At 44.9% G+C, this 288,358-nt stretch overlaps 2 protein-coding genes across 2 annotated transcripts; one reads left to right on the top strand and one right to left on the bottom strand.

Moving 5' to 3' along the window:
* Positions 1-66,759: 66,759 nt before the first annotated feature.
* On the top strand, positions 66,760-214,244 carry STAG1 (stromal antigen 1). Its single transcript, XM_044290071.1, has 34 exons — positions 66,760-67,110; positions 162,851-162,979; positions 163,065-163,194; positions 163,271-163,429; positions 165,846-165,942; positions 167,236-167,312; positions 169,247-169,451; positions 177,073-177,224; positions 177,333-177,406; positions 178,023-178,146; positions 178,478-178,576; positions 180,896-180,975; positions 181,467-181,574; positions 184,408-184,522; positions 187,584-187,701; positions 189,047-189,150; positions 190,163-190,255; positions 190,561-190,650; positions 190,828-191,031; positions 192,964-193,034; positions 195,895-195,982; positions 196,058-196,138; positions 196,253-196,345; positions 198,926-199,100; positions 199,604-199,743; positions 200,156-200,257; positions 200,389-200,537; positions 200,846-200,974; positions 201,358-201,566; positions 201,922-202,093; positions 202,338-202,448; positions 202,633-202,747; positions 203,378-203,458; positions 213,033-214,244. The coding sequence occupies exons 2-34, from the start codon at positions 162,951-162,953 to the stop codon at positions 213,054-213,056; spliced, it is 3,798 nt and encodes a 1,265-aa protein (XP_044146006.1). The 5' UTR covers positions 66,760-67,110; positions 162,851-162,950; the 3' UTR covers positions 213,057-214,244.
* Positions 214,245-236,635: 22,391 nt separating this feature from the next.
* Positions 236,636-282,628, bottom strand: PCCB (propionyl-CoA carboxylase subunit beta). The gene is made up of 15 exons (XM_044289902.1): positions 282,426-282,628; positions 281,729-281,848; positions 276,177-276,245; positions 275,987-276,043; positions 274,946-275,059; positions 274,451-274,561; positions 271,378-271,486; positions 270,614-270,734; positions 264,472-264,553; positions 264,052-264,175; positions 254,541-254,648; positions 244,718-244,818; positions 238,835-238,933; positions 238,569-238,668; positions 236,636-236,933 (listed from the first exon to the last, which is right to left on the bottom strand). Exons 1-15 carry the CDS (start codon positions 282,612-282,614, stop codon positions 236,812-236,814), a joined length of 1,626 nt encoding a protein of 541 aa, XP_044145837.1. The 5' UTR covers positions 282,615-282,628; the 3' UTR covers positions 236,636-236,811.
* Positions 282,629-288,358: the final 5,730 nt, after the last annotated feature.

The following is a 288,358-nucleotide window of genomic DNA, read 5'->3' as shown; positions in this document are numbered from 1 at the left end:
TATTTTGTTGTTAGTATTCTGACCTGAATTCTCTGCACAATGGGAAGCCATTGTAGGTAGAGTTGAGCGAACACCTGGATGTTCGGGTTCGAGAAGTTCGGCCGAACATCCCGGAAATGTTCGGGTTCGGGATCCGAACCCGATCCGAACTTCGTCCCGAACCCGAACCCCATTGAAGTCAATGGGGACCCGAACTTTTCGGCACTAAAACGGCTGTAAAACAGCCCAGGAAAGGGCTAGAGGGCTGCAAAAGGCAGCAACATGTAGGTAAATCCCCTGCAAACAAATGTGGATAGGGAAATTAATTAAAATAAAAATTAAATAAATAAAAATTAACCAAAATCAATTGGAGAGAGGTTCCATAGCAGAGAATCTGGCTTCCCGTCACCCACCACTGGAACAGTCCATTCTCAGATATTTAGGCCCCGGCACCCAGGCAGAGGAGAGAGGTCCCGTAACAGACAATCTGGCTTCATGTCAGCAGAGAATCAGTCTTCATGTCATAGCAGAGAATCAGGCTTCACGTCACCCACCACTGTAATAGTCCATTTTCATAAATTTAGGCCCAGCACCCAGGCAGAGGAGAGAGGTCCCGTAACAGACAATCTGGCTTCATGTCAGCAGAGAATCAGTCTTCATATCATAGCAGAGAATCTGGCTTCCCGTTACCCACCACTGGAACAGTCCATTCTCAGATATTTAGGCCCCGGCACCCAGGCAGAGGAGAGAGGTCCCGTAACAGACAATCTGGCTTCATGTCAGCAGAGAATCAGTCTTCATATCATAGCAGAGAATCAGGCTTCACGTCAGCCACCACTGCAACAGTCCATTGTCATAAATTCAGGCCCAGCACCCAGGCAGAGGAGAGAGGTCCCGTAACAGACAATCTGGCTTCATGTCAGCAGAGAATCAGTCTGCATGTCATAGCAGAGAATGAGGCTTCACGTCACCCACCACTGCAACAGTCCATTTTCATAAATTTAGGCCCAGCACCCAGGCAGAGGAGAGAGGTCCCGTAACAGAGGATCTGGCTTCATGTCACCAGAGAATCAGTCTGCATGTCATAGCAGAGAATCAGGCTTCACGTCACCCACCACTGCAACAGTCCATTTTCATAAATTTAGGCCCAGCACCCAGGCAGAGGAGAGAGGTCCCGTAACAGAGGATCTGGCTTCATGTCACCAGAGAATCAGTCTGCATGTCATAGCAGAGAATGAGGCTTCACGTCAGCCACCACTGCAACAATCCATTGGCATATATTTAGGCCTAGCACACAGGCAGAGGAGAGGTTCATTCAACTTTGGGTAGCCTTGCAATATAATGGTAAAATGAAAATAAAAATAGGATTGAATGAGGAAGTGCCCTGGAGTCCAATAATATATGGTTATGGGGAGGTAGTTAATGTCTAATCTGGACAAGGGACGGACAGGTCCTGTGGGATCCATGCCTGGTTCATTTTTATGAACGTCAGCTTGTCCACATTGGCTGTAGACAGGCGGCTGCGTTTGTCTGTAATGACGCCCCCTGCCGTGCTGAATACACGTTCAGACAAAACGCTGGCTGCCGGGCAGGCCAGCACCTCCAAGGCATAAAAGGCTAGCTCTGGCCACGTGGACAATTTAGAGACCCAGAAGTTGAATGGGGCCGAACCATCAGTCAGTACGTGGAGGGGTGTGCACACGTACTGTTCCACCATGTTAGTGAAATGTTGCCTCCTGCTAACACGTTGCGTATCAGGTGGTGGTGCAGTTAGCTGTGGCGTGTTGACAAAAGTTTTCCACATCTCTGCCATGCTAACCCTGCCCTCAGAGGAGCTGGCCGTGACACAGCTGCCTTGGCGACCTCTTGCTCCTCCTCTGCCTTGGCCTTGGGCTTCCACTTGTTCCCCTGTGACATTTGGGAATGCTCTCAGTAGCGCGTCTACCAACGTGCGCTTGTACTCGCGCATCTTCCTATCACGCTCCAGTGCAGGAAGTAAGGTGGGCACATTGTCTTTGTAGCGTGGATCCAGCAGGGTGGCAACCCAGTAGTCCGCACAGGTTAAAATGTGGGCAACTCTGCTGTCGTTGCGCAGGCACTGCAGCATGTAGTCGCTCATGTGTGCCAGGCTGCCCAGGGGTAAGGACAAGCTGTCCTCTGTGGGAGGCGTATCGTCATCGTCCTGCCTTTCCCCCCAGCCATGCACCAGTGATGGACCCGAGCTGCGTTGGGTGCCACCCCGCTGTGACCATGCTTCATCCTCATCCTCCTCCACCTCCTCCTCATCCTCGTCCTCCTCGTCCTCCAGTAGTGGGCCCTGGCTGGCCACATTTGTACCTGGCCTCTGCTGTTGCCAAAAACCTCCCTCTGAGTCACTTCGAAGAGACTGGCCTGAAAGTGCTAAAAATGACCCCTCTTCCTCCTCCTCCTCCTCCTCCTCCTGGGCCACCTCCTCTTCCATCATCGCCCTAAGTGTTTTCTCAAGGAGACATAGAAGTGGTATTGTAACGCTGATAACGGTGTCATCGCCACTGGCCATGTTGGTGGAGTACTCGAAACAGCGCAACAGGGCACACAGGTCTCGCATGGAGGCCCAGTCATTGGTGGTGAAGTGGTGCTGTTCTGTAGTGCGACTGACCCGTGCGTGCTGCAGCTGAAACTCCACTATGGCCTGCTGCTGCTCGCACAGTCTGTCCAGCATGTGCAAGGTGGAGTTCCACCTGGTGGGCACGTCGCATATGAGGCGGTGAGCGGGAAGGCCGAAGTTACGCTGTAGCGCAGACAGGCGAGCAGCGGCAGGATGTGAACGCCGGAAGCGCGAACAGACGGCCCGCACTTTATGCAGCAGCTCTGACATGTCGGGGTAGTTGTGAATGAACTTCTGCACCACCAAATTCAGCACATGCGCCAAGCAAGGGATGTGCGTCAAATTGGCTAGTCCCAGAGCTGCAACGAGATTTCGCCCATTATCACACACCACCAGGCCGGGCTTGAGGCTCACCGGCAGCAACCACTCGTCGGTCTGTTGTTCAATACCCCGCCACAACTCCTGTGCGGTGTGGGGCCTGTCCCCCAAACATATGAGTTTCAGAATGGCCTGCTGACGTTTACCCCGGGCTGTGCTGAAGTTGGTGGTGAAGGTGTGTGGCTGACTGGATGAGCAGGTGGAAGAAGAGGAGGAGGAAGCCGAGAAGGAGGAGGTGGCAACAGGAGGCAAAGAATGTTGCCCTGCGATCCTTGGCGGCGGCAGGACGTGCGCCAAACAGCTCTCCGCCTGGGGCCCAGCTGCCACTACATTTACCCAGTGTGCAGTTAGGGAGATATAGCGTCCCTGGCCGTGCTTACTGGTCCACGTATCTGTGGTTAGGTGGACCTTGCTACAGATGGCGTTGCGCAGTGCACACTTGATTTTATCGGATACTTGGTTGTGCAGGGAAGGCACGGCTCTCTTGGAGAAGTAGTGCCGGCTGGGAACAACATACTGTGGGACAGCAAGCGACATGAGCTGTTTGAAGCTGTCTGTGTCCACCAGCCTAAATGACAGCATTTCATAGGCCAGTAGTTTAGAAATGCTGGCATTCAGGGCCAGGGATCGAGGGTGGCTAGGTGGGAATTTACGCTTTCTATCAAATGTTTGTGAGATGGAGAGCTGAACGCTGGCGTGTGACATGGTTGAGACGCTTGGTGACGGAGGTGGTGGTGGTGGTGTTGGTGGTACATCCCCTGTTTGCTGGGCGGCAGGTGCCAACGTTCCTCCAGAGGCGGAGGAAGAGGCCGAGGCGGCAGCAGCAGAATAGGCCGAGGCGGCAGCAGCAGAAGAGGTAGCAGGGGGAGCCTGAGTGACTTCCTTGGTTTTAAGGTGTTTACTCCACTGCAGTTCATGCTTTGCATGCAGGTGCCTGGTCATGCAGGTTGTGCTCAGGTTCAGAACGTTAATGCCTCGCTTCAGGCTCTGATGGCACAGCGTGCAAACCACTCGGGTCTTGTCGTCAGCACATTGTTTGAAGAAGTGCCATGCCAGGGAACTCCTTGAAGCTGCCTTTGGGGTGCTCGGTCCCAGATGGCGGCGGTCAGTAGCAGGCGGAGTCTCTTGGCGGCGGGTGTTCTGCTTTTGCCCACTGCTCCCTCTTTTGCTACGCTGTTGGCTCGGTCTCACCACTGCCTCTTCCTCCGAACTGTGAAAGTCAGTGGCACGACCTTCATTCCATGTGGGGTCTAGGACCTCATCGTCCCCTGCATCGTCTTCCACCCAGTCTTGATCCCTGACCTCCTGTTCAGTCTGCACACTGCAGAAAGACGCAGCAGTTGGCACCTGTGTTTCGTCATCATCAGAGACATGCTGAGGTGGTATTCCCATGTCCTCATCATCAGGAAACATAAGTGGTTGTGCGTCAGTGCATTCTATGTCTTTCACCGCTGGGGAAGGGCTAGGTGGATGCCCTTGGGAAACCCTGCCAGCGGAGTCTTCAAACAGCATAAGAGACTGCTGCATAACTTGAGGCTGAGACAGTTTCCCTGGTATGCATGGGGGTGATGTGACAGACTGATGGGGTTGGTTTTCAGGCGCCATCTGTGCGCTTTCTGCAGAAGACTGGGTGGGAGATAATGTGAACGTGCTGGATCCACTGTCGGCCACCCAATTGACTAATGCCTGTACCTGCTCAGGCCTTACCATCCTTAGAACGGCATTGGGCCCCACCATATATCGCTGTAAATTCTGGCGGCTACTGGGACCTGAGGTAGTTGGTACACTAGGACGTGTGGATGTGGCAGAACGGCCACGTCCTCTCCCAGCACCAGAGGGTCCACTAACACCACCACGACCATGTCCACGTCCGCGTCCCTTACTAGATGTTTTTCTCATTGTTATGGTTCACCACAACAACAAATATATTATTTGGCCCAATGTATTGTATTCAAATTCAGCGGGATATAAATTTGAGGCCTAGTATTTAGGCGCTGGGTGACCGGTATGGATTTAGTGACAGAATTAGACTTGGAAATGCACAGAAGCGTGTGTGTGAAGTTATTCTGAATGACCCAATGTGCACCTTGAATATTATATACCCTTTTTGGGATAGATTTCAAATAGCTCTGATATAGCAGGAACCACTAAATTATGAAATTGCTAAATTGGGAATTGTACTTCAACCCAGAACAAAAAATGTGCTTTGACGGGCACTAAATAACTTTCCCAGCTACAACAGGACAGCGGTAACGAGAGATTTAGAGGGATTTAAATTTGAGGCCTAGTATTTAGGCGCTGGGTCACCGGTATGGATTTAGTGACAGAATTAGACTTGGAAATGCACAGAAGCGTGTGTGTGAAGTTATTCTGAATGACCCTATGTGCACCTTCAATATTATATACCCTTTTAGGGATAGATTTCAAATAGCTCTGATATAGCAGAAACCACTAAATTATGAAATTGCTAAATTGGGAATTGTACTTCAACCCAGAACAAAAAATGTGCTTTGACGGACACTAAATATCTTGCCCAGCAACAACAGTACAGCGGTGGGTAACGAGAGATTTAGAGGGATTTAAATTTGAGGCCTAGTATTTAGGCGCTGGGTGACCGGTATGGATTTAGTGACAGAATTAGACTTGGAAATGCACAGAAGCGTGTGTGTGAAGTTATTCTGAATGACCCAATGTGCACCTTGAATATTATATACCCTTTTTGGGATAGATTTCAAATAGCTCTGATATAGCAGGAACCACTAAATTATGAAATTGCTAAATTGGGAATTGTACTTCAACCCAGAACAAAAAATGTGCTTTGACGGACACTAAATATCTTGCCCAGCAACAACAGTACAGCGGTAACGAGAGATTTAGAGGGATTTAAATTTGAGGCCTAGTATTTAGGCGCTGGGTGACAGGTATGGGTTTAGTGACAGAATTAGACTTGGAAATGCACAGAAGCGTGTGTGTGAAGTTATTCTGAATGACCCAATGTGCACCTTCAATATTATATACCCTTTTAGGGATAGATTTCAAATAGCTCTGATATAGCAGAAACCACTAAATTATGAAATTGCTAAATTGGGAATTGTACTTCAACCCAGAACAAAAAATGTGCTTTGACGGACACTAAATATCTTGCCCAGCAACAACAGTACAGCGGTGGGTAACGAGAGATTTAGAGGGATTTAAATTTGAGGCCTAGTATTTAGGCGCTGGGTCACCGGTATGGATTTAGTGACAGAATTAGACTTGGAAATGCACAGAAGCGTGTGTGTGAAGTTATTCTGAATGACCCTATGTGCACCTTCAATATTATATACCCTTTTAGGGATAGATTTCAAATAGCTCTGATATAGCAGAAACCACTAAATTATGAAATTGCTAAATTGGGAATTGTACTTCAACCCAGAACAAAAAATGTGCTTTGACGGACACTAAATATCTTGCCCAGCAACAACAGTACAGCGGTGGGTAACGAGAGATTTAGAGGGATTTAAATTTGAGGCCTAGTATTTAGGCGCTGGGTCACCGGTATGGATTTAGTGACAGAATTAGACTTGGAAATGCACAGAAGCGTGTGTGTGAAGTTATTCCGAATGACCCTATGTGCACCTTCAATATTATATACCCTTTTAGGGATAGATTCCAAATAGCTCTGATATAGCAGGAACCACTAAATTATGAAATTGCTAAATTGGGAATTGTACTTCAACCCAGAACAAAAAATGTGCTTTGACGGACACTAAATATCTTGCCCAGCAACAACAGTACAGCGGTAACGAGAGATTTAGAGGGATTTAAATTTGAGGCCTAGTATTTAGGCGCTGGGTGACAGGTATGGGTTTAGTGACAGAATTAGACTTGGAAATACACAGTAGCGGGTGTGTGTGAAGTTATTCTGAATGACCCAATGTGCACCTTCAATATTATATACCCTTTTAGGGATAGATTCCAAATAGCTCTGATATAGCAGGAACCACTAAATTATGAAATTGCTAAATTGGGAATTGTACTTCAACCCAGAACAAAAAATGTGCTTTGACGGACACTAAATATCTTGCCCAGCAACAACAGTACAGCGGTAACGAGAGATTTAGAGGGATTTAAATTTGAGGCCTAGTATTTAGGCGCTGGGTGACAGGTATGGGTTTAGTGACAGAATTAGACTTGGAAATACACAGTAGCGGGTGTGTGTGAAGTTATTCTGAATGACCCAATGTGCACCTTCAATATTATATACCCTTTTTGGGATAGATTTCAAATAGCTCTGATATAGCAGGAACCACTAAATTATGAAATTGCTAAATTGGGAATTGTATTTCAACCCAGAACAAGAAATGTGCTTGAACGGACACTAAATAACTCGCCCAGCTACAGCACTAGGGACAGATTTAGCTGGATATAAATTTGAGGCCTAGTATTTAGGCGCTGGGTGACCGGTATGGATTTAGTGACAGAATTAGACTGGGATATGGCCAAAAAATAAACAGACTATTGCTGGTTAAATGCACTTGGTGTGACAGCTTCACCCTGATGTAGGCTTTAGCCAAAAAACAACCACACCATTGAGGGTTAAATGCACTTGGTGACAGGCGCAGCTTGCCCCTGATTTTGTATATGGCCAAAAAATGAACAGACTATTGCTGGTTAAATGCACTTGGTGTGACAGCTTCACCCTGATGTAGGCTTTAGCCAAAAAACAACCACACCATTGAGGGTTAAATGCACTTGGTGACAGGCGCAGCTTGCCCCTGATTTTGTATATGGCCAAAAAATGAACAGACTATTGCTGGTTAAATGCACTTGGTGTGACAGCTTCACCCTGATGTAGGCTTTAGCCAAAAAACAACCACACCATTGAGGGTTAAATGCACTTGGTCGCAGCTTGTGCTGGCGCACCACAAGACACAAAATGGCCGCCGATCACCCCAGAAAAATGAGACTGACAAACGGTCTGTGCAGCCTAAAAACAGTGAGCAATTGAGGATCAGCAGCTCAATGATCCACAGCTGCAGATCGATCAGTTAATCAAGTCCTTTGGAGGAGTTAATCTGCCTAATCTCGCCCTACTGTCGCAGCCGCAACCTCTCCCTACGCTAATCAGAGCAGAGTGACGGGCGGCGCTATGTGACTCCAGCTTAAATAGAGGCTGGGTCACATGGTGCTCTGGCCAATCACAGCCATGCCAATAGTAGGCATGGCTGTGATGGCCTCTTGGGGCAAGTAGTATGACGCTTGTTGATTGGCTGCTTTGCAGCCTTTCAAAAAGCGCCAAGAAAGCGTCACAAAAGCGCCAAGAAAGCGACGAACACCGAACCCGAACCCGGACTTTTACGAAAATGTCCGGGTTCGGGTCCGTGTCACGGACACCCCAAAATTCGGTACGAACCCGAACTATACAGTTCGAGTTCGCTCATCCCTAATTGTAGGGGTTGGCAGAGAGGAGAGGCAGAGGAAAAGATGAGGGGAAAGGTGGATTAACCGGGCAACAGAGTTGAGGATAGATTGGAGAGGTGCGAGAGTGCTAGGTGGGATGTCACACAGGAGGATTTTGCAGTAGTCCAGGCAGGAGATGACGAGAGCATGCACTAGCATTTTAATTGACTCGGGGGTGAGGAAGGAACAAATATAAGACATGTTCTTTGGCTGGAGGAGCTGGTATGGGCTTTGAAGTGTGGTTTGAAGGACAAGGCAGAATCATATGTTATCCCAAGGCAGTGGACTTTGAGACTGGAGAAATCATGGAGCTGTTAACTGTAATGGATAGGTGTGGCACAGCTGGGCTGAGTGTTATGGGGGAGAGATGATTAATTCTGTTTTCTCCATGTTCAGTTTCAACAAGGGGGAAGAGAAGAATAAAGATAGAGACGACATACAGTAGGGGACCAAGGACAGAGCCTTGAGGAACACCAAAAGGCAGAGTGCGTAATGAGTTACTGGTGATCCAGGAGAGGGCCAGTCTTCCTTGGTTTTCTTTCAATGTCAGTCTGCAATTCTCCAAGCTTATCTCAGTTGTTGTGTCTGGTGAGGGTGCCAGGGTTGTTGTTTGATTTGACAGAGTCTAGTGTGTGTGAGGGGGCGAGAGCTGAAGTAATAGTGTAGTAGAAAACAGCAGCTGTGTATGCATCATGGAGGGAAGATATATTGGACAGCGGTGTGAGAGAGTTAGAATGTGTGAATAGTGAGATGTTAGAAGTTACTTCAAGGGTGTGCTAGTTTATGGAGTGGAGGGGAAGTTGAAGAGAGAGTATTTGAAAATGCAAGAAGATTGAGGTCAGATAGGTGGAGAGTTTGAGAAATTTGGGAGCAGAGGTGGATGAAGACAAGTTCTAGTGTCTGTCCATCTCTGTGGGTGGTGCTGGGGGACCATTGTGTGAGTCCAAAGGAGGAAGTAAAAGATAGGCAGTAAATTTATAGGCAGTTGAATGACATGTGTCAGTAGGGATGTTGAAATCCCCCATGATGATGGTGGGGATGTTGGCTGAAAGGAAGTGTAGTTTACCTTGTCTCAGGCTTTAAAGAGGACCTGTCATCTCCTGACATGTCTGTTTTAGTTAATAATTTAATAACACATGAAATTACAATTCTGGAAAATGTATTCTTATCACTCTATGTTTTGCCATTCTTCTTCTATTCTTTCTCATTGTATGGATATAGGTACAGATAGGGGTTACCAGTTGGGGGGGGGGGGGGGTCCCAGCACAGTTTGTCATTGTCCAATCAATGCTGCCACTTGCAGACTCTGCAGGGACACACCCTCAATTAGTACCACCCACCTGTACTTTTACCCATAAACTTCTAGCAGGAATAACAGAAGAACTGCAGAACAAAGAGTCATAAGAAAAGATTCTCCAGAATTGTAATTGCATAGAGAATGCAAGTAGCTACTAAAATAAGACATGTCAGGAGAGGTGACAGCCTCTCTTCAACTACTATGTACACCTTCGGATGCAATTTTTTTAAATAACTGCATTTTACTCATTTTTGGCAAAAAAAAATATTTTTTCAATTGGCCTTTATTAAAAATATTGAGCCGTTCTGCCACAACGGATTAACAGTTTTTCTAGCTGTATGACTGGTACTTTTACTTTGTGCCATCATCTAATAAACCTTATCTCCAAACTACTGAGAGGTCATGAACATTTAATTAAGCCACATTCTTATCAGTAAAATAGGAACTGAGCTATAATGAGTGTTTATAATGTCAAAGAGCAGAGATAAAGAGCCCGTCAGCTCCCCAACTGTCGGAAAGGAATCCATATTTTTGATAAAAAATCTAATTAAAAAATATATAATTTTTAGCTCAAAATCAGTACAATGCAGTAATAAAAAAAATTGCCCCCAAAGACTTTGTAAACTGTTAACTTTTCTTTTCTTAAACCATGTTTTCTTCATAATAATCATTACAAACATTAGTTAATAGCAGTTTTCAGTTTTCTGAATGGCTGACTAATACATGCACCGTATGTATGATTGCAGAATGTTTCATTCACACTTCTGCAACATAGATCCATATTAATACATCATATTTTCATTGAAAAAATGGTGTCAATGCATCTAAATGTTGTTCACATTTCCGTTTCTTATGCAAATGCATTATTTTTTTTCAATACAATCATGTTCCAATGAATCTGCATTGGTGTAAATTTTAGCCTAGAAGTCAATGGGCTTAATAAAAAAACAAGGGGGTCATTTACTTTTATATTTACAGATATACGGCACTTTTTGGCATATATCTGTGGCAGGTTATTTGCACCGCAATCTGCGACTTTTCTCCGCTCACGCCAGGTGTAAAAAAAAAGGGGAGTGGAGTAGGCGGGGAAGGAGGCGGGTTGGTAGGCCTATCTCATTAATCATTTTCCACACCTGTTTAAGGTGTAGAAAATAGTCTGAATCTATGGCAGCAACTGAGCTGGAGTAGATTTAAACAGGCGCCTCTACATAAATTTGGGGTGTCCGCCGCCAGCAAAAGGGGTATTAACCCCTTAAGGACCGGGCTCATTTTCACCTTAAGGACCAGGCTATTTTTTGCAAATCTGACCAGTGTCACTTTAAGTGGTGATAACTTATCGCGCTGCCTTCCATGCCATCGGGTCCCCCCTACTGACCCATGGGGACCTGATGGCATCACTGCCCGCCGCCACTGCACTATAAAAAAACGCAAACCGCAGGTCTGAATTGACCTGCGGTTTGCGGCGATCGCCAACACAGGGGGGTCACAGGACCCCCCCGCGCATTTAGCCAAGGTGGCGGCTCAACGATTTGAGCAGGCGCCTTGTTCCGATCACCGCCCGTCGAGCGGCGGTGATCGGAAATGCACATGACGTACCGGTATGTCATGTCTCCTAAAGAGGTTAAGACTGGCGTCTAAAACGCCGGTCTTAATAAATGACCACCCAAGTGTTCAGTATTTGCATACTTTACATAAGTGTGTATTTTGTTCATTCTGTACTCCATTCATATGTCATTTAACAATTCATTTTAGTTTCCAGGCAGCATGAACTTGATAAGGGCTCCTTCACACACAAAACACCATAGAAACTGCTTGCATATATATTTTTTTCCATTCCTCAGTAAAAATGCCAGTTCAGATGTTAGCTGTATGTCTATTGGAAATACGAAATGCATATTGCTCGTGTTTTTTTCTGCTTCTGTTGTTTTTGTTCATTCAGTGGTGCTTTTGTCTGTGGAGCTTTCAAAAATGCAGCATACTGTAGATCTCTGTTTTTTCAGGCATTTTTTCTAAAGGAGAAAAATACCATAAAGAAAACGATAGTGAGCAAATGCTGGTCCAGATTTACTGCACCACAAATCTATCTAAAAAGTGGTGAAAATTGGTATATCTAGGGTTTGCCATGATATTTACCAACATGCCCAACAAGCAGGGGCGGATTGGGAACTTAAAGGCTATGGACAGCTTTGTGCACTAAAAATTAAAAATTAAAATTACAAAATCTGTTGCCCCGACCCCACACCCTGTTACACAGCACAGCTCTGCCCCGCCCCCACATCCTGCTACACAGCACAGCTCTGCTGACCCGCCCCCACATCCTGTTACACAGCACAGCTAGCAGCCACTTACATATAGGCTGCTGGAACTTGTAAGATTTAATTCCAATCCACAACATGTTGAGTCTTACAGTATGCTACAGCCTGTAATCAGCAGATCTATTTTTCACTTTCCATTCTGTAAAAAGTCCATTATTTGTAGACACAATAGATATTTCTGCTGGTAACGTTAGTGCAGCGATCTACAGTCAGAAGCATAGCGTTATAAGCCTGATATAGTTTCATCGCTCTCACTACATGCATTCTCTCCTGAATACAGTATTTGTGTGCAGTCCGCACAGTGAGCGCTCACTTGTCCCACACAGATTAGTACAGTGTGACGACACACAATGCTGTGTACAAATAGAAGTAAACAGGGGGGTAGATTTATCAAAACTGGTGCAAACTAGAACTGGCTTAGTTGCCCATAGCAACCAATCAGATTGCTTCTTTCATTTTCCAATAAAGCTGCAAAAAATTAAAGGTGGGATCTGATCAGTGGCATAGCGTGGGTTGCCAGCACCCGGGGCAAGCCATGTATTGCGCCCCCCTCCCAACCTGTGGACACGCCCCTTTTACAGATAATGTAGTAGTCCTATATAACACCACAGATAACATGGTGGTAACTCTCTAAGTACAGATGATGTAGTAGATGGGTATAAGGCCCCAGAATTCAGAAAACACACACAGTGTCACCTGAAGTCTGGGGCCAGGATGCGGCAGGGTGGGCCAAATTCTCAATCCACCCGCCAACCCTACCGTGAAACAAGTATGTGTTTGGACATTACATACATCACTACAAAATATACAGTATAATACAGCACCACATACCTCATTCATCCAGCGACATCTCCTTTGATGTAGACTTTCCTCAGCGTATTCATTCGGAGATAAGACCGCCATGACACCTTCTTTCAGCCGCGTCTCATCTCTGCAGAGTTTTATTATTATTAGTTGTTATTATTATATATAATGGCCCCCTCTGTATAATATATCATGGCCCCTCTGTAATATTAGGATACATAATGGGCCATTATATATCCTAATAATACAGAGGGGTCCATTATATATTATAATACTACAGGGGGGGGGGGGTCATTATATATAGTAATTATACAAAGGGTCCATTATATATCCTAATATTACAGAGGGGTCATTATATATAATAATTATACAAAGGGAGCATTATATATATAATAATAATACAGAGGAGGCCATTATATATCCTAATATTACAGAGGGGTCACTATATATAATATACAAGGGGGTGGGGCATTATATATTATAGTTATACAGAGGGGCCATAATACATAATAATAATAATACAAGGGGGCCATTATATATTATACAGAGGGGCCATTATATACATACATATATATATATATATATATATATATATACATATATATATATATATATATATATATATATATATATATAATCGAAGAAACAGGACTGCACTCCAGGTTGTGATGAAAAAATCAAAGTGGTTTTATTCACCCATATTATGGCATGTCTTGCGACGTTTCAGCTCTTGCGAGCCTTTCTCAAGCCTGAGAAAGGCTCGCAAGAGCTGAAACGTCGCAAGACATGCCATAATATGGGTGAATAAAACCACTTTGATTTTTTCATCACAACCTGGAGTGCAGTCCTGTTTCTTCGATTATACTATTGGGGACTGCCGTTATCCCCTTTGGATTTTGCACCCACTCTTCAGGCTGGTGCTCCCGCTGGACTTTCTTTCTCTCTCTCTCTATATATATATATATATATATATATATTATACATAGGGGCCATTATATATTATAATTATACAGAGAGGCTATTAATAATGGGCACTCTGTATAATTCTAATATATAATGGCCCCTCTGTATAATTATTATATATAATGCCCCCCCCTGTATAATTATTATATATAATGGCCCCTCTGTATAATATATAATGGACGCCTTGTATAATTATTATAGATTATGGCCCCACTGTATAACTATAAATTATAGTTATACAGTGGGGCCATAATATATAATAATTATACGGGGGGGCCATTATATATTAGAATTATACAGAGGGCCCATTATTAATAGCCTCTCTGTATAATTATAATATATAATGGCCCCTCTGTATAATATATGATGGCCCCCTTGTATAATTATTATATATTATGGCCCCACTGTATAACTATAATATATAATGGCCCCTCTGTATAATATAAAACGGTGCCTATTCTTTCTAAATATACTGGCCTCTTTTGTATCTCTTCTGCCCACCACGCGATGACGTGATGATGCGGCGCAGGAGGTCACAGTGATGCGTTCCTGACTGCCTGTGCCTGGATGCCCAAGCAAAGACTACAAGAGGTGATAAAGAGAGGTGAGTTTTTATTTTTACTGGGGGGTACTTACATAAAAAAAAATTTAAAAAAAATACTCACCTCTCTTCACCACCTCTTGTAGTCTTTGCTTGGGCGTCCCGGCACGGGCGGTCAGGAACACATCACTGTGACCTCCTGCGCCACGTCATCGCATCATCTCGCGAGACCCGGCGCAGGAGGTCACGGTGATATAATCGCGATCTCCTGGACTCCTGCGCCGCTCTACTGCTTCTTAAAGCTTCAGGCCAGGCGGAACAGAGGAGATGGGAGCCATAGGCTTCCATCACCCTCATTTTACTGCCTTCTGCCTGGCGCCCCCTACAATTTGGCGCCCGGGGCAACGGCCCCCCTGGCTCCCCCCACGCTACGCCCCTGGATCTGATGATTGTAATGGCCAACTAAGCCAGTTCTACTTTACACCAGTTTGATAAATGACATATATATATATATATATATATATATATACTGTATATGTAAAGAAAAAAAATTCCGCACTCTCAAACACTTTATTCACCCCTGTGGTCGCAATGTTTTCAGCTCATTCAGAGTCTTTTTTCAAGCTATGAGCTAAAGCGTTGTGACTAGTGTTGAGTGAACTTGTGTTTCAAGTTCGGCGTACAAGGTTCAGGTTATCTAAGAATTCTGTTATGGATTCCACTACCATCTATCATAAGGCCCCTTTCACACGAGCGAGTTTTCCGCGCGGGTGCAATGCGTGACGTGAACGCATAGCACCCGCACTGAATCCTGACCCATTCATTTCAATGGGTCTGTGTACATGAGCATTGTTTTTCACGCATCAGTTCTGCGTTGCGTGAAAATCGCAGCATGTTCTATCGCAGCATCCATGGTGATGGACCATGTGATTGGAGCATGTGATCTGACGTCACCTCAGGTCATTCAGCCCACAGCTAAAGAACAGACCGGCATCTACCCAAACAAGAGGAGAAGGTGAGTTAACTTTTTTATTATTTTTAACCCTTCCAGCACTATTATACTAAGCATTCTGTATTCAGAATGCTATTATTTTCCCGTATAACCATGTTATAAGGGAAAATAATACAATCTTCAGAACATCAATCCCAAGCCCGAACTTCTGTGAAGAAGTTCGGGTTTGGGTACCAAACATGCGCGATTTTCCCGCAACGCACCCGCCTCTTATCCGGGCAAAAAACATGACGCCAGTGTGAAAGAGGCCTTAGTGAATCATGGATATGCGCTGTCTGTGTTCCCCCAGATAGCACACGTATCCACATTTTTTTTAATTCCTATAATGTCCTGGATTAGTTGCTGGATCCATTGGCCTACACCTCCATATTTATATTTGGCCTGATATGCTGCCATTGTTATATATTCATATATATATATATATATATATATATATATATAGATATTAGGATTATTCCTGCAGTATATAAATCTTTTGCTAGAGGTAGTTGTACATTGTGTGTGTATGTGTGTGTGTGTATATATATACATATATATACAGTACAGACCAAAAGTTTGGACACACCTTCTCATTCAAAGAGTTTTCTTTATTTTCATGACTATGGAAATTGTAGATTCACACTGAAGGCATCAAAACTATGAATTAACACATGTGGAATTATATACATAACAAAAAGGTGTGAAACAACTGTAAATATGTCATATTCTAGGTTCTTCAAAGTAGCCACCTTTTGCTTTGATTACTGCTTTGCACACTCTTGGCATTCTCTTGATGAGCTTCAAGAGGTAGTCACCTGAAATGGTCTTCACTTCACAGGCGTGCCCTGTCAGGTTTAATAAGTGGGATTTCTTGCCTTATAAATGGGGTTGGGACCATCAGTTGCGTTGTGGAGAAGTCAGGTGAATACACAGCTGATAGTCCTACTGAATAGACTGTTAGAATTTGTATTATGGCAAGAAAAAAGCAGCTAAGTAAAGAAAAACGAGTGCCCATCATTACTTTAAGAAATGAAGGTCAGTCAGTCCGAAAAATTGGGAAAACTTTGAAAGTGTCTCCAAGTGCAGTCACAAAAACCATCAAGCGCTACAAAGAAACTGGCTCACATGCGGACCGCCCCAGGAAAGGAAGACCAAGAGTCACCTCTGCTGCGGAGGATAAGTTCATCCGAGTCACCAGCCTCAGAAATCGCAGGTTAACAGCAGCTCAGATTAGAGACCAGGTCAATGCCACACAGAGTTCTAGCAGCAGACACATCTCTAGAACAACTGTTAAGAGGAGACTGTGTGAATCAGGCCTTCATGGTAGAATATCTGCTAGGAAACCACGGACTGGCAACAAGCAGAAGAGACTTGTTTGGGCTAAAGAACACAAGGAATGGACATTAGACCAGTGGAAATCTGTGCTTTGGTCTGATGAGTCCAAATTTCAGATCTTTGGTTCCAACCACTGTGTCTTTGTGCGACGCAGAAAAGGTGAACAGATGGACTCTACATGCCTGGTTCCCACCGTGAAGCATGGAGGAGGAGGTGTGATGGTGTGGGGGTGCTTTGCTGGTGACACTGTTGGGGATTTATTCAAAATTGAAGGCATACTGAACCAGCATGGCTACCACAGCATCTTGCAGCGGCATGCTATTCCATCCGGTTTGCGTTTAGTTGGACCATCATTTATTTTTCAACAGGACAATGACCCCAAACACACCTCCAGGCTGTGTAAGGGGTATTTGACCATGAAGGAGAGTGATGGGGTGCTGCATCAGATGACCTGGCCTCCACAGTCACCGGACCTGAACCCAATCGAGATGGTTTGGGGTGGGCTGGACCGCAGAGTGAAGGCAAAAGGGCCAACAAGTGCTAAGCATCTCTGGGAACTCCTTCAAGACTGTTGGAAGACCATTTCAGGTGACTACCTCTTGAAGCTCATCAATAGAATGCCAAGAGTGTGCAAAGCAGCAATCAAAGCAAAAGGTGGCTACTTTGAAGAACCTAGAATATGACATATTTTCAGTTGTTTCACACTTTTTTGTTATGTATATAATTCCACATGTGTTAATTCATAGTTTTGATGCCTTCAGTGTGACTCTACAATTTTCATAGTCATGAGAATAAAGAAAACTCTTTGAATGAGAAGGTGTGTCCAAACTTTTGGTCTGTACTGTATATTACTCTTTTTATGAGGCAAGGTAACAAAAAATGGCTGATTTGCATGCGTGTGATAAAAAACTTACTGTGGTACCCAGACCCGAACTTCTTCACAGAAGTTCAGGTTTGGGTTGAAGGTTGTGTAGATTGTATTATTTTCCCTTATAACATGGTTATAAGGGAAAATAATAGCATTCTGAATACAGAATGCTAAGTAAAATAGGGCTGGAGGGGTTAAAAAATAAAAAATAAAATAATTTAACTTTTATCACGCGCGTGCAAAACACATTGCACCCGCGCGATAAAAACTGACTGCAATTGGGTACCTACTCGCGCGGGTTTGCCGCTACGCACCTGGATCTTATCCGGACACACTCGTGTGAAAGAGGCCTTAAAGTAGCCCTGGAAAAAAAAATGGAAGTGGCTTATGTTGTAGGTGGGTCCAAATTGATATAAGATAGGACAAAACAAGCAGGCAAGGCCAACAGAAGAAGGCAGGGCCAGCGTGTTGCTGGCCCTGCCTTCTTCTGTTGGCCTTGCCTGCTTGTTTCGTCCTATCTTATATCAATTTGGACCCACCTACAACATGAGCCACTTTGCAGAACAAAATACCGCTCCAACAGAACCAAATACCACAGGGCAACACAAAATACTGCCTCCCCAACCACAGTATTCAACTGTAGTACTGTCATGAGGATGATAATACAGTTGAGTTCAGGAGGATACCTGTGGCCATTGAGCATCAGATCATTATGTACCTCAAGAGGGCTTGAGTGGCCACCTGGGCGATGGCCCACCGGAATATTTTCCTGTAGGGTCTATGGCCAATCCGCACCTGCCAGCAAGGTTGCGGATCCGCAATACGGGCATCATTCCGTGTGCATTCCTCATCACGGATGCGGACCCATTCACTTCAATGGGTCCACAAATCCGGAGATGCGGAAAGGTGCAGAACGGAAGCACGGAATGGAACAGTACGGAAGTACTACGGAGTGCTTTTTGGGGTTACGTTCTGTGCCTCCGTAACGCAAAAAGATAGAACTTGCTCTATCTTTTTGCGGAACGGACGGATCGCTGATCCATTCAAGTAAATGGGTCTTCGATCCCCATGCGGCTGCCCCACGGATGTGTGAACAAGCCCTTACTGGAAAGATTATCTCAAAGCAAGCCAAGCAATATATGGTATAGAGCAAGACAAAAGTGTCTCTCCCTGCACCACATTTATTATCTAGCCTGAGCTCCTGTGATAAATCTGGTGCAGGTCTAGACTGTATGTCTAAGCTTATGCCATTTACATGATTAGTAAATCTGTCCCATTATTTGCAAAAAATGCCTGAAAAAAAAATTCTGAAAAAACACAACTTTGATTACATTGACCCCTTAATGATCTGGAAATTTCCCATTTTTTCATTTTAGTTTTTTGCTCACAGCCTTCCTAAAGCCATAACTTTTTTTATTTTTCCATTCACATAGCAATGTGAGGGCCTGCTTTTTGCAGGGCAAGTTATACTTTCTTATGACACCATTTACAGTTATATACACTGTTGAGGAAGAAAATTCGAAAGGGGTGGAATTATTGAAAAAAAAAAAACTTGCTGCACCCTTAGGATGTATTCAGATGGCATCTTTTGGAGTGGTTAAAACTGCCCATGGGGAAACGGGGCGCATGAGCGCAGCTTGTATGGCGGACGTGTCTTCCTGAGCTCCGCGCACCAAACTTACCCCACCATTAGCGCTGTTATTTCAGCTCCACAAGCTCACCGTCTCCATGCTGGGGACCCCGAAGATGACCGCACCAAAGGTAGAGCCAAACTAGCAGGAACATCCACTCCATCACAGACCTTGCCGAGCTCTTCCGACACTCCGGGCAGGCTAATATGGCGGATCCTGCTTCCTCACCAGCCAGCCCCGCTTCCTCTGCAGATGGTGGTCGCTCCCCCGTTCCGGATCCAGGTCAGGCTGGTCTATACAAAAATATCGCCTCCTTATTCCACACTGAACTTTCTCAAGCGGTGGAAGAGTTCTCTCGCCAAATCCAGGATCTGGGGACTCGTGTCTCTGACCTGGAAACGCGGGCAGACGACCTCTCAGATGCACTGGGGACTGACAGAGAGAATATTAACTCTCACGCAGCATAGATTGCTGCTCTTGAACTTAAACTTGAGGATCTTGAAAATAGGTCTAGACGGGGAAACTTACGAGTAAGGAGACTCCCCGAAACTTTTACAGACCTGCAATCAACTATGTCCGACCTTTTTAAGGCTCTGCTGCCTCATACGGAACTAAACCATCTAAGGATGGATAGAGTTCATAGGGCCCTGGGTAAACCGCGGGCCGCTGCCTTACCGAGGGATGTTGTCCTCAAATTCCATCACCCTGAGATAAGGGATCAAATTTTTGCAAACATTTACTGTTTTAAAAAAAGTATGGGAGCCCTGGCTGTCCTCCTCTTACTCCACTGACTTTACTCACTGCATTGCTTTATAGATTGGTACTCTCTCGTATAATGGGTTGGAATATGTATTCTGTGGGTTATGTGACCCCCATTGCTGTCCCACGCTTCCGATATACTGATTGCTATATACATCATGCTAGGAATACCCCCCAATATTATTACTACCATTATTTGTTTTGTTATTTATTCTTTAATCTGTAATGACTTATTATGTTAATCTCTCAATAAGCAAGCCTTTGAAACAAAAAAAAACTGCACATGGGGGGGGGGGTCATTTACTAGGACTAGCTTTTTATGCCAGTCCTAGATTTCCCCCTGCGCTACCGTAAGATTTGGCTAATTTATGACAAGGTGTGCACCTCATCATAAATTAGTTTCCAGGCAGAAATGTTAGTAAATTTTGCCTTGACCAGGGACTCAGCCCCGTCACGCTCTGCTTCGCCACACCCCTGCTCCACCCAACTGTCGAACAGTGCTTAAAATCGGCCATGCAACAATATTTAGTCGCAAGTCCCTTGACAAATGACCACCATGTAGTTTTGGTGCTGTTTTCGGTGTGTTCGTGTGACTCTGTTTTCGGTGTGTTCGTGTGACTCTGTTTTCGGTGTGTTCGTGTGACTCTGTTTTCGGTGTGTTTGTGTGACTGTTTTCGGTGTGTTCGTGTGACTCTGTTTTCGGTGTGTTCGTGTGACTCTGTTTTCGGTGTGTTTGTGTGACTCTGTTTTCGGTGTGTTCGTGTGACTGTTTTCGGTGTGTTCGTGTGACTCTGTTTTCGGTGTGTTCGTGTGACTCTGTTTTCGGTGTGTTCGTGTGACCCTGTTTTCGGTGTGTTTGTGTGACTCTGTTTTCGGTGTGGTGGTACGATATTGTTTTCGGTGTGGTGGTGTGACTCTGTTTTCGGTGTGGTGGTATGATATTGTTTTCGGTGTGGTGGTGTGATGCTGTTTTCAGTGTGACACTGTTTTCGGTGTGGTGGTGTGACGCTGCTTTCGGTGTGGTCTTTACAGGTGCAGACATGTTTTTATAATTTGGTTCTGATCACCCTAAGGCCTTATTCACACGTCCGTATCTTTGATGATGTTTGTGACAAGACAGTTGTTGTTTCATCCATGTAGATATCTGTGAAGGGTCTGTTGTTGGTCCATGTTTCTTTTTTTGCCCTCCCTGTGTCATCAGTTTTTTTTATGTACACTGCTAGGCTGAAACGTGGTAAGTGATGGATGCCACCTGTGGATACGTGTGCTATCTGGGGGAACACAGACAGCGCATATCCATGAGTCACTAACATCCAAATAAGGCCCCTTTCACACGAGCGTGACGGATTAGGTCCGGATGCGTTCAGGGTGCGTTCAGTGAAACTCGCACCATTTTGAAGCAAGTTCAGTACGTTTTGTCTGCAATTGCGTTCAGTTTTTTCCACGCGAGTGCAATGCGTTTTGATGTGTTTTTCCCATTGGTATTAAAAAACGGAAGGTTTACAAACAACATCTCCTAGTAACCAAACATTGAAAAATGCATTGCATTTGAACTTGCTTCCGGATGCAATGCGTTTTTCACTGAAGTCCCATTCACTTCTATGGGGCCAGGGTTTGCGTGAAAAACGCAGAATATTGAAAATGCTGCGTTTTTCACGCAACGCAGAACTGCTGCGTGAAACAAATTGCTCATGTACACAGACCCTTTGAAATGAATAAGTCAGGATTTAGTGCGGGTGCTATGCGTTCACGTCACGCACTGCACCCACGCGGAAAAGGGGTCTAAGCCCTGACTTTATCTATCTGTCTATGTACTTTATATATTAGTATGTAGTAATAGTGTATATTTTGCATATTATGTGAGATGTAGAACTCACGTGCATTAGTATTATGTGATATTTGGAAAAAAATATATTGTTGCAGGCAGCGTCTGTTTGATGTTAATGCACCTCAACAATGTAACCTACAAAGCCTTATTAAAGCAGAGGGCCGCAGCCGTCTGTCACCATTTGCGACAATTACCCTAATAAATGTTGATTTCACTAATGGAGAGGAAATGGATTTTGTGTGCTGTAATTTCATCCATGTACTCAATAATTCCCCGCTCTGTAAAACACGCATGCTCTCGGAACAACAATGTCCCTGCCCTGGTTTCACAGCCAAATGTAATTTTCTGCTTCACTTGGAGTGCTAGGACTACAATTCCCCCCATCTCGTGTCCAGATGGAAGGCGCAGCAAGTGTCAATGTCCAGCTGTAGTCAATGTCCTACATACAGTCAATGGGAAATGCACCGGATTGCCTTATGAGGAGTCGGGTTTACACGTTGCATGCAATTATCAAAAACATAGCAAAAACAGATAGCGGCCACAGCACTATTGTCTATGATTTTTATTTATTTTTTATGCATTTTCATATTCAGTATATTTGTCTTGGGTAATATTTGCAAAGTGGAAGCACAGACGATGAGGATCTGAAAGAACATGAAAGGAACCTGGAATATACAAATTTCAGAGGAAACCATTCAGCAGTAGAATTTAGTTTAATGAGTTACTAGGAAACATGAAGCCACCTAAGATAATTATAGCAGAGCCGAACGCGTGTTTGCTCTGAGCTCCGACAGTCACGTCAATGAATGCTGGCAGTAATAAAAAAACAAAAATAATTGCCTCTAGTAAGGGCTCATTCAGACAAGCGATGTAAAACCTGTCCATGCCCTGTCCATGGTCCACCTGTGATGAATCAGTTTTGTCTCTACTGTGTTTCAGTTTTTTGGGGGTCTTTATGGCATCAGTATGTCACCCATCAAGTAAAACAGAAGAATGCCCACCCAGTGTCTGCGAGCAACTGTCCAAAAAATGGGCGGTGGAATTCTTTAGGATACGGTCACATGCTCAGCTTTCTTGATGCAGTTTTAGACACCAAAACCAGGATTGAATAAAAAAAGAGAATTTGTATCTTTCCTTTATACTACTTTCTCTCTTTTTTATGATCCACTCCTGATTTTGGCTTCCAAAACTGCATGTCAGCGAACACAAGCGGGGTGCTATCTTTGGTAGGGAAGACTCACCCGTCCGGCGATGCACAGGTAAGCCCTTACCTGTGCCAGGAGCCGGTCTGAAATCAAATGCAGTCACCGGGAGCAGGCAGTTCTTGGAACTGCCTGCTCCCGGTGACTGCATTTGATTTCAGACCGGCACAGGTAAGGGCTTACCTGTGCATCGCCGGACGGGTAAGTCTACCCTACTAAAGATGGCAGCCCGCATGTGTTTGCTGGCGAACACTGCAAACTGACCATCACTGCGAATCAGCTCTTAAAAATGCCTGATCAGTCAGAAAAATGCATTGAAATGCCGGATCCATCTTTCCGTCAAAACGGATCCGGCATTTATTTTTTTCACCTTTTTTTGCGCAGACCGGAAGGACAGCGACGGAATTTCGGTATTTTGAATGCCGGATCTGGCACTAATACATTCCTATGGGAAAAAATACCAGATCCGGCATTCAGGCAAGTCTTCAGTTTTTTGGGCCAGAGAATAAACCGTAGCATGCTGCGGTTTTATCTTTTGCCTTATCAGTCAAAATGACTGAATGGAAGACATCCTGATGCATCCTGAATGGATTACTCTCCATTCAGAATGCATAGGGATATGCCTGATCAGTTCTTTTCCGGAATTGAGGCCTTTTGACGGAACTCTATGCCGGAAAAGAAAAACGCAAGTGTGAAAGTGCCCTTAGAAAGGGCTTAAAATGGCCTAAAGAAAATAAAAGAGATACCATCACCAATATCCCATCACTCCTGTTACAATGCTTAGGTACCAGCTAGTCTTCTGGGCAGGGGCGTAGCTATAGGGGGTGCAGAGGAAGCGGTCGCTACCTTCCCAAAGATCCTTGTGCCGCATAAGAAGACACCAGTATTATAGAAAGTGCATGTGCAGCGTACCCCACATGTGTGTAAATGGGACACTTCAAACATCTGAACATATATACAGTATATGTATTGAATTGCAATGTATTGTATTCTTTATTATCTGGCTGGCAAGTTCATTTACATCCATTCGCCCCTAGGTGGTGCTGGTGCCACATAGTGTAAATAGTTGGGGGAAGGGGGGGTCTAGCTGAGTTAGTTAGAGATTAGAATGCAGTCAGAGTAAGGAGAAGCAAGTTCATGGAGGAGAGAGACAGGCTAAAGTCATCATGTAGCTGTGTTCCTTTCCTCTGGGCCCTGATCAAGCCTGGAGAAGATAACTACAGAAACCAAGCACCAGACAGTGAGTCTATACACCAAGATGCAGAGAGACTAGTGAGGGGAACAGCTAATTATAGCGTATGGACCTCATCAGCACAAGTGACCAGGAGTAGCTTTCTGAGTAGCTGGACACAAATGGACAGTTGATGCACAGAATTGTCTTTATCACTAACTAAACCTTCCGGGTAATAGTGAAAACCAAAAACCTTTCTAGAAGAGTTTCCTGCCAAAGAATGAAGCAGATGCGTTTGCCTGCCGTGAGGAGAACGCCCTTAAAGGATAACTCCTAAAAAAATAGTTAATAGCAATTTTAGTGCCAGAGTGCTGTAAAGAGTGAATTTACGATTACCACCAGGATCCTTGCCTGTGAAGCATTAGCATTAGAAGAATCCCTCCATTGACAACTGCCACTACCCGATAATAGGATTATCTTATTATTACTTATGCTATGCAAAACGCTTTCATTGATGAACTGTACAAACTGTCCAGAGACTATTGATTTAGTAAATGTTTATCTGGTTTACAACAACCGACTCCTCATTCTTACTACTACTCTCAACATTTGCTACAGAAAAAACTGCTACAAGAGGACATAGTTTTAAATTAGAGGGGCAAAGGTTTAAAAGTAATATCAGAAAGTATTACTTTACTGAGAGAGTAGTGGATGCATGGAATAGCCTTCCTGCAGAAGTGGTAGCTGCAAATACAGTGAAGGAGTTTAAGCATGCATGAGATAGGCATAAGGCCATCCTTCATATAAGATGGGGCCAGGGGCTATTCAAAGTATTCAGTATATTGGGCAGACTAGATGGGCCAAATGGTTCCTATCTGCCGACACATTCTATGTTTCTATGCACCTAACGGTGCTGGCGTCACGAACACAGGGGCCCAGCCGCAAAAGCACCTTACACCAATTACCAAACAGGGCACCTCAACTTCCATCTGGCTGGTGTTCCCTGCAACCAAGAGTGCCCCGGAGGTGCTGTCTTCCCATCCACTGTACGCCAGCCTAGGGAGGCATCTGCTAACCGTGTGTACATGAACTACTGCACCCATCGGCCCACTGTGAGCCTCATGTGTTTTCCCCTGCGGTTTGGTAGCGTTCCGCAGCATGTTACCTGCATGTGTAAGTGTTGGTAAAGGATCAGCAAGGAATGAGAGAAGGTAAGTATCACTTTTCTATTTATCCCACTTTGAGCACTTTATAAAGAATTTTTACCTACTGGACAACCTTTTTAATACATCAAAATAAGTATGCTAATGCATGCATGGTGGAAGAAGATGGAGAAGATGGGAGTGGTGGCAGTGGTAGTGAAGGTGGTTGTAGTATTCACGATGGCTAATCCCTCTCCACCTATAGCTTCCCAGGATGCACATACAGTGGTTAGAGGGCACACCCTTTCTTCCCTTAGGGCACACCCTGGACTTTCAGTGGCTCCTGCCTGTTGGTGGCTGGGGTGGCCTTGATGTTAGATAAATGGGTGCAAGGCAGGAGGGCAGGGGCCAACGAATGATGGTGGAGTCAATGACCAGACCTGTTTGGTTGTAACTAATAAAGTTTTTTTCTTTTCTGGGCAGATGATGGGGGTTGCAGTAAATATACAGTAGCAGCAAAAGGCAGAGTTCTGAGGTATATCAGAGTAGGAATTTTCACAATAGTTGTGCATAGGCAGTAACAATGATGAGTAGCCCTCACTGATGCTCTCTCTAGGTAACCTTTGCAGTCTTTCCAAATAACCACAGATGTGCAATTCTGTTCTCATTAACGCTTTATGTAATACCCAGACTGTGGGGTGCAGAACTCAGATCCTGATGGTCCATCTCAGAAGTGTGGCAGGTGCAGGAAGCCATAAACCCCTTCAACAGCAGTAAAGTCTTTTGTCATAAACTAGCAATAACCGGTCTCTCTAAGCACAGCCTTAAAAAGTGGTTGTCAACCATCAAAAATGTTCTGTTTCTCTCAGGGGTAGTCTTTCAGTTCAGTTGTTTCTCTGGTAACTTTTCAGTCTCAGGAATGAATGTTCCTCAGGCGAGGCATAGTTATCAGGAGCTCTCTCTTTCGTTCATCCTCTTGGTCTGCTTAGCAGAGCACTCACTAGCCAGCCCACTATCCCGGCAAATGCACAAAAAAAAATAAATGCTATTTTAACTATTTGTTGCTTATACACAACTATTAAAGGGTTTATTTGAGATGAAAACAGATCTTGAAACATGACAGACCCGCGGTCCTACTGATACTCACCTAGTTCCTACAGCTGAATTCTGTCCGTGTGGTTCCTGGAATGGCACTTCTGCTGCCCACCACGCCGGCATCAACAGGGTGCCACATGACCACTGCAGCCAATCACAGGCCGCAGCGGTGACCTACTAACCCCTTACATCACCCAACTCCCCCCTCCTTCCCACACACACACACACTTGGCTAAAGGGAAGCTTACTTACTTGCTTCCCAGTGCTGGCTTCCCACTCCTTCTGCTCCCGGCCTGCGAGGCTCTGCTGGATTTCCTTGCTGAAAACATCAATTTTTGCTCCAACTGCATCTTACCTCTGGCCATGACCCGATTCCTTTGCGTCATGTGACCATTTGTAATAATGTAAGGGAATCAGTCACCTCTGTGGCCAGCATGAAACTGGATGACCTGATGAATTCAGCGGGGAAGCCCAGCGGATGTTTGCAGGTTGGGAGGAGGAGTGGGAAGCCAGTGCCAGGAAGCAGGTAAGTAAACTTCCCTTACAGGTCTGTCCAAGGGGTGGGGAGCAAAACCACCTCATTCTTGCACAACCCCTTTAGCAGCAATCCTCTGGGTCACTGCACTCAGAGTTTGGGATACCTCTGGATGTGCATGAGGTGTACCTCCACATTGACTTTGGGGCAGTTGTGGCACAGCATCTCTGTTAATAAGTGACAATGTACTGACCCTTGCCCTGAGCTTTTTTGGTATTAAGGGTGCCTCCTGACAATTTCCCTTACGTTTTCTGCCTTCTTATAGATCCAGTTTCCTTTTTTGAGCTCATCTACTATGTGAATATTTAAAGGGGTCTTCCAGGGAGAATTAGAAAAAATGGGGCAGAAACTTATAAACATCACTGGTTAATGGCGATGTTTACTGGTATTTCTGGCGTTTGAGCGAGAAAGTAAATTGAGCCCGAGATAAGTAATGCTTTTTCTTATCTTTAATAGTTTCTGGCCTGTTTTTTTTTTTTTTTTTTTTTTTCTCCTCAAAAATCCCCTTTCAGTTTATATTCACATCTGCGTCAGAGGATCCTTTAGGGGCTTCCATTACAGATCACATTAAAAAATATGCTGCACTATTTAGTCTGGTAAAATAATGAGTTTTTAAACAAAAACCCAACGGACTTCCTTATAGTCAAACAGGTCCATCGGGCGCCGTTCATTACCATCATTTGACGGCTCCAGCACTTCTGTTATTTTCTCTGCTGCTCCTATAACTTTGCAAAGCAACAGAAACTGAAGAGCCAGTGTGATCCCAGCTTCTATTAATTATTTATTCTACTTACTTACAGTATATAGCTCTGACATATTCCGCAGCCCTTATCATTATCATCACTTACTGTCCCCAATGGAGCTCACAATCTAGATCTCTCAAAGTAGATCACAAGATAAAAAAAAACAGGACAGTATTTTTCCAGCTATGCTTTCTGCCGATGCAATTTGTGAAGTATTCTTTACCACCTGACATCCTACAAGTGTGGACTTATCGGCTACACTAAATTCTGCATGATAAGTGTGGACTTATAATTCAGTCTCATCTTAGTCAGCAGGTTGGCTAAGGGCTCTTTCACACTTGCGTTGTCCGGATCCGTCATGTGTACTCCATTTGCCGGAATTACACGCCTGATCCGGAAAAACGCAAGTGAACTGAAAGCATTTGAAGACTGATCCGTCTTCAAAATGCGTTCAGTGTTACTATGGCAGCCAGGACGTTATTAAAGTCCTGGTTGCCATAGTAGTAGTGGGGAGCGGGGGAGCAGTATACTTACAGTCCGTGCGGCTCCCGGGGCGCTCCAGAATGATGTCAGAGCGCCCCATACGCAAGGATGACGTGTCCATGCGATCACGTCATCCATGAGTGTGGGGCGCCCTGACGTCACTCTGGAGCGCCCCGGGAGCCGCACGGACGGTAAGTATACTGCTCCCCCGCTCCCCACTACACTTTACCATGGCAAACAGGAATTTACCGTCCTGGCAGCCATGGTAACCATTCAGAAAAAGCTAAACGTCGGATCCGGCAATGCGCCGAAACAACGTTTAGCTGTCACGACCATGTTCATGGCCGTGACTCCTTGGGAGCCACATACAGTTGCCCGAAGTTTTCGGGTTGTTGTGTCAACCGCAGCTGGAGGCATAATGTGGTTAGCCTCAAGTGCAGTTGCCGCGGACAACAGCTATGTGTGCGGTCCCCTTGGAGTTGTGTGCGTGTTTGGATGCACTGTTGTATGTCTGGTGTGCACTCTGTGTTATGTGTGGTGTGCACTGACATCTTTCCTACACTGTGGTTGCCCGTGGCAACGTTTCGTTGTAGTTGTACATGTGGTGGCAGTGTCCCGGCCTTCGGGCTGACTCCCAGGACATGGTTGCCACCCATGTCGTTGCCTGCAACAGCCACAGTGTGTTCCGGAGTTGGACACTTCCTCTTTAAGTTGTGCCTGTTCCTCCAGGACACGGGGTCTCAATGGCCAAGCTGCTGGGAAAAGGGGAACACAAACAGACTTACGGAAATGGCAGGCGAACTAAGTAGTCCCACCTACCTGCCACAGCCTTGCTGACTGGATCCCTGTGCACACAGGGATCCAGAACCATAAGCTGCACAAAACCACAAAGGTAAGTCCCAACAGAACATCACATGGACATCACACACAACAAGACATAAACATAATGTGACAATATCTTTATGACCACAGGGGTGGCTCTCACTGGCAGGTAGAAAACACAGGAGGCTGCTCCAGCTAAGCATGGCTGAAGCAACCCTCAGACCTGTGCTAACAGTGAGGCTTTATAGGCCAAGAAGCCACACCCCACAGTCGGACACACCCAGTGACACACACACACACTGGGAAAGGAGTTAACCCTTCCAGCACCAGGGAAGGGAAAACACAACTTAAAGGGGAAGTGTCCAACTCCGGAACACACTGTGGCTGTTGCCGCAGGCAACGACATGGGTGGCAACCATGTCCTGGGAGTCAGCCCGAAGGCCGGGACACTGCCACCACATGTACAACTACAACCAAACGTTGCCACGGGCAACCACAGTGTAGGAAAGATGTCAGTGCACACCACACATAACACAGAGTGCACACCAGACATACAATAGTGCATCCAAACACGCACACAACTCCAAGGGGACCACACACATAGCTGTTGTCCGCGGCAACCGCACTTGAGGCTAACCACATTATGCCTCCAGCTGCGGTTGACACAACAACCCGAAAACCGCGGGCAACTGTATGCGGCTCCCAAGGAGTCACGGCCATGAACATGGTTGTGACATTAGCTTAAGGCCGGATCCGGATTAATGCCTTTCAATGGGCATTAATTCCGGATCCGGCCTTGCGGCAAGTCTTCAGGATTTTGGGCCGGAGCAAAAAGCGCAGCATGCTGTGGTATTTTCTCCGACCAAAAAACGTTCCGGTCCGGAACTGAAGACATCCTGATGCATCCTAAACGGATTTCTCTCCATTCAGAATGCATTGGGATAAAACTGATCAGGATTCTTCCGGCATAGAGCCCCGACGGCGGAACTCTATGCCGGAACAGAACAACGCAAGTGTGAAAGAGCCCTAATATTAGGCAGTGTATTCAAGCTTGCAGATTCAATTGTTTTCATTGCTGTGCCATTATAGATGGTTTCATTACTGTGCTATTACATTCATTTTAATTCCTGTATTTTATTATCCTATTGTTTTAAGTCAAGATTTTATTAAATTTTTGTGTATTCCCATTTAGTGAGTGCCCTTCTATATTCCAATTTTCATTTTCTACTCCTCTCTCTCACGAGACTTCGCGAAGCAATAACTTCGGTTCATCGAAGCCAATACATTCTAATACTGTACGGAGTATTGGAACGAAGTTTTATGCGAATCGACTTCGGATGTTTCATCCGAAGTCGATTTGCTCATCCCTACTTGTCAGGAATTATGGTCCTGAATATAGGTGAATCTCTGTGGGAATGGAGCTGATGAGGAGACATGAGAGGAGGGTGAGGTGAGGCTAATAAGCAGCAGCACTTGTTTATAGTCTCCATTACCATTAAAATGCAGTCTCCATTACCACAGCAACACATTACCACAACCTGTCCGTCCTCTCTGTACTTCATGTCTCCTCATGAACTAAATTCCCCAGAGATTCAGCTAAAGTTCTTATCATCTGTATTCAGCAGGGGCGTTGATAGGGTCTCAAAAGATCTGGGGCCCAAGCCCCAGTGAATATTACCCAGTTTTCTAAGTCACGACACCCCTCCCCCCAGACACTGCATTTTGCTGTACTTACTATACAGCAGCACATACCTGTCACATCCAGATGATGTCTCCTCTGATGTAGATCTTCTTTGTCATCATCTTCTACATTTGGTCTGTACAACTTCTTTCAGTCACGCCTCGTCTATGGGGAGAGTGTGACACACAGACATCTTAGCTTCCGCATATTTCTATTATCATCTCCCAACCTGGAGTCACCACAGTGTTATCCTGCTGCTCGCTGTGCCCCCTAATACCCCCAGATATTATCCTGAAAACAAATAAGTGCCACCCCATAGTAATAGTGGTCCTCATAGTCCCACCAGTAGTAAGTCCCTTCTAGAATGCCCTTGTGGCAGGCGCAGCACTATGAAGTGCCTTTTGCACTGTGGCATTAGAAGAATTCTGATATCTCTGACGTTTTGTCTAACCAGACTGTCTGTTACTCTGTAATTCCTCTAGCGCCGTTTTATGGAAACAGTAGGTTTAAAGAGCACACCAAATGCTTGAAATTACTTCTTTATTAATTTAAACTTTTCTTCATATATAACACTGCCGCCTCCGCAGCAGATAGTCCATGTTAAAAACACATGTTGCATAAAGATTCATAGAATGGCGGTATGCATAAGATGGTGGTTCAACTGTTCAATCTTGTCATTCAACATAAAATGGTGTATATATTTCTCTCTTCAGTATCTGTACTCTCACTTTAAGTTATTTAAGCACTTTATGATCTCTCTGAGAGGTATATCTGAGGTCTAACCAATAGTTCTACTTGCTGAATTTGGTTGCAATTTGTAGAATGCAGTTAGCAGTAACTATCTGCAGATTTGTTGAGTATGATCTGGTATGATTGTATGGAATTTGGATTGCAATATGGAATTTGAATTTTCATTGCTATTTGTTTGCATGGTATTTGAATTGTGAAATGTGTAGTTTGCAATTGGTGGAACTGTAAGTAAACATACATATAACTGGTTTAGTATACAATTCTAATCACTATATTAACAGTAGGAACATTATATAACTGTTTTAAATACCTATTTTGGCCTCGCTGCTTTCATAAAACACAGCTCTTAGTGGAGTGAATGTCTGTTCAGCTTCTCTCTCTGGTGAATAATGATTTCTAGCAGCTCCTGCTAGGGGAATTTCCCACAAAGGCTGTGTGTGAGGCTGCCTGTGATTGGTCTAGACTCTTGTTCAGCAACAACAGTTTAACTTTATGCTTTCTGTTGTTTCTGCTGTGTCATTTAACTTACCTCACATCTATATAATGAATCTGAAAGGAATATTATCTTTTCTGCTTCTGTGAACACAATATATAACAGTTATATGACATCCAAACATGAAGTCACTGTAAATAACTCTGCCCTTGTCTTTAACACACAAACATAGGAACTGTATTATGGTTATTGGCAGGTCTAGCTGTATAAACATATAAGCTGTATTAGCAACCTAGGACAGGTCTTAAGCTGGCCAGCTACAGCCCTCATTAGTAATACTGCCCCCATGTTAATATAATCCCCTCCCACAGCCGCCTTCAAAATACAGTCCCATGTAAATAACATCACCCTGCCCCAGCTCCCTCCAACATTCAGTCCCATATAAATAACATTACTCCCTCCCACAGCCGCAATCAACATTCAGTCCCATGTAAATAACATCGCTCTCTCCCACAGCCACCTTCAACATTACAGTCCCATGTAAATAACATAATCGCCACCTTCAACATACAGTCCCATGAAAATAACATCACTCCCTCCTACAGTCACTATCAACATACAGTCCCATGTACAGTGGTAATAAATCTATCTACAGACCCCTCAGTAGTAACAAGTAAGTTCCTCCTATAGAGCCCCAAGTAGTAATAAGAACGCCTAATGTCCCCTGGATTTGCAGTGCCCCCTGCAATTATTTTCTTTCCTCCACCATACAGTCCCATGTAAATAACATCACACCATCTTTCCTGCCCCTCCAAAATACAGTCCTATATAAATAACATCACTCCCCTCCCTTCAGCCCCTCCAACATACAGTTCCATGTAAATAACACTGTAACACTATTTCCCTCCCTCCACCATAGAGTCCCATGTACTGTAAATAACATCACACCATCTCCCCAGCCCCCTCCAACATACATTCTAATATAAATAACATTACTCCCTCCAACATACAGTCCCATCTAAATAACATAATCTCCTCCCACAGCTGCCTTCAACATACAGTCCTACGTAAATAACATCACCATGCCCCAGTCCCCTCCAACATTCAGTCCCATGCAAATAACATCACTCCCTCCCACAGCCGTAATCAACATACAGTCCCATGTAAATAATATAATCCCCTCCCACAGCCGCCTTCAGCATACAGTCCCATGTAAATAACATCACCATGCCCCAAGCCCCCTCCAACATTCAGTCCCATGTAAATAACATCACTCCCTCCCACAGCCGTCATCAACATACAGTCCCATATAAATAATATAATCCCCTCTCAAAGCCGCCTTCAACATACAGTCGCATGTAAATAACATCACCCTGCCCCAGCCCTCTCCAACATTCAGTCCCATGTAAATAACATTACTCCCTCCCACAGCCACCATCAACATACAGTCCCATGTAAATAAGCTAATAATCGCCTCCCACAGCCACCTTCAACATACAGTCCCATGAAAATAACATCACTCCCTCCCCCAGCCCCCTCCAACATACAGTCCCATGTAAATAACATGACCCCCTTCCCAGCCACCTCCAACACACAGTTCCATGTAAATACCATTCCTCCCTTCAGCCCTAACATACAGTCCCAGTTAAACCATAACTCCCAGCATTGGTCTGCCTCTCCCTTCACTTACCTCTCCTCGTGTAGCAGACATCCCTACAGGTTCTTCCCCCAGGTCTTCTCCTCTTCACTGCTGTCCTGTCCTGCAGTGGTCACATGATATCATCGCAGGTCCTCCTCAACCACTGCCTATTTTACTGGTCACATGACCTGTGATGTCATCACTGGTCCTTCAGCTCTTCCACTGCATTAGATTCAATTGTATTGCCATCCTGAGGATGGCAATACAGTTGTATCTAGCTGCCAGGTGGAACATTCAGGGCCTGGGACAAAACATCAGGGGCCCAGGCCCCTAATGCTTTAACCTAGCAACGCCCCTGGTATTCAGGATCATAATCCCTGACAAGTAGAGAGGAGGATAAGGCAGCTCTTTACCTCAGTGTTGTAAAGTAACTTGTCCTCATGTGTGATCAGGACAGGTTTTGTGTGAACTGATGGGATGCAGCCATTTTGTTTCCCCTGATGATTGCTCCCTAGACAAAACGAGCCATCATAAATAAAATGAAAGGTATATGGCAATATATTTATAATGAAGTAATATTTAAGTATTTTCATTTTCTTAATTCCCGGAGAACCCCTTTAAAAAGGCAATCTGCTGGTCACAGATTGCCTGTGAATGGCTCTATATACATCAGCAGCGTTTTGGATTGTGGATTGTTCTGACTTCTGACTTTAGCTACTCCTTTTGACCCTGATTCTTTGATTCTGATTTGGCTTTTCTGCATCTCCTGGTTTGACCCTGGCTTGGTTCTTGGATGTATCTGGAATTGACTGCTCGTGTATGACCATGGCTTGATATTGTTTAGTGATCTTATTTGGCTTCATTGTTCTCTCTTGGTTTTGATCCAATACATTGACTCTGAGTAATTTTGGGGTTTTTCTCAGTATTTGTGTGCTTTCCTGTGCCTTTGTTTATTACCTTTCCCCTCTGATTTTCCCTGGTAAGCCCCAGCACATAAATAAGCAGGGACCGTTGACCATTTTATGGTCCGCCACTTAGGGCATTTGTGCAAGTTGGCAGGGGCAGATGTGCGGGTGGAATTTAGGGTTCACATGTTCCCCTTGTGACATATGTATATCAGTCTGCTTAGCTCATTTTGTTCTGAAACGTGGTGCCTTCAGATTTGGCTGCATTTTCAATGTGACAGATTCCCTGTCACAAACTTACCTGTCAGGGCTCCAGCGGCGAGATCTCCAGCTTCGGTGAGATTGCTCAGCTGCTTGATTCCTGTGTGCTAGTGTTTTGACTAATGGAGTGCCGAGTCATAACTTATCAGGTTCTGATCCTGGGACTTGATCTTTTATTTGAATCCCTTTCTGGCCATACACCAGTACCAGTGATAGTCTGTGACTCACTAGCTGTGTTCCTGGTTCCTGTGCTTATTGGATTGCTCGTTTCTCTGATGCCGTCTTGTCTTCTGACCACTCTTTGTCTCTTGTTTGGTACTGCATAGCTTATTCTGACCCATTCATGTACGACCCTGCTGTTTTTGTGTTGTTTTGTCTCTTGATGTTTGTCTGTCTCCGCACGTAAGTAGTATACGGACTGTCAACCAGTTGCAGTCCTGCTACCCAGGGCTTGCACTGCAAGTAGGTAGGGAAAGCGGGCTGGGTTCTAGGTTAGGGCTCTCTGTCTGTGTCTGTCAGTACCTACAGGAGTTACCGTATTTTTCGCTTTATAAGACGCACCTAGGTTTTTGAGGAGGAAAATAAGAAAAAAAATACTTTGAACCAAAAGGTGTGCTTTTGTTGGGTCGTGAACGAATAGGGGATCTGTGGATGACGTACTGTTATGGGGCTTCTGTGGATCACATACTATTATGGGGCATCTGTGGATGACGTACTGTTATGGGGCATCTGTGGATGACGTACTGTTATGGGGCATCTGTGGATGACATACTGTTATGGGGCATCTGTGGATGACGTACTGTTATGGGGCATCTGTGGATGATGCACTGTTATGGGGCCATCCGTGGATGACACACTGTTATGGGGGAATCTGTGGATGACGCACTGTTATGGGGGCATCTGTGGTTTACGCACTGTTATGGGGGCATCTGTGTTTGACTCACTGTTATGGGGATGTGAGGATGACGCACTGTTATGGGGGATCTGTTAATAGAGATGAGCGATTTTTTTTTAAAAATTCGATTCGCCGGTTTGCCGACTTTTTGGGGAAAAATTTGGTTTGTTCCGAATAAATTTACGCCGCATCACATAAAAAAACGGCTATTTCCTGGTTGCTGAGAGCCTTTATGGGTGTGCAGAACACTGTGCCTTGTAGTAACACGCATAGGGAGTCTGCTTTGGTAGTAAAATAATACTGTGATTCCGTATGACATGCAGATGACAGGCGTTGCTCTTAGAATCACAGCATACTTCACTTATTTGGGCTGTGACGGGGCCAAAACTGACCAAATAACTCAAATATCAATTCAGCCTTACAGGTAGATGTTAGCGTCAAGAAGCGCACTCCTTTTACACCATTGCCAGCTGATTCCACATAGATGTGTACAGAACCTGTTCTATTAAACGCTTATACCAGTAGAGCCCCCCAATAATCCATCAGTATTGCTAAAGGCAAAAAAAACAACGAGTGGATCTAAAACAGAGATGACACGTGAATGGAATATTTGCATGTCTTCTGTGTTTTCTACCCACTCCTGCTTTTGGCTACCAAATAATAAGCCAATACTGATGGGACCATACAGGTCTTAAAGCTGCTACACAGACAGGAACTGCTGTGCGTCTTGTTTTTCCTTCCTTCTGACAGATCAGAAGTGTCAAATAAATGATGTCAGCAAAGCCAAAAGCTAAAATAGTGGACCAGTCATGAAGTGGGGAGGGTGGGAACAGCATGAGAAGTCCACAGAGTGGACCTATGACAAAGTGGTGAGGTGAAAGCAGCATGAGGAGACCACAGAGTGGCCCAATGACAGGGTCTGGAGGTGGCAGCAGCATGAGGAGGCCACAGAATGGCACAATGACATAGTCTGAAGGTGGCAGCAGCATAAGGAGACAACAGAGCGGCACAATGACAGGGTCTGGAGATGGCAGCAGCATGAGGAGACCACAGAGCGGCAAGGTGACATACTGTGGAGGTGGGTGGCAATACCAGTACCCGCTGAAGATGGAGGGTGAAAGAAGGAGCACTTGGCATCAGATGTGTGGCATCAGGCGGGTAACAGCATCAGAATAGTAGCTGAGGCAGGTAGCCAGAAGAAACCTTTTGTCAAATTGTTGGTGTGGCACCATGGATAATCTAGTCTGATGCATCAGGCATTGGTGTGTTGAAATCCTGGCTGATCCACGCCTGATTCATCTTAAGGCAGTGTCCCACTGTGTGCTATATGTGGGCACTTTAAACTCTTGCTAAATGTCATATCAAATGTACTGCTGCCAGTGTCATTTACCTTTATTCGCCCCTATATATATATAGCTAATATAGCTAAATTTGTATTTCCACCTAAATAATTAAAAAAAGATTTTAATGCATTTAAGTGCAGCACTTAATGCTGAATATAAGATTTTTTTCCACCAAAAAAGATTTTACCGCATATAACTGCAGTGCTGAACGCAATTTTTTTCCCCCACCGAAATAAGTCCCAAAAGATTTTTCCGCATATGACTGCTGCGCTGGCAGTCATATGCGGAAAAATCTTTTGGGACTTATTTTGGTGGGAAAAAAAAATTCACCACAACGTAATTTGTGGACTTTCCCACATATAACTGCAGCGCTGAATGCCGAATATATATATATATTTTTTCTACTGATATACGCCACTAAATGCTGGAACAGTGAACGCTGAGTATATTTTTATTTTTTCACGCATATACGCCACTAAAGGCTTTTCAACAGAGGGTTATAAGCTGTCAGTTTTAAAAAAAAACTGCGCCTGAGACGAAGTGATCGAGACGTAGCGGAAGAAGTAGGTCCGCGCTGGAAGAGCAAGACACGGTCCTCGTGCGTTTGTTTTGCTGCAGAGAAGTCCCCGTAGTGTCCAGTAAGCAATACTGCAGATAGTTAGCATTTTTGTGCAGGGTTATTGCATAGTGTATTCACCTGTATCGGTGCACCGCTCTTATAGACGTCGTCACGTAAGTGCGCAGTGTGTGAAATGTAAATACAAAATTTCACCACAACGTAATTTGGTCCATACCGCAAAAAGGACTTCCCCACATATAACTGCAGCGCTGAATGCTGAATATATCTTTATTTTTATACTGAAATACACCACTAAAGGCATTACCATATATAACTGCAACAGTGAACACTGAATATTTTTTAATTTTTCTACTGAGTCAATAAAGGTTTTTTTAAAATATAAGTGCAGCAGTGAATGGCGAATGTATATTTCTTTTTCTAATGATATACGTCAATAAAGGTTTTTTTAAAATATAAGTGCAGCAGTGAATGGCGAATGTATATTTCTTTTTCTAATGATATACGTCAATAAAGGTTTTTATACATGTAAGTGCACCAGCGAATGGCGAATGTATATTTTTTTCTACTGCATTACGCCAGTAAAGGCTTTACCAGATGTAACTGCAACAGTGAAGTGAGAAAATATTTTTCTTGTAGTACTGAAATAAGCCCCTATACGCTTTCACCAGAAATAACTGCAGATGGGACCTGAGAATATATTTTTGTTGTTGGACTGAAATTGGCCACTATACGCTTTGACCAGAAAAAATTAAAGAGTGAAGTGCGTATATATATTTCTTGCAGTACTGAAATACGACCCTATATGCTTTCACCAGAAATAACTGTAGCAGTGAACTAAGAATATATATTTCTTGTTGCACAGAAATTGGCCACTATATGCTTTGACCAAAAAAAATTAGAGTGAAGTGCGTATATATATATATTTCTTGCAGTATGGAAATATGCCCCTATACGCTTTCACCAGAAATAACTACAACAGTGCAGTGCGTATATATTTTTCTTTTTTTACTGAACTATGACCCTATATGCTTTCACTAGAAATAACTGCAGAAGTGACCTGAGAATATATATTTCTTCTTGGACTAAAATAGGCTACTATACGCTTTGACCAGAAAAAAAATAAAGAGTAAAGTGCGTATATATTTTTCTTGTTGTACGGAAATACGCCCCTATACGCTTTCACCTAAAAAAACTGCAACAGTGCAGTATGTATTGTGGGGATTCACTCTAGTAGACAGGATTAGCGGACGCAATACAGAGGCAACAACAAGTTCTTTGGATCAAACCGTTCAGTGTTTTATTTACACTTTAGGTAAGTGACAAAACAAGCAGTCATATTCAAACAAAAAGTCACCTTGCAGTGTTGGTGGTAATTCACACCATGCAGCAATTCTGCCTCAAAGAGTCTTTGCTGATAGCAGCACCAACCCGTTTTCACGCTAAACAGGTAGCAAGCCTTTATCCAGACACAAGGCTCCCATATCCCAATACAGAGACATGGCTTCTAAGCCCAGCTGCCTATTTAAGGACAGCCAGGTGCTGCCAAAACCCGGACCGGCATTAAAAATCCGGTCCGGTATTTTACCCCACCTGGCTGTAAATAAGCCCAGCAGCACATGCTGGGAGGAAAATACCTGTTTTCCCAGACGAAACCTCTCACTGTGTCACATCTTGATTTTTTTTTTAACTTTATTTTTTCACTTTATTTTTGTCCCACTCTGGGACTTCAACTTTTCGGGGGTCTGATCCCCTTTACAATGCATTACAATACTTCTGTATTGTAATGCATTGACTGTAAGTGTATTACTCAATGTAATTTACTTACAGCCTGCAATTGAATCTAATGCACTGGAAAAGCTGATGTCATCACAGGTCATGTGACCAGTATAACAGGCAGTAGTTGAGGACCTGGGATGATGTCACCATTATGTGACCAGTGCAGGAGAAGACGGCACTAAAGAGGAGAAGTCATGGGGAAAGAAGTTGTGGTGATGTCTACTACATGAGGAGAGGGAAGTGAAGGGAGAGGCAGAGAAATGCTGGGAGTTGTGGTTATTTAACTAGGACTGTATGTTAGGGCTGAAGGGAGGGATGTTATTTACATGGGACTGAATGTTGAGGGGGTGATGTTATTTACATGAGGCTGCATGTTGGAGGTGGCTGGGTAATGTTTTTTACATGGAACTGTGTGTTGATGGTGGCTGTGGGAGGGAGTGATGTTATTTATGTGGCACTGTATGTTAATGGTGGCTGTGGGAGGACGTTATGTTATTTACATAGAACTGTATGTTGATGGCGGCTGTGGGAGGGAGTGATGTTATTTACATGGAACTGTGTCTTGATGGTCGCTGTTGGAGAGGGTGATGTTATTTACATGGGAGTAAATGTTGAGGGGGCTGTGGGAGGGAATTATGTTATTACATGGGACTAAATGGTGGAGGGAGGAATATAACTACAGGGGGCATTATAAATACTCAGGGCACTTCAGGGTGAGTATTATAACAGTAGGGGGCAGTATAAATATTGGGGGAACTGCAGGGGCATTATAAATACTGGGGGCACTTCAGGGTGAGCATAACAGTAGGGGGCAGTATAAATACTGGGGCACTGTAGAGGCATTTCTCTCTAAATTCAGGGGACATTAGGCATTCTTATTAGTACTCGGGGCTCTATAGGAGTGACTTCCAGATCCGCCTTACCTCTACTAAGAGCACTATGGGGGAGGGGGGCTTATTACTACTGGGGGCTCTGTCAGGGCATTATTATACTGAAGGGCTCTTCTACTAATGGGGGCACTCTTGAGCATTATCACTGTTGGGGGCACTGTAGGGGGCAGTATTACTAATGAGGGCATTCTAGAAGGGAATTACTATTGGTGGGACTTTGAGGAGCACTATTACTATTGGAAGACTCTCCGTATGGCACTATTATTTCTTCAGGATAGTCTAGGTGGGTATTGGGGGGCACAGCGAGTAGCAGGATAACACTGTTGTGACTCCAGGTTGGGGGATGATGATAGAAAAATTAAGAAGCTAAGATGTCTGTGTGTCACGCTTTGCAGAGATGACGCGTGGCTGAAAAGAAGTTGTCTGGACCGAATGGAGAAGATGATGACAGAGAAGATCTACATCGGAGTAGATGTCACCTGGGAGGCCCTGGATGTGAGAGGCATGCAGCGGGTGCCGTCTCTCAGGGGGGTGCCAGAACAGAAGCAATGAGCGCTTCCATCTGTATTGCTTTTCCCTTTTTAAGATGCAGTGCATCTTATAAAGGGAATACTAGTGAGCGCTTCCATAATGGAAGCGCTCACTAGTCTGCAGGAGGAGGGGAAGAGAAGTGCTGTCCAGTACTTACCCCTCCTCCTGCTTGCTCTTCTAAAGGCCCGCGCTGTTGTGTCCTGGCTGCCTGCAGCGTCAGGACGTACAGAGCGCACTCTGACCTGATGCTGCAGGAGGTCAGGTGACTGCAGCGCTGGCCATGATAAGAGAAGACAGCCAGGACAGGGAGAGTGGCGATAGGAGAGGTAAGGTACTTTATTATTTTACAGTCTGATCTAAGGTATGATATGGAGGTCTAATGGGGGGTCTGGAGAGGTCTAATAGGAGGTCCGGAGGTCTGACTGGGGGGGTCTGGAGGTATGACTGGGGGGGTCTGGTGGTCTGACTAGGGGGGTCTGGTGGTCTGACTAGGGGTCTGGTGGTCTGACTAGGGGTCTGGAGGTTTATGGGGGAGTCTGAAGGTCTAGTGGGAGTCTGGAGGTCTGATATGGGGGTCTGGTTTGAGGTCTGATATATGGGTCTGGAGGTCTAATCGGGGTCTTATAGTGGGGTCTTATCTGAGATCTGATATTCGGTCAGGGTCTTACATGGAGGTCTAATTGGGGTCTGATCTGAGGTTTAAAACTGGGGTCTTATATAGGGTCTGACATAGAGGTCTAAAGGGGGTTTGGTCTGAGATGGGAGGATCTCATTTAGGGTTTTATATGGGGGTCTAGTCTGAAAGGAAGGGGGGATTTTTTTTATTACTAGCGCACAATATAAAGGGGTGTTTTTGTACTGACGCACTATCTGTGTGATACCAGTATTTTCAGGGGGACTGTTTCTGCAGGAAAGAATTGGGGAGCACAGTGGACACAGTACTGGGGGTGGCAGGATGGGGTGGTGAGAAGGTGGGAGGATGATGAAAAAGTAGGAAACAAATTTCTGTTTGTTAAACTCTGCAGAGATGAGGCGCGGTTGAAAGAAGTTACCATGGTGGTCTGGTCTAACAGGAGAAGAAGAGGGAAAAGAATATCTACATCAGAGGAGACATCACTGGATTTAAGAGGTACATATGTGGGGCTGTATTACCATGTATGTTCTGTAGCACTGTGTGCAATGATTTCCAAGTATGTCTTTAAAGGGGTTGTCCGCTTTTTTTTTTTTTTGTATAAGCGCTGCCTTCTCTGTTCTGTTTGTGCTGCTGTATAGCAAGTACAGTAAAATGCAGTGTGTGGGGGGAGGGTCAACTTAGAGAATTGGGCCATATTCATTAGGGCTTGGGCCTCTAATCTTTTGAGACCCTAGTAATGCCCCTCATCTCCGACATATCCTGATGCAGAATGAAGTAGCTGTGTAGATCTTTCACTTAATTTTATTACATTTTATTTACTACATCCCAGAGAAATGAATTAAAAACGTGTTCCTTCAGAATTCATAGTACATGATCTGCACTGCTGTGGAGGCTTCCTTTCCATAAATTTGCTCTGACCCATTGTCGCTTCTTTTCTCTCACAGGAACCCACTACAAAGCACCACTGTTCTAAACGTCTGAACCATGAAAAATCTATGCACAATCTGCATCTATCTATAAATGTATATTGACTGAGTGTTCATTTACTAGGTATAGGCACTAACCTTTGGTTTGCAGATTCTTTAACTGATCCTACAGTTGTTATCAAGCCAAAGGAGATTGTAAAAACTAACAATACAGAGTCATCTGCTTCCAGATCAAAAAGAGAAAAAGCAAGGTCTAGAAAGTACTTTGAAGCCCGTTGTCCAAAGAACGTGACCAGTGACGACAAAGCCATTTACAACAATATATATTAAACCATTGAAAAATACACTCAAACCCTTACAGCAAATTGAAAAGCCTTTGAAACATCTGCTTCCTCCACAACTTGGTCTAGAATCCAGACACCTTGGAAACAACATATGGGGATTCGGACCACAAGGAGGTATCCACATGAGATTAAAATCATCCTTTAGGCCTCTTTACATGGGCAAGAATTCTGCGCAGGTGCAATGCGTGAGGTGAAGGCATTGCACTCGCGCTGAATCTGGACCCATTCACTTCAATGGGGCTGTGTAGATGAGCGGTGATTTTCACGCATCACTTGTGCGTTGTGTGAAAATCGCAGCATGTTCTATATTCTGCCTTTTTCACAAACGCAGGCCCCAGTGCTATCAGCTCTCCCCCACCCCATAGCCATCAGCTCTACTCCCCCAGTGCCATCATCTCTCCCCATATTGTGCCATCATCTCTCCCCATATTGTGCCATCATCTCTCCCCATATTGTGCCATCATCTGTCCCCCCCTTGTGCCATCAGCTTTACTCCCCCAGTGCCATCAGCTCTCTCCCGCCATTGTGCCATCAGCTCTCTCCCCCATTGTGCCATCAGCTTTTCTCTCCCCCTTGTGTCATAGTATCTGCTGCCCTGCTCCTCCAGACACCTGGATCGCACAGCATCATTGGTTGCTATGACGCTGTGCACTCTGGGTGCCTGGCCTTAATAGCGCCCCCCACCCCCTCGGTTTTCACCAACTTTCCATTCCAGCAGGGGCGCCGCCGACACTCCATCGTTCCACGCTGCTCTGCGCCTGACGTCACACAGCGCGTCAGGTCACGGTGCGCGTACGTCAGGAGGTCAGTATATGGCAGGACCATGGACGTGCTGTGAAGTGTCCGGAGGACCCCTGCTAGAAAGGTGAGTATTCCAAGTGCAGTGGGAGACCACGGAGCGGGAGTAATAGCAAGCGCTTCACTCCCGCTCCGTGGTCACATGACACAAACACATTTTTTTTATAGAGGATTTTTTGGTGCTGAATTACTCGATTTAATTGAGTAATCGTTTCAGCCCTACTCCAAAGACATACTTGATAAGGAACTTAGATTGTGAGCCCCATTGGGGACAGTACACGATGACAATATCTCTAAAGTGCTGTGGAATATGTCAGTGATATATACAGTACAGACCAAAGCGTTTTCTTTATTTTCATGACTATGAAAATTGTAGATTCACACTGATGGCATCAAAACTATGAATTAACACATGTGGAATTATATACATAACAAAAAAGTGTGAAACAACTGAAAATATGTCATATTCTAGTTTCTTCAAAGTAGCCACCTTTTGCTTTGATTACTGCTTTGCACACTCTTGGCATTCTCTTGATGAGCTTAAAGAGGTAGTCACCTGAAATGGTCTTCCAACAGTCTTGAAGGAGTTCCCAGAGATGCTTAGCACTTGTTGGCCCTTTTGCCTTCACTCTGCGGTCCAGCTCACCCCAAACCATCTCGATTGGGTTCAGGTCCGGTGACTGTGGAGGCCAGGTCATCTGGCGCAGCACCCCATCACTCTCCTTCATGGTCAAATAGCCCTTACACAGCCTAGAGGTGTGTTTGGGGTCATTGTCCTGTTGAAAAATAAATGATGGTCCAACTAAACGCAAACCGGATGGAATAGCATGCTGCTGCAAGATGCTGTGGTAGCCATGCTGGTTCAGTATGCCTTCAATTTTGAATAAATCTTCTACACCAGCAATAGCAGATGAATTTGCGTCCTTTTATTCCTCTTTGTATAATTTACAAACAATAGATGCTGAGGATAAACAGAAGAAAACTGCAGCTTTCATCAATTCGGTGGTGGTCCCCAAACTTGGCCCTGAGGAGGTAAATAGTTTAATGACTCCCATCACGGAAGAAGAGGTGAGGGAATGTTTACTGAGTATCCCTACTGGTAAAAGCCCAGGGCCAGATGGTCTTCCCATAATATACTACAAAAAACTTCAGAAGATATTAATACCTCAACTCACTAAGCTTTGCAATTCGCTGTTGGGAGGTTCTCCTCTTACCTCACAGTCCCTGATGGCCCATATAGTAGTTCTTCATAAGGAGGGGAAAGATCCAAGTAGATGCGGGAGTTACAGACCCATCTCGCTTTTGAATGCGGATGTGAAGTTATGGGCTAAAATTCTTAGCCGAAGGATAGCCAAGTTTCTGCCTCGTCTGCTTGGAGAGGAACAGGTGGGATTTGTGGGGGGCAGAGAAGGTAGACATAATGTAAGTAGGATTTTTCATGCTGTCAATTACGCTAGAAAGGAAAAGATTCCCTTGGTGCTTGTAGGGACGGACGCGGAGAAGGCCTTTGATAGGGTAAGCTGGTCATTCATGAGAGATGCTCTCCTGCATTTTGGCTTCCCCTCCGCGTTCGTCGATGCAATTTTCACTCTGTATGGAAATCCTTCAGCAAAAGTCTTAGCTAATGGGTACTTCTCTGCTCCCTTCAGAATCAAAAACGGGACACGTCAGGGGTGCCCCCTGTCTCCTACTCTCTTTGTGCTCGCTCTGGAGATTTTTCTAAATAAAGTGAGAGCTTCAGACAAAATCAAGGGCTTACAGATAGGGAGATACACACACTTGGTAGCGGCTTTTGCCGACGACCTTTTACTATTGGTCACTAACCCAGAGGAAGCTCTGCCGGAAATTATGGTATTACTTGAAAGGTATGGAGAAATCTCCAATTTCAAAATAAACTATGAGAAATCTGAAATACTTAATGTTTCCATAGAAAAGAAAAAAGCAAAAGACCTAATCCCACTCTCGCCATTCCAATGGCCAGGACGAGCTATAAAATTCCTGGGAATCCAAGTGCCGTCCGATCCCCAGCAGTTCTATAGTTTGAACTATCCCCCCTTATTTGCGAAGATTAAGACCTATCTCAATTCTATTAAAATCCCATTTATGTCTTGGTTAGGAAGGAAAAACATATTGTCTACATATGCTTTACCACAGATATTATATGTACTAAGATGTCTGCCCATAAGAATTCCCGACAGGCTTTTTGCGGACTTTAGGAGACTCTTTACTAAATTTTTGTGGGCTAGCGGAAGGCCACGTCTCTCTTATCTTCTCCTTATCAAGAGGAGGAGGGAGGGAGGTCTCTCTTTCCCTGACTTAAAGACTTACCATCATGCAATACATCTAGAAAGATGGACCGAACTAGCGGACTTGTCCAATAACAAATTACATGTAGACATTGAGCGTAGTCTTATGGGCACAAATGCCACAGGGTACATGTGGGTTGCAAGCAAAAACAGAATGAAGCCCTTGGTCACATCTGAAATGACTAATACTATGCTCTCTTATTGTCAGAATACAACAGGACTCCTGATGCATCAGAATAAACTCTCCCCACTAGCCCCTCTTTCCGCCCTACCTTACTTTTTGAGAGGTAAAAGGAATGTAAGTCAACAGTGTTGGTATAATCTCACAGAGATGAGAATCTCAAACTTGCGAAAGTCAACTGATTTTGACTCCTTCATTCAGGAATTGTTGGAGAAAATCCCGAGATCCTACAGGAACTCGCTAGTTATAAGAGATCTAACCATCACTTGTAAAGGTTATATGAAAGAATACACTAATGAAGCTTTAGATCCCACTTGGTTAGAAAATCTTTCACTATCTTCCACTAGGCCCCCACCGAAAATACTGTCGTATTTGTACTCCCAGCTACTTCTCACATCAACTCCTGAGAAGCTTCTGTACTTAAAGGCATGGGAAAAGGAGCTTCAGATAAACGTGTCAGATGCGGATGTCAAATTTATTCTAGCTCATTCCCATGGTTTTTCCAGAAGTATTCGATTACAGGAGAATTCTTTTAAGATTCTCACAAGGTGGTATAGGACACCGAGCTTCCTACACAAAATTAACTTGATCCCAGAGGATAAATGTTGGAGATGCCTTGAGGGAAAAGGGACAATCTCACACATTTGGTGGTCGTGCCCCTCCCTGAATCTTTTCTGGGGGACAATAGGGAGAATGATCAACACTATATGTAAAACTTGCTTACCACTATCACCGGAATTAGTTTTATTGTGGAAACCCCAATTAGGTTTTACACCATCAGCTGATAATCTACCTACACATTTGATAGCCGCTGCGAAAATCATTATACCAAGGAAGTGGAAGGACAGGGACCCCCCGAGATTGGAAGAGTGGATAGAGGAAGTGCATCAAATTTGTCTTATGGAAGAACTAGTGGGATGGGATTTAGGAATAAGGGAAAAGTTCCTTAAGATATGGAAGCCCTGGCTAGATTTTCATGAAAAGAGAGTGAAGATTGGCAACGTCTTATAACATACACGTTACTGGATATTCATTCATGGGAAGTGACATCCAATGGCCCTAGGTAGACTTGAAAAAGGATTTAACTTTTGGTTAACCTAAGGGATGGTCGCCTGATACACAAGTCATAGGAATATGATTCATACAAAGTAGACGTCTAAACATTGGCCGAGAGTGCACAGTTCCTTGCCGGGGACGGTTAATTAATTGTTGTTTTTGAAACTAAATATATATATATATTTAAACTAAAATAATATGCTGAAGTACTGTTGGTATCCCTGTTTATTTTTCAGTGCTAACTTCAGGATCGTAAAACTGCTAGGATGTAAATGTAGTGGAAGATGTATAAAAATGTCACCTAGCATACTTGCTTGAGATAGTACTATGGATTAGAGAAGAGGTGTTATATAAAAAATATATTTTCCATGCCTGATCTCCTGCATGAAGCGAGGGGTACTGTCACTGTACTGTTATTATGATGCTCTTTATAAATAAAGAATTGTTAAAAAAAAAAAAAAAAGATTAAGGCAATTTTGAATAAATCCCCAACAATGTCACCAGCAAAGCACCCCCACACTATCACACCTCCTCCTCCATGCTTCACGGTGGGAACCAGGCATGTAGAGTCCATCCGTTCACCTTTTCTGCGTCGCACAAAGACACAGTGGTTGGAACCAAAGATCTGAAATTTGGACTCATCAGACCAAAGCACAGATTTCCACTGGTCTAATGTCCATTCCTTGTGTTCTTTAGCCCAAACAAGTCTCTTCTGCTTGTTGCCTGTCCTTAGCAGTGGTTTCCTAGCAGATATTGTACCATGAAGGCCTGATTCACACAGTCTCCTCTTAACAGTTGTTCTAGAGATGTGTCTGCTGCTAGAACTCTGTGTGGCATTGACCTGGTCTCTAATCTGAGCTGCTGTTAACCTGCGATTTCTGAGGCTGGTGACTCAGATGAACTTATCCTCCGCAGCAGAGGTGACTCTTGGTCTTCCTTTCCTGGGGCGGTCCGCATGTGAGCCAGTTTCTATGTAGCGCTTTATGGTTTTTGTGACTGCACTTGGGGACACTTTCAAAGTTTTCCCAATTTTTCGGACTGACTGACCTTCATTTCTTAAAGTAATGATGGGCACTCGTTTTTCTTTACTTAGCTGCTTTTTTCTTGCCATAATACAAATTCTAACAGTCTATTCAGTAGGACTATCAGCTGTGTATCCACCTTACTTCTCCACAACGCAACTGATGGTCCCAACCCCATTTATAAGGCAAGAAATCCCACTTATTAAACCTGACAGGGCACACCTGTGAAGTGAAAACCATTTCAGGTGACTACCTCTTGAAGCTCATCAAGAGAATGCCAAAAGTGTGCAAAGCAGTAATCAAAGCAAAAGGTGGCTACTTTGAAGAACCTAGAATATGACATATTTTTAGTTGTGTCACACTTTTTTGTTATGTATATAATTCCACATGTGTTAATTCATAGTTTTGATGCCTTCAGTGTGAATCTACAATTTTCATAGTCATGAAAATAAAGAAAACTCTTTGAATGAGAAGGTGTGTCCAAACTTTTGGTCTGTACTGTAAGTAAATAAAATAACTATTTCTGAGTCAAAAAAGCTAATTTCCATCCAGTTGATAAAAATACAAACCTGGAGGAAGCTGCAGAACATCAAAGAAGTGAAAAGTCCCAGCAAATATCTGAACCGTGCACATTAATCTTGAATGTCAGAAGACACTGATATCCAAGCATACATTGTCACAGTCAGGAAGAAATGTCAGCTTTCACAAAATAGCATGACCTGACAATGGAAAGACCAAAAAGAAGAAGAAGAAGATCTGTGACGGTGGACATCGATATAAACAGTCAGACTAGCTTAGGTTCATATTAAGACATCCATCTAGTTAACAAAATTAAAGAGAACTCTGATTTTAAAAAAAGTATAGAAAACAGTGAGCAACCAAACTGTTACCAGACAGCAGAGATAAAAAAGACTGGAAATGATACATTTCTTTTCAATGAAGCATCTGCTACACACTGTACCCAGGGGTGGATTGGCAATAGACCTTACAGGGAAATTTCCAGGTGGGCCGGTGCCCAGAGGGCACTCAAGCACTCCTTTTTGCCACAACTCCTTTTTGAATTCAACTGCTCTGGCCCAATTCTAATCTCTTAAGCCCCCTGCTCCATATCTTAATTAAAGAGAACTGAAAAGAGGACAGAAAATTGCATCTTTTGATGGCCACCACAAATGGACAGATGTTGGGGCAATATATTGTGCTGCACTGTGGTATATGGTTCTAGTGGGATGGTATTTTGCGTTAAGGTATTGCTGAGCCTGCCTATTTGTATTGACGTGCCTTCTGTCAATTTGGACCCTTCTACAACATGGGGCCACTTTTAGGATATTTTTTTTCCAGGGCCACTTTAAATTTCCAGTCTGCCCCAGACCATACCAGCAGATTTACACCAGTGCACAGCATATCAGTCCCCATTACCTAATACAGTAGAATGGTAGTCTCAACAGCATATAAATACCACAGAAAATAAGGCAGTGACCTTCTGTTCTGGCTCATAGAGAGGGGTCCTGAGCAGGGGGCCCCCATCTTTGACTATGATGTACCCTAATAGAGCAAATGAACAGAGGTTATCTTTATGAGAAAACCCTTTTTGGATAAGGATACTAGCCCTTGTAAAGGCCCCCATACACATTAAGCTGTTATCAGGGGAACCCACTCTTTTCGGTGGGACTAGAATATAATGTGTAGGGGGAGCCTCTGACTCTCCCCCAACCGATTATGTAGAGGGAGAAGGATCGGACGTGTTGAATTTCATTTTTTTTTGTTCTCCCAGAAAATAAGCCACTGCCACATGTGTCTGTCAGTGGCTTTCTGCTCTCTCCCTTTAAAAACAAATTCACACTTGGCCAAACAGGTATGTGTACAGGTGCGGACCAGCAGCTTAAAGTGGTCCTGGAAAAAAAATCTAAAAGTGGTTTCATGTTGTAGGTGGATACAAATTGACAGAAGGTGGGGCAACACAAGAAGGCAGGAACAACAGAAGAAAGGGGAGCCAGCAATACTGCAGTGCAGCACAAAATACTGCCCCAGCAGAACCAAATCCCACAGTGCAGTACAAAATAATTCCTGAGCAGAACCAGATTGTACAGTGCAACACAAAATACTGCCGTCTTCACCACAGTATTCAACTATATCACCTTCCTGATGATGATAATACAGTTGAGTTCAGGAGGGCCATTTTCCAGGTGCCTAAGTACCTGATGCTTCTAGCGCTAATTAAAGGGGTTGTCTGCTTTTTACTATTGATGACCTATCCTCAGGTCATCAATATCAGATCGGGTTCCTGGCACCCTCGATGATCAGCTGTTTGAAGATAAGGCAGCTCTCATATGAGCTCTGCCTTCTCTGCTCTGATTACCTGCTCGTCGCAGAAATTGCAGTGGTGAGCAGGTGTACTCACATCTATGGCATCCGCGTAGCGGACAACTACTGTAAAAATTAGAGCATCAGACCGTTATGTACCCGACTGGTGGCTGTAATGAGGGCTTGGACTGTCCCCTGGGCATCAGCCCACCGGGAAATATCACTGTAGGGTCTAGGGCCAGTCTGCCCCAGTATATGTATGAAGGGGTTGGAGAGATAGCTGTATGTGTAGGAGACTTGGGAGAGATAATGAAGGTGTATGGATACCTTTAGGTTGAAATAAATAGCTAGAGGACACCCATACTGTAACCCAGTGAGTAGTACTTGTTTTTCTATAGCTTTTGTTTGGCACTGAGTAGCCTGTCCATGTAGGAATCTGCTTGTGATCTGCCGTCATTGGAGATAGCTTTTGAGACTGTGTAGAGTATAGTTTGCACACAACCATATGTATTTTGCGGTCCGCAAAAGTGGATCCACAAAATACAGATAACATCCGTGTGACATCCATGTTGCATCCAATTTTCTTGTGGACCCATTAATTTCAATGGGTCGGTGGTCAGCATTTTGCGCAAAATGCGGACCACATACCCATGGAAGTATTTTGCAGATCTGCAATTTGTGGACCGCAAAAAACATACAGTCATGTGCATAGGGTCTAAGAAACATGTCCTCTCCTTACTGTGCTTGAGGTTGCCATTATAAAAGACTTTTGAATATTTAATGTAGACATTTTGAGGGCTTATGCACATGAATGTTGTTTGGTTCTGCATCCGTGCCACATTTTTGGCGTCACGGATCCAGACCCATTCACTTCAATGGGGCCGCAAAAGATGCTGTCCGCATCAGTTGCTCCATTCCATCAGTCCGCAAAAAAAATAGAACATGTCCTATACTTGTCAGTTTGGCTGACAAGAATAGGCATTTCTCATTTCTATTAGGGGTGGCCCGTTCTGCAAATTGCAGAACGTACACGGGCGGCATCCGTGTTTTGCGGATCTGCAATTTGGGGACCGCAAAACACTCCGGGGTCGTGTGCATGATTGTGAATGTAAGGTTTGCTAGGGCCCACAAATAGCTGGGTGTTATCTCCAGAACCATTAGTAGCAGGTTGTTCAGCCGTTAACTATAGATTAAGCCTGGTAATCTCTATGTAGCAAGAAATCAACTTTTAATAATGACTTAGGAAGTCAATGTTGACTGGTGGTATAGATTTTCAATACGGTATGTGTTTTGCCCGCAGTAAAACATGCTTCTAGCCATACAGTCCTTAGGGTGAGTAAAATGACTTTTTGGCTCAATGAACTCCATGATTCAGATCAGTCTATGCAAATCTTTCTCCTAAGCTCGACTTAATGAACCCGTTCCTCAGGATCCTAAGCAATACATTTTATCTGTTTTTTAGGAACACACTGTACATCACCACTGACGAGGGGGGGGGGGGGGGGGAGTAATTATCCACAATTAGTCTAGAGTTAGCTAATGTAAAGTTCTTAAAGGGAACCTGTCACCAGGATTTTGTGCATAGAGCTGAGGACATGGGTTGCTAGATGGCCGCTAGCACATCCACAATATCCAGTCCCCATAGCTCTGTGTGCTTTTATTGTGTCAAAAAAACAGATTTGATACATATGAAAATTAACACAAAAGAGTCATATCTTACTTGTGTGACCAGAGAAGAGTCATATTTTCAAGCTCTGACTCATCTCAGCTTAATTTGCATATGTATCAAATCGGTTTTTATACACAATAAAAGCACACAGACCTATGGGGACTGGGTATTGCGGATGTGCTAGCGGCCATCTAGCAACCCATATCCTCAGCTCTATACCCAAAATCCAGATGACAGGTTCCCTTTAAAGATAATGGTGAAATATAAAATACATAATAGAAAATCCTAATTCAATATGCTCACCTGCCTTATAGGAGCCTGTTAGCTGCAGTATACTGCCCATACAGAGGGTAGCATAGTATAGCAACAGACTAGCTGATTTCCGGAGTTTGTCATTACTGTCATGGCATTTAGCCCAAAGCGTGCACTAGCTCTGCAAGAGAGGCCGATGCCAGCACCACCCTCTTTCGCATCCAGATGACGACTGACAGGTTCCTTGTGAAACAGGACAGAAACCTGCTATGACATCACAGCTGTGATTATGTGAAGTAAGCTATTGTGACATCACAAGAAAGTTCCAGTCAGTTTAGTTACTTTTGTACTACAACAGTTTCCATCAGGTAAGCTATTGTGATGTGATGTGGAACCACTGTACCAACCAACTGGTTTAACATTGGGCTAATCGTGGCAGCCCTGTCTTGGCAGTCCCCTGGTTTTTACCATTTCACCGCTATACAGGGATCTAGACTTCACTGCAGGGAAGCCACCAGGCCACTACCTCTTGGAATAGTCCCAGTGTAGTTGGCAGCTGAAACACGGATGTCAGAGACACTAGGAAAGCACCAGAGAAACAGGCAATGCACACAGAAAGAACCAAGCAGAGGTCAAACAGGCAATTTAAATGCACACACAAAATTCTGACATGAAGCAGAACTAGGAGCACTGGAAGATAGACGAACTTCAGGAACCCAGGCAGACAGACAGTGGTGTAATTATGATCTAATTTTTGAGATTGCTGATTTATACTTAAATTCCTTTGTGGATCAATATACCAAAATGACTATCATTCTTTTTCATATGGTTTTGATTTATCTTATCCATCTTTTTTACTATTTATACCTGGCTATTTGTTTTTATATATATATATATATATATATATATATTACATATATGGGTGACTTCCCACAATCTGACCAATCATCCGAAACTAACTATCCATTTTCTGCCACTTATTACCATAAGTTGGAATCACATTACTCTGTTTCACTTTCCTTTTTTCTGTCTGCAAATCACGGATCTGCAAAACATGGATACCGGCTAAGTGCATGCCGCCATTTTTTTCATGTCCTGCAGAAATGTTCTATGCTTGTCCCCAAAATGGAGAAGAATACGCCATGTTCTATCTTTTTTGCAGGGCCGCTGAACGGACAAACGGATGTGGACAGCACACGGTTTGTTGTCTGCATCTTTTGTGGTCCTATTCAAATGAATACGTCCTCATCCAATCCGGAAAAAATGCGGATAAGAGGAGGACCGAAAATACAGTTGTGTGCATGATGTCTTATTTGGATCAGACACTGTTCTGATGTTTTATTATTATTGCTGTCCATCTCAGTTTCTGTATATATATGTACATTAAAATATCCTGGATCCTACAGAAAAATCACATCAGTGATTTATTTAATTATTTTATCTATTTTCCTTTACATTTCTATAGACTCAAAGCCAAAGAAGGTCTTTCCAGACTGAAACATTCTACCATATGTGATATAAGCTTCATCTGATATTGCATGACTACTCTATGGCCTCTTTCAGACATGGTTATAAGGGAAAATAATAGCATTCTGAATACAGAATGCATAGTAAAATAGCGCTGGAGGGGTTAAAAAAAATAAAAAATAATTTAACTCACCTTAATCCACTTGATAGCGCAGCCGGCATCTCCTTCTGTCTTCATCTTAGCTGTGTGGAGGAACAGGACCTGTGGTGACGTCACTCCGGTCATCACATGATCCATCACATGATCTTTTACCATGGTGATGGATCATGTGATGACCGGAGTGACGTCACCACAGGTCCTGTTCCTCCACACAGCTAAGATAAAGACAGAAGAGATTCCGGCTGCGCGATAAAGTGGATTAAGGTGAGTTAAATTTATTTATTTATTTTTTTAACCCCTCCAGCGCTATTTTACTATGCATTCTGTATTCAGAATGCTATTATTTTCCCTTATAACCATGTTATAAGGGAAAATAATTATGATCGGGTCTCCATCCCGATCGTCTCCTAGCAACCGTGCGTGAAAATCGCACCGCATCCACACTTGCTTGCGGATGCTTGCGATTTTCACGCAACCCCATTCATTTCTATGGGGCCTGCGTTACGTGAAAAACGCACAAAATAGAGCATGCTTTGATTTTCACGCAACGCATAAGTGATGCGTGAAAATCACCTCTCATGTGAACAGCGCCATAGAAATTAATGGGTTGGGATTCAGTGCGGGTGCAATGCGTTCAACTCATGCATCGCATCCGCGCGGAATACTCGCCTGTGTGAAAGGGGCCTATGTGAACCTTATTGATTTGGACTGCATTAATAAAATTGTAAGATATACCGCATCAAGTTCTGTGGTATTACTTTTCCTTGTGGTATTACCCTTTGTTGGCACCATACTGAAAAAGGGAGTGCAGGGGTCATTCTTCCCCCCAGGCGGACAGACTTCAGGAACCCAGGCATATGGACAGAAGCTGGCACACAGACAGACAAACAGAACCCGGGCAACAGAGCAGAAGTTGGCACGCACAGACAGGCTAAAGGTCTTTACAGACTCTAGCAAGCTAGAGGACCTGGCAGGCTCTATGGAGACAGAGCAAAGAGGAGGAACACAGAATATATAGCAGGGGGATTACTGACTAGTCGGCCAGGTGCACACACACAGAGCAGACTATGGGTCCATTCACACATCCGTAAAATGGGTCTGGATCCGTTCCGCAACGTAGTGGCCTGGGCAACCAGGTGCTATAAATTGAACCACTGAACTCTAGTCTAGAGCTTGCTCTTCCTGAGGCTTGCTCTACTAAGTGGGCTTCCTTTTAAGTGGAGTAAAAAAATAAAAAATAAAATAAAAAGGAGTTTAAGAAAAGGAGTTGGAAACTAAGGTTGGATATAATTTCCTTGTGTGTTGTTGGCCTCATTTTAGGTAGTCCTTCACAGGGCCGGCCTTAGGTGTTCAGGCGCTCTGTGCGAGCTAACCTTATGATCACATCACAGTTCCTGCCTGTCTGCTTTGGTAAAGCTGGGCATAGCTGGGCTATGCCAGGCTTTAGCGGAGTGGGCACAGGACAGTGGACACAGGGCACAATATGTATGCAAGCACAGCTGAGCGAGTGCAGGGCAAGCGCCTGCATACACATTACTCCTCCTGCCTGTCATACCCCCCCCCCCACACCGGGCATTTTGGGGGGCATTAGGGGTTGGATGATGCGGATTGTGCACATAGCCACCAATCATATCCCCCCCCCCCCTCCTAAAGGTAACTGATGTGCTGGGGGAGAGGAATATGATTGGTGGCTATGTGCACACTCAACATCAGCAGCAAGGAGTTAAAGTCCAACCCTTAATGGTCCCCAAAATCCCTGGGGGGGGGGGGGGGTTGATGTAGTAGCAAGAAAGCACACTGTCCCCCTGTCCTCTATGAGCCCCCCCTGAGTCCTCTATGAAACCCCCCCCTCACCCATTGCACACTTTTCCCACTCCAGCACCCCCCCCCAGTCACCATGGCATTGGCACATTTCTCCCTGTCCCCTCCAGATGGGCAGCATCAGCACATCTCTGTCCCGTCCCCCCATCCCCCATGGCACTGTTGGCACATTTCTCATTCTCCAAATAAATACATACTTGTTCTTGTAGATAGACGACTAGCTCTAGCCTCCTCTAGCTGTAGTGCTGCCGCCTGCCGCGTGGGCCTTGCTGTGTCTGCTGGGCGCGCTCCGTCTTCTTTCTGGGGGCGGAGCTCAGTGGCAACGTCAAAAGGAAAGACGTGCCTGTGCAGTGCGGCAGCTACTACGGTTTTACTTTTTTACTGTTGTAATCCCCATTTAGTATGTGTTGCACAATTGACAACGCAGTCCAGTGCACATCTTGCATGATGTATGCAGTCCTGGAACTGCCGTTCGAGGGTGTATATCTTTGTTCAAGATGTGAGCAAATTACCCGTTTGGGATCGCAAATTGAGTCTCTAAACGGGCAAGTTGCAACACTGAGAGGCATTGACAATTTGCAAAAGAGTTTGCTTCTCACCGAGCAAGCACTCTTTGGGGTAGATGAGGGGGAGGGTGACAGAGAGGAGGCTGAGGAAAGTGAGGTAGCTAGCTGGGTAACAGTTAGAAAGCGGGGTAGAGGGAAGAGTGCCAGGGAGGCTAGCCCTAATCTGACACACCCCAACAAGTTTGCACGTTTGGCAGATGAGGGGGATGTCAGTCCAGGGAGAGCACTGCTGCAGCCGGACACTTCCTCTGCCAGTCAGGGGAATGTCAGCTCCAGTGAGCAGGGAACCAGGAGAGCAGGGCAGGCCAGACAGATGCTGGTAGTGGGAGACTCCATTATTAGGGGAACAGATAGGGAAATCTGTCACAAAGACCGTGATCGCCGAACAGTGTGCTGTCTTCCTGGTGCTAGAGTTCGACACATCGCGGATCGGGTTGACAGATTACTGGGAGGGGCTGGAGAAGATCCAGCGGTCATGGTCAATATCAGAACCAATGACAAAGTTAGAGGTAGGTGGAGAGTCCTTAAAAATTATTTCAGGGATTTAGGTCAAAAGCTTAGGGCAAGGACCTCAAAGGTAGTATTTTCCGAAATACTGCCTGTACCACGGGCCACACAAGAAAGGCAACGGGAGATTAGGGAGATTAACAGGTGGCTCAAGAACTGGTGTAGGAAAGAGGGGTTTGGGTTCCTGGAGAACTGGGACGACGTTTTTATCGGCTACAGGCTCTATCGTAGGGACGGGCTGCACCTCAATGGGGAAGGGGCAGCTGTGCTGGGGAGAAAGATGGCTAGAAGGTTGGAGGAGTGTTTAAACTAGGGACTAGGGGGAGGGTAATTACGTTATAGGAGGGGAAGATAGTGCAGATAGAGACCGGGGGCAAGGTAGTGGGACTGAGGGAGGAATGGAAGGAGGGACTAGAACAGTTCAGAAGGAAAGGTGTAGGGTAAAAAATATACATAAACCTCTCAAATGTATGTATACTAATGCCAGAAGCCTGACTAATAAAACTGGGGAGCTGGAATTAGTGATGTGTGAGGAGGACTATGACATAGTGGGAATACCTGAGACATGGCTGGATGATAGCTATGACTAGGCAGTTTATGTACAGGGTTAGAGCCTGTTTAGAAAGGATCGCCAAAACCGGAGAGGGGGAGGGGTCTGCCTTTATGTAAAGTCTCGTCTAAAGCCCACACTGCGTGAAGATATAAGTGAGGGACATGAACATGTGGAGTCACTGTGGGTAGAGATACATGGCGCTAAAAACAACAATAAATTACTAATAGGAGTTTACTATAAACCATCTAATATACCAGAGTCCACAGAAAATCTACTTCTAAACGAGATAGACGAGGCGGCAAATCATAATGAGGTGGTTATTATGGGGGACTTCAACTACCCAGATATAGACTGGGAAACTGAAAGCTGTACATATTATAAAGGAAACAGGTTCTTGGCAATAACCAAAGACAATTACCTCTCCCAACTGGTTCAGGACCCGACTAGAGGGACGGCCATACTAGACTTAGTATTAACCAATAGGCCTGACAGAACAGACGTGCAGGTTAGGGGACACCTGGGAAATAGTAACCATAAAGTAATAACCTTCCAATTATCATTCAAAAGAGCGTTTCTACAGGGAGGAACAAAAATACCAAACTTCAAAAAAGCTAAATTTAGCCAACTAAGAGAGATCATAGCTGAACTAACTGGGACAAAGTCTTCAAAAATAAAAATACAGCCACAAAATGGAATATCTTTAAAAACATCCTAAAATCTCATTGTGAGAGGTACATACCGTATGGGAATAAAAGGTTAAGGAACAAAAAGATAAAAAGAACTGTAAAGAAAGCAATAAATGACAAAAAGAAAGCCTATAAATCACTAAAACAGGAGTGTAGCACGGAAGCACTGAAAAACTATAAGGAAAAAAATAGAACATGTAAAAAACAAATAAAAGAGGCCAAACTAGAGACCGAGAGATTAATTGCCAAAGAGAGTAAAACTAACCCTAAAATGTTCTTCAATTATATAATAGTTAAAAAGTATGAATCTGAAGGTGTCGGCCCTTTAAAGAGTAATGAGGGGGGAGTCGCAGAGAGCGACGAGGAGAAAGCAAAGCTGTTAAATATTTTTTTCTCCAATGTATTCACTGAGGAAAATAAACTGTCAGATGACATGCAGAATGTAAAAATAAATTCCCCATTACAAGTGTCCTGTCTGACCCAGGAAGAAGTATAACAGCAACTTAAAAAGATTAAAATAGACAAATCGCCAGGACCGGATGACATACACCCCCGTATCCTAAGGAAATTAAGTAATGTCATAGCCAGACCCTTATTTCTGATATTTGCAGATTCTATACTGACAGGTAATTTCCCACAGGATTGGCGCATGGCATATGTGGTGCCAATATTCAAAAAGAGTCCAAAAACAGAGCCTGGAAACTATAGGTCGGTAAGTTTAACATCTGTTGTGGGTAAACTGTTTGAGGGTTTTCTGAGAGATGCTATCTTAGAGCATCTCAACGGAAATAAGCAAATAACGCCATATCAGCATGGCTTTGTGAGGGATCGGTCATGCCAAACTAATTTATTCAGTTTCTATGAGGAGGTAAGTTCTAGACTTGACAGCGGCGAATCAATGGATGTTGTATATCTGGACTTCTCCAAAGCATTTGACACTGTACCACATAAAAGGTTAGTATATAAAATGAGAATGCTCGGACTGGGAGAAAACGTCTTTATGTGGGTAAGTGGCTCAAAGATAGAAAACAGAGGGTGGTTATTAACGGTACACACTTAGATTGGGTTACTGTCACTAGTGGGGTACCTCAGGGGTCAGTATTGGGCCCTATTCTCTTCAATATATTTATTAATGATCTTGTAGAAGGCTTGCATTGTAAAGTATAAATTTTCGCAGATGACACTAAACTGTGTAAAGTAATTTACACTAATGAGGACAGTATACTACTACAGAGGGATCTGGATAGATTGGAGGCTTGGGCAGATAAGTGGCAGATGGGGTTTAACACTGATAAATGTAAAGTTATGCACATGGGAAGGAATAATGCAAGTCACCCGTACATACTAAATGGTAAAACACTCGGTAACACTGATATGGAAAAGGATCTAGGAATTTTAATAAACAGCAAACTAAGCTGCAAAAACCATTCAGGCAGCTGCTGCCAAGGCCAACAAGATAATGGGTTGCATCAGAAGGGGCATAGATGCCTGTGATAAGAACATAGTCCTACCACTTTACAAATCGCTAGTCAGACCACACATGGAGTACTGTGTACAGTTCTGGGCTCCTGTAAACAAGGCAGACATAGCAGAGCTGGAGAAGGTCCAGAGGAGGGCAACTAAAGTAATAACTGGAACGGGGCAACTACAGTACCCTGAAAGATTATCAAAATTAGGGTTATTTACTTTAGAAAAAAGACGACTGAGGGGAGATCTAATTAATATGTATAAGGCTACTTTCACACTAGCGTTCGGCTGTCCGCTTGTGAGCTCCGTTTGAAGGGGCTCACAAGCGGACCCGAACGCTTCCGTCCAGCACTAATGCATTCTGAGTGGACGCGAATCCGCTCAGAATGCATCAGTCTGGCAGCGTTCAGCCTCCGCTCCGCTCAGCAGGCGGACACCTGAACGCTGCTTGCAGCGTTCGGGTGTCCGCCTGGCCGTGCGGAGGCAAGCGGATCCGTCCAGACTTACAATGTAAGTCAATGGGGACGGATCCGTTTGAAGATGACACAATATGGCTCAATCTTCAAACGGATCCGTCCCCCATTGACTTTCAATGTAAAAGTCTGGACGGATCCATTCAGGCTAATTTCACACTTAGACATTTTTTGACAATATAATGTAGACGGATCCGTTCTGAACGGAGCCACCGTCTGCTTTATATGAGCGGATCCGTTCAGAACGGATCCGCTCTGAACGCTAGTGTGAAAGTAGCCCTTATATATCAGGGGTCTGTACAGAGATCTATCCCATCATCTATTTATCCCCAGGACTGTGACTGTGACGAGGGGACGTCCTCTGCGTCTAGAGGAAAGAAGGTTTGTACACAAACATAGAAGATGATTCTTTACGGTAAGAGCAGTGAGACTATGGAACTCTCTGCCTGAGGAGGTGGTGATGGTGAGTACAATAAAGGAATTCAAGAGGGGCCTGGATGTATTTCTGGAGTGTAATAATATTACAGGCTATAGCTACTAGAGAGGGGTCGTTGATCCAGGGAGTTATTCTGATTGCCTGATTGGAGTCGGGAAGGAATTTTTTATTCCCCTAAAGTGGGGAAAATTGGCTTTTTTTGCCTTCCTCTGGATCAACTTGCAGGATAACAGGCCGAACTGGATGGACAAATGTATTTTTTCGGCCTTATATACTATGTTACTATCTCCTAGCAACCATCAGTGAAAAGTGCATTGTATCCAGATGTCTTCCGTTTTTCACAGAAGCCTTATTCACTTTTATGGAGCCAGAGGGGCGCGAAAAACACACAATATAGAACATGCTACAATTTTTCCAGAATGGACAAATGATGCGGGAAAAAGACGCATCGCATCTGGATGGAAAACGTGTAAAAGAGGCCTTACTCTTCTCCATAAACCCATGTACTCCATATCTGTACATAGAGATAGCTCAGAGTCTTGTCTACAAATGCTCACAGTTTAGGGAATAAGATCAATAAACTTGAGTCTATAATGGCATCTGAGAATATAGATTTAGTGGCTGTTACTGAGACGTGGTTCAAAGGGAGTAATAACTGGGATATAACAATACCAGGGTTCTCTCTGGATAGGAAAGACAGGGAAGGCAAGAAAGGGGAGGGGTGGCCCTGTTTGTGAAAGATAGCATAAACTCTAATTTAATACAAGTTAGCGAGACCAATTTAGAGTCAGTTTGGGTTACCTTGCAGCATGATAATCATAAGGTAACTCGTGTAGGTGTGATATATAGACCACCTGGCCAAGTCAAAGTATTAGATGATCTACTAGTTGAGTAAATAGCTAAAATGACATTGAAAGGGGAAGTTATCATTATGGGAGACTTTAACCTTCCTGATGTATACTGGAAAACCAAAATAGCTAGTTCTGCCAGGAGTACAGATATTCTAAATTCCCTACTGGGATTATCTCTAAAGCAAGTAGTTGAGGAGCCAACCCGGAAGGAAGCCATTTTAGATTTAGTATTCACAAATGGGAATTGGATATTACTGTAGGGGAAAGCTTGGAATCTAGTGATCACCAGTCAGTGCGGTTTACTATAAGTACAGTGACTGAGTCACACCACACAAAAACTAAAGTTTTAGATTTGAGAAAAACTGACTTTTCTAAAATTAGATTAGAGGTATACGAGTCCCTATCAGATTGTAACTACATAAAAGTGGCACTATTGAAGGCAACAGGTAATTGCATTAGGCTTGTCAGTAAAAGCAAAAAAAGGAAGAGACCACTATGGTACTCAGCAGAAGTGGCCAAAATCATTAAAGACAAAAAGATAGCATTTACGGTAGTAATTATAAAAAAAAAAAAGGAGGATGACAGGGAAATTTATAAGATTAGGTAGAGAGAGGCCAAGCAAGGTTTAAGAGCTTCTAAAGCACAGGCAGAAGAGAAATTAGCTCAGTCAGAAAAAAGAGGCAATAAGACATTCTTCAGATACATAAATGAAAAAAGGAAACTAAAACAAGGAATTACAAAATTAAAAACAAAAGAAGGAAGGTATATGGAAGAAGATAAAGAACTAGCTGACTGCCTCAATTAATACTTCTGTTCAGTTTTTATAAAGAAAAATAAAGGAAAAGGACCTCAGTTAGGAAGGAAGACTAACGAATCTTTTGATGCATGTGTCTTTACAGAGGAAGAGTTTCTAAGTCAGCTGTCTAAAATTAATACAAATAAGTCACAGGGGCCTGATGGGATACACCCAAAGCTATTAAAAGAGCTCAGCGGTGAACTAGCAAAACCATTAACAGATTTATTTAACCAATCACTGGTAACAGAAGTCGTCCCAAAAGATTGGAAATTAGCAAATGTTGTGCCTATTCACAAGAAAGGTAGTAGGGAGGAATCGGGCAACTATAGGCCAGTAAGCCTGACATCAATAGTGGGGAAATTAATGGAAACCATACTTAAGGAGAGGATTGTGGAACATCTAAAATCCCATGGATTGAAAGATGAAAAACAGCATGGGTTTACTTCAGGGAGATCATGTAGAACTAATCTTATTGATTTTTTTGATTGGGTGACTAAAATAATAGATTGCGGAGGTGCAGTAGACATTGCTTATCTAGACTTTAGTAAGGCTTTTGATACTGTCCCACATAGAAGGCTTATCAATAAATTGCAGTCTTTGTGCTTGGACTCCCATATTGTTGAATGGATTAGGCTGAGGGACAGACAACAGAGGGTTGTAGTCAATGGAGTATATTCAGACCATGCTCTTGTTACCAGTGGGGTACCTCAGGGATCTGTTCTGGGACCTATATTGTTTAATATCTTTATCAGCGAAATTGCAGAAGGCCTGGATGGTAAGGTGTGTCTTTTTGCTGATGACACAAAGATTTGTAAAAGGTTTGATGTTCCTGGAGGGATACACCAAATGGAAAAGGATTTAGGAAAACTAGAGGAATGGTCAAAAATCTGGCAACTAAAATGTAATGTTGATAAGTGCAAGATAATGCACCTGGGACGTAAAAACCCAAGAGCAGAATAAATCAGTGATACAGTCCTAACCTCAGTATCTGAGGAATGGGATTTAGGGATCATTATTTCAGAAGACTTAAAGGTAGGCAGACACTGTCATAGAGCAGCAGGAAATGCTAGCAGAATGCTTGGGTGTATAGGGAGAGGCATTACCAGTAGAAAGAGGGAGGTGCTCATGCCGCTCTACAGAGCACTAGTGAGACCTCATTTGGAGTATTGTGCTCAGTACTGGAGACCATATCTCCAGAAGGATATTGATACTTCTGTTGTGGTAAAAATATTAATAGTTGTAATCAGCTCGCATCATAGTTAGTGTAAGGAAAAGGCAAGTCCATCCTCCATCAGCTACAGCCAGAGAACCACACAAATGCTACCATCTTGATTCAGTTCTGAGCAACTTCCTCCCTCCTCCTTGCCCAGTATCCGTCTTTTATTGACTAAAACAAAAGGTGTAAAAGGGGCTGGCCCAAGACAAGGATACAGTGAGTGATGACATATCAAAGGATAGGGAGGGGCAGCCAATGTGGCTGTGCAGACACACCCCATACAAACACATGTATACAATATTCTACCATTACCACTGAGAGACATGATGACAATCTATAAAACACACACACATCCTAAGATAAAATGTCCGCATAATAAAATTTCCACAACACTTCGGAGAGAGTTCAGAGAAGAGCTACTAAACTGGTACATGGATTGCAGGATAAAACTTACCAGGAAAGATTAAAGGACCTTAACATATATAGCTTGGAAGAAAGACGAGACACAGGGGATATGATAGAAACTTTTAAATACATAAAGGGAATCAACAAGGTAAAAGAGGAGAGAATATTTAAAAGAAGAAAAACTGCTACAAGAGGACATAGTTTTAAATTAGAGGGGCAAAGGTTTAAAAGTAATAACAGGAAGTATTACTTTACTGAGAGAGTAGTGGATGCATGGGATAGCCTTCCTGCAGAAGTGGTAGCTGCAAATACAGTGAAGGAGTTTAAGCATGCATGGGATAGGCATAAGGCCATCCTTCATATAAGATAGGGCCAGGGGCTATCCATAGGATTCAGTATATTGGGCAGACTAGATGGGCCAAATGGTTCTTATCTGCCGACACAAGGAGAAGGTGATAGAGATACTGGCTGGCGATAGTCTCATACAGTTTTATGTGTACTACCTTATTTTATAGAAGACAGCTGGACCAGTGTACAGAACATGTTCTATTACCTTTTGTTTCACCCCTATTTCCTCATACAATGTCTGATTTTGTCTGTACATGTACCTCTGCGGAATATGTTGGCACTATATAAATGGGGTCATTTATCAAACTGGTGTAAAGTAGAACTGGCTTAGTTGTCTATAGCAACCAATTAGATTTCACCTTTCATTTTCCAAAGGAGCTGTCCAAAATGAAAGGTGGAATCTGATTGGTTGCTATGGGCAACTAAGCCAATTCTACTTTACACCAGTTTGATAAAGGACCCACTATATCTGGAGAGCGGGCAGGTCCTCATTAAAATTTATTCTTAGGAGGTTGTGAGCTGAGATTTTGGAGGGCAACTGAGGTGTTCAGTACAACGTATGCACATGAGGGGTTATACAAGACCATAAAATGCTCCCCCATATGCCCGGGCCCCTCAAAGCCGCAGCTGCTTCTCCACATGCGCAGTGTCGGGGGAATAGCAGCCAATGGCAAGTGGTGACGGGGACGACCCTCCCTAGCATCGCGGGTGACCCTAGGGAGGCTTGTCCCCATCTGCCATTGGCTGCTCCCCCCTGACACCAGATGTTTTCATCCGCGCATGGGGACAAGCTGCAGCGGCGGTGCGGGGACCAGGAGCGGCGCAGGGAGCCGGGTAACTAGATTCAGTGTGAGGGGCCTGGGCATATGGGGGAGCATTTTATGGTCTTGGATAACCCCTTTAAAGGTTCATACACACAGACGTGGGCCGCATTCTATGCACTGTAGACCAAAAATTGTGGGGCCCCAATGCACTGGGACGTCCGTGATCTGTCCACACCACAAAATTTTTTACAAGTTCTATTTTTTTCGGAATGGAGAGAGAGCCCACGGAAGCACTCTGTACTGATTCCATGCCTCCGTTCCGCACCGGATCTTCCGTAATGTGGTGCACAAACAGCCGTTGCCCGTATATTGCGGACCTGCTGTTTATGGGCCATAATACAAGCCCTAACACTGGGTTCACACCTGAGCGTTTTACAGCGCGTTCAAACGCGCTGTAAAACGCTCAACACATGAAAACCAATGCTTCCCTATGGCCCTGGTTCACACGTGAGCTTCTTTGGGGCGTTTTGTCGCGCGTTCCCGTACATAGACTTTCGGGAACGCGCGACAATGGGCGTTCGCTTGTCTCTGTATGCGCGATTGTAAACGCCGGTACAATCGCACATACAGAGCGCTCCTTTCAGAACGCTCAGGTGTGAACCCAGGGTAAGGGAGCTGTCTAGGATTAGAAAAACATGGCTTCTTTCTTTCAAAAACAGCACCACACCCGTTCACAGGTGGTGCATGGTACTGCAGCTTTTCTCCACAGAAATGAATAAAGCAAGCTGCAATACCCCTGACAACCCATGGACGGGTGTAGCACTATTTTGTGGAAGGAAGGAGACATGATTTTTTTTTTACTCTTCTTCATATCAACCAATCACATTGCAGGTTTAGTTTTTCCAGTGTGGTCTAGGACAGTGTTTCCCAACCAGTGTGCCTCCAGCTGTTGCAAAACTACAACTTCCAGCATGCCTGGACAGCCTTTGGCTGTGCAGGCATGCTGGGAATTGTAGTTTAGCAACAGCTGGAGGCGTACTGGTTGGGAAACACTGGTCTAGGAAATGAAAGCTGCACTGTGACTGGAGGTCATTGGTTTTGATAAATGAGGCCCATGGATTTCAGTTCATCCAGTAGACAGCAGTGCAAGGCTTTGGACAACACAAAGTGGGTAGAAAAGCCGTAGAAAAGTCACAAATGTTGTCGCAAGTGATGGTTTGGAACTTTTCCCTCACCCCCATCTCCTAATAGCAGGGCCCTCGTACCTCTTGTATTGTTGACCTGTTAGTTATGACTCTTGGTACATGAATCATCTGATTGTACAGCGCTGCGGAATATGTTGGCGCTATATAAATTAAGCTATTGTTTTTAATTACCCCAAAAATGTTCATTGAATCATTTAAAAAATGTTATCTGCCTTTCAACGTGCACTGAGGAGCCTTGTAGAAAAATCTACTTCAGAACAGAGATATCATACGTTTCGATTTTACAATGCAATTTTTTGACCTGATAGATTTACTTTTTGCTACAAATTCTAACAAAACAGTACAACCCAAGAAATATGAAAGTATCCTGGTGAAGATACAGGTTCAGGAAAGTCTGCATTTTAGCAAAATACGTCATGTTCTTTCTGCACCGTTTTGCTGAGACCTGTGTAATGCGGCTACTGCTTCAGTAGATGGCAGCACTGTGCAGCCTGCGTTCACTCTTTTCTATCGCCCTTGACGTTCCTGCTACCATGACAACCCAGTGACCTTTCGGCTGGGCAGGGTTAAAATTTACGCATGCGCGCTAAGTCTTTAGCGTCATAAACCACCTCGGCTTTGCCACGCATGCGCGCGGAGAACATGAGGTGGGGGAGTGAGCATGCGCGTTTCGGTGGCGTTAAGACGAATTTGTTTTTATTCTTATAAAAATCTCTGCGTGGGCTACTGTCGTTTCCAGAAGTGTCTCCGTTAGCTCGGCACCATGGCGATACGGACAGTTTTAGGGCTTTGCTTAGTTACCATGGTGATACTCCGACACCGCCCATTCAGGTCCTTGGTGATCGTACGGGTAACGCCTCCCCTTCTCCCGCCCGTTTCCATGGCGATCAAATCGACACCGCCCACTCGCAATCTCCCGGTCTGTCTCCGCCAGAGGGCGCTCGTTCCCCGGACAAGCGACGGCGCCATTCCGGTGAGCGAGATACCGCCAGATGGCGGCTTAGGATTGCTGCTCCCTGCCAGGCGCGGCCCGGGGGTTATTCCTATTATTATTATTATTTTATATTTACCTGACCCCCCCGCACCCCCCGCCTACAGCGGGCAATATAATATATCCATACGACTATCTATAGTAGCGCTCTCCGTCAGGCTGGGGCCTGGGCTGCTGGGGTATTAACCCCCTCCCGCCGGATCCTTTGTGCCCCTCACCCGAGGACTAGGTGTATCGGGAACCGTTCCCTGACCCCCCGGGCGGGAGGACCGGGTAGACAGGAGGAAGGAGAAGACCCGGAATGTCCATAGGAGGTGAGCCGGGTGTAGAATAAGATGGAGGCCGGAGCGCGGGAACTGGGGGAGGAGGCGACTGGGGCTTCCCGCCACCCGGTCATACCGGGACCCCCCTCCCCTTCTTACGGGCCTGTGCCCATGGCGGACGGGGGAGGTGCCTGCATGGTATTATGTGTGCTGGGGAAGACGTGACCAGCTCCTGCCATTAGATTGCTAGCTCTTGTGGCTCAGCTGTGAAGTCTGCAGCTGTCTTGGCAGTCACTAGTGTTACCCTGTGGTAGAGTGTCAGCTCTGTGGCTCAGTGACAAGTGTGGAGCTTCCCAAAGTCTAGTAAAGTCCTGCACATGTCATACTTTTTGTTGAAAATATAAAGTAGTCCAATATATTAGTTATGGGATGTCAGTGGTGCCAGTGAGCCCGCCATTGGGTTGGTACTGTTCTGCCAATGCGCCTACGGTGGTTGTGTGCCAGGGTAAAAGTGCCTATGGTTGTGTGCCAGGGTAAAAGTGCCTATGGTTGTGTGCCAGGGTAAAGGTGCCTATGGTGGTTGTGTGCCAGGGTAAAGGTGCCTATGGTGGTTGTGTGCCAGGGTAAAGGTGCCTATGGTGGTTGTGTGCCAGGGTAAAGGTGCCTATGGTGGTTGTGTGCCAGGGTAAAGGTGCCTATGGTGGTTGTGTGCCAGGGTAAAGGTGCCTATGGTGGTTGTGTGCCAGGGTAAAGGTGCCTATGGTGGTTGTGTGCCAGGGTAAAGGTGCCTATGGTGGTTGTGTGCCAGGGTAAAGGTGCCTATGGTGGTTGTGTGCCAGGGTAAAGGTGCCTATGGTGGTTGTGTGCCAGGGTAAACTATTGTTCCACAGTTGCCCTCTTGTTAGCTGCCAGTCACGTTAGCCTGGTAGACGTGTCCGGTACATGTTAATATTACGTGATAACGTGTCCTTCCCCGTGTACATCATCAGGTGCCTTGTATGAACCTGCTGTATGACTGGCCCCCTAGATCCGCCATATGTGATCGGGTGGTTTCCCAGATGATGCCAGTTCATCAGACGGGTGATGTGGTCAGTGGGGTGATCACCGTCATATAGTCAATAGTGATGTAGATCAGAGATGCCCTCCATCTGTTGCAAAACTACAACTCCCAGCATGCCTGGACAGCCTACAGCTATTAGGGCATTCTGTGGGAGTTGTAGTTTTGCAACAGCTGGAGGGCCGCAGGTTAAGCATGCCTGTCTTAGATCACTACTGACTATATAACTAGTTAGATGGGGATCACCCCACTGACCACATGACACATCTGATGACCTGACACCCCTTCAATCATTACTGACTGTGTGAATAGTTAGATTGTTGTCACCCTTACAGTCTTCGTCAATACTGACTATATGGCTATCAGATGGGGGTCACCCCTACTTAGCACATCAGATGAGTGATCCCCTCAGTCAGTATTGACTATATAGTTAGACGGTTGTCGTCCCCAGTGACCACATCACCCATCGGATGACTGGCCCCTGCCATCAGTACTCCAGCTCTCCTATGACTGATGTAGCAACTAGTTGTGGCCAACTGACCCCCCGATAGATATACGTGGATCAGTGGTTAGCTGACTGGTGCCTCACTGTTTATATTAGTAGCTAAGTGGTAAGAGGTCTGATGCCCCACTATTTATCGGCGGCTCAGTGGTAAGCTGACTGGTGCCTCACTATTTATATTGTTGACTCAGTGGTAAGAGGTCTGATGCCCCTCCATTGATACCCGTGGTTAGAACTGTTGACTTACAGCTTTTGGGTCCTGTCTTTGAATCCAGCCAAGGACAACATCTGCAAGAATTAATCTAATCTGTCCTGTGTCTGGGGGTTTCTCTGGATGCTCCCCATTACCTCCCTCACGGGACTGATGTGAGCCATGACCATCTCTGTACAGTGCTATGTAAATGCATAAAATAAGTCAATTTTTAGGTCCGTTGTCACTAGGGTTACATGCCCCGGTGATGGCTGTGCCCCTTCTGCCTTTGTCACCATTGTGAGCGCTGAGTGTATTAGACCTCCATCTAAAGTATGGTGGTCACTGACCCATCTGCCCCTCCAGCGATCATCACTAGACATGGGCTGGAACGGTCACATGACCTAAGAGCCACCGTGAACTGTATCTGCCACGTTGTGGGCACCTGCTGCTGTTGATCATTGCAATTATTGAGCAGCTTGTGTCAATGGGAAACCTCTATGGAGGTACATGGAGGACTTTGATGTTGCATAATGCCATATGGGTTGTGTGCCAGCTTTGCACACATGCAGAGCGTTGGGCATACCATGTATATGTACACTTTATGTTTGGATATTTGTTGGCTCCCAGAGGAGGAGTTATGGAAGAAAGGCGCTGTTTCCAATCCTGGAAAACCCCAAATAACTCGAAAGCTGCCAGAGGCAAACGCTAATGCAGAAATGGCCAACCTGAGGCTCTCCAGCTGTTGCAAATCTACAACTCCCAGCATGCCCAGGCTACCTACATCTATCAGCCTACAGCAGGGCATGGTGGGAGTTGTAGTTTTACAACGGCTGGGAAGCCTCAGGTTGGCCATGTCTGCTCTAATGCCATAGCTGTGATGTGTACCTTACAGAAGGTGTTGTCGGATCATACGTGTGGGCAGAGGAAGCTTCAGATTTGAGCCTCAGACTGCACTAATGCCCAAATAACAAACCACCAAGAACCCCTGTGAGATGTCTGGAAGCTTGAGTTACTGCCCAGTGTACCATCTGCAATGACCTGTTGGCATGTCTTAGTCAAAGGGCTGGAATATTTAAAGAGCCCGCGGGCAGGTGTAATGACTGGGCAGAATTACTAGAGGGGTTAAAAGTAAATATCTAGAAAAGTTGAAGCGGTGGTCAGTCTCGGCTGTGGTGGATCCTCTGTCGGTGGAGCTATCACTCATGCTTTCTCATGTCTGGGAAATGTCCAATACTGTGTAAAAGTTTTAGGCAGGTGTGCGTAAAACGCTGCAAAGTAAGAACGATTTCAAAAATGGTGTTAATAGTTTATTATTATTTTTTTATTAACAAAATGCAAAGTGTGTCAAAGAGAAATAGAAATCCAGTCAGTATTTGATGTGCTCACCCTGGGCAGGGAGGTTGCTCCAAACATCTTGAAGAACTAACCATAGATCTTCTTCTGTGGAGGTAGGCTTGCTCAAATCCTTCTGTCTCTTCATGTCATCCCAGACAGACTCGATGTTGAGATCAGGGCTCTGTGGAGTGCAGACACTTCTTAGGGCTCTTTCACACTTGCGTTGTTCTGTTCCGGCATAGAGTTCCGCCGTCGGGGCTCTATGCCGGAAGAATCCTGATCAGGATTATCCCCATGCATTCTGAATAGAGAGAAATCCGTTCAGGATGTCTTCAGTTCAGGACTGGAACGTTTTTTGGCCGGAGAAAATACCACAGCATGCTGCGTTTTTTGCTCCGGCCAAAAATCCTGAAGACTTGCCGCAAGGCCGGATCCGGAATTAATGCCCATTGAAAGGCATTAATCCGGATCCGGCCTTAAGCTAAACGTCGTTTCGGCGCATTGCCGGATCCGACGTTTAGCTTTTTCTGAATGGTTACCATGGCTGCCGGGACGCTAAAGTCCTGTTTGCCGTAGTAAAGTGTGCTGGGGAGCGGGGGACCAGTATACTTACCGTCCATGCGGCTCCCGGGGCGCTTCAGAGTGACGTCAGGGCGCCCCACGTGCATGGATGACGTGATCGCATGGATCACGTCATCCTTGCGCATAGGGCGCTCTGACATTATTCTGGAGCGCCCAGGGAGCCGCACGGACGGTAAGTATACTGCTCCCCACTACTACTATGGCAAACAGGACTTTAATAGCGTCCTGGCTGCCATAGTAACACTGAACGCATTTTGAAGACTGATCCGTCTTCAAATGCTTTCAGTTCACTTGCAGTGTTACGGATCCGGCGGGCACCTCCGGCAAATGGAGTACACGACGGATCCGGACAACGCAAGTGTGAAAGAGCCCTTAATGACTCTCTTGGGGTCGTTGTCCTGCTGCAGAATAAATTTAAACTATGAAAACATTTATTTTTTAAAGCTTTCTTACTTAGCAGCATTTTTCCATACCGGCCTTAAACTTTTGCACAGTACTGTACAATGGATTGCCTGATTGAGAGGTGATCGGCGCTTCTTTTTATTTTCATTTTCACAGGGCAGGTTCTACGTTCAATCCCCTCCTCATGTAAGGACATTGGTTTTGTCGGCTGCTCACCCCCTTTTTACATGGGGAGATCTGATGGTTAAAACTGTACGGTCACTTAAAAGATGCAATCTGTCACAAACCGCTCTTTTTCCCGGGGTTTGCTTCACACATTTATGCATGTCATTCGAGGCGTATTTTCAGCCCATATAATGGGCAATCCCACAGGACATGGTCTTTGCTTCTTGTGTTTTTTTTTTTGTACTTATTGAATGGGTCTGTATTCAATCCTCCTCAAAAAATTGCAGACCGGATGCAGGAAAAAAATGATCATTTGAATAGACCCTTACTCGTATGTGTCACAGCTCGACTGTGGCTTTGACTGACCTGAACTATTATGGCTCAGGCCAGTTAAACCCACGGTCATGGCACACGAGTGTACGTCTGGAAGACATTCGTTAGAACAGCACTTGCAGCCCTTTTTACATGGGCCGAGGATCAGGGTAATTATTGGCACTGTGCTTTCGTTCAAACACCTGTTCCTGATCATTGCCTGATGTAAATGTGCCGCTCATCACACAAGAAATGAGAATCCTCGTTTCTGGCAGCACATTGTCCTCTATAAACAGGGATGTGCTGCCGACAAGCAATAAATCTGTATGGGGGTGGAGATCACTTGTCCCCATACAGAGGAGATGATTACTGCATGTATATGCAGCTCTCACCTATGCTCAATTGACTGTGCATCGACAAATGTGAATAGTCCTTTAGGGCTCATGCACCTGGCCGTGCCCAACAGCGGGTCCACACAGCGGGCACTGGCTCTGTGCACCCTGCGTTACGGATGCATACCCATTCTCTTCAGTGAGTCCGCAATCTAGAAGGTCCGGTGCCCAACGGAGGCATAGAAGCACTACAGAGAGATTCTGTGGGGTTTCTCTCAGTGCCTCTGCACCGCAAAAAAGTAGTGCATGCGCTACTATTGTGCGCTGCGGACAAGTTGAATGGATCTGGATCAGTCTGCAGAATCCTCACTGATGTTGCCTGTGCATTGGGGACCGCAAATTGCTGTCCTCAATCCACGGAATGGCTGAGCAACAGCCGTGTGCATGGGGCCTTAGAATTGTATGTGTGGAACCATCTAATTGTTATAAATGGTCAACCTCCACTTGACAAATTATAGTCCTAGGTAGGAAAACAAAGACTTGCTAAAGGGGTTATCTGTAATAATTCGGAATCCTGCACAAAACCCCTGAGCGGTCTAAAATAAACTCCTACTTAAAGGGGTTCTCCCGTGAATAATGTAAAAAATAAAAATCGGACATCATATAGTACAAAGCTAACAAAGCTAGAACCAGCCCTGTACCGCACATGGATCCAGAGATCTCCCCGTTCATTGCTCTGCTAGATTTATATCAAGCTGGCAGCTCAGGGGGCGTGTACTTTCAGCGGCAACTCTCTCCCTATCACCGCGCAGGGGGCAGGTGAAAGATGGAACTGAGCATGTGCGGCCTTCTCAGTGAGCAGGACAAAGAAATAAGGAAATTGGTGGCGCTATACAGATATATTTTATTGAATAACTCAGTGGCTATACAAAATGTTTAATTACAGGCAATTACAAAAGTATTCAGATCCGACTGTTGGTTTGAACATTGTAGAATGTTTTTTGTAGGACAACCCCTTTAGCTCATTCTCTCTGTGCACTGCTGCCTGCCGGTATATGGCTGGCACCACTTCACCACGGTGCTTGTCACGATGCTTGTCAGTGACGGGCAGGTGTATAGCTCTTGATTGACTGCTACAGCCGTTCACTGCCCCAGTAATATACTGACATCTCACCACTGTTTGTAAGCAACCATCAGCAGGAGAGCAGGACCAATGGCGCTGGAGAGAGATGTTAGAACAGTGTGTGTGTGTTAGGGCTGCAGCTAACGATTATTTGAATAATCGATTAGTTGCCGATTAATTTCTACGATTAATCGATTAATCGGGAAAAACGACAATTACAAAACAGAGAGGTTTATATGATCTTACTTGAAAAATTATGTTCAAAGGCCATATTAAAACAAATTGTGGACGACACTATTATGGGGGATCTGTGGACGACACTATTATGGGGGATCTGTGGACGACACTATTATGGGGGATCTGTGGACGACACTATTATGGGGGATCTGTGGACGACACTATTATGGGGGATCTGTGGACGACACTATTATGGGGGATCTGTGGACGACACTATTATGGGGGATCTGTGGACGACACTATTATGGGGATCTGTGGACCGGCACATATTGGGGGATCTGTGGACGACACTATTATGGGGGATCTGTGGACGACACTATTATGGGGGATCTGTGGACGACACTATTATGGGGGATCTGTGGACGACACTATTATGGGGGATCTGTGGACGACACTATTATGGGGGATCTGTGGACGACACTATTATGGGGGATCTGTGGACGACACTATTATGGGGGATCTGTGGACGACACTATTATGGGGGATCTGTGGACGACACTATTATGGGGGATCTGTGGACGACACTATTATGGGGGATCTGTGGACGACACTATTATGGGGGATCTGTGGACGACACTATTATGGGGGATCTGTGGACGACACTATTATGGGGGATCTGTGGACGACACTATTATGGGGGATCTGTGGACGACACTATTATGGGGGATCTGTGGACGGCGCAGTTATGGAGAGGGGGATCTGTGGGTGGCGCAGTTATGGAGAGGGGGATCTGTGCACTGTTATGGGCATAACAGTGCACAGATCCCCCTTCCCATAGCAGTGCCATACACAGACCCCCCCCCCTCCTCCCCATAGCAGTGCTATACACAGACCCCCCTCCCCATAGCAGTGCCATAGACAGATCCTCCCCCCTCCCCATAACAGCCCCGGCCCCGATGCTTGCATCTTTATTTTACCTTTTTACAATGACTCTCCTATAACAGCCAGGCAGAGCGGACGGCGGCGTAACGTCACTCAATCACGTGACGCACCTGCTCCGCCCACTTCATGAATGAAGGAGGCGGAGCAGGCGTGTCACGCGAGTGAGTGACGTTACGCCGCCGTCCGCTCTGCCTGGCTGTTACAGGAGCGTCATTGTAAAAAGGTAAAATAAAGATGCAGCGCCCGCCCGCATAGCAACGAATCGGCGATTATTCGATAACTGGATTCGTCGACAACGAATCCAGTTATCGAATATAATCGATTACATCGATTAATCGTTGCAGCCCTAGTGTGTGTATATATGGGTGCTAGGTCCAGGGATGTAGCTGCTTACCCCAAATGAACAATGTCGAAAAAAGGACAGCACTCCAAGTAAAAAAGCAATGGTGTTTAATCACCCATGTGGATGGCAACGTTTCAGCTCAAACAATCGCTTGAAAAAGGCTCTTGTTTGAGCTGAAATGTTGCCATCCACATGGGTGATTAAACACCATTGCTTTTTTTACTTGGAGTGCTATCCTTTTTTCTATATATATATATATATATATATATATTATTATATTATTATTTTTTTTTTTTTGAGAAAAATAGGACTGCACTCCAAATAAAAGTGAAAAATAAGTGAAACTTTATTCACCCATGGTATGGCAACTTTGCGACGTTTCAGCTCACAAGAGCCTTCTTCCAGCATAGAAACAGTGACAATGACGACATATAAAGGCATGTCTAAAGTGATTAACCAATCGTATTGTGATTACAATCATGAGTAAATTAAAAACATATGATACATATAAACAAAGTGACATGTGCTTAAGAGATCCGCATCACAAGAACCTTATCGTTGCGTGTTAATCACATAAATGAATAATACAATGTGTACAATAAAGTGAGTAAGTATATCAGATGGAGATCGTAGAAATCGCACCTCTCGCAAGGATAAGGTTCTTGTGATCAGGGCTGTGGAGTCGGAGTCGGAGTCGGAGTCAATTTTGGGTACCTGGAGTCGGAGTCGGCAAAAAATGAACCGACTCCGACTCCTACTAAATTTAAATTGGAATAAAAAAATAAAAAAGCAAGTTTAAATGTCCGAATTCATAAACAGTTATAATTAATGACTTCTCTACTGTAAGAATAAAGGTCAATGCATGCAGTGCCTCACGTAACCGCAAAACAAACGCGTTCAGTGATGTGAAGAAGCATGCTTTTCATATGCTTCACTATATGGTACGCAATGCACAATTAGGAGTGGCAATACATATACTTTCCATTGTGTTGTGTTCTGATGTTACAGGGAACACAATGCCCATGGTTTACCTAGCCTCTCACTGATAAGGGATTAAGTAAATATGTGTTTTGCAGGACTAGAGACACTTGTATAAGTGAAGGGAATGGAGGGTCAATAGTTCAAGACTGAAGCTGTAAACCATGGATGTCAAACTCATGGCCCTCCAGATGTTGCAAAACTACAACTCCTATCATTCCCTGATAGCTGTAGTATGCCCAGGCATGATGGGAGTTGTAGTTTTGCAACAGCTGGAGGGCCACGAGTTTGACATCCCTGCTGTAAACCATTGGAAAAACTGCTGTCATTCAGCTAAGGCTATAAAACGTGTAAACTCAGAATGTTATCTTAAACTTTAAACATGACTATGGGATTCTTCTAGGGAAATCATGTTTTAAAATAAATGTCCCTTCTTGGATCCTCCCACTGCCCTGTCTTCAGCAGAAGATCAGCACACAGAGGAGAAGGCAGCAGCTTCTGCCCAACTACCTCTCTGTGCTAGAAGAGCTTAGAAGAACTTCTTTCTTTCCTTCAAGGAATGTATAAAATACATTTGCATATTAAATACAGAGGAGTCGGAGTCGGGGAGTCGGAGTCGGAAGTACAAAAAACTGAGGAGTCGGAGTCGGAGCATTTATCTACCGACTCCACAGCCCTGCTTGTGATGCGGATCTCTTAAGCACATGTCACTTTACGCACATGCACTTTGTATATATGTATCATATGTTTTTAATTTACTCATGATTGTAATCACAATACGATTTTTCGTGGTGCTCCCGCTGGATTTTCTTCTATATATATATATATATATATATATATATATATATATTAGGGGTGCACCGAAATGAAAATTCTGGTCCGAAACCGAAAATTCAGGATGCCCTTGACTGAAAACCGAAACTGCCTTTTTGCCCAAATACTTTTAAAATACTTTTTTTTTTATGATTTTATTAATAGTTCTTTTTCATGAATTTAATAAATCATATTATAGGGCCCCTTCCCCAGCCTCTGATCTGCCCAGTATTAATCATTGGTGGCAGTGGCCACAGGGTCCCCCTCCTCCCCCCAATCATTGGTGGCAGTTTGCAGTTCCGATCGGAGCCCCAGCAGTGTAATGCTGGGGCTCCGATCGGTTACCATGGCAGCCAGGAGTCACGCTGCTGAAGTCCTGGCTGCCATGGTATGTTAGTGAGCAGAGAGCAACGCATTATACTCACGTGCGCTGTGGCCGCCGGTCGCTCCTTCTTCTCATAGGTCTGTGCGGCGCATTGCTAATGCTGTAAGCATTAGCTATCCGCCGCACAGACAGAAGGAGCGGCGACCGGCGGCCACAGCGCACGTGAGTATAATGTGCTGCTCTCTGCTCACTAACATACCATGGCAGCCAGGACTTCAGCAGCGTGACTCCTGGCTGCCATGGTAACCGATCGGAGCCCCAGCATTACACTGCTGGGGCTCCGATCGGAACTGCAAACTGCCACCAATGATGGGGGCGGGGAGGAGGGGGACCCTGTGGGATATGGCCGGCACATTCATTGGTAGCGCAGTGGCCACAGTCCCTCCCCTCCTCCTCCTACTGTGTCCTCATTGGTGTTCAGCGGCAGCCGCGCACAGTGGGGAGGGAGGGACTCCCTCCTCCTCCCTCCGCTGTGCCGGCCGGCTCAGGAGAACATGGTGCGCGCGACCATATTTTCTGCCGATATGTACCAATATCAGTGCACCCCTAATAAAAAAAAAAAAATATATATATATTTTAATATATAAATATATATTATTTTACCATTTAGGGGGTGATTTATCGAACGGGCTGAGGTGACCAATCAGAATCTATCTTTTTATTTTCCAAAGGAGCTCTGAATAATGAAAGGTGAAATCTGATTGGTCGCTACGGGCAACTGAGCCAGTTCTACTGTACACCAGTTTGCTAAATCTCCCCTGTATCTCTTTACAAGTAGGAGATCTGGTAAATCAGCCCATTCATCCGTTATGAATTATCATTGTTTTCCAGCAGTTATTCTGTATGAGGTCGATCGTAGTTTTGTCCTCGTACAAATGCGGCAAATGAGCAGGCGATGATTGGGAATGAGCGTTGGAGGCATGGAGGGGTCAGACCTGTCATTCATCCTGTGACCCATATGACTACTATTAGGGAGAATTCACACGACGCTATGTATTTCGTAGTTTGCTAGTTTGCAAACCGTTGCTCCGCAGAATACTGATGCGGTCTGTGTGACCACCGCATTTTGCGGCAAAGTACAGGACATGTCCTCTTTTGTGGAACGGACATACATATGGGGGACAGTTCATGGGTGCTTTCTGACTGCCCTCCGCATCTGTATGTCCGTTGAAGCCAATGAGTCTGCAACAAAATGTGCATGCCACGTGGACCACATCAGTATTTTCCACGGTTTGCGGACCGCAAAATCCATACCGTCATGTGAATGCTCCCTTATGGCTTTACTCAGATTGTCTACCTGAACCTAGTTGCAGACTTTGTCCCCTTCCCTAGTGTGTACCGCGCAGGTACCGGAGGCGGTGCGCTCCTCACAGGTTTACACACTTGATAGTTCTGGTTTGACAGCATTTCTCCCACTGCCTCATGCCGGTTTACAGGTCGTGCCCTGTGGCCATGAATCCACGAGGGTGTGTTACAATGCCGCGTCACCTCCTTATGTCTGTGGAGCTGGCACAGACGCGTTACCTCTGGATCTGAGGGGGGTTTGTGTGTGCGTGCTGTAATTGGGGGAGGGGATGTAATACAGTCCTAGGTTGTTTAGGCTGGAGCATTCATCTGTGCAGAGTAGAAATCACCGTCTCCATACTGGCCTGCAGGGATAGCCAAACTGGACTGAAACGCCTCAGAAGCATTCAAGTGGGGCTGTCACTGTAGACACAGTGATGGGGGGGATGTTTTTGTGTGAGACTTTTAGGGAATTTCTTTCAGAAAAATCTTTCTGAAATTGCCCCTTAGCAGTGCACACGTTGCAGAATACATGAGGATTTGCATGCATACAAACCGCAGTGTATTATGGTACGGTATGGTACGCCATTGCAGTAATCTCATGTACACTTTGCAGGTTTTATTTCCAAATAAATAGCAATGACAGCCCCTGTTCCCTCTGTGTCCCTGTCACTGACCTTGTAACCTGCCACCCGGCAGTCAGGTGGGGAGAGGAGCACTGACCGTGTAGAGATGGCAGCAGCCCAGGGCACAGTGTGTGTATGTCGCTGTGTGTTCCCGATAAGTGCTATGTGAGTCAGCATACTCCCCCATACCCCCCATTGGGCCCCTATAGTGCGGTTTGGAGTGCTTTGAATGGGTCTTAAGGAAAAGTTGGACCAAAGTTTGCTGTGACTTTCTGTCCCCAGACCAATGTATTGTGCTGAAAAACAACCTCTAAATTGGTCCCTGGACTATTGTGTGTCTATTGTGCTGTCTGTTCTAAACTCTGGCACCGCGCACGTCATGAATAATGCCACCAGTGGTACACACCACCACTAAATCCTAAGAACAAAGAGGGGAATTTATCATGGGCTGGCAATTTACTCCGGTCCGTGGTATCTCCTCGCAGCAGGAGGATGCGCTAAATCTCCTTGTCGTAAATAAGACGCGTTCTCCTGCAGCCTGTGCGCCTGGACTGAAACCTACGGCAGCTGAGAATTCACTCTCCCACTTGCCCCGCGCCCCCTTTTCAGGACAATAGCAAGGGAAGTCTAAAAGCTCCGCCTGTAGACTCAGGTGCAGCGGCGTCTTAGGGTACTTTCACACTTGCGGCAGAGAGATCCGGCAATCAGTTCCGTCGCCGGAACTGCCTGCTGGATCAGGCAAAATGTATGCCAACTGATGGCATTAGTAAGACTGATCAGGATCCTTATCAGTCGAAAAAATACATTGAAATGCCGGATCCGTCTTTCCAGTGTAATCCGGCAAAACGGATCCAGCATTTATTTTTTTTAACCTTTTTTTTTTTTTTTTTTCAGTCTGCGCAGACCGGAAGGCCGGATCCGGCATTATTCTGAATGCCAGATCCGGCACTAATACATTCCTATGGAAAAAACGGCATTCAGGCAAGTCTTCAGCATGGTACGGTTTTATCTTTTGCCTGATCAGTCAAAACAACTGAACTGAAGAGATGCATCCTGAACGGATTGCTCTCCATTCAGAATGCATGGGGATATGCCTGATCAGTTCTTTTCCGGTATAGAGCCCCTGTGATGGAACTCTTGAAAGTAGCCTTACAACGTTGTCAACATGAGGATTGCGTGTTTGTTTTTATACCCCAGAAAACGCCTGGGCGGAAAGAAAAAATTCCTCCATAGTCTCTATGAAATATCACAAAATATTAAAATAAAAAATAAATAGCAGGCGCTTATATTTAGTAATGATTGTTTTTTTGGAGCTTATATGTATGCCATTTCTTAGAAGCTGTATTTCTTTTCGGGTTAGAACTGAACCTTTAATAATACCCAGGGTCATGGGGTCATAGGACTGTCATCCCAGCGATGGGCTTTCATAGTCTTCCTAATTGTAAAACTGTGAGGCCCGTGCACGGTATGTTTTGTAGTCGGTGTGCTGTGGCGGTATTACATTACAGTATGCTCTACTGAATCATTGTGAACCAGCCCTGACTTATGGTCAGTATACAAACAACATTCTTAAAAGGGTCATCCCATAATTAATGTAAAAAAATGAAAATCAGATCTCATATAGCACATGACAGTCTCTAAGAAAACTACTGCGCGTGCGTCCAGAGATCTCCCCATTCATTGGCTAGATTTATATCCAGTGTGCAGCTCAGGGGCCTGTCCTTTCTGCCACAGCTGTCTCCCTATATCTGCTTAGGAGGCAGTGGGCTTTTGTGTCCACCTCAGTGAGATGGACAGAGAAGAAGAGAAAAACAGCAGGCGGCACAATGCAGATACAATGGCTATACAGAATTTTTATGACATGTAATTAATATTAGTATTCACATCCAGGTGCTTGTTTAACAACTCCAGAATATTTTTTGATGGGAATATCCCTTAAGTTCGCATGTGGCCAGAGGTCGCTCTACTTTTTTTTGCAGGAAGATGGAAAATACTCCTCTTACCATTTTTGAGGAGTATTTTTTTATTTATTTTTTTAAGCCGATGAGGAGTACCAAAGTTAAAGGCCTCATGCACACGACCGTTGTTGTGTTCTGTTCCGCAAAATGGGGTTCCGTTGCTCCGTGATTTGTTTCCGTGTGTCTTCCTTGATTTTTGGAGGACCACCAGTCATAAAGGAAAGTAAAAAAAGTCTAAGGCAGATTTGCCATGCAAATGATAGGAAAAAAAACGGACATGCGGATGAAAATCTTGCGTGCCTCCGCGTTTTTTAGTGGTCCCATTGACTTGAATGGGTCCGCGAAAATAATAGGACAGGTTATATTTTTTTGTTGGACTGGAACAACGGAAGCGGGCCTAATTCAAATAGTTGATATGAAGGCCTACATAACATGAAGGGGCAGCTATTTGTGCAGGGAAACCATTACTAGTACTCTAGAACTGTCTCCCATGCATAAATAGCAAATTTTGACAATTTAAAATTTAGCCAACATCATATACTAAACATAAGACAACGGCCACCTCAACAGTGCCACATGACTGTGTACATTAGCCTGCATTATGACATCACTGGGTGTACTGTCCCTGTTCTGTGACATCACTGTATGCATTAAACCTTTGTCAGGGGCTGTTGAGATCTAATTTTTGCTGTGCATCAAGCAGATATGTTTGTAAGCAGAAAAAACGTATAGAAACTATGGGCCAAAGTAATCATAGACTATAACTGGGAGAACGTAGTTCAAAAGTGCTTACCTTTGACACGGTAATGTGCTGCCCCATGGTTACTTGATACGCCCTGACTTTACTGGCAGCACTGGTGGAGAGGTCATTGCTGTGGCTGGCGCTGTTCTGGGGGTAACGTGGCTGACAGGGTTATGACTTATGAACCGACTGGCTGCTTCCTCTAATTACAGAACAGGCAGTCTCCGGTTGCTATGTGTTACAGCTGTACTCCTCCCCCTGCCTGCACTATAGGAGCTGTACTACAGATAAGTGCGAGAAACTGAAACGTTTACACGTGACACAACACTCGCCATTCTGCTGGCCGTCACTTATGGGTAACCTGTGCGAGCTGCGGAGTTACTGAACAGTTACTAACAGGGAGCACACTGCTATAGCTCACATATATGTTCATAGGGATCAGGCTCATACAGCATGTCAGGCTGGACAAGGAAAAACAAGACCCTCACTACATTTCACTACACACAAGGCCACTTACCTGCCAGTGACCACCGCACGCCTCCTTCCTCACTTCAGAGCAGAGTGCCATATCCTCTGACAGCTGTAAGGAGCTTTGTGATTGGTTGTTTTAGGCAGCATCGCTGCTCACAGCGCTCACTGCACTGATTAGTGGCAGGGAAAGCCTAAGGTGTATCGGTACGCCTTAGACTTTTTCCAGGGAGTAAAATGGCTTGAACAGGAGTCGGACGCTTGTACAGGGGGTATTGCGACCTCTGGATGTGACTTTGCGCACTCTTTGGTGTGGAGTTGGCATTACTCCATGTTCCCTTCTCTACCTGATTACATTAGTCTAGCTCTTAGGCTGGGTTCACACCTGAGTGTTTTACAGCGCGTTCCTACGCGCTGTAAAACACTCAACAAGGAGAAACCAATGCTTCCCTATCGGCATGGTTCTCACCTGGGCGTTTTACAGCGCGTACGATCACGCTGTAAAACGCCCGACGCCCCAAGAAGTACATGAGCTTCTTTGGGGTGTCTTGTCGCGCCTTCCCATACATAGATTTTCGGGAACGCGCGACAATGGGCGTCCGCTCTTTTCTGTATGTGCGATTGCAAACGCCGGTACAATCGCGTATACAGAGCGCTCCATCGCGAACGCTCAGGTGTGAACCCAGCGTTACTCCAACCCCACATCAGGCTCTCCTCTTATTCTGCGACGTGGCCCCTAGCTGTCCTGCAGAGGAGCCTCAGCTCTTCACCTCTACGTTACTGAGTGTGCAGCATACAACTTATCTCCTGAGAGGCCGTCTAGGAAGGTGTCTAAGAGGAAGCCTCAGTCACGGTGTGGCTGTCATTTCTTACAGTGCTCTTGCAAAATGAAAGCTGCACAGTGATTGGTTGCTATGGGCAACAGGTTTTTCTTTTGGACAATTTGATAGATCTGCCCCCTTAGTGTGTGGTCTTGGCCTTGCTAAGATTGAGGGTGCGTTTTAATTCACTCCTGGTTTTAGCTTCCAAAACTGGATTAGGAAACCTGACCGTGTGGTCATTCCCTGTTTTTATATTCTCACATTTGCTGCTATTGGGGTGCTTAAAAGGGTTATGTCATGAATAATGTAAAAGGTGAAAATCGCACACAATCTAGTACCTGAGTACCCCTTTCTAACAAACGTTCCTCAATAATTGCTCTGATTTGCTAGATTTATTTCAAGCCGTCAGCTTAGGGGGCATGTCCTTTCTGCTGCAGCTGGTGGCAGCTGAAGGATGGATGGAACTGAGCATGTACTTCCATCTCAGTGAGCAGGACAGAGAAATTAGAAAAAGAGCAAACAGCAGGTGGCGCTATATGGAGATTTCATAGAGTAACTCAAAAAGTCATAATACATGTTTAATTAGGCTACTTTCACACTTGCGTTTGGAGCGGATCCGTCATGGATCTGCACAGACGCATCCGTTCAGATAATACAACTGTCTGCATCTGTTATCTTTAACATAGCCAAGACGGATCCGTCTTTAACACCTTTGAAAGTCAATGGAGGACGGATCCGTTTTCTTTTGTTCCAGATTGTGTCAGTGAAAACGGATGCGTCCCCATTGACTTACATTGTGTGTCAGGACGGATCCGTTTGCCTCTGCATCGTCAGACAAGCAGCGTTTTGGTGTCCGCCTCCAAAGCGGAATGGAGACGGATCGCAGGCAAACTGATGCATTCTGAGCGAATCCTTTTCCATTCAGAATGCATTGGGGCAAAGCTGATCTGTTTTGGACCGCTTGTGAGAGTTCATGACGGATCTCGCAAACTGAAAGCCAAAACGCCAGTGTGAAAGTAGCCTTATCCACTTCCAGACATCTCTGGTAGCCATTTATCTCCCCTGCGAAGCTTCTTTCCCCGGCCAGCTGGTTTTTCTAGCTCATATGCATTTATTTCATTACTTGATTGTTATATATTTTCATTGTAATACATGTCATGACATTAATGATATGTATACCAACCTTATTTACGTTTATGATATAGATTTACACTATCATTTTATTGTAAAACAAAATTTGTTCTTTGAACTTGGAAAATTTGAATAAAGAAAGAATTTCAACAGAATCTTAAAGGGGTTATCCAACCCCTATAATGCCCTCCAAAATGCCCTGGCCCCTCACACTGGTTATAGTTACCGTGCTCCCCGGCACCCGCGTTGCTTCTGATGCCCGAACTGCTGCTAGTCCCCATCACGAGGATCAAAAACTTCCATCAATGGGGAGGGCGGCCTATAGTGGCCTGCGACGGGGTTGAGCCTCCCTAGCGTTGCCCATGATGCTAGGGAGGCTCGTTCACGTTGCAGCATGCTATAGGCTTCACTTCCCCCGGGTGTCGGGGAGCAAGTTAAGTATAACCTGTTTGTGTGAGGGGCCTGGGCTTTTTGGGGGTATTATAGGGGGTTGGATAAGGGGTTTTGCCCTTAGTTCTTCCCAGCCCGGCTTATGTAACCACCTATGCACAAGAACAGTGTCGCACTTCTAGACCAGAGTAAGTAGTGAGACATCTGCCCATATTTTGGTTTCCCCGTGTGTTGTGCTCTTGATGACTATGCTTGAATCTTTCCTGTTTTCTGTGGGAATAGAAATTACAATCTCATCCATCAAATAGATCACATTGTGAAAGCCTTCTGTATGCATTAATATCACTAGAGAACATGAAATCTCCTCCTCTTCTCCCCATACATGTTCTCACAAAGGATCCTATAGGTCTCAGTGTTACCTTCTATGGCGGTCATTGGTAGAAAATAACTTTTTTTTTTTTTTTAATTAATTAGAAATCTAAACACAAGCTGAAAGGGAATGGAAAGTTCTTTATCGTTCAGTTGTGACTATTGCCTGTAATTGAAGAACATGGATTATAAGTGAGGGGTTGTCTCACTGCAGCAAAGAGCATTCATCATGTAGAGAAGGTTACTGCAAGGCACTTACTAATGGATTGTGATAGTCCGTGGGTCAATGTGTAATAATGTGTGGTGTCTCCCTTCATGTATAGTGGGGGATCCACAGCCCCGTAGTTCACTGCTCCCAGTAACAGGAGACCATCAGAATGGTAGCAAAGCAATGACCATGGGTATACTGCTTTAATACATATAGTTCTATATAGGGTTGACATGATATCAGCACTTTGATTCGATTTTGATACCATAAAAAAGTATTGCGATGCTCCATACCGTTAGATACCATGTGTGTAAAAAATAAAAACACGCCGTGGACATTCCACATTTCTACGGCACATCCGTCCCAAAATAGAACATTCCTTTCCTATTTTTTTTTGGGGGGAAATGCGTGTTTATTCCAGGTTTCGGCGTTCACCGCATAGGAGATATATTTTTAATATTGTAACAATTTTGACTTTTGGGCATGGCTGCACTATCACGCAACCAGCACCCGGCCTCAATGACGGTTCCTGCCGAACCGTGTCAATTAACCCCTTAGGTGCCCCCACCCTCCTGTCACCCCACAGAGAAAAAGCTGAACATACACTGCCGACTTTTAACAGAATCTGCAACAAAGGCTCCAAACGCAGATGTGAGCGAGTGCAGGCCCATGTTTTATGTATTTTAATTACCATAACTTTTGTACTCCTCCTTGGGTAAAAATGGAGTATTTTTTTACTCTTCTGGAAAAAATGTAGAGCGACCTCTGGGTGGCACAGCGTTAATAGCCCTTCCCCTGCTCCTCAGTGTTATATCCTCATTGGTGGCAGCCGCGTTACAGTGGGGAGGGGGGACTGCTCTGGAGAACATGGTGCGCGCCATGCTCTCTCACTGAGACTAGGCTGTGCAGTAGGAGAACATGGTGCGTGCCCTGCTCTCTCACTGAGACTAGGCTGTGCAGTAGGAGAACATGGTGCGTGCCCTGCTCTCTCACTGAGACTAGGCTGTGCAGTAGGAGAACATGTTGCGTGCCCTGCTCTCTCACTGAGACTAGGCTGTGCAGTAGGAGAACATGGCGCGTGCCCTGCTCTCTCACTGAGACTAGGCTGTGCAGTAGGAGAACATGGTGCGTGCCCTGCTCTCTCACTGAGACTAGGCGGTGCAGTAGGAGAACATGGTGCGTGCCATGCTCTCTCACTGAGACTAGGCGGTGCAGTAGGAGAACATGGTGCGTGCCCTGCTCTCTCACTGAGACTAGGCTGTGCAGTAGGAGAACATGGTGCGTGCCCTGCTCTCTCACTGAGACTAGGCTGTGCAGTAGCCTAGCTTAGCATCGCAAAATAGCAAATCCCAGTATCGTATCGATCCAGGTACAAAAGTGTCAACAGTTCAGTACCCGGAGAAACCCATGTTACGTAGTTGTTCAGGTTGGAAAAAGACAAAAGTCCAACCTGTAATCCTGCTATATTTAGGGGAAGGCAAAAAGAAATCCTTCCCCACTCCAAATGTGGCTCATTGTCCACCTTCCTTTCCTTGAAATAGTCATCTAAATTCTTTTTTGAAGCCATCTACTGTATTTTTTTTTTTTTGGGCAGATTGTTAACGAGCGCTCGTTAGCGATCATTTGGCAGTGTAAAACTGCCCATATGTTTGCTTGTTCATCAAGCAATCGGGATCATTTGCAATCCGAAGCTTTTGACATGTTAAAGTATCTTTTTGAGGCGGTAGATCATGATGTCTAATCGCGATCTGCCACCAGCAAACCTCTAGACCAGGGATCAGCAACCTCCGGCACTCCAGCTGTTGTGAAACTACAATTCCCAGCATGCTCCATTCATTTATATGGGAGTTCTAAGAAGAAATGAGCAAGTAGGCATGTTGGGAGTTGTAGTTTCACAACAGCTGGAGTGCCGGAGGTTGCCTACCCCTGCTCTAGACAGCATGGAGACGAGTGATGGCATAGCGATCCCTCCTCCCCATGCTGTGGAGCATGTAATAGCAGAGGTCTCCTCCACTGACGAGCAGGCGATTGCCAGGAGGGAATGCTCCCCCCCCCGACAGTAGTCTGCCACATCAGGCTGTGTAAGGGTACTTTCACACTAGCGTTTTTCTTTTCCGGCATAGAGTTCCGTCACAGGGGCTCTATACCAGAAAAGAACTGATCAGGCATATCCCCCCGTTTTCTGAATGGAGAGTAATCCGATCAGGATGTCTTCAGTTCAGTCATTTTGACTGATCAGGCAAAAGAGAAAACCGTAGAGAAAAAAAACTGAAGACTTGCCTGAATGCCGCATCCGTCCTTCCGTTCTGCGCATGTAAAAATGTGAAAAAAGATACAAGACGGATACGTCTCTCCGCATGACAAGCAGAGAGACGGATACGTTCTTGCAACGCATTTGTAAGATGGATCTGCTTGCCGGATCACACTGCCGTAAGTGTGAAAGTACCCTAATATAGCCTTTATTATTTTTTTTATACAAAGGGCTTTTTTTTTTTTCCCCTTCTCCCCAGGTGTAGGGAGTGGACCCTTGTTTTTGTTGAGATGGTTTTAACCTAAAATATTTTTTGTACGGTCCGTACGTATTTGTACAGGTTAATCTAGTATAAGTGACATTAACAATACTATAAGAAAATGTATCTTGTAAGGGAATGGAGCAAAAATTACGGTAAATTCAGTAAATTAATTTGTGAATCACATAAACTAATGACAGACTAGTAAGACTACTAATGGTACATCTGCACAGCAATTTTGGCCACGACAGGGGTAGCAGTAGCAGTGTTGGATATGTTGCAGGGAACATGTGTTGCTCTGCGACCCCATTCATTCCTATGGTGGCCCCACTAATAGGTCATCAATATTATTTCCTGGGTAACTTCTTTCTAACCTAGCTGAACCATACGCACATCTCTAGGCGGTCTCCCAGTCCCAGCAATTCCTGCTAATAACATTAGGTTTGTTCCAGTCTTCTCTACAGAGAGAGAATGGAGGAATCCAACCGTACCACAATATGTACTCTGCCGGTGATATACTGAATAGCCGATGGGTTTTCTTGTATGTCTAGGCAGAGCTTTAGGGTCCATTCACACGTCCGCATTATGGCTCCGCATTTGTTTTGCAATTTTGCGGAACTGGTGCGGACCCATTCATTTTCAACGGGGCTGCAAAATATGCAGGCAGCCACGGACACGAAAAGGCATTTCTATTATAGTGCCGACCATGTGTGGTCCACAATATGCGGAACACACATGTTTGTCCATATTTTGTGGATCCGCAATTTGCAAACCGCTTGTGGACATGTGAATGGACCCTTTATCTGAGTGGAGCAGGAGCTCTGCAGAGCACGTCGCTGCTCCTGACTCAAGTTCTGCAGTGCACCTGGGTGCAGGAAATATTTCACCAATGTGCTATGCCAGGATTTAGCTGAACAAACCGGGCACAGCGATATGTGCTCCTGCGGGTACTGAGCCACTGTGGCACCTTTTCCAGCAGGTCTATGGAATCCATACACTAGTATGCCGAATACATGTCAGCCGTGTAGGAGTGTGTTAGACTCCAAGTGCTTCTGTGCCACTGGCATTCTTGTTGGGCTACTTTTCACACTGGCGTTTTGGTTTCAGTTTCTGAGATCCGTTCAGGGCTCACAAGCGGTCCAGAACGGATCAGTTTTGCCCTAATGCATTCTGAATGGAAAAGGATCCGCTCAGAATGCATCAGTTTGCCTCCGTTCTGTCTACATTCCGCTTTGGAGGTGGACACCAAAACCCTGCCTGCAGCGTTTTGGTGTCCGTCTGATGAAACTGAGCCAAACGGATCCGTCCTGGCACACAATGTAAATCAATGGGGACGGATCCCTGTTATTTTGACATCTTCTCTATAGGAAAAAAAAATGCCAGTAAAAAAAAAAAAAAAAGACACTGCTTAAAAAAAGCATAAAAATTGCACTCATTATGGGGGGGGGGGGGGGAAATGGTTTCTATGGCAACAGGTGACCTGTGGAGATGTGTAGGGGTGTAATATACAGTAATCTGTGGAACATCCCAGCTTATACTGGCTGTTTGTTTTAGATTTGTAATATGCACCTGAAGTTCCATACACTTGTATACTGCTGACAGTTCGCAGTGTTCGCCCGCGAACACATGCGATCTGACAAGTCCGGCGAGGCACAGTTAAGTCCTTGCCAGTGCGCGAGCTGGTCTGATATGAAATGCGGTCTCAGAGCTGCCTGCTCCTGGAGACCGCTTTTTATTTCAGAACGGCTCGCGCACAGGCAAGGACTTACCTGTGCCTCGCCGGACTTGTCAGTTAAGATGGCAGATTGCATGTGTTCGCGGGCCATCACTGGTCAGGGGTATACGGACCCACTGGGGCCACAGTGGAGGCTGCAGCACACAGCTCTGCTGGCTAAAAGCACTGCAATGCTCTTCGCCGGAGAGCTCCTGTCCCCACTCACTCCTCTCCGCTAAAAGCCTCGTCAATGGCGCTTACAGCATCAGTGCTATGCAGAGATTTTGGGAAGCGGAGCGTTCACGGGCAGGAGTAGCGACGTGTGCTCCTTACTGTCCATCGCTCACTGCGGCCTCAGTGGAATCTGTACGGATTGCTAAGCAATATCGCCTGGAATATCACATGGGTTTTAATAACGTTTATGTGATTGTTTAGGTGTAAATTAATGGGTTTAGGGCAAAACAAGTGGTACTGCAGTCAGATGTGTGTCCCCGGTCATGTCCTCTAGAAGTACTCGGGCTGTAGTATTTATGTGCTGGTTACATCCTGCTTATGTGTATTCTTCTAGGAGTCCTGCTATTTGAAATGTCTTGCAATGTTACTGTTTGATTACCATAGAGATGAGCAAATTTCATGTTATGAAATTCGTTCACGCTTCGTTTGGTGGTAAAAGCAGACTTGCGTTATGGATTCTGTTACCACGGACAATAATGCAATTCTACGACGGAATGCATAACTGAGTCTTTAGAGCCATTCTGTTATTAATTCCATCATAATAGAAGTCTATGGCCTGGAGAGGACTCCCCCCTGCATAACGGAAACAGTACGGATCCGTTATGCAGCTCATAGACTTCTATTATTACGGAATTAATAACGGATTGCCTCTAAAGGCTCTCCATTATGCATTCCATCGTAGAATTGCGTTATGGTCTGTGGTAACAGAATCCATAACGCAATTCTGCTTTTACCACCAAACGAAGTGTGACCGAATTTCATAACATGAAATTTGCTCATCTCTAATTACCAGCTTCAAATCGCTGAAAGTGAAGCCTTGCTTTATTTGAACAGAAAGCCATTTAGGTATCGCCCTCCTGTCTGTCTTCCTACTATTGAGGTTTTCCAGATGATTCTTCCATGTCTGGAGCAGATGGTCAGGAGCCGGCTAGGGCCTGAATTACAGATACTAATTGTGTTAGAAATATGCAAAAATTCTCAGATCTTTCCAACCACAACCCTCTTGTGTGCAATCTAGTGACGGCAATAACTCTCTGCCGGAATTGGTTATAGGGAACCTAACCCTTTGCTGAAACCACGGAGCTGCAGCAGCCCTCCTCACACGGCTCTGCACCTTCAGGTATTGCAGCGCGCAGATTATGGATCCCAAATACTGTCTGTAGACTTGTACTGCGCCTGCCTGAAAAGCCGAGCACTGCTGATGACACCCGACGGTTCGGAGTGCTTTCAGAAGCGCTGCTGGACCTCCCTGGTTTCAGCAAAGGTTTCACTGTTGTAATCCTGAACAGCAAAGTTAAAAGGGATTATTTAAGATATTAATACTGATGATCTACCCTCAAGATAGGTCATCAGTATCTGATTGGTGGTGGCCACTCCTGTGGGTGCCGTGGCCTTCTCCATGCTTACCAGGTACAGCACGTTACATTGTATAGCAGCTGTGCTTGGTATCACACTCTGTCCCGTCTGAAACAGCTGATCGGTGGGGATCCTGGGTGTCAGACCCCCACCCATCAGATACTGATGACCTATTCAGAGGATAGGTCATCAGTATTAACATCTTGGAAAATCCCTTTTAACTTTGCTGTTCAGGATTACAACAGTGAAACCTTTGCTGAAACCAGGGAGATTACCCCCTGCTGTCAGTGATTTCAATTAGGACCGCCCGACTTAAGAAGCACCAAACTTCCATATGCCTTCTCAGTTCTAGCTTTAAAGGGAACCGGTCACCGGGATTTTGTGTATAGAGCTGAGGACATGGGTTGCTAGATGGCCGCTAGCACATCTAATACCCAGTCCCCATAGCTCTGTGTGCTTTTATTGTGTAAAAGAACAGATTTGATACATATGCAAATTAACCTGAGATGAGTCCTGTATGTGACTCATCTCAGGTTAATTTGCATATGTATCAAATCTGTTCTTTTACACAATAAAAGCACACAGAGCTATGGGGACTGGGTATTACAGATGTGCTAGCGGCCATCTAGCAACCCATGTCCTCAGCTCTATACACAAAATCCCGGTGACCGGTTCCCTTTAAAGCTAGAACTGAGAAGGCATATGGAAGTTTGGTGCTTCTTAAGTCGGGCGGTCCTAATTGAAATCACTGACAGCAGGGGGTAATCCCATCTCATTCATGCCTGAGATCAGAATACTAGTGGGGGCAGAGTTGCAGACGCAGCCATGTGTGCCGCACTACACTGTTTCCATAGATCTTATTCACTTTTATGCAAAGTGGCATAAGTTTAACCAGAAATCTGCCCCTGCCCCTAGCACTTCTGGTTCACAGACGTTCCTATGATGTGCCTCTTATGCCAAGTCCTGCGGGGTGATGATTGCGAGTCCCAACTAATACACTTTCACAGTACAGATTTATGTATCTCACGGGTATTCCCGTATTGTCGGCTATTAGACGTGTGTGGCACAAAGTGCAAATCCTCAGTGTATAGTAATGAAATCTGTTCTGTAGTTACCCACATAAATATCCACCACTGGTATCCAGACCTCCCTGCCATGGCCTGTAGTATGACTGGCAACTAATATGAGGCTCAGTAGTGAGGGGCTGCAATATGGCATGTACAAGGGGGCGAGGCCAGGGGAATACCAGGGCAGGAGAGGAACAGTAGTGTGCTACAACGTGAGCTGATGCCATGCCCACTCGTGCACCATGGGAGCGTCAGTCTGGCAAAAAGGTTCTCCATTTAGGATGCAGTATTAGTATTGTGCTCTTGGTCCATGTGCAGTGACCCAGCAGCCTTCTTTAAGGTGTTTTGTTCATCCACTGGAGATCCCAGTAACGTCTTAAAGGGAACCTGTCACCGGGATTTTGGGTATAGAGCTGAGGACATGGGTTGCTAGATGGCCGCTAGCACATCCGCAATACCCAGTCCCCATAGCTCTGTGTGCTTTTATTGTGTAAAAAAACCTTATTTGATACATATGCAAATTACCCTGAGATGAGTCCTGTACGTGGGATGAGTCAGGGACAGGACTCATCTCAGGTTAATTTGCATATGTATCAAATAGGTTTTTTTACACAATAAAAGCACACCGAGCTATGGGGACTGGGTATTGCGGATGTGCTAGCGGCCATCTAGCAACCCATGTCCTCAGCTCTATACCCAAAATCCCGGTGACAGGTTCCCTTTAAGATGCTCACCTGTGCGAGTCGTCACCATTTGTTTTACCTTTTGACTGCTTTTCCTGCTCTCTTTAGACCTTTTTCACATGGAAGTTGTCGCGGTCTGTTCAGTGAAAAACGGATGGTTTTGTTTGCAAGTAGAATCGGTTTCCTCTGCGATTGTGTTCAGTCTTTCAGTGTCTTCATCCAGTATTGCATCTATTTTATGTGTTTCGCACGCATCAAAAACTACAGAAAAAAACCTGAAACACTGAATGCTATCACAGAGAAAACTGATTAAACTTGCATGCAAAGCCATCAGACTTTCCTTCCCCTGACCGATTCTGTATCGCCTGTGTGCACTGTGTTGAGGTCGGGGCCCCCCCTCTGTCATTCATATAACCTATTAGGACATATTCTAAGATGGTACACCTTGAAAGGGGTTTCCTGGGATTAGAATATCTACGGCCTATCATCATGTTTTAAGCCGTCTACATCAGATTTGAGAGGGCCCGACTCTCGGCCCCACCGCCGGTCAGCTGTATGAAAGGCCCGCAATGCTCCTCCTGCAGGCCGGAACAAGAAGAAATTCTCTGTATGGAAAGTTCTCGTAGATATCCGTGTCATGCAATGCTGCATGTTTAGAGGTTTCTGAATACGTTTTCTGACCATGAATAGTGTATGGTCGTTGGGGGTCTGACCGCTGGGACGACGAGATTTGGGATTCCTGATTTTCCCTGTGTGAATGGAGCAGTGTTGTCCATCCGTGACCACTACCACACCATTCACACCTTTTGTGGGACTGCTGAGGACAACACACCGCTATGTCAGTCCCATAGAACTGATTGTGCACCCCCTCTCTGTTGATAGGTGGTGGTCCTAGTGGTTGGACCCCCAACTATCAAAGATTTATCCCCCGTAAAGTGGTGTTGTCCGTCGCCGACCCCTTTTTTTTCTGTAATAACAGAGTCCGAGGTATTTATTTAACCACTGTGGTACTTCTCATGTCTTTAGCATCTTTCTTATAATAGAAAAGCGAATAGTGTCTTGCCCGGCTTCTCGGGGAGGCCTGTCGTAGATGATGTACTTGAGTATAAATAGCACATTATGTAATTATTACCTCCCCAGTAACTCGCTCCTGCAAGCTCCTTCTGATTACTCCAAACATCTGCAGATTCTTAGGGGATTTGCCTGCACTTAGGTGTGGCGTGTGCCTGGGACCTGCCGCCTGTACACAGCTGCGCAGATCCCGCCACTATATTACAAGCTACTGATGGGCGTTATTAACCCATTGCTGCCGATGGTTTAATATGCCCTATTCATAATTATTAGCAGGTCATCTTACCTGCTTGCTGGCACTGCTGTCCCAAAAGGGCCCCTGATGGAGACGCATGTGACCAGTCTCGTTCATCAGCAATTCGGATTCGCCTAAACTGCTGACGGTCGGGGGTTGGGGATTATAGTTACTTAGGGCACTACAGGGTTGTTATGTATATTGACGACACTTATATTTTGGGGGGATGGGGGGGTCATTACATATACTGGGGGCCACTATATGGGGCCATTCTTTATATTAGAGTCTACTTTGGAGGGCATTCTTCATAGGTGCACTATGGGGGCCATTGGATACTAAGTATAGTAAGGTTGAAATAAAAAATTATAACATTCACCCATTTTAATGGATGTTAAAACAATGAGGCAAAACAGGTACACGACCAGAAAATGGATGCACTCTCTGCAAAATGGCCATAAAAAGCTGATTGTGTATCCTTTTTAATGGCCACTTTTTTCTCTGTGGTGAGAATGTACATTGCAGTAAATAGTGTGGTTTTGAGTATTTTTAATGCAGTTTTGGTGAGGATTGTATGCAGATTTTTGCATACAAATTTTCACTATGAGCAAGTTCCCTTAAAGGGAATGTCCTCAGAAAATGACCTGCTGTTTAAGGCCTCCTGCACACAAACGTGGCTGTCCCGCGGCCTGCAAATTGCGGGCCGCAATGCACGTACACCCACCGTGGGGCAGCGGATCGTGGACCCATTCCCTTTAATGGGTCCATGATCCGACCGTTCCACAAAAAGATAGGACATATTCTATTTTTTTGCGGGACGGAAGACTCCTTAGTGCTTCTGTAGGGTTCCGTTCCGCATCTCCGGATTTGCGGACCCATTGAAGTGAATGGGTCCACATCCGTGATGCAGAATGCCCACAGAACGGTGCCCGTGTATTGTGGATCTGCAAATGCGGTCCACAATACGGCCTCGGGACGCCTACAGTCGTGTGCAGGAGGCCTAAATCCCTTTTCATGTTTAATATGTTTTTAATTTTCCATGTCACTTTTTTGTATTTAAACTAATACCAAAAATTCTGCCGTTTTCACACTGCCACCATGTCTGCCTGTAATGATATCACCTCAGTGTACAGATAAGACCGGATCCACCCTTCACAATAGGTAATTGTCAGATCTGATCTATTCCTTCCTTGTACAATGACCTCTTCACAGGTCGTCTCCTGACCACTGTGTCTAGCTATTTTATTTTTTAATGCTGTGTATATGCTGTTAGGAACAGCTCAGGCATGATGGTAGCCCCGTAATCATGTTCAGGAAATAAAATATAAAAAAAATCTGCAATTAGAAAATAAAAACAGGTTTTAAAAAAAGATTTGCTACCATTTTCGCCACGTTTTTTGCCCTGAAAGTCTGTCATGAAATATGAAATTGTCTACATACATTGTGGCAGTTTTACTAATGAAGATGTCTTACATTTGTGGCCCACGTGTTCTACACCAAACGTAAGTGTTAGTAGCTCACTGTGAAAATGATGTGGGGCAACTTGCACAAAAAGTACGTCAAGACGCAGATTTCTCAGGGAGTGTCCACCTCTGTGATAAATATGGTAAGGTCACAAGAATAAAATCTGTCTCCGAAAAAATCAGTTATCTGCCTCAAAATCCGCCATTCAAAATTTTTATAGCTTTCCATTGACTTGGATTTAAAAAAAATAATACACCACCATGTGCACATTTCTTAGAAGTGGATTGTTATTGTATTGAAGTCAGCAGTTTTGGAAGCATTTTTAGCGGCATTTCCACCACCAAAAGCATTTTTGAATTCTAACCCAACCAAGGTCTAGATGAGGAAAATGCTGGCAAAACCTCTTCTATGGCCGCTGTCCGAGCGTATTTGCAATGTATATATGGTCCGGACTTAATGTGAATCCGCTGCTAATGTTAAAGGGAGTCTGTCACCTCCATATGGCCATATACAGTGCTTACATGGCTCTGTGGCACACCTATACAGGATTGTAACGGTACCTTTGTTCTTTTCTTTAGACTTGAACAAGCAGGAAAAACAAAGTTTAATTCCTATGCAAATGAGCACTCGCAAGTGCCCAGGGGCGGCGCAGTGTGTAGGTGCCCAGGGGCGGCGCAGTGTGTAGGTGCCCAGGCTGCTCTGCCTTCTTTTCACTTTACTCCTCCCCGGCCTCTGCCTTTGCCCGCCCTCCAAGTCTCTTGCCTCATCGATAGGTCTGGACTTGGAGGGTGGGCAAAGGCAGAGGCTGGGGAGGAGTAAAGTGAAAAGGTGGCAGAGCAGCCTGGGCACCTACACACTGAACGCCGCCCCTGGGAACTTGCGAGTGCTCATTTGCATATGTATAAAACTTAGTTTTTCCTGCTTGTGCAAGTCTAAAGAAAAGAACAAAGGTACCGTTACAATCCTGTATAGGTGTGCTACAGAGCCATGTAAGCGCTGTATATGGCCATATGGAGGTGACAGACTCCCTTTTAATGAATGGAGCTATTCACATGGGCGTATAATTTCCGTCCGTATTTGAAATCTGCAGCAGGAAACAAATCCGCAGTTTTGTGCAGATTTGTTTCCAAATACGCACGTTGCAGTCTGTGCAGTGCATACATAATGAAAGAATAAATACGAATGGCAATACTGATGGGTATATCATCAGGGTCCTGAGCCAGAATACTGATGGATTTCAATACGCTTGTCTAATAGCGGCCTAAGGCCCCATGCACACGGCCGTGTGCGGGCCGTGGAAACGCAGGCCTGGATCCCTCCTGAGAGCAGGAGCGCACGGCGTCACTGGTTGCTATGACGCCGTGCGCTCCCTGCTGCCGGCACAGTACAGTAATACACTGGTATAGATCATACCAGTGTGTTACTGTATTGCGGCGGCAGCAGGGAGCGCACGGCGTCATAGCAACCAGTGACGCCGTGCGCTCCTGCTCTCAGGAGGGATCCAGGCCGCGGTTCCACGGCCCGCACACGGCCGTGTGCATGGGGCCTAAAGGAAACACTTTTCTAAAATGCTTGTAAGGGTACTTTCACACTTGCGGCAGAGGTTTCTGGCAGGCAGTTATGTCACCAGAACTGCCTGCCGGATCTGGCAATTCGGACGCAAACGGATGGCATTTGGCAGACTGTTCTGGATGCGGATCCGTCTGACAAATGCATTGAAATACCGGATCCGTCTCTCTGGTGTCATCCGGAAAACAGATCTGGTGTTATTTTTTTAATATATATTTTTTTGCATTCTTAAAGGTCTGCGCATGCGCAGACCGGAATGACCGATCCGTTTTGCCGGAACACTTATTGCCGGATCCGACACTAACACACTTCAATGTAAATTAATGCCGATTCCGGCAAGTGATCAGTATTTTTGGGCAGAGAGAAAACTGCAGCATCCTGCTCGGAATGCTCTCCATTCAGAATGCATTAGGATAAAACTACGATATTGAGCCACTGTGACTGAGCTCGATGCTGGAAAAGAGACGCTAGTGTGAAAGTACCCTAAGGCCCCTTTCACACGGGCGAGTTTTCCGCGCGGGTGCAATGTGTGAGTTGAACACATTGCACCCACACTGACTCGGGACCCATTTATTTCTATGGGGCTGTTCACATGAGCAGTGATTTTCACGCATCACTTGTGCGTTGCGTGAAAAACGCACAAAATAGAGCTTGCTGCGATTTTCACGCAAAGCAGGCCCCATAGAAGTGAATGGGGCTGCGTGAAAATCACAAGAGTCCGCAAGCAAGTGCAGATGCGGAACAATTTTCATACACAGTTGCTAGGAGACGATCGGATGGGGACCCTATCTTTATTATTTTCTCTTATAACATATACAGAATGCAGAGTACAATAGCGCTGGAGGGGTTAAATAATATAATTTAATTCACCTTAATCCACTTGCTCGCGCAGCCGGCATCTCTTCTCTTCTGTGCTGTGTACAGGAAAAGGACCTATGGTGATGTCACTCCGGTCATCACATGGTCCATCACATGATCTTTTACCATGGTGATGGATCATGTGATGACCGGAGTGACATCACCACAGGTCCTTTTCCTGTACACAGCACAGAAGAGAAGCTGGGCTGCGCGAGCAAGCGTATTAAGGTCCCTTTCACACGAGCGTGATTTCCGCGCGGGTGCAATGCGTGACGTGAATGCGATGCGTTTTTCACTGATGGTTGCTAAGAGATGTTTGTAAACATTCAGTTTTTTATCACGCGCGTGAAAAACGCATCAAAACGCATTGCACCCGCGCGGAAAAAACTGAACAACTAAACGCAATCGCAGACAAAACTGACTGAACCTGCTTGCAAAATAGTGCGAGTTTCACTGAACGCACCCTGAACGCATCCGGACCTAATCCGTCACGCTCGTGTGAAACCAGCCTAAGGGGAGTTAAGTTATATATTTTTAACCCCTTCAGCGCTATTGTACTATGCATTCTGTATTCAGAATGCTATTATTTTCCCTTATAACCATGTTATAAGGGAAAATAATGCAATCTACAGAACACCGATCCCAAGCCTGAACTTCTGTGAAGAAGTTCGGGTTTGGGTGCCAAACATGCCGATTTTTCTCAACTGCGTGCAAAACGCATTAGTGTTTTGCACTCACGTGGAAAAATCACGCATGTTCCCGCAACGCAGCCGCACCTTTTCCCGCAACTCCCGTGTGAAAGAGGCCTAATACTCCCCTAAATCAAATTAGAAATCTGCCACCAAAGTGACTTGTTTTGTATCATCCTTTAGAACTCTGCCCCACCTAGGGGTTTAGACGTGGAACAGAAGCTCCAGCTGCTGTGATTTCTGGTTGTACAAAGTCACTCAAAATGTGGCTGGCCTTGACCCTTTTGACTAGAAGAATGGTGTAAAAAAATAAGGTTTTAGGTTATTGATAAGTTTCCAAGACTTCTAACAAAAGTTCCACCATTGTACTTTCATGTCCTGCTTCAAAAAGTTCAGAAGGGGATAAAATTAATGGCTTCCTGTAGAATGGGCCTGTACTTTCTTGGAGTGGTCTTGAAAAGCAGGTGGCAAAAAGCCTCGGCCACATGAACTGCGGCACCACATCCCGTTGGAGATTTCAGTGCAGATTCGGACAGATCTTTGGCACTAGATCCGCGCTGAAACCCATGCTCGGGGTGCTGCTGCATGATCAGATTTTTGTACCAGTTTCTGAAACCAAAATCGTGAGTGGATCAAAAACAGTTGCAATTTTTTAATTTTATTTTTTAACCCTCTCCTGGTTTTGCCTTAAAAAACTGCATCGAAAAACTAGAATATGTGGCAGCCCCATCAATGGAAATGTGACCACTTATCCGGTCACTGCTGCTGTAAGGCTACTTTCACATTTGCGTTCAGAGCGGATCCGTCTGCATTATAATGTTAAAAAATTTCTAAGTGTGAAAGTAGCCTCAGACGGATCCGTCCAGACTTTTAATGTAAAGTCAATGGGGGACGGATCCGTTTGAAGATTGAGCCATAGTGTGTCATCTTCAAACTGATCCGTCCCCATTGACTTACATTGTAAGTCTGGACGGATCCGCACGGCCAGGCGGACACCTGAACGCTGCCAGACTGATGCATTCTGATCCGCATCCACTCAGAATGCATTAGGGCAGTACGGATGCGTTCGGGTCCGCTTGTGAGCCCCTTCAAACGGAGCTCACAAGCGGACACCCGAACGCTAGTGTGAAAGTAGCCTAAGTGGTTATCAGAGTGGTCATGTCCTACTTGTCCAGCGGGACCATATAGATCAGGCATGGCCAACCTGCAGCTCTCCAGCTGTTGTAAAACTACAACTCCCACCATGCCCTGCTTTAGGCTAATAGCTGTAGGTAGTCTGGGCATGCTGGGAGTTGTAGTTTTCTAACAGCTGGAGGGCCTCAGGTTGGCCATCCCTGATATAGATCAATCAATAGATTAATTTATTTTTTAAAGCATTCTGAGCCTTTTTATTCTTTCTGTAGCCAGCCAACCTCGCGGCGGCATTATTCATTTCTAGTAATGGAGAGTGTCAGTGTTCTGCTTCTTTTATTTTTCTATAAATTGAGCTGCTTTCTCAAGGGCGTTAGACGTCGGCTCTTCTGTTCTGCAGTGTTTTATCTGCCATAGTTTATTGTATTTCTGTTTGAATTATTATTTATTTTTTTGCTTTTCAGTCTGGCAGGTATGGAACGCTTCCAGTTTTCTTACAGGAAAATTATTCTTGAGCTGTGATGTGCTTTGTGAAGAAAAATTTCCTCCGTTATCTCTTTATTCAGTAAATGGAGTGGAGCTGAATAATTTCTTCAGTCTTATGTTTGGCACGTTGTCGTGCTCACAGTACTCTGCCTTCTTACTGATTGATGCTCAAGTTAAACATTTATAATCAAACGGCAATGCATTTTTTGCTTTTAGTTTAATTATAATTAGCCTGCGTGGTAAGCGGTCCTGAGCACAGCTAGGCTATATACAGGCGGGCGCCTGTATAGATAATGTGCAGAGAGCGGCATCCAATCCACACAGGACCGGACCGGTCCCCTGCGTTTGCCTGGTTCCATTTGGTTCTGCTGACAATAAACACCTATTAAAGGACCGTATTTATCACTCAAAAATATTCAAAATTGGGTTCGTTAGGTACGAAAATCAACTAGCACTGCTGCAGAACAGCAGACTGGCAGGGTGTCCGACCTCTGCCGATCAGATACCATCTCCCACTCGCCTGAATGGGACCGCGCTGCACGTAGGCCATGTGACCAATGAACGTGACGTCACTAGCCTAGGAAGAGCTCATTGATTGGGTTACTAGGAGTTGTACCCCGACTGATATTGACGACATGTTGCGAGAATAGGCTATCACTATGCTACCTACAGAAAACCATTTTAATGGGGTATCCCAGTTATGTAAAGCTATCTTCTATCCAGGTGATAACTGTTAGATCGGTAGGGGTCCTACTGCTTCGACCCCCAATGATCAAGAGAAGTGGAATACCCCTTTAATATTTTGGGGAGCAAAATTGCTCCCCTGATACATGTAGATGAAAGGGTGTATGTGTATAGGGGCTGGCTTTTTTTTTTTTTTTTTTTTTTTTAATAAAAAAATATATAAGGATTGCAGTGTGGAAATGAAACTATGAATGATGAGACCGGCATATAGTTAAAGGGGTATTCCCATTTTAGACAATGGGGGCATATCGCTAGGACCCACACCTATATCGAGAACAGAGCAGGGAGCGCTGTGGCTGGAGGACCCCAGATTTCCCAGGGTCTGTCCACCACCAAGCGCTAATCCCCGCCTCTCCCATAGAAGTGAATGGGAGCATGCCGCGCCTGCGCGGCCCATGCTCCCATTCATTTCTATGGGGCAGACGGCAATTGCCGAGCCAGTGCTATTTTCGGCGGCCACATAGAAATGATTGGAGGGCGGCTGCGCATACGCAGTGCGCTCTCCTTCACTTTCGGGGCTTCGCTCTCGATATATCCCACTGCTGGGACCCGCACCTATAAGACAACGGGGGCATATCAGAGCGATATGCCCCCATTGTCTGAGATGAGAAAACCCCTTCAGGGCTCCAGATGGCGACCAAAATGGTCACCAATGCGACTTAGAATTTACAAATGGCGACAAGACTTTTTAGTCTTGTCGCCATTTGCGACTAGACCCGCAGCTCTGCCGTTGAATACAGTGGCAGGGCACAGGAGATGATAGTTCTCTGCCCCGCCGCCAATGTTCTTCTCAGCAGCGCAGTGGAGAAGTCTCTCCCTCCCCCTGTGCTGCTGCCGCCGCCAATAAGAAGTGAGAGGGGCGGAGGAGGGGAGGGGCTGTGGCCACTGCACCACCAATGAAGATTACTGACCTGTTAATACAAATACAGGAGGCGGGTGCCGGAATCAAATAGCCGGCACCCGACCTTTATGACAGGGAGCGGCACCTGAAGGGTTAACTGCAGTGGATTGCAGCTCCCTGTCATAGAAGTCGGGTGCTGGCTATTTCATTCCAGCACCCGCCTCCTGTATTTGTATTAACAGGTCAGTTATCTTCATTGTGTGGCGCACCGCTCCCCCTCCCCAGTATACTAAACATTGGTGGCACAGTGCGCCTCTCCAGTGTTTTATTTTTTTTTTGCGTGGTATTGAGTATCGCAATACTTTTTTATGGTGACGAAAGCGAATCAAAAGTTTGGTATAGAAACAACCCTACGCCGATCTGATCGATTCGGCGACTAAAAATTTGATTTAGCTCCTACATTTTTCAGTTCAGGAGCCATTGGCTATTAAAGGGAACCTGTCACCCAAAAATCGCCTATTAAGCTGTTTACAGTACCTTATAGTGCTGTATAGTCGTTTCCTGATGCACTTTTTGTTAGTTTTGCAGCATGTATGCTCAGTCAGAAATCGATGTTATATTCAGCTGCTGCCCCGTGCTTCAAGTCAGGCTTGAAGTCACGGGGGCAGCGGCCTCGGCGTCTTACATGGCCCTCTCCCCGCCCCCTGCCTCTGTGACTGACAGCCGAAATCCGATTCCGGGACCGCGCTCAACGGCCGCATGCGCAGTAAAGGGCGGCAGGAGCGCGGTCCCGGCTGCCGCGCGTACTACGCGCCGTCTTACTTTCGCCGCACTGCGCATGCGCCCGACATCCTGTATCAAACGCGCCCGCGCCCGGCATCTGGGCGCGGGCGCGTTTGATACAGGATGTCGGGCGCATGCGCAGTGCGGCGAAAGTAAGACGGCGCGTAGTACGCGCGGCAGCCGGGACCGCGCTCCTGCCGCCCTTTACTGCGCATGCGGCCGTTGAGCGCGGTCCCGGAATCGGATTTCGGCTGTCAGTCACAGAGGCAGGGGGCGGGGAGAGGGCCATGTAAGACGCCGAGGCCGCTGCCCCCGTGACTTCAAGCCTGACTTGAAGCACGGGGCAGCAGCTGAATATAACATTGATTTCTGACTGAGCATACATGCTGCAAAACTAACAAAAAGTGCATCGGGAAACGACTATACAGCACTATAAGGTACTGTAAACAGCTTAATAGGCGATTTTTGGGTGACAGGTTCCCTTTAAGTATTTTTTTATTTATTTTTTGTCTGGAGCACTGCCGTTTAAGCCTCATGCACATGACTGCATGTGTTTTCTGGTAGGCAAACCACAGATCTGCCAAATACGTATACTGACTGTGTATACGCCACATTTCCCTAATAGAACTGCCTGTCTGTAGAACAGACAGGATTTGGACATGTGCTGTAATTTGTGGAATGCTCATTTTTACGGACCCAAATGAATGGGTCCATGTACGGTCCACAAAAAATGCAGATTGGACACGGACCCAAACAACGATGGTGTGCATTAGGGCCTAAAGATGGTTGTAAGCAGTTTCTAGGGAACACATGGTATTGTTAAATCTCGATGCAAAAATCTGGATTTGTTTCGTTCATTAGACATATTTATTTAGCCTTAATTATTCGTCATCTGTCAGTGCTAGGATCAGATTAATGAGTGTACCATGCTAGATATCCACATCCTTTCAGCTTGCTTTTTGCTAGAATGAAGGCTGACACGTTTGTTTCTGATGCTTTGCTTATGAGACTGCGATTGAATATAGAAACGTGTATAATTTAAAGGGCACCTGTCAGCAGATGTGCACTTGGCAGCTGAAGACATCTGCGTCGGTCCCATGATCATATGTGCCCGCATTGCTGAGAAAAATGTTGTTTTAAAGCGAACCTTTCACCTGCATTTCACTTAATAAACTATCAAAAGTACCTTATCGATCATCCTCATTGTGTGATCATACAGTCTTGTCCCGCTTTTCTGCCATGTATATGCATGAAAAAAATCGCCTTATAAAGTACTCTTCTCCAGCTCCACAAGTCACGATAGAAGTCAAGGGGGTAGCCCTTCCCTCACTCCAGGCTGTAACTCCCCTGCCCTAACCCCGCCTCTATGCAGTCTAACTGACACCCGGCTCAGTCGCCGGGACTGTGCTTGTACAGGCGGTGCATGCGCCGTCGGCCTCAGTAGCAGCGTGATCCAGTCTATCTCGCGGACTCAAGTGCAATCCTGTAATTCAGTTACAGGATCGCGCTGCTACTGAGGCCGACGGCGCATGCGCCGCCTGTACAAGCACAGTCCCGGCGACTGAGCCGGGTGTCAGTTAGACTGCATAGAGGCGGGGTTAGGGCAGGGGAGTTACAGCCTGGAGTGAGGGAAGGGCTACCCCCTTGACTTCTATCGTGACTTGTGGAGCTGGAGAAGAGTACTTTATGAGGCGATTTTTTTCATGCATATACATGGCAGAAAAGCGGGACAAGACTGTATGATCACACAATGAGGATGATCGATAAGGTACTTTTGATAGTTTATTAAGTGAAATGCAGGTGAAAAGGTTCGCTTTAATATATGCGAATGAGCCTCTAGGAGCAATGGGGGCGTTACCGTTACACCTAGAGGCTCTGCTCTCTCTGACAGGGCCATGCAGTATAAATGTGATCATACCTGCCTGGCCCTGTCAAAGTGCAGAGAGAGCGGAGCCTCTAGGTGTAATGGTAACACCCCTGTTACTCCTAGAGGCTCATTTGCATATATTACAACATCACTTTTCTCAGCAATGCAGACACGTTTGAACATAGGACCAACACAGATGCCTTCAGCTGCCAAGAGCACATGTAACAGGTCAGCCGGTGTCATAGGCACAAATTAGGGATCGACCGATTATCGGATTTACCGATATTCATGATTTTCAAAGTTATCGGCATCTAACCTTGCCAATAATGCGTCTAGCGCAACTCTCTTATGAGAAAACTTGGCGCGCGCTGCCATGTTCAGTGGAGAGGGGGAATCCCTCCCTCCTATCACGCGGCCGCCGCAGAGCCCAATGAAATGTCCATATTCATGATAAAGGGATCAGTGTTTGGTCCATGTGTCTGTTTTTTGCCCTGCTGCACAGCTGAAAATAAATTTTCAGAGCATTTCCTCTGAATGGTCTGTCACACGGATGACCTCCATGTTGGGTCTGTTATTCATGGACTGAGTCTATAATGGGCGTGATGGGTCTGCAAACGCGAACAAAAATTGTGCATGCTTCTGTGCTAAAACCACGGACCCACAGACCATGAATGGGTACGTGTGCTGTTCATTGAGAACACGTGTCTGTGGATTAGGCCTTACAGTACGTCTTGCTTACAGTACCCGCTGTTGTATCCATGTGCGGCTCTGCTTAGGCTTCGTTCACATCTCCACTCAAAGATCCAGCAGGCTGTTCTTCAGGATCTGGTGTTAGTGGATCCTCTACTTCACTGCTGGATACCTCAGGACTGTGAGGTCCAGCCATGATCTGCCTGATTTCTGGCATAAATGTTGAGTTTTGGTCGGACAAAAGCCAGATGTGAACGCACCATATTATAGAGGTAAGGGGTGCTCCCATTCTCATGATCGTTGGGTGTCCCAGCGGTAGGACTCCCACTGATCTACTAGTTATTCCCTGTGGATAGGTGATAACTTGAAACAACTGAAATACCGCTTTAAATACCAAACATGACCAACAACTAGATTATCGTCTTTGCACAGCTGATTGACTATTTACTGTCTGGTATACAGTTGTGGCTGCTCGGGTTCTTTGTGAGGGCCCCGGCTGTCATGGCAATCTGCGCTCTGCCATTGCATTAGCGGGGGCCAGTAGGGACAAAGGGCGCATCTAGGGTGTTAAATGGCTGGGATTGGAGTCATCTCTGATCCCGGCCGGTACACTGAGAGCCCAGTTTAAGGGCTCATGCACGCGACTGTTGATCGGTCATTCCATTCATCGGGGGCCATGATTTGCGGTCCCCAATGCACCGGGCAAGATCCGTGCGGATTCCGCAGACTGATCCAGACCCATTCAACTGGAATGGGTCTGTGGTCCGTCCGCACTGCAAAAAAGTAGTGCATGTGCAGTGTGAAGGCATGGACAGAAGCCCCACGGAAGCACTCTGTAGTGCTTCCATGGGGTTCTTTGCCTCCGCACCGACCTTCCAGTGAATGGGTCCGCATCCGTGATGTGCGGTGCACATGGCTGGTGACCGTGTATTGTAGACCCGCTGTCTGCAGCCCGCAATACGGGCACGGCCGAGCAACGGTCAGGTGCATGAGGCCCAAGTCGGTGCCGCTCTTCTGTGGTGCACACTTTGCCAATTATTAGCCCTGTCATTATGGGCAGCAGAACATGGATTTCACAATTCTGTTGAAATCAAAATCAATTTTCAGAAATCTCGATTAAGCAATACATTTGACTAATCATGCAGCCCTAATCTAGGCCTAACTTTATAGTAAGCTAATTTGTATGTTTTTGGAGATAAGTTAAAACATGCAGCTCATTAGCCCCTGTGCTACGAGGCCAGGAAGAAGTTCCTGGAGAAGCGCTCCCCATTGTCTCTGCAGTAATGTGAGTTCATCTTGGCTTGTTTGTATCTGTCAGAATATGCACATTAGCTCTTTTTTGTGATTGCAGTGGAAACCTACCCGCTAAGACACTGAAGCGCCTATAATTCAGCGTTGGTCACCGGAGACTAAGGACGCACTTGTTAACTCCTAACAATGGATGGCGGCTCGGCTGCTACCAGGTTTATTACTGGGGACGCCTGCACGCCCCAGACCTCCACAGCTTCTTTTATTTTTTATCCATGAGTTTGTGGCTTTCAATTATGCATCACATACAGAAGATAACGATCCAGTTAACCCTGGTTGTGCTGATCTGTAAAAAAAGGGCAGAACGATTTGTGGTGGCCTCAGCGTTGCGCACAGATGTTTGCTATAAACATTGTATTGATCTCGTGTCCAGTTTACTTTACCTCTTTTAGTGCGGTTATTACATGCGGTCTTTGGGAATTTTGTGTGGAGAGTCCTATGGGGTTGTGTGTGTGGAGCAAAGACCAGTCTATTAGGCTAGGTTCACACTGCCTTATACATTCCTCTATGCAGCAGAAAGCTGCTATATATGCCGGAAACCCAGTGGGACACATTAGGATACCTGCACGCGGTGCGGATTACATGTGGTTAAATAAGGCAGATTTCATACACTTTGCTTTTTTTTTTTTTTTCTGTGCTTTATGAATTCTGAAACCCATAGCGTGTTGGTGGTTATGTTGGCATTATTTTGTGTAGATTTCACCCTTTTTGATGCAAGGGTTAGAACTGCGGAAAATCCAAAAACCAGAAGTAACATGTGGTTTGTGGCTCGAAAACACATGAAAAACTAGATGGGTGTTGTGTTTTAAAATCTGCACTTCTGTGTAGGGCCCTAATAGGGAATGGGATCCGTCAGGTCCAGAGACTCTGGTGGCCTAAAAGGGTCTGCTCTGTGTCACATTTGACCCTTACTTGGGACTCCAGTTTAGGATGGCACAACAAAGAGGTGAACTCTACGGTTAAAAGGGAACACCCCTATTCACTATCACACTAGCGTTATTTTTTTCCGGTATTGAAATCCAGTAAAGGGTCTCAAAACCAGAAAAATGCTTCCATTTTGTCCCGATGCATTCTGAATAGAAAGCAATCCGTTCAGTATGCATCAGGATGTCCTCTGTTCCTTGTACAGTTTTTTTTTTTTCCGGCCAAAATTCCAGAGCACTACCGCACTTGCCGGATTCGGCATTCATTTCCATTGAAATGTGTTAATGCAGGATCCGGTACCAAGTGTTCCAGATATTGCCGCATGGCCAGATCCGTGTTTTTTTCGGTCTGCACATGCGCAGTTCTTTCTAGCTTTGAAAATATTAAATACCAGATCTGTTGTTCTGGATGATACCGGAAAGACTGATCCAGTATTTCAGTGAATAAGTCTCTAACGGATCCGGGGAAAAAAAAAATAAAAAATCCTTTTGCATATGGATTTCTGGACTTATTTACCAGGTCCGGTATTTAATTTTTTTCCTTTTTTTTTTTTTTTTAAATCTGTGGGGGAGATTTGTTAAGACTGGTGTGAAGGAAAACTGGTCTAGTTGCCCATAGCAACCAATCAGATTCCACCTTTCATTTTCCTAAGGAGCTCTGCAAAATGAAAGGTGGAATCTGATTGGTTCCAAGGGCAGCTCTCCCATGTGGCGACCACTGTTTTATCCCTGGTCAGAACTTTCAAAGTCCAGCAGGTGCGCCACACGCTTCTTTATAAAGGGGTTTGTAAGTCCAGTCCTTTAACCCCTGACTTGCTGATATCGCAGGCCCGGGTTGGGATGAATGGTTGGTTGGTGTAAATTTCTCATGTGTGCCCTGGTTCCTTCCCAGCAGAAAGGCTGTAAGTAAGAGTTGTCAGATAACCAGTTTTCCTCTGACAGGAGTCATAACATTTTGTCAGTTGTGCGGAGGGAACGCTGTGATTTGTGCTGGGGTAATATACAATCCTGCAACTTTGTTTATTGTGCGAGAAATGCTTCTTCCCTGGGATTTCAGGTGTCTGTTTTTTCCTTGCATTTGGCACTGGTACAATGATTGCTATGGTTACTTAGTGTGGTTTTGAGTTATTAATAAAATATAAACTTGGAACATTTCACGTAATTGTGTCGAGGTAAGCTTGTCTTGTCTCTCCCACACCTGTGATCGGCGAGGGTGCTGCCACGTGGTCAGCCAAGACCAGTAGTGGAGGCAATACTTGATCCACTCCTGATTTTGGTTTAAAAAAACAGCATCAAAAAGCAGTCCAGGAGTCCAGGTAAAGTAGGAATGAGGAGGGGGCGGTTGCAGTGAGAACTGGAAGGCAATGTGCTCAGGCAGCCGAACGCAGACTGTTTTGAATAGGTCAGTGCAAGTGCGATCGCTCCTATGACGTCACTAATATACCGTGCTAATTAGGAAAGGGTGATATCGCCATATCACCGTTTCTTAATATCCTGCGGTATATTATCATCACCGGTATATTGCCCAACCCTAGGGAGATGTGCAGCCATATAACTCTGCCAGCATAGGGGCCCATCCTGAGCTGCGGGGACGCTCCTTAAAAAGTACAAATTCGTTAGGATGAACAAGTCATTATTTTTTTTTCTCATCCCTAATATACACTCGCTGTAGCAATCTGCGCGGTTCAGTCTCCGCGGTGCGATCACATATTACTTTGGTTTTCCCCCACACTCTTATTTGGTTGTGTAAATTGGGGCCACTGTAGATTTGTGGATACATAAGTGGTTTGTAGCCAGCCTTGGCTTAGATTAACATTGTAATTATCAATTTACAGTATAAAAGTAATGAAAGACGGCAGGTAATTGTGATGCTGCTTTATGGACGTGTTACACCAGTCCGTCACACTGCAAAAGCAGTATATGCAGCAGCGGCACCACATCTTCACCCCTGCCCGTGCCTAGAGGTACTTCTAATTCATCGCAATGCATCAGTTAGGGTCCGTTCACACATCCTCAAGTGTTTTGTGGGCCGCAAAACACGGAAAACGGCCATGTGCATTTCACCTTTTGCGGACAGCACATGGCCAGCCCTGTGATAGAAATGCCTATTCTTAATAATAAGGACATGTTCTATCTTTTTGTCGGGGCCATGGAATGGAACACGGTGTGCTGTCTGCATCTTTTGCGGCCTCACTGAAATGAATGTAGGAAGGGCTCCAGGACACCAGCCCAGCGGGAGCAAGTCTTGGCCATATGCCCTCACTTCCTATGGTGGGAAAACCTCTTTAACCCCTTAAAAACCACCCATTGCCTTTTTCTCTGTATTTTAGAGCTTCTGTGAACACAAATGAACAGTAGCAGCTCCGGTTCTTAAGGCTCCTTAACAAAGAACCATCGGCCAGATAATCGCTAACAAGCATTGATATGACCGCTCGTTAGTGATTATTAGGGATGAGCAAATCGATTTGCGTAGAACTTCATTCCAATACTGTATGGAGCAGGAGCTCCATACAGTATTAGAATGTATTGGCTCCGATGAGCTGAAGTGTTGCTTCACGTAATAACTTCATAAATTTGTTCTGAAAAAAAAAAAAAAAAAAAAAATCCCGAACTCTGGTTTGGTTCCAAGCTTCCACTTCTGTTTTATCGGAGCCCATACATTCTAATACTGTGCGAATTGACTTTGGATGTTACATTCAAAGTTGATTCGCTCATCCCTAGTCATAACCATGGAAACGAGCAGTGTATAATATGATAGACTGATGGATGTTGTGTGTATGCGCCTTGCATTAGGATTGCTTTGTCTTGTCACACGTGGACCATTATCGATACCCCAGTCTGGCCTTATGAAGGAGAATGCCCTGATTTGCACAATGAGGTTGGAATACGAGCCAGTGTCTAACATTATAATATACTGAAATGTGTAATAAGTTGTGCTCCTTCTCGGGCTTCTCTCTTCTCAGAGAAATCTGACGTCTGATTAGCTGTAAACCATATCCAGACCAAAATCAGTGAATGTGGCCGTACACGGATAAAATGGTGGTCCCGACTCTTTCGATGGCAGAGAGCACACCCAGTCCTTTAGTTATTAATGGAGATAAGCCACTGCAAGCAGAGGTGGCAGTAACGCCTGCGCAAGTGTTACAGACGCCTGTGCAGGTAATTTTACTATTTGAAAAAAGTCTATTGCATATTTCTATGCATGAGACTTGCATGCTGTGAAGCGCTGTATAAGTACAGCCTGTGAGGCCTTTTGAGTCTCTGCGGTCCATACCATTAATACCTGCGTGGACACTGGACGGGTCTTACAGGGTGCACTCGTACACCGGATTGCCGCGGGAGCCAGGCACTGATTGAAGCTGGGGTCCACTTGTAATGGCTGGCTCATTAGTGACTGTGGCAGTTTATCCTGTCACCATTGTCCCCCTGCGAATGCAGTCACAGGGTGCCCATGTGGTGCCATGGCTACATTTCTATTACGTCTAATAGACTTTCAGTGGTAGAGTGATGGGCTATATTGCATGGACATACCAGTGCTTTACAATGCTCCCTAGTGAGAGTAAAAAAGTTTACTGTAAGTTTAATTTAAAAAAAAAAAAAAAAAAAAAACCTTTTTTTCACTAAAAGTGGTTTTATTTTGTAAAAGTGGTAAAACATACACATATGTTATCACTCCCTGCAGGCTGCAACCCATATATGGAATTATTTTTTCCTATTCACCCCTGCCCCCAAAAATAAATGCTGCTAAGTCCCATGTACCCCAATAAATGTTACCAAACTGTTGCCGTGCTAAAAACAGGCCCCTATACGTCTACAACGGCACAAAAATGAGTGCTTTCTGGCTCTTGGAATATGTCTATTATTCAGAAAATGTAGTAAAAATATCACTTATTTGGTAATGACATAATCGTACTCACCCACAGAATAACAGTAAGGCCTTATTCATACGGGCGTCGCGGGTGAGGGCCGGTTAGGATGCGGGTGCATTCAGGCAAAATCGTTGCGTTCAGTTGTTTCCGCGCAAGTTCAATACGTTTTGCAGGCGCGTGATTAAAAAAAATGGAATGTTTTGTACCCGAACCCGGTCTTCCTCACTGAAGTTTGTGTTTGGCGTTCTGTAGATTTTATTATTTTCCATTATAACATGGTTATAATGGAAAATAGCATTCTTAATACTGAATGCAAGGTCAAATGTCAATTGAGGATAAAAAAAAATAATAAAACATTACTCGCCCCATCCACTTGATTGCGCAGCCTGGATCATCATCTTTGTTCTTCTTGAAGGACCTGCAAAAGCTCCTTCTAGCTTCATTAAGCAGGACCTGCGCTGACGTCGCCACATGATGAGTGCGGTGACGTGAGCAAAGGTCATTTTGCAGGTCCTTAAAAAGAACAGAGGATCCCGGCTGTGCGATCAAGTGGATGAGGGGATTTTTTTATTTTTTATTTATTTATTTTTTTTAACCCTCAATTGACATTTTACTAAGCATTCTGTATTAAAGAATGCTATTAATTTCCATTATAACCATGTTGTAATGGAAAATAATAAAGTAAATGGGGTCCCGGGTCGCTCATCCCTTGTCTCCTTAGCAACCATCCTAGAAAATCGCATCTGCACTTGCTTGCGGATGCTTGTGATTTTCACGCAGACTCATTCATTTCTATGGGGCCTGCGTTGTGTGAAAAACGCACAATATAGAACATGCTGCGATCTTCGCGCAATGCACAAGTGATGCGTGAAAATCACTGCTCATCTGCACAGCCCCATTGAAATGAATGGGTCAGGATTCTGAGCGGGTGCAATCCGTTCACCTCATGCATTGCACCCGTGCGGAAAACTCGCCCGTGTGAAAGGGGCCTAAAACGCTAGTTATGCCACACACTGAACGTAGTAAATTTAAAGTGCAAAAAGCAATGCCAGAACTGATTCTTTCTCCAAAAGTTATGAGTTTGTACCCCAAAATAGTGTCAACCAAAAAACACTAAATGTCCCCAAACGGCAATGTTATCCAAAAAATAAAGTACAGTAATGGCCAGAATTTTTTTTTATATAACCACCGAGCATCTTATTTCATATTCCTCCTTTGCTGAAATAACTCCTCAAAAATGCTAAGAGGAGTATTTTTACTCTTTGAATAAAAATGTAGAGCGGCCTCTGACTGCAAGAGGTGTCCAACATCTGCTAATTCCCCTCTCCCCACTGAAAACACATGCATACTCGGCCAAGCGGGGTGTGAATGGGGGTGGGTGCAGGGATAGTTGTCAATCAAACATAGCTGTATGGCTTGTAAGATCAACTAGTGAGGATAAACTGATGAGACTAGGACAGAAAACCGCAAATGTCACCATGTATCAGGACCAGTGAAGATGCTCCAGCAGACACCATGTCAGTATCCTGAGACCTCCAGAAAATCTCAAGAGAAGTGCTCTGCTCCTGTGGGGTCCTGGCATCGGGATGACTTCTAGTTTGGGGGTATCCTTCCCCTAGAAGTCTACTCTACAGGTTAACCACCCTGATAAGGGCAGCCCTATGTTAAGCCTATCCCTCGCAACAGAAAGCACTTCATAAAAGTAGTGATTATCTAGTCCCAGGCTCCAGGTTAGAATGTTTACTATTGGGCTCTACTCTGCCATGGGGCTACAATGTGCATATGCCACAATCTTCCCTGCCCCATGCATGGGTCCTTGAGAGGTGCTAGCCATGTGTTGGTCCCACAGTTGGTTATTTGTATTTGAATTAAAGTTTTTTTTCCCCCAGGAGTCAGATATTGACTCCCAGTTTCCTTGCAGCCTACCACGCACAGCACTGTCCATTAGATGGTGGCTGTGCTTGGTATTGCAGCTCAGCCCCATTCACGTAAAGGGTTTCTGTCATCAGAAAAATCGTTATGTATCTGGCTGACCTTGGCAATGTGCTAATGTCAGCAGAACATAACTATGGCTTATATCTGCCTGCCTGCCTCCGTTCGCGCTAAATAATGACTTTTATAATGTGCAAATGAGTCTCTAGGCGCTAGTGGGGCGTTGCTGCAGCACCTAGAGGCTCCGTCCTCTCACCGTTTGGCACGCCCTTGTAAAGGTGATTGACATCCTCAGTCTCCTCCGTGCCCCGCAAATCCTGCGCCGTCCATTTTGGTATTGGGCGCAGGTGCAGCGAGTGAAGGACGGCGGCAGGCAGGGAGATATAAGTCGTACAGTTATGTTCTGCTGACATTAGCACATCGCTACTGTCAGCCAGCTACGGACCTGCACATAAGCCATGTGACCGATGAACGGCACGTCGCATGTCTTAGGTCGTGGCTGCAGTGCTCACCAGAGCACCGAGACCTCGTCAAACAACCGATCAGCCAGAGTCGGATCTCCGCCAATCTGTTATTGATGAACTACCCTGAGCAGGGGATATTCCGTCAGTATTAAAATCTTGGACAACCCCTTTAAGTTGCAGTACATTCCTTGAAGTCTGCTCTTTGTCACCCCACGTTACACCCCATTTTCTGCCAGTGACCCTCAGGTTTCCGAGCAGCACTTGTTTGCTGACATCTGAACTGTAAGGCTACGAGGCTGTCTGTGAAATTCAGTGCTGAAGGGCTATGTCAGGAAATCGCTCTCCTTTGAAGATATTTGCTTGTTTTCCTTTCAGCCCGGCCTCCCCTTTCATGTCAGCCTTGTATTTCCATGTGACACTTGATATTTTTTGTTTGTTGTGTTACCCTTTAATTGCGAGTTTTCTGAGGACGGAGTAAATCCACCTTCGTGCAGCTTACACGGAGAGGGCACTTAAAATGCATAACATGTATCACAGAAAGCAGTGTTACTATAGCAACCATCCAGTAGGTCACAAGCATCCCTGCGTACATGATTGGTTCTTAAGGCTAACTAATCTGAAAAAAATGATCAAATATGAGCGTTGTGAGAGAGCAGCGCGGCACGGTGTGTGCAGGACCTTGTTTTTGTAGTTATTTTTTTTTTCTTCTGTCTGGCATCTGTGCCTTTGATACATGATTGCCTTGAAGTGCTGCCTTTTATAGGCTTTTAGAGCTGCTTTATAATACATGCAGATTGTAGCCGGGTATGGCTAGGCACTTGGGCTACAGAAGATTTGGGCACTGCTAATTGGATCTTATGTATAAAACTTGCAATAGATTAAAGGGGTCTTCTGGGTGTTAAATATTGATGACCTTTCCTCAGTATCAGATCGGCTGTTTGGGGAGGCCTCCTCCCAGCTTACCAAGCCCAGCGCTGTCCGTTATATAGCAGTTGTGCTTGATATTGCAACCCAGGCCCATGTCGTGGTGTCACCGGCCTAGGAAGCTTGGAGCATCAGGAGTGGCCCAACATAAGATGCTTAAAGGGTTTTTCCTGAGAGTTTTATTGATGAACTATCCTCAGGATAAGTCCTCAATATCAGATCGGTGGGGGTCCGACACCTGACATCAGCTGGTTGAAGAGAAGACTGCGTGCCGTGCAAGGGTAGCCTTCTCTTCACTGTTTACCTGCTCGCTGTCAACATCACAGTGGTTCCTATACACCAGGGCTGGCCAACCTGCGGCTCTCCAGCTGTTGCAAAACTACAACTCCCAGCATGCCCAGACAGCCTACAGCAGGGCATGGTGGGAATTGTAGTTTTACTACAGCTGGAGGGCCGCAGGTTGGCCAGCCTTGGTGTATAGGAAGGAGCCGTCCAATTGAAGTGAATGGGACGACCTGCTCACCGCTGCGATGTAGACAGCGAGCTGGTAAACGGTGAAGAGCGTGGCCTTCTCTAACTAGCTGATCAGCGGGGCTGCCGGGTGTCGGACAACCACCAATCTGATATTGAGGACTTATCCTGAGGATAGGTCATCAATAAAAATCTCTGAAAACCCCTTTAAGAATTACCGTATTGTAAGGGAATGTAAGTAGTTATTAAAATGACCGCATGTCAGTAGAGGACACAGGTTCACGTTGGTAAAGCGCACTCTGCTGCTGTCTGATACACAATGTCACTTGATTGTATGATGACATGTCCACTTAATATCTCACGCTGTCAATTATAGTTCCCTATGAAATCCCATTCACACAGTGTATGTTGATCCAGAATATACGGAGACCATTGGTGTCCAGAGGTAAAGCTTTTCTTTAAAGGGGTTGTCTAAGGCTACTTTCACACCAGCGTTTTAGTTTTCCACTATTAATATCCGTCATAGGGGCTCAATAGCGGAAAAAAACACTTCAGTTTTGTCCCCATTCATTGTCAATGGGGACAAAACTGAACGGAATGCTCCAAAATGCATTCCATTTTGTTTAGTTGCGTTCCGATACCGGAGAGCAAAACACAACATGTTGTAGTTTGCTTTCCATCCTGGAATGCGGAGCAAGACAGAGCCGGCATCACCCCCAATGCAAGTCAATGGGGACAGATCCGTTTTCTCTGCCACAATAGAAAACGGGTCCATCCTTTATTCACTTTCAATGGAGTTCATGACGGATCCGTCTTGGCTATGTTACAGATAATACAAACGGGTCCGTTCGGAGCGGATGCAGACTGTTGTATTATCAGTAACGGAAGCGTTTTTGCTGAACCCTGCCGGATCCAGCAATAACACTAGTGTGAAAGATAATAAAAAATCTTGAACAAGCAGTGCAATAGCCTGCTTGGTTACTGCAGCGATGGCGTGCCTTTGTGTCATGTAAATGGTCTAGCACCGTCCCTCTGCCTCTTCGTCAATATCCGGATGTGCATTTATTCCCCTTTCACCTTCATTTGTGTATTTGACTTCTGCTTAGTGGCAACGTTCTCCTTTTTCTTAGTATTGGCTTTTTTTTGCTTTCTCTTCTCGTTTTTTTTAGCTTTTCTGAGGGTAGAACAGAACACGCTCCCATATTGGTTGTCCGTTTTGAGTCTGTCCCAGAAGCTCATATTGTCCTTTTGGAAACGCGTTAAATCAATAATGAACTGACAATTTTACTGTACCTAGTAGAGATGCAATTCAAATGCTATAGTCAATATGGCTATATTTCCTGGTCTGTGGGCACCTAGAGGAAAATTGAAATTATCTCCGTAATTTAAAGGTATTATCCAGCCTCGCAGCATACTTAAAGGTGTTTTTCACTGTATCGCTGCGGCCTTCTGGCTGCTTCCTCTAGGTTAGTGACGTTATGTGACCGAGGCCGAGCCGCTATACAATGTACTGCTCTGTGGTTGGCAAGCACGGAGAAGGCTGCAATGCTCACTGGAACGCAGGTGTCTTCTCAGGGGTGTTGGACCTCCACTGATCAGATACTGATGACCTTTTCACCTGTATCAAAATCTCAGAAAACCCTTTTAATCGGCACCTTGAACATGTGCCCTAAGGGGAAAAATAAATCTTGCTCGCCTGTTTATTGCCAAGCAGTTCCAGTGCAGTGTCCCCCATGCTGGTCCTATTGGGTCAGACTGAAGGTGTTGAGGTTCTGTGAGCTCTGCTGTCAAACACAGGCCTCGGTGGCCGTGTGCTGAAACTGTATTATTTTTTATTTTTTTAAGCAGGGACAGCTACTGTGTTCATTGGTACCATTTTTGGGTAAATTACTTTTTAAATCACCTTTTTAAGAAAAAATTCCAACTACTACTAAATTTGGAATAAAAAAAGCAAGCAAGTTTAAATTCACAATTCACAAAAAGTTATTACTTCTCTACTGTAAGTATAAAGGCCAATGCATGCAGTGCGTCACGTTACCGCAAAACGAACACGTTCAGTCACCGTGACGAAGCATGCTTTTCATATGCTTTACTATATGGCATGCAACGCACAGTTAAAGAGGACCTTTCACCTGGAAAAACATTGTGAACCAAGTATCCTGACATATACAGCGGCGCCCAGGGATCTCACAGCACTTGGGGCCCTTTCACACTTGCGTTGTCCGGATCCGGCGTGTACTCCACTTGCCGGAGGTACACGCCGGATCCGGAAAAACGCAAGTGTACTGAAAGCATTTGAAGACTGATCCGTCTTCAAAATGCTTTCAGTGTTACTATGGCAGCCAGGACGCTATTAAAGTCCTGGTTGCCATAGTAGGAGCGGGGGAGCGGCATACTTACAGTCCGTGCGGCTCCCGGGGCGCTCCAGTGTGACGTCAGAGCGCCGCAGGCGCATGGATGACGTGTACATGCAATCACGTCATCCATGCGCCTGGGGCGCCCTGGCGTCACTCTGGAGCGCCCCCGGAGCCGCACGGACGGTAAGTATGCTGCTCCCCCACTCCCCGCTACACTTTACCATGGCTGCCTGGACTTTAGCGTCCCAGCAGCCATGGTAACCATTCAGAAAAAGCTAAACGTCGTATCCAGCAATGCGCCGAAACGATGTTTAGCTTAAGGCCGGATCCGGATCAATGCCTTTCAATGGGCATTAATTCCGGATCCGGCCTTGCGGCAAGTGTTCAGGATTTTTGGCCGGAGCAAAAGGTACAGCATGCTGCAGTATTTTCTCCGGCCAAAAAACGTTCCGTTCCGGAACGGAAGACATCCTGATGCATCCTGAACGGATTTCTCTCCATTCAGAATGCATGGGGATAATCCTGATCAGGATTCTTCCGGCATAGAGCCCCGACAACGGAACTCTATGCCAGATCCAGACAACGCAAGTGTGAAAGGGGCCTTACTATTATCCCTGGGCGCCGCTCAGTTCTCCCGTTATACCCTCCGGTATCTTCGCTCAGTAAGTTTTAGTAGGCGGAGTCTGCCCTTGTTCTGCTAGGCATCTCCTCCTCCTAGGCTGTAGCGCTGGCCAATCGCAGCACACAGCTCACAGCCTTTTTTCTCCCAGGCTGTGAGCTGTGCGCTGCGATTGGCCAGCGCTACAGCCTAGGAGGAGGAGACTTCCAGCAGAACAAGGGCAGACTCCGCCTACTATAACTTACTGAGCGAAGATACCGGAGGGTATAACGGGAGAATGGAGCAGCGCCCAGGGATAATAGTAAGTGCAGTGAGATCCCTGGGCGCTGCTGTATATCTCAGGATACTTAGTTCACACTGTTTTTCCAGGTGAAAGGTCCTCTTTAAGGAGCAGCAATACTTATACTTTCCATTGTGTTGTGTTCCGCTGTTACGTGGTTAACCTAGCCTCTCACCGATAACCGATTAAGTAAACATGTTTTTTTAAAGTACTAAAAAGTTGAAAAGTATGATCGCTCATTAAACTTGCTGTAGAAGAAGCCATCCTTGTTTATCCAGAGATCATTAGTGATGTGGCCAGAATGGTTACTGCAACGCCACCCACCCAAGTCAGTGCTAAAGATTATTTTCAGCTCTAAAAATAATAGTCTGATTTAAGAGCCTCTATGAAAGAGGATCTGGCAGAGGCAATTGTCTTCCTTAGAACTCTACATTGAAAGTATTTTAAATTGCATTTGCTATTACTACATTCCAAGATTAATATAAACCATTTCTAGGTTTTACCGATTTTGTTTTTGGTTCATATAGATGAGCTTTCTTTTTGTTCTAAAACAACCAAATAATGTGGTTTGCATTTTTGAACTGGTAAAGTTCCTGATGTTTCTGCCTGCTGCTACTACCCAGCCACTTGATATAAAAAAAAAAAAAAAAAACTTTGTTGTTTTCATTGTGTTTGTCTTTTGCTTAAGGCCTCTTTCACACTTGCGTTGTCCGGATCCGGCGTGTACTCCACTTGCCGAAATTACATGCCGGATCCGGAAAAACGCAAGTGTACTGAAAGCATTTGAAGACGGATCAGTCTTCAAAATGCTTTCAGTGTTACTATGGCACCCAGGATGCTATTAAAGTCCTGGTTGCTATAGTAGGAGGGGGGAGCGGTATACTTGCCATCCGTGCGGCTCCCGGGGCGCTCCATGACGTGCCATGCGATCACGTGATTCATGCGCTTGGGGCGCCCTGACGTCACTCTGGAGCGCCCCGGGAGCCGCACGGATGGTAAGTATGCTGCTCCCCCGCTCCCCACTACACTTTACCATGGCTGCCGGGACTTTAGCAGTCCCGGCAGTAATGGTAACCACTCTAAAAAAGCTAAACGTCGTATCCGGCAATGCGCCGAAATGACGTTTAGCTTAAGGCCGGATCCGGATCAATGCCTTTCAATGGGCATTCATTCCGGATCCGGCCTTGCGGCAAGTCTTCAGTTTTTTGGGCCGGAGCAAAAAGCGCAGCATGCTGCGGTATTTTCTCCGGCCAAAAAACGTTCCCGTCCTGAACTGAAGACATCCTGATGCATCCTGAACGGATTTCTCTCTATTCAGAATGCATTAGGATAATCCTGATCAGGATTCTTCCGGCATAGAGCCCCGACGACGGAACTCTATGCCGGAAGACAATAATGCAGGTGTGAAAGAGCCCTAAACTGTTCAATACAGTAGACTGTTGGCTTCCCAGCCAGTAGTTCGTGGTAATGACATGTATGTTGCCATTCTTTCATTCAAGGAATGTATAAAATACATTTGCATATTAAATACAAAGGAGTCGGAGTCAGAGCATTTATCTACTGACTCCACAGCCCTGGTTTACTTTTCAGATTTGCCAAAGTAGTTTGTCTATTTTTATAGGTATATTTGGGAAAGGTGATGAGTTTTTAAATATTTAATTTGGGGTATTTTTAATTTTATTTTTAGTTTCCTTAGGGAACTTTTGATTGCTTATACCATAGACAGTAGCAGTATACTATTGTAGTCTATGGGTTTTTTATTCCCTATTAAAGGGGTTCTGCACTTTGTTTAAAGTGATAATCTATCCTCTGGATAGATCAGCATCTGATCGGCGGGGGTATGACACCTAGGACCCCCACTTATCAGAAGCTGATGATCTATCCAGAGGATAGATCATCACTTTAAACAAAGTGCCGAACCCCTTTAAGTCCTGTCAAAAGCAGGGCTTAACAGGCAATTTGCTCTGACACCAGGCTGCCATAGCAACCATATGGAACCTAGCGGCTTTGGACAAGGGGGGTACAGTTGAGGTCAGAGGGAGCCCCTTTCCCCCTTTCTAACCTCTCTTGCCATGGTTGCTATTGACTGTGGAGTCTAAGAGGTTAAATAACAAGGATTGGGATTATATAGAAACATAGAATGTGTCGGCAGATAAGAACCATTTGGCCCATCTAGTCTGCCCAATATACTGAATACTATGAATAGCCCATGGCCCTATCTTATATGAAGGATGGCCTTATGCCTATCCCATGCATGCTTAAACTCCTTCACTGTATTTGCAGCTGCCACTTCTGCAGGAAGGCTATTCCATGCATCCACTACTCTCTCAGTAAAGTAATACTTCCTGTTATTAATTTTAAACCTTTGCTCCTCTAATTTAAACTATGTCCTCTTGTAGCAGTTTTTCTTCTTTTAAATATTCTCTCCTCTTTTACCTTGTAGATTCCCTTTATGTATTTAAAAGTTTCTATCATATCCCCTCTGTCTCGTCTTTCTTCCAAGCTATACATGTTAAGGTCCTTTAACCTTTCCTGGTAAGTTTTATCCTGCAATCCATGTACTAGTTTAGTAGCTCTTCTCTGAACTCTCTCCAAAGTATCAATATCCTTCTGGAGATAAGGTCTCCAGTACTGAGCACAATACTCCAATTATCTCTGATCCCGGTCACCGCAGTGCGCTGTTTTGATGTATTATACATCCAGCAACCACCGGTTATGAAGCAGGCTTAGCTCGAGCCCAGTCCATACTCCAGTTACACAGAAATTAAGTACAGTTCTGTCATTTTGCATTTAAGCTGTAGTGACAACAAGCTCCTTACTTGCCACCGGCTTGGTGCACTTGGGCACCGGTATTATTGCTGTGCCTGTCGGAGCACTCCGCAGGGAGAGTTTCTACTCATGAGACTCTTTGCAAAAGGTAAAATTGCTTGTTCTGACGCCTGTACAAGCATTTATGCGGCCTCTGCTGCTAGTGACATGTTACACATGTGACCGCTGAGACCAGTGATTGGAGGCAGTGGTCACAGGACATAGCACTAGGATGTGAATAGATGAGGTGTTTTTTTTTTTTTTTGGGTTTTTTGGTTTTTTTTGTGGAGAGTCTGGACAACCTCTGTGTAAAAGTTAACCTACTTGCAAAATATATATAAATAAATATAAAAGTTATAACAAATAAAAGTTTGGACACACCTTCTCATTCAAAGAGTTTTCTTTATTTTCATGACTATGAAAATTGTAGATTCACACTGAAGGCATCAAAACTATGAATTAAAACATGTGAAATTATATACATAACAAAAAAGTGTGAAACAATTGAAAATGTCATATTCTAGGTTCTTCAAAGTAGCGACCTTTTGCTTTGATTACTGCTTTGCACACTCTTGGCATTCTCTTGATGAGCTTCAAGAGGTAGTCACCTGAAATGGTTTTCACTTCACAGGTGTGCCCTGTCAGGTTTAAAAACCAGTCTGAAAAATTGGGAAAACTTTGAAAGTGTCCCCAAGTGCAGTCACAAAAACCATCAAGCGCTACAAAGAAACTGGCTCACATGCGGACTGCCCCAGGAAAGGAAGACCAAGAGTCACCTCTGCTGCGGAGGATAAGTTCAGCCGAGTCACCAGCCTCAGAAATCGCAGGTTAACAGCGGCTCAGATTAGAGACCAGGTCAATGCCACACAGAGTTCTAGCAGCAGACACATCTCTAGAACAACTGTTAGGAGGAGACTGTGTGAATCAGGCCTTCATGGTAGAATATCTGCTAGGAAACCACTGCTAAGGACAGGCAACAAGCAGAAGAGACTTGTTTGGGCTAAAGAACACAAGGAATGGACATTAGACCAGTGGAAATCTGTGCTTTGGTCTGAGTCCAAATTTGAGATCTTTGGTTCCAACCACCGTGTCTTTGTGCGACGCAGAAAAGGTGAACGGATGCACTCTACATGCCTGGTTCCCACCGTGAAGCATGGAGGAGGAGGTGTGGGGGTGCTTTGCTGGTGACACTGTTGGGGATTTATTCAAAATTGAAGGCATACTGAACCAGCATGGCTACCACAGCATCTTGCAGGGGCATGCTATTCCATCCGGTTTGCGTTTAGTTGGACCATCATTTATTTTTCAACAGGACAATGACCCCAAACACCTCCAGGCTGTGTAAGGGCTATTTGACCTTGAAGGAGAGTGATGGGGTGCTGCGCCAGATGACCTGGCCTCCACAGTCACCTGACCTGAACCCAGTCAAGATGGTTTGGGGTGAGCTGGACCGCAGAGTGAAGGCAAAAGGGCCAACAAGTGCTAAGCATCTCTGGGAACTCCTTCAAGACTGTTGGAAGACCATTTCAGGTGACTACCTCTTGAAGCTCAAGAGAATGCCAAGAGTGTGCAAAGCAGTAATTAAAGCAAAAGGTGGCTACTTTGAAGAACCTAGAATATGACATATTTTCAGTTTCACACTTTTTTGTTATGTATATAATTCCACATGTGTTAATTCATAGTTTTGATGCCTTCAGTGTGAATCTACAATTTTCATAGTCATGAAAAAAAAAAGAAAACTCTTTGAATGAGAAGGTGTGTCCACACTTTTGGTCTGTACTGTATATATATTTATATATTTTTTTATTAAAATCTTTGCTTTTCAGCAGCCCACATGTATTCTCATCCTTTGCCATATGCTATTCAGTGTGAAATCCATCAAACAAGCTCTCATTCTGTGTCCCTTATGTCTGCTCTCCTGAACTCTCATAAAGCTGACCCCCCCCCCCCCCTTTTTCTATTTCAATTAGTTTTTTTACTTTGGTTTCAAAGATGTCTGCTTAAATTTGCTTTCAGGAGAGCAGAGAAAGGAGAATAATACAAGCCAAGCAGTCATGGAGCTTGTCTGATGCATACAGGCTGAAAAGCAGAAAAAAGTTTTTGCAAAAAAACAAACAAACCAGACTTATATATTTTTTTTATCCCATATTGCAATAAAAAATTTGGGAACAAAACTTCCATCTGACATATACAATGAAACAAATACAGTATGTAGAAAATGAAAATAAATCAGAAAGGACATGGATCGGGTCGCCCGGCAATCCTTTGTATGGCCCCTTGCAGACGAGCATGCCTGGATTAGGTCCGGATGCGTTGTCTGCAATCAGGGAAAATCGTGTGAGTGCGTACGCAATTTCAGTCAGTTTTGATTGCGTGCTCAGTTTTTTTTCTGCGCGAGTGCAATGCATTTAGCACACGCGAGAGAAAAAAAATTCATTGTGGTACCCAGACCCGAACGTCTTCACAGAAGTTTGGGTTCGGTGTTATGTAGATTTTATTATTTTCCCTTAAAACATGGTTATAAGGGAAAATAATAGCATTCCTAATACAGAATGCATACTAAAATGTGGCTTTAGGGGTAAAAAAAAAAATAATAAAAATTGCCTCATCCCTTTGTTTGTGCAGCCAGCATAGTCTTTCAGGACCTGCAAAAGGACTTTTGATGTGGAGAGCCCGGTGATGTCGGCGCAGGTCCTGCTGAATGAAGATAGTAAGCATTCTGTATTAAGAATGATATTATTTTCCCTTATAACCATGTTATAAGGGAAAATAATACAGTAAATTGAATTTAATGAGGTTGCTCATCCCTATCATCTCCCAACCATGAGTGAAAATCGCACCGCCTCCGCACTTGCTTGCATCTTCATTCACTTCTATGCGGCCTGTGTTGCGTGAAAAACGCAGAATATAGAACATGCTGTGGTTTTCACGCAACGCACAAGTGATGTGTGAAAATCTCCGCTCATCTGCACAGCCAAATAGAAAAGAATGGGACCGGATTCAGTGTGGGTGCAATGCGTTCACCTCATGCATTGCACCCGTGCAGAATTCTCACCCGTGTGAAAGGGGCCTATGTCTTTGTAGCACGCAGATTAGGCTACTTTCACACTAGCGTTCGGCTGTCCGCTCGTGAGCTCCGTTTGAAGGGGCTCACGAGCGGACCCGAACGCTTCCGTCCAGCCCTGATTCAGTCTGAATGGATGCGGATCCGCTCAGACTGCATCAGTCTGGCGGCGTTCAGCCTCCGCTCCGCTCGCCTCCGCACGGACAGGCGGACAGCTGAACGCTGCTTGCAGCGTTCGGGTGTCCGCCTGTCCGTGCGGATCCGTCCAGACTTACAATGTAAGTCAATGGGGACGGATCCGTTTGAAGATGCCACAATATGGCTCAATCTTCAAGCGGATCCGTCCCCCATTGACTTTACATTGAAAGTCTGGACGGATCCGTCCGAGGCTATTTTCACACTTAGCTTTTATGTGCCAATATAATGCAGACGGATCCGTTCTGAACGGAGCCTCCGTCTGCATTATTATGATCGGATCCGTTCAGAACGGATCTGATCGAACGCTAGTGTGAAAGTAGCCTTATCTGGGTCGGACACCTGACATACAGTTGCAAGAAAAATTATGTGAACCCTTTAGAATGATATGGATTTCTGCACAAATTGGTCATAAAATGTGATCTGATCTTCATCTAAGTCACGACAATAGACAATCACAGTCTGCTTAACTAATAACACACAAAGAATTAAATGTAATCATTTATTTATATTTTTTATTGAACACACCATGTAAACATTTACAGTGCAGGTGGAAAAAGTATGCGAACCCTTGGATTTAATAACTGGTTGAACCTCCTTTGGCAGCCATAACTTCAACCAAAAAGTATGTGAACCCTTTAGAATGACGTGCACAACGGTCAGGAGTAATTCTTGACCATTCCTCTTTACAGAACTGTTTCAGTTCAGCAATATTCTTGGGATGTCTGGTGTGAATCGCTTTCTTGAGGTCATGCCACAGCATCTCAATCGGGTTGAGGTCAGGACTCTGACTAGGCCACGCCAGAAGGTGTATTTTCTTCTGTTTAAGCCATTCTGTTTTACTTCTATGCTTTGGGTCGTTGTCCAGTTGCAACACCCATCTTCTGTTGAGCTTCAGCTGGTGGACAGATGGCCTTAAGTTCTCCTGCAAAATGTCTTGATAAACTTGGAAATTAATTTTTCCTTCGATGATAGTGTGGCGAAACCAACCTCGCCACTGTGTTTTGGAGGGGGCTTTTTGCCAGCCTCCTGCCCTGGGAATATGGTCCCTTAAGTTATTGGGTCTTAAGGCACTTGGGACAGAGCCCTCTGTCCCTGGATTGCATCATTTGCCTTACTTGCTTGAATGAAGCACATGGTGAGAACAATAGATTGCGGCCATTTTAGCTCACAGACACTGTTCTGACTTTTCAACACGGTGCTATCTTGCCTGTATTTGGTGCACAGAGACATCATTCAGTAGTTTGAAACTACCAAACAGGGGACACATTTATTAGTGACTATTTTCTGTATAACTTGTATATTTTCAGTGTAACTGTATCTTCCAAACTACTGAACGGATGTGGGTGAATTTTGGATATGTGGTTCACCCAGATCCCCCGGTTCCGAGGATATATTGGTTATGGGGTTATTGCATGTTTTGGGGTTCCTGTGATATGTTTTATAAAACTATATTTCTCTGCCTTTGATAATTATATTCGCCAGTGTGTTCAATAATGATCATCGGCAGAGGGGAGGATTTTGTGTGGGTGTGTTTCTATTGTCCCATTGTGTGTTTAAATGGTGATGTCTGTCCTGTTGTCTCCACATGTGTATTGGCGACTTCCCTTTGTCCTGAGAGATAATTGGATTGCCCTCAGTTGTCTCCGGGACAGAGAGGAGGGAACCATGATGCATTGTGGGGATGTGTTGTATCTGCCCTGTATTTGCAAGAATTGTAATAAAAACCAGGCTGGGTGTGCCAGCACGTCAGACCACTGCTTAACCCTCAACACGGAGCCTTGTCTCGTTATTGGGGGGATTCCCTGTATGCTGTTAGAGACTGATTGCCAGGCTGATTGTATGCTTTTCCTATTTGCGAGGTTCCAGTTTGGAGTGCTGTTTTGTATCCAGTTCAGGAGTTTGGTGTTCTGCAGTAGCTGTGCCTGTCTCTCAGAAAGGGGCATATCGCCTAAACTGATTTTAACCCCTTGTCTGCTGAAGCGGTCCGTTACAGATAGCAATCCGTCTAGGCCCTGACGCAGCAAAGCAGCCCCAAACCATGATGCCCCCACCACCATACTTCACAGTTGGGATGAGGTTTTGATGTTGGTGCGCTGTGCCTCTTTTTCTCCACACATAGTGTTGTGTGTTTCTTCCAAACAACTCAACTTTGGTTTCATCTGTCCACCGAATATTTTGCCAGTACTGCTGTGGAACATCCAGGTGCTCTTGTGCAAACTGTCAATGTGCAGCAATGTTTTTTTTTTTTGGATAGCAGTGGCTTCCTCTGTGGTATCCTCACATGAAATCCATTCTTGTTTAGTGTTTTACGTATCGTAGATTCGTTAACAGGGATGTTAGCATATGCCAGAGACTTTTGTAAGTCTTTAGCTGACACTCTAGGATTCTTCTTCACCTCATTGAGCAGTCTGCGCTGTGCTCTTGCAGTCATATTTACAGGACGGCCACTCCTAGGGAGAGTAGCAGCAGTGCTGAACTTTCTCCATTTATAGACAATTTGTCTTACCTGTGGACTGATGAACAGCAAGGCTTTTGGAGATACTTTTATAACCCTTTCCAGCTTTATTCAAGTCAACATTTCTTAATCGTAGGTCTTCTGAGAGCTCTTTTGTGCGAGGCATCATTCACATCAGGCAATGCTTCTTGTGAAATGCAAACCCAGAACTGTTGTGTGTATTTTATAGGGCAGGGCAGCTGTAACCAACACCTCTAATCTCATCTCATTGATTGGACTCCAGTTGGCTGACACCTCACTCCAATTAGCTCTTGGAGATGTCATTAGTCTAGGGGTTCACATCAGGGTGGATTTGATTTAAATCAAACCGATTTAAATCACAATTTAAATCACTAGTTAGTAAGGCTTGGTTTAAATCATAGTTTTTTACATAAAGATTCATATTTGGACAATTTTTGTGTTGTACTTAGGAAGGAGAAAAATAATCATTACCTTAATAATAACAATTTAAAATTTAAATAGGATTTATTCAACTGAAACAATAACATTCCAGCATGTTATTTGCTTAAACATCCATGTTTGTTGCAGTGTTTGCATTTTGCACGCATGCCTGCCTTACCGATAGGTAAAGGAACTTCATTAAAATATTGCCAAACTGGGTCTCTTTTACGGCCTTCTGCCATTTATAGTTTTATTCCTCCAAGGAAAGAATGTAATAAACCTCAGGTCATACACACAAAAAGATCCAAAGACTTGTCTGTCTGTGGCTGTGCAGTACTGTGCTCAGAAAGTTTCACTTTCATTTTATAGTACTCCTTGTCTGGTTGCCTTTTCCTCCTTACACTTAGTTTCACTTTCTAATTGTGCTGATCTATTCCACTCCAAACAATCAGAAAAATATTGTTTATATTCTATTCACTGAACTTTAAACTTAGCACTGAAGGGGTTGATTCTGTATTTATAGGTTTGTAGAAGTTAGGATTAAGGTCTTTTTCTCAACTCTTTTCATGTTATAAATTCAGTTTTGAGAACTCCAAAATTAAACCAAGCATCTGTGATAATATCTTGTAGGCAGAGAAACTACCCAGTAGGCCTGCTCAATATATTGCAATTAATCGCCATATCGCAATCGCCAATTGTCCCACCCAAAAATGCTGCAATTATATTACCATATTTTTCGCTTTATAAGACACTCCCCCCCCCAAAAGTGGGGGGAAAATGGCAGTGCGCCTTATAAAGCGATGGTTGACTTTTTACGTGGTTGACATGGATGTATCGCTGGCCGCTATGCGGCACAGCGCGGCCGGCCATACATCAGTTGCAGTGCGGGGAGGGAGGAGGGGCAGGAGGCAAGTCGTTATTTTAATGAACAAATGTTCTTATTCTATTTTATTTATCTGTGCAGTGCTATTAAGAAAATGGCAAGTTTTGTATTTTGTACTTTTGCAGTAATGCAAATATGTTATTTAATTTAGTAAAAGATGTTTTATTTTGAAAAACACTGTGCATTTCAGTTCTTGAGTTAAGCATAACTACAGTTCAGCATTATCAGTAATTTGTGTGTGCTTCCAAGCAAATAGACCTCTAGCACAATTCCCTTAAAATATCGCATCGCATATGGTTATCACAATTTTTAGGGCCCTAATCGCAATTGCACAAAATTCCCATATCGTGCAGCCCTACTACCCAGTTATCTTACAAAAACCTCTGGAAGAGCATGACATTGTGAATGGATTAATGGAATTTAACAAAAAATGTAACATATACAGCCTTATTCTACATAATTAAAAAAGTAATCTTTATTTCATAATGAAATAACCTTTGGATGGTAATATATTTTCCTCAAAAAGCATTTTATAAAAGAAAAAAAAATCAGATTTAAATAAGAAAAAAATCTGATTTATCCAAAATCATTGATTTTTATCCACCCTGGTTCACATACTTTTTCCACCTGCACTGTGAATGTTTACATGGTGTGCGCAATAAAAACATGGTAACATTTAATTCTTTGTGTGTTATTAGTTAAGCAGACTGTGATTGTCTATTGTTGTGACTTAGATGAAGATCAGATCACATTTTATGACCAATTTGTGCAGAAATCCATATTATTCCAAAGGGTTCACATACTTTTTCTTGCAACTGTAGATGGAATCTAACACTGTCGTGAAATCGTTTATTAATGTAGTTCACACATCTAAAACCTGCGCGTTTGGGCATAACACAATGCGCTAGAGTGATGGTATGCTGAAACGCACAAGCTGCGTTTAGATGTTAATCTTCTGATGTGCGCGCTACATTCATCAAGTGTGGATTTTCCTACAGTGCTGGATGGGACTTGAAAATGAGAGGCTCCTACTGTATGTGCTCACATTGGACCAGAAAACATGTAGTCAGGTGCTGTACATTTCTAATCCCGACGAGCTGCGTCTGGAAGTGTGAGCCCGTTCTCTGGGGAGCGGCGCTCCAACACATTTCACGTGGCGTGAAGCAAATTGGGTTAGACTTTTTGAAGCAAAGTTAAATATAGAATCTGTGAAACGTAAATGAAAGGACACCTTTGTCCTAGGATGGAGTAAATAAAGAACTTGTCTCTGTAATTGACACTGATCGGTGGGAATAGCGCTCTAGTAATCACAAGAACTGTGCGCTGACTGGCCGCTGTTCTCACGGCTGGCGGGCAACGTGCAGCTCTTCATTCAAGAGTCTCAAGCAAGTCTGTGGCCTCTGCCTCTAATCTGGAGCCCACAAACCAAGTAATCTAGCCGGATCCACTATTAGTTTCTATTTTGCTTCTCTGCTAGACATTTCAGGCTGTTCCGACTCCTGCATACTCTCACGCTCCGACTCCTTCATAAACGGCCTGTGACTTAGTAATAAATTTCCTGCAGTAAAATGGTAACGTCGGGCTTTTTCTTACTATCATCTATGTAATTGGGCTACTTAGCGAGAACTAAAACCTTGTTTAGTGGAATACAATTCCTGACATTTTATGTGAATAAATGTACAACGCAGAATGTATTTAACCTCTTGAGCACCAGAGGTGGTGTGTGTGTGTGTTTTTTTTTTTTGCATTTTCATTTTTCTTCCCTGTATTCACAGGGCCAAAACTTTTTTTTTTTTTCATTCATATAGCCATATAAGGGCTTTTGCGAGACAAGTTGTACTTTCCAATTCCATTATTTAACATTGCATACAATGTAAAGGGGGGGGGGGGAGGAGTCAAAATAGGTTGGAATTGGGGAAAAATATATATATTTTATATCTCCATATTTTGACCCCCATACTGAGCTGTGGGGATGAGGGGTCATTTTTTGCAGGACGTTCTATAGTTTTTATTGATATTGAAGTGTGAGACTTTGTGATCACATTTTATTCAAAAATTTTCGGGTAAGTGAAGCGATAAAAAAAAAAATGCAGAATCGGCCATTTAGATTTTTTTCACATTGCGTCATTCGCAGTATGTGATAAATAGTTTTATATTTAGGGTACTTTCACACTTGCGTTAAACTTTTCCGGCATTGAGTTCCGTCCTAGGGGCTCAATACCGAAAAAAACTGATCAGTTTTATCCTAATTAGTGATGAGCGAACTTCTGTTTTAAGTTCGGCGTCTAAAGTTCGGCTTCCGGTTAGCGGAGAATCCCGATATGGATTCCGACTTCCGTTGTGGTCCGTGGTAGCGGAATCAATAATGGCCGATTATTGATTCCGCTACCACAGACCACAACGGAAGTCGGAATCCATATCGGGATTCTCCGCTAACCGGAAGCCGAACTTTAGACGCCGAACTTAAAACAGAAGTTCGCTCATCACTAATCCTAATGCATTCTGAATTCTTCTGTTCAATCCCTTTTACGTTTTTTGGCCGGAGAAGATACCACAGCATGCTGCAGTATTTTCTCCATCCAAAATTCTGGAACACTTTCTTCCGGATCCGTTTTTCCAGATGACAACCAGATAGACGGATCCAGTATTGCAATGCATTTGTGAGATGGATACGCATCCAGATAAGTCTATAAATGGTTTCCGTTTGCACACAGATTGCCCGATCCAGCAGGCAGTTTCGGCGACGGAACTGGCTGCCGGAATCCAACAACACAAGTGTAAAAGTAATTAATTAGTACAGGCCACCCGCAGACCTCTATAGGAACTGCAGCTCTAATACGAAGGACCTCCTTCCCTAATCACCGCATTGGGAAGTTAGTCCTAGCCCAGGAGGGTTATTAGCTGTTTAGATGCCTGTAATTGAAACCGCAGAGAACTGCCGGCTATGACTCCACAGCCCCTCAGGCATGGTAAAGTTGTCAATTTATTATTGATTCAATGGTTTTCTAAGGCTGTGTTCACACTTGAGTTGAGCTTTCCCTTTCTCTGATCTGTCAGAAGAATGTTAAAAAAAAAAAATGACTGAATCCATGACAGAACTGAGCACAACTGATGCTTAAAGGGAACCAGTTATGTGGTTATTTGATTATAATCTAACTAATTATATACAATCATTAACTACTAAAAAGTGCCTTAGATGTATTCACTTACTGGTGTGACAGATGGTTACCTCATAATTATACACACAGATGCCACATGCTAATGAGCTGATTGGAGTCCAGCGTGATGTCATTGAGTCCAGCGTATATGTAATTCAGAGCTATAGCCACTCCCCTGCCCACCTGCTGCTGATTCATATGGAAAATAACTGTCATTCAGCAGCAGGTGGGCAGGGAGAGTCAGGAGCTCATGAATATTCATGACTCATCATTATCAGCTGGAGTTTTTCAATACAAGATGTTGGCAGATTGACTGGGTCAATTTAAAGAAAGTGACCCAGCATTTTGCTAAGAGAATCAATCACTTATTTATGTTGCCCTTAGTTAGGACACCATAAAACTGGTGACAGGTTCCCTTTAAATTAAGCACCCCGCAATTCCGGGAGATACGGTGCGAAACGGAGGCACGGATCGGAAGCCCACGGAAGCAGGGTTTTCTGTCTGTGCCTCGGCACCACAAAAAAGTAGTGCATGCACTACTTTTTTGCAGTGCGGACTGTCGAACGTGGATTGCTGACCCCATTCAGTCGGTGCGTGTGCATTGCGGACTTTAATTTGCTGTCGTGTGCATGAGCACTAAATTGGGTGTGCCCCCCCCTCATTTCCTCATTTTTCTCTTGTTCTGAAGGATCACAACGGACACCTCAACACAAATGTGAACACAGCCTAAGGGCTTGTTCACACGACCGTATGGCTTTTATCAATGTTTTGTGCACGCGCGTCCTCCTCCCCATTATAAGAGCCAATCCCATAGGTGCGACCGGCACCTGTTAGATTTGTAATTTCCAGAAGGGAGGGTTAGGCCTCAGGTCCTCATTTATTTTTTTATTCTACGTGATCAATAAGACACCAGGATCTTTCCATTTTTCTGCGCCTTTGCTGAGAAATGCTCGATCAGTCTTGCCATTGCCTGTTGTGCCAGCAGAGTATTTCCACCTCCTTTGCCTGGCATACAGCTGTGCCCTTCCTGTGGGACTGGTTGTGCTGCATGTTGCATGCTACTTTAAGGAGTATCTGCACTCTTTCCTAGCCAGCATGCTGCGTCAATCAATCCGTTTGGTTTTAGCCATCTCTAGATGTTGCATAGAAGGCTATAGGAAATGTAGCAGACTTCTTTTATACTGGTGGGTTTTTGGGTCAGTGACATGTTTTTGTGTTTTTGCTTTTCGGTTGCACTCAACCTGATTTGTTTTCCTCATTGTCAGTTTTTTTTTTATCTTTATAAGCCTCCATTGCTATTTCTGTAAAGTGCTTTTTGTAGCGGTGGATTTTCCCGGTTCTGCTCTACAGAGTGAAGAATTGAAGAGAGACAATTTGTAATTACTTTGCTATAACTAAATGCAAGATGTACCAAAAATGGCAGACGGCTTAACACATTCTATGGGTGCAAAAAAATAAATGTCATCAGCTCACCGCCTGTGCCAGTCCTCGGTGCACAGATCCTCAGAAGAAGCAAATCCACTGTAGAAACAAAGTTGCGGGTCCAAGGTTCAAAAATAGCACACAGCAGGACCGCTCCCCACACCAGTCGTTTTATGACCTAAAACATTATATAGGTAATCACGCTGCAAAAACTGCTAAGCAAGTGAGGCATTCCTGTGTGCGGAAGCGCTCTTAGGCGTCCTTCACATTTGCGGTTTTTTATTGTGTGCTGTCTGCATTTTCCATGGACAACACACGTACTCATTTATTTTAATGCATCTGTGGACATATCAGTGTTTTTTTTTTTTTTTTTTTTTTTATTGACTTTGGGTCGGTAAAAAAGAAAAAATCACGGAGACATGCACTAATTCTCTCAATGATGCGTACCCACCCGGACATGCCCATTGAAGTCTGTGGGTCTGTTAAAGTCACCGGCATAACAAGGATGGCATCCCTGTTACATCCGCATTGCATCAGTTTTTCACTGAAGGCTTTGGAAATTATTTTATTGTTCAGCAGCATCTGTGGATTATGGATGACACATGGAGGGTAAAAAATGGACAGACATCTCCTTCCCCCCCCCCCCCCCCCCCCCCCCCCCAATGCATGTGATACTGACACAGAAATGTGAACGAGGCCTTATGGAGCTCAGCAGCAAAATGTAGTTCCTGGGTTTCAAGGACTTGTCCCATGATGACAACTTATTCAAGGGGGGATACATGTCTGGTGGGGGTCTGACCGCTGTAACCTTCCCACTGAAGGGGGGGGGGCCTGTGTTCCCAGTTTGTCTGCTGATCCACACACAGCCTAATGCAGGAGCTCGGCCATCTCCAGTAGTCTCTCATGGTTGAGACTTCCATGCGTCTCTGCCGCTCCATTCAAATAGAGTAAAATCCGATCTGCATTAACAGCACGAGGAAATCAAGACTGACCTCGAGATCACACTGTTGCTAATCCTTGACTTTTTTGGTCTGAAATAGTGGCATGCTACTTATTTAGGCCTCTTGCACACGACCGTATGCCCTCTGAGACATTAGGTCTGTGAGCGGGCCATATGTCCCAGAGAGGCATTGATCGTGCGCATCATAAATTACATACGGTCGTTTTTTCCAGAAGAGTAAAAATACCCTCCTGACAATTTTTGAGGACTGTTTTTACCCGAGGAGGAGTACGAAAGTTGCGGTAATGCAAATACATAGGCCTGCACTCGCTCACATCTGCGTTGGAGGCTCTGTTGCAGATTCTGTCGAAAGACCAGACAAAAAAGCCTCATATGCAGGACTTTTTTGTCTGGTAAAAAGACGGAAACCTAACGGATCCCATTATAGTCGGTGGAGTCTGTTCAGCTTCTTAGGCCTATATGTTTTTTTTGCTGAACTTTGCAGGATGGAAAAACGTGGTACACTACGCTTTCCAATCCTGCAAAAAATGTAATTTTTATTATTATTTTTAAATAATGGAACTCCTCCATAGTGACGGATGCCACAGTATGGTATCTGTCTGAGGCATTCGTTTTTGGTGTACGTTGAACATATCTCAAAAAAACATCTATGCCCGATCCAGCACTTCTGTTATTTTTGTTGCTCTTTTCATCCAAAGGAGCAGAACAACAGAAATAAATAGCGCTGGTGTGAACGTGGCCTAAGAGGTGGATTGGTACAATATGGTATGGTATGGTAATATGGCCTGAACAGGCATCAATGACGCTTGTACAGGCGTTATTGCGACCTCTGCCGCCACTCTGTATGTCAGTGTAAGTGCTCTAATTGCTGAACGCTGCAAGCTGATTTTTCCTGGTAAAGCACTGGTTTCACATCACGTTTAGAAACCGTTTTCCGTTTGTGAACCTTTCGCCTTATTTTTCTTGTATTAAATGAATTGATTTAAGTTTGTGCTGCTGCGTGAGCTGTTACAATGCTGTCTACCCGTATACGGTATATCCAGATATTCTGTATTTATCATCCAAGGACAGAAGTGAAATGGCTCTAAGTGCGGCTGCTGAGAACTACTTGGCTTGTTTTACAGCTACGTGCACAGATGAAAGGGCAGAGACTAGAGGACTGTAAAATAAAAACCCCTAAGGGCTCCTTTACCCAGGCCGATTGAGAATTTGCCCATGTAAGGGTACATGCGTTCGGCAGTGTAGTTTATTCTGTTTTTCCGTGCATATTTTGCTGCATTTCCCCACCAAATCCACATGTTGCTTGCAGTTCTTGACGTGGCTTTACCTCTTTTCACCCTTTGCATTGCAAAGGATGAAATGTGCACTGCCGACGACGACATGCTGCAGATTTCCGAATCCATACCGCAAGTCCGTATCCACATAGGAAATTTCTGCACCGTGTAGAAGAGATTTTGAATATTGAAAATCTCATCATCTTGAGGTAGGTTCACATCTGCTCCCAGCAGAGGAGCAGACCACCAGAGTTACCTTATCCAGCATAGCCAGGCACTGCCTGATCCTCATTCATCATAATGGGATCCGGCATAAATGCAGCAGTATTTTTCTGGCAGAATGCCAGGGTTTATGCAGGAGAAATACCCAATCACCATTAGATCCCATTATAATGAATGGGGATCAGTGCCGGATATGGTAACTCTGTTAGCCTGCTACTCTGCCCGGACAGACTGCCGTAGTTACCTGCCACAGATGTGAATCTTCCCTTAGCTGGTTCTGGATTAGGGTCCATTCACACATCCGTATGTATTTTGCGGATCCACTGATCCGCTAAACACTGACATCGGCAATATGCGTTCCGCATTTTGCAGATCGTACATCGCCGGCACTATAATAGAAAATGCCTAATCTTGTCCACAATTGCGGACAAGAATAGGACATGTTCTATTTTTTTCGGGAACAGAATTGCAGACTCGGTAGTGCGGATCCGCATTTCCGGATCCAGACAGCATATAGTGTGGCCCCGTGTGGCAAAATGTGGAACAGAATTGCGGCCGTGTGAATGGACCCTTACACTGTGGTGTGTTCTATTATTATTTTTTTATTACATGGAATCAGTGCCAGCAGATATTAAATGTGTATGGCAGCCTTTACACTACTATCGTCAGGTTTCCGATTTAGATGTGACTTTTCGGACAAGTAGAATTGTTCGATCCACAGCCAACAATTTATCTCTTGATGTTCATTTGTCGATAATTTTGAGTTACTGTAATAGGCTTTTGAGGCGCTCTAAGGCTAGGACTAAACGACAACACTGGTTGCGTACCAGTTGGTGTGGTCAGGATCGCTGAGCAGCGGTGATCCCATAGAAATGAATGGGACTAGCCCAGCAGTCACAAGAAATCTAGCTGTGGGCGCGACCAGTGGTCGCCATGTAGCCTTAGTGGATCAGCTGATGTTAGATGGCACGTCCGGTCTAGTCTGCTTTATACCACCTATTAACTCTTAGCTTACACTGATGTTTGTCCCCTTGCGCCCATATGCGGTCCACTATAAACCTTAGACCAACTCACTTTTTCGCGGATTTCAGCTTCATACACGCAGAAGCTACCCACACCCACAAACTGGAAATGTCGAGGATGTCAGTCATTCTTTTTTGGCGAATATGAGTAACGGGAGATTTATCAAGACAGACCAGCGTTTGCCATGCAAGTTTTGATGTCCCCTGCTCTGCCAGAGAATGTGCCAAACTTATGATGAGACGCAGGCCTCTTCATAAATTGGGCACATCCTCTTGCTGCCCATGTGCCTAAACTAAAATCTACTGCAGTTCGTAGTTACACTAGAAAGTTGGCATAAAAGAAGGTAAACTGGCCATGCCCCTCACCGCCCTCTCCCCACTCCCTTCTTGGTGAGGGTGATGTATATACTCCACTTGCAACTACATTTGCATAATATCACAAGCGCAACTTGGCAACTATTTTCCTTCAGTGAACTGGCACAGGGAGATGATGATCCCCATAGTGTCTAAAATGAGGTGTGCCCCAATTTTGGGCCACAGAGAAACTGCAGATGCATCTTCTCTATAAGGCTACTTATAAGGGGAATTATATATATATATAATTTTTTTTTTTGTTCATGATAATGCAAACGGATCCGTCCTGACTTACATTGAAAGTCAATAGGAGGCGGATCAGTTTTCAATTGCACCATATTGTGACAGTGAAAACGGATCCGTCCCCATTGACTTACATTGTGTGCCAGGATGGATCCGTTTGGCTCCGCATTGTCAGGCAAGCAGCGTTTTGGTGTCCGCCTCTAGAGCGGAATGGAGACGGATCGAAGGCAAACTGATGCATTGTGAGCGGATCCTTGTCCATTCAGGATGCATTGGGGCTAAACTGATCCGTTTTGGGCCGCTTGTTAGAGCCCTGAAATGGATCTAACAAGCGGACCCAGAAACGCCAGTGTGAAAGTAGCCTAAAGTGACAGTGCATTTTGTAGAAATGAGAACAGGACATGTTATCAAAATCCTAATGAGGAAAGGTTTTAATGTACACCAAAGTACCCTGCCCTGGTATAAGGGGGTAGAGTTCCACAGAATACATCAATTTCATGAAAGATGGGTCCCAGGGATTTCACTGGCCTCAGTGGTGCACCAACCGCTGCAGCCAGGTAAAGCCCTGCCGGGGGAGCTGGTTCTGCTAGGTAATTACTACTTTGTTCTTTATGTCAGCCTATTTCACCGCTCATAGTTTCTTGCTGAAATTGGAAGGTCCCCAAGGATTTTGTGCTGAAGTGGCTCAGCTACTTCTACCCTTCAAGATCTTGCCCATGCCAATCCAGACACATTGGGAGTGGTTACAAAGAAAATGTGGAGTAGTTGCCCATATTGAACGCAAACATTCATTTGCAAAGCTATATTGTCTGCAGACTTTTGTGCGCACTGAATGGGTTTTACTGGTTACCAGTCAGAGCAGTGTCAGACTGTTGGGCTCTGTTCACAAAAACCTTTAGAAATCTGGCAGAGGAACCGCCTGCTGCATTTCATCATATCCGACATAGCCAGATAATGCTGGGATCTCCATTGGCTACAATTGGATCTGACAGTTATACGTACGTCTTCCGGTATAAATGCTGGCTTTCTGCCAAAACGGTGTGCATTCGGGAAGAGACTGACTACTGCCACAGAGACCAGAGATTGATGGAAGATGTGTCCAGAACTTTCTCATTGTGTTGGTCTTCTGCCTTAGGCCTCATGCACACGACCGTTGTTCTAGTCCGCATCCGAGCCGCAGTTTTGGCGGCTCGGGTGCGGACCCATTCACTTCAATGGGGCCGCAAAAGTGGCTCTGTTCGGTAGCCCTGCAAAAAAAAAATATATATATAACTTGTCCTATTCTTGTCCGTTTTGTGGACAAGAATAGGCATTTCTACAATGGGCCGCTTGTTCCGTTCTGCAAATTGCGGAAGGCACACGGATGGCTTCAGTGTTCTGCGGATCCACAAAAAATGGAACAGTCATGTGCATGAGGCCCTATCTGGACCTATAGTAGTACGATAGATTTGTCATTAAATGACCTGCCCTCCAGAGATGGCTCTGCTTACCCTGCCAAAGTCTAAGTGAGCTTTTGTAGTTGGAAATGCCATATTCTTTTTACTGGAATTGACATTTTTCTGTTTTATATTTCAGTGGACAAAGATTGTGTCCTGTTCCAGTCAGCAGTGTATATATTTCCATTGCTCTGTCATTAAAAGATGTCAGCCACTTCAGTAGTACCCTGTCACTGGGGTTGAGCGAATCAACAGAGTTTTGGTTAATGTTTACAATACAAATTAATTTATGAAGTTATTCCACGAAGTCTCGCAAGACTTTGCGAAGCAATAACTTCGGCTCATACGAGCCAATACATTCTAATACTGTACGGAGCTCCTGCTCCATACAGTATGGGAACAAAGTCTTATGCGAATTGACTTCAGATGTTTCATTCGAAGCCGATTCGCTCATCCTACCTGTCAGACAGGATTGCCCTGAGCAGTACCATGAATAAGGGCGAGCTACACTTCGGAAACACATAGATTGTGTGCTGAAAGCTTTGCTGTTTGGATTGTTTTTACTGGATGAAATAAAGATTGCCTTTATCTGAAGATTGGATCCTGAAATATACCTCCGTCTTTCCCTAAGCAAAACCTATATACCAGGCATGTCCAAACTGCGGCCTTCCAGCTGTTCCAAAACTACAACTGGATAGCTTACAGCTATTAGGGCATGCTGGGAGTTGTAGTTTTGCAACAGCTGGAGGGCCACAGTTTGGACATGCCTGCTATATACAAATAACATGGGATCCTCTATCCACAATAGAGGTTGTCACAGCTCATCTCCCCCCTCCCTGCACAATGACCTCTTGTCTTGCACACAAACTGCTCTAAAGAATATTTTTTTATGCTGTTAACAGCAGCTCAGTAAAGATGGCGGCCCCATAATTGGGGTTGATCGAAGTGCGCTTTGGATCATAGATCCGAAGTTGCTTCTTCCAAAACTTCATACAGTGTTCAAATGAAGTTTTGAATGGTGTGACTCTGGATCTATGATCTGAAGCGCTCTTTGCTCAACCCTACCCGTAATCCAGTACAGAAAATAGAATATAAAAAAAAAAAAAATCTACAGTGAGAAAATAAAAACACGCAAGAGCGCCATAGGAAGTGAATGCGGCGCTATAAATGGTTGCTATTGCAACAAAGACAGGTTTTATGTAATGATTTATTTATTAATTTTTTTTAAAACCAATCCCTAAATCTCCCCCTATGTATCGGTGTCTTGTTTCCCCTAGTGAGAAAATGGTAGGTGATTCCTTCCCGTTAAGAATCCTGTCTTGTATCCAGATGATTGTATAACACTGCACGTGCCAGACTTGATGAGTGCACTCAGTGTGAACTGCGTCAGTGTCATAGGCCATTCACACCGTTGTAATTTCCAGTTTCTTATGCAAGTCACCTGAGAGCAGCGTTAGTAATGCTGGAAGCCATTCAAGTCTGCAGAGATCTATTGACTTGTGTGGATTGTACGCAGCCTTGCTTTGAGGTTATAAAAATGAGTGTTTGTGTGCCAGCTGTAGTTTACACGGTAAAATAATATTATAGGAGTCAGGAGCCGTGCTCCACTGTACACAGGGATTCTTCATGTACAGATTCACAGATATAGAGATTGTGTTTGGCAAAAGTGCAATTAAATATGGTGTTAATTTCAGCTTTTCAAGCTACTTGAAGGAGCCTTGCAGCCTGCATAGTGTTAGTGTGACAGTGCTGCGTAGGGTTGTTGCGGGCATCGAAATTTCGATACCCAATCGATACTTTTGTCCCGGTATCGATACGATACCAGGATTTCCATTTTTTCGATACTGGGCTGCTCAGTCTAGTATCACAGAACATAAGCGCGCTGTTCCCTCAGCAGCAAAGGGGAGAAGGAAGCAGTCTCTCCCTCCCCCCTGTGCTGCCACCAATGAGGAGAGAGGGGCGGAGGAGGGGCGGGCACACTGCGCCACCAAGGATAGGACTTTTCCTGGGTCCGGACTTTAAGTATTGGGCTACACAGAGCAGTGCCCAGAGATGTCCCAGCACTTACCATTATTTCTGGGCGCTGCTCCGTCCGCCCGCCATGCCCTATTACTGTCTCCTGCTCCATATGCCAATTACTATCAGAGCAATGGTGAGGAGACATCAGCTTCTCTCCAAGGCGTTCCTTCTCCCTGCGCTGCGATTGGACAGCGCTACAGCCAGGGAGAAGGAACGCCCACTAGAGAAGCTGATGTCTCCTCACCATTGCTCAGATAGTAATTGGCATATGGAGCAGGAGACAGTAATGGGGCACAGAGGGCGAATGGAGCGGCGCCCAGGAATTATATAAAATAAAAAAATAAAAAAAAATATTAAAGGGGTTGTCCGGGATCAAGTGTGTGTGTGTGTGTGTGTGTGTGTGTGTGTGTGTATGTATAGATATATATAATTATATATATTTTTTTTTTAAGTAGCTTACTCACCATTAGTAGCCAAGTTTATGTTCCCAAGATGTTTTTAGGTAGCTTTGACACTGCTGCATTGCTCCTACAGTCCCCAACAGACTGTTTACATATCTGTTTATGTATGCCATCACTTCCTGCTGTAAAGCATTGTGTGTCCCAGTGCAGCTCAGCAGCAGGTGGTTTCTACGGTGTAAGATCACCTCCCTGCATCTGCCCCCCTGATACATATTCAGCCTCCTGCACATTATTCACTCCTCCATAGATCCGCCCCCTCATACATATTCAGCCTCCTGCACATTATTCACTCCTCCATAGATCCGCCCCCTCTGGCATATTCCGCCTCCGGCACATTATTCACTTCTCCATAGATCCGCCCCCTCTTGCATATTCCGCCTCCGGCACATTATTCACTCCTCCATAGATCCGCCCCTTCTTGCATATTCAGCCTCCTGCACATTATTCACTCCTCCATAGATCCGCCCCCTCTTGCATATTCCGCCTCCGGCACATTATTCACTCCTCCATAGATCCGCCCCCTCTTGCATATTCCGCCTCCGGCACATTATTCACTCCTCCATAATCCGCCCCCTCTTGCATATTCCGCCTCCGGCACATTATTCACTCCTCCATAGATCCGCCCCCTCTTGCATATTCCGCCTCCGGCACATTATTCACTCCTCCATAGATCCGCCCCCTCTTGCATATTCCGCCTCCGGCACATTATTCACTCCTCCATAGATCCGCCCCCTCTTGCATATTCCGCCTCCGGCACATTATTCACTCCTCCATAGATCCGCCCCCTCTTGCATATTCCGCCTCCGGCACATTATTCACTCCTCCATAGATCCGCCCCCTCTTGCATATTCCGCCTCCGGCACATTATTCACTCCTCCATAGATCCGCCCCCTCTTGCATATTCCGCCTCCGGCACATTATTCACTCCTCCATAGATCCGCCCCCTCTTGCATATTCCGCCTCCGGCACATTATTCACTCCTCCATAGATCCGCCCCCTCTTGCATATTCCGCCTCCGGCACATTATTCACTCCTCCATAGATCCGCCCCCTCTTGCATATTCCGCCTCCGGCACATTATTCACTCCTCCATAGATCCGCCCCTTCTTGCATATTCCGCCTCCTGCACATTATTCACTTCTCTATAGATCCGCCCCTTCTTGCATATTCAGCCTCCTGCACATTATTCACTCCTCCATAGATCCGCCCCCTCTTGCATATTCCGCCTCCGGCACATTATTCACTCCTCCATAGATCCGCCCCCTCTTGCATATTCCGCCTCCGGCACATTAGTCACTCCTCCATAGATCCGCCCCCTCTTGCATATTCCGCCTCCGGCACATTATTCACTCCTCCATAGATCCGCCCCCTCTTGCATATTCCGCCTCCGGCACATTATTCACTCCTCCATAGATCCGCCCCCTCTTGCATATTCCGCCTCCGGCACATTATTCACTCCTCCATAGATCCGCCCCTTCTTGCATATTCCGCCTCCTGCACATTATTCACTTCTCTATAGATCCGCCCCTCTTACATATTCCTCCCCCATAAACTCCTTGCAAATGTCATGTGCTCAGTGTTTGCAGAGCAGAGAGGCAGACAGTGAATCCACATACAGAGAGCACAGCTTTCCAGAATGGTCCATCATTTATACTGCATTCCTTTTATGTTTACATCATTACAATAACCAATTTATAGTAATCTATCCAAGCAATGATGAAGTTGTTTTACAATGTCCCCAATTTTGCTCTGCTACACAGATGAGGCTACTTTCACACTTGCGGATCCATCATGGACGGATCTGCATCTATAATGCAACAGTCTGCATCTGCTCAGAATAGATCCGTTTGTATTATCTTTGCCAATACGGATCAGTCTCGAACACCATTGAAAGTCAAAGGAGGACGGATCCTTTTTTTATTATTTTTTATTTTTTATTATCCGTCCCCATTGACTTACATTGTGTGCCAGGACGGATCCGTTTGGCTCAGTTTCGTCATGTGGACACCAAAACGCTGCAAGCAGCAGAGCAGAATGGTGTCTGATCGGAGGCAAACTGATGCATTCTGAGTGAATCCTTTATCTATTCAGAATGCATTAGTGCAAAACTGATCCGTTTTGGACCGCTTGTGAGATCTTACAAACGGAAACCAAATCACTAGTGTGAAAGTAGCCTTAGGCTACATGCACACAACAGTTGTTTGTTGCTGTCCGCAAAAAGGGGGTCAGCAAAAAAAAAAAATTGCAGTTTTTTTTTTTTTCTTCACAGATCCCTTTTTAACCACTTCAGCCCCCCTAGCTGAAACACCCTTAATGACAGACCACTTTTTACAATTTTGCACTACACTACTTTCACCATTTATTGCTCGGTCATACAACTTACCACCCAAATGAATTTTACCTCCTTCTCTTCTCACTAATAGAGCTTTCATTTGGTATTTTATTGCTGCTGACATTTTTACTTTTTTTGTTATTAATCTAAATTTAATGAAATTTTTGCAAAAAATGACATTTTTCACTTTTAGTTGTAAAAATTTTCAAAAAAACGACATCCATATATACATTTTTCGCTAAATTTATTGTACTACATGTCTTTGATAAAAAAAAAATGTTTGGGTAAGGCCTCATGCACACGACCGTTGTGTGCATCCGTGGCCGTTGTGCCGTTTTCCGTTTTTTTTTTACGGACCCATTGACTTTCAATGGGTCCGTGGAAAAATCGGAAAATGCACCGTTTGGCAGCCGCATCCGTGATCCGTGTTTCCTGGCCGTGAAAAAAATATGACCTGTCCTATTTTTTTCACGGCCAACGGTTCACGGACCCATTCAAGTCAATGGGTCCGTGAAAAATCACTGATGCACACAAGATTTTCATCCGTGTCCGTGATCCGTGTCCGTGATCCATGTCCGTTTTTTTCCTATCATTTCAATGGCAAACTTGACTTAGATTTTTTTTTTTCATTTTTCATGTCTGTGGATCCTCCAAAAAACGAGGAAAACCCACGGACGAAAAAACGGTCACGGATCACGGACCTACGGACCCCGTTTTTGCGGACCTTAAAAAAAAACAGTCGTGTGCATGAGGCCTAAAAGTTATAGCGTTTACAAACTATGGTACAAAAATGTGAATTTCCGCTTTTTGAAGCAGCTCTGACTTTCTGAGCACCTGTCATGTTTCCTGAGGTTCTACAATGCCCAGACAGTAGAAAAACCTCACAAATGACCCCATTTTGGAAAGTAGACACCCTAAGGTATTCGCTGATGGGCATAGTGAGTTCATAAACTTTTTATTTTTTGTCACAAGTTAGCGGAAAATGATGATTTTTTTTATTTATTTTTTTCCCTTACAAAGTCTCATATTCCACTAACTTGTGACAAAAAATAAAAACTCGCCATGCCCCTCACGAAATACCTTGGGGTGTCTTCTTTCCAAAATGGGGTCACTTGTGGGTTAGTTATACTGCCCTGGCATTTTAGGGGCCCAAATGCGCGAGAAGTAGTTTGAAATCAAAATCTGTAAAAAATGGCCTGTGAAATCCGAAAGGTGCTCTTTGGAATGTGGGCCCATTTGCCCACCTAGGCTGCAAAAAAGTGTCACACATCTGGTATGGCTGTACTCAGAAGAAGTAGGGCAATGTGTTTTGGGGTGTCTTTTTACATATACCCATGCTGGGTGAGAGAAATATCTCAGCAAAAGACAACTCCCCCCCCCCCCCCCCCCCTTTTATTTTTTTAATACAAAGTTGGCATTTGACCAAGATATTTATCTCACCCAGCATGGGTATATGTAAAATGACACCCCAAAACACATTGCCCAACTTCTCCTGAGTACGGCGATACCACATGTGTGACATTTTTTTGCACCCTAGATGCACAAAGGGGCCCAAATTCCTTTTAGGAGGGCATTTTTAGACATTTGGATTCCAGACTTCTTCTCACGCTTTAGGGCCCCTAAAAAGCCAGGGCAGTATAAATACCCCACATGTGACCCCATTTTGGAAAGAAGACACCTCATGGTATTCAATGAGGGGCATGGCGAATTCATAGAAATTTTTATTTATTTTTTGGCACAAGTTAGCGGAAATTTTTTTTTTTTTATATTTTTTTTTTTTTTCCTTCCTCAGTCTCCCTTTCCGCTAACTTGGGGCAAAAATTTCAATCTTTCATGAACTCAATATGCCCCTCACGGAATACCTTGGGGTGTCTTCTTTCCGAAATGGGGTCACATGTGGGGTATTTATACTGCCCTGGCATTTTAGGGGCCCTAAAGCGTGAGAAGTCTGGAATATAAATGTCTAAAAAAATTTACGCATTTGGATTCCGTGAGGGCAGGGCTCCAGATGGCGACCAAAGCGGTCGCCAATGCGCCTTAAAATTTGCAGATGGCGACAAGACTTTTTAGTCTTGTCGCCATTTGCGACTGTACCGCCGCGATCCTGCGCAGCCTATGTTCTCTTCAGTAGCACAGTCAGTGGAGAAGGAAGGAGTCCCTCCCTCTCCACTGTGAAGCGGCCGCCTCTACCACCAATGGGCAGATAGCAGGGAGGAGGAGGGGAGGAGCTGTTGCCACTGCGCCACCAATGAATGTAAAACATAAGTATAGGCAGCGGTATCACAGACCCGGCACCCGGCCTCAATAACAGGGCATGCGGTCTGCGGTAATTAACCCCTCAGGTGCCACAGATCGCATGCCCTGTTATTGAGGCCGGGTCTGTTATACCGCTGCCGACAGGAGTTAAAGAGGACCTTTCGTGGGTCCAAAGAATATTAACTTAGTAGTAGTAGGCTACATAGAGCGGCGCCCAGGGATCTCTCTGTGCTGTGATTGGTCAGCGCTGCTGTCAGGGGGAAGGACAGACACTGGCATCTCCTCCTCCTTGCTCTGAATGTTGAAATTACCGGGGGCCACAGCGGGTGAACTGAGCGGCGCCCAGGACTAATAGTAAGTGCACTTAGATCCCTGGGCGCCGCTCTATGCAGCCTACTACTAATAAGTTAATATTCTTTGGACCCACGAAAGGTCCTCTTTAATTACATTCATTGGTGATGCAGTGCGCCCCCCCAAAGCCTCAACACCTCCCCCCCCCCCCCCCCCCCAATTATCACTGGCCACAAGTCGTCTTCCCCCCCCATTGTTATATGGTGGCCACAGGGTCCCATCCCCTTCATTGGTGGCAGTGGCAGATTACACTGCTGGGGCTCAGATCGTTACCATGGCAGCCAGGACGCTACTGGAGTCCTGGCTGCCATGTTCAGCTCCCTGCTGCTGTGTGCACAGGGCAGCAGGGAGATGTGTGAGATCCTATTCACCCTGATAGATCTCTATCAGGGTGAATAGCACAAGGGATGAAAAGATCCAGGTTCTAGTCCTAAGGGAAGAAATGGTTATTAAATAAAAAAGTTAAACAAAAAAAAAACACCAAAATACTAAAAGTTTAAATGGCCCCCTTCCCAGTTTTACATATAAAATTTACAAACAATAAAGAATTAACATATTACATATCGCCACGTCCCAAAAAGTGTGAGCTATTAAAATATAAAAAAATATTTCCGCTCGGTGAAGGCCGTAACAGAAAAAAAATAAAACTCTAAACCACGCAATTCACCATTTTTAGTCACCTTGTCCCCCAGAAGATGTCTCTGGATGTGAGAGGTATGTGGTGCTGTTTTCTCCTATATGTAGTGCTGGCTCACTACTGTGACCTGTGTCTCATCTTCTCAAAGTCCTTTTTTTTTTTTATTATATGCATTTTAAATTTGGCGACTAAATTTTTTAGTTTAGGAGCCAATGGCTCCTGGTCATTTTTTGGGGTCTGGAGCACTGCGTGAGGGGTATGGTGAGTTCATGTGAGTTTTATTTTTTGACACAAGTTAGTGGAATATGAGACTTTGTATGTATTTTGTGTGGTTTTGGTACAGTCTATGGGGAAAACCACAGTATATAAGGTGTCAACAGTTGAGAGGCTGCTGATTGTAAAATCCACACGACAGGTCAGTTTCTGCAACATGTACATAATATTTGGCAAACCTCAGTCACTTTGCTTGTACTGTATTAGACTACTTTCACACTTGCGGCAGAGTGATCCTGCAATCTGCATGCAAACGGACAGCATTTGTAGACTGATTACGGAGAAATGGATCCGTTCTATATACATATATTATAATTTTTTTCACAGTTCTACCGGTCTGCGCATTTGCAGACCGGAAGGACAGCTCCAGCATCGCGGTATTTTTAATGCTGGATCCAGCATTAAGGCAACTGATCCGGAATTTTGGAAGGAGATAATACCGCTGCATGCTGCGTTATCTCCGTCCTGAAAAGTCAAAAAGACTGAAGACATCCTGAACGGATTTCTCTCCATTCAGAATGCATGGGGATAAAACTGATCAGTTATTTTCTGATATAGAACCCCCCTAGGACAGAACTCAGTACCGAAAAAGAAAAACGCTAGTGTGAAAGTAGCCTTACATTGTGGTTTGGTTTTTTTTAAAGTTTTTTTCTGCACAAAAATCCACGCAGAAAATCAACGCAAAAAGTTATACGCTCCATCGGAAATGATCTTTGTATTTATATGCAGCAGCAATTTGGTGAATGATCGTTACTACAATCTTTTGTCCCTGTACGGTTCAATTCTTTTTCACATTTCCCTGATTACACAGGATTATGTGCTGGCGATGTCATATTTTTTTTTATTTTCTCTTGAGCAGCATAAATGATGGCATCAGCCGTCATATAGCGGATCACCGGAAAGCTAAAATAGGGAAATTTTCACATTCATAGACACAAATTGGCCCAATCATCAGCCCAATTACACAGGCCCTAAACCCCATTTTTAAGATTATTAAAGGCTCTATTACATTCATCACGTATTATTGCGTGTTACTGATTATTAGACGGTGTACTACTGGGTTCACAAGTGACTGATGAGATGCGGAAAGAGGGGTGTGCTGCCGAACAGTCGTGGTTGAAGTCAAGATGTAAAGCATGAGAATGATAAAATGCTCAGATCAATTAAAGCATGCTGCTTATGTGGTGTATTCACTATATATACAGTAAATATATGGAAGAAAGCACCCAACAAATTAAATTTAAAGGGGTTATCCCATGACATTGTGAAAATTTTAAATCAGACATCATATAGTACATAGTATAGCTAACAAAGCTAGAACCAGCCCTGTACCTCACATGGATCCAGAGATCTCCCCATTCATTGCTCTGCTAGATTTATATCAAGCTGACAGCTCAGGAGGCGTGTCTCGGCTCTCCCTATCACAGCTCAGGAGGCGTGTCTCGGCTCTCCCTAGCACAGCTCAGGAGGCGTGTCTCGGCTCTCCCTAGCACAGCTCAGGAGGCGTGTCTCGGCTCTCCCTAGCACAGCTCAGGAGGCGTGTCTCGGCTCTCCCTAGCACAGCTCAGGAGGCGTCTCTCGGCTCTCCCTAGCACAGCTCAGGAGGCGTCTCTCGGCTCTCCCTAGCACAGCTCAGGAGGCGTCTCTCGGCTCTCCCTAGCACAGCTCAGGAGGCGTCTCTCGGCTCTCCCTAGCACAGCTCAGGAGGCGTCTCTCGGCTCTCCCTAGCACAGCTCAGGAGGCGTCTCTCGGCTCTCCCTAGCACAGCTCAGGAGGCGTCTCTCGGCTCTCCCTAGCACAGCTCAGGAGGCGTCTCTCGGCTCTCCCTAGCACAGCTCAGGAGGCGTCTCTCGGCTCTCCCTAGCACAGCTCAGGAGGCGTCTCTCGGCTCTCCCTAGCACAGCTCAGGAGGCGTCTCTCGGCTCTCCCTAGCACAGCTCAGGAGGCGTCTCTCGGCTCTCCCTAGCACAGCTCAGGAGGCGTCTCTCGGCTCTCCCTAGCACAGCTCAGGAGGCGTCTCTCGGCTCTCCCTAGCACGTGCGGCCATCTCAGTGAACAGGACAAAGATATAAGAAAAAGAACAAATAGCAGGTGGCGCTTAATTAGATACATTTTATTGAATAACTCATTGGCTCTGCTAAGTTTTTAATGACGTGCCATTGCAAAAGTACTTAGATCCAGGAGCTGGTTTGAAAACTGTGGAATAGTTGTCATCTCAGAATTTGAAGGCATGTCACTCGGATATGCCATCAAAGTCAGATAGTTGTGGGTCCTGCCTCTGAGACTCAGGCAATTGGTGAGGGGCCTTTTCTGGAGATAGGAGCTCAGAGGCAGGCCCCACACTTATCTGACTTTGGTGGCATCCAGGGGCGTAGCTATAGGGAGTGCAGAGGTAGCAGTCACTACCGGGCCCAGGAGCCTGAGGGGGCCCAAAGACCCTTGTGCCGCATGTGAAGACAATGGTATCGCATGCGATTGATAAAGACGCCCTAAATTTGGGCATTTAAGATACACTCTGGTGCTCCAAATCAATGTACCCCCCCCCCCCCCCAGGGGTTAATATCCACGCGTGGCTGAGAGACTAAACACTGACACACAGATGGTCAATGCAATCTGTAACTTTTATTACATGGGGTAAGCGTGTATACATCTTCAGAAGAGGGCAGTCCTCACTGAGGCTTAAACATTGTTTCTTTGGTCAAAAAGGAAGAAGAGATGAGAGAGGAGATAGCACCCTGGCTTCTGTGCACTGGGTCCTACTTTGGAATGTGAACTAATGTAAACATCTGGTTACCACCCCCATTTTGTAATGGAGTTTATCCTAACAAGAATACTGCCTACGTCATATGTGACACTTCAAAGAGGTGCTTCTCTATAGGCAGTGAATAATATATACATATCATCGAGCCATATAATTGGCTTATGCACTCCTTCACTCTCTATATAGCTCCCTTGTTGGGACGCCTGTACAAGGATGAGAAAACAGGCACCTCTCACAGCACAGCCCTTTGCCCCTCCCCCTCTCTCCTCCAGTCTTGGAAAAAATAAGAGGGGGTGGGTGGGCACTTGGAAGTAGAAAAAGTTAACTCATTACAATCCTAGATATACAAAATATAGAATAAAATTCACACATCTTTAACACTATTCAAGTTACACCTCTGGCTAGAGGTAAGGGGTTAGGTCAAGAATTTGCCATGGGGGGTGCTGTTAGCCTTTGAGCTGCCTGAGGCAAAAATTATATGTGCTTCCCTGCCCCTGGTGAGTAAGCACTGAGAGAAGGGGGACCCAAGCTGAACTCTTTCACCAGGGCCCATGAGCCCTTAGCTACGCCCCTGGCATCTCTCTGGACTATTCCATCAATGTCAAAGATGAGACAACCCCCTTAAGGTTTCTTGCCTCCAGATGTACTTTGTTGTAGTAAATGAAGCTTAGTTTAATTTATTTGTCAGTATCCCTCCTATAGGGATCTCTTCCTGCCTCCATTCTCCAGGTCAGGTAGCTCATTCCTGTGGTGAGCCCGCTGATTGCCCTCATGTTCAGTAGGAGGCCTGTGTGTACAGGAAGGCGCGCTCCTCCCTCCCTCTCGCACACTGTAATATGATGCCTCAGTGAGGTAGGAAACTTACTAAATGCCGAAGGCTCCTTTTTTGGCAACATATTTAACTTAATTTCACATGTATGCAAGGAATGATTTCCTGTCCATAGGGACCCAAAAGTGTCTATAAGCCATAAAAACAGAAGGTATGGAATAGTGTAGTTAAGTATGCAATTCCATTCTGCAAAGTCCAGTAAAGATGTATTCTATGGTATATTCTGGTTCTAGGTAACGGGTACCAGTGTGGCATCAGTCACAGGCTGGACCCATGGAGACATGTCCGCTGGGCAGTACCCCTCTGCCTTGGTTGACACTTTTCTTCCTTTACATAAATAGCCAAGTATAAGGCTTATAAAGTAGATCTGTCTGCTAAAAGAGGAGCTGTGACCTCTCCTGACATGTCTCTCTCTCTTCCTCCTTTCTTATGTTTCTATGTTGTGCCATTCCTTTATTATTCTTGTTAGAAGTTATGACTTAATTGCTAGCAGCCGGCTATAAAGGTCCAGCTTGATGTTACTGACACTATTCAATCAGTGTTGTCACTGTAAAAAATAAATTTCCACATAGTGAATGGGGCCGGAGCAGACTTCCGGTGGCACACGTGCGCTAGCGGCAGCACGGATCCAGCACCCGCCAGAGAAGGCTGCCACTAATGTGAAAGTAGCCTAAAGGGTTTACAATGTATAAGGTATTGCAAATTAGTTAAGGAGTAAACCACCCTGAATGATGACACGTGTCTTTGAGAAGACCACTCCATTAGGGTACTTTCACACTAGCATTAGAAGAATCTGGCAGGCAGTTCCGTTGCCAGAACTGCCTGCTGGATCAGCAAATCCGTATGCAAACGGATATCATATATATATATATATATATATATATATATATATATATATATATATATATTATTATTTATTATTTATTATTTATGTTATTATTATTATTATTATATTATTATTATTATTATTATTATTTATTATTTATTATTTTTTTTTTTTTTTTTTTTTTTTTTCCTCCCCGGATCAGTTAGACTTTTTGCATTGAAATACCGGATCCATCTTTCTGGTATCATCTGGAATAACGGATCCGGTATTTAATTTTTTCATAGCTAGAAAGAACTGTGCATGTGCAGACCGGAAAACCGGTTCCGGCGATGTGGCAATTTCCGCAACACTTTGTACCGGATCCGGCATTAATACATTTCAATGGAATTTAATGCCGGATCCAGCAAGTGCGGTAGTGTTCCGGAATTTTGGCCAGAAAACATACCACAGCATGCTTCAGTATTTTGTCCGGTCAAATACAGTAGAAGGGATGGAACTGAAGACATCCTGATGTATACTGAACGGATTTCTTTCCATTCAGAATGCATTGGGACAAAACTGATGCCTTTATCAGATTTCAATACCGGAAAAGAATAACGCTAGTGTGAAAGTACCCTTACTCAGACAAGAATTTCTGAGACATTTGTTATGCATGCTAACATCTTTTTTGAGAAGACTACCCCATAGAATACAATTTTTGGCCAATTTCACTTGATTTTATTCCGTCTGTGAAACACTCTGTGTGAGGGCTGTATTTTCCAGACTGCTCCTCTGGCATGAACTCACAGTATCGTCATAATTTGTAATAATTTGTGTTCCTGCCTGAAGGAGGGTCTACTGGACTGAGCACACGGCATTATGTCAGTACAGTTCAGTGGACCTGCAGTCATGCAGGAACACAGAGCATTGCAAATAGTTATAATACTGTGTTCCCTTTTTTTTTTATATATCCAATTTTGGGTGGTTGTCTCAGGTTTTGCTGTATATGGGACAAGTGCCAGTTGACTACTTATATGGAATGTGTAATCCCCCTCATATGCTGGTTGCTTACATCTTGGTGCGCTTCATTGAATCGTTAAAAGCTTTAGCACTAAGGCTTCGTCACTTGAGGAATTAAAGTAACCAGTTCACAGGCCAGAAAGCCTTTTTATGCTGTGTTGGTGAATGGATAGCAACATACATGAGTCCTGTGTGCGTTTTTGCTGTTATGAATCCTAATGTAAATCTGTGCTGTACATTAAACAACGTGTTTTTTTTTTTTTTTAATCTCACCCCAGTGCTGGATTCCCAGCTACACTGCTCAGTACTGCCCTGATGTCCTCTGTACTGTCTTAGGGGGTGTGCTGCAGAGAGATTGGGGGGGGGGGGGGGGGGAGAGACATAACACCCACTAAGGCTCCATTCACACATCCGCAAATGGCCCGCATCCTTTCTGCAATTTTGCAAAATGGGTGCGGACCTATTCATTCTCTATGGGGACAGAAAAGATGCAGACAGCACACAGTGTGCTGTCCACATCCGCGTTTCCGTGCCGCGGCCCTGAACTTCCAGACCCTAAGGCCTCTTTCACATATCTGTATCAGTGATGATGTCCAATACAAGACTGTCAGTGGTTCATCCATGGAAATGTCCATGAAGGGTTTGTTTTTAGTCTGTTGTCTGGCAAAAAAACAAAACAATGCCGTCCATGTTCTGTCAGTGGTTTTCACTTGCCATAGACTTCAATGGGCATGTTTGGTCCGCATCATGGACCAAAGTAGAGCATGTTTCCATTGTTTTTCCGCTATGTGTAACTAAACAAGTAAAACTCAATAGGTATCTGTGCTGTCTGTGATTAAGGCCTCATGCACACAACCGTTTTTTTTAAGGTCCGCAAAAACAGGGTCCGTAGGTCCGTGATCCGTGACCGTTTTTTCGTCCATGGGTCTTCCTTGATTTTTGGAGGATCCACGGACATGAAAAATGAAAAAGAAAAAAAAAAAAAACTAAGTCAAGTTTACCATTGAAATAGGAAAAAACGGACACGGATCACGGACACGGATGACAATCTTGTGTGCATCCGTTATTTTTCACGGACCCATTGACTTGAATGGGTCCGTGAACCGTTGGCCGTGAAAAAAATAGGACAGGTCATATTTTTTTCACGGCCAGGAAACACGGTTCACGGATGCGGCTGCCAAACGGTGCATTTTCAGATTTTTCCACGGACCCATTGAAAGTCAATGGGTCCGCAAAAAAAACGGCACAACGGCCACGGATGCACACAACGGTCGTGTGCATGAGGCCTAACTGATATGTTGGAGGCAATTTCCACACCATTCCATACTATTATGGTGCAGACTTGTCAGCTGTGACATACAGCTGACACTTTGCTGCAACGCCCAGGGTTAGACTTAACTCCATTCCTAGTTGCTTAACCCCTTTGATTCCACAGTCCGGTACGATGCAATCCTAGGATGCCATTGGCAGCCTAATAATGTCTTCTGGTCTGCAGTCTATTAGGACCACCTTGTCACTACAGTGACAGGCATAAGTCCCTGCAGTACACCATTATTGCGCTGTATTATCTAAGCCAGGGGTTAAAAAATGTTCTCCAGGGGAAAAAAATGTTTTCCATCTACACTGTATTGTTGCAGAAAAGAAAAAAACTTCTTATGATTGGCACTGCTGCATCCATAACCACCTGTACTCATTGGTGGTGCTGTGACCCCCGGTATCTCTAGTCTCGGCGGTATTGGTTTCGAAGGCACGTACTGCTGGTCTAAGAACCACTGTTCGGTTACACTGATGAAGAATTTTTTGGTTTTCATGCTCCTAAACATTCATGCAATTGTTGCATTGTAAGGCCCCTTTCACGCGAGCGAGTTTTCCGCGCAGGTGCAATATGTGATGTGAACGCGTACCACCCACTCTGAATCCTGACCCATTCATTTCAATGGGTCTGTGTACATAAGCGTTTTTTTCCCCACAAATCAGTTCTGCGTTGCATGAAAAACGCAGCAGGTTCTATAGTCTGCGTTTTTTCCCGTAGCCCTGGTCCCATAGAAGTGAATAGGGCTTCAGTAAAACAAAACGTATTGCACCCGGAAGCAAGTACAGATGCAATGCATTTTTTACTGATGGTTGCTAAGAGATGTTGTTTGTAAACCTTCAGTTTTTTTTATCACGCACATGAAAAACGCATCAAAACACATTGCACTCGCATGGAGAAAACTGAACGCAATCGTAGACAAAACTGACTGAACCTCCCTGCATAATGGTGCGAGTCAATTCGTATCATTCGTGTGAAAGAGGCCCAAGGTATAAAGGAAAAAAAGTGGGATGAAAGAGATGCATGCAGGTGGTGAACAGATCACATGTGCGGTCACGTGCGGAGTCTTGCATGTTTCCGCATCCTAATCTCTCTCCCCTTTCTTAGTTTTCTTGTTTTTGGCCAGACTTTTTGTGTTGAAGTAATTGCCTGACTTTTTATGCTGAGCGCGGAGATGAATGTGAACCTCCTTTCCGATTATACCATATTCTGTACTGAGATGAGTGAAATGACAAAGCAGCTCTTTCTGTGATATCGTGTAACCCGTAGGTTATTATTTTTATACTTTTTAAATTATTTTAATTTTAGGCCTCTTTCACACGGGCGTCGCGTGTGAGGGCCGGATAAGATGCGGGTGCGTCGCAGGAAAATGCATGATTTTTCCATGCACGTGCAAAGCATTTTAAAAAGTTTTGCACGCGCGTGAGAAAAATCGGCATGTTTGGTACTCAAACCTGAACTTCTTCACAGAAGTTTGGGTTTGGGTTAGGTGTTGTGTAGATTGTATTATTTTCCCTTGTAACAGGGTTATAAGGAAGAATAATAACATTCTTAATACAGAACGCATAGTACGTAGGGACGGAGGGGTTATGTTATAAGGGAAAATAATAATGATTGGGTCCCCATTAGGGCTGCACGATAAATCGAAAAAACAATCTAATCGCGATAATTGGCAAATGCGATATGGCGATTTGGCCGACCCGAAAATGCTGCGATATTATATATATATGAAGGGGCCCCGTGCACATAACTGCCTTTTGCGTGTAAAGTGTTTTACTAGTGTGTGTGTGGGTGAAACAATCTCTCTCCTAACAGGTCCGGTGTTCCGTGAAAAATTGGTACCTGTAAAAAGTTGGTACCCTCATCGCTTCCGGTAGTGACGTAGAGGCATCGGAAGGCTCAGAAGGAGGTGTGTCGCCGAGCTCGCCACCTCAGTGGCTGAAAAGAAGGTGTTAGCGCCTGCGCAGAACTAACTATGGTTCCAACATTTCAGGGCAAGTGAATGTGAACGCGCCAACAGGGGGGCGGTAGGTTAGATTTATGGCCCACGCGCATGCGCCGGGAGCCTCAGCAGAGTTGGGGTAGGCAAAAATTACGGGCGCTCGGAACACCGGCCTCTGTACTCACTATGAATGCAATGAGCGGCAGCGAGGTGGCCGGCCGGCACGTGACTGACGTCACTTAGTAACGCTCCTCCCACTTCAGGAGGCAGGAGCGTTACTAAGTGACGTCCGTCACGCGCCGGCCGGCCACCTCGCTGCAGTGCATTGCATTCATAGTGAGTACAGAGGCCGGACCTGTTAGGAGAGAGATTGTTTCACCCACACACACACTAGTAAAACACTTTACACGCAAAAGGCAGTTATGTGCCCAGTTTAGGACACATGAGGGGGGACCAGCATAAGATGCTATATGTCTTAAGCTGGCCCCCCTCATGGCCCTATGTGTCCTCCACACATCCCCTATAACAGTGCCATCCACAGGTCCCCCATAACAGCGCCCTCCACAGATCCCCCATATAACAGCGCCCTCCACAGATCCCCCCCCCCCCCCCATATAACAGCGCCCTCCACAGATCCCCCCCCCCATATAACAGCGCCCTCCACAGATCCCCCCCCCATATAACAGCGCCCTCCACAGATCCCCCCATATAACAGCGCCCTCCACAGACCCCCCCCCCATATAACAGCGCCCTCCACAGATCCCCCCCCATATAACAGCGCCCTCCACAGATCCCCCCCCCATATAACAGCGCCCTCCACAGATCCCCCCCCCCATATAACAGCGCCCTCCACAGATCCCCCCCCCAATAACAGCGCCCTCCACAGATCCCCCCCCCCATATAACAGCGCCCTCCACAGATCCCCCATATAACAGCGCCCTCCACAGATCCCCCATATAACAGCGCCCTCCACAGATCCCCCATATAACAGCGCCCTCCACTGATCCCCCATATAACAGCGCCCTCCACTGATCCCCCATATAACAGCGCCCTCCACTGATCCCCCATATAACAGCGCCCTCCACTGATCCCCCATATAACAGCGTCCCTCCACAGATCCCCCATATAACAGCGTCCTCCACAGATCCCCCCATATAACAGCGTCCTCCACAGATCCCCCCCATATAACAGCGTCCTCCACAGATCCCCCCATATAACAGCGTCCTCCACAGATCCCCCCATATAACAGCGTCCTCCACAGATCCCCCCATATAACAGCGTCCTCCACAGATCCCCCCCATATAACAGCGTCCTCCACAGATCCCCCCCATATAACAGCGTCCTCCACAGATCCCCCCATATAACAGCGTCCTCCACAGATCCCCCCATATAACAGCGTCCTCCACAGATCCCCCCCATATAACAGCGTCCTCCACAGATCCCCCCATATCACAGCGCCCTCCACAGATCCCCCCATATCACAGCGCCCTCCACAGATCCCCCCCCATATAACAGCGCCCTCCACAGATCCCCCCCATATAACAGTGCCCTCCACAGATCCCCCCATATCACAGCGCCCTCCACAGATCCCCCCATATAACAGCGCCCTCCACAGATCCCCCCCATATAACAGCGCCCTCCACAGATCCCCCCATATAACAGCGCCCTCCACAGATCCCCCCATATAACAGCGCCCTCCACAGATCCCCCCATATAACAGCGCCCTCCACAGATCCCCCCATATAACAGCGCCCTCCACAGATCCCCCCCATATAACAGCGCCCTCCACAGATCCCCCCCATATAACAGCGCCCTCCACAGATCCCCCCATATAACAGCGCCCTCCACAGATCCCCCCCCATATAACAGCGCCCTCCACAGATCCCCCCCATATAACAGCGCCCTCCACAGATCCCCCCCATATAACAGCGCCCTCCACAGATCCCCCCCATTTAACAGCGCCCTCCACAGATCCCCCCATATAACAGCGCCCTCCACAGATCCCCCCACAACTCGGCGTCCTCCACAGATCCCCCCACAACTCGGCGTCCTCCACAGATCCCCCCACAACTCGGCGTCCTCCACAGATCCCCCCACAACTCGGCGTCCTCCACAGATCCCCCCACAACTCGGCGTCCTCCACAGATCCCCCCCACAACTCGGCGTCCTCCACAGATCCCCCCACAACTCGGCGTCATCCACAGATCCCCCATAACTATGTCATACCCAGCCGCGTCAGCGGCTCATATGGGAAAATCCAAGCAAATAGACCTCTAGCACAATTCCTTTAAAATATCGCATCGCATATCGTTATCGCAATTTTTAGGGCCCTAATCGCACAAAATTCCCATATCGTGCAGCCCTAGTCCCCATCCAGATCATTTCCTAGCAACCGTGCGTGAAAATGCGCACACAATTTCAGTCGGTTTTGACTGCGATTGCGTTGTGTTCTGTTTTTATCGCGCGGGTGCAATACGTTTTAAACGCGTGTGATAAAAAACTGACTGTGGTACCCAGACTTCTTCACTGAAGGTCGGGTTTGGTGTTGTGTAGATGTTTGTTATCTTCCCTTATAACATGGTTATAAAGGAAAGTAATAGCATTCTTAATAAAGAATGCTTACTAAAATGTGGCTTGAGGGGTTAAAAAAAATTCACCTCATCCACTTGATCGCTCAGCCGGCATCGTCGTCTTTCTTCTTCTTCTTTGATGTAATTGCGCTCACCACGTAATGAGCACGGTGACATCAGCGCAGGTCCTACTGAATGAAGATAGAAGGATTACATCATCAAAGGTCCTTTTGCAGGTCCTGAAATAAGATGATGCCGCCTGCGCCAACAAGTGGATGAGGTGGGGAGTTACTTTATTTTTAAAAAAATTTAACCCCTCAAGCAACGTTTTTAGTAAGCATTCTGTATTAAAGCGGTTCTGCACTTTCGTTTAACTGATCTATCCTCTGATCGGCCGTGGTCCAACACCCGGGACCCCTGCCGATCAGCTGTTTGAGAAGGCAACGGCGCTCCAGCAGCGCCGCGGCCTTCTCACTGTTTGCCGCCGGCCCACTGACGTCATGACTAGTATCAACTAGCGTGGGTTCGGCTAAGCTACATTCAAGTGAACAGAGCTTAGCCCCGCCCAAGCTCGTTGATACTAGTCGTGACATCAGTGGGCCGGCGGCAAACAGTGAGATGGCCGTGGCGCTGCTGCCTTCTCAAACAGCTGATCGGCGGGGGTCCTGGGTGTCGGACCCCGCCGATCAAAGCTGATGATCTATCCAGAGGATAGATCATCAGTTAAATGAATGCTATTATTTTCCTTTATAACACAGTAAATTGACTTTAATCAATTTACTAACATCATCTCCTAGAAACCATGCGTGAAAATCGCATTGCACCCACCCTTGCTTGCGATTTTCACGCAGCCCCATTTCCATGGGGCCTGCATTGCGTGAAAAATAGAACACGCTGCGATGTGTGAAAATCGCCGCTCATCTGCACAGCCCAACTGAAGTGAATGGATTTTGCGGACAAGAATAGGCATTTCCATTCCGCACACAGGTGGCATCTGTTTTGCGAATCATGGAGCAGTCATGTGCATGTAGCAGTAAGGTCATGCAGAGACGCCCAGCATTATGAATCAGTATAATGCCATGCACTCCAGCAAGATGCAGTGTCCAGAACGGAGTGATAGCAGCTGTGATGGAAGTGTTTCTGCATCTCACCTCTTGTATGTCCACACCTTGGGACAGATTTATCATTAGCTCAGGTCAGAATAATGGAGTGAAAAAGTCCCCAAAAAGTCCCAAACGCTAAAACTGCGCACAAATTTGCGACTTTATTCTGCTCTGCACTATGCTCGCCAGTTTTCTGAAAGTGGGCGTGTTTTCTTATGTAAATGAATCTCTAGACAGATTTACTATTGGGACTATTTCAAAAGTCGCAATTTCACTCCAGTGAGGACCATGCTTATCTTATGAGACTTTTTAATAGAACATACGACTTTTTCATAAAAACGTGCGACTTTTTCGTAAAGATGTGCGACTTTTGTAAAGCTGCTTACTGACGGATAAACTGCTACCGTCAAACCACATTTATTACAGTCTTAAAGGGCCGATCATAAATCTGACTTGGCTAAAACTGACTTTAGCCATATGTGAAAGTGGAGTGAGCTGTCAGAGGAATGATAAATCTGGTCCCTTGTCTGAATCCAGTGCTGACGTAATAGACGAGATCCTCCCTGTAGGATCGTTCTCCGTTAGGCAGAATGGAGTGGGCGTAGCTCCGGTGGACCTGCATCCTGATGACTTCAGTAGGCATGTCAGTGGCTCAGGCATCCTGTTTGTTTCAGTCACTTGCCTTGTATCATCCCCTCCCCCTTCACTAATGGGTCCTATGGTGATCCTGTTTCAGCTTATCAGGGGCTGAAGTCCTAATCTGCCTCCTGTGTTGCTCCTCCGCTTTTCATTAGTATAGATCAGTGATGGGCAAACTGCGGCTCTCCAGCTGTTGTGAAACTACAAATCCCATCATGCCCTGCTGTAGGCAGAATAAGGTAGGTATCAATCCTCACTTATCCACAGAAAGTCAAGTGGCTGGACTGACGGCTCTCGCTATATACACGGTCCTGGAGGGGAGGCTGTCAGTCACTGATAGGACCACCTACCTGACTTCAAAGCCCAGGATGAGCAGGACATTCAATGAATGGAAGGCGGGCCATCATTTTGAATCTCTTCCCACAAAACTACAGTATATTTTGACCTGCCCAGCTCCTCCTGTGCTGTAATGTGCTGCAATGTGCTGCCAGCATTGTCAGGGCGACACGTTCCTTTAACATTTTGTCAACTAGACAACCTTTTTTTTTGAGGCTTTCTTGTGTTTCTTTAGGCTACTTTCACACTCGCGTTTGGTGCGGATCAGTCATGGATCTGCACAGACGGATTCATTCAGATAATACAAACGTCTGCATCCGTTCAGAGCGGATCAGTTTGTATTATCTTTAACATGGCCAAGATGGATCCGTCTTGAGCACCATTGAAAGTCAGGCTGGAGGATGGATCCGTTTTCTATTGTGCCAGATTGGCTCAGTTTCATCAGACTGACACCAAAACGCTGCAAGCAGAGTTTTGGTGTCCGCCTCCAAAGCGGATCGGAGGCAAACTGATGCATTCTGAGCGGATCCTTTTCCATTCAGAATGCATTAGGGCAAAACTGATCCGTTTTGGACCACTTGTGAGAGCCCTGAACGGAACGCTGAAACTCTAGTGGAAAGTAGCCTTAACCTTCTATTGACAAACCTACGAAGAAAAATGCTGGAAAAAAACCCCATACCCAGCATATGCTGCTTTTTAATTAAACTAACACTAACCCCACAACTGGGTAAAGAAATTAAAAATTTTGCTTTGACCACGTCATTTTGGAGCAGACTGATAAAACGTGGCATATCTTATGTACTGTGATGGCCGTAACATGACTGAACCCTAGCCTGGGTGGCCTGAGGTCACATAGGGACAGATTTTGTCTGCTTTTCATAGTTGGAATCTAGCGTGGCCTTTTCTTACTGTAGTTAATATTACCTAGGTGAAGAATGGGCTCGGCGGTGAGGTGATGCAGCGGCAGTAGCACCGCGCCGGTGATCCGGGGTAAACACTGCGAGCTGGAGCGCTGTCTGCAGAGTTCAGCCGAGGATGTACGCCTCTCAAAGTAAACTTAAATTAATCTATGATACATAGCCACCTAGTGGCAGTCACTAACATAGTTTTATATTTAACTGTTTCATGGCTCTGGCATTATTCCTACGCTCTGTAGTATTGATGAAATTGGAGATGGTGCTAGAGCCGCTGCGTGACCCAGTAATAGGAGGAATCAGACGGGCTCGGCAGAGCAATCTGGGCTCAAACTGGTTGTTAATAATGAAGAAATAAAGAGGGGATCTTATCCAAGGCTGTGCAAAAGTTTTCTCGTGTCTAATAGCTGCACATTTTTCTGCAACTATGAAGCACCAGTCCTGGAGGTTAATATATACACATATTATTCCTAATATCGGAGTAGATATTTATGCAGAGGTCAGCATCTTTGAAGCCATTAACTTGATCAGATGCATGGCGGTCCCCCAGGGCATTAGTCCACTTCGTACAGTGGCATCGGTTATCACTTGACCACCGGGGGTTTTGATGTAACCAGTTGTGAACAGAATTATTCTCAGTACAAATTGCTTTCTAGCGCCACGAACAGTTGTTATTGCGCTGCACAATTATCAGAAATGTATAGAGTAAGAGATCTTTTAATACATTGTTAAAGTATGAGGGCCTTAATTTTTGTGTGTATATAATATAATATAATATATATATATATATCTATATCAGAAGGACCTCACGCGGGTATATTCTATTTCATTTAATGTTTGTGTGTCTTTAATAGATTTTAACAGTATCCACAATAACAGTGACATCTACAGCACCCCACCCCCTTAAGTGATTAAAACGCTTTGCACTAGTGCAGAGGAATTGCGTATTTTCCCGCGACGCACCCGCATCCTATCCGGTCCTCACACGCGGCGCTTGTGTGAAAGAGTTCGTTCACATCACTGTTCAGCCTTTCCAAACGGGGCAGGAAAACGGAAAGGATGGTTTTGGCACATAACTGAGCCGAACGGAGCTCATGGGCCCCATAGACTATAATGGGGTCCGGTAGGTTTCCGCTCAGAAGATTATTTTTGAAGTAGAGACAAAATTAGTGCATGCAGGACTTTTGTCTCCACTCCATAATCATCTTCTGAGCGGAGACCTAACGGACCCCATTATAGTCTATGGGGCCCATGGGCTACATTCAGCTCAGTTATGTGCCTTCTCCATCTTTTCTGTTTTCCTAACCCTAAAGGGGGCAGGAGAACAGAAATGTTGAACGGTGATGTGAAGGAAGCCTCATACCTTTATGTCTGTGGAGGCTCCAGTTCTGGTTTTGGCTCACCATCACTGATGGAAATTGCTGACCAAAACACTGATGTGTGAATAAGGCTTAAGAAAAGGCTTCCGTCTTTCCCCCCTACCTCACAGCCCACATATATGAAGAATACAGGACTGTCACATGGAGTAGGCCTCTTGGCAGCTTCCAGCATCAATTGTCTTTTGTTTATACATTTTTGAGGGATGCCCAGTTCATGGTTATGCCAAATTGTATCCACTTCTTGGTGACCGTCTTCGGTGTGTTCCATAGTTTACCTAATGCTTTGTAGATTTTTCTGTACCAGTCTCTTGCCTGATACCTTTCAACTATGAGATCCTTTGATGTCTACATGCACACGACCGTATGTGTTTTGCGGTCCTCCAAAAAAAAAAAACAATGACATCCGTATGCCATTATTTTTTTTTGCGGATCCATTTTAATAATGCCTAAAACGGACAAGAATAGGACATGCTGGGCTATGGAACGGACATACAGATGCGGATAGCACTCTGTGTGCTGTCCGCATAATAAAACGGACATGGAAACAAAATACGTTCATGTGCATGAGGCCTTAAGCTGTTTATGGAAAAAGAAAAATGTCAGGGAAATCCTACTAGAAGAGCTGAACTTTATATGGGGTTAATCAGAATCACTTTAAATGATGTCAGAATGGCGAACAATTCATTAAAAAGATCATCCCACATCTGTCAGTCCAATGACTAACTCCATTTTCAAAGTCCGTCACCTTGGCAAAATGTCTGAGTGCGTCCTAGAGGCATACCTAGCCATCAACTTTATACCTAGCCATCAACTATTTCTCTCCATGAGGTACACTATCCAAAAGTAGCCTCTGACAGCGAGGAAAGGAGTTTTACACGCTTGTTCTGCAGCAGTCTAAATTTTCTATCTTGATGCGTTTTTTATGTGTGTGTGTGTATGTGTGTGTGTGTGTGTGTGTGTGTGTGTGTGTGTGTATATATATATATATATATATATATATATATATATAATTTTATTTTTTGCATATAAATGTATAATCTATATCCATAAGCATAGTGATGGTTAATAATCTGACAAATATGCATGATCCGGGAGTCCGCACTGCGTTTTCTATAACCTTGTTCCCGCTCATTTCTAGGTTTATCACAGAGCCGTTTCCAATAGCTAAACCTGAAGCAAGCGTTTAGCAGCAATTCTCATTGGGATTATAGCGCTTCTAGAAAGAAACTTGTTTCAAGATGATTACTTCCGAGCTGTCAGTTCTGCAGTAAGTTCTCCTCTTGTCTTGTACTTGCAGTGTTTAAACTGTTCTTTTCATGAGATTACAATATGCAATATATATTCTTTTTTAGGGACTCCACAAATGAGAGCGCAACAGTGCACACCGACATGTCCGTGGTGGCAAGTGAGATGAGCTCTGAAATTGTGGAGGATATGGAGGTCAAAGGGAAGAGAAAAAGAGGGCGTCCAGGAAGACCTCCGGTATGTGGCACTGTGATCTCTCCATGAGGTGCACACTTACACGGAGCTTGTCCTCACTGATGTTCTCTATTTTCAGTCTGCCATAAAGAAACCGCGAAAGACTCCAGGGGAACGGAGTCGGGGAGAACCAGGAGCCAGAGGAAGAGGGAGGGCAAATGGACTTCCTCAACAGAATGGAGAAGGTGATCCAGTCACCCTCTTTGAAGTTGTAAAGATGGGCAAGAGTGCCATGCAGGTAACCACTATGTATAAGTAAATAATTTATTATGACGTACTGCTGAAGTGGAGTGTTGGCACTGTTCTATCAAGTCTTCTATCATCTTGGAAAGCCTCTTTAAAGGGGATCTGTCATCAATTTTGATTCCTTCACTGAGGACAGCATAAGGTGGTGATAGACATTCTGGTTGCCGAGAACCAGCATAATAATTATTGCAGCCTGGGTTTGAAAAGTAATCTCCTTTCCCCCGCCAGCCTGCTGATGATTGACAGTCTTCTCCTTAGTTTTCTCCATAGTAGAGAGCTGTCAGTCATCAGCAGGGAGAGTTGGAACTCATGAATAACCATGACTCTTCAACCCCAGCCTGCAATAATTATGATGCTAGTTTTGGCTAACAGTTTACTTTAGTTTATGAATGGCACATCTCTGAAATCAATGTCTGTCGCTTCCTTATGCTGACCTCACCGAGAGGTCAACCAACCAGCGGCATTCCAGCTGGCATCTGGTTAGTGCCATACAGGTGAGTGCGGCGGTTGCCATATCTGTCGGGTGCCTGCTGTTTCATACAGCAGACACCTGCAGCTAATGTCCTTAAAACGCAACCACGGCATCAGTACGCGTTAAAATCCGGAAGTGTGTGTGTGCGGCAGCCACTGTCCTCCTGTGTGACAGGAGGCTGGGCTGCACATTAGTCCCCAGCCCCCTTGCCTAAAATGAAAATAAATTTTAAAAAAAACATAAAGATCATCGGCATCACCATGTGCAAAAACTCCCATGCTATTTAAAATATTTATCCCATACAGAAAACGGCAAAGTGGAAACAAAAATAAAAAATGGCAGATTCTTTTTATTTTTTTTTGTTGTTGCTTCTCCCACAAAAACAATGTATATAAAGTAGTACACACCCCAGAATGGTATCAATGAAAATTACAGATCGCCCCCACACAGCTCTGTACACATAACTACAAAAAAAAAAAAGTTATAGGGGCCAGAATATGGCAATGAAAATAATTTTTCAAGTCTCCTCCCCCCCAAAGTATAAAAATGCAAGAAAAACTATGCAAGAACTCCGTACTGAACGGAGCCTCCATCTGCATTAATATGATCGGATCCGTTCAGAACGGATCCGATCGAACGCTAGTGTGAAAGTAGCCTTAACAACACTTCTCTAGCAACTTTTCTTAGACTCTACCTTGTACCATTCCTCTGTTCCTCCTAGAAATGTATTAATAAATTAACAACTTGTTGTTATTACTAGTTGTGGTGTGCTCCCACACACTGATACTGTCCAATAAGTTTGGTCCGTGTCAGACTGTTTAGGGGTACATCCCTTTAACATAACACTCGGCGGTCAATTTATTGGTAAATTCCTATTGGAACACAGGAGCGGCATTAGGCTACTTTCACACTTGCGGCAGGACGGATCCGACAGGCTGTTCACCATGTCGGATCCGTCCTGCGGCTATTTCGCCGTGCCCGCGGACCGCCGCTCCGTCCCCATTGACTACAATGGGGACGGGGGCGGAGCTCCGGCGCAGCACGGCGCTGCACGGAGAAAGGCCGCCGGACTAAAATTACTGCATGTCAGGCTTTTTAGTCCGGCGCCTTTCTCCGTGCTGCGCCGTGCTGCGCCGGAGCTCCGCCCCCGTCCCCATTGTAGTCAATGGGGACGGAGCGGCGGTCCGCGGGCACGGCGAAATAGCCGCAGGACGGATCCGACATGGTGAACAGCCTGTCGGATCCGTCCTGCCGCTAGTGTGAAACTAGCCTAACAAAGTGCTCTGAGAAAAGATGGTCCAGTATTGTTATTTTATGGACTTTATTTCAAGTTTTCTGAAACAGATGTGGCATCAGGTCTTTAAAGCTGTGTACGCCTTTAGCAGCATTTTTTTTATTACTGATTTCTACTCCTTTTGAGCTAAAAATCATTTTTTCAATAGGTGTTTATTACAAATATTGAGCCTTTTTTTCTGTACAGCTTTGAGTTTAGCTAGTAGCGGATTCAGATTTTTTTTTTCTCTGCGCCGTCAGGCAGGGAGCTGATGGGCTCCTGATCTTTGACCTTCTAAACACTGATTATAGCTCAATTCTTATCTTATTTATAATAATGTGGCCTGAATAAGTGTTTGACCTCTTAGTAATCTAGAGATAAGGTTTATTAGACGATGTAACAAATTGAAAGTGCCAATGTGAAAGCCCCTTGTGACAGAACAGCTCAATATTTTTAATTAAAAAAAACGTAAATGTGATTTTTAGACCAAAATGATTAAAGTACAGTCGTAAAAAATTGCCCCCAAAGGTATACATAGCCATTAAACTCCAGTGAGCTAATGTACAGAACTACTTTAAATTTTGCTTTGACATCTATGTAAAGTAGTAATTCAAGATTGCTATTAATATTGATTGCCCAAACCACATGTATTTTCTTCCATAGTCTGTAGTAGATGACTGGATCGAATCTTACAAGCAGGACCGAGACATTGCACTTCTGGACTTAATAAACTTCTTCATCCAGTGTTCAGGCTGCAAAGGTAGGATTGGTGTTACTGTTATGAAGTGGTGCAAGATGTCGGATGACCTTAAATGCTATGGTAACTAGTGTAGACAAACCAGTATGGCTGGTCATATATTAATGACCTATAATCATGGACTGCATCCCTATATTGTGGAACCGTAGTTTGTGGACTGTAAAACCTGATATGGTCGTGTGCAGGAGGCCTAAAAGTGCTTTTGTTGGACATGGAATAAGCACCCAAATGACACAACGATATGGTTATAATGCTTTCACAATGTTCTGACAGCCATTGCTGGTAGTTATTAGTGAAATTTATATGACGACTCCCTTTTAGAGAAGTTATTTTAATCACTATCTTTGCATAGTTGGTATTTTTTCGGACTGGGTCACCAAATCAGTCTCGACAGTCCTGTGTTAAAGGGTCATCTTCCCCCTCATCAGTGTTTGCATTAGCGCACCGAGATTATAATTTGACGTTGACTTCCAATGTTTTCCCTCTTGTGTTTAAAGCGATGAAAGGGTTGCATATTAAAGGGGTCCTCTGGATAGGTCATCAGTATCTGATCAGTCCGACACCTGAGACCTCCGCCGATCAGAAGGTCCTGTGAGCTCATCGGCCTTCTCGCAGCTTTTCGTAAGCCATGTGATGACACGTTCAAGTGTCACGTGGCCTAGGAGCAGCTCAGCCCCATAGAAGTGAACAGGGCTGAGTGCGATACCCAACACAGCCACTATACAATGTATAGGATAGGTCGCCAGTATTAAAGCTACCGGTCCGCACTAATTAGTAGCCAGAGTGCCACATAAAAATGTCTTGTATACTTCAGAGGAGCAATTGGATATTGCTAACACTGACAGCAGCTCCTTATTCTGCATGATTACTATATCCACACCGCGGTTGTATTACATCGTGGAGGGCCTCCAGTATATTTATCCTACCACTCTGTTACCAATGTTAGCATTTTTTTTTTTGTTTGTTTTAGTCGAGCAGGCACCAGAATACAGGGCTAGAGGAGATGTCTAGCGCTGTCAGTGAAAGGGGGGGGGGGGGTGCGCTACAAGAGTAGTGCTCCAAGGGCTCAGTCCGGCCCCTTGATGCTCAAACCAGCTCATTTATATATTACTTAACACACATATCCTGACAACGTTTCTACCTACAGATATAACAGCGTGATCAGCCCTACCAGGCAGTGTGCCTGGTTTAACAGTGTTGAGATGCCCTTTCATGCTTTTGTTCAGTTATTACTGAAAGTGCAATCTGTCTATAGCAAAAGTAAGGACTAACATCTGAAACATTTTGTATTTGCAGGTACTGTAAGAATTGAAATGTTCCGAAATATGCAGAATGCTGAAATTATTCGGAAAATGACTGAAGAGTTTGATGAGGTAAGAACTAAATTGTTTAGACTGACCACGTGTTAAGTTTTTGTAAAACGGCAGAGAATCCAAAGCACATTCACTTCAGGTTGACTTGAATTTTTAGACTTTCTCCCTGTTGAGCAGTTTATTAGTGCAAAAAACCCGTTGCGACCAGATGTTACTTGCTGGCCAGTTCGAAATCGTGCACTGTCTGTTTTAATACAGTTTCTATGTGAAATCATAGCACGTTCTGGGTGTTTTTCCCATTGACTTTTCTATAGGAAAAGAAACATTGTGTAACTAAAAAAAAAAGCCAGAATTTCCTGGCATTTTTAAAAGCCAAAAAGAAATTTGTGCCAGCTGTTACATGTGCACTTGGCAGCTGAAAGCATCTGTGTTGGTCCCATGTTCATATATGCCGCATTGCTGAGAAAAGTGATGATGTAATATTTGCAAATGAGCCTCCAGGAGCAACGGGGGCGTTATCATTACACCTAGAGGCTCTGCTCTCTCTGCAACTGCTGCAGCTATGTGTCTACGCTAACAGCTGTTATTGAGCTAGCTGGTGACAGATTCCCTTTAAACTAATACTTGTTTTAAAGCCTATGAACACCTTTAGGGGCAATTTATTTTATAATTGCATTTTTACTAATTTTGGGCTAAAAATCATTTTTGTTACAAAGGGTTAAGTGTAAGCCTAGCTTTGAGAATCTCATTTTTACGTTGAGCCGTCATGTGACAGCTATGTATAGTGACAGCTCATAAACACCTTTTGAAGCCTTTTTCTTCTGAGTTTGATAAGAATTGAGCTATAATGAGTCTGAGCTGTCAGGCATTAGCAATAAGATTTCACATGAATCGTCATCTGAGGTCCGTAACCGAACACTGTGTAAAAAGACCACCTGTTACTAGAGGATCTCAACCCTGTACAGAGAAAGGGGCTGACCATTTTTAATTGCCAAAGAGCAATTGTAAAATATTTTTGGGTGATTTTAAAATGAGTGCAATGTTATAAGTAAAAAAAAAATAATTGCCCCCAATGGCAATTAAAAGTTGCCATCCATTAATGGTTAAACACTAGAATTGTAGTATTTGATCAGCTATGGTAAAGTAATTCATATGAATGATTTTTATGGTCATGCTCGTGCTTGCTAAAATTGCCACATCCTCTTTATCTACACTTGCACGGGTAGATCACCTGTAACAATATTGCAAGGCAATCAGCACATGTATACTTACATAAAAATAATTAGTGTTGAGAGAAGCGAGCTTCGGATGCTTCAGCCAAACTTGCATCTTCAAAACTTCTGATTAATACTGTACGTAGATCCGTCTCCATACAGTATTAGAATGTATGTGCTGCAATTAGCAAAAGTTAGTTATTCATGAAGGCACGTGCGACTTCGTGAATAAGTAACTTCAGCTCATCGGAGCACAGTTTAATACTTTTCGGAGACTGATCTCCATACAGTATTAATCAGAAGTTTTTAAATTAAGCAACTTCGGATGAAGCGTCCAAAGCTCGCTTCGCTCAACACTAAAAGTAACTGGGACCTTTTTCGTACCTGTAATCATTTATCTCTCTCATTAATTTCATTGTGATTGTTATACAACACCCCTCTCATAGGTTTCCATTGCAAGCGACGGGCTGATACCTGTTTTCACATGGACGGCATAAAAGAGTCCATCAATGACAAACAAGTGAATTATTATTTGTTCCCTGAGAATGTTACCACTGGACAGTGATTGTGAAGCATCTTCATATAAATGTTCAGGAGATTATATCCTTGTGTAGGAAAACATTTCTCAAATAATTCATCTATGCCGAACACTATACCGCCCCCATATGGAGCTTTATGACAGCTACGTGAATGCAGCCTGAAGCTTATTTCTAATTTATAGCTGAGCTTTTGGACAATATAGAATTTCAGAGACTTGGTCTAATGTTTGGTTTCCTTTAGGATAGCGGTGACTACCCCCTAACAATGCCTGGCCCTCATTGGAAGAAGTTTCGCTACAACTTCTGTGAGTTCATTGGCGTCTTGATCCGGCAGTGTCAGTACAGCATCATATATGACGAGTATATGATGGACACTGTGATTTCACTACTGACTGGTCTGTCAGACTCCCAGGTCCGAGCATTCAGGCATACAAGCACTCTGGCAGGTAAAGCATATCTTATTCTGGTATGTCTGGATTTTTGTTCTCCATTTTAGATCAGGATTAATTCAGTCTACCCAGTGGTTTCCTTTTGCATTTGATTTAATTGTAGGTTTTCTGTTACTATGTATTAGGCCTCATGCACACAGTCGTATCCGTTTTAAATTCCACAAACCTCGGATCTGCAGAATATGGAGACCAGCTGTGTACACGCCGCAATATTCTCACTCCCTTTTACTAGAATTTCTTATGTTATATAATTTTCGGAATGGCCACAAGGATACAGACAGCACACACATGACACCGGTGTGCTGTCTGCATTTTTGAGGTCCCATAGAAATGAATGGGTCCATGTGGAATCCGCAAAAAAGGTATATCTGACGCGGACTTAAAATACAGTCTTGTGCATGATGCTTTAGGGTACTTTCACACTAGCGTTATTCTTTTCCGGCATTGAGTTCCGTCCCAGGGGCTCAATACCGGAAAAAAACTGATGAGTTTTATCCCCATGCATTCTGAATGGAGAGTAATCCGTTTAGGATGTCTTCAGTTCAGTCTTTTTGACTTTTCAGGACTGAGATAATACCGCAGCATGCTGCGGTATTATCTCCGTCCAAAATTCCGGAACACATGCCATTTTTCCCATTGACATGCATTAATGCCGGATCCAGCCCCGAGTGTTTTGGCAAAACAGATACATTGCGTTCTGCACATGCTCAGACCGCAAAAAAATTTGAAAAAAATAAATGCCGGATCCGTTTTTCCGGATGACAGAGACGGATCCGGCATTTCAATGCAGTTGTCAGCCAGATCAGGATCCTGATCTGTCTGACAAATGCCATCAGTTGGCATACGTTTTGACGGATCCGGCAGGCAGTTCCGGCGACTGAACTGGCTGCCAGAATCCTCTGCCGCAAGTGTTAAAGTGCCCTTATCGGGCTGGCAGAACACCCCCCGGAACCTACAAACTGCTCTCCTTCTGGTTTATTGGATCACTGTGCACATTTGGTGTACTTTTTTCTAAGCACCTATCAGTATTAGGCCTCTTTCACACAGGTGTTGCAGGAAAAGGTGCGGGTGCGTTGCAGGAACATGCGTGATTTTTCCGCGCAAGTGCAAAACATTGTAATGCGTTTTGCATGCCGTGAGAAAAATCGGCATGTTTGGTACCCAAACTTCACAGAAGTTCGGGCTTGGGATCGGTGTTCTGTAGATTGTATTATTTTCCCTTATAACATGGTTATAAGGGGAAATAATAGCATTCTGAATACAGAATGTATAGTACAATAGGGCTGGAGGGGTTAAAAAAAATTAATAAAAATAATTTAACTCTCCTTAATCCACTTGCTCACGCAGCCCGGCTTCTCTTCTTTGCTGTGTACAGGAAAAGGACCTGTGGTGACGTCACTCCAGTCATCACATGGTCCATCACATGATCTTTTACCATGGTGATGGACCATGTGATGATCTGAGTGATGTCACCACAGGTCCTTTTCCTGTACACACCAAAGATGAAGACAGAAGAGAAGCCGGGCTGCGCGAGCAAGTGGACTAAGGTGAGTTAAATTATTATTTTTTATTTTTTTTTAACCCCTCCAGTCCTATTGTTCTATGCATTCTGTATTCAGAATGCTATTATTTTCCCTTATAACCATGTTATAAGGGAAAATAATAAAGATCGGGACCCCATCCCGTGCGTGAAAATCGCATTCACTTCTAGGGGGGGCCTGTGTTGCATAAAAAAAAACACACAAAATAGAGCTTGCTGCGATTTTCACGCAACACACAAGTGATGCGTGAAAATCTCCGCTCATGTGAACAGCCCCATAGAAATGAATGGGTCCTGATTCAGTGCGGGTGCAATGCATTCAACTCGCGCATTGCACCCGTGCGGGAAAACTCGCCCGGTTGAAAGGGGCCTTAAATTTGAAAGGCAATGTCTTCTCAGAAAATGACCTTTTGTTTAAATCATGTTTTTATTTAAAACCTATTTTTAAAGAGTGGTGATTATTTTTAACTTCCCATGGCAATATCTGTATTAAAAAAAAAAAGAAAAAAAGGCAAAACTCCTTCCATTTTAATTATTTTTTTTTTTTTTTACCCTGATCACTTAAGGCTTGTTTCAGATTTCCAGATGTCTGGATCTGGCACTGCCGGATGCTAACTGACATCCGCCATCCCCATTCACTATAATGGGGACCGACAGAAATCCGGCTGCAACCCGGCAAACATGTCAAGAAGCGGCCGGATGAAAACCGCTGCGTACGGCGATATTTGTCCAGCCATTACTTGGCATATTTGCCGGATTGCTGCTTGTGCCCATTATATGCTGTTCCCTGCCAGATCTCTTTAATGCAAATGTGAAACAGGCCTAAGCCTAATAATAGGCACCACTTCTTAGTCTGTACAGATCCCTTTACTGCAGTTATCTGCTTATTACAGGAAGGATCAGTATGACAGACTATCACATTTATATAGATAACATAGGATATACCATTCACAATAGATCATATACCAGTTTATCTGCTCCCTCCTGACCTCTGCACAGGTCACAGAGCATGCCTACACTCCCATAGAAGTCAATGAGGTCCCCTCCTGACCATTGTGTCTATGGCCCATTGTGGCTGCTGTAAAGTATATCTCTAAATGCTGTTAGCAGCTCAGACACGATGGCTGCCCCCATAGTCATGTTCAGGAAATAGTGATACACATGCTATTGGTTTTTATTCTATCTTCTTTTAACTGATAGAAAAAAATGGGGTGACTCATTGGGAGAGATATATGAAGCCTGGTGGATCCATCGGCCAGTCTTGATCTCCCTGCTCTGGCGTGAGATGCTCCTGATTTGTTAGGAGGCAGAAGTCTCCTAATCGGGCACATCTCTTCCCTGTTGTGTGCCAGAAACTGTAGTCTATGCCAGCTACAGGCCGGTGTAGTCTTCAGCTATAACTTCTGCAACTTTCTGGCGAAAGTTATAGCAAATGCAGCGGTGGCATGAAGCCACTCAAAGTCGCTAAATATTTGTCACCGATTAATGTGCGACTTTTTTCTACCCCAATTCTGGCGTATAGTCAGGGCCGGCGCCACCAGTAGGGCGCCATTTAGCAGGGGGCGCCCTTTGCGGTTTAAAACAACAAAAAAAAAAGTTGATTATATAAGTTTGGGCGGCTGGCGGCGCCCCTCATGCTGCGCCGCCTGAGCGGCTGAGGCTGAGCGCTTGTCGCTCTAAAGAATCCTGCCTGCTGTGTCTGCTCTGTGCTGTTGTTAATGTAGCGTGGCCGAGCTCTGTTCGGTCCGCGGTACAGGAGCTTTTGTTTCCTGTACCCGGCTGGACTGACAGGAAGTGCTCACTTAGCGTGCACTTCTGTCAGTCCGGCCAGGTACAGGAAACAAATGCTCCTGTACCGCGGAGTGAACAGGGCTCGGCCACGCTACACTAGAGGTGGGGGGGTAGAATGAAAGTGACGGGGGTGGGGGTGGAATAATGAGTGACATGGGGGGGTGGAATAGTGAGTGACGTGGGGGGGGTGGAATAGTGAGTGACGTGGGGGGGTGGAATAGTGAGTGACGTGGGGGGGTGGAATAGTGAGTGACGTGGGGGGGTGGAATAGTGAGTGACGTGGGGGGGTGGAATAGTGAGTGACGTGGGGGGGTGGAATAGTGAGTGACGTGGGGGGGTGGAATAGTGAGTGACGTGGGGGGGTGGAATAGTGAGTGACGTGGGGGGGTGGAATAGTGAGTGACGTGGGGGGGTGGAATAGTGAGTGACGTGGGGGGGTGGAATAGTGAGTGACGTGGGGGGGTGGAATAGTGAGTGACGTGGGGGGGTGGAATAGTGAGTGACGTGGGGGGGTGGAATAGTGAGTGACGTGGGGGGGTGGAATAGTGAGTGACGTGGGGGGGTGGAATAGTGAGTGACGTGGGGGGGTGGAATAGTGAGTGACGTGGGGGGGTGGAATAGTGAGTGACGTGGGGGGGTGGAATAGTGAGTGACGTGGGGGGGTGGAATAGTGAGTGACGTGGGGGGGTGGAATAATGAGTGACGTGGGGGGGTGGAATAATGAGTGACGTGGGGGGGGTGGAATAATGAGTGACGTGGGGGGGGTGGAATAATGAGTGACGTGGGGGGGTGGAATAATGAGTGACGTGGGGGGGTGGAATAATGAGTGACGTGGGGGGGGTGGAATAATGAGTGACGTGGGGGGGGTGGAATAATGAGTGACGTGGGGGGGGGTGGAATAATGAGTGACGTGGGGGGGTGGAATAATGAGTGACGTGGGGGGGGTGGAATAATGAGTGACGTGGGGGGGTGGAATAATGAGTGACGTGGGGGGGTGGAATAATGAGTGACGTGGGGGGGTGGAATAATGAGTGACGTGGGGGGGTGGAATAATGAGTGACGTGGGGGGTGGAATAATGAGTGACGTGGGGGGGGTGGAATAATGAGTGACGTGGGGGGGTGGAATAATGAGTGACGTGGGGGGGTGGAATAATGAGTGACGTGGGGGGGTGGAATAATGAGTGACGTGGGGGGGGGGGGATAATGAGTGACGTGGGGGGGGAATAATGAGTGACAAGGGAGGGAGGGGGGGATAATGAGTGAGAGTGACCCGGGAAGGGGGGGGGGGGGGGATAATGAGTGAGAGTGACCCGGGGGGGGGGGGAAGAGAAGAAGAGAGCCAGAGACCAGATCATCTTATTGTTCTGGTGGTAAGTAGACAATGCAATGTGTTTATTATGTAATTGTTTAGTTATTAATACTACAGTGGAAACAAATTTTTAGGGTCCATTCACACATCCGTGTGTGTTTTGCGGATCCACAAAACACGGACAGCGGCAATGTGCGTTCCGCATTTTGCGGACCACACATTGCCGGCACTAAGAATATGCCTATTCTTGTCCGCTATTACAGACAAGAATAGGACATGTTCTATTTTTTTCAGGATCGGAATTGCGGATCCTGGTCTGCAATTCTGGAACGTGCGGCCCCATAGAAATGTATGGGTCCGCAATTCCGTTCCGCAAAAAGAGACAGCTACAAGAAGCTGGATTAACCCTAAGGAAACATAGCAGTTCTTTTAATTTAAAAGCTGAGAAAGGTTTGGAACATGATATGGGCAGATCATCTGATAAGGCGGCGGGGGGCTAATTTTTATCTTGCCTCGGGCGGCAAAAATCCTTGCACCGGCCCTGCGTATAGTGCTTGATAAATGTCCCTGATTAACTCTACAAAAGCAACCTTTCCACTAGGGTATGATCATATGCAATAAATGTGGTGCAGAAATCTCATTCGTCTGCGTTTGGTTTGCAGAGATCCACGTATAGGCTGCAGAACCAAATACCATAGTAGTTACAAAAGCCGAACATGCAACAAATCTGAGAACACCTAGATGTCAATTATCCAGCCACACGCCCCTGTCATTTTTACTGGAGAGTTTATCCTTACCTTCCATGTGCAGGTCGGCTTCAGCCAGTGTGGAGCGTTCTGTAGTATTTATTGCATTTTGATCTGTATTGCAATCTCTACTGCCACCTTGTTTTAGTGTTTCTTCCTTTTGTAGTCTGCTTTGTATCTGGGGCAGATGACACGTGTGAATCTCTTTAGGCTGCTGCCCCATGCTGGTAAATGGAAGAACTCTAATTAGAGGCCATCCCTTCACTTGATTCCCTCCTTTGCCAGTGCTGCTGTCTGCGGTTTGACATTTGCGCCGATTTCATTCCCCATTTACATTGACATTTTTCCACAGGTGTCTCTAGCCTTGGCTCTAGGTAGAAAGTCTGCACAATTCCAGCACCTGCAGTTTCTTGCTTATATTGTATAAAAACTATTCAGATGAGTTTTAGAGTACTGTCGCACATCGCTTCCGGTTTTTGCAGGTAGGTCTAAGAACATACCTGCCTTTTTTTCCAACGAAGGGAGAGCACACAGCAGAATGAATCACTTTATTGAAATTCTATTTTACAATTAATATAATTCAGTTTTGCTGTCTGGTTTCCCTTTGCTGGAAGAAAATGCACCTTTAGGGTACTTTCACACTTACGTTATTCTTTTCCGGCATTGAGTTCCGTGATAGGGGCTCTACACCAGAAAAGAACTGATCAGTTTTATCGCCATGCATTCTGAATGGAGGGCAATCTCAGTCCAAAATTTTTCCCGTTGACATGCATTAATGCCAAATCCAGCCCCGAGTGTTCCAGAAAAACGGATCAGTTTTTGCAGTCTGCGCATGCTCAGACTGCAAAAAATGTGAAAAAACAAACAAATGCCGGATCCGTTTTTCCCGATGACACCAGAGATACGGATCCAGCATTTCAATGTATTTGTCATACGGATCAGGATCCGGATCCGTCTGACAAATGCCATCAGTTTGCATCCGGATTGCCGGATCCGGCAGGCAGTTCCGGCGACGGAACTGCCTGACGGAATCCTCTGCCGCAAGTGTGAAAGTACTCTTAAATGCAAGTATGTTGTTGCAAAAACCATGTCTTTTAGTTTTTCTTTTTTTTCTTTTTTTCTTTTTTTTTTTTTTTTTTTTTTGCACACAATGGGTGACAGCGCCCTTAGGCCTCATGAACACAGCTATGTTTTCATTCCGCATCTGATTCGCATTTTTTTGCAGATCAGATGCGGACCCATTCATTTCAAAGAGGCCACAAAATATGCCTACAGCACACTGCTGTTCGCATCCATTTGTACATACCCTCGGCCCACAAAAAAATAGCACATCCTACTCTTGCACATTGTATTCTATGAGAAGTTAAAATTCTTATACACACGGTGCAGATTTTTTTTCAGTGCAGATTTTAACTATGGTGCGGATTTTAAAAACGACCGCATATCAATTTATTTTCTTTTTCCTGACCGGATTTTCTTCGTTCACTTCAATGGGGATAGTAAAAATCTGCATGCCCAAAATTAGCATGCAAATCTGTGTGTAAATTCCCACCAATTGATGTGGATTGACCCCACAGATTTCCCTGCGAACATCTGCGCATTTCAGTGTGGATTGTCCGCACATAAATCCTGAGCATGTGCATTTACCCTTACAGGTGAACTTAATGTGACCTTCTCTAAACTATTGAATGCGCCTGTCCAATCGTTGAATGTTTCAGTACTTTTTGCACAACTTACTGTTCTCTAACAAGGAGCTTAATGGCAAAATTAACAACAACATTTTGCCTAAACTGTTTTTTACAAAGCTAAACAAAAATAGCTTTACGGCAGCCCCATGGTCCACAGACACAGTGGTCAGGAAGAGACCTCAGTGACTTCTATGGGAGAGTTCTCTAGGCAGCTGTGACCTGTGCAGAGGAAAGACCATTGTACAAGGAAAGAATAGATGAGCTCTGACAATCACCTATTGTGAAGGGTGGATCCGGTCTTATCTGTCATTCTAATCCTTCCTGTAATTATATCACCTCTGAGTATGATAAGGACATAACTGGAGTAAAGTGATCTGTACACACCAAGATGTCGCACATATTATTATTATTATTTTTAGTGGCCCGTGGCAAAACTGCAGGATTTTTTATTTATTTATTTTTTATTTAGAGAGTGACATGGGAAAAAAAAAGAACATAAAAAATTCTTTAAAAAAAAAAAGATGTTTCATATTTGTGTCTGCAGCAATGAAGCTGATGACGGCCCTGGTGAACGTGGCGCTCAACCTCAGTATTCACCAGGACAACACCCAGCGACAGTACGAAGCGGAGAGGAGCAAGATGATTGGTAAAAGAGCCAACGAGAGGCTCGAACTGCTGCTACAGAAACGGAAGGAGGTAAACCCTGCCATCATCATTGAAATGAAGCACCCCTTCCCATACATCTGTTTTCAGGGTGTGCATTGTATTATCCCAAAATTTATATTTCCTCGTTTTAATTTACAGCTTCAGGAAAATCAGGACGAAATAGAAAACATGATGAACTCCATATTCAAAGGCATCTTTGTTCATAGATACAGGTAATTTCTTTACAGACTACATACCTTTCACTTTAGTTTGATACACCTAGAAGAGCAGACCATGCCTCGTACTACAAGGGCAGGTCATTTCGTGGAGAATCCCCCAGCTAGTTTGGTCTTAACCCTTTCACTTTCAAGCACTTGCTCATCTAATCACCCCCTGCACATAACAGAATACTAACTCCAGTCTGTAGACATCTGGATTGCAGAGGTTTTTGGTCTGATCAGTTCTGGTGAATGTGACGCGTGCATGTCGACATTAATGATATATAGCAAGGATGGCCAACCTGAGGCTCTCCAGCTGTTGCAAAACTACAACTCCCAGCATGCCCAGACAGCTAGCAGCCTACAGCAAGGCATGGTGGGAGTTGTAGTTTTACAACAGCTGGAGAGCCGCGGGTTGGCCATTCTTGATATATAGGAACTCTACACCCCATGAACTTTTATTTTTAGGACAGGCTTGGCTTTGAGTGAGAATCTGTGCCCCAAGAAAGGGGATACTAGGTATCGCCTATCAGAAAATGTGGGTACGGAGATAATATAGGAATTTTTATTTTTATTATTTAGGTTTTGTTTGTAGGTCAATGCTCATCTTCTTTGTATTTTTTACTTGAAGGGATGCCATTGCGGAGATCCGAGCAATCTGCATTGAAGAAATAGGGGTTTGGATGAAAATGTACAGTGATGCTTTCCTGAATGACAGCTATCTCAAGTATGTTGGCTGGACGCTACATGACCGGGTGAGTTTTATGCATCACCAGGAAAGTGGATAGTAGCGTTCTGTAGCTTGAGAAACTGTCCTGCTACCTGTTCAGTGTCATAACCAAGTCCTGAGCAGACGTAGTCATTCAAGTTTGTGATAACATAGGCGAAGTACTGTCTATACCAGGGGTCAGCAACCTTCAGCACTCCAGCTATCCAGCTTTTAGTTCTTAGAAGAGCAGAGCAAGTATGCATGCTGGGAGTTGTAATTCCAAAACAGCTGGAGTGCCGGAGACCTACCCCTGGACTTCTCTCATTAGTTCATACTGATTTTTTTATTTATTTTTTCTGTCATTGTGCTTTATTTAGCAAGGAGAAGTGAGGCTGAAGTGCCTGAAAGCTCTCCAGAGCCTCTACACCAACAGGGAACTATTCCCCAAGCTGGAACTTTTCACCAACAGGTTCAAGGTACGGTGTGCCATGTCTTCTTCACTTCATACCTTGCCTTTGGCGGATGATTAAAGGGAACCTGTCACCTGGAAAAGACATTTTACACTAATCACAGTACCTTAAAGTATCTCTCATAGTGTGCCCAAAGATGTATTCATGTCTTTCTGCGTTGTGCTGTCTCATAAAATCGACTTATAAAACTGTGTTTGGCACCTTTTTGGTGAAGTCACGGGGGCAGCGGCCTCCTTGACTCAACAATCGGATAAGCCCGCCCCTATGCTGCTCCTCCGCATATTGATGGACATTTTCCCCTGTAGCCGGGACTGCACCTCACGCATGCGTCGTGCGTGTCCTGCCACAGCATGATCCCGACTACGGCTCCCTCCCTCCCTGGCATCTTCTTGTTCACTGTGCCTTTCCTATACAGCGCGAGTCTGCTTGCACTGCAGCGCAGGCTCAGTGAACATGCAGATGCCAGGGAGGGAGCCATAGCCGGGATCGCGCTGCGGCAGGACGCGCACAGCGCATGCGCGAGAACAGCGCGGTCACTGCTACGGGGAAAAATGTTCATCAATATGTGGAGGAGCGGCATAGGGGTGGGCTTATCCTACGGTTGAGTCAAGGAGGCCGCTGCCCCCGTGACTTCAGCACGACTTCAAAAAGGTGCCAAACAGTTTTATAAGTCGATTTTATGAGACAGCACAACGCAGAAAGAAGATATGAATACATCTTTGGGCACACTATGAGAGATACTTTAAGGTACTGTGATTAGTGTAAATTGTCTTTTCCAGGTGACCGGTTCCCTTTAGGGTCCATTCACACGTCAGTATTTTTCTATATCCCGAATTGCGGTCCATTTTTTGCGGATCCGTTGTTCCTGAAAATGTCATCCGTTTTTTGCGGATCTATTGACTTTGTATTGTACCAGGATCCGATTTTGCGGATAATAATAGGACAAGTTTTATATTTTTTCAGACATGCGAAACGGAACAACGGAAACTTGTGCTGTCCGATTTTTTTTTTCAGGACCCATTGAAAATGAATGGGTACGCAACTGGTCCAGATCTGTTCTGCAAAAAACGGAACAGATCAGGAAAAAAACGGACGTGTGAATGGACCCTTAAAGAGGTTCTCACATCTGACTTCAAATTACATTTTTTGCAACCTACCCTTCGCTGGACATTTTTCTGAAAATGTGCTCCCAGTGCACTTGCTAAACTTATGGTACAGTGATGTAACTATGACACAATTATGCACTTAGACATTTTATCAGCCTGAACGTAGATAATTTGTGCTGTAACTATTGAGCTCTGCTCATGTATTTCTTTTGTTACTAGTTGATGTAAACACTTGAGCCTGCACACAGTAGAATGACATAGAAGTGCATTGTTGTGCCTGTCACTGTTCCAATCTATGGGGTTTCAGATTTGATCCACGTTATGGACTCCAGCGCCCTCTATTGGACTTTGTTGGGATTACAGACTTTCGAGATTACTAGATCTGTTTCTTTCATCTTTTCAGTTTTGGGAAATCTGGTGGGTCTCTCACACTTTTGTTATGCTACTTTCACACTGGTGTTTTGGCTTTCAGTTTGTGAGATCTGTTCAGGGCTCTCACACGCGGTCCAAAACGGATCAGTTTGCATTCTAATGCATTCTGAATGGAAAAGGATCCGCTCAGAATGCATCAGTTTGCATCAGTTCCTCCTCCATTCCACTTTGGAGACTGATGCCAAAACGCTGCTTGGTGTCCGTCTGATGAAACTGAGCCAAACAAATCCGTCCTGGCACACAATGTAAGTCAATGGGGATGGATCAGTTTTTACTGACACAATCTGGGACAATAGAAAACGGATCCGTCCTCCATTGACTTTCAATGGTGTTCAAGACGGATCCGTCTTGGCTATGTTACAGATGATACAAACGGATCCGTCTTGGCTATGTTACAGATGATACAAACGGATCCGTTCTGAACGGATGCAGACGGTTGTATTTTCTGAACAAAATGAGTGTGTGTGAAAGTAGCCTTACTTACGTGTAGGTTCGACTTGTGGGTTTGACATTAAAATTGCAAATGTTGTGCTACCAGACATGAGAATAGTGAATGTAGTCAGACAGAAATCTGAAATATTTGGTTATCGTCTGATTGTCATGCTATTTGCTATCGTTAGGTGCAATTTAGTAGAACAATAGTGTGACCTTGTCACAAGATTACAGTCTGCGTGTGGCCCAAGCTTTAAGCACTAATCAACCTGTTTTTGGCAGGTGACCTTAACTGCCGACTGTTGTGACATTTGGTCTCATTAGGTACAATGTTAATTTTTTATAATTTTTTCAGGACCGTATAGTTTCCATGACCTTGGACAAAGAATATGATGTAGCAGTTGAAGCAATCAGACTAGTCACCCTGATCCTCCAGTAAGTTTTATACTGTTTCCCTTTTAGTATTTTTTGTACTCTATAATCTTTATACTGCGAATGTCCTATTCTTGGGCCTAGTTCACACTTCACTTGGTCAGTGATTGAGGCAGAACAGATGCATATCGTTTCATTATATCTTCTCTGTGGAGGCTCCACTCATAATCACTGATGGCAATCGTTGTTTGAATAGTTAAGGGTCACAACCAAGGGGCTTCTTCCACTCTGGCGGGCTTCGCCGGGTACTGTATTCATTTTGGTGCTTAGTCATCTGAAGAACACGTTGTAGATTCTTGTAGATTGTAAGCCGCTCAGGCAGTTGTTGGTTATATTATGTACGTAACCACTTGGAATTGCGCTTTAAAATAAATATTACCTCAGGCAGCTGCAGTGAAAAATGTGTGGGACCATAAGCTATTCTCCGTGGGATAAAGTGGTATACGTTGTCATTAGTGTATAGTACTGATCTCCTGTGTTACTTCATATTACAGCGGCAGTGAAGAGGCCCTCTCCAATGAAGACTGTGAGAATGTGTACCACTTGGTGTATTCAGCACATCGGCCTGTCGCTGTAGCAGCTGGAGAATTCCTGCACAAGAAGTTAGTAGATTTACACTATGTATTGTGTGTATGACGCTCATGGAATACATCTTGGTTTGAAGACAATACCAAGATTGTCAAGCAGACAATCGGATTATGACTTTTAAACAGTTTTTGCTTCTGAGGACTGAAGTGATACGGAATCTAATCTCTGTACCGCTAAATGTTCTTAACGTGGATCTGTCAGATTAACACTTTTGCAACATATGATCTACATGTCTATCATATTGCGGTGTGTATAAAGCTGACTTGAAACCTAAGCATTCCATACACAGCAAGTGCAAGCTGTCTTATACGCCTGTCACCTGCATTGCGGTCTGCAGCACGGGTATGGCCGGCCCCAGTTACGCCAGAAATCAAACTTTTATAATATGCTAATTAGCCTCTAGGAGCAGGGGGGAGGTGTTGTTCCTGCTCCTAGAGCAGGGCTGGCCTGCGGCTCTCCAGCTGTTGTAAAACTACAATTCCCACCATGCCCTGCTGTAGGCTGATAGTTGTAGGCTGTCTGGGCATGCTGGGAGTTGTAGTTTTGCAACAGCTGGAGAGCCGCAAGTTGGCCATCCCTGTCCTAGAGGCTCAGTTCTCCCACTTTTGTCGCCTCCCTCCAAGTCCTGATTGACAGGGCCAGGCAGCGCTCGCATCGGTCTGCCAGCCCTGTGCTCTGGCAAAATCTCGCGCCTTAAGTATTCGGCGCAGACGCGGTGAGGGAAAGACAATTGCCGGCTGCCAGCTTCCTCACCGCGCCTGCGCCAAATTCTGATCAGCGTGAGATTTCCCCAGAGCACAGGGCTGGCAGACCGATGCGAGCGCTGCCTTTCCCTGTCAATCAGGACTTGGAGGGAGGCGACAAAGGTGGGAGAACGGAGCCTCTAGGAGCAGAAACAACGCCGTCCCCCCGCTCCTAGAGGCTAATGAGCATATTATAAAAGTTATATTTCTGGCTTAACGGGGGCATAGATAAAAGTAGGAATAGGCTAGTTAGGCTTACTTGACATTAGCACATCGCTAATGTCAGCTAGCTTAATGGGGTTAATTCTGGTGACAGAATCCCTTTAAATAAAAAAACCAAAGAAAACCTCCTACTGATCACATAAAATTTTAAGCAAAAAATAAACACCATCGGTATTGCTGCATCCATAAAAGTCTGGACTAATAAATATCTATTGCTGGAAACCTAAAAAAAAAAAAAAAATCTCAGAATGTGGCGACCTGAAGCAATTTAGTTTTATCTTGAAAAAGTAGAAACACGTTACCAGAACTATTTAACCTTGGTATCGCTGCAATCTTGCTGACCAGCAGAATAAGGCTGAGTTCACATCTGCGGTGACTTTTCCATTATTCTGGTCACCGTTACATCAGAGGAGCCAAAACAAAAAGTTAAACAGATTGACTACTGCAAACATACCTTTCATTTCTGTCATCCTTTGACTATAAACTTAAAAAAGAAAGCTCCATCCGTCTTGTATCAGTTATTTTGGACAGAAAGAAAAGTTTCTTTTGTCAAAAATAGCAGAAACCAAACTGAGCGAACCCTGAGCATAACTATTGCTCAAAAGCACCCACTTAAATGGATTAAAATATAATTTTTTTTTTATTTTCCTCTAATGGGAATAACAAACAAAAAAATGCAGATGTAAGCTTCCCCCTAGGGTGCATTCACACAACTGTATTTTTGGTCCGCATTTTTTGCAGGTAAGATGCGGACCTATTCATTTCAATGGGGACAGCACACCGCATTCTGTCCGCATCTGCTTGTCCGTTTTGTATCCTGCAAAAAATAAAAAAATGTCCTCTTCTTTTTATCAATAGATCCGCAAAAAAAAAAAACGTATGCAACATGAATGTCACACAAATGACATCTGTATTTTTGGCGTACCGCTAAATACATATGGTCGTGTAATTGCATTCTTAAGGTGATGTCATTTTTACTCTACAATAAAACACAAGAAATAATGGTGGAATAGCGTTTCCACCAGATGTTTCTTAATTTATATTATCTGGTACATTAAAGGGGTTGTCCTGCAATTAATAATAATTACCTATCCTCTGGATGGGTGACTAATATCTAATCGGTGGTAGTCCGATACCCAGGACCCCCGGCAATCAGCTCTGTGAGTGCTGCGACCTCGTCCGATGCCATGCGACATAACCGTACATTTGTCACATGGCATAGTTGCAGCTCAGCCCCATAGAAGTAAATGGGGCTGAGCTGCAATACCAAGCACTGCCACTATTTAATGTATGGCGCTGTGCTTGGAGAGCGGCGGTGAGTGCAGCTGCTCCATGAAAGGGCTAATCGGCAGGGATTTTGGGACTTGGAGCCCCACCGATGTGATGATGAAGACCTATCTAAAGGATAGGTAACCATTATCCATTCCTGGATAACCCCTTTAAATAGTGCCCAAATAAAAATAAACTCATGGCTCTTTGAAATCAAGGGTGAAAAAAAATGACAAAAAAAAACCAAACCAATAAAATTAGTAGTTTGATATTACAGCTACAGGTCTGTGCTCTTAGTAGCCAAAACTGCCCAAAATGCTGTGCGGCTCCTAGGAGCTCTGAAAGAATATTCCGGACAGGTAGTTGGAGTCTGGTGTATTAATGAAGATGGCGCTCCACCCCAGCCTGTCAGTTTACTAACCTGAGATCAGAGGAAGGTGGGGAAGCGCTCACCTGATGAATACCCTGGACTTGTAACTATCTGTCCAGTATATTCTTTCATCGCTCCTAGTAGCCGAGCAGAGTAACGTATTTTTGTGCTGTTTTCGGCAGTACATTAAGCTGTCATGTCTTTAGCTAAATTAAGTAATTTATATTATTTCTTTTTCTCTAGGCTGTTCAGTAGACATGACCCACAAGCTGAAGAGGCATTGGCTAAAAGAAGGGGACGCAGCAGTCCCAATGGAAATCTTGTCAAGATGCTGGTACTTTTCTTTCTTGAAAGTGAGGTGAGATGTTTTACATTGGTTTACATCTACAACATGTGACCAGATTGTAATTTATGTAACTGTTCAGATTAGTTCTTTGTGAAATGCATGCATGTGATAATGTCTTTAAAGTGCTGCAGAACATGTCAGCGCTATATAAGTGAGCAATAAAAAAAGAATATGAAACACTTGTCATTTAAAGGGTTTCTGTCACCAGAATTAAGCCTATTAAGCTAGCTGACATTAGCGATGTGCTAATGTCAGCGGAACCTAACTAGCCTATTCCTATTTACTCCAGAAATATAACTTTTATAATATGCTAACTGGCCTCTAGGCCACGCCCTGCTACTCTAGATCCACAGGGGCAGGCATCGTTGGTCTGCTACCTCCGATCCTGTCTGCTGTGTAAGGCTACATGCACACGACCATTCCGTTTTTTTGCAGTCCGCTCATCCGCAAAAAAAAACTGAATCTGCCAGTGTGCCTTCCGCAATTAACGGAACGGGCGGCCCATTGTAGAAATGCCTATTCTTGTCTGCAAAACGAAACGGAGCAAAGGATGCGGACAGCACACGTAGTGCTGTCAGCATCTTTTGCTGTCCCATTGAAGTGAATGGGTCTGTACACGAGCTGCAAAAACTGCGGCTCTGATGCGGACCTGAACTACGGTTGTGTGCTCCTAAAGGCTAATTAGCATAATATAAAAGTTAGATTTCTGGAGTAAAAGTAGGAATAGGCTAGTTAGGTTTAGCTGACATTAGCACATCGCTAATGTAAGCTAGTTTAATAGGGTTAATTCTGGTGACAGAAACTCTTTTAAAAAATGTACACCTTAAATTTTTTATTTTAACTTTGCATGTGTGTGCTATCCCACCTTTTGTGTGTGGTTATACTGCTTTTATGCATCTACATGGTCTGTTCTGCAGTCCTACTCTTCCTACTGTGCTGTACTTTTTGTGATCCTACCATGTTAGCATGGAGCAAGAGATCAATAGAAGGGAGTGTCTCTGTAGGATCACTTGTACAGTTTATTTGTAGTATGCTACTATGAAGACCTTCTGATGCCTGGAAGTTTTTTTGTTTTTTAAATGGCTATTTTACTTGGAGGCTATGTGTACCTTTTGAAGGCATTTTTGTTTGATTGCATTTTACTCATTTTAAAAATTATATTTTCAATTGGCCCTTAATCAAAATATTAAGTCATTCTGTCACAAAGGGTTAACTGGTTTTCTAACTGTGTGACTGGTACTTTCAGTGTCCTCTAATAAACCTTATTTCTAAACTACTAAGAGGTCATACACACTTATTTAAGCCACATTCTTATCTATAAGATAAGTACTGAGCTATAATGAGTGTTTATAATGTCAGAGAGCAGAGATAAGGAGCCCATCTGCTCCTGATCTGACGGAAAAGAAAGAAAATCCGCAGGCACATAGTAGAGCAAGTCAGCTCTACACACAAAGGATTCCATATTGTTAACAAACACCAATTGAAAAAATGATTTTTAGCTCAAAATAAGTACCGTACAATGCAATAATAAAATAAAAAAAATTCCCCCAAAGGTGTACATATCCTTTAATTTTTCATTTCAGATGGGAATAATAAAAGCAGATAGGTTGCAGTGGTGTACATGGTCGTTAACTGTTAACGTGCCTTATGACCCCATTATGTGGCTCATTTGAGCAGATGATTGTTGGGAACGAACACTTTTTAGGCCACGTTCACACTTTAGTTATTTGGTCAGTTATTTCTGTTAGAGCCAAAACCAGGAGTGAAGCCTACACAGAGATCAGGTGTAATGTAAAGATCTACACCTGTTCTGTGTTTTTTACCCGCACCTAGATTTTGGCTCACAATAAGGCCCCTTGCAGTCAAGCATGTCCGAATTTGGTCCGGATGCATTGCATCTGCATTTAGGGAAAATCGTGCGTGTAGGTACGCAATTGCAGTCAGTTTTGACTGTGATTGTGTTTAGCTGTTCTGTTTTTATCACGTGGGTGCAATGCGTTTTGTACACGTTTGATAAACTGACTGTGGTACCCAGACCCAAACCCGGACGACTTCGCTGAAGTTCGGGTTAGGTGTTCTGTAGATTTTATTAATTTCCCTTATAACATGGTTATAAGAGAAAATAGCATTCTTAATACAGAATGCTTAGTAAAATGTGGCTTTAGGGGTTAAAAAAAAACCAAATTAACTCGCCTCATCATGTTGTTTGCGCAGTCGGCATCGTCTTCTTTCAGGACCTGCAAAAGGCCCTTTGTCGTAATCGCGCTCACCACGTTAGCGAGATTACGTCATCAAAGGTCCTTTTGTAGGTCCTGATAGATTCAGAAATAAGACTATGCTGGCTGCGTGAACAAAAGGATGAGGTGAGTTATTTTTTATTTTTTTTTTAACCCTTAAAGCCACATTTTTTCTATGCATTCTGTATTAAGAATGCTATTATTTTCCTTTATAACCATGTTATAAGGGAAAAGAATACAGTAAATTTACTTTTATCAATTTACTAACATCATCTCCTAGCAACCATGCCTGAAAATCGCACCGCATCCACCCTTGCTTTCAGGTGCTATGCGATTTTTCTCGCTTCTCCGTTCATTTCTATGGGGCCTGGGTTGCGTGAAAAACGCAGAATATAGAACAAGCTGCGATTTTCACGCAACGCACATGTGATGCGAGAAAATCACCGCACATCTGAAGTGAATGGGTCCGGATTCAGTGCGGGTGCAATGCGTTCACCTCACGCATTGCACTCGCGCAGAATTCTCACCTGTGTGAAAGGGGCCTAACTGATGGAAATAACTGATCAAATAACTGAAGTGTTAACTGAGCCTTAGCAATACTATGCCCAATGTTCAGCCAGTGTGAAGGGGCCAACATACGCATGGGATTACCTCTAGTTGCTGGGTTGCACTGGGACATGCCATTTTTGCTATTAGCAAGTTACAAGTAAAGCACGGCCCTGTGGTTAGCAGTAATTTCGGATGCTGTCTCCAGACCACCACGTGTACAGACACCCTGCTTAATCTGCACTTTGCTGATTTCTGACATTCAATGTTTTGTGTATTTCATCCCACAGTTACATGAGCATGCGGCATATTTAGTGGATAGTTTATGGGAAAGTTCTCAAGAACTTCTGAAAGACTGGGAATGCATGGCAGAGCTGCTAGTAGAGGAGCCGATTCAAGGAGAGGAAGGTAGGGCTGCATTTATTGGATGAAACTTTCATGTGTTTTTATACGTGTTTAAATTACTCTTATCTTGTTACGATATAAAAAGTAAAGCGGTGGAATATTTGCTCTGTTCTGGCAGATGATCCAACGAAATCAATGTCCGACTGTAGGGGAAACAGTGAGGTTGATTTGCTAAATGCAGTTATAGCACATTTCTGTCGTAATTTCAGACGAGTGAGGAGAGGTAGCGGTCTTATGTTTCCTGATGGCTGCACAACTTCCTACACCATTTACAGTTAATTGCTGTGAACAGTTTATTTTAGGGGAACCATCTAACAAAATGGCATTGCAAAAAGCAGGCAAACCCCTTAACAACTTCTTCCACTTTACCACAGAGCCCCCGCCATTACTTTACGATATAAGGCTTTCTTGAAAATACATTGATGCACAGCAGGCATCCATATTTTCGGCTGCTCTTATTACTCTGTACCTTCTGTTTGATAGTGTTTGTATTTACTGAATATTTCACAGATAACAGGAAAATTCTTATCCTTTCTACTTTGGTAAACAGTGCAGTCATTGATCTGATGATTGTTTTGGTTTTCTCATATTGATGACCTAACCTCAGGATAGCTCACTAATATCATATCGGCACCTCCACGATCTGCTGTTTGAAGAGACCACAGTGCTCGTTGTGCTGCTGTCTCTTCACGGTTTACCTGCTCGCTGTCGACATTGCAGGCGGTAAAGCAGTGTAATTGCAACTGCTCCGTCCCATTAAAGCCAGCTAGTAATACGTGTCCACCGCATCACTGTAGAGTTGAATGCAGTAGCCGATACACATGCTTGACTGCCGCTACATTCAAACTGAGAATGGGGGCCCCCATTCTTGTAGTTGGCAGGGGCCCCAGAAATCCCCTGACAATTGGTGGATAGGGAATAAGCGGTCATGGGGCAACTCCTTTAAATGGACAGACATGCACAGAGTTGCTATATGCTCTGTGCTCTGTTGGGTTGAGATTTGCTCTTTGCATTGGAGCACAATGAACATGTCTTGTTTTCACAGAATCAGCTTAAATCAGTTTACTGTGTGACATGTCGTAATTAGTGTTGAGCGAACTTGTGTTTTAAGTTCGGCGTCTAAAGTTCGGGTTATCGATGTATCCCGTTATGGATTCTAAATTCCGTTATGGTCCGTGGTAGCGGAATCCATAACGGGATACTTCGATAATCTGAACTTTAGACGCTGAACTTAAAAAAACAAGTTTGCTCAACACTAATCATAATCCTGTTGGAAGCAATTATAAAAATATGGCTTTTGCTGATGTTTGCATTGAGCGTTCATATGACTTTTTGCATTGTGTTCCAGTGATGTCAGAGCGGCAGGAGAGTGCACTAATAGAACTCATGGTGTGTACGATACGTCAGGCCGCAGAAGCACATCCGCCCGTGGGGAGGGGAACAGGAAAGAGGGTAAGTAGTTTCATCATTCATTGCCTAGCAAGACGCAGAACCTGTACTTATTGTGGAGGTTATTTATCAAGACCAGTGTTTTAGACTCCAGGACCGGTCACCTCCCAAAACCATCCCAAGCCGCCAGCAGTACCTTCTCCACACATGCTTGAAGTCAATGGGGCAGCGGCCTCCTTGCTTCAAGTCACGGTAACCACGCCCTCTTCCCTGCCCCTTCGTTTTCAGTACTTTTGCTGCATCTGCCTTCAGGAAGAAAGGAATCATCAGAAACACACTGCTGACTACACGCAGGTACTGCTGGCGGTTTTGGGAGGTGACAGGTTCCCTTTAATACCCCTTTAGCTGGCTGTGGATCCGCCGAATTAATGTAGAGGTGCCGGCCTCGACATACCTTTTGGTGTATCCACCGCATGTTTAAATCTACACCAACTCCTTTGCTGGCATAGATTTAGACTATTGTGGCGTAAAAAAAATACATGAGATAGGCTTGCCAACCCGTCCACTTTTATTTATTTTTTCCTTGACCTGATGTGAGCCGGGAAAAGTGGCGTACATCTGTATGTACATGACCCCCTAAGGGTACTTTCACACTTGTGGCAGGACGGATCAGACAGGCTGTTCACCCTGTCGGAGCCGTCCTTCGGCTATTTCACAAGACCGCCTTTCCGTCCCCATTGACTATAAGCTCCGGCGCAGCACGGCGAAAGGCCGCCGAACTAAAAGTCTTGCATGTCCGACTTTTTAGCCCGGCGGCCTCTGACCGCGAACTGACGTACTGCGCCAGAGCTCCGCCCCGTCCCTTTTATCGTCAATGGGGACGGAGCGGAGCACGGCGAAATAGCGGAAGGACGGATCCGACAGGGTGAACAGCCTGTCGGATCCGTCTTGCTGCAAGTATGAAAGTACCCTAAGTCAACAGTGTGGTGATCCCGCCCATCTAACACTTTTTTAGTTATGTCTATTTCACAATCAATTGATTTGTTTGGTTTGCCCTTTTTTTTTTTTTTTCCAGGTTTTAACTGCCAAGGAGAGGAAAACTCAGATAGATGACAAGAATAAACTGACTGAACATTTCATTGTTGCACTTCCAATGCTGCTATCTAAGGTACGAGTGCAGTGTCTGTGCATACGTATGCAGTGGCACCATCGTTATGAAGACAAAACCTTATGCAGTAGAACCTGGCCCTGAAATCATCTGATCATCATAGTTACTGGATTCTGAAACTGCACCCATCAGCTGTTCTCTCCAGGGAGGGCTGTGGCCAGACAGCGACTGTACCACCGAGCATGCAGTAGCATTGCGCCATTCCAGATGCTAGTTTGGGCAGGAGATTAACATAGGAGGAATATTTAAAAAGTGCAGAATAATGGTTTCTACATATGTAATATTTCATATTCTGTTTCCTGTAGTATTCTGCTGATGCGGAGAAAGTGGCAAATCTTTTACAAATCCCTCTATATTTTGATCTAGAGCTTTACAGCACTGGCCGAATGGAAAAGGTATGTCAGCATTATGTTCACAGGTAAACATTTTATTGTGTGACCATTTACGTTTCTAAGAACTTGATTGATGTTATTCATCTAGTCTATGAGATCTATAACATTAGCCACCTGTAACATTTATCGTGGGCTGCTTATTGGGTATGTCACTAAATGCTGTTTTTCTTTCTTCTGTAGCACCTGGACAGTTTACTAAAGCAAATCAAGTTTGTGGTGGAGAAACATACAGAGTCCGATGTGTTAGAAGCATGTAGTAAAACGTACAGCATCCTCTGCAGCGAGGAGTACACCATTCAGAACAGAGTGGATATCGCCCACAGTCAGCTGATTGATGAGCTGGTTGATCGCTTCTCACACGCTGTGGAGGATTTGTTGCAAGAAGTAAGTTTTCAACTATTAGTTTTGTGTCATTAAAGCGGAGCAAAATGTTGACATGTACAGAGGAAGTCAGGGTCTTTAAAGATGACTCCCTTTCCCGATAGAAGCGGATGCTATAGCTGCCGGATTTTTGCTTTTTTTCCGCACAGCAGAGCCCCCGGGTTTAATGCCTGTGACTGGCCATGATGGCGATGGAAGACATTTAACCCCTCAGGTGGTCAATTGTGAATCTGGCATGGCTCCATCGGAACCTACTTATGTTTGAAAGAACGTTTATTGGATTTTTGCATAACTAGGTATACAATTACAGTAGCAAATAAGAGTATAGTGTACAGAAACAAAAAACTATTCTTGGAGAAATACATATCACAAGCTACATTGTCATGGCATGTTAACAAGGATAACAGAATTCCTAAATATGGAGAGGAATTGCAATAATACGAAAACATTGCTCTGAAATACAGAGGCACAAGAATCAGAGGGAAATACTATATCGTAGATCTGGAGCATAGGATGAAGATAGCCAAGGTTCCCATACCTTCTCAAAAGTGTGAAATGTGTCAGAACGGAAAGCAGACAGCTTTTCAAATATCATGATCTTATTAATCCTTTCGACAACAGCTTGAAAGGTAAGCGAGTCAGATCGCCATTTAAAGGCAATATGGATTCTAGCAGCTAACAATATATATTGAGAAAGCTTGAATCTTGCATAAGTTAGCCAGTGAGGTTTATCCCCTAGAATGCACAGCGGTAGTGTAAGGGAAAAGTTGCAATCTAATACAGACGATATCAAGTTTGTTATCTGGACCCAGAACCGTTTAACCACGGGGCAGGACCACCAGGTATGTAACATAGTTCCTTCTTCGTTACAACCTCTAAAACACACAGGGGAAATCTCGGGGTAATCGGAACCTACTTAATGTCTCCTAGGCGGCAATGGTAATTCATTGCTGTCTATGGGACAATCTAAAGATTGTATGTTAAAGTGCCCTAAGGGGGCTTACTATAAGTGTAATATGTTATGGTGGCGGGAAGTAAAAAATCAAAATGCAAAAATGGAAAATCCCAGTGTCTTGAAAAGTTTTAGAAGGGGCCTGTCACTTTAGTACATGCAGTGCTATCTGCCGACAGCATGTTATAGAGTAGAAGGAGCTGAGCAGACTCATTATGGGATAAGATTCTGTATAATTTTATTTACAGCTCTGCTTATTCTGGGCTCCGGCTGTCAATCAGTGAGTAGGACCGCCCACTGACTCCTAACGCCTAGAATGAGCAGTGTTTTAAAGGAATAGAATATTGAATCTTTTCTCATAAAACTCTGTATCAGCTTGCCCATCTCCTAATGCTGTATAACAGGCTTCCCACAGGCAGGAGTACATTTTCAAGTCAACAGGTTCCTTTATGCAGCAGCCGGCCAGGGTTACGGAAACAGCCAAGCAGGCTGTGCGGCAATATGAAGTGAATGGGAGCTACGCAAACAGTGTAGCATAGCACTGGCTACTACATTAGGGGGTGTTCTGATCTCAGCCATGCGTGACTGAGATGGAATACCCCTTTAATGTCTTCCATGTTGCACCACGTTTTAGTGTGTACTCCTGAAATAGTTTGAGATCTGTATTCAGAGAGCAGTTTCTAACCTTTTCTCTCTTAATGCAGAAACGTTGCTTGTCTGCCGACCGCAGTCACAGAAATCTTCTTTCATATTGGATTTCTCATGTAGTGATTTGTCTGCAGCACTACAAGCGGATTAAATGACTGGTCATGCTCTGCTCTATAAATTATTAGCGATACTTTTATTCTTCTTTGGTGCAGTTCAAGTATATTTAATATGCATTGACTGTTACAGCACAAGCAAAAGTGAAACATTACAATAAAAATGGATTTCAAAATGCTTTTTCTGAAATATAACCTTTCCATGTATGGTCCCTACTCTAGGTTGAGGAAGCTGATGAGGATGATATATACAACGTTCTGGCTTCACTAAAGAGGTTAACGTGCTTTCACAAGTGAGTACACAAGTAAAATCTCAGTGTTTGTTTCGCAGGAGACGCCAGCCCTATCAGCCAGAGTAACTCGTATTTATTGATCAAATATGGCCTAGCCGAAAGAGACTCTTGTCCATTTGCTGTTCCTGGTTTGCAGCTCAAACAATAAGTAACTAATACAGGGGGGGAAAGAAAATCAATAATAAGTGATGCACTGCTTACAAGACATGGAGGGACATCTATCAAGAGTGGCATATCCATATGCCAGTCTTGATTTCCCTGCCTTGGTGAGGACATTTATTAAGAGGCAGATGCCTCAGGCGCATCTCGGCCCTGCTGTGCTCCAGAAACTGAAGTCTACGCTATTACAGGCTTACAACTTCCAAGAGAGAGCTTCAATTACTGTGAAGAAGGCTTCAGGGAACGCAAGAACATCCAGCAAGTACCAGGATTTCTCCTAATAGAGGATTCGGCTATGGGATCGGGTCACCACCACGTGCAGGTTTGCTCAGAAATGGCAGCAGGAAGGTGTGAGTGTATATCTACACTCACAGTGAGGCATAGGCTTTTCGAATCAAGAAGTGCAGCAAAGAAGTCACTTTTCTCCAAGAAAAACATCGCTAACCCACTGACGGGTTAGGGATTGGACTGCAGAGGACTGAGGTAAAGTTATTTTTTCTGATGAAGCCCCCTTCAAACTGTTTAGGACATGCGGAAAAGCGATTGTCCTGAGAAGAAAGGGTGAGCCCTACCATGACTCCTATGTCATGCCAACAGTAAAGCATCCTGAGGCCATTCATGTGCGGGGTTGCTTCTGATCCAAGTTAGTGGGTTAACTCAAAATTTTGCGTAAGAATACTGCCATGAATAAAGAATGGTATGAAAACATCCTCCAAGGGCAACTAATACCAACGACCCAGGAGCAATTTGGTGATGAACAGTGTTTTTCCAGCACGATGAAGCAATGTGTCCCAATGACCAGGAAACTCCCCAGCTATCAATCTCATTGAGAACCTGCAGTCAATCCTCAAAAAAGCAGGTGGACAAACAGAAACACAGAAATTGTGATAAACTTCAAGCACTGATTTAGGGAAGAAGGATTTAGCCCAAAAGCAGATATCCAGCGTGCCAGGGCAAACTGCAGATGTCTTGAAAAACAAGTTAACACTAGAAATATGGAGTCTTTGTGTCTGTCAATAAAAGTTAAAATAAAATATATGAAATGTTTATAATTCTACTTCAGTGTACCATAGAAACATCAGCTAAAAACACTGAAGCAACAAACTTGGTGAAAACCAAAATTTGTGTCAGTCTCAGGGGTATTTTGCAGTGTATATATGTCAGAGGCCAAAAATGTGATGTGAACTTAGCCTTACAGGTATACCATATATGCAGCCTGCCCTCGGCGCTGTCTGTATGGACCAGAGGTATGCAGTCCATAGATCAACATTTCTGTACCACATTTTAAAGCGTAGCTTGAAAGAAAGCTTGGCGGGAGAGTCTGCAGGGCTCCAGATGGCGACCAAAATGCGACCTAGAATTGCTAAATGGCGACACTACTTTGTAGTCTTGTCGCCATTTGCGCCTAGACCCCCCACCTTCAAATTAAACTAACATGGCACGCGCTGCTGTCAGTGCGTGCCATGTTCTTCTCAACAGCACAGGGAAGAAGGAGGCAGTCCCTCCCCCCTGCACCGCTGCCAATGGGCTGATATTGGGGAGGAGGAGGGGAGGGGCTGTGGCCACTGCGCCACCAATCAATATTGTTTATGCTTAATACAAACGCAGGCTGCGGGTGCCGGACATATCCCATACCCCTGTATGACTGCGCGTTGCGATTCGCCGCTATTAACCCCCAAGGTGCATATCGCCACGCCCAAAAAAGTGCGAACTATTTAAAATCTTTAAATCTCATATGCGATGAACACCGTAACAGAAAAAAAACATGCAATTTGCAATTTTTTTTGTCACCTTGTCCCGACAAAAATTAGGTTAGGACTATTATGGTCCAGACGTTCCATAAAATCTGGAATGCACGCAGCTTTTTTGGTGTGTGTTTTTAATTTTTTTAACGTGGTATCGCAGTACTTTTTTATGGTATTGAAATAGTCAAAATTTCGGTATCGTGACAACCCTAGGTAACACATGTGTTTATTTTTTATTATACCGTAATTATATGTATTTTAAATTTGGCAACTACATTTTTCAGGTTATGAGCCAAAGGCTCATTGATATTTTTTTAAGTCTGGAGCACTGGACTGTAAACTTTCAGCTTTATTCCAAAGAGCTGCTAAAATCACTGAAACGGCAAACTTTGTGTAAACCAAAATGTAAGTCTCGACATTTTTGGCCACAACTGTACAGTTCTACTTTGAGCCCAGAGGGGGTGGTCCTATCAGTAACTGTTGTCAGTCACTGAATAAGACCACCCCCTGGACTCCTAAGCATAGAGAGAGAGAGAGCAGAGGTTTAAATGTATATAATACTGAATTTTCACCCACAGAGCTATATACCGTATCCATGTGCTCAGCTTCTCTATACTGTGCTGGGCACATATTGGACTGACTGCCCAATATGACACGTTCCATTTAAATTACAGCCTTTAGATGTATAAATTGGTAAGGAACAAAATGCAGTTTATACAAAACACATGTAAAAATTGTTTCTAGTCTCCTAAATGTAAAATAATCTACAAATATCTTAGATACAATTTTGGGGATAACTAATACTGCGCTTTGTTTTGTCCCCGGAAGCCCTTTAAACTCTTCCAGTAGATGCTTTATGTCCCACCTTTCTTAAAGTTGAGGTTTATTTGTGCGGACCTGCATTTGCAGCTTGGACGGGTAAAGAATGTAAATGGTTGGTGTTTTTGTATTTGCAGTGCTCATGATTTAACAAAATGGGATTTATTTGGGAACTGTTACCGGCTCTTGAGGACAGGCATTGAACATGAAGGCATGATTGAGCAGGTGAGCATCTGGGGTTCACTGTGGATGCTGATGTGTGGGCGCTGTGCAAGGTAATCACTGTTCTCGCCTCTCCAGATTGGAGTCCAGGCTCTGCAGTGCGCGCACTACTCCATTCTGTGGCAACTGGTGAAAATCACAGAAGGCAACCCTTCCAAAGTAAGTTACTTGTATAACATACTCCAGTGTCTTCCCTCCGTGTTTGGCTTGTAGTTTGAGGACATCTAATGGGACTGGTTCTGGCATGACGGGATGTGTGCTGTTTCTTTACAGGAAGATATGCTGATGTTGAGAAAAACGGTAAAGTCCTTCTTGGCTGTGTGTCAGCAGTGTCTTTCCAATGTTAACACAGCGGTGAAAGAACAGGTAGGCAAAGTTCTGGAAGGCAGCCTGAAAAGTATGGCCGAAATTTGTGCTAAATTTCTTTAAAAAAATGCAGATTGCTGTTTGCCCAACACGGGCAGAAATTTAGTTTAAAAGAATGAGCAGCTGACAACTCAGGAATTTAACAAATGGTCATCATTAGCACTCATGTGTTTTCAGATTACTCGTACACTAGCCCAGATTTACTATTTATGTAGATGGTGTAAGCTTAGACCTGCACCAGACTTGTCACAGGGGCTCAGGCTGAAGGAAAAATGTGGTGTGGGGATAGATACTTTAACCTGACTCTGTACCAGGAGTCAGAAACCTTCGGCACTCCAGTTTTGGAGAAAGTACGAATACCAGTATGCACACTTGCATGGCTGTTCTCAGAACTCCCAAAGAAGTGAATGGAGCATGCTGGGAATTGTAGTTTAACAGCTGGAGTGCCGAAGGTTGCTGATCCCGTGTTCTATACCAACCATTGGTTGGCTTACTCAGAGACAGATTTTTAACCCTGAATTGTTGTGTGATTTAGCTGCAAAATGGCTCATCTTCTTTTCCACCAAGTCTGCCCCCTTTCCAGTAGGTCCCCCACCTGTCGAGCATGTCAGGAAAAGCTTGTACAAACCTTGGATGCACCGTTTTGTGCTTTTTTATTTTTTTAAGACTGAGTTTTGTCACGGGCAATTTAGTAAATCTGGGCTGTTGTATAGTGTTTCTGATAATGCTCAGCATGCTTTGCCATTTCCAAAACTTTTATATTTGGTTTCCAACAAGGAAATCTTTACAAGAGGATAGGTCTTCAATATAATTTACCAGATAGCCCCCTTTAAGTTAACCGGTAAGTGAACCAGTGTTGGAATCTGGGTCTTGCAGCCCTCGTCCATCATAAACTTGGTGACAGAATCCCTTTAAATGGGGTTGTCTGGGTTCAGAGCTTAACCCAGACATACCCTTATTTTTACCCAGGCAGCCCCCCCCCCCCCCCTTAGGCTAGCATCAGAGCATCTTCTCCTATGCGCTCCCTTGCCCTGCGCTAAATTGCGCAGGGCACAGGCTCTTTTGTTTATTATAACACACTGCTGGGCTGAAGCTTCTGCCCGGCAGTGTGTTCGGTGACGTCACCGGCTCTGATGGGCGGGCTTTAGCGCTGCCCTAGCCGTTTTACTGGCTAGGGCAGTGCTAAATCCTGCCCATCAATGCCGGTGACGTCACCGGGCTTCCTGGCAGGCATGGAGAGCCCGATACATCACTGGATCTCGAAAAATTGCCTTTGCCCTTCGCGATTTAGTGCAGGGCAAAGGAGAGTGTTGTTTTTTTTTTTTTATTATTATTTTTTACATTTCTCCACCCCAGCCAGTGGTACCTATGGAGAAATCCATACTCTCCTACTCCCTTGCACTCTATTCTAGCACTGAGGCTGGTCATTGACTGCAGCAGCTCACATCATCCTGTCCATGCAGATGGTGACCTTAAGTGCTTTGAGTGGAACAAGTGACTATGAACTTCTCCAGAGGAACAGAAAAATAGGGCTGACTCCTCAGGTCCCATAGTGAAATTTTAATCTGCCCAGAGTGATCCACACATCATATATTTTTTTTTTACCCACATACTTGTTTTTCATGTCTGCTCTCTCCCCATGTTCTCAGCATCACTGCATCCTTGCAGAATGTTTACATGCAGAACTTCCTGTTTTCATGACCTTCCTGCTAGTTTTCTAGCCAAACTCTGCATGCTCTGCGGTGTAATGTTTCTCTGAGCTAGCTCCTCCTGCCACTCTCTTCCCTCTAATAGTCACGTCCCGGACACCTCCCATCACCATGTTAGTTAGGCTGAGAAATATTAAGAAAGAGGCAGATTCTGGAGATGTTTTGAGGTACAGGTGACATTAGCAGGCAAGGGAACGAATATATAGAGTAAGAAACGATCAAACTGAAACGTAATCCCAACACAGTGAACCTGCTTTGTTATGGTAGTGACACACACTGAATCGCTGGGTCATCAGCATAGAGATGGTACTGAAAGCCAAATCTGCTGATAATGGCTATGTAGAGAGAAAATAGGAGAGGACCTAGGCCTAAGCCCCTTAGGAACCACACTGGCAAGGAGTATAGAGGAGAAGCAGAGTCAGGAAAGTTATCTGGATGGTGATTGCAATCCACACTGTTGTGTTTAGCAGACATAGGAGTAGAAGAACTGCAGGATTTTAGCTTAAAGCAATGAAAACATAGTAAACTTTTTATATACATTTTTTTCCTAGTTTTAGGTTTGTCCGTGACAGCTAGGATGTTCTAGCAGCGATGGGAAATCTGTATTTACTACAGTGCTATTACAGCTAGTAGAGTAAATTAATTACGAATTACCAAACACTAACCATTTATAAAGGAGTCAGATATTTGGCTTACAACTCCACAGCCTGCTTTATGTGACTGTAGAAATTGTTCATTTGGACCATAAAACCTCAGTATCAGCATGTGTGTAGTCAAGATCAGATCTTAATGAACTATTAGCTTTTATTGGGTGGCATTTTCTAGCCGTAACAAGTGATTTGAGGCTGATGTGTTCACTGTTTTCTTTCAGGCATTCATGCTGCTTTGTGACCTTCTTATGATCTTCAGCCATCAGTTGACCACGGGTGGAAGGGACAATCTTGTGCTGCTGATCTTCAATCCTGACCTAGGACTGCAATCTGAACTGCTGACATTTGTCATGGATCATGTGTTCATCGATCAAGATGATGAGAACCAGAGCATGGGTAATGAGGACCTTTTTGTTAATTTTTTATTTATTTTTTTAACGGTTATTCAGCTGAAATCTGTTTCTGGTCACAGCCTGAGACATGTGGACGGCCATTTTAGGGCTCTTTCACACGAGCGTGTCCCTTGCGGTAATCGCGCTGCATGTGAGACAAAGCTGTCATACTGACAGCTTTGTCGGTATGATTCTGTAATAGAAAGGTCACGCAGAGGCACACAGCATTATGAACTGTGGTGCATATTGTTAATTGAAAACAATGTTTTTAGTAATTTTGAAGCATAATACAGCATGTAAAACAATTATTTTTAATGCTCAAAGAAGCACGGATTTTTTGCAGTGTGAACATAAGCCTCAGGGTGTATTCACACTGATAATTGGGTTCATTCATCAGAATGGGGGTGTTCTGGCGAAAAGGACATGGATTTCTGCAAGCCGTATTTAGATGAAAAAGTGTTGCAGACCTTTCAATTGCATACTAAACAGTGATGTCATTTCATGCAGAAGGTGACGAGGAAGATGAAGCCAACAAAATCGAGGCGTTGCACAAGAGGAGAAATCTGCTAGCTGCTTTTTGCAAACTTATAATCTATGACATTGTAGACATGCACGCAGCGGCAGACATCTTCAAGCACTACATGAAGGTACAAATGTTGCTGTATAGAAATATAAAATTTATAAAATCGGTATAAAGATGGGTGGGGGGTATGTTTGAATAAATATGTAAGTAAATAGAGCAGCACATGGGATGATGCAGGGTTGAAGGGGATTTTGATGTATCCTCAGGCTATTTGATTGAAGGGGGTCCGACACTCAGTAGTACCCCCTCCAATCAGCTATTTTGTGGTAACTCTAGTGCTGCACATTGGCCCAGAACTACACAGCGCCGTCCATTGTGTAGTGGATGGACCTGGGAACTATAGAATGGATGGCGCTGTGTACATCCAGGGCTACCCGAAACAGCTAATCCTGGTGATTAGCCATGAGTATCAAAATCCTGGAATACCCCTCTAAAGTCTCAAAGGTATTTTAATGCTCCCTCTTTCTTTTCTGTAGTATTACAATGATTATGGTGACATCATTAAAGAAACACTAAGTAAAACGAGGCAAATGGACAAGATCCAGTGTGCCAAGACCCTGATCCTTAGTTTGCAGCAGGTAAGAATCAGGACATCACTTTATTTGGGGGTTTTGTACCCCTGATTATATCTGACAAATCTTCAAATGTAGACTCTTCTCATGGAGGAGTCATTTACATGTGCACTTACAGCCAATCACTTTATTCCTAGCTGTTCAATGAGCTGATCCAGGATCAAGGCCCCAATCTGGACAGGACGTCGGCACATGTCAGTGGTATTAAAGAGTTGGCTCGCAGGTTTGCACTCACATTTGGTCTGGATCAGATAAAGACCAGGGAAGCTGTGGCGACATTACACAAGTAAGTGACTTATGTAGGAATTTCTATAAGGGCTCATGCACACAAAAATGTTTTTTTTTTGCGTTCAGTATACTTTGTTTTTTTTAGTTCAGTATGCGTTACTTATACTGAACCATTTATTTCAATGGGTCAGCAAAAAAAACAAAAACGGAAGTGTTTCCGTGTGCATTCCGTTTTTCCGTTTCGTTCAAAGATAGAACATGTCCTATTATTGCCCGCAAATTCACATTCCGTGGCTCCATTTCCCTTATATTTTCCTGGTACTTTACTTGCATTTAATACCCTCCTTTCTAATTTTTTGAATATAGAGATGGCATAGAGTTTGCCTTTAAATACCAAAATCCCAAGGGCCTAGAGTACCCACCACTGAATTTGGCCTTCTTGGAGGTATTAAGTGAATTTTCTTCAAAGTTGTTACGGCAAGACAAGAAGACAGTGTAAGTATGACATGTCTGTGGTTATGGTCTTAATATTTAGACTGTTCATACATTCTGATTAATTTTCTTCATCGGCGTGTAAACATTTATAGGGTTCTTTGGGCTTTAGTGTTCTCCATTTAAAGGGAAGCAGACGCTAGAACAGACTATTATATTCACGTATTTAGATGTCCTTTTAGATGTTTTCTCACGCTTCACACTGGGTCTCATGATCTGGGGTACAAGACCCTAAGCAAACAGCTGATTTTGCCGGGGAAAGCTAGCCAGATTTCTACTGCAGTAGCTGCCTTAGGTGTTATGTAGTATTACATAACGGTCATTCAGATGTATGGATGCATTTCTCTGACACTAAGTTCTGTTTTATTTCTTCTCCATCTGCGCAGACATACGTATCTGGAGAAATTCCTAACGGATCATATGCAGGAGAGAAGAGAAGATGTTTGGCTGCCTCTGATCTCCTACAGAAACTCTCTAGTAACAGGCGGGGATGAGGACCGCCTGTCTGTGAATAGTGGAGGCAGTAACAGCAAGGGCTCCTCTGTGAGGAGTAAGAAAGGCCGGCCGCCGCTGCACAAGAAGAGAGGAGTGGAAGGTAAGAGCACTGCTTAGTTTGAAGAAGATTTGGGCAGATACAGTATCAGCTTTCATGGTGTTGATGACACTTGTTTTCCTGCTATAACCTTCTCTTTACACTCACTATGTGAAATATTGAAGAATATTTCTGCATTTTCTATTCAGCACCCACTGTACGCCATCAAGGCACCCTATGTTGTGTCCCGTGGAGGTACTTAGATCCTATTCCCTGTGTAGTTTCATCTGCATAGGACATGACCCAGAAAGACCTTTATGACTTGACTCTAGGAGTATGGCCAGAAGTAATCAGTGATGAAGCCCTTTCTCCCCATTAATTTTTCTGGATTTGACTTATGTCCACATTCCTCTTACAGAAGAGAGCATTGACAGCTCCTGGGTAACCAGGAACGACACCATTCAGACACCAGGAGCACTTACCACCCCTCAGCTTACATCCACTGTGCTGCGGGAAAACCCTAGACCGATACCAGAACAAATGCCTGAACAGGAATCTGAACACGGCTCAGAACCAGACTTCTTACACAAGTATGTTGTCTTTGTCATGTGCAGTTTTTTGCCTGTTCTCATTCTTTATTACTTTTCTACTGCTTTAGAGTGACTGTAGCCGATGTATAAAATACCACTGCATGGACTGGGGTTCTGGTGAAATATGCCTTCTTGGTTCTGTTTTACATCCAGGTCCAGGAATCGGCAGCAGCTGCCTGCTTTTTGATACTTTCTGTATCAGTGGGAATGAGTTGTAACAGGTTATGTGTTCTCTCCTTCCTAGTCCACAGATGCAGATGTCTTGGTTGGGTCAGCAGAAGTTAGAAGACTTGAATAGAAAAGACAGAACATCCATGAGCTACATGAAAGTGCGGAGTGGAGTTAGGCACGGAGTGTAAGTATTTAGCGTGGAGCTCTGCAGGGCATTATTTCTAGTTTGACTGTATCTTTTCCCAGGGCCACAAAGCATTTTCACCCCCCACAGTAACTGTGTAGCTAATGAACTGATAACTACTTGGCTAAGTAAATAGCACCTGCAGATAATTCTCTGATCTCTCTACCCACCCCCCCTTTTTCAGACGAGGATTAATGGAGGATGATGCAGAGCCCATATTTGAGGATGTAATGATGTCATCGAGGGGACAATTGGAAGACATGAATGAGGAGTTTGAGGACACCATGGTTATTGATCTGGTAAGTAGATTTTCTTTGTATGTGACAGTCTGAATGTACCTTGTACATGCCAGCCATGTGGTATCATTTATTATTCATAACATGCATTGTGATGGCTCAAAATCGATTGTATAAAGGCATCTCCATGCTGGACAGCTGCCATCATTCACAAGTCCTCTTATCCTTGAGTGACACACAATGGTGATAATTTACCACAATAATGATTAAAAAGTGTGACTATGTGACAATTGCTGAGAGATATGAATAAGGTTATTTATAAATAAGGGGCTTTTCTCACCACTAGTTCGTGCCACAAAAGATAGGGCATGTCCTACCCTTTGGCCAGAGCATGCAAATCGTAGACCCATTGAAGTCAATTTGTCCACAACGCAGGGCACACGATTGGGGTTCTTGTTTTGCAGATCCATGGTTTGCTGTCCACAAAATGGACACAGTTGTGTGAATAGCCCCTAAGGCTTTGAGAACATAAATGTATGATACTGCTGTCCTTTGGTTGTTTTGTAAGCTTAACTTGCAGACAGACCTCACTTTGCTCTATTTGAAGGTGGTCTTCTGATCTTTGTTTCTCTTAAACATTTACTAACTCCCAGCCTTTTTTTTTTTTTTTTTTTTTCCTTTCTATTTTTCTAGCCACCATCTCGAAACAGACGGGAAAGAGCAGAGCTCCGACCAGACTTCTTTGACTCCGCAGCCATTATTGAGGATGATTCAGTGCGTATTTGTTGTATTGAAATGCAGGCAGTTTTTTAGATTTATCTTTAACCCCTTAAGGACCCTTGCTGGACGTGACTTAAGGACCAGCGACGTATATGTACAGCTCCTGCACCCGCCCAACCAGTGACACGGACCCGGGTCCCTGCTGCATACGCCAGCATCTGTGAAGACACCGATGTGGGCGTATTAACCCCTTTGTATTCAGCAGTCAAAGCTGATTGCGGCATGCAGAGGGTTTGCGGAGGGTACGGGTGCCCTCCGCATGTCCATCGGGTTCCCGCGCTGCAGTGGCGGGGACCCAATGGCCGAGAAGGCAAGCTCGAAGCCTTCCATACAGGTTGTATTGTAATGCATTGCAGGATAGATTAGAATTTGAAGTCCCATAGTGGGACAAAAATAAAAAGTACAAAATAAAGTTTCAAGTAAAAAAATAATAATAATTATAAATACAATTTTCCAAAATAAAACGGACAAAATTGTAAAAAAAAAAAGACATTGGGTATTGCTGCGTCCATAACGACTGGCTCTATAAAAATATCACATGATCCACCCCTCACCTGAACGCCGTAGAAAAAAATAAAATAACTGCTAAAACGACTATTTTTTGGTCACCTTACATTACAAAAAGTGCAACACCAAGCGATCAAAAAGGTGTATGCCCCCCAAAATGGTACCAATCAAACCGTCACCTCATCCCGCAAAAAATGAGCCCCTGCATAAAACAATCGACCCAAAAAATTAATAAATATGGCTCTCAGAATATGGAGACACTAAAACATGATTATTTTTTTGGGTTTCAAAAATGTATTGTGTTAAACGTGAAAAAAGAAAAAGTAGATATATTGGGTATCGCCGTGTCTGTAACAACCAGGTCTATTAAAATGTCACATGACCTAACCCCTCAGGTGAACACTGTAAAAAATTAAAAAAATTTCCATTGTACATTGGAAAAAGTGTAATAGCAAGTGATCAGAGTCATATGCACCCTAAAATAGTACCGATCAATCTGTTATCTCATCCTGCAAAAAATGAGCCCCTACATAAGACAGTCGCCTAAAAAACAGAATATGGAGACACTAAAAAAATCTTTTTTCAAAAATGCGTTATTATGTAAAACTGAAACAACCAAAAAAGTAGTCATATTTGGTAACGAGCTGCTCTATAAAAATAGCTCATGATCTAACCTGTCACATGACCGTTGTAAATGACAAAATATAAAACTGTGCCAAAACAGCTATTTTTTTGTTTCCTTGCCTCACAAAAAGTGTAATATAGAGCAACCAAAAATCATCTGTACCCTAAAATAGTACCAACAAAACTGCCACCTTATCCCGTAGTTTCCAAAATGGGGTAATTTTTTGGGCGTTTTTAATTTAGGGGTGCATCAGGGGGGCTTCAAATGTGACATGGCAACCTAAAATTCAGTTTTGAATACCTTGAGGGGTGTAGTTTTTAAATGGGGCCATTTATGGGTGGTTTCTATTATGTAAGCCTCACAAAGTGACTTCAGACCTGAACTGGTCCTTAGAAATTGGGTTTTGGAAATTTTCTAAACTTCTAAGCCTTCTAACGTCCCAAAAAAAGAAAATGTCATTTACAAAATGATCCAAACATGAAGTAGACATATGGGGAATGTAAAGTAATAACTATTTTAGGAGGTATCACTATCTGTTTTAAAAGCGGAGAAATTGAAATTTAGAAAATTGATAATTTTTCCAACGTTTTTGTATAAATAACAATTAAATATTTCTCGCCCATTTTCCTTGGGGGACACAGACCTTGGGTATAGCTCAGCTCCCTAGGAGGCGTGACACTAAGTAAAACTGTTAAGCCCCTCCTCCATCAGCTATACCCTCAGCCTGGAGATAGAGGCTACCAGTTTTAGCTTAGTGTCCAAGGAGGCAGGACACTCCCTGCTACTGCAGGGCTGTTTTCTCCTTGTTATTTTTACTTTTTCTTCTAATTTTGTTATTTTATTTTTTCCTAGGGATACCAGAGACGCATTTGACCTCTCTGCTCTCCCGGGGTTGAGCTGCGCCAGTGCCAACTTATCTGCACTGCTGCCTCCCCCACAGAAGCAATAGGAGGATCTGGGCAGCAATGGCTCCCCTACATCCCGCCAGCTAGGGGGTCGCCCGCACGCCAAGCCCCTCTTCCAGCTTCCTGCCACTGCGGTGCCAGTGGCTGAAGGGGCGACCCTGCTGGAAAGGACTGAGGGTGAAGACGTCGCACGGTGAGATGGCTATTCCAGCCCATACCCCGTCCCTATCTGCAGCATCTACCCCTCTGGGTAAGGGGGGCACCCGTGGTCGCACATTCTGAGCGCTCATCTGCAGGACAATGCAGCACAGCAGCATCCTCAGCACCCCCACGCTTTTCCCCCCCACGCTGCTATCTTCTCCCCCCCCCCTCATTTGGGGCTGACTCCATTTTTCTCTTCTCTCTCTCCCCCTTCCCGCCGAGAACGGGGGGCGGGGCTTAGCGGTCCCGGCAGGGGGCGGGGCTTCCGCGCGTCATTTTGGGGGCGGAGCTACGTTCTCCTTCACAGGAGACATTTCAAGCGCTGGAGGGGGCGGAGCTTGTTCCCCGCGCTTTCTGCTGAGGTTTCCCGCGCTTTCTGCTGAGGTTTCCCGCGCTTCCTCACTCCTGACAGGAAGCTGGGACACGGTGGGGGACTCTAACCTCCTGTGTACATCGCTCGGCTTCTGTGGGCGCTCTCTGCGGCTCACTGCTTCTCTGCTGCTGCTGATCTGGGCCATCTCCTGACGTTCTTCTGAGGCACTGGTAGGACAGTTAACCCTCTCCTAACCCTCCTGGTCATAGCTGCTATAACCCTTTGTGGTCTCTATATTAGAGTACAACCACACTTCAGCATGTCAGATCCCACAGGTGCCCCCAAACCCTGGTACCATGCCTGTACCGCCTGTAAGGAACTTTTTCCGCGTGGGCAATCTGAGCCGCATTGCCTTGCATGTCAGGCCCCGGTGCAGGGCCCGCTTCCCGCTGCGCCCCCCGGTGCCTCTGAACCCCCTGACTGGGCTAGGTCTCTGTCTCAGGCGGTGGAAAGCCTTACACACGTAGTGGGCCGTCTCGTGGATAGACCGCCTCTCCCGCAGGCTGCCACAATCCCTGTCGCACCCGCTGGGACTACCATTTCTGCCGCCCCCACTGGTTCCCTGCCTCCCAGCGAATCTTCCAGGGCCCGGCATACTCAGAAACGTTCAAGGGTTGAGCGCACATCTTCTCCAGATGCTTCGCTCTCTCCGCCATGCGTGCAAGCTCAGTCAAGTCTATCCTCTCAAAGGGATACGCTTTCTGAGGGAGAACTGGCGGATTCGGACGTGGACATGGACTCAGAGCTTCCGTCCAAATTGGCGTCCGCGGTGGGGCATCTTGTCACTAGCATCCGTGATACCTTTCAGCTACACGATGACCCCCCCAGCTCTGAACAGGCCGGCGTGTCCTTTCTCCGCCCCAAACAGGCCACCAAGGTTTTTCCCATACACGCTGATTTTTCTTCTGTGGTATCCAAGGCTTGGACTCGGCCTAACGTCCGCTTTATTACACCCAAAAAGCTGGACATTTGTTATCCCTTTCCAGCGGATTCTGTGACCACGTGGACATCCCCGCCTAAGGTTGATCCTCCCGTGGCTCGCCTGTCCAAAAGCACTACTATTCCTGTACAGGACGGATCTTCCCTCCAGTCTGTTGAGGACCGTCGTACGGAATCCCTCTCCAAGGCCATATTTACTGCCTCTGGTTCGGCCCTTAGACCGGTCTTTGCCTCCGCAAGCGGTCTCTGAATGGGGTTTGCAACTGGAACGGGAGTTAGGGTCGGACGTCCCTGTTCAGGACCTCCGTTCCTTAGCCCAACTAATTGTTCAGGCCGAAAAATTCGTCTGTGAGGCCTCCCTTGATGCGGGTGCCCTCATTGCCCGTTCCTCTGCCCTGGCAGTTTCTGTCAGGAGGGAACTCTGGCTGAAGGTTTGGGCGGCGGACGCCGCTTCCAAAATCTCTTTGGCCGGCCTACCATTCACGGGTTCCCGCCTGTTCGGAACCCGTCTGGACGAACTTATATCAGAGGCCACGGGTGGGAAGAGTACTCACCTCCCCCAGTCCAGGCCAATGGGCGCCCCCCGTGGTCGCGCTGGTTCGTCCCGTTTTCGGTCCTTTCGCAAGCCCACCGGGTCTAGACCCGCGGCCAGTTCTTCTTCCTCTGGCCCAGCCCAGGATAGACGCAAGAAGCCGTTTTTTCGGACGCAACCTACCTGGCGCAAGTCCCAGCCTGCACGGGCTCCCACAGGCCAGCAGCCCTCTGCCTGAAGGTGCGCCCCCACCCACCCGGGTGGGGGGCCGCCTCCTCCTATTCAGGAACGTATGGCGGGCCCACATCTCAGACGCATGGGCGCTCGAGATTGTATCTTGCGGATACAAAATCGAATTTGCGTCCATTCCGCCAGACCGTTTCTTCCGATCCCGTCCTCCGCGAGATCCCGTACGAGTGGCCGCCTTCTTCGCGGCCATTCACTCTCTAATGGACAAGGGTGTCGTCGCCCCCGTGCCTCCGACGGAAAGGTTCAGGGGGTTCTACTCGAACCTCTTTGTGGTTCCCAAGAAGGAAGGCTCAGTGCGTCCGATCTTGGACCTAAAACGCCTGAACCGTTTTCTCCGACTGCAGAGATTCCGGATGGAGTCTCTCAGGTCCGCAGTGGCCTCCCTGGAAAGAGGGGATTTCATGGCCTCAATCGACATTCAGGATGCATACCTCCACGTTCCGGTTGCTCCATGTCATCACCGCTTCCTGCGCTTTGCGGTGGGGGGCGATCACTTCCAATTCGTCGCCCTTCCCTTTGGTCTGGCGACTGCTCCTCGAGTGTTCACCAAGGTCCTGGCCCCTGTCTTGGCCCTTCTACGTTCAAGAAGTGTTTTTCTTCTCCCATACTTGGACGACATCCTGGTCAAGGCACCCTCCTTCTCTCAGACATCCCGCAGTGTGGAACTCACTCTGGAGACCCTGACGCGGTTCGGTTGGATTATCAACCACCCCAAATCTTCCCTTACCCCCTCCAGACGGCTGATCTTCCTGGGGATGCTCCTGGATACAGAGTTGGCGGAGGTCCGCCTTCCGTCGGACAAGCGTCTGGCCCTTCGCGGGTCGGTTCGCAGTCTCCTCCGTCATCACCGCCCTTCCCTCAGATCCAGCATGCGGTTGTTGGGAAAGATGGTTGCCTGTTTCGAAAGCGGTGCCGTTCGCACAATTCCGATCCCGCACCTTTCAGAGGGCAATTCTGTCGGCCTGGGACAAATCACTGAGGAGTCTGGACAGGACCTTTCTTCTGCCTCCCCTGGCTCGAGCTTCCCTCGGCTGGTGGTTGCATATCCCTCTAAGGGGGAAGTCCTTCCTTCCACTGAACTGGCTGGTGATTACCACAGATGCCAGCTTACGGGGGTGGGGGGGGGTTTTCCCTCCCCGGTCCGTCCAGGGCGTTTGGTCTCTATCGGAGTCCAGACTTCCAATCAATATTCTGGAACTGAGGGCGATTCTTCTGTCCCTCAGACACTGGACCCATCTGCTGAGGGGCCACCCTGTTCGGATCCAATCGGACAATGCCACGGCTGTGGCATACATAAACCATCAGGGAGGCACTCGCAGCGCTGCAGCGATGCAAGAGGTGACCCTCATTCTCCTCTGGGCGGAGACGCACGTGCCGGCCTTATCTGCGATTTACATCCCGGGGGTGGACAACTGGGCGGCGGATTTCCTCAGCCGGTCCACCATCGACCCGGGAGAATGGTCCCTGCACCCAGAGGTGTTCGAAGCCCTTTGTCTTCGCTGGGGTCGCCCCGACGTGGACCTCATGGCCTCCAAATTCAACCACAAGGTCCCCCTATACCTGGCCAGGGCACGGGACCCGAAGGCATACGGCGCCGACGCGCTCGTCCTTCCGTGGCGCGAATTCTCCCTTCTGTACGTCTTTCCTCCTTTTCCCCTCCTGCCACGGGTTCTTCGGAGGATCGCGGCAGAGGGCGTCCCCGCGATTCTAATCGCCCCGGATTGGCCCCGCCGGTCTTGGTACGCCGACCTAATGTTGCTGTTGGCAGACGCACCGTGGCCACTGCCCTCCAGGGAAGACCTTCTCTCTCAGGGACCGATCTTCCACGAGCATTTAGGCTCGCTACGTTTGACGGCGTGGCTATTGAGACCGCCGTCTTAACGCGACGGGGTTTCTCCGCGGACGTAGTCCGCACCATGATCCGGGCTCGTAAGCCCGTATCCTCTAGGATCTACTATCGGGTTTGGAGGTCCTATCTGGGGTTCTGTGAGTCCCGGAGCATCCCACCTCTCCGGTTTTCTCTTCCCACAATCCTGTCCTTCCTCCAGTCGGGTCTGGACCTGGGGCTGTGCCTCAGTTCTCTGAAGGGTCAGATTTCGGCGCTGTCTATTCTTCTCCAGCGTCCCCTGGCCCCTCTAGGGCCAATTAAGACCTTTTTACAAGGGGTGGCTCACTCTGTTCCGCCGTACCGCCCTCCAGTTCCTTCCTGGGACCTGAATGTGGTGCTCTCGGCGCTCCAATCAGCCCCCTTCGAGCCTTTACGGGAGGTCTCCCTTCGCCTTCTGTCCTGCAAGGTCATCTTTCTTGTGGCCGTCACGTCTCTCCGACGGGTGTCGGAGTTAGCGGCTCTTTCTTGCTCCGAACCTTTCCTGATCTTCCACCAGGATAAGGTTGTGCTTCGGCCTGTCCCGACTTTCCTGCCAAAGGTGGTCTCCGCCTTTCACATCAATGAGGACATCGTCCTTCCGTCGCTCTGTCCCTCTCCTTCCCACCCCAGAGAACGGGAACTGCACCGTCTGGATGTGGTCAGGGCGTTGAGGATTTACTTGGAGGTCACCGGGTCCTTTCGGCGCACGGACTCCCTGTTTGTGGTTCCGGAGGGTTCGCGCAAAGGGTTGGCGGTCTCCAAGGTGGCTATTGCCCGTTTCATTAAACTGGCGGTGTCTGAGGCTTATCGAGCCAAGGGCAGACCTCCGCCTTTTGGCGTCACTGCTCATTCCACCAGAGCAGTCGGAGCTTCCTGGGCGCAGAGGCATCGGGCCTCGGCTGAACAGTTGTGCAAAGCAGCCACTTGGTCCTCTCTGCACACTTTCACAAAGTTCTATAGGGTGCATACGCATGCATCAGCGGATGCTGCGTTGGGCCGCCTGGTTTTGCAGGCAGCGGTTTCCTGATGCTCTGGTGGTGTTCCGCCTTGGGTTTGTGGTCCCTCCCTTCTTGGACTGCTCTTGAACGTCCCAAGGTCTGTGTCCCCCAAGGAAAATGGGCGAGAAAAGGAGATTTTTGTATAACTTACCAGTTAAATCTCTTTCTCGCTCTTCCTTGGGGGACACAGCACCCACCCTTCTGTGTTTGGTTACAGGGTTATGGTCTGGCGCCCCGTTGGGTTGCTGGCTGGTTGTTTCCGTTATTGGTTGTTATCCTTTCACTACTTGGACACGCAACTGGTAGCCTCTATCTCCAGGCTGAGGGTATAGCTGATGGAGGAGGGGCTTAACAGTTTTACTTAGTTTCACGCCTCCTAGGGAGCTGAGCTATACCCAAGGTCTGTGTCCCCCAAGGAAGAGCGAGAAAGAGATTTAACTGGTAAGTTATACAAAAATCTCCTTTTTGACTCTAATTTTACCACTGTCATGAAGTACAGTGACAAGAAAACAATCTCAGAACGGCCTGGATAAGTAAAAGCGTTTTAAAGTAATCACCACATAAAGTGACACATGTCAGATATGCAAAAAATGGCCTGGTCCTTAAGGTGAAAAATGGCAGGGTCCTGAAGGGGTTAAGCAGGCAGCATATTGCAATCAAAGCATGTCTGACTAGAGCTGCTACTACTCCCCATCTTCCGGTTTCCATTAAGAACTTCATTGGACCTCAAGGTCATTTCTGTAGTGTCCAGCATTAATTGGTGGTAGATTTAAAACCGTTACATCCTCCTGACTTTTGGTTGAGTGTTTTCATAAAGTGAAGTGATGTCTGAGGGCACAGGGGAAAGGGTCGTATTCTTTTACTGTGGGCATATTATGAATTTTGCTTTCCCTGTAGGAATGTCCAAGGAGCACCATTACAAAGGGGCTTTATAGTGCCATGGCCACAACTTGTTCTAGTACAGTTATGGCGAACCTTTTACAGACCGAGTGCCCAAACTGCAACCCAAAACACATTTATTTATCTCAGTGCCAACACGCACTTTAACCTGAATGCCAATATAGTATATCTTCCATGTACTTTATCATGTAGCTGTAATAGCCGGCCTACATTCAGTGCGCTGCCTGTGCTGTTCATAGTGAGCCCTGCGCTGATGAATGGCAGGAAAAGTCTAAGGCATACTGGTACACCATACCAGGGAGCGGGTGCCCACAGAGAGGGCTCTGAGTGCCACCTCTGGCACCCGTGCAATAGGTTCGCCACCACTGTTCTAGTAGAATCACTTCCATGTTCTCTTCATCTCCTACCTAATGGGAAGCAGACATAGTTAGCAAATGCGGTGCTGCAGTTGTCAAGGTGTAGGACCACCACAGCCTCACTTGTGTAGTGTCTATTAATAAATTGCTATGCAATTTGGACATTGGACTGTCACCGCCACAACTAGTGCCCAAGTTTGCCATGTCTCACTTCAAACTTTGGCCATGAGTCACAGAGAAGAGCATACATGACATTGACCCCTTAGTCTAGACATCCCTTTATTTGCTTATTCTGTGTGTTAGCATTGAAGCACACTAAGGCTACTTTCACACTTGCTTTCAGAGCGGATCCGTCTGGTGTCTGCACAGACGGATCCGCTCCTATAATGCAGACGATGGGATCCGTTCAGAACGGATCCGTCTGCATTATAGTTTAGAAAAAATTCTAAGTATGAAAAGTTGCTCAGACGGATCCGTCCAGACTTTACATTGAAAGTCAATGGGGGACGGATCCGTTTGAAAATTGAGCCATAGTGTGTCATCTTCAAACTGATCCGTCCCCATTGACTTACATTGTAAGTCTGGACGGATCCGTTTGCCTCCGCACGGCCAGGCGGACACCCGAATGCTGCAAGCATGAAGGTACCTTCTGTTGGAAAGCACTAAGTGGTATTTTTTCAATCTATATAGGGGTATAATAATTTTTTTCAATTATAGTTCAAAGATATTTTTATATTCCTTCTTGTAGATATTCAATGACATTTGAACTTTTCATTTTTTTTTGTACGGGTAGGCTCATATATCATTTGTGACCAGCTATCTGTTTTGAGTAGGGCACAGCTGATTGCATTTTTGTGAACCAGTCCAGCATTCATAGCCGGACAGGAAAAGCCTGCATGCTGCATCTATCTGACCAGCTTACGGAGACGTCTGGCATTACAGCTCATGCGCAAGATATAGAAATGATCCTGCAGAAAACAGTTGGATCCTTTCTAGTATCCCTTTCCGTTTGGATTTTTCACTACAACGCTACGAGAGGAAAAAAAACAAAAAAACGGCTGAATATAATAGGAGCATGGTATAGTATATATGTAATTCTTCCTTCTTCTATTCTAGGGATTTGGGATGCCAATGTTCTGAGGTTCAGCACATACCTGGAACTCTTGTTTAAAGGCCTGTATACTGTGAGCTTCTGTAAGAAAATTAGAAAAACACACACAAAAAAAAAAAAAACTTTTTTTAACAGTTTTTGTTCAAACCAAATGCTTTGTGGTATTAATGGATTCTGTACAACCTGGAGAAGGTTCCCGGTGTCTGGAAAGAACACTACACGCCCCTCGTCGGGATCAGTGGACGCTGAATGCTCGCGTTTGGTGATGCAGAGAAATAATTGGATACATAGCCTGTTTTATGGACAAATGGTTTTATTGACTCATTTTCCTGCTGTACTAGTCAACATTTTAACATTTCTCCCCCTTTCTATGTTTAAGTCTCTGTTTCTACATATTGGCATATCATCTGGCCTAGAGGACCACAGTCTGTACCCCCTATACGGAAATGTACATAAATTACAAAATGCACTGGAAGAGGAAATGAAAGCAGGGGCACAGACGAGGCCAAATTAAATTCTTATAACCCAGTCCCAGCAGAACAAGGATTTTTATTACTCGATGGAATTCACCACCTATATCATCTGTTGTATTTTTTTTTTTTCCTCCTGAAGTTTTGTACTCCGATTCTGCGGTCCCTGTCCCTCACAGAATGTCGCATTTTCTTTCTTTCTTTTTTTTATCAGAAAGGACATTTTTTTTACCTGTCCTGCACATTTTACAAGTGGATACCAGCAAACTTAGGACAGCAGCAATTCAGTTTAGTTTCACTTAAGAGTCAACAATTTCTTCTTTTATCCCTTTTCTTTTGTTGTCACCTTTTTTATATTCCTTGTATTGTTGGACACATCCATACATATTTTACAATAAATAAAGGAAACTTATAATAGCGGGACTGACATGAGCCTAATATCCATGCAGTAAATTTCAACAGTAATATTTTTGTAAAGAAATGGTACAAAAAAATGCAATTTTAAACATATTTGTCGCCTATAACAAGCGCTTGGATGGGTATTTTGTTTTCCATTGTCCCCCTCTGGTCAATGTTGCAAGTTATAACATTTTCAGTGTTATCTGTTCCTGAGTTTGGCTCTTTTTAAACGGGAAAGAGGAAAGTATTTTTCCCCCAGCACAATAATTCCCCGTTTAACTGCCCTGTTCTGTATTATTGTAATAAAAGTCAAAATCACATGTCTTAAATAAAGTGATTTTAACAGTACTTGTTAGAATGGTTTTCTACTCATTATGCAAAATCAGATTTTCTGTTTTAGGCTTCATGCACACGACCGTTGTGCAGCCGTCCATGCATTGAGGACTGCAATTTGCAGTAAAAAATGAACCAAGCCAGCAAAGGAGGCAATATGGGTAATAACAGCACATTAGTAAGTGCCTTGTATTAACTTTCTCTACATGATAAATGGATGCGGACAGGACACATAACATTCGCGTGCTGTCAACATTTTTGGGCGGCCCCATAGAAAAGAAAGGGTCTGAATTTGATCTGTAAAAAATGCAAACTGAAAATACATTTGTGTGCATGAGGCCTAAGTGTGTGTGTATATGTGTATATTTATTATTCATATATTTTGTATAAAGGGGTTGTCTTACTTCAGCAAGTGGCATTTACCATGTAGAGGAGGTTAATACAAGACACTTAGGGTACTTTCACACTTGCTTCAAACCTGAGTTTTATCCTAATGCATTCTGAATGGAAAGCAATCCGTTCAGGATGTCTTCAGTTCAGTCCTTTTACGGTATTTGGACGGAGAAAAAAACCACAGCATGCTACATTTTTCTCTCAGGCCAAAAATCCTGAACACTTGCCGGAATGCCGGATACAGCATTATTTTCATAGGAATGTATTAGTGCCGGATCCGGCATTAAAATTGCCGCATTGACTGATCCAGTCTGCGCATGCGCAGACCTTTAACCACCTCCCGTCCGCCCATTGAATATAAACGTCCGGGAGGTGGTTCTCTATCTCTGAATAGACGTTTTTAAACGTCCATTCAAAGATCTCAGCTGCAGACTAATTGTGCAGTTGCTGATTGGGTTGCCCATTTGTCAGTGACAGCAGGGCAACTCTTAGAAAAGGCAGGGACAGTGCCCAGGTGTCCCTGCCTTCTAGATTGCTGTATACACAGCGCTCACCGAGTGCTGTGTATACAGAGCAGGAAGCACTGTGCGCTTCCAGTTCCGACCCGGCGGTCATGTGACCACCGGAGCTGTGAGGTCTTTTAGAGACCTCTATCAGCCCTGCTCTGAGGCTGTATTGCGCTGTACAGCCTCTCTGGGGGGTGCATTTCTCTTGTAACTGGAGCTACTAAGTGGGAAAAAAATAAAATAAAAAAAAGTTAAGTAAATGTCCCCCAGACGTCTTGTATGACATTATGGGTAAGCAAAGTGTAAAATAAAAGTGTTAAAAAAAAAAAAAAAAAAGAATAGAAAAGGTTTCACAATGTAAAAAAAATAAACAAAAAAAATTCCCCATGTAAGGTATAAAAAAAAAAAGTTAAAAATAGAAAAAAAAAAACTTATTTGGTATTGCCTCGTCCTTGACAGTCGGCTCTATAAATATATCACATGATCGACCCAGTCCAATAAACACCATAAAAAAAATACTGTGTAAAAAAATAAAAAAAGCGTTTTTTGTCACCTTACATCACAAAAAGTGCAACACCAAGTGATCAAAAAGGCCTATGTCCCACAAAATGGTACCAATAAAAGTCACCTCATGCCGCAAAAAATGCTCTCAGAACATGAAGACATTAAAACATAATTTTTTTTGTTTCAAAAATGCTATTATTGTGTAAAAATTAAATAAATAAGAAAGTATACATTTTAGGTATCGCCACGTCCGTAACTATCTGCTCTATAAAAATGTCACTTGACCGAACCCCTCAGGTGAACGCTGTAAAAATAAATAAAAATGGTGCTAAAACAATCAATTTTTTGGTCACCTTTCCCCATAAAGTGTTATAATGAATTAGGGCTGCACGATATGGGAGTTTTGTGCGATTGCGATTAGGGCCCTAAAAATTGCGATAACGATATGCGATGCAATATTTTAAGGGAATTGTGCTAGAGGTCTATTTGCTTGGATTTTCCCATATGAGCCGCTGACGCAGCTGGGTATGACATGTTATGGGGGATCTGTGGAGGACGCTGTTATTGTGGGGATTGTGGAGGACGCTGTTATTGTGGGGGATCTGTGGAGGACGCTGTTATTGTGGGGGATCTGTGGAGGACGCTGTTATTGTGGGGGGATCTGTGGAGGATGCTGTTATTGTGGGGGATCTGTGGAGGATGCTGTTATTGTGGGGGATCTGTGGGGGGGCTCCGTTATGGGGTGGATCTGTGGGGGGGCTCCGTTATGGGGTGGATCTGTGGGGGGGCTCCGTTATGGGGTGGATCTGTGGGGGGGCGCCGTTATGGGGTGGATCTGTGGGGGGGCGCCGTTATGGGGTGGATCTGTGGGGGGGCGCCGTTATGGGGTGGATCTGTGGGGGGGGGCCGCCGTTATGGGGTGGATCTGTGGGGGGGGGGCGCCGTTATGGGGGATGTGTGATATGACACACAGGGCATCTTATGCTGGTCCCCCTCATGGCCCTATGTGTCTCCTCATGTGTCCTAAACTGCGCACATAACTGGCTTTGTGTGTAAAGTATTTTAATACTGTGTTAAACAAGCTCTCTCCTATTGATAAAATGGCCAGCCTCTGTACTCACTTTCACTATGAATTCACTGCAGCGAGCTGGCCGGCGCGTGACTGATGTCACTTAGCGCCTCCCACTTAATTCAGGAAGCAGGAGTGTGAGTAAGTGACGTCAGTCACGCGCTGGCCGTCCAGCTCACTGCAGTGCATTCATAGTGAAAGTGAGTACAGAGGCTGGCCATTTTATCAATAGGAGAGAGCTCGTGTCACACAGTAGTAAAATACTTTACACATAAAGCCAGTTATGTGCGCGGGGCCCCTTCATATATAATCGCATCATTTTCGGGTCGGCCATATCGCATTTGGCGAGTGTTGCGATTCGATTATTTTTTCGATATATCGGCCAGCACTTTAATGAATTATCAAAAAATCATATGTACCCAAAAATAGTACCAATAAAACTGGCACCTTAGCCCCTAGTTTCCAAAATAGGGTCACTTCTTGGGAGTTTCTACTGTAAGCAGAGGCGTACATAGAAATCATTGGGCCCCATAGCAAGAATCTTAATGGGGCCCCACTAACTCCGTCCACTGGCCCACCCCACCACCTGCCCTGGCTTCTCCCCTGCCATACCCCCAGCAGTTGCAGCCATGTAGACATTAGGAGCTACTTTCACACTTGCGTTTCTATTTTCCGGTATTGAGATCCGTCATAGGGTCTCAATACCGGGAAAAAACCCGCTTTTGATTGTCCCCATTCATTGTCTGAGGGCACTGTCCACTATAAGCAGCACACAGGCACAGCTCATGGGGGGGGGGGGTATAATAGTATACCAGTGCCACCATAGCCCCCCTTACCTTATGAACTGTCAGAACCCCCTAATGCTAATACACACCTCAGCTGCTGCACAACCTCCTAATGCATACCTCAGCTGCTGCACAACCTCCTAATGCATACCTCAGCTGCTGCACAACCTCCTAATGCACACCTCAGCTGCTGCACAACCTCCTAATGCATACCTCAGCTGCTGCACAACCTCCTAATGCATACCTCAGCTGCTGCACAACCTCCTAATGCATACCTCAGCTGCTGCACAACCTCCTAATGCATACCTCAGCTGCTGCACAACCTCCTAATGCATACCTCAGCTGCTGCACAACCTCCTAATACACACCTCAGCTGCTGCACAACCTCCTAATGCATACCTCAGCTGCTGCAGAACATAGAAAGCTTCGTTCACATCTGTGTTGGGGCCTCATTCGTGGATCAGGTCATAAATGCTGGACACAATTTTATAGCCTGGAAGATGGAAACCTGACAGATCTCACCATAGTCAGCGGGATCCGTCGGGTGTTGTCGTCCATGAAGCGCCAGATCCGGAACTGCAGTGATTTTCGCTGATTTGCTCCTATGACGGCAGAACAGCGACCGTCACCAGCACAGATGTGAACGAAGCCTAATACTCACCTCAGCTGCTGCAGAACATTATACTAGTGACAAGGGAACTACAAGTCTCATCATCACCAGATTATTATTGGAAGTTAGGGAGCAACACAGGGAGAGGTGAAAGTGGAGAGAACTACAACTCCCAGCATGTCCAGGCTGTTATGATCAGATACAAGCAGACATTACACAGAGTATTAGGCCGGGTTCATATCACCGTTTAGTTTTCAGTTCTTCTGATCCGTCAGATGAACAGAAAAATAAAGAAAAAAAATGATCCTGTATTTCAAGCATCAGTTCTGCACATTCCGCATCCGTTTATGCCATATCTGTCGGAGATCCGTTATTTTAGACAGAAAAAAGTCCTGCATGCAAAACGGAAAACTAAACTGTGATGAGAATCCAGCCTAAGAAAAGAGAACTACAACTCTTAGCATGTCCAGATTATAGGACATCATCTAGTTGTGCCAGGTAAGAGCTTTAAAAATAAATAACTATAACCCCCAGTATGGCCAGACTTATTATGGGACATCAGTATACATTCCAAAGAGGGGGTATAAGAGGAGAGAACTACAACTCCCAGCATTACCAGCCTGTACTAGGGCATACGTTTAAATTACATTGAGAAACATATAATACGACAAAACTACAACTCCCAGCTTTTCTAGGATGGTATGGCTTATCCCAGAACACCACTAACCTCTCCTCCAGGCACCACACAGAAGCTCCGCCCCCTCACAGTGATATGCCACAGGTCTTTCACCAGTCCTCTGCACTGGTCACATGATGATGACATCACCAAAGGTCCTTTAGACTTCTGCTGCTCTGCTATTTATTGGCTTCCTGCACTGGTCACATGGTTGATGACATCACCAAAGGTCCTTCTCCACCTCTTACTTTCTCAGGTAGCCATACAAGTGTAATTAGTGGGCGGGGCCTATCCTCCACTGCGGGCCCCCTTCCCCCAGGGGCCCCATAGCAGCTGCGTGGTCTGCCTTTATTGGAGGTACGCCACTGACTGTAAGGGTGCATCAGGGGTGCTTCAAATGGGACATGGCATCTAAAAACCATGTGGCGCTCCTTTTCTTCTGCGCCCTGCCGTGTGCCCATACAGCAGTTTATGTGGGGTGTTTCTGTAAACTGCAGAATCTGGGTAATAAATATTGAGTTTTGTTTGGCTGTTAATCATCGATGTGTTAAAGAAAAAATTGGATTAAAATGGAAAATCTGCCAAAAAAGTGAATTTTAAAAATTTGATCTCCATTTTCCTTTAATTCTTGTGGAACGCCTAAAGGGTTAACAAAGTTTGTAAAATCGGTTTTAAGTAACTTAAGGGATGTAGTTTCTACAATGGGGTCATTTATGGGGGTTCCACTATGTAGGCCCCACAAAGTGACTTCAGACCTGAACTGGTCCTTAACCAGCTCAGGACCGCCGCACGCAGGATTGCTGGCAGGCTGTAGATGCGATTTTATTTTATTTTTTATTTTTATTTTTTTAAACCCCTAAAAGGTAAATTTGATGCTGTTTTGATAACAGCGTCTAATATACCTGCTACCTGGTCCTCTGGTGGTCCCTTTTGCTTGGATCGACCACCAGAGGACACAGGCAGCTCTGTAAAGTAGCACCAAACACCACTACACTACACCCCTCCTGTCACTTATTAACCCCCCTGATCACCCCATAGAGACTCCCTGATCACCCCCCTGTCATTGATTACCCCCCTGGAAGGCTCCATTCAGATGTCCGTATGTGTTTTGCGGATCCGCAAAACATATGCGGACGTCTGAATGGAGCCTTACAAGGGGGTGATCAATGACAGGGGCGTGATCACCCCATATAGACTCCCTGAGCACCCCCCTGTCATTGATCACCCCCCTGTAAGGCTCCATTCAGAGGTCCGTATGTGTTTTGCGGATCCGATCCATGGATCCGTAAAACACATACGGACGTCTGAATGGAGCCTTACAGGGGGATGATCAATGACAGGGTGGTGATCACCCCATATAGACTCCCTGATCACCCCCCTGTAAGGCTCCATTCAGACGTCCGTATGTGTTTTACGGATCTGATCCGCAAAACATACGGACCTCTGAATGGAGCCTTACAGGGCGGGTGATCACCCCATATAGACTCCCTGATCATCCCCCTGTAAGGCTCCATTCAGAGGTCCGTATGTGTTTTGCGGATCCGATCCATGGATCCGCAAAACACATACGGACCTATGAATGGAGCCTTACAGGGGGGTGATCAGGGAGTCTATATGGGGTGATCAACCCACCTGTAAGGCTCCATTCAGACTTTTTTTTTTTTTTTTTTTGCACAAGTTAGTGGAAATTGATTTTATTTATTTTTTGTTTGTAAGAAAAGTCTCATATTCCACTAACTTGTGACAAAAAATAAAATCTCACATGAACACACCATACCCTTCACGGAACCCCAAGGTATTCGCTGAGGGGCATATTGAGTCCATGAAAGATTGAACTTTTTGTCCCAAGTTAGTGGAAAGGGAGACTTTGTGAGGAAAAAAAAAAAAATCTATTTCCGCTAACTTGTAAAACTTAAAAATCTTCTATGAACTCGCCATGCCCTTCATTGAATACCTTGGGGTGTCTTTTTTCCAAAATGGGGTCACATGTGGGGTATTTGTACTGCCCTGGCATTTTAGGGGCCCTAAAGTGTGGGAAGAAGTCTGGGATCCAAATGTCTAAAAATGCCATCCTAAAAGGAATTTGGGCCCCTTTGCTCATCTAGGCTGCAAAAAAGTGTCACACATGTGCTATCGCCGTACTCAGAAGTTGGGCAATGTGTTTTGGCTACATCGGGATTTGCACGGGGTATTCTTTAATGGCCTTCTATTCTGGTGTTTTTGGACTCGGCTGGTGAGATGCGGTGCGCTCCGCATCTCTCCTTTTGCAGGTGACTCCTTCCATTGGTCCTGGGTGCGTTACCTGTATATATTTATTACCTCTCTTATGACATCACTAAGGTCTAGGTCACGTCAGTCCTCTGGTGATGATACTTTCCACCGCGCATTCCGGGGGTAGACTGTGAGACTACCCACATCAGACGGAGCGGATTTCTGTCACGTCTTGCCGTGTTGATAGACATTCCATTCCTGGTACAGAAGTTCTGACCTGGACGTGTGGACTTGGCTTCAAGACTGTCTCAAAAACTTCCCACCTTTCTGTCCCGAGCGGAGATCCGGCAGCTTGCAGAGTGGATGCCCCGATTTCCCCGTTAAGGGTTCCCCCTCCTTGCGTTTTCCCCCTTCCCCTTCCTACCCAGAGTTCTACAGAAGATCGGGATGGGGGGTATTCCGACTATCCTAGTCGCCCTGTGGATTGGCCGTCGCACGTGGTACACAGACCTGGTCTCCTTCTAGGGGACTTCTTGGTCACCACCACTCTGAGATGTCCGTCCTTCGCAGAGTACGATCTACCATTAGTTTATTTTTATTTTTTTAGGACTTTTCGTTACCAGCATGGCAATTAGGACCGCCGTTCTGTGCGAAGAGATTTTTTCGGCGGAGGTCTTCCGCCGGCCTGCATAGTCCAGGATCTATCCAGGACCTGGAGGTCCTTCCTGGTTTTCTGTGGAAGCGAAAATGTTCTGCCGCTTAGTTTTTTTTTTTCTCCCTCACAGTCCTGTTCTACAATTAGGGTTGGACCTTGGTCTGGTCATTAGTTCTTGCAGAGTCAGGCGTTGTAGCCTTCTATCCTTTCCAGCGCTCTCAGGTTCCCTGGAGCCCTGGTGGGAGGGTTTTTTCCTTTCCAACTCCTGTCCTGGAAGGTAGCTTTTCTGGTCGCTATCACTTCCATCAGACGGGTGTCTGTGTTGGCGGCGCTCTCTGTAGAGAATTCTTCCTGGTTCTTCATAGGGTCCAGGACTTCGCTGGCCTGTTCCTTCTGTTCTTCCGAACGGGGTCTCTGACTTCCATATTAACAGACAGATTGTCCTTCCCTTACTGTGCCCATCTCCTTCACCCTAGGACATGGAGTTACACCATTGGTCGTTGTCGGAGCTCTGCAGATCTGTTTCACAGCCTCCGGTCCCCTCCGCTGTACGGATCCTTCTTTTGTCATTCTGAAGGGTCCTCTGAGGGGTTTGGCGGCTTCCAAGGGGCAATCGCGCGCGAATTTGGTCTACATTTGCTAAAGCATACCGAGGCAGGGTTCCGATCTTATGGGTCATGAATACTCCACCAGTGCGGTGGGCGCATCTTTGGCTCTCAGGAATTGCACTTCGGCTGCACAGTTGTGTAAGGTGGCTCCCGGTCCTCCTTATACAGGTTCACGAGAGATTACCAGGTGCATACTTATGCATTGTCAGTCGTTGCGTGGTCTTGCAGGTGACAGTTCTTGGTTGCCTGCGGGAGCGCCTGCTCCATGTGTCTGTGGTTTTCACTCCCCGTGGACTGTTCTGGGATGTCCCACGGTTTCTGTGTCCCCCAATCAATATGGGCGAGAAAATGAGATTTTTGTGTAACTTGCCAGTAAAATCTCATTCTTGCTCTTCATTGCGGGACACAGCACCCACCCAGTATTGTTGTTCGGCCACAGTTGTGGCTGTTGCTGGTTAGAACCTGGTTCGGTTCTTGGCATTATTGCTGTTCCATGTTTTTTCGTTGGTTTACTTGCTTCTCCTACTGCTTCTCACAAACTGAAGCTCTCTTTCCAGGCTGGAGGGGGTATAGCTGCCAGCGGAGGAGCTAACAGCTTTTACTAGTGTCAACGCCTCTTAGAGGACATGCTATACCCACGGTTTCTGTGTCCCCCCCAATGAAGAGCTAGAAAGAGATTTTACTGGTAAGTTATACAAAAATCTTGTTTTTTTACAGTTAGTATTTTATTTTTTGTGTTGTTTATTGGACATGGTGGATCATGTGATATATTTATGTGTAGTTTTTTATTTATTATTAATGAATGGATATAAGAAAAGACAATTTGTATAAAATTTGTATTTACATTTTTATTAACTTTCACTTTTTTTTTACACTTTTTTTTATTTATCAAGACCCATCTGGATCATGAAGATCCAGTGGGCCTAGTCACTATACAGTGCATTGCAATAGTAATCTATAGTAATGCACTGTATGCTACACTTCAGGGTCTGATCAGCCTTAGATACATGGCAACCAGGACGCCGTTGCGAAAGTCCGGATGGAAGAGAGGGAGCTCCCTCCCTCTCAACCCTGTGGATGCCGCGGGCGGCTGCTTACCGCGGCATCTACGGGGTTAAACCCCCCAGATCGGTGCCAGCACTTTTTTGGGGCGTTGTAAATTACAGCTAACACTCTCTCTGCAGATGTCAGCGGCTCCAGGGCAGCAGGAACATCTGGGCGATCGAGGACAATGGGGGCCCATACATGAGGGGGGATTTATTTGATGACCGGCACTGGGGCACATATGAGGGGGCCTTTTATTTTATAAAGGGAACGGGGCACTTACTCGCTTTCAGGCAGTGATCTCCACTCTGAGTGGAGATTGCAGCCTGAAACCAGCATTTTTACAGTACCGTGCTCCAATTGATTGACCAACCAATTGGAGTGAGCGTGGGCAAGGGACTACTCTGGTCCCTTGTCGGCACTCGGTGATGTCACCGGACTGGAGGGGGCGGAGCTTAACTGGATCTCAGCCAGGCTAGTTACCTCCCCTCCAAAACTATTGCATAATTGGCTAGGCTGGCAGTGACTTCACCGGGCTCCCTGAGCAGTGGAAGAGGAAGCAATCTCTGAATGACTTGGATAAGTAAAAGCGTTCCAAAGTTATTACCACATAAAGTGAGATATGTCAGATTTGCTAAATTAGGCCTGGTCAGGAAGGGGGCAAATGGCCCGGATGGGAAGTGGTTAAAAATGTAAAAAAAAATACTGAATCTGTTTTTCCGGATGACGTGATTTCTGTTTGCATACAGATTGCCGGATTTGGCAGGCAGTTCCGGCGACGGAACTGTCTGCTGGTATCCAGCAACGCAAGTGTGAAAGTACTCTTACTAATGTATTGTGATTTGTCCATATTGCTTCATTTGCTGGTTGGATTCATTTTTCGATCACCTTTTACACTGCCCATTTCCATGGTTGCAGCCCTAGCTAGATTACACAGAGGTTGTAACGATTAATTGAAGTTAGCGATAATATTAGATAATCGTCCGATTCGTTGCTATGCGGGCCGTCAGGCGCGATGCTTGGTGGTCCTTAACCGGCAGTAACTTTTACTTCAACTTAAAATCAGCACATCTTTATTACCTTACAATGACGCTCCGGTAACAGGCAGAGCTGGCGGCGTCACGTGAGTAAGTGACGTTACGCCGCTGCCCGCTCTGCCTGTTACCGGAGCGTCATTGTAAGGTAATAAAGATGTGCTGATTTTAAGTTGAAGTAAAAGTTACTGCCAGTTAAGGAATAGTTTACTATGTTATGGGGAGGGGGATCTGTGGTTGGCACTGTTATGGGGGAGATCTGTGGATGACACTTAGCATAACATGCTTTATAGTGTCATCCACAGATCCCCCATAATAGTGTCATCCACAGATCCCCCCCCCATAAGTGCCATCCACAGATCCCCCCCCCCATAAGTGCCATCCACAGATCCCCCCCCCCCCCATAAGTGCCATCCACAGATCCCCCCCCCCCCATAAGTGCCATCCACAGAACCCCCCCCCATAAGTGCCATCCACAGATCCCCCCCCCCCCATAAGTGCCATCCACAGATCCCCCCCCCATAAGTGCCATCCACAGATCCCCCCCCCCCCATAAGTGCCATCCACAGATCCCCCCCCCCCCATAAGTGCCATCCACAGATCCCCCCCCCCCCATAAGTGCCATCCACAGATCCCCCCCCCCATAAGTGCCATCCACAGATCCCCCCCCATAAGTGCCATCCACAGATCCCCCCCCCCCCCATAAGTGCCATCCACAGATCCCCCCCCCCCCCATAAGTGCCATCCACAGATCCCCCCCCCCATAAGTGCCATCCACAGATCCCCCCCCCATAAGTGCCATCCACAGATCCCCCCCCCCATAAGTGCCATCCACAGATCTCCCCCCCCTCCCCATAAGTGCCATCCACAGATCCCCCCCCTCCCCATAAGTGCCATCCACAGATCCCCCCCCCCCATAAGTGCCATCCACAGATCCCCCCCCCCCCCATAAGTGCCATCCACAGATTCCCCCCTTCCCCCCATAAGTGCCATCCACAGATTCCCCCCCTCCCCATAAGTGCCATCCACAGATCCCTCCCCCCCCCATTAGTTCCATACACAGATTCCCCCCCCCCCCTTAACAGTGCCATCCACAATTTGTTTTAATATAGCCTTTGAACATAATTTTTCAAGTAAAATCATATAAACCCCATTTTTTTTATTAATCGATGAAATTATCAACAACTAATCTATTATTCAAATAATCGTTAGCTGCAGCCCTAAATCCATCAGTGGTGGTTGAGCATTTTTTCTAGTGTACAAGAACAGCCACCGCTGCTGGACTTACAGGGTGGTCGTAACCATGGAAACTCTCTGCATAGTAAATACTATTTGCTGATGTGGTAAAACCTCTTTAAGGGCCAGTTCACACAACTGATTTTAAAAAACACAATTAAAAATTAATTCTGTATTTTTCAGCATGATTTTGTGCTTTTTGATGCATTTTTTTTAAACCAATGGGTTCAATACAAAGCTGAATTTTCAGCTTGAGGTTTCTGAAGCAGATCTGCACCAAAAAAGTGTGTAAAATGCACAAAAACCACATGGACTTACATGGAGCTATTATTTTCTGCTTCCTAGGCAGCACTGATTCTGCCCAGAAAATAGGGCATGAAAGAGGCAGAAACACTCCAAAATCAGCGCCAAAAAACTGTGCAAACTGGCCCTTTGGGAGATTTTCTGGAAAGTGTCAGATGGGGGGGTGTATTTACCTGTTATCCAATCAAAATCCTAACACACCCAATAGTGCTGCGTTACCCACTCGGTGATGACTACTTGAAGAACGGATGATGTGATCACTGCCATAGCTTTTTTTTTTACTTCTGAGGTAGTTAACCAGCAGTGGGTGTGGTGACCTGCTCGTCTCTCTCCTCGATTGACAGCAGACACCTGCAACAGGTATGTCTGCCTACTACAGACTCTAAGCTAAAAGTGTCTGCAGGAAGAGCATAGCTGGTAGAAGGAGCTAACACTTAGTATTAGTATATAATATTTTTTCCCTTATAGGTAGGGTAAACAGAGGCGTCTAGCCCGGGAGCAAGGCCGGTGTCTGATTCCCTCACCGATCGACCCCCACCCCACCACCCCTTTCCCCTAAGAAAAAAAGGTGGACCAGGGCAGCCCAGCTCCCATGCTTCCCGCCATCCAAAGGGTCACCTGGATCTAGTGAGACCCCCCCCCCCCTTCTATTCCAGTCTCCTGCCACTTTGGGTGCCAGGTGCTGAAGAGGTGACCCTGCTGGACTCTGAGGAGGGGTGAAGAGAAGAGGATGAAGATGGGGTGAGTACTCAGGGATAGGTGAGTATTATCTGCACCCTCCTCCACCCTTCCCTCTCTATTTCGGCCACCGAGTTAGGATGGAAGCCTTCCATCCTTTTATTTTCACAGGGGGGCACTGGGGAACATCCCTGGGAGGACTCACTCTCTTCCTAGGCCCTATTTTACCTTCCGGGTGACCCATAACTCTAGCCCCTGGCCTTGTTTTGGGCCTTCCATATTTCCGGGCTCCGGCCCGCGGGGTGGCAAGGATGGGGGGGCAAGCGACACCTCTTGCGCTCCCTCTGTTCTCCGGCCGACCCGAAGTGACTTACGGTCGGCCGCATATAGCAAATAGGCTCCGGCTTCTAGGGTGGGTAGGCCGCAACTTGCGCCTCCCACTGTGACGCAAAGGGGCAGCGATTCCCGCCGCGGCTCTGAGCACTCTGCCGGACGCTATGTGCTCCGCAGGCTGTGCGCCCGCACAGGTTCTGCCCCCTCAAACCATGCAGCTGCATGACCACCCTGACCGGGCAGAACCGGTCTGGGCCCATGCCTTATCTCGGGCAGTGGAGGCCCCTCTCTAAGATATCCCAATCCACCTTCACTCTCATGGGTTGCTTGATTGATAAATCCCCACCCGCACAGTCCGTGCCCTCCTCTACAGAGCGCCTTAGGGACAGACCTTCGCAAAAACGGCCAAGAGCAGGACGTCAATACTCCTCTGGCGCCTCAGCATCCCCCCTCCCCCAATGGATCACGCTCGGACGCGTCCTCCCTACCAGGGAAAGTTTTGTCAGAGGGGGAGGAACAATCTTCCAAGGTTGCTTCCATGGTGGACAGCTTAGTTTCGGCTATCCGTGACACCTTTCAGGTGCAGGACGACTCCCCCTCCACTAGTCACCAAGGAGTGTCCTTTCTCCGTACTAGGTTTTGTCGCTTTAGCACGTCTAAGCGGCTTGATCTGCTTTATCCCCTTCTGGCAGACTAGGTGGCTAAATGGTCTAAGCCCCCTAAGGTGGATCCTCCGGTAGCACGCCTGGCCAAACACACTGCCATTCCGGTGGCTAATGGCTCAGCCCTTCAAGACTCGGTTGATCGCTGCATGGAATCTTTGGCGAAGTCCACCTTCACAGCTAGTGGCGAAGCGCTCCGACCCATTTTCGCCTCCGCTTGGGTGGTTATGGTGGTCTCGGAGTGGGCACTCCGGTTAAACTAGCATTTGGTGGAAGATATTCCACTCGTTGAGCTCAGTCCTTGGCATTGCAGATTACACAGGCGGGGAAGTACCTCTGTGAAGCGTCCTTAGACGCAGGCTCTCTTGTTGCCCGCTTATCAGCTCTCGCGGTTACCTTGAGAAGCAAGCTCTGGCTGAAAGTTTGGGCAGCGGACACCCCGTCAAAGCGTTTCCTTACAAGTCTTCTGTTTGCTGGCTCCTGGTTGTTTGGGGCCCGGTAAGAGGAAATTATCTCTGAGGCTACGGGCGGTAGGAGTAGCCACCTTCCAGAATGGCAAATCCAGATGCACGTTTCGCTCTAAGCAGACAAATGCCCGGGCGCAGTCCTTTCGTCGCTTTTCCGGCACACGTCAGGCAGCAGCAGCTCCCCCCAGATCCTCCACGCAGGCCTCAACCTGCCTGGCCTCCGCGGACAGAGCCTGCCCGTCCTTCGTCCGGCAACCAGTCCTCTGCATGAAGATGTGCCCCACTCTCTCAGGTGGGGGAGTCGCCTACTTCTTTTTCAGGAAGTGTGGGGGGCCCATATCTCCGACGTGTGGGTGCTCGAAATTGTAACCTCAGGTTAGGCTACTTTCACACCTGCTTTAGGTGCGGATCCGTCTGGTATCTGCACAGACGGATCCGCACCTATAATGCAAACACTTGTATCCGTTCAGAATACATCTGTTTGCATTACCATGAACAAAAAAATTATTATTTTTTTGTTCATGATAATACAATGTAAGTCAAAACGGATCCATTTGGCTCTGCTTCGTCAGGCGGACATCAAAACGCTGCACGCAGGGTTTTGGTGTCTGCCTCCAGAGCGGAGTGGAGGCTGAACGGAGGCAAACTGATGCTTTCTGAAGGGATCCTTATCCATTCAGAATGCATTGGGGCTAAACTGATCCATTTTGGGCCGCTTGTGAGAGCTCTGAAACGGATCTCACAAGCGGACCCAGAAACACCAGTGTGAAAGTAGCCTTACAAGATCGAGTTTGCGTCCCCTCCTCCGCAACGTTTCTTCTCGTCCCAACCACCCAGGGATCCGGGTCGGACGGCAGCCTTTTTTCCAGGCGATCCAGTCTCTCCTCACGCGAGGTTTTATTTCTGGACATCAAGTTGCTGAACCGGTTCCTCCGGGTTCAACACTTCAGAATGGAGTCCCTTCGCTCAGTGATTGCCTCACTGGAACGAAGCCAATTTCTCTCTTCTATCGACATTCGGGACGCGTACTTAGACGTCCCATTAGCCCCAGCACATCAGAGGTTCCTCCACTTTGCAGTGGGGCACCACTACTATCAGTTTGTCGCCCCTTCCCTTTGGCCTGGCGACAGCGCAGCAAGTTTTTACAAAGGCACTCGCTCCTCTCATGGTGCTTCTTCGAACCAGGGGTATCACCCTGATCCTCTGTCTGAACGACATGCTAGTCAAAGCGGCGACCTTTGGCCAGAACGAGGACAGCCTGCGTATCACTCTGGATACCATGGCGCAGTTCGGGTGGTTGGTGAACTTCCAAAAGTCTTCACTGCGTCCTGACGGACGGATTACTTTTTTAGGTATTATCCTCGACACGGCCCTGGAAGTGGTGCGCCTCCCTCTGGACAAGCGGCTGACCCTTCGTCGGTCAATCGGTCTTCTCCAGCGCAGAGACCCTTCCATTCGGTTCTGCATGAAAGTCTTGGGGGGCAATGTTTGCTTCTTTCGAAGCGATTCCGTTTGCTCAATTTCACACCAGTTCACTTCAGCGGACAATCTTGTAGTCTTGGGACAAGACACCGGATTCCCTGGACCGTCACATCGTCCTACCCCCAAAGGTGCGGTCGGCACTCAGGTGGTGTCTTTCGACCCCAACCATGGAATTGGGGAAATCCTTTCTCCCGATCTCATGGACGGTCATCACCACTGACGCCAGTCTCCAAGGTTGGGGTGGAGTCTTCCCGCCCAGCACCATCTTAAATGACAAGTCCGGTGATGCACAGGTAAACCCTTACCTGTGCCTGCGCTGTGAGCCGATCTGAGATAAACGCGGTCACCGGGAGCAGGCAGTTACGAGAACAGCCGCCGGGGGCCTTCATTGGGCTGTTCTCGTAACTGCCTGCTCCCGGTGACCGCATTTGATAAAAACTGGCTCGCGGCGCAGACACAGGTAAGGGCTTACCTGTGCATCGCTGGACTTGTGATTTAAGATGGCAGCCCGCATGTGTGCGCGGGCGAACTGGCCATCACTGCATCCAAGGTGTATGGTCTTGGTCAGAGTCCAAGCTACCCATCAACATACTGGTGCTCCAGGCCATTTACCTGTCCCTTCTACATTGGACCCCTCTCATCCAGGGCCGCCCTATCCGGGTACAGTCAGAAAACGCCACGGCTGTGGCCTATATCAACCATCAGGGAGGAACTCTGTCAGGCAGCGATGGCGGAGTCAGCTAAGATCCTGCGGTGGGCGGAAACCTGTGTGCCAGTTCTTTCGGCGGTCTACATTCCGGGAGTGGAAAACTGGACCGCGGATTTCCTCAGTCGGACGACTGTGGACCCGGGGGAATGGTCTCTACACCCGGAGGTGTTTAGCTCCCCGTCGTCTTCTCTCGAACAAGAGATCTAAGGGCACACTCTGTAGACGCACTGGTGGCACCATGGGACGGGTTCTCACTAGTGTATGTGTCTTACACAGGATCAAGATGGAGGGCATCCAGACGATCCTGTTGGCTCCGGATTGGCCTCGTCGCACGTGGTACACAGATGTCGTTCATCTTCTAGGAGACACTCCGTGGCGCCTTCTGCTCAGGCCCGATCTTCTCTCTCAGGGTCCTGTCTTCCACCAGCATTTAGAGTCACTACGTTTGACCGAGTGGCTGTTGAAACCGCCTTTCTGAAGCAACGAGGTTTCTCTGACAGGGTCATCCGCACCTCGTTAAGGCCAGGAAGCCTGTGTCGTCCAGGATTTATTACAGGACCTGGAAGTCCTTTTTTTTTTTTTTTTTCTGTGAGGAACGTAGCCTCCCCTTACTACGCTTCTCTCTTCCCGTTCTCCTTTCCTTTCTGCAATCAGGGCTGGATTTGGGCCTTGCCCTGTATTCCTTGAAGGGGCAGGTATCAGAGATTTCAATCTTTTTTTCAGCACCCTCTGGCTCTACATGCTCCGGTTAAGACATTCCTGAAAGGGGTGGACCACACCGTCCATCCTTATCGTACCCCCTTGCCTTCTTGGGACTTGAACCTGGTGCTGGGTTCCTTCCAGTCGGCTCCATTTGAGCCTTTAGACGCTATTCCCCTCCGTATTATCTCCTGGAAGGTGGCCTTCCTGGTAGCCATCACTTCCATCAGGTGCGTCTCTGAGTTGGCAGCGCTGTCCGGTAAGGAACCCTTCCTTATTCGGCACCAAGACAAGGCAGTACTCCGTCCCATACCTTCTTTTCAGCTGAAGGTAGTCTCTGCCTTCCATGTCAACGAAGACATTGGTCTTCTGTCGTTCTGCCCCTCTCCTTCGCATCCTAGGGGGCTCTCCAACAGCTGGACGTGGTTAGAGCTCTAAGGATCTACTTATCTGTCTCAAGAACATTCCGCCATACAAACTCTGTTCATTATTCCGAAGGTCCTCACCAAGGTTTGCTGACGATTGCCCGGTGGATCTGTTTGGCAATTGCTGAGGCATGCTGCTTTCATGCAAGGCACCGCCCCTCGGTATCACGGCCCACTCTACCAGGGCGGTGGGCGCGTCTTGAGCTGGCTTCCACCAAGCTTCACAGCTGTGCAAGGCAGCTACGTGGTCATCCTTGCACATGTTCACCAAGTTTAACCAGGTACATAATTTTGCATCGGCGGACGCTGTGCTGGATCGCAAAGTCTTCGCAGGCAGCGGTGTCTTGGGGATGTGTTTTTTCCCGAACCGTGGACTGCTTTGGAACGTCCCATGGTCCTGTGTCCCCCAATGATACATGCGAGAGAGTTTTTTGTGAACTCGCCTGTAAAATGTTTCTCGCTTAGTTTATTGGGGGGGGGGGGGGACAGCACCCACCTGTTATTTCCCATTATGGCCACAGGTGTTGGCGGTTTGTTGGCCGGTGGGGTCCTCAGTTCGGTTCAGCCCTTTTGGCATTACTGGTTTTCTGGTTGCTTTTATGTTTGTTTCTTTCTCCTTCTCCTACTGCTTGTGCACAAACTGATATGCTCTCTCCTGGCTGGAGGGGGTATAGCCGGCAGAGGAGGAGCTAACACTTTTTAGCCTAGTGTTGCCTCCTAGTGGCAGCAGCAGCTATACCCATGGTACTGTGTCCCCCAATGAACTAAGCGAGGAAGATTTTACAGGTGAGTTCACATAAATCTCGTTTTCTGTGGAAAACAAATATGGTTTAGGACTATATAGATTTTTACACTAGAAAAAAAATTGCATGATGATATTTCTGTGCACACTTCTTTTGACTATCTACAATATATTTTTATCATATACAAAATTATATATTATTGTTAAAGGGGTATTGCTGTACAACTATTTCATGGCCATCCGACATGGTCTTTAAAAAAAAAAAAAAGTTGCCTCAAGAAAGCGATTGGCTGAACAGCATTCCCAGAGACAGGAACAGGAAGTGGAGAGCAGCAGTTATCTGTGCACTAAGAATGGCGAGGTGAGTAAGTAAGCTAGTTTGTTTCCTTTTTTTTTTTTACCATTTCATGGCCACTCAACTTTTTCTACTGCGATGCCGCTTTAAAGCAAACAGATTAGTGAATAGGAAAAAAATAACTGTTCCTTTCTTGTAAGTGTATATTCTCTCTCCAAGCTGACAGCGCGTGCTCTGATGTCATAACTGTTTTGTAATCTGTTATTCCTCTTGGAAATGTATGTACAAATAAATTAAAGTGTTTTAGAGGAAGAAAATAAGAAAATATTTTTCTTCATACTCTTTCCCCTCCACACCCCACATGCACAAAAACTAGACCCTCTATTTTCATCAGACCTCAGATAAGATACCCATCACTTAACTATCCTGCTCCACCAATACTTGCCAGATCTGGCGATCCCTGTTATTCTCTGGGCCTGCGCTGCACTGTATGACACTGCACGCAGTCAGGTCAGTCTGCGCTCTACATCCTGATGTACGCAGTCTGGACAGCGCAGCGCCTGGAGAATATTGGGCAGGGAGAGGTGAGTACCACCTGTTATCACTCCCTATTATAAACTACCTAATATACCAGAGTCCACAGAAAATCTACTACTAAACGAGATAGACGAGGCGGCAAATCATAATGAGGTGGTTATTATGGGGGACTTCAACTACCCAGATATAGACTGGGAAACTGAAAGCTGTAGATCTCATAAAGGAAACGGGTTCTTGGTAAGAATTAAAGACCATTACCTTTCCCAACCGGTTCAGGACCTGACTAGAGGGACGGCCATACTGGACTTAGTATTAACCAGTAGACCTGACAGAACATTCTTCAGGCAGAACAAAAATACCCAACTTCAAAAAAAGCTAAAATTTAGCCAACTAAGGCCCCTTTCACACGGGTGAGATTTCCACACGGGTGCAATGCGTGATGTGAACGCATTGCACCCGCACTGAATCCGGACCCATTCATTTCTATGGGGCTGTGCACATGAGCGGTGATTTTCACGCATCACTTGTGCGTTGCGTGAAAATCACAGCATGCTCCTTTGTGTGTTTTTCACGTAATGCATGCCCCATAGAAATTAATGGGGTTGCGTGAAAATCGCAAGCAATTGCAGATGCGGTGCGATTTTCACGCACGGTTGCTAGGTGACGATCGGAACCCGATCATTATTATTTTCCCTTATAACATGGTTATAAGGGAAAATAATAGCATTCTGAATACAGACTGCATAGTAAAATAGGGCTGGATGGGTTAAAAAAAATAATAATAATTTTTTTTAACTCCACTTAATCCACTTGTTTGCGCAGCCGGCATCTCTTCTGTCTTCTTTCTTCAGGACCTGGGTAAAGGACCTGTGGTGACATCACTGGGCTCATCACATGGTCCATCACATGATCCAGTACCATGGTGATGGATCATGTGAATGACCATGTGATGAGCGTAGTGACGTCAAAGGTCCTTTTCCTCTAAGATGAAGACAGAAGAGATGTCGGCTGTGCGAACAAGTGGATTAAGGAGAGTTAAAATAATTTTTTTTTTTTTAAACCCCTCCAGCCCTATTTTACTATGCATTCTGTATTCAGAATGTATGTTTTTCCCTTATAACATGGTTATAAGGGAAAATAATAGCAATCTACACAACCTTGAACCCAAACCTGAACTTCTGTGGTCTGGGTACCACAGTGATAAAAACTGAACGGAACGCAATCAAAACTGACTGCAATTGCGTATCTACTCGCACGGGTTTGCCACAATGCACCGGGACGCATCCGGACACGCTCGTGTGAAAGAGGCCTAAGGGAGGCCATAGGCTAACTAACTGGGACAAAGTCCTCAAAAAATAAAAATACAGCCACAAAATGGGATATTTTTAAAAGCATCCTAATTGTGAGAGGTACATACCTTATGGGAACAAGAAAAAAAACCATGTGGATAAATAAAACTGTAAAGAAAGCAATAAATTACAAAAAGAAAGCATTTAAATCACTAAAACAGGAGGATAGCGAGGAAGCACTGAAAAAATAGAAATGTAAAAAATAAAAGCAGCCAAACTATAGATTGAGAGCCTACTTACCAAAGAGAGCAAAACTAACCCTAAAATGTTCGTCAATTATATAAATGGTACAAAGTATAAATCTGAAGGTGTCGGCCCCCTACAGAGTAATGAGCGTGGAGTTGCAGAGAGCGATGAGAAAGCAGAGCTATTAAATATTTTTTTTCTCTAATGTATTCACTGAGAAAAATTAACTGTCAGAATGAAATGCAGAATGTTAAAGTAAATTCCCCATTAAAAGTGCTGCTATCTTGGAGTACCTCAATGAAAATAACGCCATATCGGCATGGCTTTGAGGTATCGGTCATGTCCAATTAATTTAATCAGTTTCTATGAGGAGGTAAGTTCTAGACTTGACAGCGGCGAGTCAATAGCTGTCGTATATCTGGACTTCTCCAAAGCATTTGACACTGTACCACATGAAAGGTTATTATATAAAATGAGAATGCTCGGACTGGGAGAAAACTTTTGTATGTGGGTAAGTAACTGGCTGAGGGATAGAAAACAGAGGGTGGTTATTCATGGTACACACTCAGATTGGGTCACTGTCACTAGTGGGGTACCTCAGGGGTCAGTATTGGGCCCTATTCTCCAATATATTTATTAATGATCTTGTAGAAGGCTTGCATAGTAAAATATCAATTTTTGCAGATGACACTAAACTGTGTAACGTAATTAACCCTGAAGAGGACAGTATACTGCTACAGAGTGATCTGGATAGACTGGAGGCTTGGGCAGATAAGTGGCAGATGAGGTTTAACACTGAATGTAAAGTTATGCACGTGGGAAGGAATAATGCAAGTCACCTGTACATACTAAATGGTAAAACACTCGGTAACACCGACATGGAAAAGGATCTAGGAATTTTAATAAACAGCAAACTAAGCTGCAAAAACCAGTGTCAGGCAGCTGCTGCCAAGGCCAATAAGATAATGGGTTGCATCAAAAGGGGCATAGATGCCCGTGATGAGAACATAGTCCTGCCACTTTACAAATCACTAGTCAGACCACACATGGAGCACTGTGTACAGTTCTGGGCTCCTGTAAACAAGGCAGACATAGCAGAGCTGGAGAGGGTCCAGAGGAGGGCAACTAAAATAACTGGAATGGGGTGACTACAGTACCCTCAGAATTAGGGTTATTCACATTACAAAAAAGATGACCAAGAGGAGATCTAATAACTATGTATAAATATATCAGGGGTCAGTACAGAGATCTCTCCCATCATCTATTTATCCCCAGGAATGGGACTGTGACGAGGGGACATCCTCTGCAGGTTTGTACACAAACATAGAAGACGATTCTTTGCATGAGGTGGTGGGTTCACTAAATAAAGTTCAAGAGGCGCCTGGATGTATTTCTGGAGTGTAATAATATTACAGGCTATAGCTACTAGAGAGGGGTTCATTGATCTAGGGCAGTGATGGCTAACCTTGGCACTCCAGCTGTGGTGAAACTACAACTCCCAGCATGCTCCATTTATTTCTATAGCGTTCTAAGCCAAGCAAGGGGGGCATCTTGGGAGTTGTAGTTTTACCACAGGTGGAGTGCCAAGATTAGCCATCACTGATCTAGGGAATTATTCTGATTGGAGTACACCCCCCCCCCCCCCCCCCCTTAAGTGGGGAAAATTGGCTTATACCTCAGTTTTTGTTTTTTTCCAGCATAACAGGCCGAACTGCATGGAAAGATGTCCTTTTTTTTTTAGCCTTATAAACTGTTACCCATTGAAGTGAATGGTTCCACATATGGTCCGCAAAAAAAAATAAAAAATAGAACACACGTGGAAAGAAAATAAGTTTGCGTGCATGAGCCCTAATAGTGAACACTCACTAGTATTCACTTTATAAGACACTGCCAAATAGTTGTACAGTCTTTCACATACTTCCCTCCCCCTCCCTTCTTGATCCACTCCTGGCTGAAAAGGACTCTACACCTCAGTCTTCGGGCTCATGCACATGACTGTATGCCCTCCGAGACATATGGTCCATGAGCAGGCCATATGTCCTGGAGCGGCATACATCGTGTAAACGGGAGAGCGCAGCATCATAGGTTACTATGATACTGTGCGGATCACGCCGCCTGCGGGGCTATTGTCCTGCACTCATATCTCTCGGAAGGCATAGTCGTGTGCATGCAGATGGATTTCTGTTATAGCATTAAATACGGAGACTGCACAGTTCGAATGATTTATTACTGATCATAATTCTTCGCAGTAGGTCAGTAAGAGCTGGAGCGCCATGGCCCCAGGTTCTAGTGTTTGTCACCCAGTTTGACACAAACCAACGTCGCTGTATGTTGAGCTTGTAGTTTCCAGATAGGAATGTATAGCATTGTGATTAAGGGCTGCCTCATAGAGGAATATTTGCATGTTTCTTCCATGGATTCACTTGATGCTTGCTTGCGAGAACTTCCAGGTCACGACAAAGGCGCATTCGAGTAGTTGATGGCTGAATGATGTCATCGACAAATCCTGGAGAAGAAAAAATATATTTCCTGATTATTATTTTTTATATAAAGTACATGTCCCTTCTTAGTTTACTATCAAAACCAGAAGTGGCTGCTGCCAGTACCCCTCGGTATATGGCATCCAAATAAAACAATGGGGGTTGAGGTAAAACATACTAGGAAAGATTTACTAATCAAATTGCACAATTTGTACCAAATTTGCATATGGGTATGGCTTTAATATGGCATCATGTGCTAATGTTTTGGAGTAAACTATATCAACAAATAGGTGGTATTGATTAACTTAAATCTGGCGCATCTACAGACTATCAGGTTTATCACCCAATGAGAAATCTAAGTTTACATGATCTATACCAGTGTATTACTGTATTGCGACGGCAGCAGGGAGCGCACGGCGTCATAGCAACCAATGACGCCATGCGCTCCTGCTCTCAGCAGGAATCCAGCCCGTGGTTCCACGGACCGCTCACGGCCGTGTGCATTCGGCCTTAGACAGTATTAGTAATTGTGGGCCACTGCATTGTGCCTAGTGCAGGCCTTAGTGTGAGATCATACATAGATTTCCAGAATCCATGTAGAAATTCTACAGCAAGGTACAGCACAATGCTAATGAATGAGGTCAAACCCCAGATTTTCAAATCTGCAGTGTGCCGTTCATTTTCATTCATTGCGATGCAACAAGTGAAATTTACAGCTCATCCTGCAACACAAGTAGTGAACTCGCCCTTAGGGAGCTGGTGCATGGACATAGTTTTACCATCATTTTAGCAGTGGCTGCTTCCTGCTCCTTGATATAGACTGGAGCCTTCAATACTATTTATTCTGGCCCTACACTAAAAACTAGCAAATGTATTAGGCCATGCATCTCCTAACAGGCATACACAGAAAGCAGACCTCGGGAGCCTTTATTAATCCTCCAGCTGGCATGTAAAACTCTCGGGAGTACCAGTGTGTGACAGTAGATGCCACTGTCACTATTGACTGATCAGTGGTTTCCTGATCCAGGCCATTAAAGCAGTAGCCAAGCTATCGTAGGACCCCTGCAATGCTTAGCAGACATACAAAAAAGAGCCTAGCCTGAGGTCCCTTGCTGCCCATTGTAAAGAGGCATTTTAGTGACCACTAAGGGGTGAAGATGTGCATTGCATGAACTATGCACACTTTCCATTTTCAAACCTTTGACCCAGATTTACTTATGTATCTGCATCAGGAAATAAGTGGCACAAAATGGTGTGTCTACAGTTTCTACACCTTTTCCCCAACATGCTCGAAAAGCGGTGGGATGTAATGAGGAGGCTTTAGGATTAGTTTCATGAAGAAAAGCTGTTGCCCACATCCACAGTAGAAGAATACAGCACTGCTATACAGACAGTCTTCCTGCACAAGACACCCGGGTGGTTTACCTTTGCATCTATCATGTGCCTCCATACCTACCCTGTGAACTTGACAAATTTAAGATTACACAATCAACTTCTCAAAACGGCAAGGAATCTTTAAACAGGAAGGTTTAAAGGGGTTTACCTGAATCAGACAACTGATGACCTATCCTTAAGATATCAGATTGGTGGGAGTCCATCTTCCAGCCCTAAGGACAGGCCATCAATTGCTCAGTTCCAGAAAGCCCCTTGAAGAGTCTTACCTCGAACTGCTGCAGGGAAAGGGTTAGCAAACTTATCCACGTATTCTGCCTCTGCTTCAGCCTGATTCTGCTTTCCTCTAAATATGATTTGAACAGCTCCCTGCAAGACACATGACAATGGTTTTATACGTCACATTCACTCATGTCTGCGGTCATCCAAAGATTACATTAACGTTGTTTTTTTAATATTACATTTTCCACACTGATCACTAGATTAAGACAGTCTGCTGATTATATCATTAAAATTCTGTTAGATCCGGTCCTACCTTGGCTCCCATGACAGCAACTTCTGCTGTAGGCCAGGCATAGTTAACGTCACCGCGAAGATGCTTTGAGCTCATAACATCATACGCCCCACCATAAGCCTGAAATCACACAACAAGTAGTGGTTAACGCAGCACTGGTTTGAGGACTGACGAAGGCCATCCTAATAAATGACTGATAGCGGTCAATCACTGATAAGACCACCCACTGGACGCCTCAGCATACAAACAGCAGAGACTTAAAAGGAATAATTTACACGTATTGAATCTTTTCTCACAAAACTATATAAAAAAAATAGCTCAGCTCCATAAAATGCTGCTTGCAGTAGTCACTCAATAGTTAAAAATCATTCAGTATCGTTACAAAAAGTCTGTGTAGCCAAAGCCTAAAATTCAGTTGATTTTGTATTTATTTTTTTGGCTTCAAAAAGTGCATCAGAAAACCTGATTGTGTATGGGCAACCTTAGGGTATGTTTACAGTTTTTTCGCTGTGGATTCAGATCTTAAAATTTGTACAGAAAATGTATCCAATCCACCTCCCATTGATTTCAATGGGAAAACCACATGGTAATTTACAGTTTATTTTTCGCCCTCTTGGTTTTAAAAACTATGGCGCAGAAAAAAAAAATGTGACATGTTCATTCTTGATGTGGATTCTGCTCCAAATCCAAATTTCCCATTCAAATAGGCAGAATCTAAAAGGGAAAAAAAAAAAACTAACAAAACAGAACATATCCTTAGCCCTAATTGACATGTCTGTGATTAACAGGGTCTACCCAGAGATAGGATATAATGGAAAGATTTTGCTCAGTCACTGATGCAAAATACTGACGTGTAAATTAGGCTAGGGCTACACACCTACATTTGATGCACAACATTCATTGTAATGATGGTCAATGGGGTCGCACTGTGGCATGCTGCAACGCAACAGTGGATCCAGCTTGGATTTCTGTGCAACACAATTGACTATCATTATGACACGTCGCAGTGTTGTAACCTTTTTGTCGCACGACAAATGTCGTTGTGTAGCAGTGTCCCAGATTTGCTCCGGACGTGTCGCGTGTGCATTTTTCGGGAAAACCACACGAGTAGGCACGCAATTGCAGTCAGTTTTGACTGCGATTGCGTTCCGATGTTCAATTTTTATCACGTGAGTGCAATGCGTTTTGCACGCGCGTGATAAAAAAACTGACTGTGGTACCCAGACCCGAACCCGGACTTCTTCAGTGAAGTTTGGGTTAGGTGTTACGTATATTTTATTATTTTCTCTTATAACATGGTTATAAAGAAAAATAAAAGCATTCTTAATACAGAAAGCTTAGTAAAATGTGGCTTGAGGGGTTAAAAACATAAATAAATTAACTCGCCTCATCCACTTGATTGGGCAGCCGGCATTGTCTTCTTTCTTCATCTTTCAGGACCTGCAAAAGGACCTTTGATGACATAATCGGGCTTATCACGTGGTGAGCGCGATTACGTCAAAGGTCCTTTTGCAGGTTCTGAAAGAAGACTACGCCGGCTGCGCGAACAACAGGATGAGGGGGAGTTAATTTAAAAAAAATTTTTTTTTTAACCCAAGCCACGTTTTACTAAGCATTCTGTATCAAGAATGCTATTATTTTCCTTTATAACCATGTTATAAGAGAAAATAATACAGTAAATTGACTTGTATCAATTTACTGACATCATCTCCTAGCAATCATGCGTGAAAATCGCACCGCATCCACACTTGCTTGCGGATGCTTGAGATTTTCACGCAGACCCATTCATTTCTATGGGGCCTGCGTTGCGTGAAAAACACAATATAGAACATGCTGCGATTTTCAAGCAACGCACAAGTGATGCGTGAAAATCACCGCTCATCTGCACAGCCCCATTGAAGTGAATGGGTCTGGATTCAGTGCGGGTGCAATGCGTTTACTTCATGCATTGCACCTGCGTGGAATTATCGCCCGTGTGAAAGGGGCCTTAGGGTACAGCCCCATGTTGTGGCCATAGGAGTTAAAGCAGACTCTGAACTAATTAGGACCACACTGTTTAGTCCAAGGATGGCCAATCTGCGGCTCTCCAGCTGTTGCAAAACTACAACTCCCAGCATGCCCAGATAGCCTACAGCTATCAGCCTACAGCAGGGCATGGTGGGAATTGTAGTTTTACAACAGCTGGAGGGCCGCAGGTTGGCCAGCCCTGGTTTAGTCGGTTTGTATTGTTAATGGCTGTGCAACACCCGCAGTACAGACAAACTAAACAGTGTCGTCTCAATTAGGTTAATTGGCGTCCTTACAGCCACACCGTACTCGATCACTTCAAATTCGCAACATAACCGAGCAGTGCGGGCTTACAGTTGTGTTCAAAATTATTCAACCCCCTCTGAAATTGAGTGTTTTGGCCAGTTTGACATTGATTTTGATCATTTCAGTCATCTTGTTTACAATTAAATCAGAGAGGCACTTGCAAGTCAGACAAATATAACATAGCATTTATAATAAAAAAAACACAAATGTCTTTTCTGTGCTCACATCATTATCAGTTTTATTCAACCCCCAAGTGACATTCAATCTTAGTACAACATCCTTTTCCAGTTATAACAGCTTTTAAACGTGAAGCATAGCTTGACACAAGTGTCTTGCAGCGATCTACGGGTATCTTTGCCCATTCTTCATGGGCAAAAGCCTCCAGTTCAGTCACAGTCTTAGGCTTGCTCGCTGCAACTGCTTTCTTTAAGTCCCAGCAGAGGTTCTCTCGGATTTAAGTCTGGTGACTGCGATGGCCACTTCAAAATGTTCCAGCCTTTAATCTGCAACCATGCTCTAGTGGACTTGGAGGTATGCTTGGGATCATTGTCCTGTTGAAAGGTCCAACGTCTCCCAAGCCTCAGGTTTGTGACGGACTGCATCACATTTTCATCCAATATCTCCTGGTACTGAAGAGAATTCATGGTACCTTGCACACGCTGAAGCTTCCCTGTACCTGTAGAAGCAAAACAACCCCAAAGCATGATTGACCCCCCCCCGCCATGCTTCACAGTAGGCAAGGTGTTCTTTTCTTCATAGGCCTTGTTCTTCCTCCTCCAAACATAGCGTTGATCCATGAGCCCAAACAGTTCTAATTTTGTTTCATCAGTCCACAATCCCAAAACTTTTGTGGTTTGTCCACATAACTTTTGGCATACTGCAGTCGACTCTTCTTATTCTTTGGAGACAGCAAGGGGGCGCGCCTGGGAGTTCTGGCATGGAGGCCTTCATTACGCAGTGTGCGCCTTATTGTCTGAGCTGAAACTTCAGTACCCACATCTGACAAATCTTTTTTCAGTTCCTCAGCAGTCACACGGGGACTCTTCTCCACTTTGCGCTTCAGGTAGCGCACAGCAGTCTAAGTCAGCATCTTCTTTCTGCCACGACCAGGTAGCGTTTCAACAGTTCCATTTGCCTTGAATTTGCGAATGATGCTTCCTATGGTGTCTCTTGGTATGTTTAACATTTTTGCAATCTTCTTATAGCCATTGCCCTTCCTGTGAAGAGAAATCACCTCTTCTCTTGTCTTCCTGGACCATTCTCTTGACTTTACCATGTTTTGTAAACACACCAGTAAATGTCTAGAAGGAGCTGAGTATCACAGTCCTTTTAAATCTGCCTAATTGGTGCTTATTATGCTTGATTGCTGATCCTTGACATCCACAGGTGTTTTCAATACCTGATCGAAAACACTTGAATTAACCTATGTTCTTAAGAGTGGTAGTCTTTAAGGGGTTGAATAATTGTCTCAATGAAGAAATTAAAAAAAAAAACATTTAATACTGTATTACAAAAACAATTGGTCATTTTAGTTGCATTTGGTTCTTTAAAAAGTCCTTGTAAGATTTCATTCTGAACACAATTACAAATGTACACTAAATTCCCTAAAACCCTTTACAGCATTGGGGGTTGAATAATTTTGAACACAACTGTAATCACAGCATCCAGTGGGCACAGCTGAAACCCTGTCCAAGGAAATACCTCCATTTGCATGCACATCTGTGTGACAGTTTACCAGTCATGGCTACTTGCCAAGACCAGAAGCGTGTCCAAAACACAGAAGAGCTAAAATCTTTGTCATACCCTTCTCTGTAGGTTCCATTCCTGGTTTGGGCTTAAAAATACTGACCATATGAAAGGGCCACCAATCCTGAGGCCAAAGTGATTGTAGCTAAACGCTGTTGGCAATCTACACTCACTTAAAGAATTATTAGGAACACCATACTAATATGGTGTTGGACCCCCTTCTGCCTTCAGAACTGCCTTAATTCTACGTAGCATTGATTCAACAAGGTGCTGATAGCATTCTTTAGAAATGTTGGCTCATATTGATAGGATAGCATCTTGCAGTTGATGGAGATTTGAGGGATCAACATCCAGGGCATGAAGCTCCCGTTCTGCTCTATTGGGTTGAGATCTGCTGACTGTGGGGGCCATTTTAGTACAGTGAACTCATTGTCATGTTCAAGAAACCAATTTGGAATGATTCGAGCTTTGTGACATGATGCATTATCCTGCTGGAAGTAGCCATCAGAGGATGGGTACATGGTGGTCATGAAGGGATGGACATGGTCAGAAACAATACTCAGGTAGCCTGTGGCATTTAAACGATGGCCAATTGGCACTAAGGGGCCTAAAGTGTGCCCAGAAAACATCCCCCACACCATTACACCACCACCACCAGCCTGCACAGTGGTAACAAGGCAAGATGGAAACATGTTCTCATTCTGTTTACGCCAAATTCGGACTCTACCATTTGAATGTCTCAACAGAAATTGAGACTCAGACCAGGCAACATTTTTCCAGTCTTCAACAGTCCAATTTTGGTGAGCTCGTGCAAAATGTAGTCTCTTTTTCCTATTTGTAGTGGAGATGAGTGGTACCCGGTGGGGTCTTCTGCTGTAGCCCATCCGCCTCAAGGTTGTGCATGTTGTGGCTTCACAAATGCTTTGCTGCATACCTCGGTTGTAACGAGTGGTTGTTTCAGTCAACGTTGCTCTTCTATCAGCTTGAATCAGTCGGCCCATTCTCCTCTGACCTCTAGCATCAACAAGGCATTTTTGCCCTCAGGACTGCCGCATACTGGATGTTTTTCCCTTTTCACACCATTCTTGGTAAACCCTAGAAATGGTTGTGCGTGAAAATCCCAGTAACTGAGCAGATTGTGACATACTCAGACCTGCCCGTCTGGCACCAACAACCATGCCACGCTCAAAATTGCTTAAATCACCTTTCTTTCCCATTCTGACATTCAGTTTGGAGTTCAGGAGATTGTCTTGACCAGGACCACAACCCTACATGCATTGAAGCACCTGCCATGTGATTGGTTGACTAGATAATCGCATTCATGAGAAATAGAACAGGTGTTCCTAATAATTCTTTAGGTGAGTGTATATTGCAGCAATTTAAAAATATGTTTAGCTGCAAAGCCATTATTTTTAGTCATCTGTGCCGATTTGCATGTCAACTAAGGCTGAGTTCACATCAGCGTTCAGCCTTTCCGTTCCCCTGCTCTATTATAGGAGCAGGAGAACTGAAAGGACGGATTTGGCACATAACTGAGCCTATGGACCCCATAGACTATAATAGGATCAGTTTTGTCTCCGCTTCAAAAATGTTCCTCTGAGCAGAAACCTAACGGACCCCATTATAGTGCGTAGGCTCCGTTCAGCTCAGTTATGTGCCGAATCCTTTCTTTCTATTCTCCTGCTCCTATAACTGAGCAGGAGAACGGAAAGGCTCAACCCTGATGTGAACTCTGCTTTAGTCTTGGCTTACATTTGTTGCTGCAATGTTGCCTAACCCGCACACGGTAATTAGCACATTTAGACACAAGGGAGCCCTGAAATTTCCTTCTACTTATGAGCATACCTTTCTGGTAATAACTGTAATCTTGGGTACAGTAGCCTCTGCAAAGGCAAACAGAAGTTTTGCCCCATGTCGGATTATACCTCCATATTCCTGAGCAGTGCCTATAAAAAAAAAAAGTACAATTCAGAGTTTTGAGTACTGAAGGGGATGCTGACTGTACTAGGCAGGGGCAGTAAAAGGCAGTACAAACACACTGTTTAGGCTACTTTCACCTCATTGTTTTTGGTTTCCGGTTTTGAGATCTGACAGAGGATCAAAAAAAAAAAAAAAAAGCCCACAACAATTCAGTTTTGTCCCCATTCATTGTCAATGGGGGAAAAAAATGATCAGGATGCATCCGTTCCATATTGTGTGTCCAGTCGGCGAAACTGAACAAGCCAGATCCTGCATGAAAATCAATGGATGTGAATGGTGCCGGATCAGTTTTTTTCATTATTGAAAAAAAAACAAAAAACTGATCCAGCCCCCATTGACTTTACAATTTTAATGCCAGATCCGGTTGGTTCAACTTCTATCTAATACAACCTGATCCGGACAAAATGGATGCATCTGGATGTACTAAATTAAACAGAAGTGTTTTATTTAGGTTTTGAGATCCTGTGCCGGATCTCAAAACCTGAATTAAAAAATGCTGATGTGAAAGTAGCCTTAGGCTGGTTTCACACGGGCATTGCGGGAAAAGGTGCGGGTACATGTGTGATTTTTCCGCGTGAGCGCAAAACATTGTAATGCGTTTTGCACCCGCATGAGAAAAATCGGCATGTTTGGTACCCAAACTTCTTCACAGAAGTTCGGGCTTGGGATCGGTGTTCTGTAGATTGTATTATTTCCCCTTAATATATAATAGCATTCTAAATACAGAATGTATAGCACAATAGCGCTGGAGGGGTTAAAAAAAATTAAAAATAATAATTTAACTCACTTTAATCGACTTGCTCGCGCAGCCCGGAATCTCTTCTGTCTGTCTTCTGTGCAGGAAAAGGACCTGTGGTGAAGTCACTCCGGTCATCACATGGTCCATCACATGATCTTTTACCATAGTGATGTCACCACAGGTCCTTTTCCTGCACAGATAACAGAAGAGAAGCCGGGGTGCGCGAGCAAGTGGATTAGGGCGCGTTAAATTATTTTTTTTAACCCCTCCAGCGCTATTGTACTATGCATTCTGTATTCAGAATGCTATTATTTTCCCTTATAACCATGTTATAAGGGAAAATAATAATTATCGGGTCTCCATCCCGATTGTCTCCTAGCAACCGTGTGTGAAAATCGCACCGCATCCGCACATGCTTGCGATTTCACGCAGCCCCATTCACTTCTATGGCGCCTGCGTTGCGTGGAAAACGCACAATAAAGAGCATGCTAAGATTTTCATGCAACGCACAAGTGATGCGTGAAAATCACAGCTCATGTGCACAGCCCCATAGAAATGAATGGGTCCGGATTCAGTGCGGGTGCAATGCGTTCACTTCACGCATTGCACCCGTGTGGAAATCTCGCCTGTGTGAAAGGGGCCTTAGCGTTTTTACTATCAGAAGTAATGTGAATATGTCCTTTTATTCTGCCAGATTCCAGTCCTACAAATGCCCAGGACAGGGCTTCACTGTGAAGTGCACTCTGCAATGAGCTGCTTCACACTGCCTCCCTTCTGTAGTGTTCTCCTGGTTGGATGCTACAGTTATCACTTCGAGCAGAAGGGAGGGGCTGTGAAGCAGCTCAGTGCGGAGCAGAATAAAGTTCATATTCACACTTCTGACGGTAAAAGTTCTCCAAAGGTTTCGTATGCTCAAAACTGCAGACAGACTCCCTTAAAGGGAATCTGTCACCTAGTTTTACCCTATAGAGCTGCGGACATGCACGGATAGATCTCCGCTAGCATGTCCACAATATACCTGTCCCATAGCTCTGTGTGGTTTTATTTAGTTTAAAAAATTATTTTATAGATATGTAAATTAACCAAGTAAGGTGCCCAAGGTGTGTTACGGAGCCCAGCACCGCCTGCATCCAGGAATCTTCTCCTTGCTCACGAAGTTACAGTGCCGTAATCTCACGATGCGCGAGCTAGCGCATGCACAGTGCTGGCAGTGTTTGTTCCCTTTGCTGGCATCAGCCTCAGTGAATAAACTGCGCATCGCGAGATTACGGCACTGTAACTTCGTGAGCAAGGAGGAGATTCCTGGATGCAGGCGGTGCTGGGCTCCTTAACCATAAGTAACCACGCCTTGGGCACCTTACTTGGTTAAATTACATATCTATAAAATAATTTTTTAAACGAAATAAAACCACACAGAGCTATGGGACAGGTACATTGCGGACATGCTAGCGGAGATCTATCTGTGCATGTCCGCAGCTCTATACGGTAAAACTAGGTGACAGATTCCCTTTAAACAAAATACCTAATACTTGATCATAGTCTTGACCATTCCATGCACACTTACTGGTACCTGCACACCCGTTCGGGTTTTTGCGTGTTTCCGCACCCAAAACCACATGATACTTCCAGATTTTCCGCCTATTTCACCTTTTCATTGGAAAGGGTTAAAGGGGTTTTCCGGGCTTTTAATATTGATGACCTATCCTCAGTATAGGTCTTCAATATCAAATCGGCGGGGGTCCGACACCCAGCACCCCCCGATCAGCTGTATAAGGAAACGGCACGCACAGTGCGCATCTGTCGTCTCCCTGCTGCTGCTATGGCAAAGGAGGAACAGAGACGGCCCTTGCATGCAGTTTCCTTATACAGCTGATCGGCAGGGGTGTCAGACCCCCGCTCATCGGATATTGATGACCTGTAAATATGCACACAAAAAAATAAAAATTCAGAGAATTGACATGCTGCAGATTTCAAAATCCACTTGGCAAATCAATCGAGAATGCGAATGAAAAAAACTAAAAGGTAATCAACAAAAAGGGTATTCCAGTTCAGGAAAGTTCAACTTGTTAAACTGTATTACAATATAATAAAGTCTCTGAAATGATTGTTTTAGCTGTTTTGCTTTGCAGAGCCATATTTATTTATGAATTTTTTTCCACTCATATGGCTAAAGGGCTTTTTTGCAGGGAAAGTTTTACTTTCTAATGTAACCATTTACTGTTACAATGTAGTGGGAAGCTGGAAAAAAAATCCAAATGGGGTGGAATTGAGTTAAGGCCTCTTTCACACTTGCGTTGTCCGGATCCGGCGTGTACTCCACTTGCCGGAATTACACGCCGGATCCGGAAAAACGCAAGTGTACTGAAAGCATTTGAAGACGGATCCGTCTTCAAAATGCTTTCAGTGTTACTATGGCAGGCAGGACGCTATTAAAGTCCTGGTTGCCATAGTAGGAGTGGGGGAGCGGTATACTTACAGTCCGCGCGGCTCCCGGGGCGCTCCAGAGTGACGTCAGAGCGCCCCATGCGCATGGATGACGTGCCATGCGATCACATCATCCATGCGCGTGGGGCGCCCTGACGTCACTCTGGAGCGCCCCGGGAGCCGCACGGACGGTAAGTATGCTGCTCCCCCGCTCCCCGCTACACTTTACCATGGCTGCCAGGACTTTAGCGTCCCGGCAGCCATGGTAACCACTCTAAAAAAGCTAAACGTCGGATCCGGCAATGCGCCGAAACGACGTTCAGCTTAAGGTCGGATCCGGATCAATGCCTTTCAATGGGCATTAATTCCGGATCCGGCCTTGCGGCAAGTCTTCAGGATTTTTGGCCGGAGCAAAAAGCGCAGCATGCTGCGGTATTTTCTCTGGCCAAAAAACGTTCCGTTCCGGAACTGAAGACATCCTGATGCATCCTGAACGGATTTCACTCCATTCAGAATGCATTAGGATAAAACTGATCAGGATTCTTCCGGCATAGAGCCCCGACGACGGAACTCTATGCCGGAAGACAAGAACGCAGGTGTGAAAGAGCACTAATACTGAAAAAAATTACTTTGCAAAAAATTTAATTTTTCATTTTCATCGCCTTTTTCTGACCTCCATACCTTTTAGGTAAGTTAGGGCTATGGAGCTGTGTGAGAACTTACCGTATTTTTTGTTGGATGATCTGTAGTTTTTATTGATACCATTTTGGAGTGTGTGTGACTTTTTGATCAATTATTTACCGTATTTTGGGAGAAGTAAAGATGTAACATAAAAACAGCAAATCATTTTTTTTTTTATATTTTCCCCCCATTACAGAGTCCATTGTATGTGATAAATACATTTATAGTTTGGACATTTTGGGACATGGCAATGCCTATGATATTTATATATTTTGATTCTTATTAGACTACTTTCATACCAGCGTTTTTGCTGGTATCCGTCATGGATCAGCAAAAACGCTTCCGTCATAATAATATAATTGTCTGCATCCATTCTGAACAGATCCAGTTGTTTTAACTCTAAAATAGCCAAGACGGATCAGTCATCAACACCACTGAAAGTCAATGGGGGACGGATCAGTTTTCTTTTGTGTCAGAGAAAACGGATCCACCACCATTGACTTACATTGTGTGTCATGACGGATCCGTCTTGCTCCGCACCACACCGCAGACAGAAAAACGATGCTTGCAGAGTTATTCTGTCCGCGATGGGGACGCAGCCAAACAGAACGGAATGCATTCTGGTGCACTCAATTTTGTTTGGTTCAGTTTTGTCCCCATTGACAATGAATGGGGACAAAATGGAAGAGTTTTCCCCTGCTGCTGAGATTCTATGACTGATCTCTATAGCGTAAAGGGAAATCGCAGATGTGAAAGTAGCCTTATTCTAAAGCTGGGGAAAGAGGTTTATTTTCACATTATTATTATTATTTTTCTTCGCCCTACTACTAGGGGGTTTGCATATACGATCTTCAGGTTGCTTTTAGATTACATTGCAGTGATTTAGCCCCACTTGCTGTTATCCTATGGGGCCCTGCCACCTGCAGGCATCAATAGGTAACTACAGCTTTGATATGCTTGGTTTCTTTAGAGAGAGACCCAGCGCATCTGGACAAACTGCTCCTCCTGATTGCTGTGTGGGGCAGCCATTCCAGGCCCAGAATTGCAGCACATTTAACCACAGCAGCTGAGGGGTTAAATTTCTGCTATCAGCATTATCAACAATCTCTGACATTAGCCCCGGGTCTCTGCTATTTAAAACAGCAGAAACCCGGCAGAGCGAGCAGGTGCCACCCTGGCTAATTTTAGCCAGGTTCGAACCTGTAGACTCTTGCCATGTGCTGATCAAGCATGTGCCATCCTCTCTCTTCTACTTGATGTTTTATCTGCAAGCCGACACAAACCTGCTCATGCCAGGTAGGAGAGATGTGGGGTCACGACGGTCTGCTGGACAGCAGTACTACTCAGGAGTATGGGAAACGTATCTCATGGAGACTTATTCATGGGAGACCAGGGCTGTGGCCACGACACTACACTAGCAGCAAGAGATGATTTGTTGAATAAAATAGTAACAAGTAATCATTGGAAAGTGAAAAACATCAGGTTAATGATTTGTCTAGCATGTAGAGTGTGTATATATACAGTCTTGATAAAAAGTTTAAGACCACTTAAAAAAAAAGGCAAAACAATCATATTTTACATTGTTGGATCTTAACAAGGTTCCAAGTAGAGCTTCAACATGCAACAAGAAGAAATGGGAGTGAGACAAAACATTTTTTGAGCATTCAATTTAATGGAAACAACGAATAAACTGAAACAGGCTGTTTTTCAACTGATCAAAAGTTTAGGACCACATGCCTTTAAAAGGCCAAATCTGTGCAAAGTCATTTTCTGTCAGGTAGTAACACGTTGTGATGGCAAAGGCAAAAAAAACTCTTTTTGAACGTGGTCGGGTTGTTGAACTGCATAAGCAGGGTCTCTCACAGCTCGCCATCGCTGCTGAGGTGGGACGCAGTAAGGCTACTTTCACACTTGCGTTCGGAGTGGATCCGCTCCTATAATGCAAACGATGGGATCCGTTCAGAACGGATCCGTCTGCATTATATTTGAGAAAAAAAATTCTAAGTCTAATTGTTAGTCAGACGGATCCGTCCAGACTTTACATTGAAAGTCAATGGGGGACGGATCCGTTCGAAATTGCACCATATTGTGTCAACTTCAAACAGATCCGTCCCCATTGACTTACATTGTAAGTCTGGACGGATCCGTTTGGCTCAGTACGGCCAGGCGGACACCCGAACGCTGCAAGCTGCGTTCGGGTGTCCGCCTGCTGAGCGGAACGGAGGCCAAGCGGAGCCAGACTGATGCATTCTGAGCGGATCCGCATCCACTCAGAATGCATTGGGGCAGTACGGATCTGTTCGAGGCCGCTTGTGAGAGCCTTTAAACCAGGGATGTCAAACTCGTGGCCCTCCAGCTGTTGCAAAACTACAACTCCCATCATGCCTGGGCATACTACAGCTATCAAGGAATGATGGGAGTTGTAGTTTTGCAACATCTGGAGGGCCATGAGTTTGACATCCATGCTTTAAACGGAACTCACAAGCGGAACCCCGAACGCAAGTATGAAAGTAGCCTAAGACAGTCATTTGTAATTTCTTAAATGATCCTGAGAGTTATGGAACAAAAAAGTCAAGTGGAAGACCCAAAAAAATGTCATCAGCACTGAGCCGGAGGATCCAATTGGCTGTCCGTCAAGACACTGGACGATCCTCGACCCAAATTAAGGCCCTTACTGGTGCTGACTGCAGCCCCATAACCATCAGACGGCATCTGAGACTGAAGGGCTTCAAAGGCCTAGTCTCCTTGAACGCCACAGAACTGCTAGTTTGGATTTTGAAAGAGAGCACCAAACATGGGACATTCAAAAGGTGGAAGAAAGTTTTATTCTCTGAGAATTTTTTTTAACCTTGATGGTCCTGAAGGTTTCCAACGCTACTGGCATGATAAGCAGATCCCACCTGAGAGGTTTTCTACGCGCCACAGTGGAGGGGGCGCCATAATGGTCTGGGGTGCTTTTTCCTTCAGAGGAACAATGTAGCTTCAGGAAGTGCAGGGGCATCAAACGGCCGCTGGCTATGTCCAGATGTTGCCGAGAGCATTCCTCATGACTGAGGGCCCTCGTCTGTGTGGTAACGACAGTATCTTTTTTTTTTTTTTTTTTTTTTAACAGGACAATGCTACAGTACACAATGCCCGCAGGACAAGGGACTTGTTCCAGGAGAATAACATCACTCTTTTGGCCCATCCTGCGTATTCTTCTGATCTAAATCCAATTGAGAACCTTTGGGGATGGATGGCAAGGGAAGTTTACAAAAATGGCCAACAGTTCCAGACAGTAGATGGCCTTCGTGCGGCCATCTTCACCACTTGCAGAAATGTTCCCACTCACCTCATGGAAACGCTTGCATCAAGCATGCCCAAACGAATTTTTGAAGTGATCAACAATAACGGCGGAGCTACTCATTACTGAGTTTATGTTTGGAAGTTGGATTTCTGCTTTGGGGGGGGGGGGGGGGGGGGGGGGGGGGTTAGTTTTTTTTTGGGAGGTGTGGTCCTAAACTTTTGATCAGCTGAAAAACAGCCTGTTTCAGTTTATTTGTTGTTTTCATTAAATTGAATGCTCAAAAAATATTTTGTCTCACTCCCATTTCTTCTTGTTGCATGTTGAAGCTCTACTTGGAACCTTGGAACTAATATAGTCTTTGTTGAAATTCTGCATCATTTGCTGTATTTTATAAGGTACAAAATGTCTTTTGTACTGTCCACACAGAGGTCTTGTCCATAAAATGGCTGCTGATGGAGGGTCATATGACCAGGAAAATCACCTCCATGTGATGTCTCCTCCATTCACACACACCATACCTGTACTTAACTCCAAACAGAACAAGTGCAGATGGCAGGAGCAGTGTATCTGAATGGAGGAGATGCCACATGGAGGTGATTTGCCTGATCACATGACCCTCTATAAGACCTCTGTAGACAGCAAAAAAGACTGTGTACCTCGTGAAAATATAGAAAATGGTGCACAATTTCAACAAGGGCTATATTAGTAAGTGCCATATAATCATCTTATATACACTTTGGTCAACTATAACCAGAAAGAGGCCAACCCCTTTAACAATTTTAAAATACTTGCGGTTTGTCCTGCAGTCCACTTTACAGCAGTAATGGGCTGACATGTACAGACGTGGACAAAATTGTTGGTACCCTTTGGTCAATGAAAGAAAAAGTCACAATGGTCACAGAAATAACTTTAATCTGACAAAAGTAATAATAAATTAAAATTCTATAAATGTTAACCAATGAAAGTCAGACATTGTTTTTCAACCATGCTTCAACAGAATTATGTAAAAAAATAAACTCATGAAACAGGCATGGACAAAAATGATGGTACCCCTAGAAAACACAGAACATAATGTGACCAAAGGGACATGTTAATTCAAGGTGTGTCCACTAATTAGCATCACAGGTGTCTACAACCTTGTAATCAGCCATTGGGCCTATATATATGGCTCCAGGTAATCACTGTGTTGTTTGGTGATATGGTGTGTACCACACTCGACATGGACCAGAGGAAGCAAAGGAAAGAGCTGTCTCAAGAGATCAGAAAGAAAATTATAGACAAGCATGTTAAAGGTAAAGGCTATAAGACCATCTCCAAGCAACTAGATGTTCCTGTGAGTACAGTTGCACATATTATTCATAAGTTTAAGATCCATGGGACTGTAGCCAACCTCCCTGGACGTGGCCGCAGGAGGAAAATTGATGACAAATCTAAGAGACGGATAATCCGAATGGTAACAAAAGAGCCTAGAAAGACTTCTAAAGAGATTCAAGGTGAACTTCATGCTCAAGGAACATCAGTGTCAGATCGCACCATCCGTCGTTGTTTGAGCCAAAGTGGACTACATGGGAGACGACCAAGGAGGACACCATTGTTGAAAACGAATCATAAAAAAGCAAGACTGGAATATGCCAAACTACATGTTGACAAGCCACAAAGCTTCTGGGAGAATGTCCTGTGGACAGATGAGACAAAAATCGAAGTTTTTGCCAAGGCACATCAGCTGTATGTTCACAGACGAAAAAATGAAGCATATCAAGAAAAGAACACTGTCCCTACTGTGAAACATGGAGGAGGCTCGGTTATGTTCTGGGGCTGCTTTGCTGCGTCTGGCACAGGGTGTCTTGAATCTGTGCAGGGTACAATGAAATCTCAAGACTATCAAGGAATTCTAGAGAGAAATGTACTAGCCAGTGTCAGAAAGCTTGGTCTCAGTCGCAGGTCATGGGTCTTGCAACAGGACAATGACCCAAAACACACCGCTAAAAACACCCAAGAATGGCTAAGAGGAAAAAATTGGACTATTCTAAAGTGGCCTTCTATGAGCCCTGACCTCAATCCTATTGAGCATCTTTGGAAGGAGCTGAAACATGCAGTCTGGAAAAGGCACCCTTCAAACCGGACACAACTGGAGCAGTTTGCTCATGAGGAGTGGGCCAAAATACCTGCTGAGAGGTGCAGATGTCTCATTGACAGTTACAGGAAGCGTTTGATTGCAGTGATTGCCTCAAAAGGTTGCGCAACAAAATATTAAGTTAGGGGTACCATCATTTTTGTCCATGCCTGTTTCATGAGTTTATTTTTTTACATAATTCTGTTGAAGCATGGTTGAAAAACAATGTCTGACTTTCATTGGTTAACATTTATAGAATTTTAATTTATTATTACTTTTGTCAGATTAAAGTTATTTCTGTGACCATTGTGACTTTTTCTTTCATTGACCAAAGGGTACCAACAATTTTGTCCACGTCTGTAAACTGCATTCTTATGTGGAGAAGGGAAGACCATTCACGATATCATGTATACAGCCACATTATCAAGTCCAACTTTACAATTACCTGGCAAAAATCCTGGAACATCTACAAAAGTGATGATGGGAATATGAAAGGCATCACAAAACCGGACAAAGCGAGCACCTTTTACTGACGAATTTATGTCCAAGCAGCCTGGAAGACAACACGGTAACAAGGGTCACATTTCTATACAGGAAAGGTAAAGCAAAAACCATACAAACACAAATGTAACTGCTTGTTCACTAAAATGATGTTGTGAGGCACTGTTCACATCTGTCACATATTACACTAAAAACAGCTGAAGGAAAAAAAAAAATTCTCGGCAAAGAACCAAAACGGACTACCAAATGAACCTGATACAATGGGATCTGTTTAGCTTCATTCTATTTTGTTCCTTAAGGCTACATGCACAAGACCATATGCGTTTTGCCGTATGCCATCCGTGTTTTTTTTTTTTTTGCGGATCCATTGTAACAATGCCTAAAACGGACAAGAATAGGACTTTTCTTTTTTTTTTGCGGGGCTACGGAATGGACCTACTTTGCGGACCCATTGAAATAAATGGGTCTGCATCCTATCCGCAAAAAAATTAAAAAAAGGAACAGACACTGAAACAAACAACGTTTGTGTACATGTAGCCTAAAGCTTTTATAATGCTAGTCTATGATGTCGCACTGCGACACAACATTAGCAAAATAAAACAAACATCCGAGATGAATTTTTGTGGGACACCATAGACTAGCATAAAATATATTGTGTGACATGTTGCAGTGTAGTTGTAGCCTAAAAGTTCTTCCATTACTGATAACGGTATGCGTGGCCCCTACCCATTTAGCATTTTATTATTGTTTTTCGTGTTGATCATGTAAAAGTGTGAAAGAAGCCTAAGGCTGGTTTCACACGAGCGAGTTCAATGTGTTGAACTTGCAGAGCGTTTCTGCGAGAGCTCCCGTCCTGACCGATGTAGCAGAAATAGAATCACATAGCATCATAAATCAATATAATGCTATGGGGGGGGGGGGGGGGGGGGAAGAGCCGGATGTGGAGCTGCGCGGACGCGTCCTGCGCTAGCTCTAGAGCATAAGGCAAAGGAGCAGCTCACAGCAGGCACCAGCGACGATATAATAGCGGCAAACACCAGCCGGCACTCACCTACCATCACCAGGTATAGGCAGAGTGAGGAAAAAGGGCGAGCCGTCGAGCAAAATCGCAGCGTTTAGCAGAGCTCAGGGCCAGGAGGAAATCCAAAATGGCGCTCGCTCTCCACACCACGTGGCACCCGACTTCTATCTCCGTGCAGGAAATAGAAAGTCTCCCAGGAGCGCTGGAGGGAGAAGCCCTTAATCTGTAACAGCAGGGCTGAATCAGTCTCCCCTCTCAAATCAGCAAGAAGCTGCAGCAGCCAGTTACAAGAATATACTGCAGGAAGCAGCAGCACCCACTTTTGAAAAAGATGTGACTTTACACAATGAGTCAAACATCCCTGCGATTCACTCCTCCCCATCCCCCACTACTAGTGGACAGTCAGTACCGGTCACTGAAGCCACCCTACGGTCCTTGCTGTGTGATCTGAGGCACTCCATACAAAAAGACATCTCCACAGCTTTTTATGTTTTACAGAAAGATATTACCCAAATTGTAGAGAGAACAAGCCATATTGAGGATAAAATGGAGGAATTTACTAACGCCTACAACCAACTAGTGGACGCACATAATGAAGCAGAGGATGAAATAACGGCTCTAAAACTCAATTAGCGGATCTTGAAGATCGTTCAAGGCGCAGCAACCTAAGATTTAGAGGAATCCCTGAGACCATGGACCCCGACACTATCAAGGACTTTCTTACTGATTATTTTGTTGCTCTGATCCCAAAAGCGGAACAAAGGGACTTAATGATTGACAGAGCGCACAGAATCCCCAAACCTAAAAGCACTCCCAGAGACCTCATCGCCAGGCTGCACTTTTACCATTTCAAGGAATTAATCCTCAAAGCAGCGAACTCCACCCAAGACCTCCCAGATCGCTTCAAGAATATATTAATATTCTCAGACCTCTCCGCTGCTACGTTAAACAGGCGTAGAGAATTCTCAGAGGCCACTAAAATCCTCAGGGATCACAACATCCCATACAGATGGGGCTATTCGATGAAACTCCTGATCTTCAAAAATGGAACCGCCCACGTGATCACGTCACCGAGCGACTCCATGAAGCTGCTCCAGAAATGGTCCCTAATCACAGTGGATGAAGACTTCATCTCGCCCCAGAAGAAAAGACCACCTACCCTGACTCAAGAGTGGACCTGAAGTCTCACTAGACAGGAAGGGACTTCTACGCTCTATTCAAGGGACATATCCTTTTTGATAAAAGAAAGTTGCTAGACTACATTATATGTCCTACATTCTTTGCTGCAGGTCTCCCAGGAGATTCTGTACTCGTTGACTGTTACCCACCCCCATTGATAGCTGGATAAACCGGTATCCAGTTGGTTCACTTAGAACCAGACTTAAAACCCTAAAGGAGAAAATTAAAAATGACCTTATTAAAATGAAAAACCACAAAATTTAATGGATGGGCAGAATATAAACTTTAAAAATGTTCATTATGTCACAAATCCTATACTTGCTGCGCAATCTCTGTGTCTCTATACCTATGAAATACTTGAAAGAAATACAATCAATGCTCCTCAAATATGTTTGGCAAGATAAAAAAAAAAAACAAGAGTTCAAACGAACACACTCTTTTTGCCTATTTCCAAGGGAGGATTGGGTTGCCCATCTGTCATTAGATATTACAGAGCATGTATCTTTGAACAGTTGAGATTTTCATGGCTAATTCAGCCTGATAAGCATTGGATTGATATTGAGAATCATATAATGGGAGTAAAAGACCCTCAAGTATTTTATTACTCCACATCTTTACAAAAACCCTATTAAAATACAAATCTCTCCTACAATACAAGCGGCACTTTAATTATGGACCCCATTGACAACTAAAATGAATATTCTTAATATATCCCTATCTGAAATTCCACTGGAGGTCGTGGGTAATTGTATCCCAGAGTTAAATATTCATAATTGGATTGATCTGGGTATCTACAAACTAGGAGATCTTTATACCAACAGCACCCTTAATTGTTTCTCAGATCTAACTTTAAACTTCAAAGTTCCTTATAGAGACTTTTTTAAATACCTGCAAATAGGAATTGGTGCAAAAAGGGTGCAACTCCTGGTGGCCGTTAATACCTCTCCACTGATGAAGATACTGAGGAACCCTCTGTCCAGTCTCAAAGCCCTTTCTCTCAGTTATCACCATATGACTGATGGTTTGGACTCTCCACTGATTCCGCTACTACGTAAATGGGAATCTGCATTAAATATAGTAATTCCACCAGAACAATGGGATTCTGCATTCTCCATCATAAGCGCATCCTGAAAATGTGTCAATCATCTAGAAAGCTCCAGAAAAATTCTATATAGGTGGTATTATACCCCCTATAGATTATCTAAAATGTACCCTTTAGCTTCTAACATGTGTTGGAGATGTTCGGCGGCGGAAGCCAACATGGAGCATATATGGTGGGAATGCAGAGAAATCAAACCTGTATGGAATTCAATTAATATAATCTTATCACAGATATGTAGCACCACAATCTCATTAACAATGGCCCAAAGCCTACTCTCTATTAACTTCGATATAATTCGGGGAAAGAATTATAGCAACCAGAACGAAAATTGCTCACTACTGGAAAAATCCCAAACCCCCTCCACTGATGGAAATAATTAACGCCATTAACAATAATTGTTTACATGAAATAAGTGCCGCCATTACTAACAAAACAGCCAAGTTTAAAATCACATGGCATTACTAGCTTCACTCTCATTTCTACAGGGTCTCAACAGATTTATGGTAAAGGATATTAGGATCACTCCTTGTCACTCTTATCGCTTCTCTTTCTCCCCTCTTACCCTCCTCCTATCCCTTGTTTTTGCTTTATAATTGTATTATTTGTACTCCTTACTGTCATGAACCCCTATGTTGGGGGATCACGAGACTTGTACAAATTTATTTTGTTAATGGAAAAGTAGACTCCCATACAAATCTTTGGTATGTATTTGCTTATTCCCTTATTGAAAACAATAAAAATTATGTATTAAATAAAATAAAGATTTATGATGCTATGTAACCCTTAGAGTTCTGGAATGTCTTGAATAACACTGACAGCACTATGTCAGTGTTATCCAACACATTTCAGAACTCAAAAACACAAAATGCAATCGCACTCTGCAGCCAGCACTCTGCCCTGCCTCTATGCTGGATGTTGAATGAGGCATTGGTGTACATTTTGGCCAAAGCGTAATAAGCCACTCACCACGTCAAGGTCGCCTCTATGAGTGGTCCCTAACACTAGTTCCTACCTGTTATGAGCCATGACAGCCACACTAAAGTCCAGGGAGCAGCAGGTACAGCATGCACGCCAAACACACTCTGCTTTTAACCCAGTCCGGTGCCATTACAGCTTTCATCGGATCCAGGGATGCAAGTACCAACATGCATGCTGAGCCCACTATATACTTTTCCTGGAGCCTAATGGCTACTGGTAGGTGCTATATAAGCAGACTCAGTTTTATACTGACTTTAACCTCCTGCTGCCTCGCTAACGCCGAAAGGAGTCATTGCTGCGGTGCTGCCAGGTCACACTAACGCCAATAGGCGTCATCTCGCGTGAGCCGAGATTTCCTGTGAACACGCGCACACACAGGCGCGCGCGCGTTCACAGGATCGGAAGGTAAGCGAGTGGATCTGCAGCCTGCCAGCGGAGATAGTTCACTGGCAGGCTGTAGATGCAATTTTTTTTAACCCCTAACAGGTATATTAGACGCTGTTTTGATAACAGCGTCTAATATACCTGGTCCTCTGGTGGTCCCTTGCTAGGATCGACCACCAGAGGACACAGGCAGCTCAGTAATAAGTAGCACCAAACACCACTACCCTACACCCCCCCCCCCCCCCCCGTCACTTATTAACCCCTGATCACCCCATATAGACTCCCTGATCACCCCCCTGTAAGGCTCCATTCAGACGGCCATATGTTTTTTACGGATCCACGGATACATGGATCGGATCCGCAAAACACATACGGACGTCTAAATGGAGCCTTACAGGGGGGTAATCAATGACAGGGGGGTGATCACCCCATATAGACTCCCTGATCACCCTCCCCCTGTCATTGATCACCCCCCTGTCAGGCTCCATTCAGACGTCCGTATGTGTTTTGCGGATCCTATCCGCGGATCCGTAAAAAACATATGGACGTCTGAATGGAATCTTTCAGGGGGGGGGGGGGGTGATCACCCCATATACACTCCCTGATCACCCCCCTGTCAGGCTCCATTCAGACATTTTTTGGGCCCAAGTTAGCGGGAAATTGTAAGAAAAAAAAAAGTCTCATATTCCACTAACTTGTGTCAAAAAATAAAATCTCACATGAACTCACCATACCCCTCACGGAATCCAATGCGTAAAATTTTTTTGACATTTATATTCCAGACTTCTTCTCACGCTTTAGGGCCCCTAAAATGCCAGGGCAGTATAAATACCCCACATGTGATTCCATTTCGGAAAGAAGACACCCCAAGGTATTCGCTGAGGGGCATATTGAGTCCATGAAAGATTGAAATTTTTGTCCCAAGTTAGCGGAAAGGGAGACTTTGTGAGGAAAAAAAAATAAATAAATAAAAAAAAAAAATTCTATGAACTCGCCATGCCCCTCATTGAATACCTTGGGGCGTCTTCTTTCCAAAATGGGGTCACATGTGGGGTATTTATACTGCCCTGGCATTTTAGGGGCCCTAAAGCGTGAGAAGAAGTCTGGGCTCCAAATGTCTAAAAATGCCCTCCTAAAAGGAATTTGGGCCCCTTTGCGCATATAGGCTGCAAAAAAGTGTCGCACATCTGGTATCGCCGTACTCAGGAGAAGTTGGCCAATGTGTTTTGGGGTGTCATTTTACATATACCCATGCTGGGTGAGATAAATATGTAAAATAACACCCCAAAACACATTGCCCAACTTCTCCTGAGTACGGCGATACCAGATGTGTGACACTTTTTTGCATCCTAGGTGGGCAAAGGGGCCCACATTCCAAAGATGCACCTTTCGGATTTCACAGGTCATTTTTTTACACATTTTGATTTCAAACTACTTCCCACACATTAGGCCCCCTAAATTGCCAGGGCAGTATAAATACCCCACAAGTGACCCCACTTTGGAAAGAAGACACCTCAAGGTATTTCGTGATGGGCATAGTGAGTTCATGGAAGTTTTTCTTTTTTGTCACAAGTTAGTGGAATATGACTTTGTAAGAAAAAAAAAAAAAAAAAATCATTTTCCATTAACTTGTGACAAAAAATAAAAAGTTCTATGAACTCACTATGCCCATCAGCGAATACCTTAGGGTGTCTACTTTCCTAAATGGGATCATTTGTGGGGGTTTTCTACTGTTTGGGCATTGTAGAACCTCAGGAATCATGACAGGTGCTCAGAAAGTCAGAGCTGCTTCAAAAAGCGGAAATTCACATTTTTGTACCATAGTTTGTAAACGCTATAGCTTTTACCCAAACATTTTTTTTTTTTTAATCAAAGACATGTAGAACAATAAATTTAGAGAAAAATTTATATATGAATGTCGTTTTTTTAAAAAAAAATTGTTAAATTTCGATTAATAACAAAAAAAGTAAAAAAAATGTCAGCAGCAATGAAATACCACCAAATGAAAGCTCTATTAGTGAGAAGAAAAGGAGGTAAAATTCATTTGGGTGGTAAGTTGCATGACCGAGCAATAAACCGTTAAAGTTGTGGAGTGCCAATTTGTAAAAAAGGGCCTGGTCACTAGAGGGGTATAAACCTGTGGTCCTTAAGTGGTTAAAACCAGCCTCCAGGGCATTCTAACTGGTCAGGTGTGCATGAATGCTTGGAGATCGCCACGCCTCCAATATATACTACAAAGAAAAAATATGGGGGATTCAGCCTGCACAACCCCTAGCAGGTGCAGATTGCTATGGCGAAATACAGATACAAACGCAAAAACACAAAATGCAATAGCACACTGCAACCAGCACTCGTCCTGCCTTTATGCTGGATGTTGAATAAGGCATTGGTGTACATTTTGGCCAAAGCGTAATAAGCCACTCACCACATCAAGGTCGCCTTAATGAGTGGTCCCTAACACTAGTTCCTACCTTTTATGGGCCATGACAGCCACAAAGTCCAGGGAGCGCAGGTACAGCATGCACGCCAAGCACATTCTGCTTTTAACCCCGTCCGGTGCCATTACAGCTTTCATCGGATCCAGGGATGCAAGTACCAACATGCATGCTGAGCCCACTATATACTTCTCCTGGAGCCTAATGGCTACTGGTAGGTGCTATTTAAGCAGACTCAGTTTTATACTGTTATTTAAAGACACCTAACAAGATATCTATTGATAGGTTACACGTAGGAAATAGGTCAAAAGAAAATTGAGAATTGACGTGCTTATTAAGAAACTTGATACCTTTATTAATGAGTGGGTATGAGCAAGAGTGATCGATACACTCAGATGCTCTTGATATAAAAATGCAAACAGCGAACCTCCTATTATAGATAGGTGGTACAATAATGAATCACTATAGTAACGGGGATGATAATGGGTAAGTCTATGGGAAAAATTCTCTCCCTAGACGACCCTACGGAACTATGTCCTGAAGCACAGGGATGTCCCCTAATGGTGGAGACACCCTGCCCCCGTACCTAAGCCTAGATATGGCCCTAGTGATGCCCTACTTAGCAAAGCTGGATCGAAAAATATTAATCCAGTGAAACAAAACAAAAAAATAATAAGTCTAATGTAAATGATAGAAAGACAACCCCAACGCGTTTCGGCTGCATACAGCAGCTCATCAGGAGGTGATGACAGTGTAGTCAACGTAGGGAATAAAGTAAGCAGAAAAATTCCTTTTATAAAAAATTGTTGTGCTTAGAAAAATGAGATGGTACTTAGCTCCTTGGCATACTTGATGGTGCTGTGTATACAGATATATATCTCTTGTCCGTATATATGATGAATTCAGACAGAGGGAGACCCTGTAACAAGCACAGCAGCCTCCCAGCATACCAGCTGTGCTTGTTACAGGGTCTCCCTCTGTCTGAATTCATCATATATACGGACAAGAGATATATATCTGTATACACAGCACCATCAAGTATGCCAAGGAGCTAAGTACCATCTCATTTTTCTAAGCACAATTTTTTATAAAAGGAATTTTTCTGCTTACTTTATTCCCTACGTTGACTACACTGTCATCACCTCCTGATGAGCTGCTGTATGCAGCCGAAACGCGTTGGGGTTGTCTTTCTATCATTTACATTAGACTTATTATTTTTTTGTTTTGTTTCACTGGATTAATATTTTTCGATCCAGCTTTGCTAAGTAGGGCATCACTAGGGCCATATCTAGGCTTAGGTACGGGGGCAGGGTGTCTCCACCATTAGGGGACATCCCTGTGCTTCAGGACATAGTTCCGTAGGGTCGTCTAGGGAGAGAATTTTTCCCATAGACTTACCCATTATCATCCCCGTTACTATAGTGATTCATTATTGTACCACCTATCTATAATAGGAGGTTCGCTGTTTGCATTTTTATATCAAGAGCATCTGAGTGTATCGATCACTCTTGCTCATACCCACTCATTAATAAAGGTATCAAGTTTCTTAATAAGCACGTCAATTCTCAATTTTCTTTTGATCAGTTTTATACTGACTTTAAAACCAGCCTCCAGGGCAGACTAACAGGTCAGGTGTGCATGACTCATAGGATTGTATAGCATTATATTAATTTATGATGCTATGTAGGTTAGGACGGGAGCTCTGGCAGATGCAACGCATTGAACTCGCTCGTGTGAAACCAGTCTAAGGGTGCTATTACATAGAGGGGCAAGGCTGTGGCAACAGCAAGTAGGGTACCAGTATTGTCTGGCTGCACCTGTACTTGCTACTTGAAACCACAGCAAGTACAAGTACAACCCTGCAATTTATTATTTTACTTCTATAAGTAAAAATTTTGGCCTCCGAGACATACGGTCTGTGAGCGGGCCATATGTCCCAGAGCGGCATGCATCATAGGTTACCCGCGGGACTATTGTCCTGCACTCATATGATAGTAACCTATGATGCGGTGTGCTCCAGGACATATGGCCCGCTCACGGATCGTATGCATGAGCCCTCACCCTAACATATTCTGCAGTGTTTTACAGACATTATAATCACTCGCTGATCACAATGGTTCTCACAATCCAAGTCCAGGAAGAACATACAAACTTCATGCAGATCTTGTCCTTAGTTGGATTCAAACCTAGGATCCCAGGTGCTCAGCACTGAAAGGCACCAGTGCTAACCACTCATCCACTGTGCCGCCTGGATGAGTTGTACTCTTCATGCAAAAAAAGTGTACTAGCACTGAGGTATTAGTTCATCATTCAAGGGTTAAGTGACCCATTTGTAGTATATTTCCAGGCCCAGTACCTGATGCAACTTTTGGCTGGTTTCCAACAATGCCAACCGTCCTCCCATTCATTCTGGCAAAGCCCACCACTATATTTTTGGCATAGCTGGGCATAATCTCAAAGAAATCTCGCTCATCAACAATCTAAAAAAAAATATATATATATATAAAAATCAAAACAAATTCAGCATTAGAGTGAGTGATCATGTAGGAAATGCTTTTCTTTAAAGTGAAATAAACCTATCGGAGAAATTGGAGCAGTGACGGCGGAGATCTCTGGATCCATGTGAGGTACAGGGCTGGTTGTAAGTTTGTTAAAAAGAGACGTCATGTACTATACGATGTCGGATTTAAATTTTTAACATTATTCATGGGATAACCCCTTTAATGTTCCTCTGGTTTTCACAAACCGGAAAGTAATAGAAGTTTGAAAATGTTACCGAATGAATGATGTCCAACATGTCATAGGCTTTAGTGGTCTCCATGGGAACAATAGTATCTAATCCGGGGACGATGCGGTCACTGGGAAGCAGAAAACATAATTAAAAGCTGGAAACTGAAGATCAGAGCAGAACTGTGAAATCTGGGTGGCAGAGATTGGAGTTGAAGGTGAAAGCAAAAAACTTTTCACTGATTTCACACCAGAGTTAATTTCTAACAGCTATATCTTCGGATGTAATGGATGCTGTGATGTTGGTACTGTCTAAACTAGAGATCAACAACCTTGGCTGTTCTTGTGACTCCCATAGAAGTTAAAGGTTTCTGAGAGTTGTAGTTTCAGAACATCTGGAGGTTGCTGGTCTAAACGCTTGGAATTCCAGCTTTCAAATAAGGCCTGGCACATACAGTGGATATAAAAAAAACTACACACCCCTGTTAAAATGTCCGGTTTCTGTGATGTAAAAAAAATGAGACAAATCATTTCAGAACTTTTTCCACCTTTAATGTGACCAATAAACTGTACAACTCAATTGAAAAACAAACTGAAATCTTTTAGGTAGAGGGATAAAAAAAAATTTTTTTTTATATATATATATATATATATATATATAAATAAAATATATGTTTGCATAAGTGTGCACACCCTTAAACTAATACTTTGTTGAAGCACCTTTTGATTTTATTACAGCACTCAGTCTTTTTGGGTATGAGACTATCAGCATGGCACATTTTGACTTGGCAAGACTTGCCCACTCTTCTTTGCAAAAACACCCCAAATCTGTCAGATTGCGAGGGCATATCCTGTGCACAGCCCTCCTCAGATCACCCCACAGATTTTCTTTCGGATTCAGGTCTGGGCTCTGGCTGGGACATTCCAAAACTTTAATCTTCTTCTGGTGAAGCCATTCCTTTGTTGATTTGGATGTATGCTTTGGGTTGTTGTCATGCTGAAAGATGAAGTTCCTCTTCATGTTCAGCTTTCTAGCAGAAGCATGAAGGCTTTGTGCCAATATTTTTTTTTTTTTATTCGCTTTATTGAACACACAAAGCCAATTATAATGACAATCATTTATTCCACTACATAGTGTACATCAGTGTATTCCATGAAATATATAGCAAATACATGACTTTGCATAACAAACAATACAAGAAACAATGTGCTGTATCCACTTGCATGCTTTTTCGTCTAGACATAAGGTAAATGTTTAAATGAACAAAACATTCTAGGTATGGTTTTACCCACGTGGCCAGTTCTTTCGCCTGTACCCCTTATTTCTCAGTTTCCAAAACGGGTATCTAATCAGCTTGTTCTGCATTCAAAGCTCCAGTCATCCCTCTAACAGAATAAGCAGTCCTAGGAGACGCACACCATGTCCCCCACACTTTTTGAAACTTGGGTGAGCAGCCTCTGTTTTTGGCTTTGTGCCAATATTGACTGGTATTTGGAACTGTTCATAATTTCCTCTAGCTTAACTAAGGCCCCAGTTCCAGCTGAAGAAAAACAGCCCCTTGGCATGATGCTGCCACCACCATGCTTCACTGTGGGTATGGTGTTCTTTTAGTGATGTGCGGTGATGTTTTTGTGCCAAACATATCTTTTGGAATTATGGGCAAAAAGTTCATCCTTAGGCCCCATGCACACGGCCGTGTTTCACGGCCGTGGAACCGCGGCCTGGATCCCTCCTGAGAGCAGGAGCGCACGGCGTCACTGGTTGCTATGACGCCGTGCGCTCCCTGCTGCCGGCACAGTACAGTAATACACTGGTATGATCTATACCAGTGTATTACTGTACGGTGCCGGCAGCAGGGAGCGCACGGCGTCATAGCAACCAGTGACGCCGTGCGCTCCTGCTCTCAGGAGGGATCCAGGCCGCGGTTCCACGGCCCGCACACAGCCGTGAAACACGGCCGTGTGCATGGGGCCTTAGTTTAATCAGACCATAACCCCTATTTCCCCACATGGTTTTGGGAGACTTCAGATGTGTTTTTGCTAAATGTAGCCTGACTTTGATGTTTTTCTTTGTAAGAAAAGCCTTTTGTCTTGCCACTCTACCCCATAGCCCAGACATATGAAGAATACGGGAGATCGTTGTCACATGTACCAGACAGCCAGTACTTGCCAGATATTCCTGCAGCTCCTTTAATGTTGCTGTAGGCCTCTTGGTAGCCTCCCAGACCAGTTTTCTTCTCGTCTTTTCATCAATTTTGGAGGGACGTCCAGTTCTTGGAAATGTCGCTGTTGTGCCATATTCTCTCCACTTGATGATGACTGTCTTCACTGTGTTCCATGGTATATCTAATGCCTTGGAAATTCTTTTGTACCCTTCTCCTGACTGATACCTTTTAACAATGAGATCCCGCTGATGCTTTGGAAGCTCTCTGTGGACCATGGCTTTTGTTGTGGGATGTGACTAAGAAAATTTCAGGAAAGACCAACTAGAGCAGCTGAACTTTATTTGGGGTTAATCAGAGGCAGGTGTATGCTGACCCCTATTTAACATGATTTTGAATGTAATACAAAGCAATCATTACAATAGAGCGCTCACCGGAGCAAAGCTGAGCCTGCTATTCCACTCAATAGCTTCAATATAAAAACACAATGGCCAGCTGCTATACAAAAACACAGTACCTATTTAATATACCACATACAATAATAAAAAGCATAAAATCCATTAATAATTGTTGCAAATGTATAACAGTCCCTCTATACCTCACTGGTGCGGAGCTCACACACTAATAGTGAGGAAACAAAATGTCCCGTATATCTTTGAAAGTAAATTTCTCAGTGTGGATAATATGGCTGATCAAAGATCGAATCCACTCTGAGGTACTCCGTATATGGACAGTTAAGCTTGGTTGTCAATTGGCAATGATAACCGTTAAATCCAGGGGTGCCGATGACTGCTCTTACTGACCCATACCCAAACTTTATATCACGTCTAACCAGTAGGATCCCGTTGGCAGTATCCCGCTGGATGGATTTCAGCTGGTCTCCTCCTCGTAAGTGTCGACACTGTTAGCTGCGCTGTAAGATCCTGCGCATGTCTCTTTGCGATGTGGAGACGCCGAGTTTGCCTCGTGGTGTAAGCATATAACGTGATCGTGTCCAATATCGGATACTTAAATACACAAATAGTTCCTGGAGAATATATACGTGGATGTAGACGGGAAACAAGTGCCAGACACGTTTCGAAACTAATAATAGTTTCTTCCTCAGTGGTTAACTGCTTAACTGTCCATATACGGAGTACCTCAGAGTGGATTAGATCTTTGATCATCCATATTATCCACACGGAGAAATTTACGTAAAAAGATATATGGAACATTTTGTTTCCTCACCATCAGTGCGTGAGCTCCGCACCAGTGAGGTATAGAGGGATTGTTATACATTTGCACCATTAATTAGTGGATTTTATGCTTTCTATTATTGTATGTGGTATATTAAATAGGGACTGTGTTTTTGTATAGCAGCTGGCCATTGTGCTTTATATGATTTTGAATGCGATTGCTTAATTCTGAACGCAGCTACATCCCCAGTTATAAGAGGGTGTGCACACTTATGCAACCACATTATTATTATTTTTTTTCTTCCCTCCACATAAAAGATTTCAGTTTGTTTTTCAATTGAGTGGTACAGTTTATAGGTCACATTAAAAGGTGGAAAAAGTTCTGAAATTATTTCTGTGTCATTTTTCTTTTACAGCACAGACACCTGACATTAACAGGGGTGTGTAGACTTTTTATATCCACTGTATCTCTAGCTGCTACCAATCCCAAGATATGAGCAGCTAAAGCACCCCTCTTCTTAAGTCTGGTTTGCTTTGGGCACAGGAAACCCTGTTCCAAATTAAAAAAATAAAAATACCTAAATAGTACTGCATTATAAATATATTCCCAAATACCTTTCATTAGTTATAATGTCTTGTTTTGTTCCGGAAGCAATCATGAGGGGAAATAAAATGGCCGCCGTCCTATTAGTACACACAGCACCTGTCCTAATCACACAGCAGGACAAGTTACTTGTCAACACTGAGGTAAAAAGCTGCCTCATCCTCCTCTCTACTTGTCAGGGATTATGATACTGAATACAGTTTAATATGATCTTCAGCTGAATCTCTGTAGGAATGGAGCTCATGAGGAGACATGAAGTACACAGAGGACTGACAGGACAGATTATGGTAATGGAGACTGCATACAAGAGCTGCTGCTCATTACCACATCCCTACCCTCCTCTCTGTACTTCATGTCTCCTCATAAACGCCATTCCTACAGACATTCAGCTGAAGATCATATTCTTAACCCCTGACAAGTATGATACTGTATTCATTATCATAATCCCTGACAAGTAGAGAGGAGGCTGAGGCAGTTCTTTAGCTTAGAGTTATGAAGTAGCTTGTCCTCCTGTGTGATTAGGACATGTTTTGTTTGTACTAATAAGACAGTGGCCATTTTATTTCCCCTCATGAATGCTCCCTGGACAAAACAAGACAAATAATGAAAGGGATTTGGTAATGTATTTATAATAAAGTAAGATTTAAGTATTATATTTTCTTTATTCCCGGACACCCCCTTTAAAGGGGTTGTCCAGGATGGGGGGGGCCTTTCTTCCAAAAAGAAAATAAAGCAATACCAGACAACTACTGGACAGGGTAGGTACTGTTCCTGGTAGAAAGCAGACATGTTTTTACAATTCTGGACCACTCGCTTAAATGGTCACTTTCCACACAACGTTGCATAAATCAAAAGTACAGGTGAATGGAAGAAACTGATCGGTGAAAAATGCCCCTTTTTTTCCTCTTCTCAGCTCTTTTGCTCCCCTCTGATCAAACATTCTCAAAGACAGAGAAATAACTGTCAGCTCACTAAGACTGGGGCTACACAGCGACTGATCACGACAAGCATTGCATAACCAAAGATCACCGTTTAGCACTTTTTACTATGCAGCCCCATTCATCTCAATTAGGGCTCATTCACACGACAATTGGTGTCCCGTTCTCGTATTGCTTATCTGCAATACACGGACACCGTTCCGTTGTCATTCCGCATCACGGATGCGGACCTATTCATTTCAATGTGTCTTAAAAACCGAAAATGCAGCACGGAACAGAACACTACGGAGTGCTTTCTGGGGTTTTGTGCTGTGCCTCCACACCGCAAAAATCTAGAACATGCTCTATCTTTTTGTGGAACGAGGGATCACTGACCCATTCAAGTGAATGGGTCTGCGATCCCCATGCGCCTGCCCAACGGAAGGTGCCCCTGCGTTGCGGACCGCAATTTTCGGTCCACAGTACTGGCTTCAAACGTTCGTTATGTTGCAATGCTACACAGATCTTTGGTCACGACAAGAGTGGCAGGACAAAACTTGCTATGTACTCCCAGCCTTCGTGAGCTGACAGTTGAGGAGAAGTAAAAGAGCTGATATGTGGAAAGAGGCATTTTCTTTCCAATAAGAGGTATTACAATGTTCCTTATAGTCACCTGTACTACCAAGTTACACAAAGTTGTGTGAAAAGCTAGTGACAATTTAAGCCTTAAAATAAGTTGCTTAAGAGTCATAAAAATATACGGAAGGTTGTTGAGGGGTTTATTGGATGTATAAAAAGATTGATGGTAAGAACAAATGCACATGTTCTATACATTAAAGGGTCCATTAACACGTCCGCATTTTTTGCGGAACGGAATTGCGGACCCATTCATTTCTATGGGGCACCATGATGTGCTGCCCGGATCCGGAATTGCGAGTCCGCAATTCCGTTCCCGAAAAAAATTGAGCATGTCCTATTCTTGTCCACAATTGCAGACAAGAATAGGCATTTTCTATTAAGTGCCAGCGATTTGCGGACCGCACATCGCCGATGTCTGTGTTTTACGGATCCGCAAAACACACACGGACGTGTGAATGGACCCTTAGTCTCGCACTAGTATGATGCATGTGTAAAGGGTTACCCAAAACGTGGAAAACAATCAGCATGGTCATGGGGCAAAATGTGGATGTGAATGCAAAGGGTAAAATATGCAGATTGTATGCCATCTCAACAGCGGAAAATATCTGTTGTGGGTGTACAAAGCCAGAAACTAGAAATCTTCTGATCAGTGGAGCCTCACCGTGATAAAGAGCTTTCTGTAGATCAAACTCACCTTGGGTCATGGCATTCTCGGATCGGTGCAGGATCCTTGTTGCTCAGTGGTAGGTAGTTAAAAAATTCACGCAGGTTTAATAACGCATCAATATCATTCTCAAAAGCTCGATGAGCCACCCCTGTGAGATACACAAGTTTTATCCAATTACATCCTGATTCATTAAAAGGCAATCTCCACAACACCAAGAGATTTCTGTATACTGTAATGGTAGAAATAGCCTCATCCACACGACCATATGTGTTTTGCAGTCCGCAAATTGCAGATCTGCAAAAAATAAAAGACATCTGTATAGCATCCATTTTTTGTTTAGGATCCATTGTAACAATGCCTATCCTTGTCCGCAAAACAGACAATAGGACATGTTATCTTTTTTACGGAGCTACGGAACACACATACAGATGCAGATCCACAGAGTGTGCTGTCTGTATTTTTTTGTTGACCCTTTGAAATGAATGGGTCTGCATCCTATCCGCAAACAAACAAAAACAGACACAAACAAAATACGTTCATGTGCATGAGGCCTTATAAGAATCAGGTGCAGGAGTAATGGGTTTATACCATAGCTAACTTAGCACGTTTACTCTCTCAGTAATGGAAGAGGCTGTAAATAGAAATGAAAACCCAATGTCGTCTATTCTTTTTCCCACTCCAGACGCTGCTGATTTTGCTGCACATAAGTCTCATAACCCACTGAACGTCCACTGATGCGCTTCTTTTACTACAGTTATCATACCCAAGTTTACACATCAAAATATAATAACCTGATAGTGCAGTGTGGGTTTTGGCTCCTCCTAGATCCTCTTGTGTCACATCTTCATTGGTGACAGATTTTACTACATCTGGACCAGTAATGAACAAGTAAGACGTGTCCTGGGGAGACGAGCACAGGGACAGCAGGTGAACTACTGGCTTATCAAGATGGCCTTTATATAATACATTGGTAGCAGTATATTATAAAGCATTTCCACCCATTAAAGGGGTTGTCTCATCTGAGCCATTGGTGGCATATCGCTAGCATATGCCACCAAGGTCAGATAGGAGCGGGCCTCCAAAAGGGAAGGAGAACACTGCACTTGCACGGCGTGTTCTTTAATTTATTTATATGGGAGTTCCGAAAAGAACTGAGTGAGCGCCCTTAGCTACTTTTGGAAGTCCCATATGGAGAGTGCACTGTGCAAGTGTGACCACCACTCCATTCACTTCAATGACACTGCTGGGGATTGCTGAGCCAGCGCTTAGCTGTATTCAGCAGGCCCATAGAAATTAATGGAGGGCGTCTCCTCTTCACTTACTTTGGGGAATAGTTGCAAGTTCCAAAGGTGGGACGTGCACCTATCTCACATTGCTGGAAAATCCTAGCGATATATCATCAATGTGTCAGTTGAGACCACCCCTTTAATGTCACCCGGTGTCAGTGATGCCCGATTCTGACAAGCTTTTAAAATGTACATTTAATTAGAAAATGCATAAAATAAGAAATCTACTAGATGGCAAGTGCTGTGAGTGAACATTAAGCCACGGATGTGTTAGTCACACGGCATGTCATCTGATCCCCCAGGGCTTTACGGATGTGAAGAGCTGTATTCCGAGACTGTTTACATCCAGTGCCAAAAACTACAGAGTGGATAAAACCTTTCATTAGAAGTGAAAATGCTGCCTGGGTTTTATTTACCAGCTGCCTGGACAGCCTCAGGCTGTGCTCTCAGTGAGTCTGATGCAGTTTTTGACATCTTTCAAAAACCAGGTTAAGATCCAATCATAAGCTTTGCTATTGAGGAAAAATGCACAAAGTTTGAAATGTGCACGTCTCTGGTTTCAGCATCACACATATGAGAACCCCTTTAAACTGTATCGCCTATATATATATATATTTTTTTTTTTTTTTTTTTAATGTTGTCTTTATTTTCTGATTTACAGAAATTTTCATTTTATTTATTTATATTCTGTTACCTTTCATTGTAATTCTGTTTGTGATGATAATGAGAACTGCTGAAAAATAAATCTCTCTACAGAACATAAGGTGAAAAAAGATTAAGGTTCCTCAGTGGTTGATACCGTTTAATGGCTAACTGAAAAGAGGATGACAACTGCAAGGTTTCGAGGGTACTTGGGCCTCTTCATAGGAATAATGAAGTAGATGAAACAAATGATGTAAAGCAGATCAAGTGGAGGAGTCAACAAACAGTTGTAGCAGTAAATTGTTGGAGCAATTATAGATGAGCAGTGTGAAAGTTTTATTGTCCTCTAATTGATGTTCTGTCCACGATAAGAGTTTATTGAACTGAATGAGCTCCTCGCCACGCAATAAAAGAAGAAAGGAAAGATGTACGTGTTCCAAAACACTTTTTGCAGCCATGAGCACAGCATTAAAAGGGGAATTGCAAATCACAGGGGGACAGGAGAATCTGGAAATACAAGTTCATGATAACCTTCAACATACTCAGATCAGGCATTAATGTGTCTCATGGATTTATGTCCGTCTACATCTCTTAAGGAATGTGCCCCTCAGACCTCTTGGGTTCATAGCATTCATGGACAAGAACGACAATTAGAGGACAATAAAACTGTCACACTGCTTATCTATAATTGCTACAACTGTTTGTTGACTCCTCCACTCATATTGATCTGCTTTACATCATTTGTCTCCTCTATCGCCTTATTTCTATGTACTTTGGTGTATAACTATAGGAATCTTCAGATACTGTCTTAAGAGACGCCTGATGAAGAGGCCCAAGTAGCCTCGAAACCTTGCAGTTGTGTCATCATCTTTTCAGCCATTAAAAAGGTGTCAGCCGCTGAGGAATCTCAATCTTTTCTCATCTTATATTTACTGTATAACACGGCACAAATGTATATATAACTTTTACAGAACAGGAATGGTCAGCCTATTATCAGGCATAGTGGTCAGTGTGCAAACTGCAGGATTTTAGGAAATTTTTAAATGGGTGCATAAAACTGTTGTCCTAATACATAAAAACTTGATTTAAAACAATATTCTTATGACACAATGCATTCTATAATTATAATCATTTGGTATTGAAATGACATGTGTTTGTTAAATTTATATCCATTTTTATAATGCATTAGAACAGTGTAAAGTAGGCCTTTAACAAATGGATATGAACATTGTGCCCAGACTGTGTAGTAGGCGTATGCACTCACTACTTGGGGCTCAGGCACACTAACGTATTTTCTTTCCATGTCCATCCTGTTTTTTTTGCGGACTGTATGCAGAACCATTCATTTCAATGGGTCCGCAAAAAAAAAAAAAAAAAAAAGTTACTCAGTGTGCATTCCGTTTCCATATATCAGTTCCGCAAAAAAAATAGAACATGTCCTATTATTGTCCATGTTACGGACAAGAATTGGCCTGTTCTATTAGGGGACACTTGTTCCGTTCCGCAAAATACAGAATGCACACGGACGACATCCATATTATTTGCGGACCGCAAAATACATACGGTTCTGTGCATGAGCCCTTCTAAGAAGGTGTAATACTGAGGTAGATATCCAGCCAGGAACTGCTGTGTTACTGCATAACCCCCACAATAATGTTATCATGAATGGCGTGGATTAATATTGGATGCAGTGAAGAATACAGATTGAGGATAACTTCTGCTGAGGAGAATCCAAATATGATTCCCATTGGTTCTCCTATAGCATTTATTCCTTACGTCCAACTTTTTTTTTTTTTTTATCCATTCCCAATAATGGGGTAATACTCTTTCATCTGGTATTACCCCATGACAAATTCACTGTAAAAAAAAAAAAAAAAAAAAAACTCCAGACAGTAACAAAGAAAGAACAGTTACAATTAGATGGAAGATTTCTTACCTTAACCATGAATGTGAAGTCCGTTAGAGCTGGAGAGTAAACTGCACCCCCAGCACAAGGTCCCATGATGAGGGAGATCTGAGGCACAACTCCCGAACTCAATACGTTCCTCTGACAATGGAGAAAATACGTTACAACTACATAATATGCTTCCCTAGAATGTGGTGTCTTAAGTTTCTTTAGAGCATCTGTGTTAGGTGTGTGTCCTACTTTCTGAAGAGCACCTCCAAAATACAGGAGGAGTTATATAAGTGATAGGAGTCTATTGTAAAAAGTATGGAGTGTTGGGTAAAAAAGGGTGAGGCCCACTGTGAGATAACATTGTGCCATGTGGTACTGGGCAGTCTACCAGAAGCCCATGCTCAAAGAGGACAGAGCAACAGGATTCATCCCCCTGCAGTGTGGGCAAATCGGGATGCTTTACGGGTGATAACAGCATATTGAGGTCAGTGTCTCATCATAAGAGCAACAATCCAAAGAATATATGTTTCTTACCAAGAAGATATCTGCATAGCCAGCCAAGGACTCTACGCCCTCCTGGATGCGAGCACCTCCAGAGTCATTTAGTCCAATCACGGGGGCTCCCACCAGAACAGCTTGATCCATGATCTAGAGATGAAATCAAGCAAAGATTGAGATGGTCATGAGTTACAAATGTTAAAAGGGCTTGTACATACTTCTATTACAAAATGTGAAGACCTCATGTCATCAGGTTTGTGGCCCCAGGGCTGTAGACTGACAGGCTGTGCCTGAAGATGAGGTTTTCTTCTACACATAGCTACTCTAATTGAAGTACACCAACTCGTTTCTGTATGAAAACTGAACTGCTCTAAAAATTAAAAGGAACGATTCACTGTTCACACTGAAAACCGTGACGGCAGTGCCAGATCCCTCACACGATGACATCACTAACGTATAACGAGGTCCTGCTGCATGCTGCCCTAGTCTACCCATCGAATCTGATGGAACTGCCAATGGAGAAAGTGTGAACCCTAAAAATATACTTCTCTAATAAAGTGAGGTGCCCCAGCGTACAACAAACCTATTCAGATATCAGATACTCAAATTAATATTGAGGTCTCGCCAAAAACTCCAAACCATGGTGGGTAGACCGCATTAGGGTTGGAAAAATTTGAAGGTCCATTGTATTCCCAAAGATTTGGCCTACCACTCCCTAAAATCCTATCCACGGAGAACCAGCCCCGACAGGAATCTTACCCCGATACTACAAATTCCTATATTGCCCATATCCACAAGGTCGTGGACTCTTCTGGGGACTGTTAGCACAATGGGGTTAGAGGTGAATAAACTCTGATGCTGCTTCATTTGGCAGCAGCTATTAAACTTCCTTTTTGGGCATGCCTTGTGAAGCATGCCCTGAACCAGACGTCACCCACCTCTGCCCATGTAGAGGAGACCGCGTTAGTGTCTAATACTTCAATATGAAGCGTTAGGCTGAATATATCTTTTTTTTTTTTTTTTGCAGCTACTAAGATTTTCACTAGAGGTTCAGTTCATCTGGTTTCTGTGCATTACCTTGCAGATTTTTTGGGCATGGGCTCCAGATAAGCTGCCACCAAACACAGTGAAGTCCTGTGGGGGAAAAAAAAAAATACACAAACTGTCAAATTAAGGAAAAGAATATCCAGATGAAAACCTTCACCCGACAGAAAGCCATGGGTACTACAAGTCTGGATACAGACAAACGTATAGGAGTGCTGATTACCTGACTAAATACGTATACCAGTCTCCCATTAATGCGGCCCTGTCCGGTGACCACACTGTCTCCTGGATACTGCAAGGAAAGGACACAGTTACATAAAATACATCACTCCCGCCTATATTTCACCATGGAAATCCCAGCTCATGCTTAGGAGTCCAGCGGGCAGTCAGGGACCGACCACTATCTATTCTGCATCAGTGTGCAGAGAAAACGGTCCATCACCGAGCAGGACCACCCACTGGACTCCTAAGTACTGACAGCGATGTGAATGAATACATTACAAGTTTTACTGAGTTGTTTCCCACAAATCTGCCCAGCTCCTCCTGCAGATCGTGCTGTATTATCAACATTAATTATTAATGGTTTTCTTGACCGCTTTCTAGGCCCAGTTTATTGATATGTCTTTCCTTCTGGGGCATACTATGGAGGAGACCAAGAAAAGAATGCTTAGAGTATTTATTTTATTTAAAAAAAAATGTAAAGAAAAAAAAAAAAAAAAAAAAAAAAAAAAAAAAAAAAAAACACACAACACACACACCGCCAAGATAAATGATATAAGAAAAAAAATTCGAGGCCCACACGGCGTACCTGTTTCGCAGTTTAGTTGGGTACAGTGCAGCTGTAAGAGCCACAGTGGGTGCTAATTAAGCTGATTAGGAACCCTGCTGTTTAGTCGGTTTGTATGGTTAATGGCTGCGCGGTTCTAATTAGTTTACCTGCTGCGGCTCTTAGGCACCGTACCACATTGTGACCGCGCGGTGTGGTCGTAACCTAAAGGCCGAGAGATCTTCCAGACGCCACCATAATTCAGCTCAGCAGAGAGCGGATGTTTGGGGGATAAGACGCTACCAGACATCTCAGACTCCCCTTCTCTCCCAGGGGATCCCCACATGTTAAGATGCCACATTCCTGGTCCTTTTCCTCCCAGCAGCAGATGCCCAATACGCACATCCAATCAGATGCCCAATACGCACATCCAATCAGATGCCCAATACGCACATCCAATCAGATGCCCAATACGCACATCCAATCAGATGCCCAATACGCACATCCAATCAGATGCCCAATACGCACATCCAATCAGATGCCCAATACGTATATCCAATCAGCTCTCAGAGAATTTATCATGAGGGAAATTTTTAAAGTCAGTTTTGCTTAAATCAGCTTTTCCGTAATTTGCACAAAATTTATCAAATGTCACATATTGTTTAATAAATTTAGCTCATCTTTTCTGCATGTGACAAAATCTGAAAATGTGCTTTTTTCTTCTTTATGCCATAAAGCCAGTCTGCAGGACTTTATAAATTCCCCCCATGCATCTTCTACAGCAATTCAACTTCCTCACAGCCCTCGATACCACATACAGGCGAAACTCTAAAAATTAGAATATCGTGCAAAGTTCATTTATTTCAGTAATGCCACTTAAGCCTCGTGCAGACGTCCGTGGAACAGGGTCCGTGAGATACCGGACTGGCATTGCAGGAGCGCACGGCGTCATTGGTTGCTTCGACGCTGTGCGCTCCTGCAATGCCAGTCCGGTATCTCACAGACCGTGTTCCACGTACGTCTGCATGAGGCTTTAAAAAGGTGAAACATATGCGACTCATTACATGCAAAGCGAGATATTTCAAGCCTTTATTTGTTATAATTTGGATGATTATGGCTTACAGCTTATGAAACCCCAAAGTCACTATATCAGGTACCCTTTGCTCAGGGGATGTGGACTAATTAGCTGAATAGAATATGGAACCTTTTCACAATATTCTAATTTTAAGTTGCATTTCAGTTTCACCTGTAAAAATGTACAACATTGCGGCACAGAAACAGGGGGAAAAAAACCTCACCAGCAGCTGTAACCAATCAGATCAAGGCTTCATTTAAGGCTACTTTCACACTAGTAACATAGTACATAAGGCCGAAAAAAGACATTTGTCCATCCAGTTCGGCCTGTTATCCTGCAAGTTGATCTCCAGAGGAAGGCAAAAAAAAAAAAAAAAACCTGAGGTAGAAGCCAATTTTCCCCACTTTAGGGGGAATAAAAAATTCCCCTCCCGACTCCAATCAGGCAATCAGAATAACTCCCTGGATCAACGACCCCTCTCTAGTAGCTATAGCCTGTAATATTATTACACTCCAGAAATACATCCAGGCCCCTCTTGAATTCCTTTATTGTACTCACCATCACCTCCTCCTCAGGCAGAGAGTTCCATAGTCTCACTGCTCTTACCGTAAAGAATCCTCTTCTATGTTTGTGTACAAACCTTCTTTCCTCCAGACGCAGAGGATGACCCCTAGCGTTTTAGTTTTCCAGTATTGAGATTCGTCATAGGGGCTCAATACCAGAAAAAAAGTGCTTCAGTTTTGTCCCCATTCATTGTCAATGGGGACAAAACTGAATAGAACGGAGTGCTCCAAAATGCATTCCATTCCGTTTTGTTGCGTTCCGATACCGGAGAGCAAACCGCAACATGTTGTAGTTTGATCTCCGTCCTGGGATGCGGAGCAAGACGGATCCGGCATGACCCCCAATGCAAGTCAATAGGGACGGATCAGTTTTCTCTGACACAATCTGCCGCGATAGAAAACGGATCCGTCCTCCATTGACTTTTAAAAATGCTAGTGTGAAAGTAGCCCAAGTCAAAAACTGGGATCAGTCCAACAATACACAGCCATGTGGCCATTCCCGCACGTAGGATTTTTCATTTTAAAAAGGTAAAAGGCCAAGGATGAAGAGGAAAATTTCCACTGTTACTTTAGTGAGGCTATAATCCAAATCCTGCCAATACACGTCACCCTATATAATATGCCATAAAACCCCACAGCAGAGGTTTCTGCACCATAAATCCTCCTGACCGCAGCTTCTCGCTTCTTCCCAGGCCTGGATTACTGTGCAAAAGGTGACTGCTGCCCAGCTTGCCCTTTGCCATGTGTAAGCAGGCTGCACACCGGAGCGAGCCAGGCGTGAGGTCAAATGCCATGGAAAATCCATCATTAGGGTGCATTCACAGTTTCACACGACCGTAAAAATGGAGCTGCATCCGTTCCGCAATTTCACAGAACGGGTACGGACCCACTCGTTTCAATGGGGCCGCAAAAGATGCAGACAGCATACAGTGTGCTGTCCGCATCCGTTGTTTCGTTCCGCGGCCCTGCAAAAAATATGGAGCATGTGCTATTCTTGTCCTTGTCAGATTGCGGACAAGTATAAGCATTCTCTATATAATGCTGGCCATGTGTGGTCCGAAAAATGTGGTACGCACCCAGCCGGTATCCGTGTTTTGCGGATCTGCAATTTGCGTACAGCAAAACACTTACGGTCATGTGAATGCACCCTTAATCGTATGTGGAATTATTATTTTTTTCTTCAAAAAGCTGTTAGAAGACTGAAACGCTCTGGGCAGATTTACTATTGTGTCTAAGGACAAACTGGGTTGAATTCTGTGCCAAAATGTGGCACACTTACGTGACATTTGGATTATAGTATGGCTACACGGCCATGGACCGCAGGGGCATCGCAGTGTAGTGGTGCTCCCATAGGTCACAGCGAGACTCGCATGTCTGCTGTAACAGTGACATGCCAATCTACTACACCTACATAAACTGGGCTCAATACCACAATATGGCGTCGTACGTGCACCACACGTAGCTCCAAAAACAGCGACACCACACAATATGTCAAGATAATCCAACAACGTGATCTTTATTATAACATCTGATAAAAATACTCCATGATAAAAGCAGAGAATGAATCCCTACCGCATAGAACAGGGGGCTACAGCGCGGTATGGAACTCATCAGGACAAAGCATACGCAAAAGACCAAAAGGGAATACAAACGAGTGCAGATAATGCGAAGTCCCAAAATAGTGATACAGACCACAGTGGCACCCGAGACTAACGCTTCCTCCTTCCATCCCCCTGGAGGAAGAGACTTTGAAACGGCGTTGTGGTGTCGCTATTTTTTGGAGCTACTGACATGTGAATCGCCAAAAAATTCAGCAGGGTTGAATATTTTGCGATTCGCATGTCGGGGTTTCTGCAAACATGCGAGTCACACCGCGGCCCCATTCATTTCTATGGGATCACCGCTACACTGTGATGCCCCTGCAATCCATGGCCGCAACAGTGTCACTGTGCCCAAAGTCAGATTTATTCAATTAATCTACCAAAAATAATGTCCTGCTCACCATTTTTTTTTTCACATGAAAGTAGCAATCCCTTGTCAGTCGTTGAGGCACATTTCTTAAAGCCATTGGCATGGTGTCTGTAACAGGTTACGCCAATGTGGTTTTGGCATAAAAATGTGACAAACTGGGAAATGATTTTCTTTTTTCCCCACAACTCTCACAGCGTGCCGCAGTGTCTGAATAGTAAACAGGATTACCTGTCCAACCTACGACCACTAGACCACGCCACGTCAAATATGTAGAGTACTAGAGACAGTGGGAGAGATTTATCAAACTGGTGTAAAGTAGAACTGGCTCAGTTGCCTGTAGCGACCAATCAGATTCCACCTGTCATTTTTCACAGCTCCTTTGGAAAATAAAAGGTGGAATCTGATTGGTTGCCAGTTCTACTTTTTTACCAGTTTGATAACTGACCCCATTATGTTAGGTCAAGTATGTTGAGTGTTCCTTTAAGATTCGCCACCTGATTGCTGAGCTTGACATGACAGAGGTCAGGATGGAGCTGCATATCCCCCCATGTGGGTTTGATCCCTCCCAAAAGTCATACTGATAGGTCATCATTTTCTGATTGACAGGGCCCGACACCCCACCCGCCAATCAGCTGTTCCACAGTAGTTCTGGCTCCAAAGGTCAGTGCTTGAACTGGTGGAAACACATACATGCTCAGCTGAGTGTGCACGTGTAAGGCGGTAGAGGGGTCAGTTGAATGCATGTTCTGCTCATCTAAGGCTACTTTCACACTTGCGGCAGGACGGATCCGACAGGCTGTTCACCATGTCGGATCCGTCCTGCGGCTATTTCGCCGTGCCGCCGGACCGCTGCTCCGTCCCCATTGACTATAATGGGGACGGGGGCGGAGCTCCGGCGCAGCGCGGCGGTGCACGGTGAAAGCCGCCGGACTAAAAAGCCTGACATGCAGTCATTTTAGTCCGGCGGCCTTTCGCCGTGCTGCGCCGGAGCTCCGCCCCCGTCCCCTTTATAGTCAATGGGGACGGAGCGGCGGTCCGGCGAAATAGCCGCAGGACGGATCCGACACGGTGAACAGCCTGTCGGATCCGTCCTGCCGCAAGTGTGAAAGTACCCTTAGCCTGTGTTCACATCATGTGTTAGTCCCACGTTTGACCTCCACGTGGCATCCATCACCTTACGGTTGTATTGTAAAAAAAAAAAAAAAAAAAAAAAAAAAAAAAAAACACATTTATCCATCAAGGTATACTATTTTTAATTTATTTTTTGCTTGTGTATTAACCCTCCCCCCCCCCCCCCCAACATTAATGATAAACATAGGACAGACACATGATGTAGATGTGCTATGCCCACATGTGCGCAGCTCGGCCGCCATGACAGCTCTCTGCCCTGGACATTTTACCTTGTTCCTGTCCTCCTGCATTCCGAAATCCGCACACCTGTGCTCCACAAACATGTCATATTCTGCAAAGCTGCCGGGGTCCAGCAGAAGACTGATCCTCTCCCGCGCCGTCAGCTTCCCCTGGAAGACACACAAACGTCATACATTCATAAGTAATGCAGATAATGAGGAATAAATAGGGGGCGGTACACAGAGGCGTAACGTGAAGGGGCCCCAATAGAGCCCAATCTATCACCCTGTATGGGGCAGAAGACTGGGCACACTGCTTCATCCGTCTGATCCTGTAGATCTTAGGAGATAAGCAGCGCCAGATGTACGTTAGAGATGCCACAAGTGGATTTCCACTGTCCAGTATGAAGCAGCGTAAAAGTCGCAGTGAGGCGCAACAGCCACCATGGTCCTGGTAGTGGAATGCAATAATGTATGCAGATCCGAGATAAGAGGCTGCCAGGTATAATCAGCGCCGCTCATCTCACATGGAGCCAGGATCTGCCAGTGACCATATAATGACATCTGCAGCAGCAGCCAGTCCAGACCTGCACAGTCTCCCCTATGTGACCTCGCACTACATCCACGAGGTCGGCTCTGCTACCTCAGATAACACACACAATCCTCTGCGCTCAGGTGCACACAGCTAATGGAAAGTGCGACCCCTACAGGCAGTCCGCGCAGCCGGGTGACACCGTGCCCTTCTCACCCTCTTGTGCTGCGCCTCTATCCTCTGCAGTCCTCCGCCCTGCAGCGCTTCGTTCCGCTTCTTCTCTATTCTCTCCGGCACTGACAAGTGGCTAACCGAGTACAAGCGACCGGGCACTCGGGACGCCCACCGGGCGCTAGGACTTAAAAGCCCTGCCAAGAGCCGGGAGACACCGTGGACGGCCGCCATGACAACTCCCCTGGTGCCCAGCCAATGAGGAATCACTAAGCTTCAACAGCCAATCATAATTAGCAATGTGAAAAAGTATACCAATAACAGCGCAGTACAGGATAACCGGCCAATCAGAGGCGCGCCAGATGACTGCGGACCAATCAGAACACAGAACCCAGTGCAGACAGGTGACGCACCGGAAACCAATGGCGAGCTGCATATAGCGGTCTGACCATTCATTGTGGGCGTCACATGACCCTTCAAAATATGATATAAACATTTACCTAGAAAACCTCGAGGAGAGAAGCCAGAGGCTGTAGAGGACAGGGCTCAGCTAATTACTAACCCCCCTCCCCCGCCTCCTGTGGACATAGCTGTATGAGGGCTTGTTTTTATGGGACCAGTTGTACTCTTAATCTCCTTTTTATTGTAGTGGAGCATACCAACCAACTTTTGAAAATCGTAAAGAGGGACAATATGTGCAGCAATTTATTTCATACTCGGCCGCGCTTCTGCCGAAAGCATAACTATAGTTGTGAGAGTATGAGGTCTGCACGCTAATTTTCCGTAGTCCAGGTGCTCGTGTGAGAGAAGTGATCTGTAGTTAGGAATATCCACGCCGATCCAGGTTGAATATATGAAATTACTTTTATTAATAAAGAAGATGTATTTACAATATTTTCTACTCCTGGATATAACTACACTGTATGGAAAACTAAGTATTGTAAGTACATCTTCTTTATTAATAAAAGTAATTGCATATAATAAACCTGGAGTGCCGTGGATATTCCTAACTACAGAAAGCATAACTATACACACCCAGTCCCCTTAATGCCCCTACGTGGTAATTATTCCCTCTTTGTGCTGACACATAGCAGTAATGCCCACACTGTGCCCCTTCACAGTTCCAATGCTCACACTGTGCCCCTTCACAGTTCTAATGCCCAGATGTGCCAACTTCATAGTAGTTATGCCCAGATATGCCCCCTTCACAGTTGCTATACAAGATTTACCCCATACACGTGTGCTATGCCCAGATGTGCCCCCTTCTGCATCCTATGAATGCAGAGACAGCTGACTTTGGGACATACCTCAGCCATTCCAGGACCATGGGACAGCCACTAAAATCTAGGACTGTCCCACCGGATCCAGGATGGTTGGGAGCTATGGCACAGTCTAAGGGGCTGTTCACATCTCGTTTTTGTTGTACGTCAAGCGGATGTGTTTGTAAACTGAAAAAAAACATACAGAAACTTGATGTACCCATAGATTATAATTAGGCAAACAATATAATTTAGTTCAAAAGTGCATACCTTTTTTTTTTTTTGCAGGGTATAGAAACGTTCTTTTTTTGCCGTGAATGGAAGATGGATGAAAACATAAGATAATACAATTCCTTCTGTTAAATGTATCCATTTTTTCAGATAATGACTTCAAATCTTAAAATTTTTATTTAAAAAAGAAAAGTTTCACATAAATTTACACGTTTCTTGTTAAAAAAAACAGATACAAATGTATTGAAACGTATGCACATCCGTCAAATGTATACATTAAAAAAGAGGATAGATGACCACAAAATTGCATACGTTTCCATTCTTTTTTTTTAAAATGAGATGTGAGCAGCCCTAAGAGGTGCACAGGTCTCCCAAATTAAAAGAGAGCTGCAGTTTTTATTGTTACCATATTGGGATACATATGACTTTTTGCTGAATTTTTGTTCCAGTTTTTTGGGTGAGGTGACTAAAAGCAACCAGCAGTTCTGACCATGGACATTTTCTGTCTTATGGCATTCACCAAAAGGATAAATAACATGATATTTTAATAGTTAAGACATTACAAACTTGGCAATAGAGATTTTTTTTTTATGTTTAGTTTTTTATATGATAAATGGGAAAAGGGATGTTTAGAATTTTTAATATTTGTGTTTTTTTTATAGATTTCAAAACTTGAAAGGGTTTGCCCGAGTTACAGAAAAAAATTACACTCTGCAAACTTGATGGTCAGAAATATATACATTAGATAAGTAAGGTCTAGCAAAAGATACATTTTATTTACACACATGGCTAGTACTGCTCTGGCCCCATTGTTTACATGCAGTTGCAGAGCTGTGGGTGCTTGTAACAACATTCAATGACGATCTGAGGGTGTCAGCTAAGACTTCGTTTCTCCTCCCCTGCCCTGTCTGTTCTCTTAGATGACTTAGATCGATCCTCTCATGCTGCAACTCTTTCCAGTAGTTACTAATACTGACCTCACCCAGACATTCTTTCTTCTGGTTGCTCTCCTCGGCCATTTACATCTTGCTGCTCCTTACGTTTATTTAATGTTCCAAATTATTGTGCAAATTGAAATTAAGTGCCATAAAGATGTAATTTTTTGTTTTTCAATTAAACTCATGGATGGTATCTCAGGGCTCTTTGGATCACTGAAATCAATCTCCTGTGATAATTAGTTTGCCAGGTGAACCCAGTTAAAGGAAAACTACTTAAGAAGGACGTTCCACATTATTAAGCAGGCCGCATGTTTCAATCAATATGGGAAAGAAAAGGGATCTCTCTGTTGCCAAAAACCATCAAATAGTGCAATGCCTTAGACAAGGTGTGAAAACATTAGCGATTTCACAAAAACGTAAGTGTGATCATCGTACTGTGAAGAGATTTGTGGCTGATTCAGAGCACAGATGGGTTTGTGCAGAGGAAGGCACAATGAGGAAGGCTTCTGCCAGACAAATTTCTTCAGATTAAGGCCTCATGCACACGACCGTTGTGTGCATCCGTGGCCGTTGTGCCGTTTTCAGTTTTTTTTTGCGGACCCATTGACTTTCAATGGGTCCGTGGAAAAATTGGAAAATGCACCGTTTTGCAGCCGAGACCGTGATCCGTGTATCCTGTCCGTCAAAAAAATATTACCTGTCCTATTTTTTTGACGGACACCGGTTCACGGACCCATTCAAGTCAATGGGTCCATGAAAGAACACGGATGCACACAAGATTGGCATCCGTTTCCGTGATCCGTGGCCGTAGGTTACTTTCATGCAGACGGATCCGAAGATCCGTCTGCATAAAAGCTTTTTCATAGCTGAGTATTCACTTCGTGAAAACTCAGATCCGACAGTATATTCTAACACAGAGGCGTTCTCATGGTGATGGGGACGCTTCTAGTTAGAATATACAACGAACTGTGTACATGACTGCTGCCTGGCAGCACCCGATCTCTTACAGGGGGCCGTGATCCCTACAATTAACCCCTCAGGTGCTGCACCTGAAGGGGTTAATTGTGCTATCATAGCCCCCTGTAAGAGATCCGGGCTGCCAGGCAGCAGGGGGCAGACCCCCCTCCCTCCCCAGTTTAAATTTCATTGGTGGCCAGTGCGCCCCCCCTCCCTCCCTCTATTGTAATGATAACATTGGTGGCACAGTGTTCGCCCCCCCCCCCTCCCTCCCTCTATTGTAATAATAGCATTGGTGGCACAGTGTGCGGCCCCCCTCCCTCCCTCTATTGCATTAACATTGGTAGCAGTGTGCGCACCTCCCCCCCCCCCTCCTCCCTCTATTGTTTTAATACATTGGTGGCAGTGTGCGCCCCCCCTTCCTCCCTCTATTGTTTTAATACATTGGTGGCAGTGTGCGCCCCCCCCCCCTTCCTCCCTCTATTCTTTTAATACATTGGTGGCAGTGTGCGGCCTCTCCCCCCCCCCCCCCAGATCATTGGTGGCAGCGGAGTTCCGATCGGAGTCCCAGTTTAATCGCTGGGGCTCCGATCGGTAACCATGGCAACGAGGATGCTACTGCAGTCCTGGTTGCCATGGTTACTTAGCCTTAGCAATAGTAGAAGATTCATACTTACCTGCTGGCTGCTGCGATGTCTGCGTCCGGCCGGGAGCTCCTCCTACTGGTATGTGACAGCAATGCGCCGCACAGACCTGTCACTTACCAGTAGGAGGAGCTCCCGGCCGGACACAGAGATCGCAGCAGCCAGGTAAGTATGATGCTTCTACTCCGCCAATGATTGGGGGGGGGGAGAGGGGAGGCCTCACACTGCCACCAATGTATTAAAACAATAGAGGGAGGAAGAGGAGGGGCGGGGGGGGGCACACTGCCACCAATGTTAATGCAATAGAGGGAGGGGCGCACACTGCCACCAATGTTAATGCAATAGAGGGAGGGGGGGCGCACACTGCCACCAATTCCTTTATTACAATAGAGGGAGGGAGGGGGGGCGCACACTGGCCACCAACGAGTTAACTACAGGGGAGGGGGGGGCCCACTGGCCACCAATGAGTTAAAAACAGGGGGGGGGGGTCTGCCCCCTGCTGCCTGGCAGCACCTGCCAGGCAGCAGGGGGCAGTCATGTACACAGTTTTTTTGTATATTCTAACCTGAAGCGTCCCCATCACCATGGGAACGCATCTGTGTTAGAATATACTGTCGGATCTGAGTTTTACGATGTAGCTCATATCCGACAGTATATTCTAACATAGAGGCGTTCGCATGGTGATGGGGACGCTTCAAGTAATGTTCGGGTGTCCGCTTGTGAGCTCCGTTTGAAGGGGCTCACAAGCGGCCCCGAACGCATCCGTCCAGCCCTAATGCATTCTAAGTGGACGCGGATCCGCTCAGAATGCATCAGTCTGGCAGCGTTCAGCCTCCGCTCCGCTCAGCAGGCGGACACCTGAACTCTGCTTGCAGCGTTTGGGTGTCCGCCTGGCCGTGCGGAGGCAAGCGGATCCGTCCAGACTTACAATGTAAGTCAATGGGGACGGATCCGTTTGAAGATGACACACTGTGGCTCAATTTTCAAACGGATCCGTCCCCCATTGACTTTCAATGTAAAGTCTGGACGGATCCGTCTGAGGCTACTTTCACACTTAGAAATGTTTTAACAATATAATGCAGACGGATCCGCTCTGAACGGAGCCACCATCTGCATTATATGAACGCAAGTGTGAAAGTAAAGGGACTCCTGACTTTACATTGAAAGTCAATGGGGACGGATCCGTTTGCAATTGCACCATATTGTGTCAACGTCAAACGGATCCGTCCCCATTGACTTGCATTGTAATTCAGGACGGATCCGTTTGGCTCCGCACGACCAGGCGGAGCCTGTCCGTGGATGTCCGTGGATCCTCCAAAAATCAAGGAAGACCCATGGACGAAAAAACGGTCATGGATCACGGACCTACGGACCCCGTTTTTGCGGACCGTGAAAAAATACTGTCGTGTGCATGAGGCCTAAGAGAGCAGCTGCTAAAATGACATTACAAAGCAGCAAACAGGTATTTAAAGCTGCTGGTGCCTCTGGAGTCTTGCGAACCTCAAGATGTAGGATCCTCCAAAGGCTTGTAGTTGTGGATAAACCTACTATTTGGCCACCAAAATTTTCATTCATGTGTGGCGTGCAACCCTGGATGGTCCAGATCGACGGTGGATGGCCACCATATCCCGACAAGGCTGCAACATCAGCAAGGAGGTGGTGGAGTGGTGTTTTGGGACGGAATCATGGAGAAGAGAGCTGGTAGGCCCTTTAGGGTCTCTAAAGGTGTGAAAGGATGGATCCAGCTTGAGGAGACAGCTAAGCCTGCAGACATCAGTAGTGAGGACCCAATTCTCAGGTGGCATGGCTCGTCCCTCCAACAAGCACAGCCCACAGTTCAGACTTCAGTGATGTTCCGCGTACAGGGGCAGGACTGCTCCCTCCTGTAGCTCTAGGCTGGTGCACAAAACGTCATCAGAGCAGGCAAGAAGTTAATCAACGGAAAATCT

The sequence above is a fragment of the Bufo gargarizans genome, chromosome 4, assembly GCF_014858855.1.
Source record: "Bufo gargarizans isolate SCDJY-AF-19 chromosome 4, ASM1485885v1, whole genome shotgun sequence".
NCBI classification, from domain to species: Eukaryota; Metazoa; Chordata; class Amphibia; order Anura; family Bufonidae; genus Bufo; species Bufo gargarizans.
Note: the sequence above shows the minus strand (reverse complement) of the source record. Positions and strands in the feature narration are given on the sequence as shown.

What these genes read in the sequence shown, in the direction of transcription:
- STAG1 (XM_044290071.1), top strand. Translation starts at nt 162,951, where the DNA reads ATGATTACTTCCGAGCTGTCAGTTCTGCA. An exon ending in TGATGAGAACCAGAGCATGG is followed by an intron (nt 199,101 to 199,603) that starts GTAATGAGGACC and finishes CATTTCATGCAG; the next exon opens with AAGGTGACGAGGAAGATGAA. An exon ending in TCTTCAAGCACTACATGAAG is followed by an intron (nt 199,744 to 200,155) that starts GTACAAATGTTG and finishes TCTTTTCTGTAG; the next exon opens with TATTACAATGATTATGGTGA.
- PCCB (XM_044289902.1), bottom strand. Translation starts at nt 282,614, where the DNA reads ATGGCGGCCGTCCACGGTGTCTCCCGGCTCTTGGCAGGGCTTTTAAGT. An exon ending in AACCCACACTGCACTATCAG is followed by an intron (nt 270,735 to 271,377) that starts GTTATTATATTT and finishes TGTATCTCACAG; the next exon opens with GGGTGGCTCATCGAGCTTTT. An exon ending in TTGCTGTCATGGGAGCCAAG is followed by an intron (nt 238,669 to 238,834) that starts GTAGGACCGGAT and finishes TGTGTCTTGCAG; the next exon opens with GGAGCTGTTCAAATCATATT.